This window comes from Oncorhynchus kisutch, linkage group LG8, assembly GCF_002021735.2.
Source record: "Oncorhynchus kisutch isolate 150728-3 linkage group LG8, Okis_V2, whole genome shotgun sequence".
NCBI classification, from domain to species: Eukaryota; Metazoa; Chordata; class Actinopteri; order Salmoniformes; family Salmonidae; genus Oncorhynchus; species Oncorhynchus kisutch.
In genome coordinates, this window is record NC_034181.2 from 73610463 (window position 1) to 73874251 (window position 263789).

General features: G+C 43.6%; 9 protein-coding genes across 25 annotated transcripts; 6 read left to right on the forward strand and 3 right to left on the reverse strand.

The window, feature by feature from the left end:
• The first annotated feature begins 16847 nt into the window (after positions 1-16847).
• On the forward strand, positions 16848-24028 carry LOC116374884 (complexin-3). Its single transcript, XM_031831191.1, has 3 exons — positions 16848-17405; positions 21586-21673; positions 22109-24028. The coding sequence occupies exons 1-3, from the start codon at positions 17248-17250 to the stop codon at positions 22331-22333; spliced, it is 471 nt and encodes a 156-aa protein (XP_031687051.1). The 5' UTR covers positions 16848-17247; the 3' UTR covers positions 22334-24028.
• Positions 24029-24970: 942 nt separating this feature from the next.
• Positions 24971-28730, forward strand: LOC116374883 (growth arrest-specific protein 1-like). Its single transcript, XM_031831190.1, has one exon. The coding sequence runs from the start codon at positions 25937-25939 to the stop codon at positions 26684-26686; it is 750 nt and encodes a 249-aa protein (XP_031687050.1). The 5' UTR covers positions 24971-25936; the 3' UTR covers positions 26687-28730.
• A 4834-nt stretch (positions 28731-33564) lies between these two features.
• Positions 33565-44630, reverse strand: ulk3 (unc-51 like kinase 3). Of its 8 annotated transcripts, none has more exons than XM_031831183.1 (17): positions 44515-44630; positions 43922-44063; positions 43590-43730; positions 43282-43402; positions 42894-42989; positions 42405-42548; positions 42106-42188; positions 41557-41712; positions 41362-41467; positions 41128-41168; positions 40871-40973; positions 40567-40631; positions 40236-40314; positions 39175-39215; positions 36036-36083; positions 35839-35902; positions 33565-34838 (listed from the first exon to the last, which is right to left on the reverse strand). In XM_031831183.1, the coding sequence occupies exons 2-17, from the start codon at positions 44018-44020 to the stop codon at positions 34822-34824; spliced, it is 1404 nt and encodes a 467-aa protein (XP_031687043.1). In that variant the 5' UTR covers positions 44021-44063; positions 44515-44630; the 3' UTR covers positions 33565-34821. The 8 variants fall into 8 exon arrangements, 7 of the variants coding, with proteins under 7 accessions (XP_031687043.1, XP_031687044.1, XP_031687042.1 ...); XM_031831184.1 differs by having other exon boundaries at positions 43674-43730; positions 44441-44562; XM_031831182.1 differs by having other exon boundaries at positions 44441-44562.
• A 190-nt stretch (positions 44631-44820) lies between these two features.
• Positions 44821-61268, forward strand: LOC109895317 (threonine--tRNA ligase 1, cytoplasmic). Of its 2 annotated transcripts, none has more exons than XM_031831178.1 (19): positions 44821-45208; positions 45539-45616; positions 45795-45982; positions 48250-48373; positions 48462-48586; positions 48733-48850; positions 49019-49083; positions 52776-52854; positions 52945-53091; positions 55131-55229; positions 55446-55612; positions 56176-56338; positions 56557-56694; positions 56834-56911; positions 57131-57231; positions 57586-57690; positions 57847-57919; positions 60132-60246; positions 60486-61268. In XM_031831178.1, the coding sequence occupies exons 1-19, from the start codon at positions 44840-44842 to the stop codon at positions 60632-60634; spliced, it is 2481 nt and encodes an 826-aa protein (XP_031687038.1). In that variant the 5' UTR covers positions 44821-44839; the 3' UTR covers positions 60635-61268. The 2 variants fall into 2 exon arrangements, with proteins under 2 accessions (XP_031687038.1, XP_031687037.1); XM_031831177.1 differs by having other exon boundaries at positions 44838-45208; positions 45539-45646.
• A 164-nt stretch (positions 61269-61432) lies between these two features.
• On the forward strand, positions 61433-67143 carry tm2d3 (TM2 domain containing 3). The gene is made up of 6 exons (XM_020488925.2): positions 61433-61584; positions 61909-62004; positions 62134-62294; positions 62437-62611; positions 64389-64464; positions 65651-67143. Exons 1-6 carry the CDS (start codon positions 61479-61481, stop codon positions 65814-65816), a joined length of 780 nt encoding a protein of 259 aa, XP_020344514.1. The 5' UTR covers positions 61433-61478; the 3' UTR covers positions 65817-67143.
• Positions 67144-70226: 3083 nt separating this feature from the next.
• LOC109895314 (la-related protein 6) lies at positions 70227-75903 on the reverse strand. The gene is made up of 3 exons (XM_020488924.2): positions 75129-75903; positions 73049-73247; positions 70227-72470 (listed from the first exon to the last, which is right to left on the reverse strand). The coding sequence occupies exons 1-3, from the start codon at positions 75854-75856 to the stop codon at positions 71355-71357; spliced, it is 2043 nt and encodes a 680-aa protein (XP_020344513.1). The 5' UTR covers positions 75857-75903; the 3' UTR covers positions 70227-71354.
• Positions 75904-88199: 12296 nt separating this feature from the next.
• LOC109895215 (leucine-rich repeat-containing protein 49) lies at positions 88200-150431 on the forward strand. 8 transcript variants are annotated; one of them, XR_004210901.1, is made up of 18 exons: positions 88200-88432; positions 88952-89027; positions 89098-89330; positions 90386-90589; positions 91775-91841; positions 99070-99213; positions 115209-115270; positions 120345-120492; positions 122032-122115; positions 129238-129315; positions 129512-129690; positions 129807-129902; positions 135936-136170; positions 136372-136557; positions 136717-136826; positions 148181-148343; positions 148776-149759; positions 150039-150431. XR_004210901.1 is itself a non-coding variant. In XM_031831193.1 (17 exons), exons 4-17 carry the CDS (start codon positions 90420-90422, stop codon positions 148995-148997), a joined length of 1944 nt encoding a protein of 647 aa, XP_031687053.1. In that variant the 5' UTR covers positions 88200-88432; positions 88952-89027; positions 89098-89330; positions 90386-90419; the 3' UTR covers positions 148998-150431. The 8 variants fall into 8 exon arrangements, 4 of the variants coding, with proteins under 4 accessions (XP_031687053.1, XP_031687054.1, XP_031687052.1 ...); XR_004210903.1 differs by having other exon boundaries at positions 148776-149502; positions 149636-150431; XR_004210904.1 differs by having other exon boundaries at positions 148776-149502.
• A 12419-nt stretch (positions 150432-162850) lies between these two features.
• LOC109895214 (thrombospondin type-1 domain-containing protein 4-like) lies at positions 162851-208182 on the forward strand. The gene is made up of 16 exons (XM_031831196.1): positions 162851-164527; positions 166417-166778; positions 167310-168234; positions 168507-168609; positions 169641-169777; positions 201034-201241; positions 202953-203128; positions 203257-203347; positions 203498-203695; positions 203860-203989; positions 204240-204444; positions 204870-205043; positions 205437-205610; positions 206021-206200; positions 206356-206500; positions 206768-208182. The coding sequence occupies exons 1-16, from the start codon at positions 164438-164440 to the stop codon at positions 206908-206910; spliced, it is 3441 nt and encodes a 1146-aa protein (XP_031687056.1). The 5' UTR covers positions 162851-164437; the 3' UTR covers positions 206911-208182.
• Positions 208183-210946: 2764 nt separating this feature from the next.
• pepd (peptidase D) lies at positions 210947-221601 on the reverse strand. Of its 2 annotated transcripts, none has more exons than XM_031831197.1 (15): positions 221403-221601; positions 219064-219247; positions 217703-217830; positions 217487-217550; positions 217272-217319; positions 217089-217150; positions 216949-216993; positions 216057-216132; positions 214939-214985; positions 213482-213550; positions 213227-213304; positions 212578-212726; positions 212129-212313; positions 211786-211977; positions 210947-211533 (listed from the first exon to the last, which is right to left on the reverse strand). In XM_031831197.1, the coding sequence occupies exons 1-15, from the start codon at positions 221441-221443 to the stop codon at positions 211417-211419; spliced, it is 1485 nt and encodes a 494-aa protein (XP_031687057.1). In that variant the 5' UTR covers positions 221444-221601; the 3' UTR covers positions 210947-211416. The 2 variants fall into 2 exon arrangements, with proteins under 2 accessions (XP_031687057.1, XP_031687058.1); XM_031831198.1 differs by lacking the exon at positions 221403-221601 and adding an exon at positions 221010-221394 and having other exon boundaries at positions 211076-211533.
• Between the last annotated feature and the right edge of the window lie 42188 nt (positions 221602-263789).

A 263789-nucleotide genomic window follows, 5' to 3' on the forward strand; every position in this document is an offset into this window, starting at 1 on the left:
CGATGGTGCAGCTGTAGAACCTTTTGAGGATCTGAGGACCCATGCCAATTTTTTCAGTTTCATGAGGGGGAATAGGTTTTGTTGTGCCCTCTTCACGACTGTCTTGGTGTGCTTGGACCAGTTGTGCCGACAACTGTGTTCCATCTATTTTTCAGGTCTCACTGCAGAAGGCATGACCTTGCCGTCACAGCTAATCATTGACCCACTAGACCTGGCAGGCGGGCAGAGAAATTTCTCAGTATCCCTGACTCCCCAGGCAGTACATGACAGAGAGGACTGAGGACCATGTCTCGGCCCCTGTGACCGTGTGACGTCACTGAGCTGGGCTGGCCCTGGCCAGGTCGATCATCAGTGGACATCATGTACTGAGAGAGAAACCCATGAGCTATGAATCAAATACACATGGCAGAGCAAGGCTCACCGTTCGTTCATATGTGGAACCACAAATCATGGATCACATGGACATCTGAACGTAATAGCTTACTGACTCGTGACATTGCAGATCATGGATAGGAAGGAATCATCTTAACTAGGTTGAACCAAACAGCATGTTATGATGCTCAATATGCTGGATCTGATCTGAGCATACAGTATCGGAGCTGACTAACAGGAGTCAGTGTGTAGTTGTTTTATCATCTCTACCACAACGAGACTCCAGATGGCCGACTTACAGCTAACCCTAACCCATGTGTGTAGAGCTCCTCCTGGGAGACAGGTGTGTAGAGAGGGAGGGAGGTGGAGCTCTGAGCTGGAGATGACGGATAATGGCAACAAAGGGCTGTGATGATGTAACGCTAGCTGGGCAGTTTTTTGGGGACTCTTTTAAAAAGAACCCAATTGGAGCCCGGGGCACTGCATGGCTGATATGTTCGTTCAGCTTTGTGAAATTGCAAGGTTCTCAGAGTCAGAGAGAACATGTTTTCTGCACCAGTTGTCAGGCTGGATTTGCATTCTGTCTGTGACATTTCACCCTTCTGCCCCAAGCCCCGCGCCCACTGCCTGCCGGAGGGGCGTGCGGTGCCAACACACATCTCTCTCAGAGCAGGGTGAGGGGCCCCTGGATCCACCATAGACCCCCTCCTCCTCTACCCGACCCCCTCCTCCTCTACCCAACCCCCTCTCCTGGATCACTTTATCCTCCATCATCGCCTAGTTAGCCACCTGAAATACCAGTACATTAGATTCCATGGCATGACAGGCATAAAGAAGACAAGAGCTAGATTTAATACATGAATACAAGGTGTAGCTGAGGCTGTGCAGATTAACTGATGCTTTAGTGAATCTAGATGGGTCAGTGCTTGACTCAACACTGAGGACTAGATCATGTTGCCCATGCAGCCCGCTATCATCGACTAGTGGGTCCATGCTATCAGCCTGCTGACAGTCTCCCTGAACAAGCAGCTTCTGTAAGGCAAGCTTTTCTCACATTCCATGTTGTGCTGCCACACATCTACAGACCACTTCAACTCCATAGCTGAGTACACATCCATACACAGGGTACACACACACCCACATAGGGTACACACACAGCGGTTGACTTGGGCAGGAGCTCAAAATGTTCTGCTGCTTGAGCTCATGTTCCTCTTAAAGAATATTAGCTCAAAGTATAGTGGAGCTCCTGCACATAAGTATAAACAATACCGGCACCATGAATAATGTCAGTGGTTCATTTTATGCTTGTAAGTCATTTAAAGTAGCCACAGGTGGTAGACAACCATCCAAACACGTGTCAAAAGGGGATGAGACAGGTTAAATAACGATTTTTAAGCCATGAGACAATTGAATCATGGATTGGGTATGTATGCCATTCAGAGGGTGAATGGGCAAGACAATACTTAAGTGCCTTTGAATGGGGTGTGGTAGTAGGTGCCAGGCGCAACAGTTTGAGTGTGTCAAGAACTGCAACGCTGCTGGGTTTTTCACGCTCAACAGTTTCTCATGTGTATCAAGAATGATCCACCACCCAAAGGACCTGAATGTCCCTCTAGTTCCATATACACGGACTCTGCCTGATGATCCCCTCCCTCAACCTGGTTCTTCCGTCCTCCATCCCCTACTGTCCCTTTACTGTCCTGGAGGACCACACAAGGCTGAGCTGTCTGTGTCCTGGGTGGCAGGGCAGGCAGGGGGAGAGAGCAGTCCAGACCCTGGACCCTGCTGACAGAGATGAGGAGTAAAAGCCAGGCAGACTGGGATCAGACCCTCTCCGACACATTGTGGCTGATGGAATGCACCCAGGAGTGCGTGGCTGTGGACTGCATGGTCCAGTCTAGAGAGGAGTCTACACATACACACAGGAGCTGTGTTTGTGTGTATCTCAGGCTGGGCCGTATGTGAGTAACAGCCTCTTTACCGTCCATGGGCAGGAATGACTCGTGGCTCCTCCAGTACATTCACCTTGATGAAGATAATGTGTTGTGGCAACTCGCGGAACCTATGGAGGGTTTGCCAGGGATCCTCCTCACCCTCTTCTCCTTTTTGAGTTAAGCAACTCAATGGCTTGTAATGGTCAGGGTCTTTGTGAAATGGTTTGGTGCCATTATGTTTTTTTCTGTCATGTTAAGTCTGAGTCTATGGAGAGATGGTTTCCCCTTTTAACCATAATTAGATTATTACAGCAAATGGAAGTGAGATCATGTGAATGATCATCACTGTGTTTCTCCACATGTAACGCTGACAATAAAAGTTGTTTGTGATTGGAGATGCTGTGTATGATGAGGGATGTGGTAGTGTTGTGTTTTTACCAGGGCTTGCTCTGCCTGTTTGTCTGACCTCTCTGGGTCAGCTGGCAGTAATGACCTCACTGCAAGACGAGGCAGGGACCCTGGGCCAGATTACTCACCACCTTACTGGACCCAAGGCAGACACGGGCGGCCGCTGACGCGCTTGACTCACGTGGCTCACTCTCTCTCTCGCTCCCCAGATAATGTTTGCTTTAACCCTTAATACTCAAGCCTGTACCCAGACAGGAGAGCATACAAGCAAGCAGCCAAGCGCTGATGTTTATTTACAAAGAAATGTCCCGGTGAAGGACATTGGTTGATAAAGTAAGCCTTGCCCCAGGGTTGTTGATGGAAGAAAGCCAGTGATGGATCCATCCCTTGATGTGATGCATGTTGTGTGTGTGTGTGGGTGGGCTGGGCGTTGTGACTGAATGGAGCATTGGTTTCCTACCCTGGGGAGACTGAAAGCTGAGACCTGTGGCATTCGTAAGAAACTACAGCAGAGAGAGGTGGTGTCATCTTCACCGACCTGTGATGAGATTGGTTCTGAAGGCCATCAATCAATTCCGCCCTGGTAGCTCCACGGCCGTGTGTGGGTGTGTGTGTGTTTATATGTTGGAGCTGGAACAGCAGGAAAGGCGGGGATGCTGACAATTCTGGGGGAATTCTTGGATCTCTTAGAGGAGAGTGTTTCACAATAAGGCGGACGCCGGACGCCTGGTGACGGGGTCTCTCTCGACCCTAGCCGTGTGATGGTGGACTGGGTAGTGTGACGTTGTGTATGTGACTGTGTGCGTGCCTGCGTGTGTGTGTGTGTGTGTGTGTGTGCATGTGACGGTCTTTGGTCCTGTGTAAGAAGACCCATTACTCCGTTTGGGACCGGAGGCCCAGCGATGCTAACGTCTCCAGGCAGCCTGTCACATAAATCTGAGGTCCCTGTCCAGCAGTCCTGGGAGTTTGATGGCTCCTGGCTGCAGTTCACCTCCTCAGCCATCAGCAGCCTAGTTTGGGCCTCACCTCAGCCTGGCCATGACAAACAACACAGCCTCTTTCATTGGGCCAGTAGTAATATGTGGAGAGGGATAGGGGGGAGGGGAGAGGGTGAGAGGAGAGGGTAGACAGGAGAGAGTGGAGAGAATGACGAGTGTGCCCAGGGGATAGGCCTGATTTTTCAAATCCAGTTGGCAACAAGCATCTGAGTTGCCTTCAGTCATCCTCTACTGAATTCATCTCATGTTCACTGGCTTCGACAGACTGACTGAGGCAGGGAGGGAGGGAGGGTTTGTGTAGTCAGGACAGCAGCCAGACAGGAGTCTGTGTGTGTTGTTGTGTGGTCTGAATGTTGTAGGCCTACATGAACATTTAGAAGTGTTTGAAGGCCTATCACTGGGCAGTTAGTTAGTCAGCTTTGCAAATGTGTGTGTTTGTTAGTGTGTGTGTTGCAATGGAGGCTGGTGGGAGGAGCTAAAGGAGGACAGGCTCATTGTAATGTCTGGAAAGGAAAAATGGAACAGAATCAAATGTGGTTTCCATATGTTTAATACCGTTCCATTGATTCCATTCCAGGAATTACAATGAGTCCATCCTCCTATAGCTCTGCCACCAGCCTCCTCTGGTGTGTTGTTGTTGTGGAGTCTGATTGTTGTAGGAGAGCTTACACACATCTAGAAGTGTGTCTAGACTTTGGGCAACGGGCCAGGAACCTGAGGAGGCAGAGAAAGGCTGGATGTGGTGACAGGATAGGAATGTGAGGCTTCGAGGCTAAGATCAACACAGTTGCTCATTCTTCCTCCTGTCACAGGAAGTCAATACAACACAGAGCTCAGGACAGGAACCCCTCAGTTTATCTCTGTACTTTGATCCGTTCATCTTTCCCTTGATCCTGACAAGTCTCCCACCATGCTTCACCTTACTGATGGTGCCAGGTTTCCTCCAGGCGTGATGCTTGGCATTCAGGCCAAAGAGTTCAGTATTGGTTTCATCAGACCAGAGAATCTTGTTTCTCATGGTTTGAGAGTCCTTTAGGTGCCTTTTGGCAAACTCCAAGTGGTCATGTGCCTGTTACTGAGGAGTGGCTTCCTTCTGGCCACTCTACCATAAAGGCCTGATTGGTGGAATGCTGCAGAGATTCTGGAAGGTTCTCCCATCTCCACAGAGAAACTCTGGAGCTCTATCAGAGTGACCATCAGGTTCTTGGTCACCTCCCTGACCAAGGCCCTTCTCCCCCGATTGCTCAGTTTGACCGGGCAGCCAGTTCTAGTAAGAGTCTTGGTGGTTCCAAATGTCTTCCATTTAAGAATGATGGAGCCCACTTTGTTCTTGTGGACCTTCAATGCTGCAGAATGTTTTTGGCACCCTTCTCAACACAATCTTGTCTCGGAGCTGTAGAAATCAAGTTGTAGAAACATCAATGGAAAGATGATCAATGGAAACAGAATGCACCTGAGCTTAATTTCAAGTTTCATAGCAAAGGGTCTGAATACTTAAGTAAATAAGGTATTTTATTTTTATTTTTGAAATTTGCAAAAATATCTAAACCTTTTTCGCTTTGTCATTATGGTGTATTGTGTGTAAATTGATGATTTGTATTTTATTTGATTAATTTTAGAATAAGGCTGTAACGTAACAATGTGGAAAAGGGGAAGGGGTCTGAATACTTTCTAAATGCACTGTATAGTGATAAGGTATCTGAGGACGTGAGGTTTATGAGGACTACTATGATGTGTATATACAGTGTGGGGAAAGAAAGTCAGATCAGGTCATCAAGGATGAAATGCTACTGTACCATGGCTATCCTCATAGCCACAGCTGTACTTTGAGCCAGCTGTACAGAAGTCAAATCACATTTCATTGGTCACATACACATATTTAGCAGATGTTATTGCGGGTGTAGGGAAATGCTTGTGAAATACTGCAAAGTTGCTTAGGAGCCTGGAACAGGGCATCCATGTCTTGGTGCCATCTTGTCATAGTGTGTGTATGTGTATAAGTGCATTAATTTGTGTGTTTAGGAGGAGGTTGACCTGTGTGTGTTTGGTAATGTTCCCTGACAGTGTTTCAAACACTCTCCTGGTGAATGTCTGTGGGCGTGACTACCTCTGCACTGTCCATATTACTGTCTCACTCCTCACTTCGTTATATGGCAGACTCCACAGGGCTCCATATTTACACTTGTTCTATTTCACTGCACTCTGTTTCAATGTGTCCACTAGTATTGGGTAAGCATGAGGGCCCACTCAGAGCTCTCTCTCTCTCTATGAGTGACTTAAACAGTGAATGGGGAGATAATCCTTCAGCGGACCATTGTGCAGACAAACAAACACACACATTAATAAAAACACAACCACACATACCATTTAATATTAGATAGGAGCCAGGGCTTGGGGCAAGTTGCTTGGGTCAGTGTGGCAGAGCAGAGTGGAGCCTCATGATGAGAACAGAATGGGGACTGAGTCGGACCACTCCCCCCAGATGGACAACGCCCAACCTCTTACATAATCCTAGTTCTCCCAAGCCTGGGAACTGAACGTTTTCCAAGGCAAAGACTCTCTCTCACCCTCCTTTGGATTCCTAGCTTTGTTTTCTTATTGAACTCAGTGGGCCAGTCAGTGTAGTGTAGTGGAGGGGCCCTAACACGGGCATGCAAGGACACTTTAGCTGGGAGGAAGTCAGTTCACATCATATAAACAGGCAGGGACACTGTTTATTTGAATGTGGAGAGAAGTGCACACGGCTCTGCCATGACTCAAACATACGTCACTTCATACAGGGATCTTTGTCAAGGTCTTCGTAACAGTCTTAATCTGGCCTGCCTGCGTGTGTATGAGGGGCGGGGGTAGTATGAGGATAGGGCTATATATTGGCTACCGCTTACGTAAGACAGAAGGGGATGTTGGCATGGGGAGGTAAGGAGGAGGGATGAAGGGAATGGGTGATGAGGGAATGGGTGATGAGGGGAGGGAAGGGGTGAGGAGGGAAGGGGGGGGGGTGAGGAGGGAAGGGGAGGGGTGAGGAGGGAAGGGGTGGGAAGGGGTGGGTAGAGGAGGGAAGGGGTGGGTAGGGGAGGGAAGGGGTGGGTGAGGAGTAACTCTGCAACTCCACACAGGAAACAGGAGTGTCTAGCCTGCAGCACTACCTTATTGCTTATTTCATTTTTTACATATCCTAAATGCCCAAAGGATGTCACTATATTTCTAGTTAGAATTGCAGCATAGTGAATGACCTCTCTTGAAGATTGTGTTCCACCACCATGCATAGTCTACATGCAGACCCACCACTTTACCCCATACATACATTACCATCACCATTCATCACTCCCGCTCCTGCCCCCCAGTCACCTCTGACCTTTCCCTTATCCTCTAACCCTATTTCTTACACTTCTCCTCCCCATCCTCATTTCACCACTCCTCCCTATTCCTCTCTCTTTTCACCCTCTCATTGCCGATTGTTTACAGCAATTCAGATGAAAGAGAATCTTCCGGCTATTGCATCCCATTTCACCACAGCCAGCACTACCTTATTGTGCTCTGCTATCCCTCTCAGGCAACTGGACTACATCAGGAAAATACAGGATGGAGGGAGGGAGAGATGTGGAGGGGGAGAGAATTGAAGAGATGGGAAGGGTGGGAATGGGAGGTAATGGGAGAGAAGGAGACAGGGAGAGGTTGATGGTGAAAGGTATAAGGTTTAAGTGAATGGGAAACTGGTATGGACCAGTCTTTGTTGCATGATATAACTTACCTTATGCTCATATTCAGGATATACGGTGTATTCTAAGAAAAAAATGTATGACCTAGTGTTTCTTTCTGCTTGCATTATGTATTTATATTGATGTGTGTATTTTCTTTGACTTTGTCATTCAGGGCTCATCTGTAAATGAGACATTGGTCTCAGTATGACTCCTTGATAAAATAAAGGTTAAATAAATCAAATAAAGATTCATATTGTAACGGGATTCTTCCGTTGAAGGAGAGGAGGACCAAAATGCAGCGCGGTAGTTGTCCATGGTTAAAAAAAAAAAAACTGAACACAACCAAAACAACAAAGTGAAAACCCGAAACCAGTCCCGTGTGGCACTAACACAGGAAACAATCACCCACAAAACCCAACACCAAACAGGCTACCTAAATATGGTTCCCAATCAGAGACAATGACTAACACCCGCCTCTGATTGAGAACCATATAAGGCCAAACACAGAAACAGACAAACTAGACACACAACATAGAATGCCCACTAAGATCACACCCTGACCAAACAAAACATAGAAACATACAAAGCAAACTATGGACAGGGTCTGACACATATCCAATCTACATTATGATTCCCATGGTTTTCTATTCATGTTAAAGCCTCCTGACCTCCACTACCACTTAAAATGTCTTCATACTCATGCCAAGCCCCAACATAATGTGTTGCTTTTATGGTAGACAGTGATGTAAGTGGAAGGCCCAGTTTTAGCATCGTGACCCAGAATGTAGTTTAACACCTTAAAAAACAAACCTAAGGCGTGTCAAACATGCTGTCCATGGGCTGTGTGCAGCCTGCCATGATGTAACACTAACACCAAGCAACACTTACCTCTTGGATTATTTAAGATTTAATGTTGAAGAAACAACACTCCACACAATGGAATTAGGTCATTCCTAGCATCAGATTGTTTTGTTCAAGCACCGCAGGTAAAAAGTGAGTGACCCTCTGGACAACTGCCTTCATATAAATGGTCCCTTAGGCAAATTAAGTGACAGCCCTGCACTAGCTGATGACTGCATATGCTCATTTATGTAGAGCTCCAAGCAAGCAAAGCTCCCTGAACCATTCTATTGTGTGCTGCTGCAGTCAGTAGTTACATGAGGATTTTAAGCCCTCGCCTGAGGAAACAAAGGTGTGACATCTGTTGAGGATCAGAAGGGATGGCTGACATACAGGAGTCTCTATCCCATCGTTTGGTAATCCTAAACACCACCACCACCTGACTAACCCAGAGAGATGGATAGCATGGTGCTCTCTGTCATGTTCACTCACACTAATCACTGGAAATGCTCAAGTCACATTTAGTGAGCAACACGTTTGCAGGTGATTTCCTACCTGGAGGATAAGGATACTCTGTGTGTGTATTTTCACTGAACTAAACCGTACCAGTTAATCAGAATATGGGAAGTCAGAGGGGAGATGGTTCCTTGGGTACGACATCTACCCCCTTCACACTGAACTGTGGTTATGTCTCAGAGGTCACAGCAACCAAGCCCCTCAGCTACAGCTCCATACGCTCACTGTGACACACAAACACAGAAATAGGCTGATCCAGGAAGGCTGAGGCTGAGGCAGGGCCAGCTGTGCCCTCACCCAGACAGGCCCACGCAGTTCTGTTGGGGTTTGTGTATAAAGTGCTTGTCCATGCGTGCTCATTATATAAGGGTTTGTGTGAGACATTTTCATTAACGCACTCATGCGTCACATCTATGCTTTGCATATAGTTCCATTGGTCATTTTCACAGAACATTCAATCTAATGGAAACACTCGAGTAAATGAGGGATACAAAGTATATTGAAAGCAGATGTGGTTCCTGAGTTAATTAAGCAATTAACATCCCATCATGCTTATAGTCATGTATAAAAATGCTGGGCAGGCCATTATTTTGGGTACCATGGCTATGCCCCCATAGGATGACAATCCCTCCATCCACAGGGCACGAGTGGTCACTGAATGGTTTGATGAGCATGAAAATGATGTAAACCATACGCCATGGCCGTCTCAGTCACCAGATCTAAACCAAATTGAACACATATGGGAGATTCTGGAGTGGTGCCTGAGACAACTTTTTTCACCACCATCAACAAAACACCCAACGATGGAATTTCTTGTGGAAGTATGGTGTCACATCCCTCCAATAGAGTTCCAGACATATGTAGAATCTATGTGAGTATATAGAATGTAGAAAAGCTGAAGCACCATGCTGTATCAATATCAGTATCCTCCTCCATGCACGCTCATGTGACATGGCCTGCAGTAGAATGGATGCCCCTGGAGACCCTCAAACACCCTGGTCCCACTGGTATCTGCAGTCTATATACTGTGCGTCTGTATAATTTACATAATGTATATTAATATTGAACCTCCTTATCCAGGGCTGAATGGTGACTCATGATGAGCAGTGTGTGAGACAAGACGAGACCTGAGCTGTGAACAGAGAGCAGGTCCTAGGAGAACACTTGTGCTTAAATAAGAAACATCTCCTCACGGTGTCAATTCTTCTTACATTTGACACAGATTACAATTCGATCATACTTATTTGGAAAGTTATAATTCAATTTACTTTATGTAGAGGAGGCTTTGAAGTTTGGCAGCCAGGGGATTTGAAACTACCCAGGTGGGTCTGTTAAGCCAGTGACAGAGTGCATTGAGACATGATCGGTCTCTCCTAATCCACTGGAAAGTAGGGCATGCTTCTTGGTGTCAGGCGTGCTGCGCACATCATGATGAAAAAGTTGTTGATTGAAGATGCACCTCATACTGTATCTATGGAGAGTATACATTTCACATTTTGGGGATTTAAGACAATGAGAGGGTGGAGAAAGAGAGAAAGGAGGGAGAGAGGGGGGGCAGAGAGGTGTCACGGTTGTCATAAAGAGGAGACCAAGGCGCAGCGTGGTAAGCGAACATAACTTTTAAAGAGAGAGCACTGAACAGAACTAAACAAAACAACAAAACGTGAAGCAATATGGCTAGTGCAGAACAGGCACCTAAACATAGAATAACAACCCACAAAATAATCAAGGAATATGGCTACCTAAATATGGTTCCCAATCAGAGACAACGATAAACAGCTGCCTCTGATTGGTTCTCAATCTAAGCAACCATAGACATATAAACCCCTAGACTAGAAAAACCCCATAAACATATAAAAAACCCTAGACAATACAAAAACGACACAAACCACCCTTGTCACACCCTGACCTAACCAAATAATAAAGAAAACTAAGATAACTGAGGTCAGGGCGTGACAGTACCCCCTCCCAAAGGTGCAGACATCAGGCCGCAAACCTAAACCTATATGGGAGGGTCTGGGTGGGCATCTAACCTTGGTGGCGGCTTTGGTTCTGGACGCCGCCCCCCTTCTTTACTCTGAGTCCGCTTTTGTATCACTGACCCGTGGATCATCGTCTGAGGCTCTGGACTGCGGATCCTCGCCGTAGGCCCCGGGCTGGGGACCATCGCTGCGTGGATCATCGCCGGATGTTCTGGACTGGGGACCGTCGCTGGAGACCCCGGACCGTCGTTGGAGACGCCGGACCAGGGACCATCATTGGAGGTTCCGGACCGGGGCCCGTCATTGGAGGTTCCGGACTGTGGCCCGTTGTTGGAGGTTCAGGTCTGTGGCCCGTCGTTGGAGGTTCCGGTCTGTGAACTGTCACCGGACGCTCTGGACTGGGTACTGTCGCCGGACGCTCTGGACTGGGTAATGTCGCCGGACGCTCTGGACTGGGTACTGTCGCCGGACGCTCTGGACTGGGTACTGTCGCCGGACGCTCTGGACTGGGTAATGTCGCCGGACGCTCTGGACTGGGTAATGTCGCCGGACGCTCTGGACTGGATAATGTCGCCGGACGCTCTGGACTGCCGAGGCGCACTGGAGGCTAAGGGCGAGTGCGGGGAGGAGGAACAGGGCGTACTGGACCCTGGAGGTGCACTGGAAGCAAGGTGCGTGGGGTCGGCACTGGTGGTACTGGGCTGGTGACACACACCTCAGGGCGAGTGCGGGGAGGAGGAACAGGATGTACTGGACTGTGGAGGCGTACTGGAGGTCTGGAGTGTAGAGCTATTACAACCCATCCTGGCTGGATACTTATTTTTGCCCTGCAAATGCAGGGCGCTGGCTCAGGACGTACTGGGCTGTGTAGACTCACCGGAGACACAGTATGCAAAGCCGGCGCAGGATATCCTGGTCCAAGGAGGTACACTGGAGACCAGGAGCCGGCACACTCCTTCCTGGCTGGATGCCCATTCTAGCCCGGCCAGTGCGAGGAGCTGGAATAGAGCGCACCGGACTAGAATAGCGCACTGGAGACACCGTGCGCTCCAACGCATAACACTGTGCCTGACCAGTAACACGCTCCCCACAGTAAGCACGAGGAGTTGGCTCAGGTCTCCGACCTGACTCATGCAATCTCCTCGTGTACCCCCCCCCCAAAAACAATTATTGGGGCTGCCTCTCAGGCTTCAGTGCTAGCCCTGTACCCTCATATCGTCGCCGTTCTTCCCGTGCTATCTCCACCTGCCTCCATGGTAGGCGATCCTCTCCTGCCAGTATTTCCTCCCACGTCCAGGATCCTTTACCGTCCAGTAATTTACCCATGTCCATGCTGTCTGCTCCATCAAATGCTGCTCCTCCTTTTCATGCTGCTTGGTCCGTTTATGGTGGGTTGTTCTGTCACGGTCGTCATAAAGAGGAGACCAAGGCGCAGCGTGGTAAGCGAACATAACTCTTTAATTAAAGAGAGAACACTGAATAGAACTGAACAGAACTGAACAGAACTAAACAAAACAACAAAACGAACTGTGAAGCAATATGGCTAGTGCAGAACAGGCAACTAAACATAGAATAACAACCCACAAAATAACCAAGGAATATGGCTACTGTCACATCCTGGTCTTAGTATTTTGTGTTTTCTTTATTAATTTGGTCAGGCCAGGGTGTGACATGGGTTTTTTATGTGGTGTGTTTTGTCTTGGGGTTTTTCGTAGGTATTGGGATTGTGGCTTAGTGGGGTTTTCTAGCATAGTCTATGGCTGTCTGGAGTGGTTCTCAATCAGAGGCAGGTGTTTATCATTGTCTCTGATTGGGAACCATATTTAGGCAGCCATATTCTTTGAGTGTTTCGTGGGTGATTGTTCCTGTCTCTGTGTTAGTTTGCACCAGATAGGTTGTTTAGTTTTTTTCGTGTTACATTTCTTGTTTTTGTATTGTTCGTTTTCATCTTTATTAAAGATGTATAAAAATTACCACGCTGCATTTTGGTCCGATCCTTGCTACACCTCCTCTTCAGAGGAGGAGATAGAAGAAAACCGTAACAGCTACCAATCAGAGACAACGATAAACAGCTGCCTCTGATTGAGAACCAATCTAGGCAACCATAGACATATAAACCCCTAGACTAGAAAAACCCCATAAACATACAAAACCCCATAGACAATACAAAAACTACACAAACCACCCTTGTCACACCCTGACCTAACCAAATAATAAAGAAAACAAAGATAACCAAGGTCAGGGCGTGACAAGAAGAGAGAGAAAGACAGGATCTGTATCCACATTTTTAAATAATATTGTCTTAATGACGACCCCTACAGTAGAGGCCTACAAACACACTTAGGCCTAGAAAAAGGACCCGTTCTGATCTCTAATTGGTCTCATGAATTTGTAACACCATTCTCTTTTCCGGTACTGTGGTGTATGGAGATAGGTTAATGCAAATAGTCTGTGTAGCCATTTGATTAGATGTTCAGTAGTCTTATGGTTTGGGGGTAGAAGCTGTTTAGAAGCCTCTTGGACCTAGACTTTGCGCTCCAGTACCGCTTGCCGTGCGGTAGCAGAGAGAACATTCTATGACTAGGGTGGCTGAAGTCTTTGACAATTTTTAGGGCCTTCCTCTGACACCTCCTTGTATAGAGGTGCTGGATAGCAGGAAGCTTGGCCCAGTGATGTACTGGGCCGTTCGCACCACCCTCTGTAGTGCCTGTAGTTTCCATACCAGGCATGCTCTATATGGTGCAGCTGTAGAACCTTTTGAGGATCTGAGGACCCATGCCAAATCTTTTCAGTCTCCTGAGCGGGAATAGATTTTGTCGTCCCTCTTCATATGAGACACATGTTTATGTGCGCTCAGTGGAAAACAGATAATATTCCTTCATCCACATAAATATTTTAATAAAAATAGTATTAGACTATACTACACAGGACAAATGATGCAAAATAAATCATAAGTGATGTATAACTCGAAATAGGATTGCCTTATTTCATAAACTCAGCAAAAAAAGAAACGTCCCTTTTTCAGGACCCTGTCTTTCAAAGATAATTCGTAGAAATCTAAATAACTTCACAGATATTCATTGTAAAGGATTTAAACACTGTTTCCCATGCTTGTTCAATGAACCATAAACAGTTAATGAACATGCACCCATGGAATGGTTGTTAAGACACTAACAGCTTACAGACGGTAGGCAATTAAGGTCACGGTTATGAAAACTTAGGACACTAAAGTGGCCTTTCTACTGACTCTGAAAAACACCAAAAGAAAGATGCCCAGGGTCTCTGCTCATCTGTGTGAACGTGCCTTAGGCATGCTGCAAGGAGGCCTGAGGACTGCAGATGTGGCCAGGGCAATAAAATGCGTCTCACAGTACGGACATTGCAAAAGACAGAGCTACAGGGAGACATGACGGACAGCTGATTCGTCCTCGCAGTCGCAGACAACGTGTAATGGTTGTCGTCTGGAGATAGAGAGGAGGACCAAGGTGCAGCATGGTAAGTGTCCATATTTTAAATATTTTAATGAACACTGAAAACAAAACAATAAACAACCAACAAACAGTCCTGTAGGGTGCACCACAACACTAAACAGAAAATAACCACCCACAAAATCAAATCAAAATCAAATCAAATTTATTTATATAGCCCTTCGTACATCAGCTGATATCTCAAAGTGCTGTACAGAAACCCAGCCTAAAACCCCAAACAGCAAGCAATGCAGGTGTAGAAGCACGGTGGCTAGGAAAAACTCCCTAGAAAGGCCAATACCTAGGAAGAAACCTAGAGAGGAACCAGGCTATGTGGGGTGGCCAGTCCTCTTCTGGCTGTGCCGGGTGGAGATTATAACAGAACATGGCCAAGATGTTCAAATGTTCATAAATGACCAGCATGGTCGAATAATAATAAGGCAGAACAGTTGAAACTAGAGCAGCAGCACAGTCAGGTGGAAGTTGAAACTGGAGCAGCAGCATGGCCAGGTGGACTGGGGACAGCAAGGAGTCATCATGTCAGGTAGTCCTGGGGCATGGTCCTAGGGCTCAGGTCCTCCGAGAGAGAGAAAGAAAGAGAGAAGGAGAGAATTAGAGAACGCACACTTAGATTCACACAGGACACCGAATAGGACAGGAGAAGTACTCCAGATATAACAAACTGACCCCAGCCCCCCGACACATAAACTACTGCAGCATAAATACTGGAGGCTGAGACAGGAGGGGTCAGGAGACACTGTGGCCCCATCCGAGGACACCCCCGGACAGGGCCAAACAGGAAGAATATAACCCCACCCACTTTGCCAAAGCACAGCCCCCACACCACTAGAGGGATATCTTCAACCACCAACTTACCATCCTGAGACAAGGCTGAGTATAGCCCACAAAGATCTCCGCCACGGCACAACCCAAGGGGGGGGGCGCCAACCCAGACAGGATGACCACAACAGTGAATCAACCCACTCAGGTGACGCACCCCCTCCAGGGACGGCATGAGAGAGCCCCAGCAAGCCAGTGACTCAGCCCCTGTAATAGGGTTAGAGGCAGAGAATCCCAGTGGAAAGAGGGGAACCGGCCAGGCAGAGACAGCAAGGGCGGTTCGTTGCTCCAGAGCCTTTCCGTTCACCTTCCCACTCCTGGGCCAGACTACACTCAATCATATGACCCACTGAAGAGATGAGTCTTCAGTAAAGACTTAAAGGTTGAGACCGAGTTTGCGTCTCTGACATGGGTAGGCAGACCGTTCCATAAAAATGGAGCTCTATAGGAGAAAGCCCTGCCTCCAGCTCCAACAAAACACAATGGAAAACAGGCTACCTAAATATGGTTCTCAATCAGGGACAATGATTGACAGCTGCCTCTGATTGAGAACCATACCAGGCCAAACACAGAAATAGAAAATCATAGACAAACTAACATAGACAACCCACCCATCTCACTCCCTGACCATACTAAAACAAAATACAAAACAAAGGAACTAAGGTCAGAACGTGACACCACGTGTAACAACACCTGCACAGGATTGGTACATCCGAACATCACACCTGTGGGACAGGTACAGGATGGCAACAACAACTGCCCGAGTTACACCAGGCACAAACCCACCGTCGCTGGACCAGACAGGACTGGAAACAAGTGCTCTTCACTGACAAAGTGCGGTTTTGTCTCACCAGGGGTGATGGTCGGATTCGTGTTTATCGCCGAAGGAATGAGCGTTACACCGAGGCCTGTACTCTGGAGGGGGATAGATTTGGAGGTGGGGGGTCCGTCATGGTCTGGGGCAGTGTGTCACAGCATCATCGGAGTGAGCTTGTTGTCATTGCAGGCAATATCAATGCTGTGCATTACAGCGAAGACATCCTCCTCCCTCATGTGGTCCCTTCCTGCAGGCGCATCCTGACATGACCCTCCAGCATGACAATGCCACCAGCCGTACTGCTTGTTCTGTGATTGATTTCCTCCAAGACAGGAATGTCAGTGTTCTGCTATGTCCAGCGAAGAGCTCAGATCTCAAGTCTGGGACCTGTTGGATCGGAGGGTAAGGGCTAGGGCCATTCCCCCCAAAAATGTCCGGGAACCTGCAGGTGCCTTGGTGGAAGAGTGGGGTAACATCTCACAGCAAGAACTGGCAAACATGGTGCAGTCCATGAGGAGGAGATGCACTGCAATACTTAATGCAGCTGGTGGCCACACCAGATACTGACTGTTACTTTTGATTTTGAATCCCCCCTTTGTTCAGGGACACATTATTCAATTTCTGTTAGTCACATGTCTGTGGAACTTGTTCAGTTTATGTCTCAGTTGTTGAATCTTGTTATGTTCATACAAATATTGACACACGTTAAGTTTGCTGAAAATAAACACAGTTTTGCTGAGTTTATGACATAAGTGCATTCGGAAACCCTTGGATTTTCACAACAACAAAAAAGTGCACAAAATGACCCCAAAGACGCACTGGCATCAAAACCATACAAAACAACTAGTAGACACCGTAGTTGACTCGTCACGTGTGTCTGTCTCTACCGGAGTCCGTTGTGAACGTGAGGAGTGCCTGTCATACTCAATAGTTGAGTTATAATAAGAAGGCGAATCACGGAACCCACGTGTGGTGCTAGGTTGCATCATGAAAGCGCATTCGTAATCCAGCGATCCGTGGGATTGGGCAAAGGGAGTGGAGGTTGGGTTAGGAAAAAAACACGATTGGTAGAGTTGAGAGTAAAACTTGCTGGCTCAGATATTTGTGCAGCCACGTCCTCTCTTGCTAACCTCCCCACTCAACGCGGAGCTGTCCATTGGCACTTGTGCTGAAACGCGTCTATTCTCAATCGCTCACTGCGGTGCACGACGGAGTGTCGAGAGTAAAACATTTGGATGACTGTATTGGCTTTTTCCATATATTTTTGAGACACTTCGGTGGATATCCATTGATTTACTCAGCTTTCATCAAGAGCGCATCAAAGGTCCACGTTCTGACTCGGTCGGTTAACGGACTCTAAAGAGGCAGAAAGATGGCTTTTATGGTGAAACAAATGGTGGGAGGGCATGTGAAGAACCTGACCGGGGGTTTGACTGAGGAAAAGCCCGAAGGAGAGAAATCGGAAGCCGCAGCGGCAGGAATGACCCAGGAGGAATTTGAACAATATCAACAACAGTTAGAGGAGGAAAAGTAAGAACAAAACCAAGTTTATCAATCCATTTGAATAGCCTAGGTATTTTGAAAGGGTTGCGTACTATAAAGCGGCGTTTATTCTGTGTAATGTCCAATGTAAAGACGCTGCTGAGCGCGTGCCTTTACAAGCCCCAGTGCGCCATGCACTATTTTACGCATCAGTGGGATCCACGGCGTGCTCTCGAGCTCACCACACAGCTGCTACACTCGATACATGAGTTTTCCTTCAGGTTTCAAGAATTAGACTATATAGAACGGTTTTCCATTGAAATTCTTGCAATAGCCTAATCCAGAAACAAAAATGTGTCAGTAATCACAGTGAGTTTAATGCCCAATTATACTGTAAAACGGCTCGTTTTCCAATAGGCATATACTAATGCTTCAGGTTGATACGTGTCCTTAGATTAATTCTAGAACATGAATTCAGTTACTTTTATGTCCAATTTATCTCAAAATGTATTGAATATCATCCTCAATGAGCTCTCCAAATAGTTTTCCACATTTCTTGCATGTCCCTGTGATGTCGGCCTCCATCTTCATTTTGTTCACAAAGAGTAGACACCTCAACAGAATAAATGAGTCTGATGTGAGTATCTCTGATCTTGAAATGTATTTTTATCTGGGTATAACAAAGAAGCCCATCGACATAGCCATAGACTGTCCTCTGTCCATATCATAAAACATCTGCTAATTGAATTGACTTTACTCCAAATTCCCCTATGTGAGAGGAGAAGATGTCCTCAAGGTTTGAAACAGATGACTCTACAAAAGCTCATAGATCTGAAAAAAAAGAAAGAAAAAAAAAGTGTCTGATCATGTGCAGTGCCTCCACACACACCTGCATCTATATGAAAGGTATACTTCATTAAAAAGAAATGTGTTTTACTACAGAGCACTACCCTGGCTTAAGGTCACATGGCTCCAGGCTCCAGGACAATCAGCCTGTTTACTGTTGACATGTCAGACATGGTGGAGCATCCACTGACTCCCCTCAATCCACAGCCCACTTTGACCTCAATCCCATAACATCATACATTACACTGGGTTTCAGGGGAGGTGAGCTATTATAATGTGGCTACCGCCATACAATAGATCATAGCACAAAGTCTGGTGTCAGTGCTCTGTATAATCCAAGAAGAATAGGGTTGTTGGAATGAGGTTGTTTGTAGTGGCATGTCATATATAATCATGTTATCAGGCACAGGAGTCACAATGACATCCCCTGGTTATATGATGCCCTTGAGAGGAGAAGACACAAGACTCGTCATCTCAGTGCCATCAGGTGCTCTACCATTGGCTCTCACAAAGCGCTGGTTTATGTGCTGCTGTGTGGTGGTTTACATGCTCATGTTCATTCACAGTGGGCAAGATAACAGTAATGCCACTGTGAATATACACTAAGTTAACAGAACATTAAGAACACCTGTTCTTTCCATGACATAGACTGAAAGCTATGATCCCTTATTGATGTGACTTGTTAAATCTACTTCAATCAGTGTAGATGAAGGGGAGGAGACTGGTTAAAGAAGGATGTTTAAGTCTTGAGACAACTGAGACATGGATTGTGTATGTGTGCCATTCAGAGGGTGAAAGGGAATAACAAAATATTTAAGTGCCTTTGAATGGGGTATGGTAGTAGGTGCCAGGCGCACCAGTTTGTGTCAAGAACTGCAACGCTGCTGGGTTTTTCACGTTCAACAGTTTCCCGTGTGTATCAACAATGGTCCACCACCAAAAGGACATCCAGCCAACTGTGGGAAGCATCCCTGTGGAACGCTTTCGATACCTTGTAGAGTCCATGCCCCGACACATTGAGGCTGTTCTGAGGGCAAAAGGGGGTGCAACTCAATATTAGGAAGATGTTCTTGATGTTTTGTACACTATATATCCCCTCAGGGCCAGCCCTAGCCTTTTGGGGGACCAAGGCGAGATTTGGTTGGGGGGGGGGCCATGAATTTTGCCATGAATTGTCCCCCATTTTTCCATTAATTATTTATATGATATCTGAATGAGAGTGTCTAACAAAATCAATTGGGGCCTCCTGGAGGTCAGGCCCTTCGTGCCAGTTTGGTAATTTGGCCATGATTACTACAAGTTTAGATAGCTAGGTTGACTAATTTACCAATCTAAAACATATTAGCTGACATGGGCTAATTGAGTGACTGTCAGTGACTGACATAACAAGAGGCGACCACCTATGTTGCTTATGCCCAGGGCTGAACCTGTATCCCCTGAATGATAGGGATATGGCCTTGTTATTGGCTATCCACATGTATCATGCCATTGTTTACAGTATTGTATGTATGCATTATGATGTCATGCTGTAATTCAGACCACACTGTTGGCATGATCACATAGGTCACATGACGTCACCTTGGTTCATGGAGTCTACTTTGGAATGTTTGGTGCGAGGTGTAGGTCTAGTCTTGTCTTTTGAAAGAGTTCAATCCTATTCAGGTGTTTATATCACATTTTCAGTGATTGTTTTAATCTGATTATTGGAAAATTAGGGACCAAGATTATTTGAGTAATACTAAGAGGGCTATCACGGATAACACAAACTGTCTCTTGTCTGCCCTCTGCTGGAGTTACCAAATGGGTAGTATTGCAGTATTGCTGTATGTGGTGGTGAAGTATAAATATCTGATTTACCTCAACATAAGACTTGCAGTATGATGATATTTGTATGGTGGTGTAGGGCAGAGGACATGGTGATGGGGTGTTGTGGTGTCTGGGTGTGCTGTAGAGTGAGGTGATCCAAGGTTGTGTATATTCACTGGTTTGGCAGCTGTAAAATGAGGTGTGCTAGTCAGTCAGTGTTCTGGAGTGGAGTAATCCTAGGTTCTGAGTTCAGAGGGTTTAGAGTTCTGTAGAGTGGTGTCGTCCTAGGCTCTGGGTTGGGAGGGTGTATAGTTCTGTAGAGTGGTGTTGTCCTAGGTTCTGGGTTGGGAGGGTGTATAGTTCTATAGAGTGGTGTTGTCCTAGGCTATGGATTGGGAGGGTTTAGAGTTCTGTAGAGTGGTGTTGTCCTAGGCTCTGGGTTGGGAGGGTGTAGAGTTCTGTAGAGTGGTGTCATCCTACACTCTGTGTTGGAAGGGTGTAGAGTTCTGTAGAGTGGTGTTGTCCTAGGCTCTGGGTTGGAAGGGTGTAGAGTTCTGTAGAGTGGTGTTGTCCTAGGCTCTGGGTTGAGAGGCTGTAGAGTTCTGTAGAGTGGTGTCGTCCTAAGTTCTGGGTTGGAAGGGTGTAGAGTTCTGTAGAGGGGTGTGATCCTAGGTTTCTGTGGGTTCACTAAGTTGCAGCTGTAGAAGTAGATGAGTGCTAGTCAGTCAGTGAGTCAATGCTGCTCTATATCCCAGAAGTCTGAATATAATTCCCCAGTAGAGCAGTGGACCGGCAGTAGACTGCATCTGGGTCTCACTGCAAGAGCACAGCCTCTCTCTCTGTCGTTCTCCCTCTCTCTGCCTCCCTCCCTCCTCCTCTACCCCCAGGTGTTACTGCTGCTTGTCCACCTTCTGTTGGCCTGGACTCTTGAGTCAGAGAGCAGCTCAGCAGAGGGCTCCCTGTGTTCTTTTCTTTCAGCCCTCACTATGAGATCCACAGTGGTATACAAATCTAATATTGTCACATACACCAGATAGAAGCAGTGAATGTGTTGTTTACAGGGTCTGCCATAGTAGTATGGCATCCTGAAGCAAATTAGGGTTAAGTGCTTTGCTCAAGGGCACATCGGCAGATTTTTCACCTTATCGGCTCAGGTATTCGAAGCAGCGACCTTTTCATTACTGGCCCAACATTCTAACTGCGATGGCTGAGCTATGTGGTTAATAGTAACCAATGAATTTGTGCATTTGTGATACATCACATTACAAACAAATCTAACAACGTTCCATACTAAATACCATGACATGTTTATATTACAAAAAGCCTTATGGATGAATTAAATGATCATTATAGCATCTGTCCTCACATCGCCACTAATGCCGTTAAATCCTTAATCCTTCAGTCGAATTATGGAGGTGGAATGAAGGAGGCATTTGTTATGAAGCATCAACTTGAGTAAGGACTCGAGATTATACCACCTTTGCAGACGTTATGTGTGTGTATGTGTGTTTGTGTGATTACATGCAGCGACACTATTTCAGCCGTGGTTAACCATTTTCTCTCTGGTTTTCCCCAGGCAGGAACGAGATGCTAGTTTTGCCCAGAAGAAAGCTGAGCGGGCAACAGTTAGAAGTCACTTCCGGGACAAATACAGACTGCCAAAGGTACATCCATTACTGATTCTGCATATTTGATTCAAGCATTTTCTTACTACATGTTAATGCAGTTTTACAGGGTCAGATCTAGGTTGTGTCCTTGAAGCAAAAACACCATCCAAATGTGCCCTGTTTGTACTCTCTTTCTTTTCTCCCTATGTCTCAATCATCTAATTCCTCTCCCTTTCCTTTGCCCTCGCTCCCTACACCCTCTCCCACTGGCCTGTGTGTGTGTGTGTGTGTGTGTGTGTGTGTGTGTGTGTGTGTGTGTGTGTGTGTGTGTGTGTGTGTGTGTGTGTGTGTGTTGTGTGTGTGTGTGTGTGTGTGTGTGTGTGTGTGTGTGTGTGTGTGTGTGTGTGTGTGTGTGTGTGTGTGTGTGTGTGTGTGTGTGTGTGTGTGTGTGTGTGTGTGTGTGTGTGTGTCTCCACTGTGTGTGCAACCCAGAATGAGCTGGATGACACTCAGATCCAGCAGGCGGGGGATGACGTGGAGCTGCCCACAGAGCTAGCCAAGATGATCGCTGACGACAACAAGGAGGAGGAATCCAAAACGTCTGTCCTGGGCCATCTGACCAACATCCAGAATGTGGACATGGACCAGCTGAAGGACAAGGCCCAGGCCACACTGGAAGACCTCAAACAGTCCGCTGAGAAGTGCAATCTCATGTGATCTGGCTGGCTGACTGAATTCCTGCTCTCTCTCTCCCTCCCTTACTCTCTTTATCTGTACAACAAAGGATCTATGTAAGATATCATGTGATCTATGATCATGTACAAACGTTGATGGTCATGTTGCTTTGAATACACACACATACAGTCAACACTGCCTCACATACACAAACATACTGCAGCAGCACCTGGCCAAGGAATCAGAGTAAACACTGTCTAAGCTGTGGTGGAATCAGAGTAAACACTGTCTAAGCTGTGGTGGAATCAGAGTAAACACTGTCTAAGCTGTGGTGGAATCAGAGTAAACACTGTCTAAGCTGTGGTGGAATCAGAGTAAACACTGTCTAAGCTGTGGTGGAATCAGAGTAAACACTGTCTAAGCTGTGGTGGAATCAGAGTAAACACTGTCTAAGCTGTGGTGGAATCAGAGTAAACACTGTCTAAGCTGTGGTGGAATCAGAGTAAACACTGTCTAAGCTGTGGTGGAATCAGAGTAAACACTGTCTAAGCTGTGGTGGAATCAGAGTAAACACTGTCTAAGCTGTGGTGGAATCAGAGTAAACACTGTCTAAGCTGTGGGGGAAACAGAGTAAACACTGTCTAAGCTGTGGGGGAAACAGAGTAAACACTGTCTAAGCTGTGGGGGAATCAGAGTAATAGTCTTATGCCAAAGACCCTTCGCAGAAAACCATTTAGACAATGGCACAAAGTATATCAACTAGTCATATTAAGTGTGAGACTAAATCACACTTTCTTGTCTTGGGACCACATTCAGTACATTACAAACCAAGTGTCTGTTATATATATTGCAGGTGTAAGTGTATTTGCAGTTAGCCTGTTCTGTAGTCCATCTAGTCTATGGTCATTAACTAGTTGGGGCCTTGTTAAGAGACAGCTCGTCCTATGTAATGCCAACCCATCTAACCTTTCAAATCTGGCCTTTAACCTGTCCTCATATTGACCCCTGACCTCTCCATCTCAGTTCTGTTTTGTGCCGGTGGTTTGGTGTCGTTTAGCTGCTATGATATGTCAAGTGCTGTCTTTGAAAATGTCATCCTTTGGCTGAGTGCTGGTCATAGTGTTTAATAAGTACACAATACTATGAACATATATGAACATAGAGTACTTGGTATTTGTCTGAATTGTTGTTGTATCACTAAGTAAAGACGCAGGTGAGAGCGGGAGAGGGGTTTGTCAACCTTATTTAGTAATACACAATATATATTTCTTAAATACAGTGGTTCATGTCTTGTAATAGTTGAACAGTCCTTTTGTGACATTACAGTAATTGCATTTGAAGAAAGGATGGTGAACATGCCTTAGTCGCTTGTTTTATGTGATAGCTACTTTGTGCTTTCTTGTCAGTTCCATGAAGCAAAACAAACAAGTGTGAATATAATGAATTCTTACTCAAGTCTTACAGAGCCTGATCACCTATACATATCTCTCTGTATTGACGTGTGACCTGCAGTGGTACTTTAAAGCCAACAACAAGAGCTTCTTTCATTTCCAGTCACCCTATGGGGTGATTCAGGTTGATCTCATGATGATATTTCAGGAAGAGACGTGTTGTTCATGATGTTTCTGTTTCCTGTCCATTCTTTGCTTCTTTTACATCATCTTTGTTGTTCAGTGCTGTATGAACCGTATTTATTTTTGACTGACTGTTGAAACCATAATAAACAGATTTTTATGATGTATGCTTCATGTTTCTCTATTTGTTATCCAGCCAGTTTGACCATCTGGTCAGAAACTCCAGGACGGAAGATTTCTAACATGTCATTTACAGTAGCCATCGTTTGAGGCTATAAAACCAAAACCTAATGTCCTGAACACTAGGTGGAGACAGAAATACAACCTCATCGGAATGTTTGTTGATTAATGTTGAATTAATGACAAACAGAATTGAATCCAAAATCCATATTAGCCCCATATCAGATCAAGGTTTATTATCATGAAAATATTATCATTACAATACTGATAGGCCAAATGATTATGTCACAGTTGTTATAACCATTGTTATAACCACGTTCTTAAGTTAACCTTTATAATGATGTTATTATTTTTTATTATAACCATTATTAGTGGCAACTTTACATTCCAGTGAAGTCTGATAATAAGCTCAGCCATCTGGCAGAATCAAAGGCTCTTTGCAAAAGTGTACAGTGTTTTTCAGAGAGAAGCCAGCCAGCAACTGCTTTGTGACATTTCTAGACAGCCCGGGTGTCGCTACGGGTTTTTCCAATCGCTTTTTTCAAAACACGTTAGTTAGCATTTGAATAGCAGAGAAGCCTGGTCTATTGGTAGTTTTCAAGTGCGGTGTGAAAGGGGAGAGGTGTAAAATATATTGATGCTGAAACCCACCTCTATTGATAGGCGCAGGGCGTGAACAATCTTCAGCCTAGAAAGACACTGTGCCACTGCATGGCCAATCTGACACAATTGGGGTGAAACGGGCCAGAAAATACTATTCTCTTCCATTCTGTTCTATCAATCAGGGCTTAAAAACTCACTAGAAAGAAGAGCGAGAGGGAGAGTGAACAGGGCGACAATTAGTAGAACTTTAAGTGAAACCCTCACTGTGCGACGGTTTTCATAGAGGTTTCCCTCCTCGAGTTATCGTTAAAAAGCAACAGATTTGTTTTTTCTGCACTTAAAATTGGAGCAGTGGGTGCAGATGTGAGCTTCTAGCAATGGAATGCTTTCTGTCGACTGCTAGGGGGCTTGTGTGCGCCCCACACTCACTACCTCCCCAAACGTTGACGTGTTTTGTAAAGGGGACCACACAGGTCGTGAGTTTCATTAAATTTATAAACATTTTATTTTTCCTGTATGACGAGCAGATTGCCAAAAACTACGTTGCTATAGAAATGAGTCCCACGAACTCCTCAATGACGACCAATCGTTGACCAGGATTGTAAATGGGAGAGGGGGGAAGGAAAACTATCCTTTCTTTTTCTGGAAAAGGAGGGGTGTTGCGGGGAAAAGATTAACGAAGCGTGAAGCGTAACTGCAAGAGGGGGACAAAGACACATAGCGGGAGAAAATGCGACAGTGAGAAGAGGCAGTCCTAATGAATTCAACCAACATAGTATGGAATACAGAACACGGAAAATATGAACGTTTTTTAAAGCCAAGAAAGTTGGACGTATTTTGAAAACAGGAGTAAAAAGAGTTATGCTTTCAAACGAGGGCATGAAATGTGGATAGTAGGTGTCCGAACTTTGGACAGCGCATATGGTCACTTTTTGTTCCTTTTTTACTGACACGACTGTGACAGTTTTGCGGAGGATATTGTTGCTTTGTGGGGTAGCTGAATCAATGCAAAGGATTTCAACATTTTTACTCATCCGTTCCAGACTGGATTCATTCACACTCATAAAACAGACTGTTATTCCACAACTGTCAAGCGTGTATTGGAGAGACAGGGGGACATCTTTAGGTTTGTAGCTAGGCCTACTAAACACATTTGTGTTTGGACCATAAACGCCTCATACTAAATGGGTTTATTAGTTACATGACGTTTTAAATTCATCATAGACTTGGCTGTCCCGCACTAACTGGAGGAAAATGTGCGCATCGTCGAACTAGAGCTCTCTCCAGCATGAACAGTTGGTGCAGCGCTCTGGCGCTCTTCTCATCGGTGCTGTTGGCGCTAGATGCCCAGTTAATATGTTGGCAAGCCCTGCTCCGATGCCATGAGGAGGCAGACTGTGAGCTTGCATACAGCCAGTATCTAGCCGCCTGTGAAGGAAACATCAGAGGCACCAGGAGGCAATGCCCCAGCCACTGTATCAACGCGTTGATAAGACTGAATCACACCCGCAACGGTCCTTACCTCGAGAGGTGTGACTGTGGTCAGGACATGGAGTGTAGGGATGCAAAGCGGGCGATTGAGCCATGCCTCCCCCGGAGGTATCCTGGAGACGCGGGGGGGATAGGATGCACAGAGGCCCGTCAACGCTGTGAGGAGGACACCGGCTGCCACTCCTCCCTGACAGCCTACTTGTCTTACTGTGGGCAACTCTTCAATGGCAGGAAATGCTCCTCCAGGTGCAAGGCCACAATACAACAGATGCTATTCATCCCAAATGGCATGCTACTAAACCAGTGTGTGTGCGACGGGGTGGAAAGGCCGTTCTGTGAGGTAGTCAAGGAGAACATGAGCAAACTTTGCCAGATTGGAGACCACAGTGTTATTTTAGACCAGGCAGATATGGACGATATGTATGAGGATGAAGACTATGAATCGAAAACAGAGGAGATATGTCCTCCTGACTCAAATTCTAGTTCCCCGCAGTTGTCGAGCTATATGGCCTTATTATGCATCACTCTTGCACGGATATTCTATTGAGAAATGAATGTGGTCTGTTGAAAGTGACCTGTTGTTGTGACAGGGATGGGTCCAATCTAATGAGCTCGTGGGTTTGGTGTAGTGGAATACTATGTGCTCCTAGTAATCTCCTATGGGCCTAATGGATTTTTCATATTTTGATGTGATGCCTTAATCTGGGACACAATGATGGACAGGACATTCAGACCACCAATTCAATTAGCAAATTAGGCCTAGGCTACTCATGGAATATCCTAGGTCGAAACTGTTCTGGAGTGTAAAGATCCATAAAGTGATTGTTTAAGGAGAAATGAACCAAACTTGACTTCATTGTAACAATACTCCTCATTGGGCATTGCATCCATTACTTCTGGGCTACCTTTTAAACTCTTATGCCTATTTGTTTAGTTTAGTCTCAATGGTCCTTGGAGTGTGGCTTTATTAAGACTTAAGATAAACATTGGACCAGTCCAGTTTCTGTTTGCTTTCCTCTCTATTTTAGGGGCCTCTGCATTGTTGTAGCCATCACACTTCAAATATTTGTGGGGAACTGCCAGTGAACAGACAAGGGTTTAGAATCAAGTAGGCCTAGTTAAATTAACTGAAGTGCCTCTCCAGCAGCCCCCTACCCCCCATGACACATCCCCCACTCTTGATAGTTTTATTTAAAATATTCCCCCACTCTCCCCCTTTAGGGACCCCCTTTCTTTATTGAAAGCAAGAAGTCACCCTTCTCCTTATAGACTGGCCTCTACAACATGAATGTGGGCTTATGATAGACTTATATGGACAAAAGAAGAGGCACTAGTGTTTTTTCTCAGAAAAAAATAAGAAATACCAGTTTATTACTATGAACAGCAGTACATAAGCTACTTGTTAATAGGCCTAGTTTAATTTATTATTAATTTCATATAAAGTGTAATGGGTTCCTTTCCAGGACAGAAACATGCTTGACAGTTAGCCTAGATATTTAGCAAGAAGGGAAAAAGCTAAGAAGTGATTGTATTATTTTTTAATGAAGCTAATCCTTCCCGTGTCTTGTCATTATCTTTACAAGATGTCACTTGAAGTTTTTCTAAACTAATCTTTGTTTTTGTCATGATCGTCAATGTCATTTATTTTTTATTTCACCTTGTTGGGTAGATGCTGGTCCATAGGGAAATGTAACTGTCATGTTGATGTTAAATTATATATATATATAAAAAATAAGGAATCTATCTTTTACATTTATATGTCATATATTAATGCTGTAAATTAGTGTCCAATTTGTCCATTGTGACTTTGCAGTCAATACACCACCTCATGAATAATATGGCAGTAGTTTACATGTACAAAAACAATGTTTTTTGAAACAATTCTGCAGGTAGATTTGTCATCTCAACCAGTGTGGAAAGAAATAATGGATACTTGTTATATATGGAAAATAATTTATGTCATAAAATGATTAAGTGTGAGTCAAAAAGTCCAACTGTTTATTTGACATCCTGTATGTTATTCAAAAGTAGGAATGTTTCCCAACCCCCAACTAAATAAAACATCACACCAAAACTATCAGACCTTAAAGTTTAGGCAAATGTAACTGCTGGAACTAGAGAAGAAGAATGGAATGTTCAATAAGGGAAAAATGTCATTTTGGATCAGGCTCCAAAGTCACGTGTCGCCTGAAAATGTGCCATTGCCAAAGAAAGCTAAAGGACCAGCAGACATTGAATCGGTTTGAATGTCTACTGCGTTGATCTTTGAAATGATACACTTGCATTTCTGGTAGTCTTGGCAATAGCAACTTTTACATGAAAAGACAAAACAGGACCTCTCACTACTGTCTTCTCATATCATCCATCTTCTCTGGAATTTCTAAAAACATTTTAGAGACACGTATTTAGAACAGGGTGATTGCATCTAATTGAATGCCTCCGGTGGCTTCTGAAAAGTAACTGTGTGACTGCTGTGTACCCTTCATAATACCAGCATTGTGTAATACTTTAGGGATCAGGCCCAGTGTAACTGAAACCCAAGCAGGAATGTTAAGTGTCTGGCTGCACAATACATCTTATTTGGAAGAGAAGGCCAGGACTCTCTGTGCTCTTTGAGACATTTCAAGTTTAAGTTACTGCTTCCTTTGACACTGTCTAGGAAACTACCAGGTAAATTGTACCTAATTACTTGTGTGTAAATGGCACTTTCTGCGTCATTGTTGAAAGGTCAGTCACGACTCTTGAGAATGCAGGATTGTGCATTTGGTCGTTTTGCCTTACAGTGCTTCTCAGATCTCTTGGTCATCAATGACCTTTTCAGAGAAATACAGTGCCTTGCGAAAGTATTCGGCCCCCTTGAACTTTGCGACCTTTTGCCACATTTCAGGCTTCAAACATAAAGATATAAAACTGTATTTTTTTGTGAAGAATCAACAACAAGTGGGACACAATCATGAAGTGGAACGACATTTATTGGATATTTCAAACTTTTTTAACAAATCAAAAACTGAAAAATTGGGCGTGCAAAATTATTCAGCCCCCTTAAGTTAATACTTTGTAGCGCCACCTTTTGCTGCGATTACAGCTGTAAGTCGCTTGGGGTATGTCTCTATCAGTTTTGCACATCGAGAGACTGAATTTTTTTCCCATTCCTCCTTGCAAAACAGCTCAAGCTCAGTGAGGTTGGATGGAGAGCATTTGTGAACAGCAGTTTTCAGTTCTTTCCACAGATTCTCGATTGGATTCAGGTCTGGACTTTGACTTGGCCATTCTAACACCTGGATATGTTTATTTTTGAACCATTCCATTGTAGATTTTGCTTTATGTTTTGGATCATTGTCTTGTTGGAAGACAAATCTCCGTCCCAGTCTCAGGTCTTTTGCAGACTCCATCAGGTTTTCTTCCAGAATGGTCCTGTATTTGGCTCCATCCATCTTCCCATCAATTTTAACCATCTTCCCTGTCCCTGCTGAAGAAAAGCAGGCCCAAACCATGATGCTGCCACCACCATGTTTGACAGTGGGGATGGTGTGTTCAGGGTGATGAGCTGTGTTGCTTTTACGCCAAACATAACGTTTTGCATTGTTGCCAAAAAGTTCAATTTTGGTTTCATCTGACCAGAGCACCTTCTTCCACATGTTTGGTGTGTCTCCCAGGTGGCTTGTGGCAAACTTTAAACAACACTTTTTATGGATATCTTTAAGAAATGGCTTTCTTCTTGCCACTCTTCCATAAAGGCCAGATTTGTGCAATATACGACTGATTGTTGTCCTATGGACAGAGTCTCCCACCTCAGCTGTAGATCTCTGCAGTTCATCCAGAGTGATCATGGGCCTCTTGGCTGCATCTCTGATCAGTCTTCTCCTTGTATGAGCTGAAAGTTTAGAGGGACGGCCAGGTCTTGGTAGATTTGCAGTGGTCTGATACTCCTTCCATTTCAATATTATCGCTTGCACAGTGCTCCTTGGGATGTTTAAAGCTTGGGAAATCTTTTTGTATCCAAATCCGGCTTTAAACTTCTTCACAACAGTATCTCGGACCTGCCTGGTGTGTTCCTTGTTCTTCATGATGCTCTCTGCGCTTTTAACGGACCTCTGAGACTATCACAGTGCAGGTGCATTTATACGGAGACTTGATTACACACAGGTGGATTGTATTTATCATCATTGGTCATTTAGGTCAACATTGGATCATTCAGAGATCCTCACTGAACTTCTGGAGAGAGTTTGCTGCACTGAAAGTAAAGGGGCTGAATAATTTTGCACGTCCAATTTTTCAGTTTTTGATTTGTTAAAAAAGTTTGAAATATCCAATAAATGTCGTTCCACTTCATGATTGTGTCCCACTTGTTGTTGATTCTTCACAAAAAAATACAGTTTTATATCTTTATGTTTGAAGCCTGAAATGTGGCAAAAGGTCGCAAAGTTCAAGGGGGCCGAATACTTTCGCAAGGCACTGTAACTATGGAAATATAGCACATTAATGAATGTATCATTTTTATAACACAGTGAGAATGCAATGGGTGTTTCTGTGTCTAATAATCTCCTAAATCCTGCTAATAACCTTTTAGGTAGGTTAGTAGGTAAATATAAATCTTTGGCACAAATAGCTCATAGTAATAATTATTTATTTACAGGTCCTTAACAAACTATATGGAAGTGTTATGTAATCTAAGTTTGAACGAGTCAAGATGTGGAATTTGAAGTCATGACAGGAAATCTGTGTTCAATTCATAGTTCCTTTGACAATAGACTGACCAAGTCATCCCCTTCCCATCTTCACCTAAATCAAATTTGATTGGTCACATGCACAGAATACAACATGTGTAGACTTCACAGCGAAATGCTTACTTACGAGCAAGTATTTTGTTTAGAAAATAATGTAATTCTCAACAGACTTTAGATTGTTAAAAAGTGCATTTAGAAGCGGAAGGGAGGGAAAGGGATTCTGTATAGTTGAGGTAAGACCCTCCTAACTTGGCTCAGCCAATCTGTCTAACCATCGCCATGCATCTCAAAGTTGTCCAACTCTAACTCACCCTCACCCTCCTTCAAATCCCCCACTCAGCTTCTGGGAACAAAATCAAAACAAACAGAAGCAGGGGAGCCTTGGGGTGAGTGGGGGACGGCAGAGGGAGGATTTACAGAGGCTGCAGTGTGCTGGAGCCCATTTTCTAAATTATCTTTATTCAACGTTTCTTTGAAACAAACCCCTGCCTGCCCCCAGGTCTAGGAGAGGGGGTGACACAGGGATTTAGGGGAGAGTTTTGTCTCTCATCTACAATGTTCTATTCATGATAGCAGTCTACCCACAGTGAATGGTTGATGTGTGTGTGTTTGGGGGTTGGGAAGTTGAGGGGTCCTTAGTTCCTTACGGATTAACCCCCCCCCCTTTATAACTTTAGCTGATGTCAATACAGCTCCACCGTCGTCCCATTAGGAGTACCAACAGAGGCTGATAGAGACCCAGGAGAGGGGGAAAGGGTACAAGTGCTCATGATGGAGCTGAACTGAAATGGAGGCCAATTAAACCCACAATGCCACAGGGCTGTGGTTGGTTGGTAAGGGGGTCAGAGGGGTAAAAGGCATAGTTGTTGACAATTCAACATTCTCTTATAGAGTATACCTCCATCTCTACTGGTGCTCCTGCCAGTCCACTACACGCCCAGCTACTCTGGACTACATTAGGGCTTCCTCGCCTTACGTTATGGAAATGGGCCAGCTGTGTCCTCAGGAGAGGGAACCAAATGGTGACTACATGGCCACGAGACAGCAGTGGGCCTCCAACAGGCAGTGACAGACTCACCAAGACATCCATGAAACCTTACACTCAGACCACATTGTTATTTGACCAAGTTTTACATTTCAAACCGAACTACAAGTACAGTGCCTTCGGAAAAAAGTATTCAGACCACATGACTTTCTCCACATTTTGTTACGTTACAGCCTTATTCTAAAATAGATTAAATTGTTTTTTCCTCATCAATCTACACACAATATCCCATATTGACAAAGCAGTTTTTAAAATTTATTTTTTATTTGTTGCTAATTTATTAAAAATAGAAAACGGAAATATCACATTTTAATAAGTATTAAGATAATTTTTTCAGTACTTTGTTGATGCACTTACGGCAGTGATTACAGCCTTGAGTCTAGGGTTTGACGCTACAAGCTTGGCACATCTGTGTTTGGGGAGTTTCTCCCATTCTTCTCTGCAGATCCTCTCAAGCTCTGTCAGGTTATATGGGGAGTGTTGCTGCACCGCTATTTTCAGGTCTCTCCAGAAATGTTAGATCAGGTTCAAGTCCGGGCTCTGGCTGGACCACACAAGGACATTCAGAGACTTGTCCCGAAGCCACTCCTGCGTTGTTTTGGCTGTGTGCTTAGAGACGTTGTCCTGTTGGAAGGAACCTTCACCCCAGTCTGAGGTCCTAAGCGCTCATTCTGGAGCAGGTTTTCATCAAGGATCTCTCTGTACTTTGCTCTGTTCATATTTGTCTCGATCCTGACTAGACTCCCAGTGGCTGCCTCTGAAAAACATCCCCACAGCACTGCCACCACCATGCTTCACTGTAGGAATGGTGACAGGTTTCCTCCAGACGTGACACTTGGCATTCAGCCCAAAGAGTTCAATCTTGGTTTAATCAGACCAGAGAATCTTGTTTCTCATTGTCTGAGAGTCTTTAGGTGCCTTTTGACAAACTCCAAGCGGGCTGTCATGTGCCTGTTCCTGAAGAGTGGCTTCTGTCTGGCCACTCTACCATTCAGGCCTGATTGGTGGAGTGCTGCAGAGATGGTTGTCCTTCTGAAAGGTTCTCCCATCTCTACAGAGGAACTCTAGAGCTCTGTCAGAGTGACCATCGGGTTCTTGGTCACCTCCCTGACCAAGGCCCTTCTCCTCCGATTGCTCAGTTTGGCAGGGCGGCTAGCTCTAGGAAGGAGTCTTGGTGGTTCGAAACTTCTTCCATTTTAGAATGGAGGCCACTGTGTTCTTGGGGATCATCAAAGCTGCAGATTTTTTCTGTGCCTTGACACAATCTTGTCTCGGAGCTCTATAAATTCCTTCGACCTCATAGCTTGGATTTTGCTCTGACATGCGCTGTCAACTGTGGGACCTTATATAGACAGGTGTGTGCCTTTCCAAATAATGTCCAATCAATTAAATTTAACACAGGTTGAATCCAATCAAGTTGTAGAAACATCTCAAGGATGATCAATGGAAACAGGATGCACCTGAGCTCAATTGAGTCTCATAGCAAAGGGTCTGAATACATATGTAAATAAGCTGTCTATTTTTTTGTGTGTCCAAAATGTCTAAAAACCTGTTTTCACTGTCATTATGGGGTATTGTGTGTAGATTGCTGAGGATTTTTATTTAATCCATTTTAGAATAAGGCTGTAACGTAACAAAATGTGGAAAAAATCATGAATATTTTCCAAAGGCACTTTAATTTACGAATACAGGCCATGACAACACATTACATTTTTATTTCAATTGAATCAGCCTTTTACGGTAATAAATAATTTATAAAATCATACCCATACAAAATGTTTCAACAAAAACAATACACAATTGTCAGTTCTCAATTCGACAGACATTTCTTTCCAATCCAGTCCTTTTCAGTTACACCATTCCATTTCCTGATTAAACAGCAGATCACCTCCTATGGTACAGTATATTCACAAATATTGAAAGTTCCCTTGAAAGTAGATTCATGCACACAACCTGGCTCACTGAAATCAAACAGAAAGGAAAAGACCCACAACAGCAGTAACTGTTAACCTGTCACCAAATGTCCAACCTTTTGGCAGGCTACTAAAGCAGGCTGAGTTGTGAAGCACGCCATGACTTCACAGTTGCTACTGTATGCCTTCATCCTGACCGGTGCCAACCCAAAAGTAAATGAAAGTCTACAGAGTAAATAAGGCAGCAGCCGCACCTCTCCAGTTTTCCTCTCATAGTGGTAGAGGCTGCTCCATCAGCAGAGAGAGCGTGGTGAGACTGTGGTCAGGCCACAGAAAATGGATTTAGTTTGTTTGTGTGTGTGCGCAGGCGCGTGTGTGTGTGTATGTGGGGCGACAGACGCCAGAAGAGCTTTCCCAAATATTAATGATACATTTCGATAACTCCCATCAGTTACAGACTACAAACTTGCTATGCTGGGTAGCCATTCTGAGTTCAAGTCGCCATCTATTGTGCAACTACAAGCATTTGAGGCTCATTATTACTCTTATTCATCCTGCAACATAACACAACAACATGATAAAGCACTAGTTTATCATGACAGTACAGTATTAGCATACAAGCTGTCCAGCCTTTCCATATGAATGCTTAGGCAGGAGGGCTTTGAGGCTGAAGCAGTGACTCGAGACTGTGACAGTCTTCTGTGTTGTGTTGGTGAGGGGGATGCAAGGCTGACAAGCTGCTAGTTGAAGTCCAGGCAGAGTAATAACAGGGTAGATTGTCTCTGACGCCATTGCCTCCATTTCCAGGCTTTCTCATGTTTGTTGGGAAACAACAGCCGTGCGATGATTGAGACTTACGAGTAGGGTGACGCGAGACTACTGAGGCCATGGTCTCAGAGGCCTGAGGGATTCCTTAGCCTGACCCGTAGAGGTGCAGGAGGTCTGGTGCTCCGCAGGCACGATGGCCCCTCTCTCTGGTTCCTACTGCCAGGCTGGCTCACTGCACACAGCATGCTGAGGAGGGCGAGCATCGACAGACAGATTTGTTAGAGACTGCATTATCATCATATAGACATGGCTTACCTCAGTACTGACAGTGAGTAGATTTCTGTTGAGTAATTAAGATTTCGAATGTATTCAATACACATGGCAATAAAAAGGTATAATGGCTGTATTACTGTCCTGACAAGCTCAGAGACTGAGGCTGTGTACCAAATGGCACCCTACATAGGTCACTACTTTTGACCGGGCTGAACTACGTATGGAATAGAGTGGCATTTAGGATACAGTTGAGAGCATTAGGCCTAGACTTTACTGCTTTGTTTGTAGTTAGCGTAGTAGTAGTTTAAGGTCACCAGCCAGACAGTCTTGGGCATTGCTGTGACCCCTCCAGCTGGAGAGCTGCCAACATGACATGGCTGAGTGTGGCCGCCGGTGTGTTAAAATAACAGCAACGTAACAAGCCATGTTTATGAAACCTGAATCTGTTCCAAATTCATTGATCCCCCTTTGCACATAATTCCTCTGGAATTTCTAACTCGAAACAGGATATTGTCTGGCTCTACTATATATTAACTAACTCCCTCCCTCGCAGCTAGTGTGCGTGTTGTCCATGTGTGTGCGTTATGCATGTGTGTGTGTAGTGACTGGGGGTTCTTCTTCTTGGTTCGATCCAAGTCTCACTTTCACAAGGTGGGTTTTATAAGAGGTCAGAGAGCAGAGCAGCCCAGCGCTATGCAAGACTGAGCTGAAATCAAAGATCCAGACGCTCCCACGGGGAGGCCAGAATGGTAAGAGAGCGGCTTGTGTTTAACTAGTGGAAAAACCTCCACTGAAGGGAAATTTCATTACAGGTGGCCATTTTTCACTTAACCCCTGGTATATCCCACTGACCAGTCTACATAGCTGCAAGCCCCTCTGCTGGGACGTTCTGTGACACACACCCCTACACCAGCACATACACAATATCTAAGGGGAAATGTGAATACTATGCTACCCTGACAGGGATACTCACAACTTCTCACAGATTCTGATAGAGGCTCTCTGTCCATTGACACATCTTTTTGGGTCTCCAGCATCTGAAAGACACACAAAAGATGATACGACTCAAAATCATGGACCAAAATGTTTGCTTGGGATTAAACACACTGAGATACAAATACAAACCTACAGGGTTTATATCTACTAAAGTCAAGTCATCGCCATTCCTACCTTGATCTGTTCTTTGAGGTATTCAGCTCTGGTCATTAGGCTCTTGATCTGCAAAGTGAGAGGTGGTGTTAAGCATGTAATCCATCTACAGTCATCCACATTCTCCTTTCTATAACGTCTGGTGATGATGAGGGTAGACCAAGGTGGATGGCCTCCTATAATGACCCTTTAAAAAACAGATCTGTTGTGGTAGAATAATCATCCTGACCGAGACAGAGGCGGCTGCATCCACCCAGACTCCCAACATTTTATATCATATTAACCTCAGCACCAAGGCTGTAATACTATCAAATTACACCCAAAGTAAGATTACAGCTGTAAAATAACATTTATTAACCTTCCAACTATTTCAAGGCTGGTGTTCTTACAGTTGAAGTCGGAAGTTTACATACAGCTTAGCCAAATACATTTAAACTCAGTTTTTCACAATTCCTGACATTCAATCCTAGTAAATATTCCCTGTCTTAGGTCAGTTAGGATCACTACTTTATTTTAAGAATGTGAAATGTCAGAATAATAGCAGAGAGAATGATTTATTTGAGCTTTTATTTCTTTCATCAAGTTTACATTGCCTTTAAATTGTTTATCTTGGGTCAAACGTTTCGGGTAGCCTTCCACAAGCTTCCCACAATAAGTTGGGTGAATTTTGGCCCATTCCTCACGACAGAGCTGGTGTAACTGAGTCAGGTTTGTAGGCCTCCTTGCTCGCACACACTTTCAGTTCTGCCCACAAATTTTCTATAGGATTGAGGTCAGGGCTTTGTGCTGGCCACTCCAACACCTTGACTTTGTGGTCCTTACGCCATTTTTCCACAACTTTGGAAGTATGCTTGGGGGTCACTGTCCATTTGGAAGACCTATTTGCGACCAAGTTTTAACTTCCTGACTGATGTCTTGAGATGTTGCTTCAATATATCCACATCATTTTCCTGCCTCATGATGCCATCTATTTTGTGAAGTGCACCAGTCCCTCCTGCAGCAAAGCACCTCCACAACGTGTTCTTCGGCTCCTCCCCCATTATGGCGATACAGTTCAATTTTTTTCCCATCAGACCAGAGGACATTTCCCCAAAAAGTACAATCTTTGTACCCATGTGCAGTTGCAAACTGTAGTCTGGCTTTTTTATGGCGGTTTTGGAGCAATGGCTTCTTCCTTGCTGAGCGGCCTTTCAGGTTATGTTGATAAAGGACTCATTTTTACTGTGGCTATAGATACTTTGTACCTGTTTCCTCCAGCATCTTCACAAGGTCCTTTGCTGTTGTTCTGGGATTGATTTGCACTTTTCGCACCAAAGTACGTTCATCTCTAGGAGACAGAACGCGTCTCCTTCCTGAGCGGTATGACGGCTGCATGGTGTTTATACTGGCGTACTGTTGCTTGTACAGATGAACGTGGTACCTTCAGGCGTTTGGAAATTGCTCCCAAGGATGAACCTGACTTGGGAAAATCAATTGTAGACCTCCACATGATGTCAAGCAAAGAGGCACTGAGTTTGAAGGTAGGCCTTGAAATACATCCACAGGTACACCTCCAATTGACTCAAATGATGTCAATTAGCCTATCAGAAGCTTCTAAAGCCATTACATAATTTTCTGGAATTTTCCAAGCTGTTTAAAGGCACAGTCAACTTAATGCATGTAAACTTCTGACCCACTGGAATTGTGATACAGTGAATTATAAGTGAAATAATCTATCTGTCAACAATTGTTGGAAAAATGTCCTAACATGTCCTAAAAATGTCCTAACCGACTTGCCAAATCTATAGTTTGTTAACAAGAAATTTGTGGAGTGGTTGAAAAACGAGTTTTAATGACTCCAACCTAAGTGTATGTAAACTTCCGACTTCAACTGTATATGATAAGCCCAGGCATTTTGAACTGGGAATTACAGCCCTGAGTTAAGAAAGGCTGAACTGTGCTCAAGAGATGAACCAACACACATGGAGACCATTCCTAGCTGCAGTCGGGGCTCTTTGTGTTCTCACACACATGCTTTCGATCTGCAGTCCTCCCCAGCATTCGATTATTACAGCCGCATCTGAATTTACTTAAGCCAAGCGCCCATAAAACTTCAAATAGGGAGGTCTATGAGCCCAGCTTTAAATCTCTCTCCCTCTGGGGTTTGTTGTTGAAACATTGTTGTGTGTTGTTGACCTGGTTGCTTGCAAAACAAATGCTCAAAACATGAAAGAATAACTTTCCTTTACCACTGAATATTAATACAGTCAAACTAACTGAAGTAACTGTTGTAAGGGTATACCTCACCAACTAAATGTCAAGGGAAAGGCTTGGCTATTTCACCTGACCATTGCTAGTGCAGTGGATACCATTATAGTGTCATATGACTGATATATATGTACACCAAACTGCAGTGTCACTGATCTATTACGTTCGTAGCTTTTATTCAGAGAAACATTCACGTGACTACCAGAGAATGCTCCTGGGTGTTGTGTCCCATATATAGCTGTGCTTGTTTGGTCTCAGAGACCTGTGTGTGTGTATGTCTTCAGGTGCTCTGTGCTGTTACGGCGAGCACTGAACCAGGTGCCTCCTCACCCCCTCACCTCACATTCTCACCTAAACCCTCTCATCCAACCTCACCCCCAGTAACTAACCTCACATTCTCACCTAAACCCTCTCATCCACCTCACCTCCAGTAACTCACCTCACATTCTCACCTAAACCCTCTCATCCACCTCACCCCCAGTAACTCACCTCACATTCTCACCTAAACCCCCTCATCCACCTCACCTCCAGTAACTCACCTAAACCCTCTCATCCACCTCACCCCCAGTAACTCACCTCACATTCTCACCTAAACCCTCTCATCCACCTCACCTCCAGTAACTCACCTCACATTCTCACCTAAACCCTCTCATCCACCTCACCCCCAGTAACTCACCTCACATTCTCACCTAAACCCTCTCATCCACCTCACCCCCAGTAACTCACCTAACATTCTCACCTAAACCCTCTCATCCACCTCACCCCTAGTAACTCACCTAAACCCTCTCATCCACCTCACCTCCAGTAACTAACCTCACATTCTCACCTAAACCCTCTCATCCACCTCACCTCCAGTAACTCACCTAACATTCTCACCTAAACCCTCTCATCCACCTCACCTCCAGTAACTCACCTCACCATGGAGCAGCTCTCTCCGGCGCCCCTGGGCTTCAGCTGGAAGACAGACATAGAGGGGGAAGAGAGGGAGAAAGAGAAGGAAGGAGGGAGGGTGGGTGGAGGGAATAGAAAGAGATGGATCACTGCTCTCCCAATCACCATGTTTGCACAAGAGTGGGTAATTTACAGAGCCAGTTTGGTTGTGATAGCCCACTGAGGCTCAGGGGGAACCCTTGAAACTGAAGCAGCCTTTCTTCAATTAGCCTGCCTGAGGAGGAGGGGACCAATTCTCCAGCAGCAAGGCATTCTGGGAAGGGAACGTAATCAACCATAGGCTATAGTGACACAAAAGGGACAATGTTTTCTCCCACAATCCCCTTGGTCTCACTGACGTGCCACGGTCCCGATCCCCCTGATCCATCAGGAGATGATTTAATGACTCAAGCCGTTTCTTCTCTATTAAGACAGACAATAGTTTTTATTTGTTTCCAGTGTGTAATAACATTGAGAAATGAACTGTTGGGCTCTCAATGGAAACCAGATGGCAGCGAGCGGCTCTATACCACACACAGGGCGCTGGCACCAGGTCTCATCCAAAGCTCAAAGCTACATCTGGCTCCAGCATCATCCCCATCCCGCCTGCCTGCCTCGCCTCCCTCCACCATTAGAACCATCTCCCAGATGAGGTTATGTAGAGTCAGGGCTAATAGAGACCAGCCTAGGAGTCTAGTCCACATACAGACACTGAGCCAGAGAGCCGAGGAGAGGAGACCATTATGGGCCACCACTGCCACCGTCTCTCTTTAATAACAATAACAGCCAGCCAAAGCTGAGGGCTGGAGACACAGCAGACACTCAGGGCAGGCTCTGCTGCGGTCTCTGATGTAATAGCCTCTTAATTCTGGAGATTGAATTACTATGTTACTCCCGGACTCCCTGCAGGGTTGTAAAATCACACCTGTGTTTGTTAGAGTCCATGCAGCAGACGCTGTATGTGGCATAGATGACTGACTCATTGTTTTCCACATCTAAAGGACTAATATAGTCTATGTGGGATTTTCAGTGAGCTGACCTTACCTGCCAGGGCTAGCAGTAGTTCTCCCAGACTCTGCTGGTACAGAGCCAGTGTATCATGGTCCTCTATCCCATTCTCCTCCTGGAATGGAATACAAGTGTGTTATGAAAAGGGAAGACGTCCCACTATGGCATAGCAGTCCACTCTCAAGAAAGCCCCCAGATCCCATAGCTACAGCCTTCACTATAACAACAGCCTTCAATCCATCCTGCTGTAGACAGCATCTACAAGCCACTACCACCCTCCCAGCTCTCTCACTCCTCTCTGGTAGTCTCCCCAGAGCTACATCATCATGCTCTGCCCTGCTCATGGTACCCAGTCCCCTCAGCTTACCATGGCGATGGCTGTAGATGCCAGCTCCAGAGCAGCCAGCACCCGTGGTTGGTCTCGGGACATCTCTGAGAGGGGGACAGACAGAGAGTAAGGGTTGGACCGGAGGCCTTCTCAGAACATCTCCTCTAGGTACTTCAATACCCAGTTACACTTGATAACGTGCTCCTTCTGGGTCTTATGAATGTGTTATCAAGTCCTTACGAAGGTTCCCTTCAAATAAAGTAGGGTTTAAATTAGGTCCTCTATATAAGGGTCATGAAATATGGTATTCATGATGTACAACGGGTAAAGTTAGCTGTATTACCTCTCAGGATGTCTCTGGTGGACTTGAACTGCTCAAAGCAGAGGTTGTTGTCTGCAGACACCAGAGCTTTCAGCTCCTCTGCCCTGGACACGTACTGACTAACCTGCAGTAGGGGTTTACATTGCTTTCATTCACTTCATTCTATGATGTCATCCGTAGCATGTGTTTTTCATCCATGCCATATGTTATTCAAATAATTTCAGTCTAGCCTTTGGGGTATGAAAATACAATAGACCAAATATACTTGTACTCTGTACCTTTTGCCTAAGGGCATCTTTACGCAGTCTGTCTGTCTCATCTGGAAAGGGGAGAGAAGATACATTCCTTAGACAGTTACCAATAGTGTTCTGATTATGTCATCCCCAGTTCTGTGAGCTTGTATCACTTTTCAGTTGATGTTGGACTGTGGTACGGAATTAGACATTATATAGATGAGAGACCTGAGAGAAGTTGTGATTGTGGCAGGTAGGGGCAGTGCATGTTGCTCTTACAGTGAATGGCGGGGACAAAGTGCTCCAGTGCGCTGCAGTACAGAGACAGAGCAGCTGATCTATCCCCCTCCTGGTCCTTCTGAACAGCTTTCAGGACCAGATCCTTCTGCAAAAGGAGACAGACAGCGAGTCACACCAATACTCCTAACTCTCTCTCACACACCTGCATTCACCCGCACGCACACACACACACACCGCTTTCCCCAGGCTCTCTGCGTTGGGCATGTGCTCGAGGTCCACCCAGGGGTGGGAGAAGAACTGAGTGAAGGTGAGGCGGGTGTCAGGGTCCCTGTCCAGAAGCCGCAGCAGTAAGTCCCTGCAGTTCCTGGACACTCTGGCCCCTGCAGGCAGCTGGGACACACAACACAACCAGAGGACCACAATGATTTTATAAGAAGTTGCAAAACATATATTGTGTTATCCTTGATGATTTTAAATGTAGCGTATCCACTTGTGGCTGGAGTTATATATATATTTTTAATTGTCTAATAAATTATTTCTATCTTCCAACTAATTACACTCTGTCCTGACCACTGGATTGAGGAGGAGACTGTAGAACCCACTCTGGCACAGGAGTGTCCCTTCCAACAAGAAAGCACTGTGAGATAAGGTTTATTGAGCAAGTGTGCCACCCTGCGGTGGCAAATATACTCACAGGGGAAAGAATGATTCTTCTAACAGCAGTCACAGAATGAACAATCATTGCTACCACACATTTCTTTAGATAGATGTAACAGAGCTTACCTCGATGGGCTTGTCACTGCGGATCTTCTCCTCCAGTTCAGCATAGGATCTGGAGGCAAATGGTGCACGGCCAAATAGTGTCTCTACATACAGAAGTAAGAACAACAAATAAATAATAAGAGTAAGTGAGAAAGCAATATAAACTTAAACCATCTTTGGCATTCAAAACAGTAACGTTGAAGTTTGATGTCACTGAAATGTTTGGTTTGTGCTTAAGAGAGCATAGAGTGTTCTTGAGGAGATAGTGTTCTACTTAATTGCATGGAGAGAGGAGTATCCATTTAAATCTGTGCTCTTACCATACAGGATGACTCCCACAGACCAGAGGTCGACCCTGGAGTCATACTGCCTTCGACACACCATCTCAGGGGCCATGTAGAGAGGAGAGCCCCTCAGAGCACTCTGCTCATCCCACGGAGACATGTAACTCGCAAAGCCAAAATCTTACAACAGCATAGGGCAAAAATGTTTCAGTGCAAAGTGCACTAGACTAGCCTCAGTCAAGACTGTGATACACCTGGTAATACTTGTAGCAGCATTACAAAATCCTCTAATGCATGATTCAGTGGTGCAACTGTTGCATTCCATCATTTTAAACGTCACAACTGAAAAGTGCAGAGACGATGCCACCAATAACCTCTGGCATATTGGCACTGCTATGATTTCGCAACTATGATTCATATCACAGTTCCATGGTGAAGAAATGCAATAGATTAATAAGGATTGAAATGTGACCATAAGGAATACTGTATGTAAGTGTGATTGTGGCACTTGGCAGTGTGCTGTACCTGCTAGTTTAAGGACAGAACCACTGAGCAGAATGTTCTGGGGTTTCAGGTCCAGATGGGAGATGTTATGATTATGGAGATACTGAAGAGCGCAGGCTGTTTTCAGACATGTAGCAAGAGAAGAGAGAGTAAGAGAGAGAGAGTGCCTTATTGTTGTTGGTCCCACCATTTTTTGTTATATGTATACTTTGACAATGTAAGTCATTTATCTTGCCAAGTCAATAAAGTCTTCTGAATTGAATTGATTTCAGTGGGAGAGAGAGAAAGAGAGAGAGATAGTGGGAGAGAGAAAGAGAGAGTGGGAGAGAGAGAGAACTGCTCAACATCATTAAATAGTGCTCTAAAGAATGTAGGTTACTTATACCCAACTGACTCTGGTGTGACTCACCTATCTGCTGCAGGAAGAGCCGAGCCACCCTCTCAGGTAGCAAGCGCCTACTGTGGATGAAACGGGACAGGTCCCCACCAGAACACCACTCCAGGATCAGATAGATGTTTTCACTGTCCCACTGACCAATGGCAGAGAACACGGTTAGACTCAATTCACTCAGACAAGGATATGAAATGTAGCCTGCTGAGTCCCAGATCAGTTTGTGCTGTCTTGTCTTACAAGCAATGTGGGAGTCAGATTAGCCTGTATGAAATGTACTTATATGAGTGGGGATGGGCTGATTAAATATTAAACTGATTGTAAACCTGGAAGTCATTCAGCTGAACAATGTGAGGGTGGCGAACAGTTTTCAGGATCTCTATCTCAGTCAGCAGGTTCTCCATAGACACCTTGTTCAGAGTCTTCTTCCCAACCACCTTCACTGCCACCACCTCCCGGTTGTCCCCCTGCACACACAGATCCAGTAGACTGAACAATGCTCTAGTCTGGGACATGACATCAGTTTGGAAGCCAGGCTACAGGGACAGTCTCAAAACTCTTAATTTCTATTAAGGAAGTTGCTACTATTTACTTGTATTGTTTATGCAAGTAGTTGTGCTTATAGGCTAGCTAACTCGGTCTACAACGAATGGCGTACCTTTCTGTAAGCTTTGTAAACTGTCGCATAGGTGCCACTGCCCAGCCTCTCAGTGAGAATGAAATCAGCCAGTTTCGGTGGGGCGAAGCTCGAAGCCATGATGATGATGTTCACAGTTGCATCAAAGTTGCTGCAAAGTGCACTAGAACATATATAGAGAAAGTTAGTCTCTTTCATTCAAATATACCTACAAAATAAATGCTTATAAACGTTATATCTGACCAGACTGAAGTGAAACAGACACGACAACAATAATGGCTGTTGCAGCTAGGTGCTAGCTTGTACAGTACTACATAGCAATTATTTTTGAACTCAGCCCGTCTTCTATACTTCTCAGAAATGTGTATATTTAGACAAATATTTACTATCATTCATAAATACTGCCGAATTTGCAGAATGATTCTTCTTCTTCAAAGTTGTATTGACAGACTACACCTATTGGTGTACAGGGTATTGACACCAAAAATATTTACATTTCGGGAAAGAGGGCGACATAAAACAAAAATTTAACAACCATACCATTCCTTCAGTTACATTCAAATCACATCCATACACACACTCCGGTGCCTGTGAGTTGCAGAATGATAGCTTACATTGCTAGCTAGCTCCACTGTGAACGTGCTGTCGTCGTCAGCTGATCAAAACATGTCAATGCTCCAAACCATGGCACATTGTTCTACTGCCCTCTACCGGTTTGATATTTAATACTCGGCCTTATCTGTAAAGGCAGTCCAGAGAAGACAATCTCACATTTATTGAAATAGTAATCAGTAATTGCTACAGTAAAACTCTTACTATGTATGTGGCTTTTACAATAGCAGCATCAAGCCGATATTAACTGACTGTTCTAAATGTGAAAGTTACAACACAAAACTAAAGCTCAAGAGGGCGCTATGACTCCATTCCCATTCACTGTTGATGACAGGAATACCCTATTCCCAGTTGCTGATGAAAGCGAATCGTAATTTAAAGATGGCGGAGTGCATGGCAGCACGTTTGACCGCGCAAGAGGAGCAGATAGAGCTCCTCACTCGGGAATTTAGCCTCCTACGAGACGGGCTAAATGGTGGTCCAGAGGTCGCCAGCATTCTTGCCAGTTCTCCGGAGTTGGAGAGTTTACGGGGCGAGAATGAGAAGCTCAAATTTCGTCTCGTGCACCTCCGCCGGGGTCTCCATGAAGAGCTCGCCCTGGAGGCACAGGGCAAGAGGGGCACAAACAAAGGCCAGGAGAAGAAGACGGAGAAAGAACAACAACAGCCAAAGAACCGCAATTATGATAATAATAAGGTAGCTAGCTAACCACCTTAGTGCATGTAAATTGTGTGTCTGTTGTATGTGGCCTGTAGCTTCCATGGCCACAGTCATAATTATGCCTAAACCCCGCCCATGTATACAATATATCTTAACATTTGATTTTAAACCTAACCACGTTGCCAACCTTTTGCCGAACCCTCCCAGACAGCTCTGTGTAGTCCCCTGAACATGCTTATGGAATATCATATGGATATAAGACAACAGATACTTATTGTGGTTTACACTAAGTGGAATGTCAATGACAATATTTGCATATTTTTGCTCTCCAATAAACCAAACTTTTGATTTTGCTCCTCTGTGCAGGCAGCAACCCATGAGACCAAACCTGTTGTTAAGAACAACAAGAAGGAGAAGGCACAGGGAGGGTGCAGTGGCAGCGAGGTAATGATTAGGAACATTACCTCCCCAAAGGTTAAATATCCTTTACATCTATTCTAGAAGTCCCATGCATGCAATCAAGCGTTCCTTCAAAGTTGTGCAATATCCTTACCAATACCCAAATAATTCCCCCCAGCTTCTTTCCCTAAGTTCCTATAAATCACCATGTTACTCTTTCCAGCTGAAACCTTGGCCTGGCTACATCTCGGAGCGCATGCAGCTGTATGAGGAACTGAAAAAGGAGAGTGATGCCCTGCTGGCCAGGAGAGCTGCAGACAGCCAGCCCATCACTGTGGAGCTGCCAGATGGACGCAGGGTGGAGGGTCAGGCCTGGGTCACTACCCCCTACCAGCTGGCCTGTGGCATCAGGTGAGGGATCTGGAGCTTACAGTGGGGCAAAAAAGTATTTAGTCAGCCACCAATTGTGCAAGTTCTCCCACTTAAAAAGATGAGAGGCCTGTAATTTTCTTCATAGGTACACTTCAACTATGACAGACAAAATTAGAAAAAAAATCCAGAAAATCACATTGTAGGATGTTTTATGAATTTATTTGCAAATTATGGTGGAAAATAAGCATTTGGTCACCTACAAACAAGCAAGATTTCTGGCTCTCACAGACCTGTAACTTCTTCTTTAAGAGGTTCCTCTGTCCTCCACTCGTTACCTGTATTAATGGCACCTATTTGAACTTGTTATCAGTATAAAAGACACCTGTCCACAACCTCAAACAGTCACACTCCAAACTCCACTATGGCCAAGACCAAAGATCTGTCAAAGGACACCAGAAACAAAATTGTAGACCTGCACCAGGCTGGGAAGACTGAATCTGCAATAGGTAAGCAGCTTGGTTTGAAGAAATCAACTGTGGGAGCAATTATTAGGAAATGGAAGACATACAAGACCTCTGATAATCTCCCTCGATCTGGGGCTCCACGCAAGATCTCATCCCGTGGGGTCAAAATGATCACAAGAACGGTGAGCAAAAATCCCAGAACCACACGGGGGACCTAGGGAATGACATGCAGAGAGCTGGGACCAAAGTAACAAAGCCTACCATCAGTAACACACTACGCCGCCAGGGACTCAAATCCTGCAGCGCCAGACGTGTCCCCCTGCTTAAGCCAGTACATGTCCAGGCCCGTCTGAAGTTTGCTAGAGAGCATTTGGATGATCCAGAAGAAGATTGGGAGAATGTCATATGGTCAAGATGAAACCAAAATATAACTTTTTGGTAAAAACTCAACTCGTCATGTTTGGAGGACAAAGAATCCAAAGAACACCATACCTACTGTGAAGCATGGGGGTGGAAACATCATGGGACCAGGACGACTGATCCGTTTAAAGGAAAGAATGAATGGGGCCATGTATCGTGAGATTTTGAGTGAAAACCTCCTTCCATCAGAAAGGGCATTGAAGATTAAACGTGGCTGGGTCTTTCAGCATGACAATGATCCCAAACACACTGCCCGGGCAACGAAGGAGTGGCTTCGTAAGAAGCATTTCAAAGTCCTGGAGTGGCCTAGCCAGTCTCCAGATCTCAACCCCATAGAAAATCTTTGGAGGGAGTTGAAAGTCCGTGTTGCCCAGCAACAGCCCCCAAACATCACTGCTCTAGATGAGATCTGCATGGAGGAATGGGCCAAAATACCAGCAATAGTGTGTGAAAACCTTGTGAAGACTTACAGAGAACATTTGACCTCTGTCATTGCCAACAAAGGGTATATAACAAAGTATTGAGATACATTTTTGTTATTGACCAAATACTTATTTTCCACCATAATTTGCAAATAAATTCATTAAAAATCCTACAATGTGATTTTCTGGATTTTTTTTTCTCATTTTGTCTGTCATAGTTGAAGTGTACCTATGATGAAAATTACAGGCCTCATCTTTTTAAGTGGGAGAACTTGCACAATTGGTGGCTGACTAAATACTTTTTTGCCCCACTGTATCTTGGACCATGAAATCCCTGTCCCATATATTTTTTTGTGCTGTGCAGTCAACTCATATGGCCATTGTCATGGCAAAAACGTCCGTAGAAGTTGGCAGCATAGGGCATCCCGGGTGGCGCAGTGGTTAAGGGCGCTCTACTGCAGCGCCAGCTGTGCCATCAGAGTCCCTGGGTTCGCGCCCAGGCTCTGTCGTAACCGGCCGCGACCGGGAGGTCCGTGGGGCGACGCACAATTGGCCTAGCGTCACCCGGGTTAGGGAGGGCTTGGTCGGTAGGGGTGTCCTTGTCTCATCGCGCACCAGCGACTCCTGTGGCGGGCTGGGTGCAGTGTGCGCTAACCAAGGTGGCCAGGTTTCCTCCGGCGCATTGGTGCGGCTGGCTTCCGGGTTGGATGCACGCTGTGTTAAGAAGCAGTGCGGCTTGGTTGGGTTGTCTATCGGAGGACGCATGACTTTCAACCTTCGTCTCTCCCGAGCCCGTACGGGAGTTGTAGCGATGAGACAAGATAGTAGCTACTACAACAATTGGATACCACGAAAAAGGAGTAAAATTCAAAAAAAATAAACAAAAAGAAGTTGGCAGCATAGACAAATCTGGGACAAGGAGGATCATGATGTTACTTGGAGACATACATCAGTTGCATGAGAACTATGTGGTGATGGTGGTATATCGTATTTCTCTCAGCCAGGGCCTGGCTGACAATGCAGTGATTTCCCAGGTGAACGGGGACCTGTGGGACCTGGATAGACCTCTGGAGAAGAGCTGCTCACTGGAGATCCTGCGCTTTGACAATGACGATGCCCAGGCTGTGAGTATAATGTGCCCTCTGGGCTATCATACTCTCTATAGTCTTTGTTCTTGGAGGTAGTAACAGATGTTTCTGCTCCTTGTTTCAGGTGTACTGGCACTCCAGTGCTCACATCCTTGGTGAGGCCATGGAGCGTTTCTATGGAGGCTGTCTGTGTTATGGACCACCCATTGAGAATGGCTTCTACTATGACATGTTCCTCGAAGGACCCCAGTAAGCATCTATCATTGTTAAGAAAAAACAGGCTTCCATTCTCCTTTATAAAGTAATGAGCAGAAATGATACAGAGCTGGTATAGTGAGTAGCCTATGACAGGTTTGTTGTTACTGAGGGTTCTGTTTGACCTGTGTCCTGGCCAGGGGTGTGTCGAGTACAGAGTTTGAGTACCTGGAGGCGCTGTGCAAGTCTGTGGTGAAGGAGAAACAGCCCTTCGAGAGGCTGGAGGTCAGCAAGGAGACCCTACTGAAGATGTTCAAGGTGAGATGAGGACCTCTGCACTACATTGGCATCTTTCCTCCCTCTGGTGAAAGATTGTAGCTCGATTATATAATGTGTTATAGAGGTTTCTTTTTCATTGGGGTTGTGAGTAGATCAGCAGCAATTGGTATTTCTTTTTTTCCTATCGGTTTGCGTCCATATTTTCAGTACAACAAATTCAAGTGTCGCATTCTGAATGAGAAAGTCACCACACCCACTACAACAGTCTACAGGTAAGCAGCTCTTGATGTTTAGTTGTAAATCACTGAATATTATTTGGTGTACAGAAACTATTCAGAAGACTGGTTTAACATGTTGGTGAAGAACAAAAATAGGACTGCACTCCGGTAAATTAACTTATATTAACATTTTTATTGCTGCACGAACGTTTCGGGTATGAGCCCTTCAGCGTGCAAGGCAATAGCAATCAAGGTGGGCATAATTATGGGCATAATTATAAATTCAGCCAGTATTGGCCCAATCAAGAGATCCCAGCAGAGGGAGCTGTGGGGGAAACATGACAATCAAATAGAGACCTATAGACACGCAATACAAATACATGATGTCATTACCTACATTTTTAGCATATTTATAACCTACTACAAAAAAACAAGAAAGACCATTCCTCATTAAAGGCCTGCTGGGGCAAGAGTGGCCAAGCTGTCTATCCAATATGTCTCTCATTTTTTTTTAATTTTTTTATTTCACCTTTATTTAACCAGGTAGGCTAGTTGAGAACAAGTTCTCATTTGCAACTGCGACCTGGCCAAGATAAAGCATAGCAGTGTGAGCATACAACAAAGAGTTACACATGGAGTAAACAATTAACAAGTCAATAACACAGTAGAAAACGAAGGGGGGGTCTATATACAATGTGTGCAAAAGGCATGAGGAGGTAGGCAAATAATTACAATTTTGCAGATTAACACTGGAGTGATAAAAGATCAGATGGTCATGTACAGGTAGAGATATTGGTGTGCAGAAGAGCAGAAAAGTAAATAAATAAAAACAGTACGGGGATGAGGTAGGTGAAAAGGGTGGGCTATTTACCAATAGACTATGTACAGCTGCAGCGATCGGTTAGCTGCTCAGATAGCTGATGTTTGAAGTTGGTGAGGGAGATAAAAGTCTCGATTTTTGCAATTCGTTCCAGTCACAGGCAGCAGAGTACTGGAACGAAAGGCGGCCAAATGAGGTGTTGGCTTTAGGGATGATCAGTGAGATACACCTGCTGGAGCGCGTGCTACGGATGGGTGTTGCCATCGTGACCAGTGAGCTGAGATAAGGCGGAGCTTTACCTAGCATAGACTTGTAGATGACCTGGAGCCAGTGGGTCTGGCGACGAATATGTAGCGAGGGCCAGCCGACTAGAGCATACAAGTCGCAGTGGTGGGTAGTATAAGGTGCTTTAGTGACAAAACGGATGGCACTGTGATAGACTGCATCCAGTTTGCTGAGTAGAGTGTTGGAAGCCATTTTGTAGATGACATCGCCGAAGTCGAGGATCGGTAGGATAGTCAGTTTTACTAGGGTAAGCTTGGCGGCTTGAGTGAAGGAGGCTTTGTTGCGGAATAGAAAGCCGACTCTTGATTTGATTTTCGATTGGAGATGTTTGATATGAGTCTGGAAGGAGAGTTTGCAGTCTAGCCAGACACCTAGGTACTTATAGACGTCCACATATTCTAGGTCGGAACCATCCAGGGTGGTGATGCTAGTCGGGCATGCAGGTGCAGGCAGCGACCGGTTGAAAAGCATGCATTTGGTTTTACTAGCGTTTAAGAGCAGTTGGAGGCCACGGAAGGAGTGTTGTGTGGCATTGAAGCTTGTTTGGAGGTTAGATAGCACAGTGTCCAAAGACGGGCCGAAAGTATATAGAATGGTGTCGTCTGCGTAGAGGTGGATCAGGGAATCGCCCTCTCATTGGAGAGGTAATTGATTTCTATCTCCTATCCTATGTGGTGCTTTCACCAATTCAATGCCCATATAAAGTAAGGCACTTAAGTTCATGATTATTGCTATTGAAATTTCTGGCAACAGGTAATTATTTTTCCATCATGTTTTCGAATGGAGCTCTTATGCTCACATATCATTGTCTTAAGTTCCTGTTTGGTCTTACCCACAACATTAAAGTCACAGGAACACACTTAAGTAGATATACAACATATTTTGTGTTACATGTTATTCTACCTCAAACCTTTATCCTCCCACTCGAATGGGGATGGATAAGAGTGTTCCCTCTGATCATGGCATAACAGTAGACAGTTGTGACAAGGAAACTGCCATCAGGAATGATAGAGATGAAATGCAATTCTTTTTTTATTAGGCAAATCTGACCGTACTAAACAATCCTGTAAATTTGAGTGTCTCTTATAGCCAAACCTCGGGAGGGATTCAAACTAGAGGTCGACCGATTAATCGGAATGGCTGATTTCAAGTTTTCATAACAATCGGAAATCTGTATTTTTGGGCACCGATTTGCCAATTAAAAAAAATATTTTTTATACCTTTTACTTAACTGGGCAAGTCAGTTAAGAACACATTCTTATTTTCAATGATAACCCACCGTTCCTAGGCTAACTGCCTTGTTCAGGGGCAGAACGACAGATTTTCACATTGTCAACTCGGGGGATCCAGTCTTGCAACCTTACAGTTAACGAGTCCAACGCAATAACGACCTGCCTCTCTCTCGTTGCACTCCACAAGGAGACTGCCTGGTACGCGAATGCAGTAAACCAAGGTAAGTTGCTAGCTAGCATTAAACTTATCTTTAAAAAAACAAACAATCAATCATAATTACTAGTTAACTACACATGGTTGATGATATTACTAGATATTATCTAGCGTGTCCTGCGTTGCATGTAAGTATCTGACTGAGCTGTGGTAGGCAGAAGCAGGCGCGTAAACATTCATTCAAACAGCACTTTCGTGCATTTTGCCAGCAGCTCTTCGTTGTGCGTCAAGCATTGCGCTGTTTATGACTTCAAGCCTATCAACTCCCGAGATGAGGCTGGTATAACGGAAGTGAAATGGCTAGCTTGTTAGCGCGCGCTAACTAGAGGGACGGAAGCTATACTGTTACACTGGCAATACTAAAGTGCCTGTAAGAACATCCAATAGTAAAAGGTTAATGAAATACAAATGCTATAGAGGGAAATAGTCCTATAATAACTACAACCTAAAACTTCTTACCTGGGAATATTGAAGACTCATGTTAAAAGGAACCACCAGCTTTCATATGTTCTAATGTTCTGAGCAAGGAACTGAAACGTTAGCTTTCTTACATAGCACATATTGCACTTTTACTTCTCCAACACTTTGTTTTTGCATTATTTAAACCAAATTGAACATGTTTCATTATTTATTTGAGGCTAAATTGAATTTATTGATGTATTAAGTTAAAATAAGTGTTCATTCAGTATTGTTGTAATTGTCATTATTACAAATAAAATAAAAAATTGTCAGATTAATCGGTATCGGCTTTTTTGGTCCTCCAATAATCGTTATCGGCGTTGAAAAATCCTAATCGGTCGACCTCTAATTCAAACGGCTTTACCAAAGCTAGGGTCGCTGCGTAATATGTGCAAATGTCTATTAACCACTTCCTTGATCGACCTTGAAATGGGACTGAAGGTCAACACAAAATTTAAGAGGGAGGAGAGGGATTCCTTTGACGTGGTTGCAATAATGCATTCCATTCAGTTTGTCTTACTTAATGGAATTGTCCAATAATTCGTCTTCATACCCTCTTGTTTTGAATCCTTCACATAAATCTTTGTAATGTACATCAAATTCTAAATCGGTCACAAATGTGCCTAATGCGAGGGATTTGTCTATAATATATTATGGTAAACAGTTTTTTTGATTTGATGATTTGAAGACCCTCACTGGTCCATGCCCTGCTAAAATTAGTTTTCTACTGTTTTAGATGTGGGCCTCTGATTGACCTGTGTCGTGGGCCCCATGTAAGACACACAGGAAAGATTAAAGCCTTGAAGATCTACAAGGTATGTGATGCACACACAGACTACAATATCCAATCACTTCTTAAGGTGAAAAACAGTGTCATAGTATCTCCATTCCTGTAATATCGACAGAACTCTTCTACGTACTGGGAGGGCCGTTCAGACATGGAGACCCTTCAGCGTATCTACGGTATCTCCTTCCCAGACTCCAAGATGCTGAAAGAGTGGGAACGCTTTCAGGAGGAGGCTAGGAACAGAGACCATCGGAAGATTGGAAAGGTTAGTCCTCACTGTGGGGCGGTCACTTTGGGGGTTGACTGAGGAAGACAACAAGTTGGTTTAGGTGTTTTGGTTTTCTGAACACAGCCATTGAAATAGACCCTCAATTAATATGATATTATGTTCATATATACTGAACAAAAATATAAATGCAACATGCAACAATTTCAAAGTTATTGTTGAATTACATTTCATATAAGGAAATCGGTCAATTGAAATAAATGAATTATGCCCTAATCTATGGATTTCACATGACTGGGCAGGGGTGCAGCCATGGGTGTGACTGGGAGGGCAGAGGTCCACGAACTGGCCCATCCAATCAAATTATTTTTTTCCCCACAAAAGGGCTTCATTACAGACAAATACTTTTTGGGGATATTTTATTTCAACTCATGAAACATGGGACTTTACATGTTGCGTTTGTATATTTTTGTTCGGTGTATTTTAGCGGTCACTTTTATCCAAATCAAATGTATTTATATAGCCCTTCGTACATCAGATGATATCTCAAAGTGTACAGAAACCCAGCCTAAAACCCCAAACAGCAAGCAATGTAGGTGTAGAAGCACGGTGGCTAGGAAAAACTCCATAGAAAGGCCAAAACCTAGGAAGAAACCTAGAGAGGAACCAGGCTATGTGGGGTGGCCAGTCCTCTTCTGGCTGTGCCGGGCGGAGATTATAACAGAACATGGCCAAGATGTTCAAATGTTCATAAATGACCAGCACGGTCAAATAATAATAAGGCAGAACAGTTGAAACTGGAGCAGCAGCACGGCCAGGTGGACTGTGGACAGCAAGGAGTCATCATGTCAGGTAGTCCTGGGGCATGGTCCTAGGGCTCAGGTCCTCCGAGAGAGAGAAAGAAAGAGAGAAGGAGAGAATTAGAGAACGCACACTTAGATTCACACAGGACACCGAATAGGACAGGAGAAGTACTCCAGATATAACAAACTGACCCTATCCCCCTGACACAAACTACTGCAGCATAAATACTGGAGGCTGAGACAGGAGGGGTCAGGAGACACTGTCCAAAGGGAGTTACAGAACTGTCAACATTGAAAGTGACAAATCACTCTAATTTACTCTGTATTTTACAAACAGACCTAAAGGTGACAGCAAGCTTCAGTTCGGCTGGTGGCTAGACCTTCGCTTGGAAAATGAGAAAATAGTGGAAATAGTACTGTTTGGCCATTTTGAGACTCCGTAGCCAGTATACACCTCCACATTTTCAGAATGAATCTAAGAAAACTAAAGAAATCTGTTATTAATTTTGACGTTTTTGCAGAGGAGATCTTAGTTGCGCAATTTTACATCTAACTAAGATGTTTTGGTGCAGTGTTTCTCAATGAAAAAATGTACATAAAAACGAGTCATCTCTAGTTGAGTGACAACAGACTTTATTGAAGAATCCCTAAAGTTGACCACTCATGGACGAAGGGGCGTATACTTTGGCTTTCGAAGTTCGGCTGCCCTCGAAAAAATGTTGTGTGCCAGAACAGCCAAAAAAAACCTTACCGAACTCCAAAACTAACACAAACATAATATCTGCGTGGACGCTTTAAGCTCTGTGTGCTTACTGTTGTTGCTTGGTTGTTCCTGTGGGGGGTGCTGTGTGTAACTGCATGATGTATCAGTGAGTCATACTATGTGAGCTCCAGCTGGTCCTCAGGCAGGCTGGATTTATCCTCCCTGCGGGAGACACAGATGGCAGCAGCCCCACAGCCCGGCCACAACTGATTACAACACTGATCTCTCTATTAAACCATGGACTCATTGCTGCTTTTATTTTCATTGTTGTTATCCAGAGGGACAAAGTCTAAAGCAAATGTTAAACATGTTACTCCTATGATGGTGTGATCCTTTTCATTTAGAAGTTGAAGGTTTAGAAGTAGAGGGCATGTCTGTGGGTGTCGTTCATGGACAGATTTGCTGTCATTTGATTTAACATGTTCCCAACAGAGAGGAGGAGCTGCCTCACTATCTGTAACTGTCAATATGTGAAGTCTTTAAGCTTACACTATGTCTCTACTGTACAACAGGAACAGGAACTTTTTTTTTTCCATGACCTGAGCCCTGGCAGCTGCTTCTTCCTCCCGCGTGGAGCCTACCTGTACAACACACTCACTGACTTCATCAGGGTAAGACGAGACCAACCAGCCTCAAACACCTACACCTGGTCACAGCCAAAAGGCAGAGAAGCAATCTGTCCATCTTCTGCCAAGATGCAACAATACCCACCTGTAGAATTCCCAATTACAGCATGTTCATGGACTACTTTGATGCTTCGTAACTGAAAGAATGCTGAAGTTAAGTACCACTCAGTCTTGCTGTGATCTGGTGAATGTACTTTGCAGGAGGAATACTGTAGAAGAGGTTTCCAGGAGGTGGCCTCTCCTAACATCTATAACAGTAAGCTGTGGGAGACTTCTGGCCACTGGCAGCACTACAGCGACAACATGTTCTCCTTCCCAGTGGAGCAGGACGTCTTTGCACTGAAGCCCATGAACTGTCCTGGACACTGGTAGGTACATTCGTTGGTTATTGGGACAATTTCCCAGATATGTGTCAAGCCTGGCCCTGGACAAAAAAATAAACTCTGTGGCCTTGTGGTTAGTGTCCTCCCTGAGATTGGAAAGTTCAGTTTAATCCCCGGCCAAGTTATAAAGAGAACTGTAAAAATGGGACCCAATGTGTCTGCTTGGAACTCAGCATTAGGAGATAAATTGGGGGTAAGGCCCTGCAATAGACTAGCGTCCTCTACGGGGGGTGTACTTCTACATCAAGCTGCCTCATGCTGCAGAAACAGGAGATGCAAGGCTACTTGATTACTTACTAGACTAAAAACCATGCTCAATGGAGAATATCCACTGAAATGACTTTACTCCAAGACTAGGCTTAACCTTTGTCTGGGAAAGGTGTTATGTTATTGGTTAATATGAAGGTATGATGGCTTACAAGGAAGGGACTTTCAAAGCATTTATGTAACCTTAACTTCTCCCACTGCTTCAACTGCATATCTTCTCATCCATCACCCTCTTTTTCCGTCCACCTTCTCCTGGATCCTCCCATCCTCTTCTTTCTCAGTCTGATGTTCAGCCACAGACCTCGGTCATGGAGGGAGCTGCCTCTGAGACTGGCTGATTTCGGGGTGCTCCATAGGAACGAGCTATCAGGGACACTGACTGGCCTTACGAGGGTGCGCCGCTTCCAACAGGATGACGCTCACATCTTCTGCACCATGGAACAGGTAGGTGACCAGACCAGCTATAGCTATTGAAGAGGAACATCTTATTAAAGTAGCTTTGTACCAGGGTTGGGGTCAATTTCAAATCGGAAAGTAAATGGACATTTCTGTTCCAATTTTTATAATTTTTTCTTGAAATGGAATTGACCCCATCCCTGCTGGGTACTTAACCTCCTTGCCATTCAGATGACCCCTCTGTATTCCCTTTCTCTCTCCTGCAGATTGAGTCTGAGATGAAGGGCTGTCTGGACTTCCTTCGCTGTGTCTATGACGTCTTTGGCTTCTCTTTCCAGCTGCACCTTTCAACCCGTCCAGAGAAGTACCTAGGAGATATCACTGTCTGGAACCAGGCTGAGAAGGTACAATTAAACATGCGTGTCCATAAAATATTTCTGAAATGTTGCATAAGGAAACACAATTTTAAAGAAAGAATGACTTGCACGAAATGACCCAGGATATATTTGAGTTGTATGTTAATTGATTCCCTCTGTTTGAAAGCAACTGGAGAACAGCCTGAATGAGTTTGGGGAGCCATGGAAACTAAACCCCGGAGACGGTGCTTTCTATGGACCCAAGGTTTGTATTACAGCACCTGATATTTCCTTGCTATACATTTTCTTCACCTCTGCAATTAAATAAGGTCTAGAATTCTCAGGAAATCAATGTAAGTAAAGGTTTGTAGCTATTATAGCCATGGATATTTCCCTGATAGATATTGCATTCCCCCTTCAATGAAATAAGGTCTAAAACTCTCAGGAAGGAAAACCATGTAATACTTTTGTTGTGCCATTTCAGATTGACATTAAGATCAAAGATGCTATTGGCCGGTATCATCAATGTGCAACCATTCAGCTGGACTTCCAGCTTCCCATCCGCTTTAACCTGACCTTTGTGGGGTGAGTGAGTCACCTAATCAAACTAGTCGTGACACAATGCTGAGTCTGTATCCTGTTATAGGAAGCAAGTTTAGTCATTAATCCCTCCTTCAATATGAGTTCTTACCTGAATACTTTGTACTAGACAGTTGATTTAAAAGTCCTTTAAAGTTGGATTTTTAATTAGGTAAAGAACATTATGAAGCTGTACACAACTGTATAAATTATATAAAAAAATATGTTTGACTGGTAAGACATCTCGATGAGACTAACTTCTACAAATAAGGTTGAATAAATAATAGTTAAATACGTAGTTATAAGTGAGCATGAAGTGGTGTTGTGACTGATATTGATGTTGAATCCTGTGACATGCAGAAAGGACGGGGATGACAAAGCGAGACCGGTCATCATCCACCGGGCCATTCTGGGCTCTGTGGAGAGGATGATAGCCATCCTCACTGAGAACTACGCTGGGAAATGGTGAGTAGCAAAGAGAACCAATGAATTTGTTGAGTGTTACATAAGATGCAATCATAGACTGGACAATATATATAGATGTTTTTAAATGTCTTCATTGTGTGTATATATAGTGTTTTGATTTGTTACTTATCCAGCCATATTGTGTTTCTTCTCCAGGCCCCTCTGGCTGTCCCCACGTCAGGTGATGTTTGTACCTGTCAACCCTACCTGTGAAGAATATGCCAAGAGGGTAATCCGAGCCTTCTATTCCTGAAACTTGTCTTCCTTTCATATTTCTACAGTTTATGATCAGGGCCGGATTAAGAAATCATAGGCCCTCCCCCTTCCCGGCACACCATTTTCTGTAAACAAATCTGTGTACCAAGATGCAAATTCAATGCGTTGTAAATTTAGTGTTGGAAGAAAAAGCCTCTTTATAATAAAGTCATAACGTTTGTCATGTGGTATAGGCTACAGTTGAGCAGAGGTGTTTTTAGGATTTCCACATAGTGACAACATTATTTTTATCAGGATCCGAAAAAAAATCTGCCTTTTACATGACAGAAGACAACTGAATCTTTTAATACCACACAAATGACCAAAATGAGTGGCTACTCTGACAAACTGACAAACATGCTGGTCTTGAATTCAAACAATAACCCAGGCCAATGAAGCGACACACAGTTTGTATAATATTAGGAGGAAATAAATAAATAAAGTAGGCTTCTAAATAACATGTCCAGTGACTCAACTAATGAAGATTAAACCATAAGCTACTCACGGTGATTGGCTATTGCCATGACGAGCACATCGGCTATCTTAAGATGAGCTACTTTGAAAAACAGTGCTGCTGTTCGCAAACTATTAGGAGTTGAGAATAATTTATTTGTATTGGTTCTACAGATTAGTCTTCTCTTTTCAGCAGTAGGCAAACTGTATGTTTTTCCAGCAATTGTATTTTGAAATCTGCAGAAGGCAAACCGACAGCTGCAACCAACCATAAAAATATAATCCATAGATGGCAGTTCCCATTTGTCAGAACTGGCATCCATTGCTAGTGTACCCATGAGTTTAACAGTCAAATTGCCAGGGTAAGAGGTTAAAAACCCCTTCTATGGATTATATGTCTATGGCCACAATGCAAAAAGCTGTCCAAATGGCAGCCTTCCTGACTGTAGGCATACCGGTAAATACCAAAATAAAGGAAACACTTCAGTAAACAAGAGATTCATAGAATATGATATGGTTTGGGGTGCAGTTTCTTTCACATGGTTTATGTCCACTTGTAAAATCTATGCCAAGGCGCATTGAAGCTGTTCTGGCAACACACTTAAGACACTTTATGTTGGTGTTTCCTTTATTTTGGCAGATACCTGTATGTGCATGTGATAAAAATGAATCCTGTTATTGTTTTAAACTATTGATCCTCTATGGCTAAATTATGCTCTGTGGTGTATTTTAAAACATTGAGAGCAGCTCCTGTGGTTGGATAAAGTATAATTTAAAGAAAACAAATAGGGGTGTGGACCAGTCAGTATCTGGTATGACCACCATTTGCCTCATCCAGTGCGACATCTCCTTTGCATAGAGTTAATCAGGCAGTTGATTGTGGCCTGTGGAATGTTGTCCCAGTCCTCTTCAATGGCTGTGCGAAGTTGCTGGATATTGGCGGGAACTGGAACACTGTCGTACACGTAGATCCAGAGCATCTCAAACATGCTCAGTGGGTGAGTATGCAGGCCATGGAAGGCCTTTTGTCCCCAGCACAAGGTGGACCTGTGTAATGATCATGCTGTTTAATCAGCTTCTGTCAGGTGGATCAATTATCTTGGCAAAGGATAAATACTAACAGGGACGTACAGAATTTGAGAAAGGTTTTGTGCGTATGGAAAATGTCTTGATCTTTTATTTCAGCTCGTGAACATGGGACCAACACTTTATATGTTGCGTTTTATCTTTTTCTTCAGTGTAATATTATTATTTTTAAATGCCTCTTACAGGCTTGGGCCCATCCCTGACTCACACAATTTGACCAGTCACATTTATTTATGCAGTTACCCAAAAAAGGCAGGGGCCCCCAGTTACCCACATGGACCCCTTACCACCTCTCCTTCCCCATCTGATGATTAGCAGAGCGGCAGCAGCAGGCTGCCAACACTTATTGAGAGCGGGCTGATGAGTCCTATTGTGGTTGGCGGTTGTAGTAAATATATTTTTTAAAATGATGCATGTATAATATACTCAGTATGTTTTTGTTGAAAAAAATATTTGCCTCTTGGGCCCCCCATGGGCCTGGGCCCAGGGGCTTCAGCCCCGGGAAGCCCCTGAATTAAGCTGGCCCTGTTCATGATGCTGCACATTCATCATTGTCTATCATTATATGAACCTGCATGTCTGTTGCCAGTTCCATTTTATCTGTTCATCTTTGTCATTTTTTACTGCGTGATAATTCTGTCCTTCAGATGTGTAAACAGTTTGTGGAGGCTGGATTCATGGCAGACGCTGATCTCGACTCCAGTTGCCTCTTAAACAAGAAGATCCGCAATGCCCAGTTAGCCCAGTACAACTTCATCCTGGGTAAGAAGGATTACTATTGTAGATTTGTTTTAGCCATTCATATATTCATGACTTTTACTATCACAATTTGCTAGTAAATCCCCTCAAATATTTTCAGATTTCTTTCAGCTGCCAAAAACATGATTGTATTCATCACTACTGAAATGTTGTTGAAAATGTGAATGTGTTAGGGCAGCTGTGTGTGTTGTGATTTGGCAGTGTGGGGACTATGAGCTACTTTGTGCTTTGTGTCTTGGCAGTGGTCGGTGAGAAAGAGAAGCTGACTAACAGCGTGAACGTACGTACGAGGGACAACAAGGTTCATGGAGAGCTGTCTGTCTCTGAGGTGCTGGCTCGCCTGACCCTATTGAAAGAGTCACGCTGCCGGAATGCTGAGGAGGAGTTCTGAGGAGATATCATTTTCTTTCACAAAAGAATAACAAAATAGACATTTTATGTGAATGCAAGAGGTCTGTGTTAGAAGTATAAACATGGAAAGGGGTAGATTAAATGTATTGATATGTTTGAAAATATAATATATTTTCTACTCACTCGACAGACCCTTTCTGTATTGTGGGTAGTTTAATATGTATGTTTATTTGATTGTCTAATCAATTTGAAAGAATAGTGCAGGAAGTGAGAAACAATATCGGGGATCATGTATTTGGTACAGTAGTGCAGGGTTTCCTAAATGTGTTTTTTTGCCATAGCACCACACAGCTGATTCAAATAAATTGGTTATTTGAATCAGCTGTGGCAAAAAACAAAACGTGCACCCATAGGGGTGCCCCAGCACCGAGTTTGGGAAACCCTGCAATAGTGTATGAAAGACCATGCAATAATATATAATATATATTTTTGAACCCTAATCTGAAGGATAGAATGTGGATGAAAGAAGATGTCATGAGAATATTATTTATTGGGTTGTTGAAAGAAGGTTGCAATGAAAGCCAAATAACACTTTTGGGAAATATAAAATAAAATCATGAAGTAGCTCTGTCCTCTTGTTGGATTGTATCTTGGAATAAAATACTGTCTCAACGTTTTGCCTCCCCTTCCTTATCTTATTATTCTTTGGAGATTAAAGTAATTTTTATCATTATTCTTCATCTGACAAAAAAAATACATTTGACCCTGTTGAGGTCTCTGCTCTTGAATAATCTTGATGTCAAGAAGTAAATTCATGCGTCCCCTTTAAATTGCCCACATTTGTGGGTGGGTCATTGGTATTGAAGTTGATTTACGTTCGCACAATGGCTACAATCGGTCAGATTTGGCCATTTGAGAGAAGACGCTGCCTAAAAGCCCATGGAATCATAATATTGTTATTTTTGGATCCATGTTTGCAATGTGTAAATGGTAAGGCTATGTATATCCCAGGGCTAGGCTTCATGTGGGATTATTATTTTTTCGATGCTAGTTAGCTAGCAAAGTGGTTAGCTGGCGTAAGGCATTACATTAGCTAGCTAATAAGAACGTATGGCTAACATCCACACAATGGTAGACCGCAGGTCTATACAGACGCCTGACAGACAATTTACTGATCCTACTGTAATTTATCTGGCAAGCTAGCTAACTAATGTACAATTGCTCCAGCAAGCTGTGTTTATTACCTTGTTAGCTATAACTGCTAGCTACATGATGCACCCTTCCCCTTATATGCCAACCCCCTCTGTCTTCCAGGGTACCTGAGCTCCCCACACGTGGGCCAGGAGCCCCCTTACAGCCGAGATGCTCAGCCAGTCATCACCAGCCCGGTGGTTCCTGCTCCATCATCTGGTAAAATCTCCTCCCCGGCCTCGACCCATGGGATGTTTTTATCATGTTGACACTGACAGCGCCTCTTTGGTATGCTGTTACTGAATGAAGTCCATGGGACAACCTATAATCTTGTGAATTATTTTGCAGCATCTCCAACTGATTCAGACAGCTATGCTTCCAAATGCCCCAGTGGGGGTCAATGCAACAGACTGCCTGCTGACTGCATCAACTGCAGCTATCACCACAACTGTAGCTATGGCAAACCAGCGTCTTTCTCTTGCAAGGCCAAGAGAGGAGTCCACTGCACAGTGAGTTCATTTCGCCAGTTGGACACAGATTGTTCTTGACAAAGAACAAGGAGCTCCATTTACAAAGAAAGTACATAACTGTAGCACTTTGTCATTGTGCTGTTGATGCTTCAGTATGCTGTTTATTTTTCTCTGCTTGCAGGTGGAGTCGGGGAAGCAGCAGACCAACTTCTCCCTGTCCATCACGTGCCAGTTCTGCTGGCAGCTGGACCTGTCTCAGTACAGGTGCTCCAACTCAACCAGCTGTATGACCGTTGCCTGCCCTCGCAAACGCTACAACGCCACCTGCCAAGTACTGGACCACGTACACTGCTTAGGTATACACTGACTGTACAGTGTGTCTGGTTCATTATTATTCAGATACATACACATCCCTCCATATGTATTTGGACAGTGATAAAAAAAATGCTCTATACTCCAGCATTTTGGATTTGAGATCAAGTGTTTCATGAGGCAATAGTCCAGAAGTATGTCACCTGTTATTTGAGGGTATTTTCATACGTATGTTTTACCATTTATAAATGAAAGCACATTATGTATGTAGTCCCACCCATGTGAAGTCATAAGTATTTTGAGAAAAATTAAGTATTTGATCCCATATTCTTTGCATGCAATGACTACATCAAGCTTGTGACTCTACAAACCCCTTGGATGCATTTATAGTTTATTTTGTTAGTGTTCTGGGTCATATTTTGTCGAAAAGTAACAATGGTGAACGATCATTTTCTTTCTAGATAAGTCATGTAGATAAGATACTTCTGAACACAGTTAATCCTGATAATGCCATTAAGAAAAATCATGAATGAATCATGAATAATGAGTGAGATGCCATTCAGAGACAACAAAACGTGCTAACCTTTACCAATAACAGGGGAGAATAGTATTTTTCGGGGGGTATGCTCTTTGTGTCTCTAACCTTCTCACTCATCATTATTCATGATTGAGTCCAGATGATCTATAATCATGTTAGCATCCACATGAATGTAGAAGTGTTCAGAATCAACATCTATTCTTACTTACAATAAAAGTGACTCCAAAATGGCACAAGACATTATTCACCATTCAGTTCCTGTTGGGCAAAACAAACGGCAAATGCATCCAACAAGGATGTAGAGTCACAAGCTTGATGTAGTTTTGGCGTGCAAGGAATATGGAGCCAAATTCTAAACTTTTGACTACACTAAGTTAATTTGTCAAAAATCCTTTGACTTCTTCAAATGGGGGGACTAGTTACAGGAAGCACTTTAAGACCGATATGTATGAAAATACCCTCAAATAAAACATTCTATCTAAAATGTGCTAAATGCTTCACTGTCCAAATGTGTATGGAGGGGAGTGTATACTGTCCAAATGTGTATGGAGGGGAGTGTATACTGTCCAAATGTGTATGGAGGGGAGTGTATACTGTCCAAATGTGTATGGAGGGGAGTGTATACTGTCCAAATGTGTATGGAGGGGAGTGTATACTGTCCAAATGTGTATGGAGGGGAGTGTATACTGTCCAAATGTGTATGGAGGGGAGTGTATACTGTCCAAATGTGTATGGAGGGGAGTGTATACTGTCCAAATGCGTATGGAGGGGAGTGTATACTGTCCAAATGCGTATGGAGGGGAGTGTATACTGTCCAAATGCGTATGGAGGGGAGTGTATACTGTCCAAATGTGTATGGAGGGGAGTGTATACTGTCCAAATGCGTATGGAGGGGAGTGTATACTGTCCAAATGCGTATGGAGGGGAGTGTATACTGTCCAAATGTGTATGGAGGGGAGTGTATACTGTCCAAATGTGTATGGAGGGGAGTGTATACTGTCCAAATGTGTATGGAGGGGAGTGTATACTGTGCAAATGTGTATGGAGGGGAGTGTATACTGTGCAAATGTGTATGGAGGGGAGTGTATACTGTCCAAATGTGTATGGAGGGGAGTGTATACTGTCCAAATGTGTATGGAGGGGCGTGTATACTGTCCAAATGCGTATGGAGGGGAGTGTATACTGTCCAAATGCGTATGGAGGGGAGTGTATACTGTCCAAATGCGTATGGAGGGGAGTGTATACTGTGCAGTGCATTCATTAAAACTGTCTTTTGTTCTCAGGTAAAAGAGAATTTCAGAAACGTTTGTACTGCAACTGGACAGGTGGGTACAAGTGGTCGACAGCACTGGCACTCAGGTAAGACTCCTGCACAAGCACACTGTTAAGGGCAGGCTGAAACAAAAAAATGAATTATCTGGTTGAAAATGGCCTGTGTGGCATCAATATTAGTCAGAAGCATTTATTTTGGTGCCAAAACTGACTACAAAGTGTAAATAGGACAGCATTTTAAGTCAGTATTTTACAAAACTGAGATTTACGGAATCGAGAACAACAGTGTTTTCCTTGGGTTGGGTTTAGATTTCAATTCTGCCCACACAGGACCGCTGTCTGGCATGGCTTGCAGTACTCAAATCATCCAGAGTATAGGTGCACGTGTGCTGCAGTGCACGCACACGCTGCAGCCCTGCCCATTTCTTTACAGTCAGCAGAACTACCAATAATTTACAGTGTTGTGTTGAAAGAACAAGGCTTGTTCATTATAAACAGATGTTTATATGTTTGTGAACTAATGTTAGCATCACAAACACAACTGTTATCAAAGATACTCTAGAAAGCAGGAAATGCATAATGCACTGAGCTTGGAATTCTTGACCAATCACGTTATTGTTGTAATGCTGTGTTACGCTGTTGTTAAGCCGTTCGTCACGCAATCCTTTGTTGAAAGTATAGTGGCTGTTTGGGATATTTTAGCTACGGTGACTAGCGGGACAAACAACAATAGCGGCCAGAGTACGATATAGCTAACATAAAACACCCATGTTGAACCACACCCCCAAGACACTTTTTTCATAATGAGTAGCAGAGAAACCCAGGGGAAATCAGTGAGTTCAGCCCCCCTTTAAGACCACCCCACCTGTGTTATAGATTTCTAATAGTTTCTTTGGGTTTCTTATACTTTGAATCTATTATAAAACATCTTCATCCTTGAAAAATATTCATGAAAATCGTCTCATTTGTAAAGTAAATGAGTGACTTGGTAGCACAACTGTCACTCATCTCTTAAGGACAAAAAAAAGCTGTGATGATGAAGGTTAAAAACAGCGAGTATCCGTCCTACCGCCTCTGACAACAGAACATCAGCCGTCATTTTCTTTTAATTTCCAGACGATTGTACACATTGACTTGCCACCCTTTGTCAACACCAAGCAGGCTTACAGCCGACATTCAATATGGTGCGCCTTCCCGCTTAGATGTCTTTGTCTTCTATGCTCTTCACTGTTACCAGTAGAATCCCAGTTGTTATTGTTGTTTCTATCTACAGCATTACACTAGGTGGATTTGGGGCTGACCGGTTCTATCTAGGCCAGTGGAGAGAGGGTCTGGGGAAGCTGTTCAGCTTCGGTGGCCTGGGCATCTGGACCCTGATTGATGTGCTGCTGATTGGAGCGGGCTATGTGGGGCCAGCCGATGGCTCCCTCTACATCTGAGACCTGTGATTGATGCCCACTCCACAGGCATGATGGTTGTAGGGTTGATACCCTTTCCATTTCACTTTAGACTGTCTGACTGTAAAGATCCACTCCATGGAGATGCCATCCCATTATCACACCATCTGCTTGCCCAAACTCCCACTGTCTGCAAAGACTGACTTCTTGTCCCATCTGCCACCAGTGCAGCTTCACGGTCAGCCTTGTCAGGTCCGCCTCTAGATCATCAAGCCCAAGCATCCTTCACTGATATACTGTAATACAAGCTGCACTGAGCATCGTTTTGGAGTTATTTGATTAATGGTGGTTAGTTGGTCAGGCTGATATGGACTGACTGGAGAATGGAAGGTAGGCACAGTTGAGCAGTACTTACTCACTGCATGGTCATGCATAGGAGACCAGTAACCATGGCTATTGAACACAAAATTGAGTTATTATTATAATACCGATAACAGAAACAAAAGGTGCTTGGAAGAAAAGCAAAGTTTTTGTAAAAGCATGTGGCACCTGCTAAGTGTGATGGACGGTTATGTGCATCGGTGGATAGCAGATCAACCTTTCAGTGTTCTCTCTGCAAACCAACTAGAAAAAAATACTTGAACGGTTATTTTCTTTGGAGTGTAAGATTGCAACATGAATGTCAGATTGCTTGGATGAAAATGTGGTTGGGATACAGATTTGGGTAAATGACATGGTGGTTATTATGGCTGGGGCTTATATTGTGTATTTATATTTACTGCATTGTGGATGTGCACCACAGGAGGCTGTTGAGGGGAGGACGGCTCATAGTAATGACTGGAACGGGGTGAATGGAATGGCATTAAACACATGGAAACCACGTGTTTGATGTATTTGATACTATTCTGCCCCACACATTACCATGAGCCCGTCCTCCCCAATTAAGGCGCCACCAACCTTCTGTGATGTGCATATGTCAGATTTCAGCATTACATTACATGGCATTGCACTACAGCTCTGCATGCCCAAAACACACCATCTGTTCTCGTAAAGCTGTGCAGGCTTCAACTAGGTCACAAACTGGTTCAGAATGGTTTTAGTACTAGTTTTCAAAGAACTTGTACAACACTTTTTGTTCTTCATGTAGCTTTCATTATATTATTGTTCATCGCTCAATCGCCCAGCCCAAATGGTTATGATATGCAGCCTCCCATATCCAGAGCTTGAGTATGTGTGCTGCACAAACTGGTAACCTATACTTCTGGTGAAAATGTGTTCATGTTCTGGATTTTTTTTAAACAATTGGAACACTGTAATGACAAAGATGTTTAAGAAAATTGTAAATATTAAACTTGTGAAATGTTATTAAGCTTTGTGTCTTATTGTGTTAGTATTGTCTAGTATTATAAGCATACTTGAATAAACAAAATCATCTGGTCTGTAATTTCCATGATGATTGACTTTCATCTCTGTGCTTTTTCACACAGTAAAATGCCCTGCCTCATTGTAATGATACTGTGGCACATCTTTGATACAGAAAGAGAAGCTCACTCCCGTAATTCAACATCTCACTGACTAATGGTTATGTGAATACATACACCATATTACATACAATACCTTCTGCATTGGTCCTAGCATTGCTAGCATGTGTTAGCGCTTCTCATTGGCTGTTCTGCAGTAATTGTCTGTATACGCTCCTCACTCCCACATCACTTACTGTTAGTACCACCTCCAACAGAATATGTGTTTGAGCCGAATCGACTGACCGCCACCTCTACATTTTGGCTGGCAAGGCTAACCAGTTAGAATAATAAATGCCAGTCATCCTCAGTATGCCACATATCTCACTGAGCATGAATACAACCTGTAAGAAATAGTTTCATATTGGGTTATGTATTGTTAACCAAACACTTGTTCTCAGTTGAGGCTGACGTTTATCTCAACGAGTAGCATCTCAAAATACAACGGAAATAGAACCACCATATCACCTAGTCATTTCCGATAAAAACATAAAAATACTGTCCAATCGATGATAAGAATCATGGATGCTATACTAGACAATCAGTGCTGAACAGATCAGGGTGATTCTTTAATTAAATAAAAGTCTTACTGGGTTAATTGACATTTATGGAAACATATTGTGAATATCATTACTCCTATGAGTACATGTGAGTTCTCTTAAGTAATAGGACAGCCATGTGCATGTTCAAATCCATTGAGAGTTAACAATGCTAGATGAATCAGAACACAACTTGCATTGTAGTGAAATCCCCTATGATTAGTTTAGAATTGCTAATCGTGAGTGATGAAGACAAAAGATTGTTCATTCATTCCCGTCTTATGCAATAAACAATTAGTTTGGCATCATTTCACTGGTTCCTAGGATGTTATACAGCATACTGAACAAAAATATAAATGCAACATGTAAAGTGTTGGTCCCATGTTTCATGAGCTGAAATAAAAGTTCCCAGAAATGTTCCATAGGCACAAAAAGCTTATTTCGCTACAATTTTGTGCACATCCTTGTTAGTGAGCATTTCTTCTTTGCTAAGATAATTAATCCACCTGACAGGTGTGGCATATCAAGAAACTACTTAAACAGTATGATCATTACACAGTGTGCCTTGTGCTGGGGACAAAAGGCCACTCTAAAATGTGAAGTTTTGTCACACAGCACAATGCCACAACTATTGAAGGAGTGTGCAATTGACATGCTCACTACAGGAATGTCCACGAGAGCTGTTGCCAGATAATTGAATGTTCATTTCTCTACCATAAGCCGTCTCCAATGTCATTTTATAGAATTTGGAAGTATGTCCAATAGGCCTCAACCGCAGACCACATGTATAGTGTTGTGTGGGCCAGCGGTTTACTGATGTCAACGTTGTGAACAGAGTGCCTCATGGTGGAGTTATGGAATGGCCAGACAACACTATTGCATTTTACCAATGACAATTTGAATGCACAGAGATCCTATAAAGAGATACTGAGGCCTATTGTCGTACCATTCATCTGCCGCCATCAACTCATGTTTCAGCATAATGCACCTCCCCATGTCGCAAGGGTCTGTAGGTTTTAGGTTTTATTTATTCGCACCAAAGAAAAGCGAAAGACAAAACAGTACCGATAAAAACTGGTAAAAATGGTGTGCAGGTGCAGTTAGAGGCCCAAAAGAGCTTGTGAACCACACCACAAATATAAGTTCAAAAAAAGTTTGTTCAATCAGTTAAGCCAAGTATATGAATTATAATTGTACATAATATACTCAGTAACCAAGAAAAAATGTGATTGTGAGTTAGGCTACATAGAGGTATTATTTGGTAGTTTGGTTCATCAGGCTGACCAGATGAGGTTTTGGCAATGTGAAGAAAATAATTTGAGTATGGTACCTCTGTATATGATAGAGAATTAACTATGTGAGGTGCGGCAGTGGGGAGGGTGAAGGTTATTGCAGTGTCGTGTTATATAGACATAAAGATGGATTTCAGAATGAACCTAGATGAATCCAAGGAGGGTTTAGGTAAACAATTCCTGGAAGCTGAAAATGTCCCAATTCTTCCTTGAATACTGAGACATGTCACCCATTGAGCATGTTTGGGATGCTCTGGATTGACGTGTACGACAGAGTTTTCAAATTCCCGCCAATATACAGCAATTTCACACAGCCATTGAAGAGGATTGGGACAATATTCCACAGGCCACAATCAACAGCCTGATCAACTGTATGTGAAAGAGAAGAGTCTCGCTGCATGAGGAAAATGGTGGTCCCACCAGATACTGACTGGTTTTCTGATGCACGCCCCTAATTTAAAATGTTAAGTTCTGTGACCAGATGCATATCTGTATTCCCAATCACGTGAAATCCATACATTAGGGCCTAATGAATGTATTTCAATTGACTGAGTCTTAAATGAACTGTAACTTAAATCTTTTTATCACTAGTTCTGACTACCAATAGTCATACAGTAATAAGTTGATACATGTAGTATCTGTACCCTGATGAAGCTGGATCACATCTGATTTCATAGCATCTCAGCGAGATACTGGATTTGCTTCAGACCTTTATGGTTGCTAAGGAACATTTGAAAGCAATACCAATTAGATCCAGCTATGTAACAGACCTGAAAAATAGCCTTTGTTATAAAATCTGACTGCAAAATTGGGTAATTTACAGATTGCAGAGAACGCTGGTATTGATACCAACATCCAAGCTTTCTTCCAGCTCATGCACTTCTCATCTGTGCAGTCAATCTCATGTGATAATGGTGGATCATTGTGAAATGTAGCTAATAAGCCACTTTTGTCAGTCTTTTGCATGTGATGGGTATTCATTTAAATCTTACACAATCATGTAAGCTAATAAACACTTGACCTTGCGTTAGGAAGGGGCATCAATCCAATTCGGCCTGTGTCCCTAATCGAAAGGAAATTAAAATGTTGCCACAAGCCAAATGCAATTTTAGTGATTTATTTAGTACAATAAAGAAAATGCACTGCACATTACCCCAGCTCAGATGTCAAGGCAAGCGTTCAAGAGCATCTGCATTTTGCACACACAAACCTGAACATTGCATCACTCATTTATCCCACTACCAGCATGCTACACACTGATTAACCCAACATAGCAGGCATAAAAGCAATGCCTGAAACCAGATCCCCTACATACTGGGTCTTGACAAGAAAAAAATGAAATAAAAAAATTAAACAAAAATAAGTGTCAGGGGAGTTTTATACACTGTTCAACCAATACAGTACATGTGAAGGAGTTAAGATGGAGTGGCAAGAGGTTTTAACATCCAAAAGCGGAAGTCGTGTCACAGGCTCTTTCCATTTCCCCTGGAAACCAGAACATCCAGTTGTTGGGGACTCGGCAGAGGCTATACACTGATAGAAACAGATTCCAGCCAAGGAAAGGTCCCCCCCCATCCAGTATTTTTCATTTTTGCAGAGCTAGGAGTGGAAGCAAGTTAGGCATCCAGGAAACATAACTCAATTAAAAAGGGGAAAATAAAAAAGTAGTCCATGTGAACTGTTCAACCTTCTGGCATGGAAAGTATGGCCACAGTTTAAGGAGCAAATAACATTGATACTCACAATAGACAAATATAGCAAAAGGCATATGGCGATATCCACACCATGTGCCCATAACACTGTTCACACCATCCATACAAAATGTTATGAGACTTTACACACATACTTTAAGACTGAGGACACTGGAAACTTTCCAATAAAAAAAAGTAAAATAGGATTACCGGAGTACATCTCCGCCCACCCCATGCACAACTCCTCAGATGGCAATGGAGGTGTCAAATACAGTACTCAACTTTGAATTTCATAAACTCAAAATATATCTTAAATATTTCATAAATTAGGCATCACCATGTTTTTAAACAAAATATTGTATAAAAGTATAACAAAGACTGACAAAACTCCAAACTATAACAGAACAAATCTACGCTCATTCAAATGTGGGGCGGGGGGTGAAGAATGTCAACGTAGTGGCCAAAGGACTGGGTCAAATCTCATCGCTGTACTCAGTGTACTTCTTTAGAACTGGGGGCATAGGGGGGGGTCTGAGTGTCAGGTTTGGGTAGAAGCGGTCTTCTCTCCAATCTCAGCAACACCAATGGACACACCACAGTGAAAACCACGTGTTCCATCAGGCCCACGTGGTAGACGCATTACACCTGGCGGAAGCCCGTCTGCGCCCTGGATCTTTCGACCCAGCATGGGGCTCCCTACTGGGCTGCTCTCCTGTGAGGCCACCTGCCTGCGCCTCTGGACCCAAGGGCTACCGGACGGTGTTAGGCTGCTGTCTGAGGAGTAGTCCGCCCAACGTCGCCCAGCCTCAGGGCTCAGTCTGCCCTCACTGGCCAAAGGAGACTTATGGGAGTGGGGAGACTTGCGTTGGGAGCATGGGCTGGCCCGGGGGCTCGACCAGGGGCTTGTGCGTGGGGACACAGCTGGGCTCAGGTGATTGTTCTGGAAGGCGGCACCCCCTCCAGTGGGACTTAGCTTATTGACAGAGCAGGATTTGCGGGCCAGTCTGGGGGAGGTGGGGTTGCTCTCAGTATCTGAGGAGCTACAGGCAGAGTCGTCGAGATACTGAAGCTCCCGTACCCGACTGTTGAGCGAGTGGCTCTTCCTCATTCCTCCTCCCTCGTCGCACTGACGCTGATCTTTTGGGACCTTCTTCTTGGGAGGCTTGGTGCCGATCAGGACCACCTTCAACCCCAGAGACCCTGTCCCCTCATCGCTGACCGCAGCCTCGTTGGCTTTGACTGCAGCCTCCACCTCCTCATACTCCACGATGGCGCACTCCTCAGTGCCCAGCTGTGTGTAGCGGCCACTCAGCTTCTTCAGGTCGGCTGGCAGGTCCTTGCCAGGCTTCAGCACCCTCACAGAGGCAATGGCTCCATATGTTCCAAACGCTTTCAGCAGCAGCTTCATCAGTTGTTCCTGTTGGGTAGCGCCACCCTCACGCCCATCGCCATCCACACCCTCTATCGCCACGCCCAGCTCTGGCCAGCTCTGCAGTTCGCTGAGTAGCAGCATACGGCTTGGCAGAGACTCGCTGGAAAAAACGGGCACTGTTGATCTGCGACGCACTTTGCGCCCCTCATCATTTAGCTCAAGTATTGTCGAGTGGCGCAGAGCATATGCAGTTGTTCGCCAGTCTCGTGTCAAGTGCTTCACCTGGGAAGAAAATAACTTTGTTAGAGATGATCGGAAGCGAAAGTCAGTACTTTTACAGGCAGCATCCTGTATGATAGAACTTCCTTGGTTTTATCATACATCCTGAAAACTAGAATGAGATTCTATTTCTATGTAATCAACAGCTATCAAAAGGCAAATCAAGTTACTGGCTACTACAGAAGTGTTTAACAGTTCCTAATTTTTTTTTATTTAAAATGTAAATACAGCAACATAGTACCATTGTTAGCTCCTCTTAGAAACTAAATAAACATTTACAGTATTCATGCAGCTGTGAACATTCAGAAATTAAACCAGTAGAGGAGAAAAACAGATCTTATTCTTGGAAGTGTAAAGTGAAAAAGGAAACTGCGAAAATCAATGAGTATGTTTGAGCCTCATTCACACCAGATGGTCCCGCCTCCAACCCATGTGAGAAAGCACTTCCTAGCCCCAACGGCTTGCCATATTGACACTAGGAACAGCTGTTGCATTCAGTTATACGAGACCCCAGGGTATTCAATTGATATTCCAATTTCAAAATCAAGAAACCAAACTGTCAGCAGGAGATCAAACATTACCTTCTTGAAAGAGGTAAGCAGTTTGACACTGACGAAGCCCAGCTTGTTGCGTCGGACGTGTTTGAGCAGGAAGGCATCGTGCTCCAGGTTCTCATCCGACAGGTAGTACTCGATCTGGGCCACCAGCTTCTGGGTCAGCTCTGGGTCTGGGGGCTGCCAGCTCTCCTCCTCCAGCTCCCCACCACTCGTGCCAGCGCCACTGAGAAAGAAAACGGTTAACATGCCAGTTCACAAAGACAAGGCAGGAGCTTAACCGATTTGGCAGGAGAACTGATCAAAACAGCCTCAGTCATTACCCATAGAAACATCCTTAGAAGCACTGCCATCTTGACTCTTTCCTCATTTCATTTTCAGATTCTTCCTTTGACAGTAGTGACAGGCTGCCTAACCACAGTGTGACCGTCACACTGCTCTCTGCCAGAACCGCAACACCACAGGGTGTTCCACCAACATGAACAGAAATCATTAAGACCTCCATCTGAAGAGTGCAGAGTCACTGATCTCCACACTACATGCCTCCCCCACAGGGACAGGGCTATTTACCATATCAGCCAGACTTTAAAAATCAAACAATGCAGTCATTTACTGCCTACAACACCAAATCAAAGGTTTAATCAAAGCTCTATTGACAGAGGGCTTTAAAATTTGCACAGGTATGCCAAGCTGGCATCTCCGGCTGTGATAAGAGTGAAGGTCTGAATGACACTACTGTGTGGATGAGTCATCCTCCTCATACAGCGATCCCATCCCACAGGCTAGGCAAGCCACTGGTCGAACACCCCAGACAGAACAGACAACGTAATGATCACAGCATCCAACCCACTGTTTTAAAGTCAGGGGAAGCCCTGCGCAACACCTCCCCCGCACACACCACTGTAAAGGAGGGACCAATTATAGTAGACAGAGTTATCCTCTGCGATTCTCCCCTGCCACAATAAATTGGTCAATAGTATCAACGAGTAGTTCACTGGTTACAAAAGTATCACGTGAACTGTTAATGTTCCATGCCCCCAAACAAGTGCAACATTGTTGCAAGTGAGGAACACCGCAAGACTGACTGATGTATTGGCTGACTTGGCTAAGAATATTCATTCATTTCAGACTACCTAAATTAAACATACCAACCACGTAGCCTATACATTAGCACTGGGTCACAGGAATTTACAAGGGCAAAAATAGCCAGCCTGGTCTCAGACTAGACGTCACATAGTAAATGTAAATACGAACACGCAATTTAGTAGACTAGGTTTCGTTTGGTTAAGACAGAAGGCTAGTTAAGGCAAAAATCGAAAGTATGGTGGTTAGTCTGCAAATCTCTAGCAATCCAAAGGTTGTGTGTTAGAATTGAATCACGGATTACTACTTTCCATGATAGCTAACCCTTCCCCTTTAACCCAGTGTTTCCCAACGCCAGTCCTCGAGTACCCCCAACAGTATGAATTTGCATTGTAGCCCCAGGACAAGCAGACCTGATTCTACTTGTCATTAATCAGGCCCTCAGAGGCTACAACAGAAATGTGTCCTGGGGGGGGGGCACTAGAGAACTGGAGTTGGAAACCACTGCTTTACCTACCTAGTTAACATTAACCACAACAAAACAGAAAAATAAATGTGGAATTTTAAACATGTCACATTTAGCAAATTCGTAATATTGTAAGAATTATAATTCCTAACATGTCATACAAAATGGATGATGACATCCACAAATGAATACATACTATACGAAACGTCACACTAATAGGAGTGTCCAGGATTTACATTTACTATGTTACGTCTACCCCCGAGTCCAGGTTGAAATAGCAGGGGATGACGCAGGGGAATTAGAGCAATGAGTGTAAAGGTGCCATCCAAATCGGCCTCTGTCTTTTACGTCAATGGGATTACAATGCCCGTCTACAGGTGGTTAGAAGCTGTCTGGCAATTACCATAGCCCTTCACTGTGGAATTGAAGTTCACTAAAATAACACAACAAAATAAAGTATTGCAGTATTTTAGCCTACGGGGTTAATTGCAATAACAATCAAATAACGTTAAAAATGAGTATATAGTCAGACATGCCATTAGAAGACCAAGCAGTTACCTGGATTTATCATGCCTTCCAAATTCGTCTTCACTACAGCTGCCTCCGAGAAAATCGAGATTGTTTGAGGACACCTCCTCTGGTTCCTCGTCGTCTGCCGCCTGAATAGCCACTGTTATCGTCACTTGAGTCCCCATCTCTTGCAGGTGTTGATCCACAATTATCACCTCGTCGATTTCCCGTCCCACTGACGAACCTGATACAGATTCGATATGTTTCCGAAACTCCATGGTGGCACTCGTCATTTTACCCGAAATAAATGCGTTTTCTCCCGGTTTGTTCACTTTCTCCTCGGCTACACCAGTGGTAGTGCTTTCTGGAATGGCTTTATTCCTTGTACTACAACAATTGAAGTCTGTAGAACACGGGGCACATACACCTCGACGCCTTTGACACCCACACCGGTGGATGGTCAAGGAAGTCCCGAAGATGCGCTCCACAGCTTGCCAGAGCCCCCAAATTCTACCCCACGGAGAACCCTGGGGTGGCGTGGAGTTAGCAGCTAGCGAGACGCAGCTAGGAGCTGGGGAGACGGAGGGGATAGAGCGGTCTTGTGTTGCTACTTCCTGATATGTAAGAAGCGATCTGCTTTTGAAACGAGCTCTGGGATTGGGCCATGTCATCTTTCCGCACTCATCCCCAACCCACCAGCAAAACCCAAGATGAAGCCAAGAGGGAGGGAGGAGAAAATGAAGACAACGGATAAATGCGTTTACCAATGCTTGCATTTTTGTGTATTTTACCCTTTGTCACTATTTCTAGTTAAGAAATGGCTGCTATTTCACACGTGTCCTAAATAGGGGGAAGTAGAAGTGTAAATTACACGTGCTGTTCTGCAATTGGGGAAATTGCAATGCACCAATCATGAAGGCTGACCCATTTCTCTGAACCTGCAAATTGGATAATAGGCTTTAGCGTTAGAGCGCAGGGGTTGTTGAGGGATTTGCTGTGGGGAAGGACACAAATAAATGACACCAGTGTATACAGTGTCATGAGGCATTAGTGTCAGCAGTGGCTTTTACTATGATATGATGTTGTAGGCCTATAAAAAAGTAGCCCTTTGCAACAAAATTATTAACACAGATTTGAAGATGTCAGGATTTGGCATTGGTAATGCTAATGATCCAATTCATGGTCTATTATCTCCAAGCCTACACCCCATTGGTCCAAACCTTTAGTGCGCTTATGACACTCGCTGACTGTTTTTAATTGTAGGTGTGTATCATATCCCACATGGACTCTTAAACCATCACCCACACCACAACTGCTACACCATTGCTAATACTGTTGCCAACCCTGAGATTACTTGATTTTTTTTCCACCCTGTTGGCAAGAGTTGTACAGCTGGTGGACTGACTCATACTCTGAAGCACATGTCCTGCTGCAGCAGCCACAGTGGCAGTGTCATACCTCCCAGTGCCACAAGCCAGGAGCAGACATCAATCAGATAATGGCCCTGCAGGAAGATGTTCCAACCAACCCTTCAACAGCTTATCTATCAGGTGTCTGCAGCAGGAAACAACCCCAATAGAGACATGGGTTGCACCCCAAATGGCACCATATTTCCTTTAAAGTGCACTACAATTGACCAGGGCCCATAGGGAATAGGCTGCTATTTGGGACACCTTTGTCAGGAGTATGCTGATTTGCTGTAAACTGAGCTGAGTTAAAATGAGCACCCCTCTCTTGATCAGAGAGCTGGTATTTCCTCATTGTTCAGACTGAATGCAATTGTGACTACTATTCGCCTGCACTTAACATTCAACAACAAGGGTGTACTTTTGTAATCCTTCTCGCTACTACAAATATCTTACATATGTTGATTTATTTTAAATGTACACATGTTTTTGTCTGTATGATTTTGTCCATTCTGGACATCTGGATAGAGAAAGCTTTACAAGGTTTAATTTACCATCTACACTTTAGTTATATCTGATATGTGTTTTCCTGTGTCCCAGTTGTGAAGAATCTGAAAGGAAGTATATAAATCAGTAATCATGAGATTCTTAGGAACATTGTGAAACGTTTTGCTTTTTGAGCTTGTGAATGTGATGCAATCTTTCACAAAATCATCTGATTCATTATTGGGCAATCCTGCCTTGAATGAAAGACATTTGGAGTAAAGTTGAAGGAAAATATGCATGTATGTCTTTGCAAATATACATGCCCTGGTGATAATAGAGAATCCTTTGTGAGTCTGTCCAAGGTGACTGTCAGAAGGTGTGTGTTTCTCATCCATGCAGACATGTACGTAAGCTATTACTGTATGTGGAACAAACTGACACTGTGGGTCCAGACTCCAGCACCTTTCTTTGACAGAAAATCTCTATTGTTCGCAGTCTGTAAATGCCCTCTGCTGTAACCTACAGTATATAACTTACTACTGATATTGAAGGGTTTGCTTAATGCTATAGTCAACAAAAAATACAATGTTTCTTTCTTTTGTCTTATTCAGGATTCTATTACTCCCTAAAGGATGCTAGATCTTATGTTTTTCGATTTACAGATGAGTGCAGCATTTTACTTCTGCTCCACATCACTCCCTCATTCTGAGTCAGACAAGATATTTATAGACCGCTGTACCCCAGAGAGCTCTGACTGGCCAAGTCCCCATGCATAATACATAACAACAGACAATGTACATTGATCCCTGTGTCTTAGTGGTATGTTTTTTATTGGCAATTGTGAGATATATATCACATTCATATAATCCACTTTATCATGCCCTTATAAAATGGCTGCAGAAGTGGTTGATTGCAGAACCATAATTATGAGCTTTGATGTGGGACAATTATCTCTGAAGTATGCTGACCATTATTTTTTGTGTATGTGGTAAATAAATGATTACAAAAGTGACATTGTGTCACAACAGAAGTAGCTAGGTCAATTGTGAAGAACTGTCATTTATATAGAGCATTCCATTATCTGCTTGTCACATAAGATTACAACATCATCTCCCACAATTGTATCAGTTTTATGAATAGATGATCCTTGTGATGAGCATGTGTGTGGGATGTCTCTTTGATGAGTCTGAGTCCTTTCCTAGCACTTATATTTTCCAGCTGAGACAGTATAACCAAAGCTTTATAACAATGAGAGGGTCACCGGTGGAGAGTGTTTTTCTTTAAAATTATTATTATTATAATTATTTTTCTTTAAAATTATTATTAGTATAATTATTATTATTATATTATTATTTATGAATGGATCAATAGAGCTTGCTCGGGAATGGCAGCAGGCAGGTGAGTGCATCTGCACGCACAGTGAGGCAAAAACTTTTGGAGGATGGCCTGGTGTCAAGAAGGGCAGCATAGAAGCCACTTCTCTCCAGGAAAAACATTCTGCAAAAGGTACAGGGATTGGACTGCTGAGGACCGGGGTACTGCCATTTTCTCTGATGAATCCCCTTTCCGATTGTTTGGGTCATCCGGAAAAAAGCTTGTCCAGAGAAGACAAGGTGAGTGCTACCATCAGTCCTGTGTCATGCCAACAGTAAAGCATCCTGAGACCATTCATGTGTGGAGTTGCTTCTCAGCCAAGGGAGTGGGCTCACTCACAATTTTGCCTAAGAACACAGCCATGAATAAAGAATGTAACTTACACGTCCTCCAAGAGCAACTTCTCCCAACCATCCAGGAACAGTTTGGTGACGAACAATATGTTTTCCAGCATAATGGAGCACCTTGCCATAAGGCAAAAGTGATAACTAAGTGGCTCGGGAAACCAAACTACTATTTTGGGTCCATGACCAGGAAACTCCCCAGACCTTAATCCCATTGAGAATTTGTGGTCAATCCTCAAGACGCTGGTGGACAAACAAAAACCCACAAATTCTGACAAACTCCAAGCATTGATTATGCAAGAATGGGCTGCCATCAGTCAGGACGTGGCCCAGAAGTTAATTGACAGCATGCCAGGGCGGATTGCAGAGGTCTTGAAAAAGAAGGGTCAACACTGCAAATATTGACTCTTTGCATCAACTTCATGTCAGTGTCAATAAAAGCCTTTGACACTTATGAAATGCTTGTAATTATACTTCAGTATTCCATAGTAACATCTGACAAAAATATCTAAAGACACTGAAGCAGCAAACTTTATGGAAATTAATATTTGTGTCAATCTCAAAATGTTTGGCCACAACTTTTTGGCCACAATTCTAGATTTAATTTTGGATTGGAGATGTTTAATATGAGTCTGGAAGGAGAGTTTACAGTCTAATCAGACACCTAGGTATTTGAGGTTGCCCACATATTATATATAAGTCAGAACCGTCCAGAGTAGTGATGCTATGCGGGTGGGCAGATGCGGGCAGCGATCGGTTGAAGAGCATGCATTTAGTTTTACTTGCATTTAAGAGCAGTTGGAGGCCACGGAAGGAGAGTTTTATGGCATTGAAGCTCATTTGGAGGTTAGTTAACACAGTGTCCAAAGAAGCGCCAGAAGTATACAGAATGGTGTCGTTTGCGTATAGGTGGATCAGAGAATCACCAGCCGCAAGAGCTACATCATTGATGTATACAGAGAAGAGAGTCGGCCCGAGAATTGAACCCTGTGGCATCCCCATAGAGACTGCCAGAGGTCCGGACAACAGGTCCTCCCATTTGACACACTAAATTCTATCTGAGAAGTAGTTGGTGAACTAGGCGAGACAGTCATTTGAGAAACCAAGGCTGTTCAGTCTGCCGATAAGAATGCTGTGATTGACAGAGTCGAAAGCCTTGGCCAGATCGATGGATACGGCTGCACAGTATTGTCTTTTGTCGATGGCGATTATGATATCGTTTAAGACCTTGAGGTGGCTGAGGTGCACGCATGACCAGCTTAGAAACCAGATTGCATAGCGGAGAAGGTACTGTGGAATTTGAAATGGTGATCTGTTTGTTAACTTGGCTTTCGAAGACCTTAGAAAGGCAGGGTAGGATAGATATAGGTCTGTAACAGTTTGGGTCTAGAGTGTCTCCCCCTTTGAAGAGGTGGATGACCGCGGCAGCTTTCCAATCTTTGGGGATCTCAGACGATACGAAAGAGAGGTTGAACAGGCTAGTAATAGGGGTTGCAACAATTGCGGCGGGTAATTTTAGAAAGAGAGGGTTCAGATTGCCTAGCCCAGCTGATTTGTAGGGGTCCAGATTTTGTAGCTCTTTCAGAACATCAGCTATCTGGATTTGGGTGAAGGAGAAATGGGGGAGGTTTGGGCAAGTTGCTGTGGGGGGTGTAGAGCTGTTGACCGGGGTAGGGGTAGCCAGGTGGAAACCAAGCCCAGCCTTAGAAAAATGCTTATTGAAATTCTCGATAATCATAGATTTATTGAAGGTGACAGTGTTTTCCTAGCCTCAGTGCAGTGGGCAGCTGGGAGGCGGTGCTCTTATTCTCCATGGACTTTTTAAAATTTAGTTTGTGCTACAGGATGCAAATTTCTGTTTGAAAAAGCTAGCCTTGCTTTCTTAACTGCATGTATATATTGGTTCCCAACTTCCCTGAAAAGTTGCATATCGCGGGGGCTATTCGATGCTAATGCAGTACACCACAGGATGTTTTTGTGCTGGTCAAGGGCAGTCAGGTCTGGAGTGAACCAAGGGCTATATCTGTTCCTGGTTCTAAATTTTTTGAATGGGGCATGCTTATTTAAGATGGTGAGGAAAGCACTTTTAAAGAATAACCAGGCATCCTCTACTGACGGAATTAGGTCAATATCTTTCCAGGATACCTGGGCCAGGTCGATTAGAAAGGCCTGCTTGCTGAAGTGTTTAAGGGAGCGTTTGACTGTGATGAGGGGTGGTCGTTTGACCGCGGACCCATTACTGACGCAGGCAATGAGGCAGTGATCGCTGAGATCCTGGAGGAAGACAGCAGAGGTGTATTTAGAGGACAGGTTGGTCAGGATGAAATCTATGAGGGTGCCCGAGTTTACGGATTTGGGGTTGTACCTGATAGGTTCCATGATAATTTGGGTGAGATTGAGGGCATCTAGCTTAGATTGTAGGACGGCCGAGGTGTTAAGTATGTCCCAGTTTAGGTCACCTAACATTACAAACTCTGAAGATAAATGGGGGGCAATTAATTCACATATGGTGTCCAGGGTGTAGCTGGGGGCTGTGGGGGGTCTGTAACAAGCGGCAACAATGAGAGACTTATTTCTGGAAAGGTGGATTTTTAAAAGTAGAAGCTCAAACTGTTTGGGCACAGACCTGGATAGCATGACAGAACTCTGCAGGCTGTCTCTGCAGTAGATTGGGCACAGACCTGGATAGCATGACAGAACTCTGCAGGCTGTCTCTGCAGTAGATTGGGCACAGACCTGGATAGCATGACAGAACTCTGCAGGCTGTCTCTGTAGTAGATTGGGCACAGACCTGGATCGCATGACAGAACTCTGCAGGCTGTCTCTGCAGTAGATTGGGCACAGACCTGGATCGCATGACATAACTCTGCAGGCTGTCTCTGCAGTAGATTGCAACTCCACCCTCTTTGGCAGTTCTGTCTTGGCGGAAAATGTATACACATACATAAAGGCATTTTCCAGCTATGATTTTACCACTCAGAATCCAGAATGGATATGATAATGGGGCCAGCACAGGATGTAATACATCCTTACAACAATCAACTTTTTGTTCTTCTTGACTTGTTATCTGGTAAACTGCTACTTTGTGTCAAGAAAATAGCCCCAATTAGGGGTTAGTGTACTCCAGTAAAAAAGGTCTGGTTTAGATTAAAAACTATTGCCCTGTGTCCCCATTCATATGGGCATGAGAGACTAGTCAGTGGTAGAATTGAGTTGGCACTTTATTGGCCCAAACACCCATAGACCCACAAGGTGAGTAATTAGTAATACATTTTTTTTTGCATTGATGAATTTTGTCTTCTAACTGTCCAAGAATAAGATCCAAAGTGTTAGGAATTATTTGTTCCCATAAATACAAAGGAGGTTGTCTCTCCTCATACCTCTGGCACTTTAGTCAGACTGCCAGACTGTGCAGCACAGAGCCAATTGAGAGAATACATACAGGTCAAAGGTGCCAATTGAGAGCCAAGGGGTGTGTCTGTGCCTTTTGGATTACTCTCTCTTTACAGAGAACCCCTGTGGTTCAAGTCTGCTCTGCAGCCAAGAGAGTTTTTCACAGTATGGAATAAAAAAGTATTACACATATGAATGTATGTAAAATGCTAATATGTATTAGATCCAGTACAATGGAATAACTAAGACCTGAATGTGAATGGAGCGTGTTCCGATTCCTCCTTCTCTTTCTGTCCAGCAGGGTCAACCAAAAGCACTTGGCCTGATGGTTCATGCAGATACTGGGGAAGCAATATAGAAATGTATTGATCCCTTAAATGATTTTACTATTAAATCACCCATATCACAACCCTCATACCTCTTCACAAATATGTACCTAAATCAATTTTGGAAAAAGGATTTTACTCACAAAAGATGTAGGAATTTATTTTCCCAGTTAGAAACAGTAGGCCATGCATCAAGTAACTTTTCATCAGAAAAACGCAATATTGTATTTTGTAAGTTGTCTGCAGGTGGCTTGCTGTGAATACACTCAAATATCAAGTCATTATCAGGTTATGTAAACTGCATTCTAATACTCAACATAGAAGGATTTGTCTTAATGTACAGTATATGAAAGTGATGCTATAAAAAGGAATCTTTCACGTTTTCACTGACAAATCACTGCCTATTACTGTGATTAGAGCATATGAAACATAGTTTTTCATGAGGCCTGCCTGTGCACCTTCCTTTAAGCACCTCTGTTCGAACACCTCTCCTGTCCTTGATCCATTCCACATACAGCCATTTGCGGATCTTTTCAGTGTCCATGGGAAAGATAGTTATTGCGAGGATGGAACATTTGTTGACTTAAAGTTTTTTTTAAACACTCATGTAAAATGAAGGCCTGCAAAGCTTACAGGTTTAAGTCTAATAGCATGAGATGAAAGTACAAACATCATAGTGTGCAATGTGCAGACCTACTGAGTGGACATTCTGAACCTTGTTTGAAATCACCAGGTCACATGACCAAGGAGCTATTGAAACTTTACATTTGGAAAAATTTATGTAAAATCTTGTGAGATGACAATTGACAAACTAAAGGGTGTGCAATATAGAAGGGTAGTCAGTGGACATTCTGAACCTTGTTTGAAATAAGTGTGTCACATGACCAAGAAGCATTTGAAATTTGAATGTAAAAAAGGTTTGTACTTTGTTCACGCTAATTCAACTAGGAATACAAGAGCTGCTCACATTTCTACATGTTTATTAGCTTTGGAAAGCAAATTAGTGTCTAAATCATGAAAATAAGACCTGTGCAATGTTGTGCGCAATTTTTTCAACATCATGACACTTATTTGGAGTCTGTGGCTCAAGTGGTTTGAAAGCGCGAATATCCATCGAATATCGAACTTGAAACTGTCTTTACCTCGGTCTGAAATCTGTTTTTGGATTGATTCCTTACTTGTATCGCTCATGCAAATGAATAATGGAGGCTGATAGGGGGGGGATAGCCTAACCTTGCCTGAAACCGGAGACCTATGGTTTAGCTCAGCAGGCTAACACATTCTTGTCAAATTGGTGGCGTGACCCAGATTTTTAAATTTTCATTTTATAAACAACAAATCAATACATAAAGCACACGAGGGAACACAAGCATACATAGATAACAATGGACAATCGAGCTAGGGGGTACAATATCACATTACAATTACACAAGGACCTTAAGGGACATACATATACTTACAATTCTAACAGCTTTTTTGTTAGTAGAGCATTTAACCGTCTTAAAATACAGTTCAATTTCTTTTTGTAGGGTACGAAAATGTGGTTTTCTGTTTGTAAATTTACATTTGTGTATATGAAATTTGGCCAAAAGAATAATGAAATTAATTACATAAAAATGTTTCAGCTTATTTCTATTGTATGTAAAGAATCCAAACAGTACATATCTCCACAATAGTGTAAAATCTTCATAAATGTGTTCAATTATAAACCTACTGATGTCTTGCCACAGTTATCTTACATGCATACAATGGCAAAAAAGATGCAACACTGTTTCTGGGTGGTCATTACAAAAGGAGCAATTTGAGTTGATATTTTCCTTAAACTTCTTCATATAGTGGTTGGCAGGATAATATTTATGAATAATTTTAAAGGAAACTTAAATTTATTAACAAGTAGGTATGTGTGTGGCAACATCCAAACTTTTTTCCAAGAGATATTTTCAATAAATCCATTCCAATAAGGCATGACATAAGGTATAGATACAATATCCTGCTGAAACAAGGTTCGTATCGCTCTGTTGTTGAATGGACCAAAAGAGAAACAAATCTTTCCTACTGATGAGTCAACAGGGTCAATAGAAGGTAGGCTCTGAGGGTCAGGTCTTGACATGTTCCTGAATAACATAGCAACACCTGAGGGAATGGCATCTAAAACAATTGCAAAATCTTTAGGTGTTACAGGGACCTTGTAAAGTGATAAGAATTACTTATAACTGAGTAAAAGACCCTCTGCATTTACCAGTTGGCTCACCAATAGGATATTATTTCGGAACCAATATTCTAAAAACAAAGAAGTATTTTTAAACAATATATCCCGATTATTCCATGTGTAATATCTGTGTGGAGAAAAATTGTGTTTATAAATTAAGAACCATGACAAGAAAACCTGCCGATGAAAAGCAGAAAGTTTCACTGGAACTTTGTCAATATTATAATTGCAAAACAACATGAAGTTAAGGCCACCAAAAGTAGAGAAGACATGATGAGGAATAAAATTCCAGATAGAAGTGGGTCTTCTTAGGAATTGTTTTATCCAATTGATCTTAAAAGTATTATTTAAAGTAATAAAGTCCAGAAAATTCAGTCCACCAAGTGTTCATTACAACAGTTTTCCTAATGTAATGGGTACGGTTTCTCCAAAGAAAGTTGAAAAGCATCTGGTCTATCTCCTTGCTTATTTTACTGTCAAGATATAAAGATAGAGCGCCATATGTTAGTCTAGAGATACCTTCAGCCTGGGTTATTAGGACTCTACCTTTTAAAGATAAGTCCCTCTGTAGCCATTGATTTAGCTTCTTCTGGGTTTTTTTTATAAGAGGGTTAAAATTTAGTAAGCCTCTAGACTTCTGATCCTTTGTAATGGTTATGCCTAAAAATGTAAGTTCTTCTTTTACTGGAATACCATAATATGAAGGTGTCACACAATCTTTGACAGCTATGAGTTCACATTTATTAATGTTAAGATATAGACCAGATGCTTTGGAAAAGGATTGTATCACATTGATCGATATGGGAATTTGGTTAGCGTCTTTCAGAAAAAGTGTAGTGTCATCAGCCAGCTGGCTTATAATAATTTATTTACCAGCTATGGAAATACCTTGTACAGCACTATTATTTAAAGAATTTGCAAGAAGTTGGGTGATTAATAAAAACAGGTACGGAGAGATAGGACAACCTTGCCTAATTACTCTCTTTAACTCAAATCTAGGTGAGGTGCCATAGTTCAATTTGATAGAGCTGTTACCATTTGCATAAAGAGTCTTAATAGCCTTACAGAAAAAATCCCCAAAGCCAAGTCTCTCAAGGGAGTGGAAGAGGAACTGATGCTCTACTGTGTCAAATGCTTTATAAAAATCTAAAAATAATATGAAGCTATTCTCAGTTATTAGGTCTGAGTAGTCAAGTATGTCTAATCCATCAACACCTGGTGATTTAAAGTTCTTTAGATGTTTGATAGACTCTATAATCTCTTCAACTTTGATGGGTTCATCACACTGTTTAGATTATATATCACTGATAGAGTGAACATTATTCAGTGAGTTAAAAAACATATCTGTGGATTCCTGACAGTACGTAGAGCTATACAATTTTCTGTAAAAATTGCTACAGTATTTAGCGAATAATTTTTGGTCATCTGTAATAACACCATCAATGTTTAACTTATGGATAGTGTTATTTTTAGAGTGAAATTTCTCAAGTCTAAAGAAATAGGATGAATTCTGTTCTCCCTCCTCAATCCAGCTCCTTCTGCTTTTAATTTATATATATTATCCAGTTTATTTTGTAACTCAATTAGTTCCATCTTCTCCTCCCCCGAGAGGTCGGCTGGGGACCTCTGAGAAAGGGAAGTTAACTTAATGATCACCTTTTCCTTCTCAGCTCTTCTGGTCTTAGCAAGATTACTACCATATTTTATAAGGTATTTGGACACCTCAAATTTAAAGAGCTCCCAGTTGTTGCAATAGGATTTTTCTTCACAAGCCCTTTCCCAAAAGTGTGAGAGCAGATCTTTAACCTCAAATTTAACTATATCATTATTTAATAATGAGCTATTTAGCTTCCAGTAGGATTCTCTACCAAGGTTAGTATCAGGGGTAAATATTTTGATATCAATGTAAATAGCCCTATGGTCTGTGAGGGGAGTAGTACAAATATTTCTAGTAACACACTCACTATCAATACATTTGGATATAAGCCAAAAATATATTCTGGATTGTCTGGAGCCTGTTTTGTTACTCCAAGTGAAAGAGCTGTCGGCCAGAAACCTCTCTCTCCATATATCAGTAAGATCAAACTTTTCCATAAAAAGTATTAAACCCAAATTCTGATTGGTTGGCCTACCTGGGGGCCATCTATCAGATGAATTATCTATAGTAATGTTAAAGTCCCCTCCTATCAATAATAACAAATTGGGAAATTTAGATAGCCAATGAAGTATATGTTTCTCTATAGATTCTCATGTTTGGTATTGTACCCGTAGAGGTTTACAGTAATGAGTGTAATGTCATTGTAACTGATCACAAGACAAATAAAGTGACCAAAGGGGTCACATTCCGAGTGTAGAATATTACCACCAAAGGTATTTTTCATTGTATTGACACCAACCGAGCGTTCAGATCCATGGGAAAGCCAAATGTCGTTGCCCCACTGTGACCTCCAGAAGTTGGCATCAGCTGAAATTGAGTGAGACCCTTGAAAAAAGCAAAAATCTGTTCGAAATTGTTTAGCAAATAAAAATAAGGCCTTGCGCTTCACATTGTTTCGTAACCCCCTAGCATTAAGAGAAACTATAGACAAATACAAAACAACAAAGATTATATAAAAGTATAAACTGTAGTAGGATGAGTCAAAGACGTAGGAGCAGTGAATGTAAACGATAAGGAACCGAGATCTGCACCATTTAAGTCAATTTAAAGTCAAAATAGCTTATTCCATAACATAATTTAATAAAAAATGTTTTACATATAAACGTTCTGTCACATTCGGACCATAGTTATTTTGTTATGTCTTTGTTTTAGTATGGTCAGGGCGTGAGTTGGGTGGGTTGTCTATGTTCCTTTTTCTATGTAGTGTTTTTGTGTTTGGCCTGGTATGGTTCTCAATCAGAAGCAGGTGTCGTTAGTCTACTTAGGTAGACTTTTCCCCATATGTGTGGTGTGGATGATGGTTTCCTGTGTCTGTACCATACGGGACTGTTTCGACATTCGTTTGTTCATTTACGTTGTTATTTTGTAGTGTTCAGTTTTATATATTGAAATGGACACTTACCACGCTGCACATTGGTCCTCCGATCCTTCCTACTACGACAATCGTTACACGTTCCTAAGACCTTTTTTTGTAAATAAGTATTAATAACTAAATAGAACAATAACCGTGTAAAGTCAGAGCAGACCTATATACCCTTTAAAACAGTATTTTAGTTACTGTGACCCAGATTTGGTCAGTGATTCCTATAAACTGGGGTCATTGCGGAAAAGGTGATAACCTTGCCTGAGAATTGATAACAGGTAGTGTTAACCTAAGACCTAGGCTTTAGCTCCGGGGATAACAGTATAGTGGAATGCAGAGTAGAATACATCTAAAAAGTCGATTAGGCAGAAGTTGGATTTTCAGTACTAACCAAATGAACAATAATGATCTATTCCATTCTATTCTATTTCATTTCATATTATACCGGTTATTCTACAAGAGGAACCTTCAATTTATAGGGTTGTTGGCGGAATGTCTTATATTGAGACAGGATGTGGCGTAACCAAGTGGTGTCGTTTCCATAGAAACGATGGCCGTTGCCAGGGAAGTGAGTGCTGTGTCAGTGTCATGATGAGCCATTTTTAATTGTAGCATCAGCACAATACATTTTAAAAGATTAAACATTGACGTTAAACAACCAACAAAACTGTTTAGTTAGCCACATTATAGCAAGCTGACTGGCTAGCAACGTGGTAACACTAGCAAAAATGCGGCCACAAAGACAACAGATCAACAACAATACAGCCATTATAGGAAGGTGTCTTTCTCCCACGGTAAGAACGACGTGTCCACAATAAATAATCTTTACTTCCTCTCTGTCTTTATTAGGCAAGAGTTAGCAAGCTAGCTAGCTTATCCAGAAAGCTAATGCAACTCTGTAACAGTCACATAAATGAGCAAGATTGCTATCTATCTAGCTAACGTTACAGGGGCTGGGTTGCATGTTGTTGCTCCACAAATGAATGAATATTATCAAGTGGTCTTGGCTTTGTTCTTGTCACCCTATTGTTACAATTGCCAGTCTTAAGTTGCCTCATCCTTATCTGTCATTCCCCACAGGTCAACAGCTATAAACTGCACTTTACAGCAGTGAACTCTCAAATAGAGAGAAATGTTCAGAGACCAGTGAGTTTGCGTTTGTAGGGAGATGTATATATACTCATGTCCCCATTCCCCAAATTATATTTTTAATGAGACAATGCATGAACATGGAAAGCATGACATTGTGTCTTGAGTGCCCTTTAATTATCAAAGTAATATATTGCTAATTCATTAAATGTTTTATTTGACAGCTGGACGTCCGATGGTCTAAAGACTTTACAAACGGGATAAACATGGACACCATGAAAATGAATCCACCAAGACAAGGTACTACCACCTGACTAAGTTACAAGACACTGTGACCTGTCTCTGTCTTACCATTTACTTTTCTCTCCAGACAGCAGGCCTAATGCACACAGTGGCCGTGGCAGGCCCTGTTCCCCTGTGCCAGCATTTGTCAGTGAGTTTATGGGCCCTGAGCATCCCCTCCTACCCCCAGCTGCTGCTCTACCCAGTGGGCTGACTGGGGACCTGGGGCCACAGCCACACACAGAGTGAAGCCTAGGAGAGCAACCCACAGTGCAGGGGCCATCTACTCCCACAGTACCTCACCCCTCACCCTGCCAACTGGTGAGTGGCCGCCCTCAGGATCCTCCCGCTCTCTTCAGCAGTGCCAGCCCCCCTGCTTTTTTTCATGGATCAAAGGCAGTCTAATGGAACATTCTGCTCTGCTCATTCTGCTCTCTCAAGTTAAACATTTCTGGACATGAAAATCCTGATTATTATGAAAAATTATTATTATTTTATTTTCTGAACAAATGTGTCTTTGTAACAGGACCAGGTGATGCCATAACATTGAGTGAGAATTCTCCCTCTGGTTTTCCAATTGCCTTTCGTTCCTGTGATGATTGTGCTTTGAGTCCTTAGCGAATAGATTTGGACAGGTAGACTTAAACACTCATGGCTTTGTTTGTTCAGTGGTCTATGTAGAGTTTCTCAGTACACTGTCATGCAATAGAATGCTACATTTGCAATTGCTTGGATTAACCAGTAGGGTGCAGCAAAGTCCCTCATAAAGATTATCCTGCACTATGACAAATGCATGTCAACATTGCAGGCATAAAAGAAACACCTGAAACTAGATCCTCTACATACTGGTCTTGATGAGAAGAAGAAAAACTGTCGGGGGGAAGTTCTCTTCTGTACTATTCAAGCAATCCAGTAAATTTGGAGGAGTGTGGCTGGGCACGTTCAGCAGGATTGAACGTTTTAGAACATTCAGATAGAAATAGGCTATGTACATCAAACTTGCATCTCTGATATGTAGAATAAGGAATCACATCAGCTCTATTCACGGCATTTCTATCTGCAACGTTCGAGAACGTTTGGCAACTGAACAAGTCCTGTCACAGGCTCTCTTTCCAATTCCCCTGAAAACCGGATCATCCGTTTGTTGGGGACTCGGCAGAGACTAGTCAACAATAAACCATATCCATAGCCTCATCCACTTAGAATAATGAGATCTCCTGAACCCTGCGTGCCAGTGTTGGCAGACAGTGTGGTATCAAGTGGCATGTACCTTCTTTACTGTGAGCCCTCTCTCCTCTGCATCATAACAAGATAATACAGGGTCATCCTCTCACAGAGTGGTGTTGTTGACAATGCTTTTGTGTTTTGAGTGTCAGGCGTTGTCTGGAGGAGTGTCACCTGCTGGAGGGCATGGGTAGGCTGCGGCTGCTTAACTTTCAGCACAACCTCATCACGCACATCCACAATCTGTCTCATCTGCGGCACCTGGCCTTCCTAGACCTGTATGACAACCACATCTCCCAGATGTCTGGCATCTCAGCCCTGGCCTCTCTCAGAGTGCTTATGCTGGGCAAGAACAGGTTTGTGTTACGTCTCTCCAGCATACAAACAGAACAATAGGATAGGAGCTCCCACTCATTTCAGTGCTTTTACAGTGCATGGTTTGAAGGACAGATGAGAACTTTAAAAAAATTACTTTTACCCCTTTTTCTCCCCAAATTCTTGATATCCAATTGGTATTTACAGTCTTGTCCCATTGCTGCAACTCCCATACGGACTCGGGAAAGGCGAAGGTCGAGAGCCAGGCGTCCTCCGAAACACAACCCAACCAAGCCGCACTGCTTCTTGACACAATGCCTGCGTAACCCGGAAGCCAGCCACATCAATGTGTCGGAGGAAACACCTTACACCTGGTGACCGTGTCAGTGTGCATGCGCCCGGCCCGCCACAGGAATCGCTAGAGCGAGGTGGGACAAGGACATCCCTGCCAGCCAAACCCTCTCCCTAACCCGGACGATGCTGGGCCAATTGTGCGCCGCCCCATGGGTCTCCCAGTCGCGGCCAGCTCAGATGAAAAACTTTTTATGCTGTCTTTTTTTGGTGGGATTTTTTGTTACATTTATAAAGGTGTTACCGTAGGGATATGCACATCCTGCTTTTTGGATTAAGTGATACTGTATGACCGCCACAGCACAGCTAACCTATATATCAACCTCCATTGAAAAGTACTTTCCTGCAGGTGCCCAATTTCAGTACAAAACCCTACCACTGCTCTCTTTGTGAATCTTACATCTAATATCACCTTACTTTAAAACTAAAGGTCAGGAGGGAGGAAGATCATGGTAAATGCCACCGGGATCCCATCGCTGAGGTCTGGTTTTGTTCCAGAATCTGTAAAACCTGACATTTGTCTTTTTAGAACCCACTTTCAGAACAGTCCGCGGTACCTTTCAAGCAAAGCATACCACAGATTTAGGTTACAGTCCCCTGGAAATTCTATCAGAAACCTAACTTTCCTAAGTTACGGTTTGGTCTGTATAGAAAATTCTGGATGACAGGACAGTGGAAAACAGTCAACTTCCCATCAGTAGAAAATAAATTCCTACCGCTCTTTGACTATCCCATTTCCTGTGCCTGGTAACCATTCATTTAGCAGATGGGATACCAGCTCTTTGTCATAGTAACGTTGTGTTATAGGAGAGCTATCTTGTATAGAATACCAGAGAGGGTGATGTTAATATTATTGTCTGTTTAATGTTTTGCAGAATCCAGAGGATATGCAGTCTGGATAACCTGACTAAAATAGATATTCTGGACTTGCATGGCAATCAGGTACCATGTTTCAAACCTTAGAAAATTATAACTTCACTTACATTCCTTTTTGTTCTCTAAATATACACCCACATGCATTTATTGTCTGTAATGTTGTTTGCAATACTGTGACCAGTGGGGGACTGTGATATCTAGCTGTGAGGTTCAGCAAGAGCAGAGAGGCACTACCACCTCCCCCATGCTGCCGGTTGGTTACTACGTCATTGACTCTGGGCCCCTACAGTTAAGCTCAAGCAGGCTTGGCTGCAGGAAAGCAAACGCATTAGTTCCTGTTGTGAGGCTTTTGAGTACATTCTATATTCAGTTGTGTGAAGGCAGTGAGTTATATTTGTACTTTTAGTTGAAACTCAGTGCTCTCTCAGCCATTGTTACTTGAGTACTTTACCAAATTAAAACATATTTAGGAGCTTACTTCCACACATCCCAGTCTTGCTCTGGGTTACCTTACAGTTCTTCTTCAATTACTGTAATTTCTCTAACAGGCAAGGCTATTTCTGTTCCTTTTACAATGAAGGAAAACCTGATAAAGCTGTTCTACAACTCATGAATGGTAAGTTGAGCGAAGGCCGATTTGATGAGCTTTTCTCCTTAGATAGGCCTACAGTATGATCTGGCTGCTGTCACAACGTATTAAAAGCCTGTGAAGAGAGGGGATCACAGTAATGCTGGTGTCAAATCAGGATTTTGCCAGCACCTGTAAAAAGAGGATAGGATTGAAAAGTAATCTGTCCGCAGTGCTGGTTGTTTGAAAGGTGCTGCCAGTATATCGCCCACATTGCTCCAGTGAAAGTCAACCCAAAGTCCCTGTGAGACTCCTCTCTCTGACTCCGACTGCTCTTTTTCATGTGTCTTATACTCTCATTCCCAATTAAACATTGGTTTCTGTTAATCTACCCAGCAGCCGTTGTTTTCCACTGACTTCTGACCACGAAACATACTGTGTCTTCCTCTTTCCCTTACCACATTTGTACTTCCCAAAGCACAGCAGTGTTTAAGTCACCTATGTATGACCACAAATAAGGGATCATTTCTGCCCTTATTTCAAATGACCCCTGCCTTGCCTCTCGTTTTACCCAGAAGGGAGATGTGCTCTGGGGATAGGATGTTGTCGTATTTCCAGTTTGTTGGAAATGTTCAAGAGGAATATCCTCTTTGGGAAGGAAGGACATTCAAGCCCATTGACCAGGTCCTGGAGTTAGAGGATGACATCGTATTGTTAAATAACCTGCCCTTCCATTGGTTGAGTGATGGATTGTGCTCACAATATGATCCTCTGTATCTAGTTGACACTAGCGATAACGGCTGCTATTCAAGGACAAGGCTACAACATTTTTTATCCCTTGAGAGTTTTTGAATGGCACTACATTTATTGTATCAGGAATGCAAGGAGTACCAGTATATGATGTCTACAATGAGTTACATTAGAAATTCAAAATCATTAATCAAACAGACAATATTTAACTTGATTATGAAACTATTTTAAACTTACAATGCACTTTGCCATTTTTATTTTAAGACATATAAAGGACAGATGTGACCCTGCCTGAAGAGCAAATGTCCCTATAGGACATTAAGACTTCAACAGTGCCCTGACCTCCCATGTTCCTCCTCTGTAAAATGAGCGCGGAACCACTGTAACATATTTTGGATGCGTGATCCACCCCAACAGAAAGCAGTTCTACAGTTATCTGTAACACAACCCAGTTAAATATTTTCAGATCAGATGATCTAATCTGCCCCTACGAGAGATGTAAAATTACTGTTCAGTGAAAGATACAGCCAGTGTGGAGTGGACCCTCTGGCTTTTTTTTTTTAGCTTTGCAGAGGATGATGTCCCAATCCCAGCCAGGGCTGAGATGAGTTTAGCCATGTGCTGACTTGTGTTAAAGTGGACTTGAGACAGAGAGAATGCTTTTCATTGGAGCCATGGTGGAACTGTGAATCAAAGAGAACACCACTGGGAAGCCTCAGTTGGAGTGGAACATTACCTCAGTCTGTTGTATTTGTCAGCAGTCATAACAAAAGTTGTTTCAATCTCAACGTCTCTTGCCTTTCTCTCTGGTCTCTGTCCAATAACAACAGTATTATGAGAGGCATTTGGGGGACTTAATACACCTGGGCCTATTGTCAGAACTCCATAACTGAGATACCACCTCTACTATTCACTACTGGCAGCTGGACAACATACTGTACAAATAGACAGCTATAATAAAATGTATTTATAATCAATCAAATGTATTTATAAATCCCTTCTTACATCAGCTGATGTCACAAAGTGCTGTACAGAAACCCAGCCTAAAACCCCAAACAGCAAGCAATGCAGGTGTAGAAGCACGGTGGCTAGGAAAAACTCCCTAGAAAGGCCGGAACATAGGAAGAAACCTAGAGAGGAAGCAGGCTATGAGGGGTGGCCAGTCCTCTTCTGGCTGTGCCTTCCAAATAATATGAAAAATGGAAAATTAACAAATGTACAGAAAGATCGGTGCGAAGGCCAAATTACAGAGGAATAACTTTTTGAGGCTATTAAATCCTTTCAGTCTGGAAAAACCCCAGGGCTTGATGGCATACTGGTAGAGGTATATCATGTATTTTTTGATATACTAAAAGCTCCATTGTTAGATTGTTTTAACTATTCCTGTAGAAATGGTAGTCTATCAGGTACTCAGCAGGAAGGTCTGATTTCTCTATTATTAAAACAAGACCCAGATGGCAAATATAAAGATCCAGTCTATCTAAAAAAAAACTGGAGGCCCCTTACACTTCAATGTTGTGATCCAAAAATACTAGCAAAATGCATAGCACTCAGAATTAAATGGGTTTTACCAGGTATCGTTCATCCTGATCACACAGGTTTTTTACATGGACGACACATTGGAGACAATATACGACAACTAATAGAAGTAATAGAATATCATGAAACATATAAGAAGCCAGGAATGGTATTTATAGCGGATTTTGAAAAGGCATTTGATAAAGTAAGACTGGATTTTATTTATTAAAATCTATTTCGGTAATTCTCTTATTAAATGGGTAAAAATAATGTATAGCAACCCCAGGTGTAAAATAGCAAATAACGGCTACTTCTCAGAGAGTTTTGAATTGTCAAGAGGAGTTAAACAAGGGTGTCCACTGTCACCATATCTATTCGTTATGGTCATTGAAATGCTAGCTATTAAAATCAGATCCAAAAAACAACATTAGAGGATTAGAAATCCAAGGCTTAAAAACAAAGGTGTCCATGTATGCCGATGACTCAAGTTTTATATTAAGTCCGCAAGCTAGATCCCTGCAATGTCTCATTGAAGATCTAGATAACTTTTGTGTACTCTCTGGACTAAAACCTAATTATGATTAGTGTACAATATTACGTATTGGTTCTTTAAAAAATAAAACTTTTACATTACCCTGCAGTTTACCTTTAAAATGGGCTGATGGTGAAGTAGACATACTCGGTATTCATATCACAACAGCTATAAATAAGCTCTCCACAATGAATTTCAATAGAAAACTTGTAGAAATAGACAAGATCCTGCAACCATGGAGAGGAAAATACCTGTCTATTTATGGAAAAATTGCCTTGATTAACTCCTTAGTCATATCTCAGTTTACTCACTTACTTATGGCGCTGCCTACTCCTGATGATTAGTTTTTCAAATCATATGAGCAAAAAATATTTTGCTTTATCTGGGACGTTAAACCAGACAAAATAAAACGTGCCTATCTATATAATGAATATGAATTGGGTGGGTTGAGATTATTAAATATAAAAACACTAAACCTCTCTCTAAAAGCTTCACTAATTCAAAAGTTTTATTTGAACCCTAAATGGTTCTCAAGTAGATTACTAAGAAAAGCTCATCTTTTTGCCTTTGTGCAGATTGTCATGTCTCATTTTCGATTAATTGAAATGATACTTTTTTCAAAGTATCTCTCCTTTTCAATCAAGCATTGCAGAGCTGGCTACAATTTTAATTTAATCCCCCGGAAAAGACATGACAAATATTACAACAAATATTATGGCTGAACTCTAATGTGCTGGTTGATTAAAATACCTGTATTTATGGGAAAGATGTTTGAAAAGGGTATTTTGTTCTTAAATGATATTGTAAATTGGAATGGTAGAGTTATGTTCTTCATGGAGTTATCAGAATTGTACGTGAAGGGCTGCTCAATCCAAGAGTACAACCAATTGATTACAGCATTGCCCCAAAAAGGGAGGAGGCGGGTGGCAGCAGGAGGAGGTAGGGAACTTGTCTGTCTGCCTAATATAAAGGATCAAAACTAGCGAAGGAATAAAAATAGCATAAATAGGAAAGTATACCAGTTTCATTTGAGGACCAGGATGTTGACAACTGTGCCAAACAGATTGCAAAATAGTTGGGAAGAGATTTGACGTACTGATTCCATGGTATGAGTTGATATATAAAACAATGCAAGATTTTAGACTTTGTGCTTTTCAGCTAAAATGATTATATAGAATTTTTGCCAACCAACAAAATGATTAAATATTTGGGGCATAAAATCATCGAAGCTCTGCAGATTTTGTGGTGAGGATATAGAATCAATAGACCATTTATTTTGGTATTGCTCTCAGGTAGCCTGTTTCTGGTCTCAGGTTCAGGAATGGCTGAAAATGCATAGCATTGATCTAAAATGGACCCTAGAAATAGTACTAATAGTACTAATAGTTAGGAGATCTGGAGAGACCGGGTCAGTCAATTACTAATATACTAATACTCTTAGTAAATGTATGTATCTTCAACTCGCAGGCTGTGGATTCTATTTGATTAGATAGATTGAAATGGTATGTTAAACATCACAGCATAGTTGAAAGATATGTGTTGCTTAGAAACCCGAAGTGGGTGGCCAGCAGAGATAGATGGGATGGGCTGAGGGAAGCTGAGGGTTGGAATGTGGAATTGGAGACAACTGGGAGTGCAGTTACTGGGTGAGAGATATAATGATGGTCAAAGATAAAAGTTAAGTGGCAGTGTTTTTACAACTAATGCCGGTTTGCCTGAGGCTGATGCTGTGCAGGTGTTTGTACACATGCATATACACACACTCTCATTCAAATAAACACATAGAAGAACACACGCATACATGTAATAGTGCCAGACATGCACACAAACATACAGTTGGCATTGCTGTTATGATTTTAGTTGTCCTTGATGTCCTTTGTTTTAAAAACTTTTTTTTTTGCATTGTTTTTTGCTGTTTTCTTCTGTCTTCTCCTTTTTTCTCTTTAGTTCATTCTCTTGGTTGTTGGTTCATTGGGGGGTTCTTGGGGGTGGGGATTGGAATTCATTTTATTTTTTATTTTTCTTCCTGGGGGGGACTGTGGGAGGGGTCTCGAATGGTAGAGGGACAGCTATTGGGGATCTTGGAGGGGTCGGATTCATGTTTTTTGGCCTGGTGGTAGATTGGTCAACATGCCCTTGAGCAGGGCATTGACCCTGGATACTTCTGTGTGTCGCTCTGAATGGGAATTTGTTGGATGACTGGTATGATGTAGTTGTTGAGTGGCTTCACTGCAAGTATATTGTATATTTCGAATATATATATATATTTTTAAATGGAGCACAATAGGAGAAAGCCCTGCCTCCAGCTGTTTGCTTAGAAATTCTAGGGACAGTAAGGAGGCCTGCGTCTTGTGACCGTAGCTTATGTGTAGGTATGTACGGCAGGACCAAATCGGAAAGATAGTTAGGAGCAAACCCATGTAATGCTTTGTTGGTTAGCAGTAAAACCTTGAAATCAGCCCTAGCCTTAACAGGAAGCCAGTATAGAGAGGCTAGCACTGGAGTAATATGATCAAATTTTGGGGTTCTAGTCAAGATTCTAGCAGCCGTGTTTAGCACTAACTGAAGTTTATTTAGTGCTTTATCCAGGCTTTATCCGGGTAGCCAGAAAGAAGAGCATTGCAGTAGTCTAGCCTGGAAGTGACAAAAGCATGGATGAATTCTTCTGCATCATTTTTGGATAGAAAGTTTAAGATTTTTACATAGTTGGAAAAACATAGCATAGCACTGTTACACTGGCCTTAGAGTGCTTCGGCTATGAAAGCACTGTCTGGTCAAGCTATGAATGAGGAGAGTCAGAGAGAAGAGTGTGCCTCAGTATCACTCATGAAAGGGCTTTAGATGTGGAGAGCAGGCTGTCACCCCCCTCCCTCCCCTAAATGGAAGGGAAAAGTAGAGGCCCTTTTAGCCAGAGCTCTATACAGCTTCTGTCCTTTAAATGATGTTCACTGTTCATTTAAAGATTCTGCCCTAAGCTAACAACCATACTCAGTCTGTCTTGATTCATGTCTACTTGCATCAAGCTCACTGCAGGAGCCTTTCAACCTTTGACCCCGGAGTAACATGCAGTGTATCATCATCAAGGGAAAGGGAACCCCCACAGCCGGCCCCTCAGTAGTAGTTAGTTCTGTCTTGTATCCCAAATGGCATCCTATTCCCTATGTAGTGCACTACTTTTGACAAGTGCCATATGAGCCCTTGTCAAAGGTAGTGCATTACATAGGGAATAGGGTGCCATTTGGGAAGCATCCCTGACCTCTTCCTGAAATGGAGAGGACACAGGTCTGAGTGGCACACTCCTCACAGCCCCACACTCAGACTGACAGACAGGCAGCAACCGGGGAATCCCCTGGGCCCTGAAGTAGTTTTTTTCATTTTGACAAGAGGCCCTACAGGTCCCCCTCAACCAGAATGAGGCCAGGGCCACATTTCACTACTACTGACCCTTTTGGATTTTGGATGCCTTTTGGACTCATGGTTCAAAGAGAATACCGACTTTGTTTTCACATCGAAATTGAGGGTTGAGGGTTGAATTGGATCGTAACATTGTATGTTAAAAATTCAAAGATCTCCAACTCATTTGAAGGTATAATTTATTTTGGGCTGTTTTTAGCAGAGAATATGGAATGGCGTTAGGCTAGTAAATCAGGGTACACAGGTGTCTGCTCTACTCCGCTGTACTGAAGTTTTATTTTGCACAACAAACAGAACTGGCATGTCTCATCATTTGATTTAGACAACACAGAGCATATTCTCAACACTAAAAATCACCCTTATGGCCCCTATCACCAATATATTTACAACAGCACAGCCTCAAGACAAGCCCCTGAAGGTGTGAGTCTAGTCTTTCATTCATCATGACTTAAGAGAACATTTCACCAGTTTATCACAGTGATGTTTCTGTCTGTGTTTCCCTGTGCCTTCAGATCTCCCAGATAGGGAACCTCTCCCACCTGTCTGAGCTGCGTGTGTTGAACTTGGCAGGGAACTGCATCTCCAGGGTGGACAACCTGCAGGGCCTGGACTCACTGACCGAGATCAACCTGAGACGCAACTGCATCTCCACTGTGGTGAGGGAGAGGAGATGAGGGGATATTTCTTATAAGGATCCCCATTAGCCGAGGCCAATGGTGACAGCTAGTCTTACTTGGAAAAATAAATTACAGACAAAATACTTTACAATTTACACTACTGTTCAAAAGTTTGGGGTCACTTAGAAATGTCCTTGTTTTCCATGAAAGCATGCATGAAATGAGTTGCAAAATTAATAGGAAATATAGTCAAGACATTGACAAGGTTATAAATAATGATTTTTAACTGAAATAATAATTGTGTTCTTCAAACTTTGCTTTCGTCAAAGAATCCTCCATTTGCAGCAATTACAGCCTTGCAGACCTTTGGCATTCTAGTTATCAATTTGTTGAGGTAATCTGAAGAGATTTCACCCCATGCTTGTGTGTACTATTTAATGAAGCTGCCAGTTGAGGACTTGTAAGGCATCTGTTTCTCAAACTAGACACTCTAAACTACTTGTCCTCTTGCTCAGTTGTGCACCGGGGCCTCCCACTCTTCTTTCTATTCTGGTTAGCGCCAGTTTGCGCTGTTCTGTGAAGGGAGTAGTACACAGCGTTGTACGAGATCTTCAGTTTCTTTGCAGATTCTCGCATGGAATAGCCTTCATTTCTCAGAACAAGACTGACGAGTTTCAGAAGAAAGTGCTTTGTTTCTGGCAATTTTGAGCCTGTAATCGGTCACACAAATGCTGATGCTCCAGTAATCTAAGCTAGTCTTAAAGAAGGACCGTTTTATTGCTTCTTTAACCAGGACAACAGTTTTCAGCTGTACTAACATAATTGCAAAAGGGTTTTCTAATGATCAATTAGCCTTTTAAAATTATAAACTTGAATTAGCTAACACAACTTGCCATTGGAACTGTCACGACTTCCGCCGAAGTCGGTTCCTCTCCTTGTTCAGGCGGCGTTTGGCGGTCGACGTCACCGGTCTTCTAGCCATCGCCGATCCACCTTTCATTTTCCATTTGTTTTGTCTTGTTTTCCTGCATACTTGGTTTACATTCCCTCATTACTTGACATGCATATAACCCTTTGTTCCCCCCATGTCTGTGTGTGGAATTGTTTCTTGTAAAGTGTATGTGCACTTCAGACTGGTTTGCTACGGGATATTTCAACCCGTATTTTGTTGTTCTGAGTGCAGTTTGTTTTGCTCATTAAACTGCTCCGGTTGTTGCCCAGTTCTGCTCTCCGGCGCCTGACTTCCCTGCAGCCAGTTACACACCTCTTACAGAATTCCACACCCAAATATGGAGTCAGCAGGAGCAGATGCCCCTGGTATAGGGGTCGAGGAGCGCGTCCGGGGGAACACGGCAATGCTCCACCGTCTCGGCGCCGCCATGGACCGCGTCGTCCAAACCATGGACCGCTGGGAGAGACAGGGAGTTCCTCCACCCCACCAGCTCAACCGGGGTCTCCACTACTCGCCCCCCCCCCTGCACCCGGTCCAAGTGGGATTCGTCTCACCCTTCCTCGGGAGTACGATGGGACGGCTGCACTATACCTGGGACGGCTGCTGGATCTATACCTGGCAACCGTCCACCCGGCTCCTTCGGGCCGTGAGAGCCGTGAGAGGGTGTCCGCCCTCGTCTCGTGCCTCTCGGGGAAAGCCCTGGAGTGGGCCAACGCCGTGTGGGGAGGAGACGCGGCACTGGATCATTTAGAGGATTTCACCCGCCGCTTCCGGGCAGTCTTCATTCAGTCTTCGGTGATCGTCTCTTCCATCTGAGGCAGGGGACGAGGAGCGCTCAGGAGTTCGCGATGGACTTTCGGACCCTGGCTGCCGGCGCGGGATGGAACGACAGGGCCCTGTTCGACCACTATTGCTGCAGTTTTCGCGAGGACGTCCGTCTGGAGTTGGCCTGCAGGGACACCCCCCTAACCTTTGACCAGCTGGTGGACCTGTCAATTCGGCTGAATAACTTGCTGGCTACCCACGGACGTCCAGAGCAGGGTCTGTCGGTTCCATCCCCCAGCACCACCGCTCCGATGCCCATGGAGCTGGGAGGTGCTGCGCTCAGGGATACCGGAGGAGGTTCCGTCACGTGCACCATCTGTGGCCGCAGAGGTCACACTGCCGGTCGGTGCCGGGTTGGTTCTTCTGGGGGTCGAGGCAGCAGGCAGGGCACTCTGGCGTCACCCCAGGTGAGCCGGCACCATTCTCACCCAGAGCCCTCTGTTGCACACCTGTTTTTGTATGTTACTTTTCCTGAGTTTTCCCCGCATTCCCAGCATAAGGCGCTCGTCGATTCAGGTGCGGCTTGGAATTTCATAGACTGATCATTCGCCCATAGTTTAGGGATCCCCATTGTTCCAGTGGCTATGCCCTTCCCAGTTCACGCCTTTGACAGTCGACCATTAGGGTCAGAGTTGATTAGGGAGGCCACCGCTCCCCTGAGCATGGTGACGCAAGGGGATCACAAGGAGAGAATCAGTCTCTTCCTCATTGACTCTCCTGTGTTTCCCGTGGTGCTAGGTCCACCCTGGTTAGCCTGTCATTACCCCCACTGTTTCATGGCAATGGAGGGCTCTCACGGGGTGGTCGCGAGAGTGCTCGGGGAGGTGTTTAGGGGTTTCCATTGGTTCTACTACGGTGGAAAGTCCAGACCAGGTCTCCACCGTGCGCATTCCCCCCGAATATGCCGATTTGGCTCTCGCCTTCTCCAAAAGGAGACTCAATTACCAATCCAACGTCGGGGGGATTGTGCGATAAATCTCCTGGTAGATGCCGCACTTCCTAGGAGTCACGTGTATCCCCTGTCACAGGCGGAGACTCCGGCTATGGAAACATATGTCTCCGAATCCCTGCGTCAGGGTACATTCGGTCCTCTACTTCACCCGCTTCCTCAAGTTTCTTTTTTGTGAAGAAGAAGGACGGGGGTCTGGACCCATGTATTGACTATCGAGCTCTTAACCAGATCACTGTGAAGTATAGTTACCCGCTGCCTCTCATAGCTACAGCGATTGAGTCAATGCACGGGGCATGCTTCTTCACGAAACTAGATCTCAGGAGCGCTTACAACCTGGTGCGTATCCAGGAGGGAGACGAGTGGAAGACAGAGTTCAGTGCCACTTCAGGGCATTATGAGTACCTCGTCATGCCATACGGGTTGATGAATGCTCCGTCAGTCTTCCAAGCCTTTGTGGACGAGATTTTCAGGGACCTGCACGGGCAGGCTGTAGTGGTGTATATCGATGACATTCTGATATACTCCGCTGCACACGCCGAGCATGTGTCCTTGGTGCGCAGGGTGCTTAGTCGACTGTTGGAGCATGACCTGTATGTCAAGGCTGAGAAATGCCTGTTCTTCCAGCAGTCCGTCTCCTTCCTAGGATTCAGCATTTCCACCTCAGGGGTGGAGATGGAGAGTGACCGCATTTCAGCGGTGCGCAATTGGCCGACTCCCACCACGGTAAGGGAGGTGCAACGTTTTCTAGGGTTTGCCCGGGGTTGACATGCATATAACCCTCTGTTTCCCCCTATGTCTGTGTGTGGAATTGTTTGTTGTAAAGTATATGTGCACTTCAGACTGGTTTGCTACGGCTTATTTCAACCTGTATTTTGTTGTTCTGGGTGCAGTTTGTTTTGCTCATTAAACTGCTCCGGTTGTTACCCAGTTCTGCTCTCCTGCGCCTGACTACCCTGCAGCCAGTTACGCACCTCTTACAGGAACACAGGAGTGATGGTTGCTGATAATGGGCCTCTGTACACCTATGTAGATGTTCCATTAAAAATCAGCCATTTCCAGCTACAATAGTCATTTACAACATTAACCATGTCTACACTGTATTTCTGATCAATTTAATGTTATTTTAATGGACAAAAAATTTGCTTTTCTTTCGAAGTGACTCAACTTTTGAACGGTAGTGTATATATATTTAAAAACATTAACGTGTGTGTGTGTGTGTGTGTGTACATCTATCAGTTACACATATATGTCAGTATATACACACAACATAGCATACATACTGAGAGCTGCTGGGTTTTGAGATCTGAGGGGCCACAGGCTGGGGTTGGTGGATGGACTGCAGGCATGACATACTGAGGGGGCTACTGACTGGCTGATGGTAGAGCAGAGCCCTGGCTGTTCTGAACTGAAGCAGCTGGATCGTGTCTAATCCTTTGGGCTCACACTAATGCACTGTGCAGATGTAATGGCTCAGGCCTATAGTGATTCAGATCAGTGCTAAGATCGCAAACAGCTTGGCCCTTCTATCATCACAGTAATGGTTGAAGATGGTTCCCCCCACTCTGCAATATACTGTGCAAGAACAGTATGCTGCTGTGTTGCTAATGCTGCCAATTATAACAGATGCACACATCCAACTGTCGTGCAGCTGATGGCTTAAGCTAGTCCTCAAGGTGTTGCCAGTGTCTGCCCCCCTACCTACTCACGCATTGAGATTTGTAGACAGATTATAATTTTCTTCTTAGATGATGATGTTAGCTGCAGATTCTTCTTTCATCTTGTTATCATCCCCCGCTGCTGGCACAAGCCTTTGCATGTTTTCCTTATTTTGATGTTTGTCTTGGTATCACATTTAGAATCATTTCTGTTTCATGTCTCACCAAGAAAAAACACGAAGTGAAGTAGCATACTTGTCCTCCTGTCATTCATTTACGGTGGTTACCAAGGGGAAATAGCTAGCTCATTAACCCCTCCTCATGCTGACTCCAGTGGAAGTGAAATAGGATATTTTTTAAACAGAAATTCCCTCCCCCTAAGTTTCTATAGTATAGTATTTCTGATCAACAGAGGAGCACAAACAGGCTTAAACAGGTCCTTCATTTGTATACAAGTCTGACATCTCCAAACCCTTCCCTCACTTGGTATGTTGGAAAATTCAACAAGCTCTCAGTCCCACGTCAGAATTAGACGTTCATTCATGTTTCTCAAACATCAAATTTCAAAGTGTTTAAGGTTAAGTTTAGGCATTAACTCTGAATTTTTAAGGTTAGGGTTAAGTTGAGGCATTAACTCTGAAATCTTATGTTTAGGCATTAACTCTGAATGGTTAAGGTTAGGGTTAAGTTTAGGCATTAACTCTGAAATCTTATGGTTAGGCATTAACTCTGAATGGTTAAGGTTAGGGTTAAGTTTAGGCATTAACTCTGAAATCTTATGGTTAGGCATTAACTCTGAATGGTTAAGGTTAGGGTTAAGTTTAGGCATTAACTCTGAATGGTTGAGGTTAGGGTTAAGTTTAGGCATTAACTCTGAAATCTTATGGTTAGGCATTAACTCTGAATGGTTAAGGTTAGGGTTAAGTTTAGGCATTAACTCTGAATTTTTAAGGTTAGGGTTAAGTTTAGGCATTAACTCTGAAATCTTATGGTTAGGCATTAACTCTGAATTTTTAAGGTTAGGGTTAAGTTTAGGCATTAACTCTGAATGGTTAAGGTTAGGGTTAAGTTTAGGCATTAACTCTGAATGGTTAAGGTTAGGCATTAATTCTGAAATCTTATGGTTAGGCATTAACTCTGAATTTTTAAGGTTAGGGTTAAGTTTAGGCATTAACTCTGAAATCTTATGGTTAGGCATTAACTCTGAATTTTTAAGGTTAGGGTTAAGTTTAGGCATTAACTCTGAAATCTTATGGTTAGGCATTAACTCTGAATTTTTAAGGTTAGGGTTAAGTTTAGGCATTAACTCTGAATGGTTAAGGTTAGGGTTAAGTTTAGGCATTAACTCTGAAATCTTATGGTTAGGCATTAACTCTGAATGGTTAAGGCAGTGGCTCCCAAACTGTGAGGCACGGCCCCCGAGCACGGGGATCAAAAATATACATATGCACTACCGGTCAAACATCTTAGAACACCTACTCATTAAAGAATTTTTATTTATTTGTACTATTTTCTACATTGTAGAATAATAGTGAAGACATCAAAACTAGGAAATAACAGATATGGAATCATGTAGGGGGGGCTGTTCCCCAATACTGGAGGGGGCCCCAAGTGAATTTTGGGGGGGGATTAAGGTTTATATCATTGGATTTAAACATTCAACCTACTTTTGTACCTGGGGCAGATGTTTACTCCCATCCCTGTCCACAACGCCTTAGCAAAACCGAAACCTTCTTGAAGGTAACAGCGCTCATGGTTGCCTCTAGTGGCCAGTTTCTATGTCATCTCCCGACATCATCAGACATGGATGGACATCTAATCCTGACTTGTATCACGTGACCAGGCCGGATATTTTTTTTTTTTTACAGAAATGTCACAACTTATCAACTACAGCTTCTGTTTACTCACTTAGAAGTTTTGCTGAAAGTACTTTTAATAATCGGATATAATGTTTTATTGGCCTCACTGGAAAAAATTCTACCCTCCAGCATTTTTCTCAAGGCTCTTTCATTATCCGGATTGCAGGCGCAAACTAAACACAGATACTTTCAGGTGTCTTAAAAGGTTTTCCTTTTCATTCTAGATAGGAATAGAGTGGATATTTGGAAAGGACTTGAAGGGAAAGACAAATACATTGAAGTGCACTTTTCCAAACAGGTTTAAACCTACACTTAAACATTGGGCTCAGTTACATGGAAGGACAGTATTTTAGACATTCTGTATGTATAACCCTTTGGGTACTGTGCTACATAGAGTACATGTCTGAAAGGTTTGTTTACCATAGAAAACCATCCTAAATGACACCTAAAATGGAACAGTTTGGAGATGATGGTAACAGAGTAACACTCTGTTTGTGATGAATGCGTGAGATACTGTTCTGTATGGTTTTAGTCTGTATATTGTATGCACTCTCTAAAAGACAAGTAACTTAAGCAACCTCAGCCATTTTATTTATTTATTTATTTTACCTTCATTTAACCAGGTAGGCAAGTTGAGAACAAGTTCTCATTTACAATTGCGACCTGGCCAAGATAAAGCAAAGCAGTTCGACAGATAAAACGACACAGAGTTACACATGGAGTAAAAACAAACATACAGTCAATAATGCAGTATAAACAAGTCTATATACAATGTGTGCAAATGAGGTGAGAAGGGAGGTAAAGGCAAAAAAGGCCATGATGGCAAAGTAAATACAATATAGCAAGTAAAATACTGGAATGGTAGTTTTGCAATGGAAGAATGTGCAAAGTAGAAATAAAAAATAATGGGGTGCAATGACCAGGTCACCAGTAGCACTTACTAAGGATCTCTCTCTCTCTCTCTCTCTCTCTCTCTCTCTCTCTCTCTCTCTCTCTCTCTCTCTCTCTCTCTCTCTCTCTCTCACACACACACACGTTTGTTGGCGCTTCTCTTTATAGTGTTGTTGCGTGCAGCAGAGACAGAGGTTATGAGAGGCTGTGTTGGCACAGTAATGGTTGTAGGGGAGCTCCTCAGTGTGTGAGAAAATCAAACACACGTCAGCTGTCAGCATAGCTTGGGTGGAGCTGAGCTGTAGAGGTGAAGCCCAGGACACGCAGGAGAGAGACGGACACCAGGTTCAGACACACCTCCTCGTCTCTGGTCCCCTGCTGTTAGAAGATGAGATAGACAGTGGTGGACAGACAGTGGGCTTTTTTTATGCACCACATCAGCCCAGTGATGACATCACTCTGTCTGAGACTGTCTAAATATAGACTCAGCCACGGTCGGGGCTGGAAGTGCTGTTGCACTGACGGAGAAGCAGAGGTGAATATTCAGTCTGGGAAGCAGGTGTATGTGTGGTAGACTATGTGCTCATACTCTGGTATGAATTGCATTTTCAGCATGCAGAAATGTATGTTATAAGGATTCATTGCAGCGTTCTCCTCAAAGCCTACTATGTGACACTGTGAGTGGGAGCGCACAGTCATCTAATGTCTTTATTTCAGGAGCAGAGCGTTCCTGTCACTATGGGGATGCAGCAGCAGACAGTACTGTTAATGTGTGTTCTCATGTAGCAGTAGAGAAATGTTCCTATAAAAGCAAATGGCAGAGATTACAGCCTCCCTCGCACCTGTCTCTGCAGCCGTCTTCATCGACCTGGCCAAGGCTTTCGACTCTGTCAATCACCGTATTCTTATCGGCAGACTCAACAGCCTTGGTTTCTCAAATGACTGCCTTGCCTGGTTCACCAACTACATCTCAGACAGAGTTCAGTGTGTCAAATCGGAGGGCCTGTTGTCCGGACATCTGGCAGTCTCTATAGGGGTGCCACAGGGTTAAATTTTCAGGCTGACTCTTTTCTCTGTATATATCAATGATGTCGCTCTTGCTGCGGGTGATTCTTTAATCCACCTCTACGCAGACGACACCATTCGGTGTACATCTGGTCCTTCTTTGGACACTATGTTAACAAACCTCCAAACGAGCCTCAATGCCATACAACACTCCTTCTGCTCTTAAACGCTAGTAAAACTAAATGCATGATCTTCAACCGATTGCTGCCCGCACCCTCCTGCCCGCCTAGCATCACTACTCTGGACGGTTCTGACTTAGAGTATGTGGACAACTATAAATACCTAGGTGTTTGGCTAGACTGTAAACTCTCATTCCAGACTCATATTAAGCATCTCCAATCCAAAATTAAATCTAGAATCAGCTTCCTATTTCCTTCACTCATGCTGCCAAACATACCCTCGTAAAACTGACTACCCTGCCGATCATTGACTTCGGCGATGTCATTTACAAAATAGCCTCCAACACTCCACTCAGCAAATTGGATGCAGTCTATCACAGGGCCATCCGTTTCGTCACCAAAGCCCCATATACTACCCACCATTGCGACCTGTATGCTCTCGTTGGCTGGTCCTCGCTACATATTCGTCACCAAACCCACTGGCTCCAGGTCATCTACACGTTTTTGCTAGGTAAAGCTCTGCCTTATCTCAGCTCACTGGTCACCATAGCAACACCCACCCGGAGCACGCGCTCCAGCAGGTATATTTCACTGGTCATCCCCAAAGCCAACACCTCTTTGGCTGCCTTTCCTTCCAGTTCTCTGCTGCCAATGACTGGAACGAATTGCAAAAATCACTGAAGTTGGAGACTTATATCTCCCTCACTAACTTCAAGCATCAGCTGTCAGAGCAGCTTACCAATCGCTGCAGCTGTACACAGCCAACCTATAAATAGCCCATCCAACCAACTACCTACCTCGTCCCCTTATTGAAAAAAATCAATTTCTGCTCTTTTGCACACCAGTATTTCTACTTGCATATCCTCATCTGCACATCTATCACTCCAGTGTTAATTGCTCAATTGTAATTACTTCGCCACTATTGCCTATTTATTGCCTTACCTCCTTACTTCATTTGCACACACTGTATACAGACTTTCTATTGTGTTATTGACTGTATGTTTGTTTATCCCATGTGTAACTCTGTATTGCTGTTTTTGTCGCACTGCTTTGCTTTATCTTGGCCAGGTCGCAGTTGTAAATGAGAACTTGTTCTCAACTGGCCTACCTGGTTAAATAAAGGTGAAATAAAATAAATAAATACCAAATAATTCTACACACAATACCCCATAATGACAATGCCAAAACAGGTTTTTAGAAATGTTTGCAAATTTAGTAAAAATAAAAACAGAAATAGCTTATTTACATAAGTATTCAGACCCTTTGCTATGAGACTCGAAATTCAGCTCAGGTGCATCCTGTTTCCATTGATCATCCTTGAGATGTTTCTACAACTTCATTGGAGTCCACCTGTGGTAAATTCAATTGATTGGACATGATTTGGAAAGGCTCACACCTGTCTATATAAGGTCCCACAGTTGACAGTGCATGTCAGAGCAAAAACCAAGCCACGAGGTCGAGGGAATTGTCCGTAGAGCTCCGAGAAAACATTTTGTCGAGGCACAGATCTGGGGAAGGGTAACAAAAGATGTATGCAGCATTGAAGGTCCCCAAGAACACAGTGGCCTCCATTATTCTTTTTTACCTTTATTTAACTAGGCAAGTCAGTTAAGAACAAACTCTTATTTTCAATGACGGCCTAGGAACAGTGGGTTAACTGCCTGTTCAGGGGCAGAACGACAGATTTGTACCATGTCAGCTCAGGGATTTGAACTTGCAACCTTCAGGTTACAACTTGGAAAAAGTTTGGAACCACCAAGACTTCCTAGAACTGGCCGCCCGGCCAAACTGAGCAATCGGGGGAGAAGGACCTTGGTGAAGGAGGTGACCAAGAACCAGATGGTAACTCTGACAGAGCTCTAGAGTTCCTCTGTGGAGATGCGAGAACCTTCCAGAAGGACAACCATCTCTGCAGCACTCCACCAATCAGGCATTTATGGAATAGTGACCAGATGGAAGCCACTCAGTAAAAGACACATGACAGCTCTCTTGGAGTTTGCCAAAAGGCACCTAAAGGACTCAGACCATGAGAAACAAGATTGAACTCTTTGGCCTGAATGCCAAGCGTCACGTCTGGAAGAAACCTGGCACCATCCCTACGGTGAAGCATGCAGCAGGGACTGGGAGACTAGTCAGGATCGAGGGAAAGATGAACGGAGCAAAGTACAGAGAGATCCAAGACAACGCAGGAGTGGCTTTGGGACAAGTCTCTGAATGTCCTTTGAGTGGCCCAGACTTAAACCTGATCGAACATCTCTGGAGAGACCTGAAAATAGATGTGCAGCGACACTCCCCATCCAACCTGACAGAGCTTGAGGGGATCTGCAGAGAAGAATGGGAGAAACTCCCCAAATACAGGTGTGCCAAGCTTGTAGCGTCATACCCCAAAATACTTGAGGCTTTAATCGCTGCCAAAGGTGATTCAACAAGGTACTGAGTAAAGGGTCTGAATACTTATGTAAATGTGATGTTTAAAATGTTTAATACATTTGCAAAATTGTCTAAAAGACAGTTTTTGCTTTGTCATTATGTGTTATTGTGTGTAGATTGATGAGGGGAAAATAACACTAATACATTTTAGAATAAAGCTGTAACATAACAAAATGTGGAAAAAGTCAGCACCGTAGCTGAGCAGGATGGTGCAGCAACAGGCCATACGGGGGACGAGGAGAGTTTGGTTCTATTCTGTGCCTGGCCATGTTTAGTTTGTTTCATCCTCATTAGCTGCAGCTTTAGAAGCCTTCTCCTGCATTTGCCGTTAATCTTTTTCCAAGGGAAACATGCATTTTGATAATGATTGAGTGTTAGAGCCCAGGGGGTATGAACATAACGTAAACAAAAGGAATATGAGTATCAGACTTTTGAATTATATTAATGTTTAAATCAATCGGACCCCATACAAGCTTTGCCCTTCATGTGGTAGCAGAGTGGAATGAGAGATTAAGGCATGTTGATGTCTGTCCGTTATTATTTTGACGTTAATGTTTCCCTTGGATGTTAACGCAGTGTCTATCTCATGGGCTTCTAATGTACTTTACTATCTGGGTCATATGCTTACAGCATGAGCTATTCATAAGTAATATTGATCTATGAGAACTCAGCTGCCTTAACATACTGGACAAATTATTTAGACTAATTCAGTACTGTATATTATTTACAGTGTATTATACATTTTGTAGTGAATCCATATGTTTTATTGGTGTGGTCAGTACTAGTTTTGTCTGTTTATTGCACCAGGCACACATTTGAATCTAACATGCACTATTAATGTTATTTTTTCTAAGCTGTGCCCTTGGATTTGGTCCAGTGTTCTGGTTGCAGGCAGCTAGCCTGACAGTTAGCTGTTGGGCTGCTACTAGTGATGGTGAAGGAAATCATTGTGTTATGGGATTTCAATACTGATGTCTGCAAAAGGATAGACCAACCCACAATGTATTTATGCACTTCTGTAGATCACTTGCTCTGACCCAAATGATAAAAGATCCCACCAGGGTATGTGAAACAGTGCAAAGTACGATTGACTTAAATATTAGTGTCTGATAAGTTCTAAATGTTGCAGAGTGTAGTAATAGTCTATGGAATCAGTGAATTTTATTACATTTTGCACAAGTACGATTTTTAAAAATATATATTTAAGTGTCACAACTGTTAGAATCAGAGGACTCAAAAAATACTGTGTTGAACTGTTTAGGGAGCAAGTGGGTAAAATTGACTGGTCACCTGTGCTCGATAGTGTAGGGGTAGACAGTGCCTGGGAAGCCTTTAAATGTAGATTCCTTGATGTGGTGAATGTGATGACTCGCATTAGACATCTCAGAGTAAAGCAGAGAATAAGGCCTTTAAGAAATGTAAGAACTCTCAAGAGCAACCTGATTTTGTCCTATATAAACACCACAGAAATGAAGCACAGAGCAGGATGGATGAAGCTAAGAGGGGTTACTTTGCTGAGAAAAATCATTGAGAGCAAATAACCCTAAAAATCTTTGGAAATCATTTAAGGAATTAGGCTGTAGTACTACAAAAACAAGCTAAACAGTATTGGACTGAACATCAGGGGGGAGATGGTATATGCAGAGGTTGCCAATTAATTTGTCACGCGGGTGTAAAGGATTTGGAGACAGGCGCAGGAATACATCATTCGTTTTTTTAATACACCCAAAACAAACACATATACAAAACACTGGGATGTACCCAAACAAAAGAGCAAGGGTAAAGCTCATAGAACGACACAGGACGAGACCGGTAATACACAATGCACAAAACACCAAGCACAGGCTAAGACACCGCATAGGTACTCACACAACCAACGGATATAGGAACAATAATCGACAGCCCAATGGGGAAACAAAGGGCACATTTATACAAACACAATCAGTGAGGAATTGGAACCAGGTGTGCGTAATGACACAGTTCAGTACAGCCTAGAAGGCCATTGACGTCGACCTCCGGAACTGGTGAACAGAATGAGCAGCAGTACCGGGGGGATCCGTGACATAATTCAACTCTTTTTTTAACTTCTGTTGCCAGCAAGCTAGTTGGCAAGCTGCCCACCAGTTTGAATGGAAACGACCAAGTCAAGAAGTATTATTCCGAGTTAGGGGTTCAGCCAAACTCTTTTCTTATTTTTCAAATGTAGCAACATACAAAATAGCCAGTATACTAGCAGAGCTTAAATGCTCCAAAGCCACAGGCCTGGATAATATTCCTGCAAGGTTTCTTAGAGATTCTGCTGAACAAATTGTCCCTTATATTACGCATATTGTTAATCTCTCTCTTGAACAAGGCATCTTTCGCAGGGACATGAAACAAGCTAAAGTTATACCTCTGTATAAGAAGGGGATAAAGTCTGACCCTGAGAATTATAGGCCCGTATCTATCCTTAGTATAACACCAAATATCCAGGAGAGAGTTGTACTGTACATGAGCAAATTTATGAATAATGTATGATTTTCAGTCGGGTTTTATAAGAACATACTCCACTGATTCATGTCTACTTTACTTGACTGACTTCATCAGAAAAGAGATTGATGAGGGAAATCTGTGTGGAATGGTACTGCTGGACCTACAGAAGGCCTTTGATACAGTTAACCACTGTCTCCTAATCTCCAAACTGGAGGCCTATTTGTCAAGTAGGGAGAAGGTAGTAGAGGTTAATGGTTCGCTGTCTCAGGCAAAACGAATGAGTTGTGGCGTTCCGCAGGGGAGCGTGCTTGGGCTCTACTGTTTTTACTGTATATAAACGATATGAAAGATGCTTGTTCTTGCCGTCTTTTCCTTTATGCGAATGACTCTACACCTTGTCTCACAAAAGTAAAACAATGTTGGAGAGCATACTTAGCACAGCGCTTACTAGTATTAGCAAATAGCTTGGAGATAATAAGCTATCTCTGCACTTAGGTAAAACTGAGGCAATTATTTTGGGGTCCTAAAACCTCTGTTAGCTACCTGGGATGGAAGCTTGGGAGGTGTGAACATGGCCACTAAAGTGCTAGGGAAGGTTAATGCCAAGACTAAGTTTTTGGCTAGAATGTCTAAGCTGCTTGATAAGGACTCCATGAGAGTGCTAGACACTGCCCTCATTCAATGCAGTTTTGACTATGCGAGTACTTCCTGGTTTGGGGGCTTATCTAAACTTATGAAGGGGAAGCTCTAGATAGCCCACAATACGCTGATCAGGGTGGCATTGAAGGTGAGTCCACATATTCACATAGGCAGGAGCTGCATTCAGGAACTAAACTGGCTGCCTGTTGAGGCTAAGGTGTCCCAGATTAGACTGGTTTTGGTTTACAGGAGTATTTATGGTTCTGCACCCAGATATCTAACTGATTACTTTTCCCATGTTAGGGATGCACACAATCACAGCACCAGATCAGGTGTTGCTAATGTGTGCTTATACAGGTTCAGGAGTAATGCTGGGAAAGGTATTTTCTTGTATACTGGAGCCTGAGAGTGGACTGAGTTGTCTCTGCCCATAAAACAAGGTCCTCTCTGGGCAGCTCTGAAAAATAAAGTAAAAAACTGTTTGATGTCTTCTGTGCCCAGTTACGTTGTAACTGCAATGATGAGATGGATGTTATTCTTCTTTGTTTTTATGTTTTATTCTCTTGCTGTCATACTTTGTTCAACCGTGTTCGATCTTTCCTAGCCATCTTGTTTCAAGAGGACCACAATGAAAATATGTCACAGACTTTATTGTGTGCTATCCTCCATGATTTTTCTCATGTGCATGTGTGAGATTTTCAAGTTTTGATGTGTACTTGTTTTTTAAATGGTCGAATTAATAAACTAAACTAAATGACCAAGCCCCACAGATCTGATTCATGTAACAGAGAGCATGGATATGGCTTTAGAGGTCAGCATGGCCATTACACAATGCTGTGCTCTAGTCCAGTGGCTGACCAGTTGGCCCTCGGCATAGTGAGAGCTGTAGTAGACGACCAGGTGTAGTAGACTGATCAGAGGGAATCCACCATAACTGGGCATCACGTCTTTCACCCACACAGATGAAAGGGATGGAGGCATTAGGCTAATCTGGCAGGTGGGCGTTTGGGTTGTTAGAATGGGGGGGATGGGGGTGTGCGTGCAAGTGAGCGTGTGTGGATGAGTATTGTGGTAGTGTAGTGGGAGTTTATGTGGATGAGTATTGTAGTAGTGTAGAGGGAGTTGATGTGGATGAGTATTGTGGTAGTGTAGAGGGAGTTGATGTGGATGAGTATTGTGGTAGTGTAGAGGGAGTTTATGTGGATGAGTATTGTGGTAGTGTAGAGGGAGTTTATGTGGATGGCTGCTAGGTTAAGGTCTTGTTGTCTGAGGAATGGCAGAGATACAGGCATTGCTGGTGGAGGCTGTACAGTAGCTGTATGTGAGGTATTGTGTGTCTGCAGTATGGCCTGACAGCGCTTTAAGTCCCTCCTGGCAGTGTCCACACACACGCACACACACACGCATCCCAGCGCAGATCATTCATCCTCAGAGACACACTACAGCAGTGCAGGAGAAGGCTTGGAAAGTTGCAGCTAATGAGGTTGCCCTGCCCTACTGCGAGGCTGAACATGTCATCCCCACTGCCATCCCCCTGTCCTACCCTCTGTAGCTGGCTGTGACATTGCCTGTGCCTCTGTTTCCTCATCAGCCAGCCAGCCTGCTGGTCCTCCTCACATCCTCCCATCCTCCCCCAGACTCCCTCCTCCATTGATCCTGAAACAGCCTGATGGTGAAACAGATTCCATGACAACGGCACCACTGGAGACTTTAATCTATTCCTGTTGAATTCATAATTTGCCCATATCGCTGTCGCCTTCCCTTTGTTCTTCTGCTGCTGCTGGGCTGTGTCTCTGTGTGTCTCTGTGTGTTTCTGTGTGCCAGTAGCCCCCTCTTTCTCTCTCTTTCTCTCTCTCTTCTATAAGCAGAGTGAGTGAGCGAGTTCCTGCAGCAGGGGATCACTGCATTAGCGCACTCTCCTGTTCTCTCCCTCCCCTTCTCCTTGCTCTCCCCCTCCCCTCCCTGTGCAGCCGCGGCAGTGTGCCTGCGCGCGCAGGGCGGATGGGGCTGTATGCCGGAGCTGGGAGCTGCAAGGTGACTGAGGGAATGGAGAGGGATGGGAAGATCTGAGCCACGCTGTGACTGTGCAGTGCCCCACCGCTACCACAACGCAAGCCCCTCTAGAGCACCCTCTCCTCTCTTCATCCCCCTCTTTCTCTCCCTCTCTTTGTCTAGACAGAGGTAGACCAGCTGCCCTGCCTCCAGCGCCTCTTTCTCAGCTGCAACAGCATCACCAGGTAAGATCTGCTGCTACTGCTGCTACTGCTTAACCCCCTCCTCTCCACAGAGCACAGTGCTGGCAGGTTCCCCTCCCAGCCAGCTCCCTATAGCTCAGGGCTAGGTCTGGCCTCTGCTGCAGAGGAGGACCCATACTGCCTGGTCTCTCTCTCTCTGAGCACACACTGAATGACTGCTGAGGTGGGCAGTCTCTCCCTTCCCAAGTGGCTAATAACCTACTGTACTGCTGGGGTGGGCAGTCTCTCCCTACCCCAGTGACTAACAAACTACTATACTGCTTGGTTGCTAAGAGATGGTGTGTCGGTATGTCTCATGAATGGAAAGTCTGTTTTGTTACTGTAGAGAGAGTTTTCAAACCCCTGTTATTTTTTCCTTGTGTGGTTTGTGGCTCTGCCTTTTACCTCCCTTAGCCTTATATAAATAGTGGAGTTGTCATTGAGTTCAGTCAGGAGGACAGGGGCTGAATGCTGAAGTAGCACTGTCTCTGCCTGTGAAAACGGTCCTGTGAAGTCCTGATTTAATAAGACAGTGTTGCCAGTCCAGAGGGCCACAGTTGACTCCTGATGTGATTAATTTCTCATGGCAGCTCTTGCTAGCCCACTCTGTTTTAGGCAGGAAATAAATAATTTAAAGCCTGCCTTGCCCAGCTTATATAAATCAATAATGATGGCAAAATACAACATCTAGTCTAATCTGGCTTGCATTTGATCCTCTGTCAGAGCCTTTTGATTTAAATTGTCTGAGAAATGTAGGCTACTATGCACAGTGAAGTCCTGGTGGATAACACGTGCCTTTATTTGACGTCTGCATAGCTGTAGCTGAGGGAGAAGCCATCCCAGGCTCAGCAAAGCCTTTGGTTGAAGCGATCATTATCACAATTAGGCCAATCAGAAGTTCTCTGTGCAAACAGTGCCGAGAACACTATTTATATTCACATGGTGAACCAACTGTACTGTTTACATTACATTTCCATATTTGTCATTGAGCAGACGTTCTTATTCAAAGTGATTTACAGGAGCAATTAGGATTAGGTGTCTTGCTCAAAGGGACAGCGACCGATTATTTTCACCTAGTCAGCTCAGGGATTTGAATCAGCGACCATTCGTTCAGTGGCCCAACGCTCCTAACCACTAGGTCACCTGCCACCCTAGTTAGCTTGGCTACCTACCACCCTGTTTAGCCTAGTTATTCTTTTCCCATCTCAAACTCTGTTCACCCAGCCCCAGGCCATGTCTGATGCTTTCAATGCCCTCTTCCACTGCCAGCCCCAGGCCCAATTAGCACATTTCCATGTTTTATTTTTGTTGAGTTCTGGGCCCTGGGTATTGAAAAAGGGTCTTAGGGTAGGAGAGCTAATATTGGATCCATTTTGCCATAATAAGATTATATGGACTAGGGGGACCTGATCCTAGATCAGCATTCCTAATCTGAGACGCTTTGTGAATACGGGCCCTGTTCCCTGGTGGTATTGTCGACCTATGGATTATAAGGTTAATTCAACAAAAATAGAGGTTGGGGGGCTTTTCTAAGTGAATTACTCATCATATTAACATATAGTTGCATCAGTGCCTGGTATGGCAACAGCTCGGTATCTGACCGTAAGGCTTACAGCCCAGTACATCACTGGGGCCAAGCTTCCTGCCATCCAGGACACATACATACATACATATATATACAACTATATATATAGTTGAAGTCGGAAGTTTACATACACCTTAGCCATATACATTTTCACAATTCCTGACATTTAATCCTAGTAAAAATTCCCTTTCTTAGGTCAGTTAGGATCACCACTTTATTCACCACTCCAATACCTTGACTGTGTTGTCCTTAAGCCATTTTGCCACAACTTTGGAAGTATGCTTGGGGTCATTGTTCATTTGGAAGACCCATTTGGAAGACCCATTTGCGACCAAGCTTTAACTTCTTGACTGATGTCTTGAGATGTTGCTTCAATATATCCACATAATTTTCCCTCCTCGTGATGCCATCTATTTTGTGAAGTGCACCAGTCCCTCCTGCAGCAACATACCCCCACAACATGATGATGCCACCCCCGTGCTTCACGGTTGGGATGGTGTTCTTCGGCTTGCAAGCATCCCCCTTTTTCCTTCAAGCATAACGATGGTCATTATGGCCAAACAGTTCTATTTTTGTTTAATCTGACCAGAGGACATTTCTCCAAAAAGTACGATCTTTGTCCCCATGTGCAGTTGCAAACCGTAGTCTGGCTTTTTTATGGCGGTTTTGGAGCAATGGCTTCTTCCTTGCTGAGTGGATGTCGATATAGGACTTATTTATTGTGGATATAGATACTTTTGTGACTGTTTCCTCCAGCATCTTCACAAGGTCCTTTGCTGTTGTTCTGGGATTGATTTGCACTTTTCGCACCAATGTACGTTCATCTCTAGGAGACAGAACGCGTCTCCTTCCTGAGTGGTATGACGGCTGCGTGGTCCCATGGTGTTTATACTTGCGTACTATTGTTTGTGCAGATGCACTTGGTACCTTCAGGCGTTTGGAAATTGCTCCCAAGGATGAAACAGACTTGTGGAGGTCTACCATTTTTTTCTGAGGTCTTGGCTGATTTATTTTTATTTCCCATGATGTCAAGCAAAGAGGCACTGAGTTTGAAGGTAGGCCTTGAAATACATCCACATGTACACCTCCAATTGACTCAAATTATGTCAATTAGCCTATCAGAAGCTTCTAAAGCCATGACATAATTTTCTGGAACTGTCCAAGCTGTTTAAAGACACAGTCAACTTTAAACGTCTGACCCACTGGAATTGTGATACAGTGAATTATAAGTGAAATAATCTTTCTGTAAACAATTTTTTGAAAAAATGACTGCACAAAGTAGATGTCCTAACTGACTTGCCAAAACTATAGTTTGTTAAAAATAAATTTGTGGAGTGCTTGAAAAATGAGTTTTAGTGACTCCAAACTAAATGTATGTAAACTTCCGACTTCAACTGTATATAACCTACTGTTCAAAAGTTTGTGGTCACTTAGAAATGTCCTTGTTTTTGAAAGACAAGCACATTTTTGGTCCATTAAGATAACATCAAATTGATCAGAAATACAGTGCAGACATTGTTAATGTTGTAAACGACTATTGTAGTTGGAAACGGTCTGATTTTCTTATGGAATATCTACATAGGCGTACAGAGGCCAATTGTCAGCAAACATCACTCCTGTGTTCCAATGGCACGTTATGTTAGCTAATCCAAGTTTATAATTTTAAAAGGCTAATTGATCATTAGAAAACCCTTTTGCAATTATGTTAGCACAGCTAAAAATTGCTGTGCTAATTAATCAAGCAATTAAACTGGCCTTTAGACTAGTTGAGTATCTGGAGCATCAGCATTTGTGGGTTCGATTACAGGCTCAAAATAGCCAGAAACAAAGAACTTTCTTCTGAAACTCGTCAGTCTATTATTGTTCTAAGAAATTAAGGCTATTCCATCTCCAAGAAACTGAAGATCTCGTACAACACGGTGTACTACTCCCTTCACAATTACAGCGCAAACTGTCTCTAACCAGAATAGAAATAGGAGTGGGAGGCCCCAGTGCACAACTGAGCAAGAGTACAAGTACATTAGAGTGTCTAGTATGAGAAACAGAAACAGACGCCTCACAAGTCCTCAACTGGCAGCTTCATTAAATAGTACCCACAAAACACCAGTCTCAACGTCAACAGTGAAGAGTCACTCCGGGATTCTGGCCTTCTAGGCAGAGTGGCCTTCTAGGCAGAGTCTGTGTTCTTTTGCCCATCTTAATCTTTTATTTTTCTTGGCGAGTCTGAGATATGGCTTTTTCTTTGCAACTCTGCCTAGAAAAGCCAGCATCCCGGAGGTACCTCTTCACTGTTGACGTTGCAGGTACCGTTTAATGAAGCTCCCTGTTGAGGACTTGTGAGGCATCTGTTTCTCAAACTAGACACTCTAATGTACTTGTCCTCTTGCTCAGTTGTGCACCAGGGTTAACTAACACAACGTGCCGTTGGAACACAGGAGTGATGGTCGCTGATAATGGGCCTCTGTACGCCTATGTAGATATTCCATAAAAAATCTGCCGTTTCCAGCAAAAATTGTAATTTACAACATTAACAATGTCTACACTATTTCTGATCAATTTCATGTTTTTTTAATGGACAAAAAATTTGCTTTTCTTTCAAAAACAAGGACATTTCTTAGTGACCGCAAACTTTTGAACTGTAGTGTATATACATTTTTTTACTTAACCTTTATTTAATTAGGCAAGTCAGTTAAGAACAAATTATTATTTATAATGACGGCCTACACCGGCCAAACCCGGGCGATGCTGGGCCAATTGTGCGCCGCCCTATGGGACTCCCAATCACGGCCAGTTGCGATCCAGCCTGAATTCGAACCAGGGTGTCTGTAGTGACGCCTCAAGCACTGAGATGTAGTGCCTTAGACCGCTGTGCCACTCGGGAACCCAAAAAATATACTAGGCGGTGTCAGAGGAATGCCTAAAAAATTGTCAAAGACTCCAGTCCCCCAAGTTATAGACTGTTCTTTCTGCTACCACACGGCAAGAGGTACTGGAGTGCCAAGTCTAGGTCCAAAAGGCTCCTTAACAGCTTCTACCCCCAAGCCACAAGACTGCTGAACAATTCATTAAATGGCCACCCGGACTATTTTCTTGACACACCCCCTTTGTTTTTACACTGCTGCTACTCGCTGTTTATTATCAATGCATAGTCACTTTACCCCTCCCTACATACACGTACAAATTAACTTGACTAACATGTGCCCCCGCACATTGACTCGGTACTGGTACCCTGTGTATATATAGCCTCATTGTTGTTATTTTATTGTTACTTTAAAATATGTTTACTTTAGTTTATTTAGTAAATATTTTCTTAACTCTATTTTCTTAAAACTGCATTGTTTGTTAAGTGCTTGTAAGTAAGCATTTCACGGTAAAGTCTACACCTGTTGTATTCGGCGCATGTGACAAATAAAATTTGATTTGATATTGTATTTATCCCATTGATAGTTGTTAATGTCCTTTGTGGTGTGTGTTTTCTCTCTCTGTGTGTAGTTTTTATGAGCTAGCCTGCCTGGGAGAGTCGTGCTCCCTTTCTGAGCTCACCCTGGATGGGAACCCAGTAGCCCTGGAGACATGGTACAAGCAGGCCGCCCTGCGCTGTGTGCTTCAACTCAGACAGCTGGACATGAAACGTGTCACGGTAAGACATACGCTCGGTGCAACACTTTACAGAATCCTTGAAACTACCACATGCTTGATATCCATAGGGATAAAAGCTGAATTGCCTGTCAAACATGATGTCATTGTATTAACACTACATACGAGGCACTTGAGTTCAGAGGTTCATGCATTTGAAAGCTGTTAAGCAGGCAGGCAACACGCAGGTCTGAGCTTGTAGGCTACATGAACCCTGAGGTACCACACACACACCTTACCCTTAGAATATGGAGGTAATGGCCTGCAGCCAATAGGATGGGCAAGTCCTCCTGAGATCAGAATCTGATTTGCACAACTTTCCACAGATGAGCACTCGCTCTATGTGACTGGTAGTAACATAGTTTGAGATATAACATACTTGCTGTCAGTGCCAAGGCAGGCAGATATAATGTATGAGTAAAATAAGGGTTAAAGCTGGCTGCAGATGTGGAGGAGCTGAACTCCTCTTGCTTTGAGACAGAAAATAATCCAAAGATTCCAGGAAACTGTTACCTTTGCTCCTTGTGGGATATCTGTGTCAACACAACAGACTGGGTTTGTTCAGGGGGAAATTAACAGTGTTAATGACAAATATTCAGCGCTATTTCACCTAATAATCTAGTCTACTAATTAGTGGGAAAGGATGACAATGCATTATTGATACTATTACACATAGCCTAGTTGTGACAGCACTTAAGGTCCTCTGCTCAAACTGATTTGAGCCCTTATTGCATGGAACTTCCATCTCATATTGCTCAAATAAACAGCAAACCTGGTTTAAAAAAACAGATAAAGCAACACCTCGCGGCACAACGCCTCTCCTCTATTTGACCTAGATATTTTGTGTGTATTCATTGATATGTAGGCTACGTGTGCCTTTACATTTTTTTTTATGTAGTTCTGTCCTTAAGCTGTTCTTGTCTATTGATGTTCTGTATTATGTAATTCTGTATTATGTTTCATGTTTTGTGTGGATCCCAGGAAGAGTAGCTGCTGCTTTTGCAACAGCTAATGCGGATTCTAATAAAATACAAAAATACAACATTTCACATACTGATTTAACTTTTTTGTTACAAAGTATTTTTGATAAAAGGCCTTCCCTTATAGAAAAAAACATTATGCAAAGGGTATGAAAGATAGCACTTTGATTCTGGAGCCATGGCAGCATTTTCAGTGAACCAAATCAAGGAATCCTTTCTCAGCCGAATCGTCACAGAGTAGCCAGCGCTAAACATCCCCTAGAGCTCAGCTGGCAGTCTCATATTGTCTCTGCTGGTGCATTGCATGCTGGGAGCTCTGCCTGGCACACCCAAACAGCTGGGCTCAGTTCAGAAGAGGCTGCAGCTGAATATTAGAGAGACAGATAATCCTGTGATGCAGCAGGAGATGCTGCCTCTCCAACTGGTCCTTCCTGCAGAGGGAAAACCTGCAGCCAACATATCAGACATTATTCTGACTGTGCCTCCGTCTCATGTTGAGTAATTCAGTCTTGTCCATGAATGGAGCGACACCCTGATTGTATTATTGACCCTCTTTTCTGCAGGAGGAGGAGAGACGTATGGCCTGCGTCACGGCCCGGAAGGAGGATGAGAAGAAGAGGGAGAGTCACAAGCAGGCCATGCACAAGGTACCTGACTTACCTTATGTTGACTCTGTACATATTTGTGTTTAACATACTGCACTATACTGTTACTATCGCAGATATCTTGCCATGTTGACTGAACAATATGTTCTTCTGTTCTGACATATATACAACTGATGTTAGCTGGCTGATTGTCACATAAGAGGAAAAATTCCACAACGATAAAGTGGAATTCAAATAATGTCACAGGTCATTGATAAGGACTGAGCAGACTAGCTGGTGAGAGTTTAAGTCATTATCCATTCAAATATTTCTAATATTTTGTGGCATTTAAAGTGTTATATAAGATTTTCTGCCGGATGCATGTCAACAACATAATTAAGCCATACAGATGTAATTTGTGGAAAGTGCTTATTTGGACAATAACCAAACTCCTTGGCCCTCAATGCTGTTTGTTAAAACGTTTTTACCTCCAAAACATTTCCTGTTTATTCATATGAATAGCCAAAACTAGTCACAATATGAACATGTTTATCGTCTGCTAGCCATTAGGGTTTATTATGAGTACAATAGGAGGTTAGGTGTGCTTTTGTTTAAACACATTGCACATGTAACATACACTGCATAACCCCTTGTAGACAGTGGATGAGGATGACTAATGTTGTGGGAGTTACACTATAAGTGCATTATTTAAGGAGAGTGCAAGAGGGCCGTTTTTGATGTTGAACAATGTATTAAATAATTTATATCAACTTGTATGATATGCTGTCATATGTCTGTAAGCAATTTCTGTTGATGCTGAGGTATCGGTAAGCAGTTAGCTCAGATGATACCGAAAGCGCTCTGAGGGCTGCTCCTCAATGGCCACTAATTCTTAACTACTTGAAATGCACTGTGGTGTTCGCTTGTCATGTAAAGAGGAGTCATCTGCTTTGCATTAACCGCCCAACCATGAGTTGATCAATGGGAGCATTATAGTAGGGAGATGAAGGCCAGTAACCCTGCATTTATGTAGTTATTTTTCCAAGGGGGCTCAAATAACAGTGACTGTAGCTACAAGTTTTTCAATCCACTTCAATAGTCATTTGTCTTTTTCCTCCATTATCTTTTCCATAAGTGTTCCTCACAATAACTGTTCTAACTACAGGGTTTCTAAGTGCTCAGTTCCTTTTGAAGATTATCAGATCCCACCAACCTTTGTTTGAGACTGGTTATGATTTCAGTTCAAATGACCAAAACATGCTTGTTCAATCATTGTCTATCTGTACTGTACCTCTATGTGTTAGAGAATGCATACTGTACTGTATCTATACCGAACAAAAATATAAACGCAACGTGCAACAATTTCTACAATTTTACTGAGTTACAGTTCATATAAGGAAATCAGTCAATTGAAATAAATTCATTAGACTCTAATCTATGGATTTCACATGACTGGGCAGGGGCGCAGCCATGGGTGGGCCTGGGAGGGCATAGGCCCACCCACAGGGGAGCCAGTCCCAGCCAATCAGAATGATTTTTTCCCTTAATAATAATGACTTTATTACAGACAGAAATACTAATCAGTTTCATTATCTGTCCGGCTAGTCTCAGCCGAATGTGGAGGTCTTGGGCTGGCGTGGTTACACGTGGTCTGCAGTTTTGAGGCCAGTTGGACGTAATGCCACATTCTCTAAAATGATGTTGGAGACAGCTTATGGTAGAGAAATTAACATTTAATTCTCTGGCAACAGCTCTGGTGGACATTCCTGCAGTCAGCATGTCAATTGCATGTTCCCTCAAAACTTAAGACATCTGTGGTATTGTGTTGTGTGACAAAACTGCACATTTTACAGTGACCTTTTATTGTCCGCTAGCATAAGGTGTACCTGATAAGGTGTAATGATCATGTTGTTGTAATGCCCGGGGTGTAGTGGAGGAAGAAGTCAGACGCAGGAAACAGAGAGTTCAGAGTAGCGCTTCTTCTTTATTCACCACACAGGTGAAAACACAGGGGAACTAAACAGTCCAGAATAACACACGTACACGAACAACCGTGACTTACAGGCGTGTATACGAGTACACATAAAACAATCCCGGCACACCCAGCAGGCGGGCCGGCTGGATAATAAAGCCCAACTAATTAACCTAACTACACACAGGTGTAAGTAATAAACAGACAAGGAGGGGGAGAAAAAGATCAGTGGCAGCTAGTAGGCCAGTGATGATGACCGCAGAGCGCCACCCGAACAGGAAGGGGAGCCACCTTCGGTAGCAGTCGTGACAGTACCCCCCCTGATGCGCGGCTCCCGCAGCGCGCCGACACCGGCCTCGAGGGCGACCCGGAGGGCGAGTCGCAGGGCGATCCGGATGGAGGCGATGGAAATCACTCAACATTGACGGATCCAAAATGTCCCCCATCGGTACCCAGCACCTCTCCTCCGGACCGTATCCCTCCCAGTCCACGAGGTACTGCAGGCCCCTCACCCGGCGTCTCGAGTCCAGAATGGCCCGTATCGTGTATGCCGGGGACCCCTCGATGTCCAGAGGGGGAGGAGGGATCTCCGGCACCTCACCGTCCTGCAGGGTACCAGCTACCACCGGCCTGAGGAGAGACACATGAAACGAGGGGTTAATACGATAATAGGAAGGGAGTTGTAATCGATAACACACCTTGTTTATTCTCCTCAGGACTTTGAAGGGCCCTACACACTGCGGCCCCAGTTTCTGGCAGGGCAAGCGGAGAGGCAGGGCAAGCGGAGAGGTAGGTTTCGGGTCGAGAGCCAGACCCTGTCCCCCGGTACAAATACGGGGGCCTCACTGCGGTGGCGGTCAGCACTCCTCTTCTGCCATCCACTGGCTTGTTTGAGGGATTCCTGGACGGCCCTCCAGGTCTCCTTGGAGCGCTGCACCCACTCCTCCACCGCAGGAGCCTCGGTCTGACTCGGATGCCAAGGTGCCAGGACCGGCTGGTAGCCCAACACACACTGGAACGGAGATAGGTTTGTCGAGGAGTGACGGAGTTGGTTTTGGGCCAACTCCGCCCATGGGACGTACCTAGACCACTCGCTGGGCCGGTCCTGGCAATACGACCACAGAATCCTACCCACCTCCTGGTTCACTCTCTCCACCTGCCCATTACTCTCGGGGTGATAACCGGAGGTCAGGCTGACCGAGACCCCCAGACGCTCCATGAACGCCCTCCATACCCGGGACGTGAACTGGGGACCCCGATCAGAGACGATATCCTCCGGCACCCCGTAGTGCCGGAAGACGTGGGTGAATAACGCCTCCGCAGTCTGTAGGGTTATAGGGAGACCGGGCAACGGTAGGAGACAGCAGGACTTAGGGAACCGATCCACAATCACCAAAACCATTGTGTTCCCCTGAGACGGGGGGAGATCGGTCAGAAAATCAACTGATCGGTGAGACCATGGCCGTTGTGGAACGGGGAGGGGGTGTAATTTCCCTCTAGGAAGGTGCCTAGGAGCCTTACTCTGGGCGCACACCGAACAGGAAGAGACATAAACCCTAACGTCCCTAGCCAAGGTGGGCCACCAATACTTCTCCCAGAGGCCCCGCACTGTCCTCGCCACCCCAGGGTGACCCGAGGAGGGTAGGGTGTGAGCCCACCGAATCAGTTGGTCCCGAACACCAAGTGGCACGTACTTACGCCCAGCCGGACACTGAGGAGGCGCAGGCTCCGCCCGTAACGCCCGCTCGATGTCCGAGTCCACCTCCCATACCACTGGTGCCATCAGTCTCGAGGCGGAAAGGATGGGAGTAGGCTCGGTAGACCGATCCTCCGTATCATAAAGGCGGGACAGTGTGTCAGCCTTTACGTTCTGGGAGCCTGGTCTATACGACAGAGTAAACCGGAATCGGGTGAAGAACATGGCCCACCTTGCCTGACGTGGATTCAGTCTCCTAGCTGCCTGAATATACTCCAGATTCTGGTGGTTGGTCCAGATGAGAAAGTGGTGCTTAGCCCCCTCAAGCCAGTGTCTCCACACCCTCAGGGCCTAGACCACCGCTAACAACTCCCGGTCCCCCACATCATAGTTACGCTCCGCGTAAAAGAAAGGGCAGGGGCGGAGTTTTGGTGGCGTACCCGAGCGCTGTGATAGCACAGCACCCACCCCAGCCTCGGACGCGTCCACCTACACTATGAATGCTAGAGAGGGGTCCAGGTGCGCCAACACGGGTGCATCCGAGTCAACCTATTGAAGGCTCTGTCCGCCTCTGCTGACCACCGCAAACGCACCGGGCCCCCCTTCAGCAGTGAGGTAATGGGGGCCGCTACCTGGCCAAAACCCCGGATAAACCTCCGGTAGTAATGGGCAAACCCCAAAAACCGCTGCACCTCCCTTTTCTTCACAAAAAATAAACTCAAGGAGACTGGTGAGATGGAGGGCCGAATGTACCCCTGTCCCAGAGACTCCGTGACATATGTCTCCATAGCCAACGTCTCCTCCTGGGACAATGGGTACACGTGACTCTTGGGAAGCGCAGCGTTTACTTGGAGATCTATTGCACAATCCCCTCCCGGTCGATGAGGTGGTAATTTAGTCGCTCTCTTTTTACTGAAAGGGGGGGGGGGTGCGCACCGTGGAATCCTGGTCTGGGCTCTCCACGGACGTGGCACCGATGGAAACTCCCAGACACCTTCCAGAACACTCCTCTGACCACCCCTGGAGAACCCTCTGTCTCCACGAAATCTTGGGATTGTGACTAGCCAGCCAGGGAATCCCCAGCACCACTGGAAACGCAGGCGAATCGATAATGAAGAGACTTATACGCTCCCTATGATTCCCCTGCGTCACCATGTCCAGTGGAACCGTGGCCTCCCGGACCAACCCTGACCCTAATGGCCGGCTATCAAGGGAGTGCACAGGGAAGGGAGAATCTATCGGCACGAGCGGAACACCCAGCTTGATGGCAAGTCCGCGATCCATAAAGTTCCCAGATGGACCTGAATCGACTAGCGCTTTATGTTGGGAAGAGGGGAAAAATCAAGGAAAGAAATAAAGACAAACAAGTGACCAACAGGGGGTTCTGTGTGAGTTTGGTGCTGACTCACTTGGGGTGACCAAGAAGCGTTCTGCCTGCCATCTCGACTCCCAGACGGGCCCCCCCAGCACCGATCGGCCGTGTGTCCTCTCCGACCACAGCTGGTGCAGGGGGAGCCTCCTCCTCCGGGAACCCCTCGGCATGGCCCATCCCAACTCCGTAGGAATGGGAGCGGGGGCGCTGGTTGGTGGAACGCACAGGACCCTCTCCTGAACGCCCGCGGGCAGCCAGCAGATTGTCCAGCCGGATAGACATGTCAATAAGTTAATCTAGGGAGAGAGCGGTGTCCTGACACGCTAGCTCCCTGCGTCCTCCCGGAGACTACACCGGTAGTGGTCTATAAGGGCCCTGTCGTTCCACCCAGGCCCAGCGGCCAAGGTCCGGAACTCTAAGGCGTAATCCGGGGCGCTCCTCTTCTCCTGCCTAAGGTGGAACAGTCGCCCTCCCGCCGCTCAAACCCCTGACACCCCGCCGCCGCTCCATCATAATCCCTTGGGAGCGCAAGACGGAGAGCGCTGGATCCGGGGGATGGGGAGAGAGGAGAAGGGGAATCCTGGGCTGGGGAAACCGAAGGTGGAGAGAGGAGACCACTCCTCTCCCATCGGTCCATTCTCTCCATCATCTGGTCCATCGCGGATCCGATCCGATGGATGACGGTGGTGTGGTGGAGGACACGTTCCTCCATCGATGGGAGGGGGTTGGCAGCTGCTCCTGCTGACTCCATTCAATCGGTGTGGGATTCTGTAATGCCCGGGGTGTAGTGGAGGAAGAAGTCAGATGCAGGAAACAGAGAGTTCAGAGTAGCACTACTTCTTTATTCACCACACAGGTGAAAACGACACCACTCAAACAAATGCCCCAAAACACAGAGGAACTAAACAGTCCCGAATAACACATGTACACGAACAACCGTGACTTACAGGCGTGTACATGAGTACACATAAAACAATCCCGCACACCCAGCAGGCGGGCCGGCTGGATAATAAAGCCCAACTAATTAACCTAACTAAACACAGGTGTAACTAATAAACAGACAAGGAGGGGGAGAACAAGATCAGTGGCACCCGAACAGGAAGGGGAGCCACGTTCGGCAGGAGTCGTGACAGTTGTTTAATCAGCTTCTTGATATGCCACACCTGTCATGTGGATGGGCGGCAGGGTAGCCTAGTGGTTAGAGCGTTGGACTAGTAACCGGAAGGTTGCAAGTTCAAACCCCCGAGCTGACAAGGTACAAATCTGCCGTTCTGCCCCTGAACAGGCAGTTAACCCACTGTTCCTAGGCCGTCATTGAAAATAAGAATTTGTTCTTAACTGACTTGCCTGGTTAAATAAAGGTCAAATAAAATAAAGGTAAAATAAAAATAAATAAAAATGATCTAGTAAAGGAGAAATGCTCACTAACAGGGTAATGGAACATTTCTGGGATCTTTTATTTCAGATCATGAAACACTTCACATGTGGCGTTTATATTTTTGCTCATTATATACTGTATATTGATGTGTGTGTTCCTGCCTTCCTGCTGCATTGACTGATCCATACTGAGAGATCAGCAAGAGGTCTAGAGGAAGTTTAATTGCCTGTGTGTAATCCAAGCCAGCTAATTGAGCTAGTTGAGGAAATAATGATAAATGGAATGCTCCGTGAGGGTTCATGTAGTCTCAGAATGATCCACTATCAATTCTGTTTGCCAGCCGTCCTCTGTGTGTGGGAGTGGAGCATTCCATTCCATACCTGTGCGTATCAAAACTGAACTGAATAAAGGCAACAACAAAAACATCTAATCTAAGAGAAAGCGAGAGAGAGAGCTGCATTCTTCCTTGTTGCAGGGTGGGGGTGGCACAGAAGTACTGCTGCTGCCTCTGCTACAGTCAACACGGATTCTGCTGCTGCAGTAATGCTGAGACAGTTGTTGAGAGATATGGGGCATATACAGTACAGCACACACAAATTGTACCTTGTTATTACAGACAGAGCCTTTGTAACTGTAACTGAGACTAGGTATTGGTAAGATAGGCATGTTTGTAAGTAATGTAAGCTAAGTGACAGTCTATCAGTTAGAATAACATTTGAAGTTTTATTTTTTGAAGATAAACAGTACATGTGTATTTGTGTTCATAGAGTCCTGCTCATGTTGTGCCTCAGCAGTTCTACACTCAACTTGGACTCAAGTCTCAGGACTCCTCAGTGACAAGCAAGGTAGGTGGAATGTCTTTGTCTGTAGCAGGAGAGAGATCTCAGTTTCATAATATCATCCTGTCCTCTATGTGCCCTGCTGAGGACCAATGCCAACTGAACCCTGCTCTGTTCCTTGTGTGTGCGCGCATGTTTGTGCATGCATGTGTGCTTGTGCATGTGTGTGTGCCTGTCTGCGTGTGTTTATGTGTATGTGCAGGAGAAGCGGCGTCTGGCCATCCGTAATGCAGCACTGCAGTGGGAGGGGGTCAGGGCCTGCCTGGAGCACCCGGCTCAGAACGGAGCCAAGGAGGAAGTCAGCCCTGAAGCAAGCCCTGCCCACAGTCCCGCCCAGACCAATGGCCTTGCACTGGAACCTTCTCCGGATGAGCAGCTCAGGTAACGTTAGGGGGGAGGGGCCGTGCATAGGGGTGGCACTTTGGGCTCTGGAAGACAGTAGTTATAGTTGCAGGACTGTTATAGAGGTATACATAATATGTTTTCTGTTCTGCCAGACGGGTGAGTCCGGTGTCGGCTATGGACAGGCCAACAGGGGGCAGTGAGACCCGGATACGCTCCACCAGTCGCCCCAACAGTCCTCGAGACCCCAAGTTAGTACTACACCACACCCAGGAATACATACACATCACAGGAGGTTGGTGGCAACTTATTTGGGGAGGACGGGCTTGTGGTAATGGCGTGAGCGGCATAGGTGGAATGGTATCAAATACATCAATCACATGGTTTCCATGTGTTTGATGCCATTCCATTTGCTGCGTTCCAGCCATTATTATGAGCCGTCCTCCCCTCAGCAGCCTCTACTGATACGCGTACTCACAGGGGATAGGATATTGGAATGTAAACATTCTTCTAATGCAATAAAACATGGTCCCGTTATAATTGTTCACACATTATAATTATTTCAAGTTTAGCCAATAAAACTGTATGGTTGGAGCACATTTGAGGATTTTGTTTAATTCTCCTGGGTTCCATATGTGTCAGATGACTGGTGTCTACCACAGGTGGCTTGTGGCACCTTAACTGGGGAGGACGGTTCATTGTAATGGCTGGAACAAAATTAATGGATAATATCAAACACATGGTTTCTATATGTTTTAATACCTTTCCATTCCAGCCATTATTATGAGCCGTCCTCCCTTCACCAGCCTCCTGTTGACTGTCTACACTATACACTAGCATACAAAAGGATATCCCTCATCTATAATGGTTCCCTCCATAGAGACATGATTCCCTCTGCTTTACACACTCAACATTTCACCCTCTAACACTCGTTAGTCTTTACACTGATGATTTTCCCAAAACTGCACAGGGCCCCATTACTTAGTTAGCTAACTTTATTGTGAGGTTTAGAGGGTGAGACCTTGTTCTCCATATGGCCATTCCCCCAGCCTGGCCTGACCAGGCTTAGCCCCCATGCTGCAGGTCCTAAGTCCTCCTGGAGGGACTGTATACCAGGCCTGTGAGTTATAAGGGGTCAGGCTGAGATGGACACTGTGGCTGTGTCAACCACTATTATTACATGTTGCTTTCTTCCTCCAGGATATGAAAATGTCCCGGAAGCGCAATCCTTCATGGCCCTAATTCACTTATAGGCTCACTTATAGCAGTTTGTGTCACGAAAGGGGCCAAGGCTAGGGCTCAAGTGATTCACCATACGGTGTGATGTGGTCTGCTTATCTGTAACGTTAACCGTTTTTTTATTGTTGTGCGCAATTGTCCAATAGGATAAAAGAGAATAACCATTTTATGATGTTTTACATCTATAACCTCGTACTGTCCTTTGTCTAAGTGCAGTTTGTCAGCTCTCTGTCTGTTTCATGTAGTTGATGTATGTTTGTGATGCTTGGTATTCACTCCTTTGGGTGTCTTACAGTAAATATGCCCATGGGAATATTCCTATTCCTGAAAGTATAAAAGAGGAGATGATAGATGGACTGAGCAGTGATTTATAGATGTGATGTTCTACAGGTATGACCCTCTGTCATCCCATGGTAAGAATGATTTGCTTTATCTCTGGATTGATAGTCTGTCCTGGTCCGGTATATTCCTCCTTAATCCTCAAAAGACAGACAGGGTTCTTCATTCCCACAAGCTGGGCAGAGCTGCAGAGCTGGGCCTGTCTCTCTCTGTCCTCCACATCTGGTTCTGCTCTGGGACCGGGGAGGGGGGCAGGGGGAGCAGGGGGGCCCCCTGGTGTGGAGGGTTTTCCTCTCTGAGAGATGGAGGGCCTGGAGGCTGCCCTCTGCTCTGTCCCCACATTGCTTCTGAGAAAGAATAACCGCTGGCGTCCGCATGATTAGATCCATTAGCTCTGGATATGCTATTTGTTGTTCCCTGGGTGTGACCGGCAATGTTCACATTCATCACAGAAAAAACAGCGTGTGACAGTTCACACGTTACTGCTGCTGCCATATGAAGACACATGGATCATCGTCTTTATAAGAGCATGTGAGAGAGGGCCAGCTAAAGTCCTGCGGAATAATTAACAACCACATAAACATGAATAGATGTGATGCAGGTTAGTTGAATCGTTTGATTTTACTTCCCTTGAGAAACTAGCTTAAAGGAATGTGCCCAGTGAAAGTCATGCACCTCATAACTTCAGAACACTTGTCACTGCAAAATGGTGATGTTTGGCACACACAGAGGCATGAACCTTGGCTAACCTTGTGCAATTATACCTAGTTGGCTAGAATTGGTGTATTAATGCTGTAAGTGTTTATCAGTATAGTCAATGGCCTTTTCAAGCTCCCCTTTCCACACCAAGCTGGAGTGGTAAATGATATGGGTTGACTGAAATGGGCCCCTGCCCCTCAGCAGGTAAAAGGAAACATATGTTGTCATCTCTGTTTGGCATTAGCAGCCCGACCTGAGCTGGAGAAGAATTAAGACAGGAGCAAATGTTGACAGTGCGTTTAGAATGGAGGAAGGAGGGAACCCCTTTTAGTGTGTTAGGATGAGAGAGGGAGTAGGAGAATGGTTGTCTCTGTGAGTGCTTAGCAAATTTTGTGTGTGTGTGAATGTCTGTTCGTGAGTGTGTGTGTTAGCGTGTGTCCGTGCAGAAACAAGTTTGTGTGTGTGTGTACGCGCGGGTGTGCCCGTCCGACTGCTGGATAGTAGCCTCTGTTTTATATTCCTTTGTGAGCAGACTGGAGGAACATTTATTCGTTCACGGTTCCCTTGAGATATGACAGGAGGGAAGAGTTATTACCCAGAAATCCAATATTGGGGCTGGCCAGAGAGTTAGAGAGGAGACATCAGTGCCCACATGCTATGTATATATTCATTAATACAGCGGCATGCTGGGTCTCCAAGCAGGTGGAGGGGCAAGCACATCAATCTTCAAGTTCTGCTTATGATGGGAAGTCTGAGAATGAGCAAGAGAATCTGATGTCACCACCACTCAGAAACACAACCATAACACTTCATTCAATAAATGTTACATCTACATCATGCCGAAGATATACAGAAATAGCCTAGTTCCAGATCTTACTCTACATCATGCCAGGAGAAATACAGAAATAGAGAAATAGCCTGGTTACAGATCTTAGTCTACATCATGCCAGGAGAGACATACAGAAATAGCCTGGTTCCAGATCTTACTCTACATCATGCCAGGAGAGACATACAGAAATAGCCTGGTTCCAGATCTTACTCTACATCATGCCAGGAGAGACATACAGAAAAAGCCTGGTTCCAGATCTTACTCTACATCATGCCAGGAGAGACATACAGAAATAGCCTGGTTCCAGATCTTACTCTACATCATGCCAGGAGAGACATGCAGAAATAGCCTGGTTCCAGATCTGTGTCAGCTCTAGCCAACTCCTCTGACTATCATTTTCATGCTTTATTGCAGACACTGTACAGATCTGCTACCATGCTAATAGAGAAATTGCTTGAACAATTAAATTTTTCTTTCAGTTTAGAACATTTTGAAAGGTTATTCTCACATCATGATAAGCTAAATAACCATGTTCCTTATGTGGTGCTATCATACACATGTAGGCTCATGACAGACATTGTTTTGAAGCTCCTGCTGGATTAGGTCCAGATAATTGAGCTGCTGAACACATCAGGAAATGTTTTCCACAGTTAGACTTTCCTCAGTTTGATCATCTTTGTGTCTCCTCTTCCTCTAAGTGTTTCAGGAGGGGATTTGGAGGCACCTGGCAGTCTATCAAGAGTGATTACCAGGAACAATACATGACACAGTGCAGAGTGGGCTGATGGCATGCTTCCAGACTTCCCCAGAAAGGGATGAAAAGTTACCATCACTCTTCTTTACTCTATCTACATATTACCCAGAGTCTCCTTTCTCTCGCTCTCTCTGTCTGTCTTTCTTTCTTTCTCTCTCGCTCTCATCTCTGTCTCTCTCTATCTCACTATCCCTCTCTGTCTGTCTCTGTCTGTCTGTCCAACTGCTTTTGATTTAGTACCTTAGGCAAAGCCACCTCTGAGAGGTGTGGCGTGTCCTGAAGATTAGCACCGTCTTTCACTTGTCTTGTCTATCGCTGGCCCAGACTTCCGCTCTGCTCCGTGGGGCCTGGGTCTCCCAGTGTGTGTGTGCGCGTGTGTGTGTGCATGAGGAGACCTCCAGCTAGTAGCTCCCTGGACGAGATGCTTTCCTCCATGTGCCCAGTAGTACCCCCTTGCTCTTACATCACCAGTCATCACCCCTCATGTTCCTCGCCTGCCCCTCGGTGTCAGACGCGGCACTTCCTTGAAACGCGACACTGTTTGATTAAAATTGGGTTTTACACCCACCGTATGGTGGGTCATCTTAGATTAGCAACACGGCCTGCTAGAAAAATTGTTCTCCATGATTGAGTCAGACGCTAGTCTGTCAGTCACTGCTGGATTCTTGGAATCGGCTCGTACTGAATGTTAGGATTATCTGGAGGTTGTGTCTATTAGCTAATGTAATTCCTGGGTTGTTTTGTTAAGGTTGGGTTTTCTCCCAGGTTATTAAAACTCTGAGGTGAAATGGAGTATTACAGCAGGTGTTAATGACTGAACTCTGAGGCAGCCATGGGCAGTTTACTGACTCTCATTCACTCACACACACACACGCACGCTTGCATGCATACACAAGCATACACACGCATGCACACACACACACACACACACACACACACACACACACACACACACACACACACACACACACACACACACACACACACACACACACACACACACACACACACGCATACACACACACACACACACACAGGTGGTCCTATAGAGACACAGTAGTCATGGTGGCCAATACATAGCTTAACACTGTAGCTATGTGACCTTTAACCCTGGTGTCCTGAATCTCTCTGGCTCACATTCACCTTTCTTTCTCCTAGGGCTGGAGTCAACTCTAGACCTGTAACCCTGCAGCTTGTTAACAAACTGCTCTCTTGTGTCCCTCTGCAGCCACAGCCTTGATAGTGGTCTTTAGAATGTCCTGTCATGGTTATTACATGATAATCACAAGTCAATCAACATTTTAATCTCTCCTCTGTTCGAATACACCTTCATTTGTACCAGAATCTTCCCTGTTTCCCACTTCAGCACTCTCTTTCTGGGTCAGCACACCTGTCTGACCATCTTTGTATCATCTCTTCTTCCTGTTCTTGCTCACAGTACAAAGCCTCTCTTACAGGTTCTCAGACCACTCTCCTTGATTCCTCTCTGTTCTTTGTCTCTGCTTACCTGGACAGCATCTTGCCAGGTCTTAGATGCACTAAAAGGTGCAGCAGACAGAGATATGAGAGGAGGGTAGGAGTCAGTCCTCAGTCCTCTAGAGAGAGAGAGAGAGAAGTGACCTCCAGGGGATCAGGTTTGGTGTGTGACAACAACGATGGCTTTTTAAAGAAGCCTTGTTTCACTCCCCTGACTCTGTAACAATCAGCCCAACAAGACTATAGGATTACAGCTCCAATAGTGTCAGGATTAGTCCTCCCTTGTGTTTTCTTTTCCCATGATCAGCGGTGTTACATTCTTAGGGTGTGAAATATGAATAGACTGATTAGGTTGTTGGTGGGTGAACTCTAATATCTGGTGTGGACTGCTGGTCCGTGGAGCTATATGATCCTCTGGTATGCAGCAGGTCCCCTGAGTGTCAGCAGACTGGGAGGCAGGGAAAGAAGGCAGAGAGACCCAGGGCAGCTAGTGAGGCTCCAACAGGGACAGAGAGATCATGTCTCCCTGAGACTCATCCTGATTCTCTACTCTCACGACTCCTTATCAGGGAAGGGCACTTCAACTGTTGTCACAGAGAATGGAGAGCAATTAGTCAGCATTGAAGACAAATGTTACATTCACTTAACTCTGATAACCCCTCTCACTGCTGTTTCTCTCCCCTCCACTGATTGGCCCACTTCTTCAGACACATGTAAACTAAGATATCTTTTTCTTAATGATAGTCCAGAGGATCCTGGAAACTTGTGACTATGCCAGGTGGGTAGAGAGTTGGCCAGGTGGGTATTACTTAATGTACCTAGGGAGCCACCATCATGTTTCAAATTACCGGGGGGGGGGCTGGTGGGGACTGGGTACCCTCCTTAACAAATCAGGTGCCCATCCTCACAGGTGTGTGTGCTGACTGTTTGTTTCTCTGTGTGCTCCAGGCTCCTTGAGGCAGGGGGTGCCAGCCTGCAGAGCCTCTCCCTGTCAGACAGCCACCTGGCGGAGCTGGATGGGGAAACCCTGCGCCTGTTCGGCCTCGGGGCCCTGGAGGCCCTGGAGAGAGGCTGGGGGGTCCAGACTGCAGGGGCCGTCACTGTCATAGCCTTCCGCTACATCCACTTTGATGCGATCGTGCCAACACTGCCACGCATAAGGGTCAAGTTCCCCAACCTATCTGTGAGAACACATTTACTTCAAATTACATACTGTTCAATAAAGAGTCTTCTCATTGGCTACTATGATAGGAGTCATATTCTCACCATGGTAACACATGGTCTCTGTTGGAGTTCTAAACTGAGGGTTCTCATTAGCCAATAGGATACTCATATGGCCACTCATTGACTGGTTTCCTGACTTATTATGGTATCCTCCATACAGCACCTGATTTTCCTGGAGACCAACGTCAGCCGTCTTCCCCAGCTGGCTGCTCTGGCCCAGGTGAGACGTCTGGACCAGCTGACCATCCACCCAAAGGGGAACCCTGTAGTCAGCCTTTCCCTGTGGAGATCCTTCCTCATCTACCGCCTGCACCACTTCAACCTGCACAAGATCAACAACCTGGAGGTCAGGTCCACCTACACACTCTGAAAAAATCTAACATGATTTGTCTTTCAGCGTCTTTGTGCTATAATGTTCTGAACAACGTGTTAGCTGATGCCCTTTTTATTTCCCCTTGTGTGTGTATGTCTGTGTATTTATATTGTGTGTGTGTGTGTGCATCAGGTGACCATGAATGACGTGATCTCTGCAGAGCGTCTGTTTGGGACGCTGGGTCATATTGCTGCCACCGAGACACCACGCTGCCGCCTGCTAGTACTACTGGAGGAGTCCAGGTGAGCTCCCTACCCACAGTACATGGTAACTGGCACTGACTGACACACACAGGCCGTGTCTGAATTTTATATATATATATATTTTCTTTTTCACCTTTATTTAACCAGGTAGGCCAGTTGAGAACAAGTTCTCATTTACAACTGTGACCTGGCCAAGATAAAGCAAAGCAGTGAGACGCAAACAACAACACAGAGTTACACATAGACAAACGTACAGTCAATAACACAATAGAAAATAAAAATAGAAAAATCTATGTACAGTGTGTGCAAATGTAGAAGAATAGGGAGGTAGGCAATATATAGGCCATAGAGGCAAAATAAGGACAATTTAGCATTAATACTGGAGTGATAGATGTGCAGATGATGATGTGCAAGTAGAGATACTGGGGTGCAAAAGGGTAAGTAATAATATGGGGATGAGGTAGTCGGGTGTGCTATTTACAGATTGGCTATGTACAGGTACAGTGATCGGTAAGCTGCTCTGACAGCTGATGCTTAACTTAGATCGGGAGATAAAAGACTCCAGCTTTAGAGATTTTTCCAATTTGTTCCAGTCATTGGCAGCAGAGTACTGGAAGGAAAGGCGGCCAAAGGAAGTGTTGGCTTTGGGGATGACAAGTGCAATATACCTGCTGGAGCGCATGCTACGGGTGGGTGTTGCTATGGTGACCAGTGAGCTGAGATAAGGCAGGGCTTTACCTATCAAAGACTTATAGATGACCTGGAGCCAGTGGGTTTGTCGACGGATATGTAGTGAGGGCCAGCCAACGAGATCGTACAGGTCGCAATGGTGGGTAGTATATGGGGCTTTGGTGACTAAACAGCCCTGTGATAGACTACATCCAGTTTGCTGAGTAGAGTGTTAGGGGCTATTTTGTAAATGACATTGCCGAAGTCAAGGATCGGTAGGATAGTCAGTTTTACGAAGGTATGTTTGGCAGCATGAGTGAAGGAGGCTTTGTTGCGAAATAGGAAGCTGATTCTAGATTTAATTTTGGATTGCAGATGCTAAATGTGAGTCTGGAAGGAGAGTTTACAGTCTAACCAGACACCTAGGTATTTGTAGATGTCAGAACCGTCCAGTGTAGTGATGCTAGTCGGGCGGGAGGGTGCGGGCAGCAATCGGTTGAAGATCATGCACTTAGTTTTACTTGCATTTAAAAGCAGTTGGAGGCCACAGAAGGAGTGTTGTATGGTGTTGAAGCTCGTTTGGAGGTTTGTTAACCTGTTGCGATGAGCAATCCCGTATCCAGGAGCGTAATTATAGCCTCAAGCTCATTACCATAACGCAACGTTAACTATTCATGAAATAAAAATATTTCATGAAATGAAATAAATATATTGGCTCACAAGCTTAGCCTTTTGTTAACAACACTGTCATCTCAGATTTTCAAAAAATGCTTTTCAACCATAGCTACACAAGCATTTGTGTAAGAGTATTGATAGCTAGCATAGCATTAAGCCTAGCATTCAGCAGGCAACATTTTCACAAAAACAAGAAAAGCATTCAAATAAAATCATTTACCTTTGAAGAACTTCGGATGTTTTCAATGAGGAGAGTCTCAGTTAGATAGCAAAGTCTCAGTTAGATTATTTGTGTAGGAGAAATCGCTCCGTTTTGTTCATCACGTTTGGCTAAGAAGAAAAAAACCTGAAGATTCAGTCATTACAACGCAAACTTTTTCCAAATTAACTCCATAATATCGACAGAAACATGGCAAACGTTGTTTAGAATCAATCCTCAAGGTGTTTTTCACATATCTATTTGATGATAAATCACTCCTGGCAGTTTGGTTTCTCCTCTGTTCAAAATGGAAAAATGCACGCACCTGGAGATTACGCAATAGTTTCGACGGAGGACACCGAGCAGACACCTGGTAAATGTAGTCTCTTATGGTCAATTTTCCAATGATTTGCCTACAAATACGTCACAATGCTGCAAACACCTTGGGGAAACGGCAGAAAGTGTAGGCTCATTCCTTGCGCATTCACAGCCATATAAGGAGACATTGGAACACAGCGCATTCAAAATCTGGCTCACTTCCTGTATGAAATTTCATCTTGGTTTCGCCTGTAGCATTAGTTCTGTGGCACTCACAGACAATATCTTTGCAGTTTTGGAAACTTCAGAGTGTTTTCTTTCCAAAGCTGTCAATTATATGCATAGTCGAGCATCTTTTCGTGACAAAACGGGAACGTTTTTCATCCAAAAATGAAATACTGCCCCCAGAGGTTCAAGAGGTTAACACAGTGTCCAAAGAAGGGCCAGATGTATACAGAATGGTGTCGTCAGAGGTGGATCAGAGAATCACCTGCAGCAAGAACGACATCATTGATCAATACAGAGAAAAGAATCAGCCCGAGAATTGAGCCCTGTGGCACACCCATAGAGACTGCCAGATGTCCTGACAACAGGCCCTCCGATTTGACACACTGAGCTCTATTTGAGAAGTAGTTGGTGAACCAGGCGAGGCAGTCATTTGAGAAGCCAAGGCTATTGAGTCTGCTGATAAGAATGTGGTGATTGACAGAGTCGAAAGCCTTGGCCAGGTAGATGAAGATGGCTGCACAGTACTGTCTTTTATCGATGGCGGTTATGATATCGTTTAGGACCTTGAGCGTGGCTAAGGTGCACCCTTGACCAGCTCGGAAACCAGATTGCATAGTGGAGAAGGTACTGTGGGATTCGAAATGGTCGGTGGTCTGTTTATTAACTTGGCTTTTGAAGATTTTAGAAAGGTGGGGCAGGATGGGTCTATAACAGTTTGGGTCTAGAGTGTCTCCCCCTCTGACCAGGGGGATGACCGCGGCAGCTTTCTAATCTTTGGGGATCTCAGACGATACAAAAGAGAGATTGAATAGGCTAGTAATAAGGGTTGCAACAATTTCGGTGGATAATTTTAGAAAGAGAGGGTCCAGATTGTCTAGCCCAGCTGATTTGTAGGGATCCTGATTTTGGGTGAAGGAGAAGTGGAGGGGGGGGGGGGGGGGGGTGTTGTGCAAGTCGCTGCAGGGGGTGCTGAGATGTTGGCCGGAATACCCATACTTGCATCCTAAATAGTAGGCCGTTAGAGTATGCAAAAAATAAAATGTATGCGTCATTTTGAAAATCGAGTATACTTTAAATGCCCAGATGCCATGCTCTTTTCAGCTTTAACAACAGCTAATCAATTAGATATGGGGAAATGCTACCGAAATCAATGAATAACGGGAAATCACGCAATCATCATGTCGCGGTCTCAGTATGCGAAAATAGAGTATGTGAATTTCCAAAAATCGATTATGGTTTAAATGCCAGGATGTTATACTCCTTTTGGTTCTTCATCTAGTAGAATTAGATGAAAATTTTTTCATAATGCATTGGAAGAGGTGGGCTGGGAGTGATAGGCCCTAGTTCTCTTCAAGTAGCCATACAACAAGACTAGGCTACTTAATTGGGAAGATGCCGAATAGCGAAGCTTCTGCAGTGGTGTTCAAATGTAAGTAATTTTTCTTCTCCTTAAAATTAGTATTGCATCGTAGGATACATCTTTGAAAACAGAAGTCGTTTTTATTTTATATATTTTTTAAGTGGCTTTCTGTTTTTTCATTGAAAAGTGTTTATTGTTCTCTTGGCCTTCGTCAGAGCTTTTAAACTAAATACTAAACCATCTTTTGATTTGTTAATGTGTCGGCACAGTGGACTCAGGATGTGGCTGCGGTATTGATGTCATATTAGTCAGGCCTTTTGATTAAACACTTGAATTGTTTTAGTTTTGTAGGCGTGGCTACCTATTTAATTATTTCATTTATGGATCGTTCCCAATGATAAGTGCTTTAGTTTATTATGCTGCTGTCCAACGGTTCTGAATTTGCGACGCACCCGACAGTTTTCTGTGCAATAGTCTTTTGATATGAACATTTGAAAAGTTTCTGTGTGTGTACTAAGCTATTTAATTTAACTTATATATGTTACAGCACTTTAATTTCACTAATAAATATGTTGAAATTTAACCAAATGATCTGTTTCTGTCTTCTTTTTAAATAGGATAGATGGGCTATAAGGACTACAGTATAGGTCCAATTTGATAGTCTGCCTGTAACCAGCCTGAGTAGGCCTATAACTCCATTCATATTCTACAGTACATGCTAAATAGTATCCAACGATGAGTACATAGTATGCAGTTTTAGTATGTAGTATGTAAGTATGAGTATTTGGACATGGCCACAGTCTGGCGCCGACAGAGATGGCCGCCTCGCCTCTCATTCCTAGGAAACTATGCAGTTTTTTTTTTTTTACGTGTTATTTCTTACATTGGTACCCCAGGTCATCTTAGGTTTCATTACATACAGTCGAGAAGAACTACTGAATATAAGAGCAGCGTCAACTCACCATCAGTACGACCAAGAATATGACTTTCGCGAACCGGATCCTGGCTGGGATCCAACGGAATGGATCCCAGCCGGTGACCCAAAAAAACGACTTCGTAAAAGGGGGAAACGAAGCAGTCTTCTGGTCAGACTCCGGAGACGGGCACCACTCCCTAGCATTCTTCTCGCCAATGTCCAGTCTCTTGACAACAAGGTTGATGAAATCCGAGCAAGGGTAGCATTCCAGAGGGACATCAGAGACTGTAACGTTCTTTGCTTCACGGAAACATGGCTCACTGGAGAGACGCTATCGGAGTCGGTGCAGCCAACTGGTTTCTCCACGCATCGCGCCGACAGAAACAAACATCTTTCTGGTAAGAAGAGGAGCGGGGGCGTATGCTTCATGGTTAACGAGACGTGGTGTGGCCACAACAACATACAGGAAGTCCTTCTGTTCACCTGATTTAGAATTCCTCACAATCAAATGTCGACCGCATTATCTACCAAGGGAATTCTCTTCGATTATAATCACAGCCGTATATATTCCCCCCCAAGCAGACACATCGATGGCTCTGAACAACCTTTATTTGACTCTTTGCGAACTGGAATCCATATATCCTGATGATGCATTCATTGTAGCTGGGGATTTTAACAAGGCTAATCTGAAAACAAGACTCCCTAAATTGTATCAGCATATCGATTGCGCAACCAGGGCTGGAAAAATCTTGGATCATTGCTATTCTAACTTCCGCGACGCATATAAGGCCCTGCCCCGCTCTCCTTTCGGAAAAGCTGACCACGACTCCATTTTGTTGATCCCTGCCTACAGACAGAAACTAAAACAAGAAGCTTCCGCGCTGAGGTCTGTTCAACGCTGGTCCGACCAATCTGATTCCACACTCCAAGACTGCTTCCATCACGTGGACTGGGATATGTTTTGTATTGCATCAAACAACAACATTGACGAATACGCTGATTCGGTGAGCGAGTTCATTAGAACGTGCGTTGAAGATGTCGTTCCCATAGCAACGATTAAAACATTCCCAAACCAGAAACCGTGGATTGATGGCAGCATTCGCGTGAAACTGAAAGCGCAAACCACTGCTTTTAATCAGGGCAAGGTGACCGGAAACATGACCGAATACAAACAGTGTAGCTATTCCCTCCGCAAGGCAATCAAACAAGCTAAGTGTCAGTATAGAGACAAAGTAGAATCTCAATTCAACGGCTCAGACACAAGAGGTATGTGGCAGGGTCTACAGTCAATCACGGATTACAAAAAGAAAACCAGCCCCGTCACGGACCAGGATGTCTTGCTCCCAGGCAGACTAAATAACTTTTTTGCCCGCTTTGAGGACAATACAGTGCCACTGACACGGCCCGCAACCAAAACATGCGGACTCTCCTTCACGTGAGGAAAACATTTAAACGTGTCAACCTCTCGCAAGGCTGCAGGCCCAGACGTCATCCCCAGCCGCGCCCTCAGAGCATGCGCAGACCAGCTGGCTGGTGTGTTTTCGGACATATTCAATCAATCCCTATCCCAGTCTGTTGTTCCCACATGCTTCAAGAGGGCCACCATTGTTCCTGTTCCCAAGAAAGCTAAGGTAACTGAGCTAAATGACTACCGCCCTGTAGCACTCACTTCCGTCATCATGAAGTGCTTTGAGAGACTAGTCAAGGACCATATCACCTCCACCCTACCTGACACCCTAGACCCACTCCAATTTGCTTACCGCCCAAATAGGTCCACAGACGATGCAATCTCAATCTCAACCACACTGCACACTGCCCTAACCCATCTGGACAAGAGGAATACCAATGTGAGAATGCTGTTCATCGACTACAGCTCGGCATTTAACACCATAGTGCCCTCCAAGCTCGTCATCAAGCTCGAGACCCTGGGTCTCGACCCCGCCCTGTGCAACTGGGTACTGGACTTCCTGACGGGCCGCCCCCAGGTGGTGAGGGTAGGCATCAACATCTCCACCCCGCTGATCCTCAACACTGGGGCCCCACAAGGGTGCGTTCTGAGCTCTCTCCTGTACTCCCTGTTCACCCACGACTGCGTGGCCACGCACGCCTCCAACTCAATCATCAAGTTTGCGGGTGACACAACAGTGGTAGGCTTGATTACCAACAACGACGAGACGGCCCACAGGGAGGAGGTGAGGGCCCTCGGAGTGTGGTGTCAGGAATATAACCTCACACTCAACGTCAACAAAACTAAGGAGATGATTGTGGACTTCAGGAAACAGCAGAGGGAACACCCCCCTATCCACATTGATGGAACAGTAGTGGAGAGGGTAGTAAGTTTTAAGTTCCTCGGCGTACACATCACAGACAAACTGAATTGGTCCACCCACACAGACAGCATTGTGAAGAAGGCGCAGCAGCGCCTCTTCAACCTCAGGAGGCTGAAGAAATTCGCCTTGTCACCAAAAACACTCACAAACTTCTACAGAAGCACAATCGAGAGCATCCTGTCGGGCTGTTTCACCGCCTGGTACGGCAACTGCTCCGCCCACAACCGTAAGGCTCTCCAGAGGGTAGTGAGGTCTGCACAACGCATCACCGGGGGCAAACTACCTGCCCTCCAGGACACCTACACCACCCGATGTCACAGGAAGGCCATAAAGATCATCAAGGACAACAACCACCCGAGCCACTGCCTGTTCACCCCGCTATCATCCAGAAGGCGAGGTCAGTACAGGTGAATCAAAGCTGGGACCGAGAGACTGAAAAACAGCTTCTATCTCAAGGCCATCAGACTGTTAAACATCCACCACTAACATTGAGTGGCTGCTGCCAACACACTGACTCAACTCCAGCCACTTTAATAATGGGAATTGATGGGAAATTATGTAAAATATATCACTAGCCACTTTAAACAATGCTACCTAATATAATGTTTACATACCCTACATTATTCATCTCATATGTATACGTATATACTGTACTCTATATCATCTACTGCATCTTTATGTAATACATGTATCACTAGCCACTTTAACTATGCCACTTTGTTTACATACTCATCTCATATGTATATACTGTACTCAATACCATCTATTGTATCTTGCCTATGCCGCTCTGTACCATCACTCATTCATATATCTTTATGTACATATTCTTTATCCCCTTACACTTGTGTCTATAAGGTAGTAGTTTTGGAATTGTTAGCTAGATTACTTGTTGGTTATTACTGCATTGTCGGAACTAGAAGCACAAGCATTTCGCTACACTCGCATTAACATCTGCTAACCATGTGTATGTGACAAATACAATTTGATTTGATTCGATTTTTACACCTGGTACCTGGCACTGACTAACACACAGCGGTCACTCAGGTTATCAAACAAAAACATTAGCTACACTTTAATTACGTGTGTTCACTGTACCCTAGAGAACCTGTCTGAGTGTGTTCATGAGTTTGTGTACTGTGTGGGTGTGTGCTTGTGTGTGTCTGTGTATACGTATGTTAATGAGTCTGTGTGTGAAGGATAGACAAAGCCTGACATCAAGGAGCCATAGGGAGTTGGTTGGAAGCAGGGTCCCAGGGGTAGGGTGGGTACCTGGCATCTTCCTCACGTTTCCATTCCTCTCCCCAGCCAACAGCTCTTCAACTATATCACTTGGTCACTGAAACACAGCCAAGCAAAGCAAAACATGCCATTGAACTGTCAGGCGAATACTATTAAAAGTTAATTGGCAAACAAAAGGCCAACTGCCATTCTGCTGGCTTCCAGTTGCTCTTTAATAACTCACACTCACTGTCGCCCAAAATAGAAAACACAATAATATATGCCATTTAGCCAACGCTTTAATCCAAAACAATTTACAGTCATACGTGCATACATTTTTACGTATGGGTGTACCCGAGAATCAAACCCACTACTCAGGTGTTACAAGCACCATGCTCTACCAAGTGAGCTACAAAGGACCTCGCTCTACCAATAGCCGGGAGCTGATCATTATTTTCAGATCAACAGTGAAATGGTATTCGCTGTGACCTGCTGACATTGTGTGATACTGCATAGATTTGTCAAATAAATATTTTATATGTATAGGATGTTTGATAACATGAACTTTGACCTTTCCAAAAATACTAGTTGAAATTAACTTGATCTTATAAAGAGAGTTTTTATAGACTGGTTCTGGGCAGATGAAGAAACAATTGATGTGATGGCCACTCCATGGAGATCAAACATGCAGCCTAAGGTTATTCATATCATAAATCTCCCTACTTCCCTGTTGGCTTGAATTAATTCCACTCTATGAATCACAATACACTTGGTACACTGCAAAATATGTTCTGAGAAGTTGAAAGAGTGCCAGAGCGTTTTGTGTGTAATGTGTATCTGACTAATATATTAGTCTTTGAATGTCTTTGAATGTGTATTTATGTATGCATGTGTGTGTGCCGCAGGTATGTGTAATGTACTGTAAATATACTGTATATCTCTGTCTGTGTGAAGCCTTGAGATGACAGGCCAGTGCTTGTCTGTCCCTAGCAGCTGCCGTTTTTATCGTTCGCTGTGAGAAATGGACGAGCATGGCAGTTAGTTCACTTCCCTAATCTGTCCCTTCAGGTTCACTCTGTATGATTACCCACAACACCCCTGGGCCTTCTAGAGCGGAGCATGGAAGAAATGTCTGAGTATCAAACAAGACTTTACCTTGAGCTGCCTTATGGAATTCATCCTTTTTCCCCCAACTGAGCCCACTGACCTACTCTGCAACAGCCCTAACCTTTTAAGTCCAGTAATATGTCTGTATTTGATTAAGGTTTAACCTTCCATATAAAATCATGTCTAAACTTTCCCCTCTGCACAGTGCACAGTGCTCTCACACTACTTCCTGTAGTTTGGTCCTTCCAGTGTATTCCTGTAATAATTAAGATGGGAGTTCACTACAGTCATCAGTGAATGGTTTCAGATCCAGTACAGACATGTATAACCCCGAGCTATACATTATACAGTCATAGTTAGGTTTGGACAATCCATGAGAGAACACATATGGTCATGGGTAGGGCAGATATTGCTGTGAAGGTAGCCAGAGCAAAGGCTATGACTGCTATAATGCTTTTGGTTTATTGCAGTTGAGGACAAGTCATAATCAAAAGTTGTTGAACATGGGTGAAGGCCAAAAGGCCTGAAGATTAGGCAATTTTTTGGGGAGGACAGCTTGTCCTGTTGTATGAACCATGATGTGATAGTTTTGACATTCATGTCTGTGATACAATACTAATTACTGGAGGCCAGAAAGGAGTCCTGAACCCAATGTAGGAGTGGTTCATCCTTCTTCTCAGTGAATTAAGTTGATGGTGTGGGCTGTTATACTGGGGTGTTTGCGTTCAACCTCCACTCTACTGTACAGTATCATTATACAGTAGAGTACATGCTCAGCTATGCTGAATGGGGGCTGTTTGATAGATACACACCACTCAGTTGATCCTCTGCCCACCTATACATACAGTGTTCAGGCTCTCTGTCTCCGACACAAGCACTCACACTTATCCCAGTAGGTATTTTAGCCTGCAGCCTCCGTCTCAATGACTATTCCAGAGTTCTGGCACCAGCGTTTGGAACATGTTGGTGCAGTGCTGAATTTCATGAGATGAATAATGATGGACAGGGACGTTTGATGTAGCTAACATCCTTTATTAATGTTCTCATCCTGGTTACATCTGTACCAATCCTGCTGCTGAAAACTATACGACTGACAAAGAACTGATTTAAAAATGTATGTAGAAGTACTTTATCATTCCCAATTCATTGTTCGTAGTAATTGTTTGGCTTGGCTTCCATGGAATTCATGTCGGCACGACTGTAATAGTATCTGATACCAGTCTTGACAGATGTGTTAATGCAGAGCACTGAGTGAATGTCATTACTATTTGTCGAAACATGTATTGTGATACTTTGTTATTCCCTCCTTTGACGATGGCACTGCCCCTGGCAGTGGATGCCCCTATTGGATGCCCTGATGCCCCAGACTTGTCTAACTCACCTGTCCCCTTTGCATAGCCGCTGGAAGTAGGGGTGCTGCAGCACCCCCTGAAAAATCATAGGAAAAAAAACATTAATTAAGAAAAACATTATTACTTTTTACAAAAGTAGTGCACAGAGCCTTTTCTAGTATTAGCGGACCAATATAGACATCTGTAGCGTGGGCAAAACCATTTTTTCAGCATTTCCTCTTTGGCAAATAAGGTAGTTGTATAATTAAGAACAGTACCTTGCAGCATTCAATAGTTGGAATTGCAAGACTTGTTGCCCTTTCCCTTTCTCTGCGATTGTCATTCTAATAGAATCCAGAATGAACAAAACACTGTCCTCAACATTTACATCAAATGGTGAAAGGTTATGGGTAAGGACACAAAACATCCACATCAAATTAAAGATTTTGTACTTTACTGTATAGTACATAGGTTGGTCATCTAGGTTTGTACCTGTAGACTTTCCATCACCATGAAGAAGAACAATGCACAATACAGTAATTGAGTACATTGACACATCAAGTGGTTTGTGATGATATGATGTGATGATGTGGCTCAGTTGGTAGAGCATGGTGCTTGCAATGCTAGGATTGTGGGTTTGATTCCCACGGGACTAGTATGAAAAAATATGTACATGTATATATTTGCAAAGTATTTCAAGAAACTGGAAAACATATATCAAGCATGTATTTTTATATTCCACAAGCATTTTCAGATTAACTGTTTTGTACAGATAATCATCAGACTCAAGTTACAAATGCTGGTAAACACTCAAATACATTTAGGGTAAAAAATGTCACAAAAGGAGTGTGCTGGGCCTTTGTTAGCCTTGTATTAGCGGACTGATATGGACGTAAAAGACAACACAGCACCCCCACCCCCACCCCCACCCCCAAAACTACTTCTGCCTTGTCTAAATCTTTCTCTCTCTCTCTTGCTCTCCCTCTCCCCTCCTCTCTCTCTCTCTTTCGCTCCCTCCTTCCCTGCCTCTCTCTCTCTCTAGGAAGCGTCAGCTGCAGTTTCTGTTGGAGGGGCGTGGGCGCCGCGCAGGCTTGAGCCCAGAGGAGCTGCGTGACAACGGCAAGCTGCTGGGAGAGGGCCTGAGCAGAGCCCTGTTCAACTACCCCAGTAGAGACTGCTGCAGTGTGGGAGCGGAGAGCCCAGAGGTCAGCACTATCAGACTATCACTCTGTCTGTAGCCTGGTCCCAGTGGTGATGACTGCAGTAGCAGAGTGGAAGCAGCCAGTCTAGCCTGGTGGTCCCAGATCTCTTCCATCACAAAGAAATCTGGGACCAGGATAGACTGCTACTGTAGACATCACCACTACCTGTCACTGTATACCTGATGCTTCATACTGTAGCAGCTTTATTGAGGGCTTGTTTCATACATTTACAGCTGTGATCCTCAATCCTGCTCCTTGAGCCGTGAAACGCCTGATTTAGCCAATAAAAGTATTGAAGACAGTGGCTCTCCTGGAGAAGGATTGAGGATCACTGATTTACAATGTAACATGATTACTATCCAATAGGATGATCAATGGAGACTTCCTCTCATCAGTGTCAAAGCTAACAGTCCTCTGTTCCCTGGATCTCCTCAGGAGGGTGCTATGGAGTCGTCATCGGAGCGCCGCGCTGTGATGGAGCAGTACATACAGGCTCAGGTCCAGAGGACATCTGACACCAACCTGAAGGGGGAGTCCCTCCACAAACTGTGGCCCTCCATGTTCATGGAGATGGTGAGAGACTATGTGCTGGAGATGAGGGACCGACCAACCTTCCGTCAGGCCTGCCTCAACAGGCTCTCCACACAGGGAAAGTGAGAGGGTGAGGGGTATAGACCTGGTAAAACTCCATAAGACCCACAGTACAGCAAACCGGACACATACTGGAAACAGGTACAGCATACTGGACACATACTAGAAACAGTTACAGCATACTGGACACATACTGGAAACAGCTACAGCATACTGGAAACAGCTACAGCATACTGGACACATACTAGAAACAGGTACAGCATACTGGACACATACTAGAAACAGCTACAGCATACTGGAAACAGCTACATCATACTGGACACATACTAGAAACAGCTACAGCATACTGGAAACAGCTACAGCATACTAGAAACAGCTACAGCATACTGGACACATACTAGAAACAGTTACAGCATACTGGAAACAGCTACAGCATACTGGACACATACTAGAAACAGCTACAGCATACTGGACACATACTAGAAACAGTTACAGCATACTGGAAACAGCTACAGCATACTGGACACATACTAGAAACAGGTACAGCATACTGGACACATACTAGAAACAGGTACAGCATACTGGAAACAGCTACAGCATACTGGACACATACTAGAAACAGGTACAGCATACTGGACACATACTAGAAACAGTTACAGCATACTGGAAACAGCTACAGCATACTGGACACATACTAGAAACAGGTACAGCATACTGGACACATACTAGAAACAGGTACAGCATACTGGACACATACTAGAAACAGCTACAGCATACTGGACACATACTAGAAACAGGTACAGCATACTGGACACATACTAGAAACAGGTACAGCATACTGGACACATACTAGAAACAGGTACAGCATACTGGACACATACTAGAAACAGCTACAGCATACTGGACACATACTGGAAACAGCTACAGCATACTGGACACATACTAGAAACAGCTACAGCATACTGGACACATACTAGAAACAGCTACATCATACTGGACACATACTAGAAACAGCTACAGCATACTGGACACATACTGGAAACAGCTACAGCATACTGGACACATACTAGAAACAGGTACAGCATACTGGACACATACTAGAAACAGGTACAGCATAATGGAAACAGGTACAGCATACTGGAAGATGGATGTGGATTTTTCTTTTAAAGGCAACTTTGGGGGGGGGGGGTTCTCACCAGCTGGGCCTCATAATCTTGAATGCACATTATCATGGAAAAGACTATATTGATGTTTGTTCTATACTCTGCTTGCACTTTAAAGCCTTCATAAAGATCCTGTTCTGGAGCCTTCATCTCCAGCTGAAGATTACAATGAGTGTGTCTCATTGAGCCTAGAATGATTGTGTCATGATAATCCTCTTCTTAATGTTACTCTCTCTCTCTGCCTGGCGTGATGACAAGGGCAGAAAATACACGTTTTCTTTTCGGACCACTCATTTTCTGTATTGTACTTAGAAATAAAATATTCCCTAACACTTAACTGTTCCATGTTTATTGCTCCTGTAGTGTCTCTGTTGATCAAGAAACCATGCTGCAGGAAATGTATTCTCCTCTCCATCCATCAATCATCAAATTACTCAGAGCTAATATTTTGACTGAATCAGACAGACGATTTTGCACAAAAACATATAATTAAAAGTTGTTTTTTAATTTTGTTATATTTATCTCTTTTGAGCATTAAACCCTAAGTATGTTATACTATATTATACCATCTCTGGCTCCTCTGATCTCTGACTATTAACTGAATTGTTTTGAAGAACAGCACTATATCCAGCCACCTCCTAATACATTAGACAGAGCCGTGTGCTAATGCTGTTCCACAGTACCTCAGTGTCCCTCCCTGTGCATGCTCTACCCTGCACTGGGACATCCAGGGGCAATGGAGAGGGTCCTCTCTCTCCTGTTGAACTCAGAAAGGAATGTTCTTGCAAGCTTCGATAGTGCAGACTGGTTTACTACCAGCTGTTCCTGGTCCCCTCACTCACTACAACTACTCTCCACGCTGCCTGTGCTGTCAATGGTTTACAGTCAAGGCTTTCCAAAGTCAACTCCAGACACCTGTGGCACTACACAGGATTGGTGAAAAGGGAAACTGGAGCTTTTCCGGAGTGGGAGAGTTCAGAATTGAAGCTATCAGAAATGGTTTTCTGAATTGAATGTTCGATGTGCAACTGAATAAACAGAAGCATCTTGGGGAGAGGCAACTGTGGTTCAAGTGTAAGTACTACTGCTCTCAGACAGTGTAATGTCCTACTGCTCTCAGACAGTGTAATGTCCTACTGCTCTCAGACAGTGAAATGTCCTACTGCTCTCAGACAGAGTAATGGTTTTATGTGCTATGTGCTTTATGTATTATAGTCAAACATTGTTCTGCAAAAATAAGACCATTTCTCATATTTAGGGGAAAACGATATCATACACTACCGTTCAAAAGATTGGTGTTTTGCGGGTACTATTTAATGAACCTGCCAGTTGAAGACTTGTGAGGTGTCTGTCTCTCAAACTAGACACAGCTCAGTTGTGCACCGGGGCCTCCCAATCCTCTTTCTATTCTGGTTAGGGACAGTTTGCGCTGTCCTGTGAAGGGAGTAGTACACAGCATTGTACGAGATCTTCAGTTTCTTGGAAATTCCTGCACCCTCTGTAGTGCCTTGCGGTCGAAGGCCATGCAGTTGCCATACCAGGCAGTAATACAACCAGTCAGGATGCTCTCGATGGTGCAGCTGTAGAACCTTTTGAGGATCTAAGGACCCATGCCAAATCTTTTCAGTCTCCTGAGGGGGAATAGGTTTTGTCTTGCCCTCTTCACGACTGTCTTGGTGTGCTTGGACCATGTTAGTTTGTTGGTGATGTGGACGCCAAGGAACTTGGAACTCTCAACTGCTCCACTACAGCTCTGTCATTGAGAATGGGGGCGTGCTCGGCCCTCCTTTTCCTGTAGTCCACAATCACGTTGAGGGAGAGGTTGTTGTCCTTGCACCACATGGTCAGGTCTCTGAGGATCAGCACGGCGGATTTGTTGTTACCTACCCTTACCACCTGGGGGACGGCCCATCAGGAAGTCCAGGATCCAGTTGCAGAGGGAGGTGTTTAGTCTCAGGGTCCTTAGCTTAGTGATGAGCTTTGAGGGCACTATAGTGTTAAACACTGAGCTGTAGTCAGTGAATAGCATTCTCACATAGGTGTTCCTTTTGTCCAGGTGTGTAAGGGATGTGTGGAGGGCAATAGAGATTGCATCATCTGTGGATCTGTTGGGGCGGTATGCAAATTGAAATGGGTCTAGGGTTTCTGGGATAATGGTGTTGATGTGAGCCATCACCAGCCTTTCAAAATCAAATCAAATGTATTTATATAGCCCTTCGTACATCAGCTGACATCTCAAAGTGCTGTACAGAAACCCAGTCTAAAACCCCAAACAGCAAGCAATGCAGGTGTAGAAGCACAGTGGCTAGGAAAAACTCCCTAGAAAGGCCAAAACCTAGGAAGAAACCTAGAGAGGAACCAGGCTATGAGGGGTGGCCAGTCCTCATCTGGCTGTGCCGGGTGGAGATTATAACAGAACATGGCGAAGATGTTCAAATGTTCATAAATGACCAGCATGGTCAATTAATAATAATCACAGGCAGAACAGTTGAAACTGGAGCAGCAGTTGCTCCAGAGCCGTTCCTTTCACCTTCACACTCCTGGGCCAAACTACACTCAATCATATGACCCACTGAAGAGATGAGTCTTCAGTAAAGACTTAAAGGTTGAGACCGAGTTTGCGTCTCTCACATGGGTAGGCAGACCATTCCATAAAAATGGAGCTCTGTTTGCTTAGAAATTCTAGGGACAATTAGGAGGCCTGCGTCTTGTGAACGTAGCTTACATGTAGATATGTACGGCAGGACCAAATCAGAGAGATAGGTAGGAGTAAGCCCATGTAATGCTTTGTAGGTTAGCAGTAAAACCTTGAAATCAGCCCTTGCCTTGACAGGAAGCCAGTGTCGGGAGGCTAGCACTGAAGTAATATTATCAAATTTGTTGGTTCTAGTCAGGATTCTAGCAGCCGTATTTAGCACTAACTGACATCTATTTAGTGCTTTATCCTGGTAGCCGGAAAGTAGAGCATTGCAGTAGTCTAACCTAGAAGTAACAAAAGCATGGATGAATTTTTCTGCATCATTTTTTGACAGAAAAGCACTTCATGGCTACAGACGTGAGGGCTACGGGTCGGTAGTCATTTGGGCAGGTTACCTTAGTGTTCTTGGGCACTGGGACTATGGTGGTCTGCTTGACACATGTTGGTATTACAGACTCAGACAGTTGAAAATGTCAGTCAAGACACTTGCCAGTTGGTCAGCGCATGCTCGGAGTACATGTCCTGGTAATCTGTCTACCCTGTGGCATTGTGAATATTGACCTGTTTAAAGGTCTTATTCGCATTGGCTGCGGAGAACAGCTGATGCTCTCATGCATGTTTCAGTGTTACTTGCCTCGAAGCGAGCATAGAAGTAATTTAGCTTGTCTGGTAGGCTTGTGTCACTGGGCAGCTCTCGGCTGTTCTCCCTTTGTAGTCTGTAATAGTTTGCAAGCTTTGCCACATCCGATGAGCGTCGGAGCCGGTGTAGTACGATTCAATCTTAGTCCTGTATTGACGCTTTGCCTGATTGATGATTTATTGGAGGGCATAAGGGGATTTCTTATAAGCTTCCGGGTTAGAGTCCTGCTCCTTGAAAGCGGCAGCTCTACCCTTTAGCTCAGTGAGGATGTTGCCTGTAATCAATGGCTTCTGGTTGGGGTATGTACGTACGTCACTGTGGAGATGACATCATCGATGCACTTATTTATATCCTGCAGGAATCATTCCTTCATGACAGTGGCCTGTTGGGGAATAGAGGCTGTTACAATCTTTGAAATACAATTATTTTAATAACTAGAGCTGCCAGACACCATCTAGTCTTCTCTCATTAGTGTTTTTCTGACACTTTACAACATTGACCTGTGGAATGAGTGCCAATATCTGCCTCACTTAGAGCAAACATCAGTGCTGTGTTTCTTTTGTTGACAGATAAACAGTGCATTCATTTCTTCATAATACTTCATGTGATTTGGGGTGATAATGACAGTAATCAAAATACAACAAGTTTATACACATTTCAGGAAGTTTTACTTTGACACAACATGCAACTACATCGTATTGAAAAAGTTGTCAGTTTATAGAGACGAAACTGAGTCAGATTCACACAAACATACTTTAGGGAGAACCTCAGAGAACCTGATGACAAGTGACAGCACACTGTGCTTGGTGGGGAGGTACAGTAGATAAGAGGAGAGGGAGAGTAATAAGTCATCCTTTGTTGGAAAGTAAATGAGAACTGCTGGCATGGCAGCACTTCCCAAACCCAGGGCTCAACTCAACATCAACTCCAACATGCCGGACATTTACATACCACTCGGTGAGTAATAACCAGCCTTATTGGTCTATACTCTTTATTTAGAAGCTTATTTTTACACTGACTGAAAGAAGTGGTACTGGAATCCATCATTGGAAAGCGTCCTTCTGATATCTGTTGGACTGGTGCATGAGAACCAACCATCCTCGATGTGAGCAAAACAAGGTCATAAAAGGGAACTTCTGCAGACTCCGTTCTTGAGAACATTTTTGAGAGATGCTGGTATCAAATCAAACCATATGTAGAGCTTCCTTCCAAAGCAATGTATTCCCAGCTGAATTTTCCCCCACACTCTTATATCATGCCCAGCCTAATGTTCCTCCTTCGACACTGTAATGGAGGCAGGCCAAGGAGAGCTCTGCTGTTGACAAGCAAAACACAGCCAGGGTGTTTGTAGTATCAAAGAGCTGCATAAGATCCGTCATATTAATGAATACTGTATATTGCCATGTAGGTGTTGCTGTCAATGAGGAATCTTCACCTTAATCCACCCAAATCCTTTCATATGAGCAAAGGGAAAAGCCCTCAGGTAAGAGAGAAAAATGTTTGAATAAATATTGGACTCCTCGAGAATGATTGTCACATGCATATAGAACCCAGGTTGTCTGTGGGAATCTAGACTGCATAAGCCCACTGAGCATGAGCTCTGAGTGATATGATGAGTCTCAAGGTCTTCGTCAAGGTTACTCTTCATGCGTAATTTGTGAACTTATTCAGACATTAGGGAAATGTATTAACAGAATGCATTATGGTGGCATGCACAACCAATGAAAGTGACATTCATACAGTGTGTGGGGTGTTATCAAAACAATAGACTATCATGACAGACGATTAACTTTTTATTCATTAAATTCATCCTCAAATCAGAGTGTATTACCTGTCTCCACTGTAATAGCTTGTTTATAAGCCTAGATACTTCTCCATATAGAGTATGTGATGACAGAAACTGGCAGTAACCTTGTGTTGTATTATTTACTTGTCATGCAGGATGTATTTCACAGGACTAAATACTGGTTATACTGTAAACAAACCAGCTCTGTTGGCTCTGATAGTAGCCTCTGCTATCAGTTCACTCATGTATATCAAAATATGTATCTGTACTGTGGTGTACAGGTATCATACAGCAAATAGAGACATTTGATACCAGTTAAGATAGCAATGTGTTTGTGTATGGGTGAATGGACCAGAAGTATCCCATAGAAAACTGTTTTACTTCTCAAGCAAAGGATGGATTGAGAGTCTGAGGTGCTGCTGATGAGGAGTTAGCTTTTAAGTGTGTTCTATTGTTTCTGCTCGTAAAGCCATCCCACTGAGACACCACCTCCTCATAATGTATGATCTGGACACATTAGTTAGTACTCTTAGTTCCACTTCATAGGACAGAGTATTACTTTTCCCTGGTCCTGGAATGAGCTTAGCACATTGTTTATTGTTAGTTACAGTGCTGACTGTGCTGTACGTCTGATGGCAGGGGATTCACATTTTTGTCGATGACAGGGTAGAACAGCTCTCCTTTCGAAAGTGTTTCCTTGTATAGTTTGAATGGGTCAACCGGAACAGTAGTTCATTAAGTTGCTATAATTGGGTGCGGTCACCCGTGACCATGGTTTGGAAACATAGAGGTTAAAGGCAAATTCACAGCCAGCATCAACATGGTCCCACCATTGAATAAAGCCATTATGATAGCTGGCACCTTTGGACACAAAGGCCATGATGAGACAAATATATAACACAGTATATACAGTGGGGCAAAAAGTATTTAGTCAGCCACCAATTGTGCAAGTTCTCCCACTTAAAAAGACGAGAGAGGCCTGTAATTTTCATCATAGGTACACTTCAACTATGACAGACAAAATGAGAAGAAAAAAAATCCAGAAAATCACATTGTAGGAATTTTAATGAATTTATTTGCAAATTATGGTGGAAAATAAGTATTTGGTCACCGACAAACAAGCAAGATTTCTGGCTCTCACAGACCTGTAACTTCTTCTTTAAGCGGCTCCTCTGTCCTCCACTCGTTACCTGTATTAATGGCACCTGTTTGAACTTGTTATCGGTATAAAAGACACCTGTCCACAACCTCAAACAGTCACACTCCAAACTCCACTATGGCCAAGACCAAAGAGCTGTCAAAGGACACCAGAAACCAAATTGTAGACCTGCACCAGGCTGGGAAGACTGAATCTGCAATAGGTAAGCAGCTTGGTTTGAAGAAATCAACTGTGGGAGCGATTATTAGGAAATGGAAGACATACAAGACCACTGATAATCTCCCCCGATCTGGGGCTCCACGCAAGATCTCACCCCGTGGGGTCAAAAAGATCACAAGAACAGTGAGCAAAAATCCCAGAACCATACGGGGGGACCTAGTGAATTACCTGCAGAGAGCTGGGACCAAAGTAACAAAGCCTACCATCAGTAACACACTACGCCGCCAGGGACTCAAATCCTGCAGCGCCAGACGTGTCCCCCTGCTTAAGCTAGTACATGTCCAGGCCCGTCTGAAGTTTGCTAGAGAGCATTTGGATGATCCAGAAGAAGATTGGGAGAATGTCATATGGTCAGATGAAACCAAAATAGAACCTTTTGGTAAAAACTCAACTCGTCGTGTTTGGAGGACAAAGAATGCTGAGTTGCATCCAAAGAACACCATACCTACTGTGAAGCATGGGGGTGGAAACATCATGCTTTGGGGCTGTTTTTCTGCAAAGGGACCAGGATGACTGATCCGTGTATAGGAAAGAATGAATGGGGCCATGTATCGTGAGATTTTGAGTGAAAACCTCCTTCCATCAGCAAGGGCATTGAAGATGAAACGTGGCTGGGTCTTTCAGCATGACAATGATCCCAAACACCGAACGAAGGAGTGGCTCCGTAAGAAGCATTTCAAGGTCCTGGAGTGAACTAGCCAGTCTCCAGATCTCAACCCCATAGAAAATCTTTGGAGGGAGTTGAAAGTCCATGTTGCCCAGCAACAGCTCCAAAACACCACCGCTCTAGAGGAGATCCGCATGGAGGAATGGGCCAAAATACCAGCAACAGTGTGTGAAAACCTTGTGAAGACTTACAGAAAACGTTTGACCTCTGTCATTGCCAACAATGGGTATATAACAAAGTATTGAGATAAACTTTTGTTATTAACCAAATACTTATTTTCCACCATATTTTGCAAATAAATTCATAAAAAATTCTACAATGTGATTTTCTGGATTTTTTTCTTCTCATTTTGTCTGTCATAGTTGAAGTGTACCTATGATGAAAATTACAGGCCTCTCTCATCTTTTTAAGTGGGAGAACTTGCACAATTGGTGGCTGACTAAATACTTTTTTGCCCCACTGTATATATATACTGAGATCATGTGACACTTAGAATGCACACAGGTGGACTTTATTTTACTAATTATGTGACTTTGAAGGTAATTGGTTGCACCAGATCTTATTTAGGGGCTTCATAGCAAAGGGGGTGAATACATATGCATGCACCACCTTTCTGTTTTGAATATTTTGAAACAAGTTCTTTTTTTCATTTCACTTCACCAATTTGGACTATTTTGTGTATGTCCATTACATGAAATCCAAATTAAATTAAATTTAGATTACAGGTTGTAATGTTACAAAATAGGAAAAACGCCAAGGGGATGTCACACCCTGACCGTAGATTGCTTTGTATGTTTCTATTTTTAGTTTGGTCAGGGTGTGATGTGGGCGGGTATTCTATGTTGTAGGTCTAGGTTTTCTTTTTCTATGTGTTTGGCCTGGTATGGTTTTCAATCAGAGGCAGCTGTCTATCGTTGTCTCTGATTGAGAGCCATACTTAGGTAGCCTGTTTTCCCATTTTGAGTTGTGGGTGATTATTTTCCGTTCCAGTGTTTTCACCATATAGGACTGTTTCGGTTTTCATTTATTTCTCTTGTTCTTTTGTCATTCAGTGTTCAGTTGTTCTTCATTAAAATGGACACTTACCACGCTCCACCTTCTTCCACCAACGACAACCGTTACAGGGGATGAATACTTTTGCAAGGCACTGTATTATTACTCTGAATTTTTTACTCTGAATTTTTTAACATACTTTCCCTGGTCTTTTCACCTGACCCTTTACATTGTATTTGATCTTTCAGCAAATGACTGAGTGGGACAGTGTAAAGGGTGCGTGCTGGTGGCAGGGAAGTCAGGCGCAGGAGAACGAACTTGGTATAAACGGATTTGTTTAATAAGTGCTCACAAACTCTGAAAACCAACATATACAAAAATAATGAAAGTGGGTACAAAACCCGTCGCACACTATAATAATAGCATCAAGACATACAACAAACAATCACCGACAAGGACATGAGGGGAAACAGAGGGTTAAATACACAACATGTAATTGATGGGATTGGAATTGGAACCAGGTGTGATGGAAGACAAGACAAAATCAATGGAAAATGAAAAATGGATCAGTGATGGCTAGAAGGTCGGTGACTTCGACCGCCGAACACCACCCAAACAAGGAGAGGGACCGACTTCGGCGGAAGTCATGACAGTACCACCCCCCTGACGTCGACACCGACCTCGGGGACAACCCGGAAGGCGAGGCGCAGGGCGATCTGGATTGAAAAGGTGGAACTCTCGCAGCATTGAAGGATCAAACACGTCCTCCACCGGAACCCAGCATCTCTCCTCCGGACCATACCCCTCCCAGTCCATGAGGTACTGAAGGCCCCTCGCCCAACATCTCGAATCCAGTATGGAACGAACGGAGTACGCCGGGGCTCCCTCAATTTCCAGAGGGGGTGGAGGAATCTCCCACACATCAGACTCCTGGAGTGGGCCAGCCACCATCGGCCTGAGGAGAGACACATGGAATGAGGGGTTAATGTGGTAATTGGGGGGAAGCTGTAATCTGTAACATACCTCGTTCATTCTCCTCAGGACTTTAAATGGCCCCACAAACCGCAGACCCAGCTTCCGACAGGGCAGGCGGAGGGGCAGGTTTCTGGTCGAGAGCCAGGTGCGAACACGGGGCCTCACTGCAGTGATGGTCTGCGCCAACTTTCTGGGCGGCGTCCCATGTTTTCTACGCGCGCCGGAACCAGTCGTCCACCGCAGGAGCCTCGGTCTGACTCTGATGCCAAGGAGCCAGAACCGGCTGATACTCTAATACACACTGGAAGGGAGAAAGGTTAGTGGAGGAGTGGCGGAGCGAGTTCTGGGCCATCTCTGCCCAGGGCACGAACGCTGCCCACTCCCCGGGCCGGGCCTGGCAGTAAGACCTCAGAAACCTACTCTCGGGGTGAAAACCTGAGGTAAGGCTGACCGAGACCCCCAGACGTTTCATGAATGCCCTCCAGACCCTCGACATGAACTGGGAACTCCGATCAGACACTATATCCTCAGGCACCCCGTAGTGCCGGAAGACGTGTGTAAACAGAGCCTCCGCAGTCTGTAGGGCCGTAGGGAGACCGGGCAAAGGGAGGAGACAACAGGACTTAGAAAAACGATCCACAACGACCAGGATCGTGGTGTTACCCTGTGAAGGAGGAAGATCAGTCAGGAAATCCACCGACAGGTGCAATGACGGCCGTTGTGGAACGGTTAAGGGTTGTAAACTTATCTCTGCGCAGGTGTCTAGGAGCCTTGCACTGGGCGCACACCGAACAGGAGGAAACATAAACCCTCATGTCCTTAGCTAAAGTGGGCCACCAGTACTTTCCACTAAGACAGTGCACCGTCCGACCAATACCAGGATGACCAGAGGAGGGTGACGCATGGGTCCAATAGATCAGCCGGTCGCGGACAGCAGACGGAACGTACAGACACCTAGCCAGACACTGAATGGGAGCGGGTTCTGTACGCAATGCCTGCTCAATGTCCTCGTCCAGCTCCCACACTACCGGTGCCACCAGGCAAGAGGCCGGGAGTCTGAGAGTGGGATCCATGGGTCGCTCCTCTGTGTCATACATCCGGGACAGTTAATCTGCCTTCGCATTCTGGGAACCTGGTCTGTAGGACAGGGTGAAAACAAAACGGGTAAAAAACATGGCCCACCTTGCCTGGCGAGGATTCAGTCTCCTCACCGCCCGGATGTACTCCAGATTGCGGTGGTCAGTCCAGAAGAGAAAAGGGTGTTTAGCCCCCTCAATCCAATGTCTCCACGCCTTCAAAGCCTTGACGACAGCCAACAACACCCGGTCCCCCACGTCATAGTTTCGCTCCCCCGGGCTGAGCTTCTTCGAAAAGAAGGCACAGGGGCGGAGCTTTGGTGGCGTACCCATGGCTCCTATCCCAGCCTTGGACACGTCCACCTCCACTATGAACGACAAAGAGGGATCCGGATGAGCCAACACGGGAGCCGAGGTAAACAGAGCCCTCAGCTGACCAAAAGCCCTGTCCGCCTCAGCCGACCACTGCAAACGTACCAGTCCCCCCTTCAGCAGTGAGGTAATGGGAGCTGCTACCTGACCAAAGCCCGGGATAAACCTCCGGTAGTAGTTGGAAAACCCTAGAAACCGCTGCACTTCCTTTACCGTGGTGGGAGTTGGACAATTGCGCACGGCAGAAATGCGGTCACTCTCCATCTCCACCCCTGACTTGGAAATGCGGTACCCTAGGAAGGAGACGGACTGTTGGAAAAACAGACATTTCTCAGGCTTGATGTACAGGTCATTCTCCAACAGTCGACCAAGCACCTGCGCAACAGGGACACATGCTCGGCTCCTGCAGTGGAGTATATCAGAATACACCCTGCCCGTGCAGGTCCCGGAAAATCTTATCTACATAGGCCTGGAAGACTGATGGAGCATTCATCAACCCGTACGGCACGACGAGGTACTCATAGTGCCCTGAGATGGTACTAAATGCCGGCTTCCACTGGTCCCCTTCTGTGATACGCACCAGGTTGTAAGCGCTCCTGAGATCCAATTTTGTGAAGAAGCGCGCCCCGTGAATTGACTCTATCCACTGGCTATGAGATGCAGCGGATAGCTGTACCTCACAGTGATTTGGTTGATACCTCGATAGTCAATGCACGGGTGCAGACCTCCATCCTTCTTCTTCACAAAAAAGAAACTCGAGGAGGCAGGTGAAGTGGAGGGCCGAATGTACCCCTGCTCCAGAGATTCTGAGACGTATGTAGTTGTAGTTTATTCATGTATAGTTTTCTTATTAAAAACAAACATGAATTTCAACCACGCTGCATTTTGGTCCTCCTCTCCTTCCCAGGAAGAACCGCTTAACAGTGGTAATTGAGTCTCCTTCTTTTTGGAGAAGGCGAGAGCCAAATCGGCATATTCAGGGGGAATGCGCACGGTGGAGACCTGGTCTGGATTTTCCAACGGAAACCCCTAAACACCTACCTGAGCACTCTCGCGAACACCCTGTGAGAGCCCTCTGTGGCCAAGAAACAGTGGGGTTATGACAAGCTAACCAGGGTAGGCCCAGCACCAAGGGAAATGCAGGAGAGTCAATTAGGAAGAGACTAATTATCTCCGTATTACCCCCCTGAACACCGCCCGAACAAGGAGAGGGACCGACTTCGGTGGAAGTCGTGACAGACAGTTGGATAACTTTGACCTTTGTGTTGCCTTAAAGGGTGACAAGTTATTATCCTGTGGCCCAATTAATTGATTGCGGTTGTCAAGCCTATGGCACTTGCAGTAATGACAGTGATAGCCCTTACGTCGTCTGGTCTCTACACTCTGGGCTCTGTAGTCATGAAGAATTGTCATAGTCCATATTTCAGCAGTGAGAGGATGGTAGTGGCCATCCAGGAGAGAAAGACTCTCAGAGACTCTACCGGAGGAGGAGAACATATCTTATAGATGATTATGAAAGTCTGACAAACCTTAGGAACTAGGACATATTTCTGAGTTAATAAAACATTTAGAAAAATATATACACTTAGTGTACAAAACATTAAGGACACCTGCTATTTCCATGACATAGACTGACCAGGTGAATCCAGGTGGTCACTTTAATCCACTTTAATCAGTGTAGATGAAGGGGAGGAGACAGGTTAAAGAAGGATTTTTAAGCCTTGAGACAATTGAGACATGGGTTATATATGTGTGCCATTCAGAGGGTGAATGGGCAAGACAAAATATTTAAGTGCCTTTGTATGGAGTATGCTAGTAGGTGTCAGGCGCAATGCTTTGTGTCAAGAACTGCAATGCTGCTGGGTTTTTCATGCTCAACAGTTTCCTGTGTGCATCAAGAATGGTCCACCACCCAAAGAACATCTAGCCAACTTGACACAACTGTGGGAAGCATTGGAGTCAACATGGGCCAGCATCCCTGTGGAAAGCCTTCAACACCTTGTAGAGTCCATGCCCACACCATGCGGGGTGTTTTATACAGTAGAGAGAGTAAGAGAGGCAGCAGGGGGCGCAACAAGTTGTTTTCTTCTCTGTCGTTCCCATGACTTTCATTCTCTCTGAGTAGAATTGTGTTTCAGGACGCCAGGGATACAGAGAGCGTGCGTGAGAGAGAGAGAGAGAGAGAGAGAGAGAGAGAGAGAGAGTGAAAATGAACGGAATAGTGTCATGTTGACCAGTGACCAGCACGTTTACAGAACGTTTGGATATTTGGAGCGGTTTTAAAATGGATTAATTGATTCGGTTGTAGTAACTTTTTTACACCTGGATTGAACTCTGTCGATAACTTGGATTATGAGGATAACTGGCGCCACAATTTACCATTGAGAAGCAGCAATACTGCACTGGAGAAAGCAACAAGGTAGCAAACACAAACACAGTCATCCAAGGTAGGAACAGACCATTTACGTTTTAAGAAAGTGTAATACTATAGGCCTAATAATAATCATAATAGCCTAATCGTAATCATATAATACATAAGGAAACATTATAATGCAATTGATTAAATTATTTACATTTTAGTAATTTATCCATAATTATGCTTGTAGTGTTTTTGTTTGTCGACTCATTTCTTTCAAAGAAAATTCAAATGGTAGCCTACATGCTATGTTTCTATTAAATCGCTTAGGATTTCAGATTTTGAAAGTGTAATTTAATGACTCGCTTCTGCGCGCTCACACTTGAAATCAAAACCCCTCAGCCTGGACGAGAGCCTCCTGTCCCGTCCCTGTCGGGTTTGACAGAATGTCGATCTTTTTGCGCAGGGTGCAGCCAGCTTTCTATTTGTTGATAACACAGATATATACATGCCTGCAATTGTGATGGTGTTTACCACAACTAAATCATATTTGTAATAGCCCAGCCTCATAATACGTTTTAAAGACGTTTTAAGTAATAGGCATAGCCTACATGTTTTTGGATAAATTAAATTTGAGGCTTTTGTGAAAATAAAGTAAATAGATATTGTGAATATTATTTATTTAATGACAATGGAACTTTCCAAACCTCACATGGAGTGGAATTGCCCCAGTGTGAGACAAACAAAACAGATAGGTCTATGTTTAAGTTGGGATCTTTAAACCCTCACATTCATCATACCAAGTGTGGTTTATTTTGAGAGATACATCACAGATGAGTTTTTACTACAAGCACAGTGATAAAAGTGTCACTGCAGTCCAGCCATCTGAAAATGGAGTCCTGTTTCAGTGGGTGGCCACTCATTAGGACCAGGGTAAGGGTCAAGGGTCAACACACATGGTAAAGTGGGCAGAAGCCATGTTCCCCTGAGTCTATGATCAGGACCTTCAAACAAACTGAGACACTAAAGAGCAGACCAGACACTGCATGTGGTCTTGAGGAGAAAGTGTTGTATTAAATATGATATTACTGCTTTATTGCTGTGTTATTAATGTCATTATGTCTGCAAATACAACATATCAATTTTTTAGGTACTGTAGCCCTCAAAATCTAGGAGATATGAGGGAACTTTGTATCTGGATTCTGAGGTGAGATATCACTTGTCACTTACAATCACTTTGGTGTACACTGAACAGACTCATCATAAACATGTTGTATCACACTGCAGCTGCTGATCACGCACTATGCATGACTCAATTTAATCGTTTTGTTTTAATTGTCTCCATTTTAGATTATAATACCTTTTCTCTGTAAAAAAGCTGTTAAATGTATTATAGCTCAGTATGCTATCTGTCACACACAGAGTTTCCATGCTTCTGCTGCTGCTCAGGCCATATCCCCTGGATTGCCAACTCACTATAGACCACAGGAAGGTCAGTAGAGTGGCTGGGGGTCAGCAGACGGGAGAAGGGGAGCAGGGAGGGGGTTGTGCTGGGTGGAGTTTTAACATGTGTGTGGTCTGTTTGACATCGCCAAGCGCAGGACGATAGACCTCCCTCATGTGTTTGCAGCCTGAGAATCCATTTTTCACTCACCTTTATCATCATCTCACGCCAGTTGGCACAAACTCACGGAATCTGAACTGCCAAAGAAGGCATGATCTTGTCTTCCGATCGTAACCGTAGCCAATTAACACCCTCCAGTTCACAGAGGATGCATATTCTTTCAACTGTACAGGGGAAGTTTATAGTGTCTGCTGCCGTGATGATATTGTTCAACCACAAAGCCATTAAATACAACACTAGTCTATCTCGGGCCATTTAAACATGCAATCAGTCATTGAGGAAGGATGCCCCCTCAGGGGAATCCGATCCGGGTGTAAATCTGTTCACTCACAGGAGAGCAGCGGTGAAAATACGTTGTCCAACACTGGGGAACATGTAGAGGATCATGCCAGCAGTCAGCAATACATCCCCTTCAACCTCAGTGCTATGAGAAATGGAGAGAGAGAGAGAGAGGGGGAGAGAGAGAGAGAGAGAGAGGGGGGGGGAGAGAGAGAGAGAGAGAGATAGAGGGAGAGAGAGAGGGAGAGAGAGGAGAGAGAGAGAGAGGGGGAGAGAGAGAGAGGGGGGGGGAGAGAGAGAGAGGGGGGGGGGGAGAGAGAGAGAGCAATACATCCCCTTCACCCTCAGTGCTATGAGAAATGGAGAGAGAGAGAGAGAGAGGGGGGGAGAGAGAGAGAGAGATAGAGAGAGAGAGAGGGGGGGGGGGGAGAGAGAGAGAGAGGGGGGGGAGAGAGAGAGAGAGGGGGGAGAGAGAGAGGGAGAGAGAGAGAGAGAGAGAGAGGGAGAGAGAGAGAGAGGGAGAGAGAGAGAGAGAGAGAGAGAGAGAGAGAGAGAGAGAGATAGCAATACATCCCCTTCAACCTCAGTGCTATGAGAAATGAAGAGAGAGAGAGAGAGAGAGAGAGAGAGAGAGAGAGCAAATGAATGATGGACCAATATTTATAACTGTACTTTGTGGAGAGTGTTGATGGACAGGCTAACGGTCGGATGGAGCATTCCTCACTGGGAGAGAGCTTGTCTCTGTTGGCCCTCTGCGTTTCCAGGAGTCCAGCTGTTTGACCCATGGCTGACCCTGGAGATGACAGTGGAGTAGAGTTACAAAGGCTGCAGCGAGGAGGAGGCCATGGTCTGAGTGATCTCTGAATAGCCCCATGTCGGTGACTGACAGAAGGATAGCTATCTGCCAACTCTCCCTACTATTCCTACCGTTTGGGTATTCTCTTACAGTCTTCTCAACGCCAAAGAGAGGCTGAGCCTTTACCATGTGTATGTGTAAGCTCACAGAGGACAGGATGAATGTAGACAAAGTGGCTCTTAAAGAGCTGGATTTCCTTCTTTGCGGCTCCTCAGGCAAAGCTGGTTGGCGTAGGGCAGGGTTGGCTGGCTGGCGCAGGGTCCTGAGACAGAGAGTGCAGTGATCGCCACTAAGGTGCTAATACGTCTCTGGCAGCTTTACACAGAGGGCTAGAGTCAACAGAGGGATATGCAGGTAGTCAGTAGGGGATGGGAGAGTAACAGACAACCTCTAATCAGACAAATCTGGGTTTTATCCGACATGAACAGAAGCTCATCGCATACACAGCGAGGGAGAGAGAAAACCGTTGTTGATGACATGAGGTCATTGTCTCATTAGCTTCAAGTCTTTCATGAATAATGATGTTATTCTTTTTCTTCTCTACTCTGCTCTTAAGTGGTGTCTGTTTCATGTTATCCATGCTGTTTGTGGTGTAGGGCTTTAACTCAGGATGTTCCTGCAGGTTCCTCAAAGGGCAGAGCAGCAGGAGGCTGGAGGAGTGCAGGGTGGGGCCCCAGGCTCCTGGGGCTCCTGGGGGCCTTGGTCCTCCTGCTCCCGCTCCTGTGGGGGAGGGGTTCAGGAACAGAACCGACCCTGCCTACCCTCCCACACCCCCTCCATGGGTGCTGTTGCTTACCCCTCCAGGCCGGATGGCCACCACCCCAACCAGAACCCACGCCATGTAGTGTCTGCCCTAAGACCCACTGTCCCACTGCACCGCACCAACCCTGGGAGACCCCCACCGTCCAACAGCAACACCAGCTTGGCCAGCCGAGGAGAGCTGAGGGACCAGCAGAGAGACAGAGAGGCCAATGCTGGACGCAGGTACAGTATCTATCACACCATACAGACAGGGGCCTGTCTCTGTCTTTCAGTCTGATCTGTGTTTAATGCCCTGCATGTTGAGCAGCCCAGTCTAAAAGTATCCCTGTGGAGCTCCAGCTCACCCCATGGTCCATTGGACTCCCCTCCAGTGTAAAGCTATTCTTTTATGGATGGAGTCAATGGCTCGGCTTGTACTTGGCGGGTTTGTGGCCTCCTTCCTGTGAGCTCGAGTTAAAAAGCTTTTAAATAAATAGAGCTGACAGTTGAGTAATGGGGTTTGTTGACGTAGGAATCCAAGCCTCCAGACAAAAGCGCTCTCTGCTCGGCGCTTGTTTGCTGATAGTAATATCCATCCGCTTCTCAGAAGTAATTTGCACCTGTGATGTGTATCTTTGACATTTTGTTTGACAGTCTTTGATAGTCCAGTCAACACATTTTGAATGTAAACAAGTGCCGTAAGTGGAGGTTATTTAGCACAGACAATTGTCTTCACCCGTGTGTGTGTGTGCATGTGTGTGTGTGTGTTTTCAGGAGGGGCAGTGACAGTCCCATCATTCCAGGGAAGTATGGCTATGGGAGGATGCCTTACGTTGTGTCTCTCCAGACAGACACAGGCCAGAGGTCTGGGATAGAGACAGGGACTGGTCTCTCCCACAGACAGAGACGCTCCCCACTCTCTGACCCCAGCCCGTCAGCCACCAGGCACGGAGGCCACAGGCCTAACCCCTACCGTCCGCTCTACAACAACCCCCATCTCCACAGCTACAGCCCAGTCCATCACCAGCCCCCAGCCCCCCTTCCCAGGTCTAACCCTAACCCAGCCCCCCTTCCCAGGTCTAACCCTAACCCAGCCTCCCTTCCCAGGTCTAACCCTAACCCAGCCTCCCTTCCCAAGTCTAACCCTAACCCAGCCTCCCCTTCCAGGGCTAACCTTAATCCAGCCTCCCAGCCCAGGGCTAACCCTAACCCTAACCCAGCCCCCCAGCATAGGTCTAACCCTAATCCAGCCTCCCAGCCCAGGGCTAACCCTAACCCTAACCCTAACCCTATCCCAGCCCCCCAGCATAGGTCTAACCCTAATCCAGCCTCCCAGCCCAGGGCTAACCCTAACCCTAACCCAGCCCCCCAGCATAGGTCTAACCTTAATCCAGCCTCCCAGCCCAGGGCTAACCCTAACCCTAACCCAGCCCCCCAGCATAGGTCTAACCCTAATCCAGCCTCCCAGCCCAGGGCTAACCCTAACTCTAACCCCAACCCAGCCCCCCAGCCCAATTCTAACCCACCCTGGTCCTCCTCACTCTACCAGCCCAGCCAGAGGCACCAACCTAGGCAGGAGCAGCAGCACTCATCCAGACAGGCCTCAGCAGCTCAGCAACCCTTTGGACGGCCCTACAACCCACTGCCCACCTCCTCCTGTGTGGGAGAGCACAACCAGTACAAGATTTGCAAGAACAATGTAAGAACGGTTCAGCCATCACTTATGATCATTTATGAATGAATCCCTCACTGTAACCCACAGCTAAATCAATCATGAAGGGTAAAACATGGAGGTTATTAAGGAAGATGAGGTCTGATAAGACAGATATAGTGGAGATGTTGCGATGGTTGACAATGCTAGGCTGCGATTGTAAAGACTGGAATTTACCTTGGGGGAGAATGTGGCCATTTCTGGACTTAGTAGGCCGGGGGACACATATTCACTCTCTATCTGTCTATATGTCTGTCCAGGCCTGTCCTCCAGCCAGCAGACACATCAGAGCGGTGCAGTGTTCTTCCTACAACAGCTATCCCTTCATGGGTCGACTGTACGAGTGGGAGCCTTTCAATGAAGGTATGGGAGGGTCTTGTCATGTTTTTCATATTGCCTTGGTGTTGGACAATATTATCCAAGGTGTGAGGTGATGTAAGCGCCACAGTATGTCACCTGTCTTGGCCATTTTGATGAATGTCCTGAGCTGCCAGATGTTGTTTAGCTGTTTAGAGATCTAGGTGTCTTAAGTATCCAAGCAACAGTCAAAACACCTCAAGGATAGACAATTACTTTTAGGATACTGATTAACATTTGATGTTTTTCTTCTCTCTGTTGGAGTGAATGGTATTTACTGCAGACGTATGACTAGAATAAAGCTCAAATAACTTGACTTTAGTTGATGAGGACAGGTCAAGTTTGCTTGATACCTATCTCAAACACATGAAAATGCAATTACAACACTTTTAGCAGTAGCTGTCCTTGTAACCTCATGAGATAATGGACAAAACATCTGAGTGAAGTCCAAGTGCAGGTGGATTACAAACCTGACATTACATACACCCCACTGCCTGCCAACTCCCAATGGTTTCCAGGCCTGGAGGGCATCTGCCTCCCTCCCACACAAGAGACACCACCCAGAGGTCTGTGGTTCTAATTACCACTAATGGATCACCAGAGAGGAGCAAATAACCCGTTAACTTCCCTTGATCCCTTGGATTTATTAAGAATTTGGTTAGCTTTCCTTGAATCCCTCGTTGTTGCTTGGCATTACCTTTCACAACACAGCATTACTGTAGAAGGCACACTGCAGACATTGATTTACTCATCACTTGTAATCACAGGATAATTGTGAGGATGTGCCAGTATTTAGTCCACTCCTCGCATCAGTTGCTAGATGGCAGCATGGCTCAATGGAAGAAAACAACAACTCTGCAACTCTTCACCAATTACTGCACTAGATCACAATTCTAATGCAGCAGTCTACCCAGCTTGTCCACCTACATTGAACAATGTACATTTACAGCCCTGCCAGGCACCCTACCAGAGAGAGATAATGTTTTGTACTCATAAATCATATCAAATCATTAATTTCTGTGTCTCCTCTGTCACAGTTTCAGGGGACCAGCGTTGTGAGCTCAACTGTCGTGCGATCGGTTTCCGCTTCTACGTGCGTCAGTCGGATAGGGTCATCGATGGGACGCCGTGCGGCCAGAACGAGACTTCCATCTGTGTGGCGGGGAGGTGTCAGGTAGGACACTTAACTCATTTACCAGTGGCCTGGCCAGACCTGTGGACTCCTGCGAAACCACTCAGAATAGAACAGAACAGTGACAGGATGGATGGAATCAGAGGAAAGAAAAGCTTAATTCATTGAGATGAAATGTTGACATCATTCCACACAAACCTTCATACATGAGAAAACACGGCCCCAAAAGAGTTCTCAAGATCAACTGCATCCAAATGAAAGATGACAGCACATTTTATTGAAGACATTTCATCAATTATATATAACCAGCAGAGGGCAGCAGAGTATAACACTGTTATCTGTCCATAAGGAGTGAAACAGAGGTCAGCTTGGGGTGACTGGGTTGACTGGGTTCTGAGTCCAGGATCTGGGATCTCAATGAAGGATTATGATGGACATATTTGTTCCTTTGACTTGATTTTTTATATGCATCTCTAAAACACACCTGTGGCCAGAACTTGGAAAGACAACAGTCCCTGTGTAAACCTGTGCTATTGACTGGCTGTGTCCAGTGTGCAGCTGGATACGTTTTACTTCTTATTTCATCAGGATTGAACTCTTAGAGATGTTTTTCCAATATGATTTTAAGCCACAATTCTGAGTGAACCCTTTCCAAGTTGCGCTCTAGGAACTCGTGCTTGCATCTGAGTCTCCCTTCAACCCAAATTGCTGCACTCTCAACCACATTTTTTCCCCCATGGAGATCTTTACTATATTAAGATTTAATCAAGATAAAGAGTCCCTCTGATCTCATATTAGCTTTAAGTAATTTCCACTTTTAATACCAGTGAAATTGTGATTTATCACAGGGGCCAGTGTTCTCACCAGACCTTCAGCCCTCCAGCCGATAGATCTCTGGGCAGTGTGGTGACTAGCTGACCCCATGGAGGGAGTGGTCTGCTTTTATGTGGCCGGGGTGGGATCTCACTCAGTATTCATGCAGCTGGTCTGTGGGTGTGGTATGGACTGCAGTGTGCATTGTACTGTACTCTACTGTACTGCACTGGACTGAACTGGACTGTACTGAAACTTACACTGTTGTGGTATGGACAGTAGTCTGGATTAGACTTTCTGGACTGGACTGGACTGCTCTACTGTACTCTACTGTATTGGACTGTACTCTACTGTAGCTTATACTGCTGTGGTCTGTGGGTGTGGTATGAACTGCAGTGTGTACTGTACTCTACTGTATTGGACTGTACTCTAGCTTATACTGCTGTGGTCTGTGGGTGTGGTATGAACTGCAGTGTGTACTGTACTCTACTGTATTGGACTGTACTCTAGCTTATACTGCTGTGGTCTGTGGGTGTGGTATGAACTGCAGTGTGTACTGTACTCTATGTGTCTGGGTCCTTTTTGGCACTCTGTCTCTGATACCCTGCAGTGAGTTTCCCAGTAGGTTTACTTGTGTAAAACACGGTCCATCTCTGTCCAAGGCGGACCCTGGATTTGAACCGACGCCAACATCAACACCACTTACCCAGAAAGCCTAGGCATTTCCGACAGTGCTTTAGTATTTCCGACAGTAACTTCACCATCTGCTACACATTGTGAGCTAAACCAACCAGGGACCATTCTGTACTCTCTCTCTCTCCCTACTAGGGAACGTATTGAGGCCTGATTTCGGTGTGTACTCACCTAGGGAATATATTCAGCAGGTCAGAGCACATCCCATAGTAGCAGTGAGATGCTGTCATAAATTATATTGAGGAGACCAAAGTAGACTGATGACATAGACACTGAAACATCTGCTTTTCCTGCCTTGGCCCTTTTTGCTTGCGTACAATAAAATCACATCTCCTACTGTAGCTGTAACCAAAGGCTCTGTTTATTCTGCCCTCTGTGTGGAGCTGGAGTCAGTTTGCAGCAGGCATCTCTTTACTTTGTATGGTTAAACTTTGACTCTGTTATTTCGCAAGGTGTCTGCAGAGGCTTATGGCTGCATTCTCTTTGAGCTCAATCAGATTTATCCTATGGACATGTTGCATAGAGTAGAGCCCAGGTCTGTTTCTGCCTTGTCTGTTTCCTGTGGTCCTGCTCTACAGAAAGCAGACCCTTCCTGCACTGTGTGCTGAACTCTGTGTTGCTGTGTTTTATAAGCTCAGGGTGTGTGTGAGTGTGTATGTGTGTGTGTGCGGATGGGGGTGATTTCCTAGTGTGATGAGAGGTGGTGCTGGGGCGTATAATGCAGGAGTATGTGTGTTTATTTATGTGTACCACACACCAATAGATAAGTAGAGTTTCCCACTGCAGATCCTGGAGAGCTTGGCATCCTGCCCACTCATACCCCTATAGCTCTACAGTCCTAAATACACACTGCAGACACAGACAGGTTTGACCTAAATTAGGCTCAGTGACAATCCCTGTATTATTGCAGTAGATAATTAGTTCTCAATGATTTACCTGGCTAAATACAGGTTGAATAAATAAATATTGATCCTCTACTCTTTCTATTAGTCGGGCTAAACACATGCCTTTTGTGTGGTCCATCCCGGATCAATATGATAAACAACCTATCTCTCAATCTGACCTCTGACCTAAGGTGTCCCTGCATGCTTCTGGTTCATGTTCCTGACCCACTTTGATGATATATCAGTCTGACTTTATAGCTCAGTAAACACGGTGACATTTCCTTTAGGTCCATGTCTCAGAGCTCATACTGTTAGTCAGGCAGTGAGTTGAGTATCAGAATATTAGAGAATGTCAGAAAAACTGAACATCTTCTTTCTTCAAAATGGCCCTAGATAGTATAAAAAAGGATTTGGCAGATATCCAGTAGTCATCGGTTAAAAATGTCAGTAAAGCCTGCTTGTATTGGTTCCTATTAAGTCCCTGTGTTTACTGTGAGACAGGCAGGCTGCATGCTGAATGTAAGAGAGCTTAGCTGGCTAAACACTTGGTCTGTTCTGTAGTCTCTTTGTGCTCAGAGTTGCTTTGTATTAAGATTGGTCTTCCTACAGCTGTGATGCCTTGGCTCCAATGAGCCGCCTCAGGGCTGTGGAACTGGGTTATATGCAATGCACTCTTAGTTAAAAAGCTCAACATAACTGTGGAATTGCACTACACACTTGATTAGATAGCTCAACATAAACGGTGAAATGAATGACATTGAATGACTCTTGGCGTGTGGCCCACTGTGATCTCCTAAGGCTCGTAAGAAATTTAACAGAATGGTGCCAGATTTCATAGCAGCACTAGAACCATCCGGCATGGAGGTATTCTCAGAGCTAGAGAGGTGTCTATCTCTGTCAGTGAGAGAGTAGTAAACCATATTCTACTACCACAGTCCTGTTACAGTCCTGTTAGCTCAGTTGGTAGAGCATGGCGCCAGGATGGTGGGTTTGATTCCCGGGGCCACCCATACATAACATTGTATGTCGCTTTGGATAAAAGGCTTTGCTAAATGCAATAGATGTATTACATACAGTGGGCTCCAAAATTACCGACACCCCTGACTGGCAATGCACAAACAATACTTAAAAAAATATATAAACAATATCATTATAGCGATAAACTCAAAATACAAATGAGATATACTGTACTTTATTAATGTTTCAATGGAACCCACCAAAATCATTTATTGATTTAATAAAAAAATCTATGTCCTCCAAATCAAGGTTTCACAAAATAAATCACATCTACCAAAATTTAACCAGGAATTAAATTCCTCTTATTTAAGTCTTAAGGAACTATATTGAGCCATTACTTCACTTCCTGTTTCACTAGGGTAGATGAGTAGAGATGAGTAATGTAGGGTATGTAAACATTATATTAAACAATGCTACTTAATATAATGTTTACATACCCTACATTACTCATCTCATATGTATATACTGTACTCGATACCATCTTCTGCATCTTGCCTATGCCGTTCTGTAGCATCACTCTTTCATATATCTTTATGTACATATTCTTTATCCCTTTACACTTGTGTGTATAAGGTAGTAGTTTTGGAATTGTTAGTTTAGATTACTCGTTGGTTATTACTGCATTGTCGGAACTAGAAGCACAAGCATTTCGCTACACTCGCATTAACATCTGCTAACCATATGTATGTGATAAATAAATTTGATTTGATTTGTTGATTAGGTAACACGCATGCAATATCCCTTTGTCATCCAACACCATGAAGGAAACAAAATAACTGGCAGTTCAAAAGAGACAGATGGTTGTTATCCCGAACGTCGTCAGGGAAATGACCGGACCAAGGTGCAGCATGGTGAGCGTACATTTCTTTTTAATGTTATAAATGTCGCCAACAAAAACAAGTAATACCAAAACTGACACTTACTAGGGCAATACAGGCCACTATAACAAAGTCAACTACTCACAACTAAGGTGGAAAAACAGGCTGCCTAAATATGATTCCCAATCAGAGACAACGATAGACAGCTGTCCCTGATTGAGAACCACACCCGGCCATAACATAGAAACAGAAAACATAGAAATAAAGAAACTAGAATGCCCACCCTAGTCACACCCTGGCCTAACCAAAATAGAGAATAAAAGCCTCTCTATGACCAGGGCGTGACAGTTGTAGACCTTCATAAATCTGGTAATGGCTACAAGAACATCCACAAACGATTGAATATACAATTGAGCACTGTCAGGGCAATTATTAGAACATTCAAAAGATATGGAACAGTTGAAAACCTCACGGGTAGAGGACGCAAATGCATTTTGCCCCCCAGGATAGGGAGGAGGATGGTGAGAGAAGCAACAAAATCCCCAAGAATCACTGTGAAAGAATTGCAGGCCTTGGTGGCGTCTTGGGGTCACCAGGTTTCAAAAAGCACCATCAGACGTCACCTCCACAACCACAGGCTCTTTGGAAGGGTTGACAGAAGAAAGCCCTTTCTAACCCCAAGACACAGACGCAAGCGCTTGGAGTTTGCCAAACATCATTTAAATTATGATTGGAAGAAGGTGCTCCGGTCAGATGAGACCAAAATTTAACATTTTGGTCAGATACAGCATCGGCATGTTTGGCGCCGAAACAGAGATGCATACAAGGAGAGGCACCTCATGCCCACGGTGAAACAGAGATGCATACAAGGAGAGGCACCTCTTACCCACGGTGAAACAGAGATGCATACAAGGAGAGGCACCTCTTACCCACGGTGAAATATGGAGGAGGGTCAGTGATGTTCTGGGGCTGTTTTAATTCCAGAGGTCCAGGAGCACTGGTTAAGACTGATGGCATAATGAATTCCACCAAGTATCAGGCAATTTTGGCTGACAATCTGGTTGCCTCTGCCAAAAGGCTGGGACTTGGCCGTAGGTGGACTTTCCAACAAGACAATGACCCAAAACATACCTCAAGATCCACACAGAAATGGTTCTGTGACAACAACATCAATGTTCTGCCATGGCCATCTCAGTGGCCGGACCTCCATCCAATGGAAAACCTGTGGGCTGAGTGGAAGAGGGCAGTTGATAAGTGCAAAGCCGAGAATGTGAAGGATCTTGAAAGGATCTGCATAGAGGAATGGTCCAAAATCCCTCCAAATGTGTTCCTTAACCTTGTCAAACATTACAGGAAAAGACTCCATGCTGTTATCCTTGCCAGAGTACTAAATGAGGAGCGCCAATCATTTTGAAAGTTTGATTTTGGTTAAATGTATTTTGTATTAAACAGTTGTATGATTTTGTTTGGTTCCATTGAAACATTAATAAAGTACAGTATTTCTCACATGTTGGTATTTTGAGTTTATCTCTATAATTATAATGTTTATATTTTTTGAAGTATTGTTTGTGTATTGCCAGTCAGGGGTGCCAGTAATTTTGGAGCCCACAGTACATTCATTTAGACTGAGAACACTGCTAAGTTCTTCTCTCTACACGGGTGCTTTAGTTGATGCTTTCCATGGGATGCCTTAAATTCCACAGGGCTCACACACATCTCACTCAGATCCATGGGACACATCCTCAAATCCACCATTCTTGTCTAATGGCTTTTTGTTACTGGACATGGTACCCATACGCTACTATCTACTCTGGTTGAGTTGATGTGATATTTCTACAGTACACTAGAGGAAAATCTTACATAGGGTGTAGGGATATCTCTATAGGTATTGTAAAGTGACAAATGTGTTATTTGGGGTCTTTGATATGAGGAAGCAAAGAGTAAGCAAAGAACAGAGAGAATGAGTTGGAAGCAGCTCTTTTGATCAGCATTACTACTAAAGATGGCAGCTGGAAAACTTTGTGGCTTCTTCTATGGCTTCTTCTACGGCTTCCTGTATTTTCCTTGAAACAGAACAATTTGGTCAGAACTGTTTGAACTTGTCCTGATCCTCAGTGCATGTGCTACTGACTCTACCTACCAAGAAATGTGTTGTTTCAGGTGCTGTTTCTCCCCTCTGTATAACACAAAGAGGAAAACCCTGTCCTCTGTAGAGGACTGTTACATTTTCCTACTTATATTATAGTCAGGATATCTCTACTTGTTAACAGATGTATGTCTTCATAAAGAGCCTTCATCATGAGAGTGAGTACAACAGTATTAGTGTAGTGTGCACTGTAAACTGTCTCTGACCGATGCATAGAGGCTAAACGAGGTCTCTTTAGGATACCCCTTTGTCTCTTAACAGTGGAAAGACTGAGCCCTACCTATGAATCATGAGTTTAATGTGAAAGACTTGGACCTTGTCACTGAATACGGTGCCTCATACACGATCCAGGTTTTACGCTGAAAGAAGGAAAACCCAGATTTGAGCCATAGAAAAGGTTGAATGTGGTTACACATTTCAGATGGATGCTAAAATAAAGCTGCTTTTATGGCTGGAATTCCGTTGAGCTGCTCTTTCTCTTTACATGACAAGGATAGGCACTTGAGAAGGGTGTGTGTATTTTTGACCACACACTTTTCTGCTGGCGGGTGATGGTGGGGCTGAAGATCCACCTCAATAGATGGAGGGTGTGTTCTGAGTGCTCTGTGGATAATTAGGAGATAAAGCTTTTACCACATCTACCGTATTTTACCACATCTACCGTAACAGTAACTTAATGAACCCCCCCCCCCCCCCCCCAAAAAGAAACATCTTCAACATCCACTGTTAGTCATTCTGGTCAAGACTTTCACATGCATTATACCTCTCTTTTTATTTCACATTTGCTGTGTTTTTATTGAACACTGAGGATAGAGTGCTAGCCTAATACCCTTTACATAACACATGGCCCTCCTGTTCCTTCCTTTACACTTTCTTCACACCAGTTAAATAAACATTTCCCTGTGAATGTATTCAATAGTACCATATGGTTTCGTATGGTTTCAAACAACAGGAGTATAAGGGTAAAATGACCTCTTAAAGGCTGAAAATAGTGTGGTTTCAACATGTAGGCTAACACAGCTCCCAGTTCTGACAGGGTAAAACCATAGACTCCTACTACTGTAATTCAGCGGTCTCTTCCCCAGAGCCTTGTCATAGCGGTCGAAATCAGCTTCACCACTGGTGTCTTTGCCAGTGCTCTGTCTCTGTTCCATATCTCACTTTCATTATGTGTTTGAGGTCAGATTGTGTGTCTGTGTGAGTCTATGGGTCCGCCCTGCCCTGAGTCCTGGGTAAAGAGCTTGGCTGCCTGGCCGTTGCAGTGGCTCCCTCTCCTCTCCACCCCAGTGCTGCTGTGGCTGGCCTGCATACCTCTGCATCCCTCTCTGCCAGGCTCACCCTAACACAGCCAAGTCTCCCGTCGCTCCCTGCAAAACTCCTCCACCGACCAAGAGACAGCTGCATCTGTTTTAGGCATTCCCCGCGCGGGGAGCGACTGACTTGTTAAAATGGGGATGAGAGGTTCTGAAATACGGCTGGCACAGACTGGTGAAGAGATCACAACCCTGTCTCTCTCACGACAGGCCCCAGCTACAGGCCCCAGCATGTTATCCACCATTTTCTGGGTATGAAGAGGCACTTTAGTCAAAAGAGCCTGGTCTTACATTTACATTTTAGTCATTTAGCAGATGCTTTAATCCACTTTGTGCATTCATCTTAAGATAGCTAGGTGGGACAACCACATTTCAGTCATAGTAACTACATATTTCCTCAATAAAGTAGCTATCAGCAAAGTCAGAGCTAGCAAGGGGGGGGGGGGGGAAGTCAAATGCGAGTGTTAGTTCACAAAAGGCTTTTTAAATGTATAAATATATATATATATATATATATTATTTACAAAAATTGAGGAGGGGTGCGAGTGGGGGTACTGTGGAATTCTTTAAGATACTCTTTGAAAAGGTAGGGTTTCAGATGTTTTCGGAAGATGGGTAGGGACTCTGCTGTCCTAGCTTCAGTGGGAAGCTGGTTCCACCATTGGGGTGCCAGGACAGAGAAGAACTTGGGCTGGGCTGAGGGGGAGCTGCACTGCACTCTCGTAGGGGACCAGAGGTGGCAGAACAGATTGCTTGTGTCGTAGAGTTTGAGCATAGCCTGAAGGTAGGAAGAGGCAGTTCCTCTTGCTGCTCCGTAGGCAAGTACCATTGTCTTGTAGTAGATGCGAGCTTTGACTGGAAGCCATAAGTGGGCTAATATGGGAGTATTTAGGAAGGCGGCCTGCAGCGTTTTGGATGAGTTGCAGGCGTTTGATGGCACAAGTGGGGAGACCAACCAACAGCGAGTTGCAGTAGTCCAGATGGCCTGGATTAGGACCTGCGCTGCTTCCTGTGTGAGGTAGGGTCGTACTCTACGGATGTTTTAGAGCATGAACCTGCAGGTACTAGTCACTGCTTTGATGTTTGCAGAGAACGACACAGTGTCATCCAGGGTCACGCCAAGGTTCTTTGCGCTCTGGGAGGGGGACACCGTGGCGTTGTCAACTGTATTGGAGAGGACTTTGAGTGGGCAGGCCTTCCCCGGGAGGAAGAGCAGCTCTGTCTCGTTGAGCTTGAGGTGGTGTGCTGACATCCAAGCTAAGATATCTGCCAGGCACGCAGAGATGCGTATCTCCACCTGGGTGTCAGAAGTGGGGAAGGAGAAAAGTCATTGAGTGTCATCCACATAGCAATGATAGGAGAGACCATGTCAGGATATGACAGAGTCAAGTGACTTGATGTACAGAGAGAAGAGAAAGTGGTCTAGAACCGAGCCCTGGGGGACACCAGTAGTGAGAATACATGGTGCAGACTCAGATTCTCTCCATGTCACCTGATAGGAACGACCTGTTTAGGTAGGATGCAATCCAAGAGTGTGCAGAGCCTGAGACGCCCAGCCCTGAGAGGGTGGAGAGGAGGATCTGATTGTTCACGGTGTCAAAGGCAGCAGATAGATCTAGGAGGATGAGAACAGAGGAGAGAGAGCCTGCTTTGGCTGTGTGGAGAGCCTCCGTGGCACAGAGAAGAGCAGTCTCAGTTGAGTGACCCGTCTTGAAGCCTGACAGATTAGTGTCAAGAAGATCGTTCTGAGAGAGCGAGAGAGATGGTCAGAGACCGCATACCCAAGTGTTTTGGAAAGAAAATAAAGGGATACCGGTCTGTAGTTTTTGATGTCAGAGGAGTCGAGTGTTGGTTTCTTTAGGACGGGAGCGACTCGGGCCATTTTGAAGTCAGAGAGGATGCAGCCAGTTGTTAGGGATGAGTTGATGATGGAAGTGAGGAATGGGAGAAGGCCTCCAGAGATGGTCTGGAGAAAGGAGGAGGAGATCGTTTCGAGCGGGAAAGTTGTTGGGCGGACGGACCTTACTAGTTGCAGGATTGAATCTGGAGAGAGAGATTAGAAAGATGTCAAGGCGTAGGTTAGTTCTATGTGGGACCAGTGGACTAAGTAGGCTAAGAGAATGAGGAGCTGATTTTGTCAACCTGGAGGTGGTGGAGGATTAAGGAGGTTAAGGAGGGAGGAGAAGGTGGAAAAGAGTTTCCTAGGGTTAGAGGCAGAAGCTTGAAATTTAGAATGATAGAAAGTGTCTTTAGCAACTGATACAAAGGAAGAGAAAGTAGAAAGGAGGAAGTGAAAGGATGATAGGTCCTCCATTTTCGCTCAGCTACCCGCAGCCCTGTTCTATAATCTGGCGATGAGTCACGGAGCAGGAGGGTAGGACCGAGCCGGCCGGGAGGAAAGGGGACAGTGCGAGTCATAGGATGTGGAAAGGGAGGAGAGTACGGTCAAATATGCAGAATCAGGAGCCAGGAGGGAGAAGGAATTAGCTGAAGGGAGAGATGATAGAATAGAAGAGGAGAGAATAGTGGGAGAGAGAGTGTGAAGATTGCGAGGGCACATTACCATTTGGATAGGGGCTGAGTGGCTAGGGTTGGAGGAGAGGGAGACAGAAAAGGAAACAAAGTAGTGATCAGAGACCTGGAGGGGCCTTGTGAGTGGGAGGCGACTGGAAAAAGGTAAGTTCAAAAGAGGCAAGGAGAGGAAAAGAGAGTTGGAAAGAAATTAATTGAAAGGCAGACATCAGGAGGTTGAAGTCACCAGATATGAAGAGCAGTGAACCATCCTCGGGAAATTAGCTTATCAAGGTGTCAAGCTCATTGAGGAACTCTCCAAGGGTATCTGGTGAGTGACAGCCGGTGCCAAAGACCAGGAATTCCACATGGGTTGTGCGTGCAGGATACACTAAATTAGAAGGGTTGCTGTCAAGGGGTGTGGAGCATCTGTAAAGCCTACAGGGAGAGGAGCAAACAGGTATAGAAAACACACACATAGTTGCCAAAGAAAGAGCAAAAGGAGATCATCTGATAACTAGGTAAGATACTCAAGTGAGCCTAGTGGTGTGGATCCCTCTCTTTCCTTTCTCAGAACAACTCTGCAGAACCGTTTTTTGTTACGGTGACAGCCTTAGTGTGGCAACGAGTTCGCCTCTGACACGCCGCTTACAGTTGCTGCTGAGAAAACAGGGGAGATGGAAGTACTAATTGCTAATTTCCTTGCAAAGGTGAAGAGCACATCTCTCTGTACTAAGACGCTGGTTATATACTCAGAAAAGAGGTGAAGTCACTCCCCCTTCCAATACAGTCACTGATTACCAAAACAACAAAAGTCAGTGATTGGGTGAGTTAGTGTATGTGCTGTAAATCATTTCCAGTAGGACAGGCAACATGTGTGCATCAGTGAAATACAGCAGGTAGCTTGTTCTTTCACTGTATGCATGTCAAAGTAGAGGTGTTACTGTACAGTATATGGTTTAGGCCAGCCGGATGAGAAGGAGATGATAGACACTTAAATCACATTTTAGTCATGCATTAATGTCAATGGGAGACTAAGTGAACATTTGATTTAACCTGACAAAGATGTTGGTTCCCAATTGGGGACCAGCCCCCCCACCGTCAGCTGGAACGGTGGCGCACGGAATGCAAAAATATTCTTAGAAATATTTAACCTCCACACATTAACAAGTCCAATAGCTCAAATGAAAGATAAACAACTTGTTTATCTAGCCAGCAAGTCAGATTTCTAAAATGTTTTACGGCGAAAACATAGCACATATTTATGTCAAACCACCACCGAATACACACCGAAGACACAGCTAATTTCCATAGCCAAATTGAACAAAATATGCAATCACCAAACGCAGGATTAAAAGAAAAATAATTTCACTAACCTTTTGAAATCTTCATCAGATGACAGTAAAATAACATGTTACACAGTACATTTATGTTTTTTTCAATAATATGCTATAAATATCCATAAATCTGTTTACAATGACGCATTGTTAAAAAAATGCTACTCAAATGTCCGGAGAAATGACGATGGCTTCTGCACACGCCGTCAGCTAACATGGAATACACAACATAAACTTTGACTAAATATGCATGTTCTACATATATATAGAAAGATACACTTCTTCTAAATGCAATCGCTGTGTTACATTTATTTTTAACTTTACAGATTTTGTTCACTAGGCTATAATGTGAGTCGGCGCTCAGGAATTAGCATTTTGGCTCCTCTATCTCGGAGTCCACAGAAACCCAAATTTAACACATAAATGTTCCCTTACCTTTGCTGTTCTTCCATCAGAAGACCTGGAAGGGTTTATACTTACCAAAAACAGCTTTAGTTTTGAAGTCTGTGTCTTTCGGTTATCAAACACGACATATTTCGGTTGAAATGCAGCCAAAAAGTAAAGTTAGTGCGCACCAAAACGTCGAAATTACATATTATATGTCGACTAAACTTGTCAAACTTGGTTCAGAACACAGCGTTAGCATGTTATATAGCTTCTCGGCAATTCTCAGCACGAAGAGAAACACAGGCATCGTTTAATCAATCTTGGAAGAAAGACACCACAGGAGCAGAATGCGCATGAGAGTAACCTGTTTTCTCGCGCGACCGAAAGGTTTCAGCCATCATTACTCTGGTGAGCCCTGACACCGCCTGAAGGCATAGGAACTGTTCCCAGGACTGTAGGTGCTTGGGAAGGGTGGGGGCGATGACGTCAAAGTTGGGCCAACTTTTTGGATGACAAGAGAGAGTTTGGGAGAATGAGTGCCCTGAGAGTTCTGCTTTACTTACAGACATAATTTAAACTGTTTTAGAAGCTTTAGAGTGTTTTCTATTCAATAATAATTTTTAATTGCATATATTAGCAATTTTTGACAGATTTTTTTTCTGTTTACCATGGGCACGCAATCACCCCAAAGGGGGCAGCAATCAGCCCTATCCCCAACAGGTTTTAAGCAGAAGTTAGGATTCTCCCCTAAGTGTGTCATCTCAGCCTCCCTGGTCCCGTTCAGCCCTGGTCCACCTGTTTCGTACTGGGTGACTGGCCTGTAATGTGCCGGCTGGATCTGTGTGTCAGACTTCTGCTGACCAATTCTCAGGGGTTGAGCACAGAGCTCATAAAGGATGTGTCTGGAGACAGGGGAGTCTTTGACCCTCTGAGTAGGGGCACGTTAAATCCTTCACGCTGTGAACAGAAAGTGTCTGCTTTCAATATGACTCAAACTTGATTCATTTCCAACACTCTGTTAGTTCCGGTCTCCACCTCCTGGCTTTTACATTTAGGAAGACTCATTTCCTCTGAATACAATAAATACATTTTTAGCTCTGTGTCTCTGAAGTCTGAGATGTTTTCACTGTTTGATTCTTTGTCCGGTAGATAAAGTGAGATAGACTATTTACTCTAAATACATTAAGTACACTGTACAAAACGATGCATTTAATATTTCCATCATGATTCAATTTTGAAATAAATGATACGGTAATTTACATGTACAGCCAAAGGGCTGAACCATTTGGACTCATCCATTTGCTGACTGCTTACTGTCTGTGACAGCTTCTGATGTTCTGGCTTGACGTTCTAAAAGAGACGCAGGCTGCCTTCCCAGGCTTCTCCACTGTGTGAAACATCCCCTGGTCTCTACGGCCTTCACTGCCCCCGGACCTCCATGTTCATTTCCTGCCCCTGGTATTCAGCTGAAATATACGGCTCCTTTGTACTATGGGAGCTGTCAGCTCCACTGAGCTTGAACAAGCCATACATGAGCGCAAGATAGACCTGAACTATAGTACACACCTCTGGGGACAGGTAGTGGAGCAGAACAGAATACTGCCAGAGTTTTGGAGTGTTAAAGACTCTCTGACTGCTGTTGCCTCTGCCAGGTTGAAACGAGTGCTAAAATGTCTCTTTCTGGAACAGTATCTTTACAGTACAGTCTTTGTTATGAGTCAATAGAAAAAATCTAACACTCTTTTTTAGTTTTCTGGGAGACTGACCAAGGTTGGTGAACTCCTCTAGTGATTGGTTTTTGGTATCCTGTGGTGATTGTTGTTCACTATACCATAGCCTAAGTAATATTATAGTTTTGGTAGTATGTGGTTATGGGCCATAGTGCAGTTGTACCTGAGAGATTAACAGATTTATGAGGGGACCCTGTAGGGTCATACAGTGTTATTCTTTACATTCAGTCAGCAGCCACACACACTGACTGACTGCTGTTGACAGTGATTGGATTGGCTGTTGTCTGGGTGGTTGTCAATGTCAATTGAGGAGCTAGTTGAATGGATTTGAAGCTTCAATAGTTTGTTTGTTTCATCTGAAGGCCATTCAATGAGTGGTCAAGGTTCGCTGAATGGCAGGAATTTATGGTCAATTGAGAGGGAGACATTGTGTGTTTGTGTGTGTGTGTGTGAGCGCACACGAGTGTGAAAGTGCATGTTTGAGCATGCATGTGTTTGTGTGTGCTGCATGTGTGTGTGAAAAAGGGGATAAGTGCATTGGTACATACTTGTCGTGTCTAAGTGAATGTGTCATCAGTGCTGCAAGTGGGCTGCCCCCAGAGGTCAACCTGGTCATGAATAATCACCTTATCTGTGTCTCCTAACGACTTCATTACCATTTTCATTACCATTTTCATTACCATTTTCCTGTCACGCAGGAAAAAAACACCAGCATACAAACAGGATCAGTTTTCCCACAGAGCTTATATCCTGTCTATCTCTCAGCTACATCCCACATGGCACCTTATCCCTATACAATACCTTCAGAAAGTATTCAGACCCCTTCCCCTTTTCCACATGTTGTTACGTTACAGCCGTATTCTAAAATTGATTAAATAGTTTTATATTTTCATCAATCTACACACAATAATAATCTACACCCCATAATAAAAAGCAAAACCTGCTTTTTAGATAGTTTTGCAAATGTATACACGTTTTAAAACTTAAATATCACATTTACACAAGTATTCAGGCCCTTTACTCAGTACTTTGTTGAAGCACCTTTGGCAGTGATTACAGCCTCGACTCTTCTTGGGTATGATGCTACATGCTTGACACCCATGTATTTGGGAAGTTTCTCCCATTCTTCTCTGCAGATCCTCTCAAGCTCTGTCAGCTTGGATGGGGAGCGTCGCTGCACAGCTATTTTTAGCTCTCTCCGGAGATGTTCGATTGGGTTCTGGCTGGGCCACTCAAGGACATTCAGAGACTTGTCCTGAGTGCTCTGGAGCAGGTTTTCATCAAGGATCTCTCTGTACATTGCTCCGTTCATCTTTCCCTAGATCCCTAGACTAGTCTCCCAGTCCCTGCCGCTGAACAACATCCCCACAGCATGATGCTGTCACCACCATTCTTCACCATAGGGATGGTGCCAGGTTTCCTCCAGACTTGACGCTTGGCATTCAGGCCATTCTTCCATTTAAGAATGATGGAGGCCACTGTGTTCTTGGGGACCTTCAATGCTGCATACCTTTTTTGGTAACTTTCCCCAGATTTGTGCCTCGACACAATCCTGTCTTGGAGTTCTATGTACAATTCCTTCGACCTCATGGGTTAGTATTTGCTCTGACATGCACTGTCAACTGTGGGACCTTATATAGACAGGTGTGTGCCTTTCCAAATCATGTCCAATCAATTGAATTTACCACAGGTGGACTCCAATCAAGTTGCAGAAACATCTCAAGGATGATCAATGGAAACAGGATGCACCTGAGCTCAATTTCGAGTCTCATAGCAAAGGGCCTGAATAAATATGTAAATAAGCTATTTCTGTTTTTAATTTTTAATACATTTTCTATAATGTCAAAAAAACTGTTTTCGCTTTGTCATTATGCAGTATTGTATGTAGATGGATGAGGAAATGTTTTAATAAGGCTGTAACATAACAAAATGTGGAAAAAGGCAAGGGGTCTGAAAACTTTCAGAATGCACTGTACAGTCGTGGCAAAAAGTTTTGAAAATGACACAAATATTAATTTCCACAAAGTTTGCTGCTTCAGTGTCTTTAGATATTTTTGTCAGATGTTACTCTGCAATAAGTATAATTTCAAGCATTTCACAAGTGTCAAAGGCTTTTATTGACAATTACATGAAGTTGATGCAAAGAGTCAATATTTGCAGTGTTGACAATCCTTTTTCAAGATCTCTGCAATCCGCCCTGGCATGCTGTCAATTAACTTCTGGGCCACCTCCTAACTGATGGCAGCCCATTCTTGCATAATCAATGCTTGGAGTTTGTCAGAATTTGTGGGTTTTTGTTTGTCCACCCTTCTCTTGAGGATTGACCACAAGTTCTCAATGCGATTAAGGTCTGGGGAGTTTCCTGGCCATGGACCCAAAATAACTATGTTTTGTTCCCCAAGCCACTTAGTTATCACTATTGCCTTATGGCAAGGTGCTCCATCATGCTGGAAAAGGCATTGTTCGTCACCAAACTGGATGGTTGGGAGAAGTTGCTCTCGGAGGATGTGTTGGCACCATTCTTTATTCATGGCTGTGTTCTTAGGTACATGAATGGTCTCAGGATGCTTTACGTCTCAGGATGCTTTACTGTTGGCATGATACAGGACTGATGGTAGCGCTCACCTTGTCTCCTCCGGACAAGCTTTTTTTCCGAATGCCCCAAACAATTGGAAAGGGGATTCATCAGAGAAAATGACTTTACCCCAGTCCTCATCAGTCCAAATTCTGTACCTTTTGCAGAATATCAGTCTGTCCCTGATGCTTTCCTGGAGAGAAGAGGCTTCTTTGCTGCCCTTCTTGACTCCAGGCCATCCTCCAAAAGTCTGCACAGCCTCACTGTGCATGCAGATGCACTCACACCTGCCTGCTGCCATTCCTGAGCAAGCTCTGTACTGGTGGTGCCCCGATCCCGCAGCCGAATCAACTTTAGGAGACAGTCCTGGCGCTTGCTGGACTTTCTTGGGCGCCCTGAAGACTTCTTCACAACAATTGAACCGCTCTCCTTGAAGTTCTTGATGATCTGATAAATGGTTGATTTAGGTTCAATGTTACTGGCAGCAATATCCTTGCCTGTGAAGCCCTTTTTGTGCAAAGCAATGATGACTGCACGTGTTTCCTTGAAGGTAACCATGGTTGACAGAGGAAGAACAATGATTCCAAGTACCACCCTCCTTTTGAAGCTTCCAGTCTGTTATTCGAACTCAATCAGCATGACAGAGTGATCTCCAGCCTTGTCCTCGTAAACACTCATACCTGTGTTAATGAGAGAATCACTGACATGATGTCAGCTGGTCCTTTTGTGGCAGGGCTGAAATGCAGTGGAAATGTTTTTGGGGGATTCAGTTAATTTGCATGGCAAAGAGGGACTTTGCAATTAATTGCAATTCATCTGATTAATTGCAATTCATCAATTCATCATCACTCTTCATAACATTCTGGAGTATATGCAAATTGGCATCATACAAACTGAGGATGCAGACTTTGTGAAAATTCATATTTGTGTCATTCTCAAAACTTTTGGCCACAACTGTATATCCCTATGGTCTCTGGTGAAAGGTAGTGCACTATAAAGGGAATAGGGTGCCATGTGGGGCACATCGCTCTATCAGTCAGTCAGTCAGTCAATCAGGCACAGTCCCATGCCCCACAATGAACCTCCAGTGATAATGTAGCATACCGTGGATCTCCATACCACTGTCCTCCCCACAGGATGACCCTGTTATGCACAGACAGCTGGCTTTATGAGCCAAACAGGCCAAAGAATAAATAGTGATTGCAGCTATGTTCCCCGATCCCTAACCTCACCTCCACCACACCCCTCATTATCCTAACACTCTCACCTGTTTTATTCATTAACAACCCACTCTCTCTGCCTTCCTTAGTCAAAGACATTGCTTGAAGGAAACAATCAAGGGACCTACATGCCTGGCCTTGCTGCAGCTAATATGTATTCCAGATGCACAAAAATCTGTTTTTTTCTCTCTTTCTGCTCTACTATTCGATCTTCAAACTGTGCTCTTTCTGACACAGTCCACTCCAATAGGTCTTTCTAACGTACAAGCAGTTCATGTTTGGGTTTCGGGTTTGAAATGTATAGTAATATGGAGATATACGACAGATTGAATTTAAATCCAGAGTAGTGTTGGGTTAGAAAATTATTTTTGAATATGTCTGCTCAAATTGACAGGATGTGAAAAAAGCAAACATGAATACACCCATTGTATGAATCCTTTTGTAATGCATCATAATACCATACAGTAATGGTAAGACCACCTGATGCTGTAGGCTAGTGCATGTCTCTGGTGTGTGTGGATGTGTGTTGGGTAGGAGACTTCAGGAATCAGACATTGTGAACCAAGGCTGCTGACCTGACCCATATGTTGAAGGAAACAGGACTCCATCCAGAACCAGGCCATGCTTTACTTTTCAGCCTGTCTGATCCAGCAGCCGTTCTCTGGGCGTTAAGCGGTACTGTTCAATATCAGTCCAGATTAGTATACTGTATATCAGGAGAGCATTAGTAGCTGATGTGTCTGAGATAATAGAGATATATACGCTGTTGAAAGCTCTCTTCCCCATACACTACGTTCCCTGTAAACATGTGTGCAGCTGTGTTGCTGCAGAGGCTGCTCACTGCTCACTCACTGGCTGTCAGTCAGTCTGCCTCTGGGAGAGAGAGGGAGAGTGCCAGCGTGTGGGGAAAGACAAGAGAGTGCCAGCAGAAGCCAAGCCAAGTCCAGGTGTTGAGACGCCACTATCTAAACTTTCTGGCGTTTTGTCTGTCCATGATGCCTTCGCTTGCCGCTGTGAAAGATTTAAACACAATTGGAGATGTAATGGAATTAGATGCATTCAATAGGTGCTGATATGACTTGTTATCCTGTTCAGTGTTCTCAGTACTCTCATTCATATTATGCAGTGACTCACTGCTGGCTTTGCTTAACAGGGGCAGGCCATTTTTTTGTGCTAAAAAAGCTTATTTTCTCTTAATGGTGTGTAAGCACCTGTGGCCCAAAGAAGAGGGTGTGTTCACTAACAGCCTGCTGGAACTCTCTCTCTCTCTCTCTCTCTCTCTCTCTCTCTCTCTCTCTCTCTCTCTCTCTCTCTCTCTCTCTCTCTCTCACTCACTCACTCACTCACTCACTCACTCACTCACTCACTCACTCACTCACTCACTCACTCACTCACTCACTCACTCACTCACTCACTCACTCACTCACTCCTCATAGCCCAGCTGAAATACAGAATTGTAGTGGATACAGTAGTTTGCTGCATGTGCCTGTTTAGGTCTCCCTGTACTGCTTTAAAATCGGAAAATATTGCGTTAAGTGAGGATGGCTGCAAAAATGCTCTTTGTCTACAAATCAAATACAGCCTCAATGCCCTGATGCACCCACTATGGTCATATAATTTTATGTGAAAACCAACTGTCATAGTCTGATGAAGAGCGCACTCATAACTACAGTGTGTCCTGATGAATTAGGGTTTAATGTTGTGGAAACAATGGTGCAGAAATAGGAAAACCATATGATGAGTTCAGTCTTTTTGGCTTCGGTTTCTTTACTTCCAGCCTTCCTTGCGACGTGGCTCGCAATTAAGTGCGTGAGTATGCTTGTATAAGAGAGAGTGCAAAGGGATCGTATTGTTGCAGAGTTTGTGGTTTCTCCATGTTTAAGAACATGAAATGCAGTCCGTAGTCTGTCTATTTCAGTGTTAGAATGTCCACTTGACCACAAAGTGTTTTGGGCTGTTATGTTACTTTACTTTGGCTGTCTGCTGTGTTCCATTGTCAGTGGTCTAGATTACATTGCAATGGTATTCCATCAATTCCTACTAAATAATGATTAGCAAAGGTATCCAGTTGAGTTGTCTCACCAACACCTGTCCAAGGTTGACTACACAGTAGGAGGCTTCATGTTCCACCATTCATAAACAATAAATACTCTTCCTCTTCCCTTCCCAAATATTTCCTTTTTCTTTTAAACATCTCTCCACTAATCTTCTTTCTTCCCAGATATACCTTTCTCTCTCTCTCTGTCTCTCTCCCTCCCCCCTCCCGGCCCTAACTTTTCCTCTTAAATGCCCCAGCCTCCCCAGCTGCGCCTCCTCCAGCTCAGTTTACAAGGCTGTGCATAAAGATCAGCAGAGTAGTGGTTTTGGCGTTCACTGCACTACAGGGGAAAGGCGAAACAGCCAGGAGCAGCTACCGTTTTCTACTGGACCTGTCTGAATGCATGACTGAGAGCTGCTGGTCAATAGTTCTTGGCCACATGAGAGAATGCTATCAGGTCTGGCTCTTCTGCTGCTTGTCTGCCTCCTCCACATGTTTGTGACTGCGCAGGGGAACCCGTGGTCACAGGTAAGACTTACTATGGACCCTCTCTCTACTTTTCCACAGGTTGGGCTGAGACTGACCGCCTGGGACTGGCTACTCATCGCTCCCAGTCCCAGCACCTTTACACGTCCCAAACAGACATAAGAGGGACTCCCTCTAAAACTATGACCTGTATAAATCTGTATTATGAATGTAATTATCCTGTTTAGTCCGGTGCTCTTCTTAAGTAATTCTCGAGCTGCTGGACTGTAAGTTGATAGAATTAAACCTATCTATTAGAATCAGACTAAGTTAGTTCATGCCTTGGCTATGACTGCAGACTATAGATCATGAGGAGGAAGTAGGGATCAGATTAGGTATTTACTGTGTGACTGTTTTCACTGTTAAGCAGCTTTGGCAGTCTGTGTTGTTGACTCTGTAGCACATATAAGGCAGGCTGTTATATAGTTATAAAGGACAGTGTCCTTCAAAGTTGTACTTAGTATAACTGTGGAAACTCTAAAGGGGGATGTCTGGCTTGTAATAGGGCATAGATTGGCACAGCTCCATGTGTGTGTGTAGATGATTGACTACATGGCTGTGACATCATTGTGATACTGCTGCAGACAGGTGATGTACAGTCATAGAAATGGAATATCTCATTCTAGTATCCTGCTTTGATCTGTTCATCAAGGTAATATGCCTTAATGAAGATAATTGTGACCAAAATATGAATGGAGTCCATGAGTCCATGAATGGAGTCCATGAAACCGGTTTGCTTTGTCTTCTGCTAAACATCTAAAATGTGTGACGTCAGGCGAAGCTGCAGTTGGTCATTTGGCAGGAGTTGAGATTGGTGTCTTAGAGAAGGATTGTATAGGATTACGTGTTCCCTCTATAATACTCTCACTATAGGGCACCTTTCATTTCCACATGCAAACATGTAGGTGTGTCCTTAAGTTGTCCCTCACCCTGTATTTAGGCACTTTTTAAATATCCATTCATTATGTTCCCAACACAGAACCTCTACAAACAGATACTGATGACAGAGGAAACCCTCAGTGTTTTAAAGACTGTAGAATCAACACGGTTTGTGCTATTTCAGAGACGTTTACAAGCAGTGGGCATTTATGAGGCTTCTGTGCCCTTGACCTGAGGCCTGAGGCTGGGAGAGAGGTTTGAGAAGTTTGTGGGGTATGTGAGAAAACATCCCCCAGTCATGACCAGTATATATCACTCTACTCTTCACTGTTGAGGACCCCTCTCTTATCCAGGAGGGGTCCTCAAAAAGTATTTGAGTTACTATAGCTTGTTGCCATACTATTACCATGTTATTACCACTTTATCCTGTATTGTATCCTGTGCTGATGTGACGTGCTACAGTAGAGGGTGTCTTTAAAATGGATGGAGGAGCCCAATAGCCCTACTCCTCTCAGTGGGAAGAGTTATCCCCACAGTTCAGTCATTATTCCTGGTTGTTTTGAATACCCACTTGGGGTTTGACACATGTAATGATTGATGTTGGGAAACGTAACCACTTCTTTTAGTGGTTACAAGCTCAGATTATTGCCTTGGTTTGGTTGACTTCCCAACACATCCATGATATTCCCAACACATCCCTCAGAGCCTGGTTCCTCTCTAGGTTTCTTCCTAGGTTCCAGTCTATCTAGGGAGTTTTTCCTAGCCACCGTGCTTCTATGTCTGGGGCGGCAGGTAGCCTAGTGGTTAGAGCGTTGGGCCAGTAACCGAAAGGTTGTTGGATCGAATCCCTGAGCTGATAAGATAAAAATCTGTTGTTCTGCTCCTGAACAAGGCAGTTATCCCACTGTTCCCCGGTAAGCCGTCATTGTAAATAAACATTTGTTCTTAACTGACTTGCCTAGTTAAATAAAGGTTCAAAAAATAATCTGCATTGCTGTTTGGGGTTTTAGGCTGCGTTTCTGTAGGGCACTTTGGGACATCGGCTGATGTATAAATACATTTGATTGATACAAGTTCCAGGGATGAAATCGGAGGAAAAGTCTGTGATTCTTGAAAGTATGTCTTCCATTTACAGACAGATTGTGACAGATTGTGATGGTCCATTTGTCTATTTAATTTTGTGAAGCAACATTTGTTTTTAAAGTGCACACGCATGGAAAGGTTATAGGACATAAATAGATTTTCTAGTTCTTTGTTAAAGGCTGCTAATTTTCCCTCTCTTCTGTCATAGCAGCCAGAACGGCCATATTTCCTAATCTCCTTTTAATGCTGCAATCTGATATGGAAATGGCAATTGGTATTGGAAGTTGTACAGTACCACAGCAGGTCTAGCACTACTATGGGAGCTGCCCTTCAATGTCTGATGGATGTAGTTTACAAAGTGACTTCATTATACTGTACGCAAGTGAAAATCACCTTTCACCTTGTGATCACTGAGCAGTCCCCAGCACTACAGTAGCCTACCTCCACCACAGCTGCAGATGTGTTTCCAGTGCTGACTGTGTTGAAGGCAGTGTGTGTTGTTAGGGACCTCACCCTCATTAAACACTGTTCTGATAAAGGAGCCTCTAAAGGGAAGGTAGAAAGGAACACAGCATCTCACCATGTGGGAGACAGATGCTTGTGGCCTACGCCCCTGCCAACGGTCGGCCACATGCACTTCACATGGACCGACCAACCGAACGGAGGGGGTGGGTTGTCATGCCATACTATGACGTTATACTGGATTCTGTGTGAGAAATGAAATAGGAATCAGTGGTAAAACACAAACAGACACTATTATATGGGACATGTGGCTCTGTATTTTCTAATGATATACATGATGCCAGTATGGTCCTATTCTAAAAGCTGCCCAGTGTTTCAAATCAGCAGGTCCAATATTCAGTGTTCACAGGGTTTGCATTTGTCCTAGCCTTGGTAACAATTTAAAAGCTGATGGAATTTAGCATTTTGTTATTTTCTAAATACCTTTACTTTATACCTGTATTGTGAATACTATTCAACAACAGCAACAGCATAGAGGGGTTTGGTTAAATGCGGAAGACACATTTAAGTTGAATGCATTGTACAACAGACTAGGTATCCCCCTTTCCCATTAGAGCACCTTTAGCCTTCAGTCAGAAGTTGAGCTCATCAGTAATGAACACAGTAGAGTGAGCCTCTGTCTTGAATTCCTGCCTGCCTGCCTGCCTGCCTACCTGCCTGCCTGTCTGCCTGCTTGCTTGCTTGCTGTGGCAGAAAGCACCTCCACCTCGTTGTGCTGTAGTGTTAAAACAGACAGGAAGGAATCACAGAAAGCGTACATGGATGGAGATTAAATTAATGGAATGACTGACGCATAGCTGAGCCTGACGCTCCAAAGCCAAGCCACACCGCTTCCTGACATCCTGACACCAACTCCCAGGGCTGCCTGCCTGGGAGACTCAGCGGTAGCTGGCTGGCGTACCATACATACACCAACCCCAGATGATACCACTATGGCATGTCTAACTTCAAGTCTACACCAAACCCTTATGATACTGTACCACTATCACATGTCTAGCTTGGGAGACTGACAGGATGTCAGGGTGAGAGCACTTCTAGCCGTTCACATCACAGTCAAGGAAGGTTAAAGGAAGGTGATTTCAAACCAGGCAGATAGTGAAGGCATCCTCAGTGAGTGGGTAGGTAGATAGAAAACCATCATCAGTCTCAGAGGGGATGTTATTTTGGCATTTCTATAGATCTATACCTTCGTCTTTCCAACCCAGTCAGCAGTAGTTAACTATGTTTATTGAATGTAAGTATTATTTTGTGCATTGGGGAGTCAAACTGAAAGAGTTTTAGTTGGCCCAACTGATGTAGGATTATGTAGACATAATTTCTTGCATTCGGTTTGATTTTAAACGCTTAGAACCCACATATTTCTCATTGCCTGCACTTCTAATACGTATACAGTATGACCCAGTTTACTATTTACTACTACAATTTCTTCCAGAGCAATGAGTCACATTTTTGATAAAACAGACAATGATCCCCAATCTTTTTTTAATGTTGAGATTGTGGTCAGTCATTGAGTTTTCTATAGATTTCAGCATAATGTAATTTCCATTCGGTGGCCATCTTGCTATAAGGTCACCTCCGCTATGAATTATTATCTGGTATGACATTGCCTCAGAATTCTCAGCTTGGAAGCCCAGTAATGTAAATATTACATTTCCAGATGAGCTGGCATATCATTGCAAGCCGAGTCTTGATAACAGCAATGGCAACACTCCAGCAGAACTCTCTGCTGGCTGTACAGCAAGTGAAGAGTTAAAAATGTTCTCATAATGTTCACAAAACAACGTTTGTTACTCTTTGGTCGTAAATTTGGTCGACAGGGTGTGTGTTTTTTTTAAATGTCAAAGTGGAGTGTTATCATTTGAAAATAAAGGGAGAATTCCTTTAATCTGAAGATATTCTCATTAGAATTTAAGTTGAATCAAATGTCATTGGTGAAGCGAGGCCAAACCATTGAGCTGACACTTAATTCTAGTGCCTGTTATTGTTATTAATATGTATTCCATTAATGCAGCATTCATTTAGTTTGTTGTCATTTGATAAACATGTTGAGACAACATGTTAGGTGTTAAAATATTAGATGTCATGTTAAATAATATGCAACATTTCAACCTTGGAACATTAAAACTTTTAGTATCGGTGACCAGATACAGCTTGATGCAAATCAAAGTTTATGTCCCTGTAATCGTGTTAAGTGTATTAATATATTCAAATTCAAACTTTATAAACTCAGCAAAAAAATAAACGTCCTCTCACTGTTAACTGCATTTATTTTCAGCAAACTTAACATGTGCAAATATTTGTATGAACAATACAAAAGGACCTGCAACAACTGAAACATAAACTGAACAAGTTCCACAGACATGTGACGAACAGAAATTGAATAATGTGTCCCTGAACAAAGGAGGGGGGGGGGGGTCAAAATCAAAAGCAACAGTCAATATCTGGTGTGGCCACCAGTTTCATTAAGTACTGCACTGCATCTCCTCCTCATGGACTGCACCAGATTTGCCAGTTCTTGCTGTGAGATGTTACCCCACTCGTCCACCAAGGCACCTGCAACTTCCCAGACATTTCTGGGGGGAATGGCCCTAGCCCTCAATCTCCAATTCAACAGGTTCCAGACGTGCTCAATGGGATTGAGATCCGGGCTCTTCGCTGGCCATGGCAGAACACTGACATCAGTGTCTTGCAGGAAATCACGTACAGAACGAGCAGTATGGCTGGTGGCATTGTCATGCTGGAGGGTCGTGTCAGGATGAGCCTGCAGGAAGGGTACCACATGAGGGAGGAGGATGTCTTCCCTGTAACGCACAGCGTTGAGATTGCCTGCAATGACAACAAGCTCAGACCGATGATGCTGTGACACACCGCCCCAGACCATGACGTACCCTCCACATCCAAATCGATCCTGCTCCAGAGTACAGGCCTCGGTGTAACGCTCATTTCTTCGACGATAAACACAAATCCGACCATCACCGCTGGTGAGAGAGAACCGTGACTCCTCAGTGAAGAACACTTTTTGCCAGTCCTGTCTGGTCCAGTGATGGTGGGTTTGTGCCCATAGGAGACGTTGTTGCCGGTGATGTCTGTTGTGGACCTGCCTTACAACAGGCCTACAAGCCCCCAGTCCAGCCTCTCTCAGCCTATTGCGGACTGTCTGAGCACTGATGGAAGGTTTGTGCGTTCCTGGTGTAACTCGGGCAGTTGTTGTTGCCATCCTGTACCTGTCCCCCAGGTGTGACGTTCGGATGTACCTATTCTGTGCAGGTGTTGTTACACGTGGTCTGCAACTGCGAGGACGATCAGCTGTCCAACTTGTCTCCCTGTAGCTCTGTCTTAGGCATCTCACAGAACGGACATAGCAATTCATTGCCCTGGCCACATCTGCTGTCCTCATGCCTCCTTGCAGCCTAAGGCACGTTCACTCAGATGAGCAGGGACCCTGGGCATCTTTCTGTTGGTGTTTTTCAGAGTCAGTAGAAAGGCCTATTTAGTGTCCTAAGCTTTCATAACTGTGACCTTATTTGCCTACCATCTGTAAGCTGTTAGTGTCTTAATGACCATTCCACGGGTGCAGGTTCATTAATTATTTATGGTTCATTGAACAAGCATGAGGAACAGTGTTTAAACCCTTTACAATGAAGATCTGTGAAGTTATTTCGATTTTTACGAATTATCTTTGAAAGACAGGGTCCTGAAAAAGGGACATTTCTTTTGTTGCTGAGTTTAGGATCATGTATACAGTGAGCAGTCTTGGTGCTCTCTCAGGGACTCATTGAGCGATCTACCTTCCTGACTCCCTGGTGGTTTCTCGGCTGGTGGGTCTGGCATGGCACCCAGAGTATAATATCATGGGAACCCCTAGTCTAAGCTCTGACAAGACCCAAGTACATTCTGACCTCAAACCATGGACATGGCAGAGATCAGAGATCAGAAGAGTTATGGTCTAGGATCAGTTACATCATTGACTGAATAAAAGTGTCTGGAGTCCCTGATATGCAGAGTGTTTATAATGGATCATTTGTGTAGATGGGGCTCCTGAAACAGCTGCATGAATCTGGATGTATTTGTGCACCATAGTGCTCCCTGATAGGCTTATACAGTACAGCCGTCTGCACATGTTAATGTCAATCACTCGTTAGCTTAAATCTCCTTGTCATTAGTGTATTTCTCTGTCTAAACATCCACTCACAGACAGTCTCCATTTAAACCCAGGGTCCCAGTCCCACACCTGTGAGAAACCCTAGCAGTCAGTCCACTGATTACTTTTTCCACCACATCTATAACTTCCTTTACAGAAGATGGGGTGGATGAAGGCCTCGATTAAGTCAGAACTAGTGTTAACCGGCGTTGGCAGACATACGCATAGCAGATGTTTTGGTGTTTGTTGGAGGTGTAACTGTGGTGTGAGCTGACAAAAAGGTGAGTGGCTGCTCGTGTCACAAACCAAATCAAAATCAAATGTATTTATATAGCCCTTCGTACATCAGCTGATATCTCAAAGTGCTGTACAGAAACCCAGCCTAAAACCCCAAACAGCAAGCAATGCAGGTGTAGAAGCACGGTGGCTAGGAAAAACTCCCTAGAAAGGCCAAAACCTAGGAAGAAACCTAGAGAGGAACCAGGCTATGTGGGGTGGCCAGTCCTCTTCTGGCTGTGCCGGGTGGAGATTATAACAGAACATGGCCAAGATGTTCAAATGTTCATAAATGACCAGCATGGTCGTATAATAATAAGGCAGAACAGTTGAAACTGGAGCAGCAGCACGGTCAGATGGACTGGGGACAGCAAGGAGTCATCATGTCAGGTAGTCCTGGGGCATGGTCCTAGGGCTCAGGTCCTCCGAGAGAGAGAAAAAAAGAGAGAATTAGAGAGAGCATATGTGGGGTGGTCAGTCCTCTTCTGGCTGTGCCGGGTGGAGATTATAACAGAACATGGCCAAGATGTTCAAATGTTCATAAATGGGTTCAGGTCCTCCGAGAGAGAGAAGGAGAGAATTAGAGAACGCACACTTAGATTCACACAGGACACCGAATAGGACAGGAGAAGTACTCCAGATATAACAAACTGACCCTAGCCCCCCGACACATACTGCAGCATAAATACTGGAGGCTGAACCACTCCCTTCCTTATTATCCCCACTGCATTAGAAGTTCAAAACGGCGATAGAAACTGTAGGCTTCTAATGCATGTTTTCATTTTAATTTGAATGGGGGGGGGGGGGGGGGGTTTATAGTCTAATCGAGGTGTAGACAAAACAACATCACACATTTGAGTGTTAGAACTTGTAATGTGGCTGCATGTGATTTGTCGGATTATAAAATTGGGTGATTTTGTTGCCACGATAAGCTAACGCAAGGAGCCGCTTGTGGATCTGACAGCTCTAACATGTTTCTATCAACAACACCGCCAAAACAATCGCTATGCGGGTGATGACTAGCGCAGATCTAATAGATTCCAGCCCGAAGTCTTTACAGTCAAAGAAGATGGGGGCTGCTCGACTTAAGGACTGTAAGATGTTTCCAACATTCCTGTTGACTCCAGCATAAAGTCACTGTGACCACTCATTTTTATATTCATATTCATTCCTTGTGGGAAACCACAAACCAAGGCCCCCCACACCGTTAAAATAAACATTATTTCAAGGCAAGTGTAACCTGCGCCAAGCCTGTGGGAAAAGGATCAAGTGACATGGAGTGTCTTTGCAACTGTTTATTGACAGTTTGTGCATGTTTGTAATGAAATAAATGTTGGTTTTCATTCCTTCTTTACCCACTCAATTAAAGTGCATTAGGCACTTATTTTAAAGCTCCCAAACCTTGATTTCTGAGAAGAGGCGCCTCTGTGCACAGCTGAGGACATGCTTGAAATTGGGATAGCTTTACCATCATAGTGAGACAGTAGTTTAAGGGTATCTAATAACCTTATAAATGCAAACTCAAACATTTGTTATAAAGTGGTTACTGGTATGATGGAAAGAGACCGATAGTCTGCTGGTTCAGTTGTGTAGAATTTCATAAATTCAATTCAATTAAACTCAACAAGGGATTATTATCCCTATCATGACAAGCCAATTCCTAAAAGCACAAGACCTTACATCTATTGTATCTGGAAAAGTACTGCTGAGGTTTATTGGAAGGCTAAAGTTGTTTTCATCCGACGTTCCTCACTTTGACTGGAAGTTGACTACCGTCCTGACACGTCTAACCATTTCCAGATGAGGTGGATTTTAGTGACATTTAAAGGCCCATTATAGTCCTACTGAAAGGGGATGTCGTCCAGCGCCAAGCATAATTATAAACCACCCACAGAGAGCAGATTAGAAAAAAGCAATGATGTGGTCTCTTAATAAATTGAGCACTTAAACACTGTGGATCCCCTTGAAAGGGAAAAACTAGGATCCCTCCAAACTTGGTTCAGTGAGACACCTCGTTTGGATTGATTCGTGATGCAGGACCTTTTATATTTGATATATCAAGAACAGCCTGGATGACTGTTTTCAGGTTTGGGAAACAAATGACTGCTGGCTTCACTGTTTTGCATGGGGTATCATCTGTTCTCCAAAGTCTGTTTTGACAGTTTATGATTTGAAAGATATACTGTACATTAACAGTGAAACTATTTGATATCAAATAATACCCACACACTTCAATGCTTCCTGTATAGGCCCCATGCCCTAAGCCATTTTACCATATTAAAAGGCTTGGAAAACCTTATTGCACAATTTTTCTAAAAACACTACTGACGCCTCTTAGTCACATGATATTTCATACATTGACGGATGACTCAGATTACGGGTAATAAATGATGTGACTCTCCATTCACACGTTAACACACAGTGATTCAGAGCTTTTCTCTGGAAAATGGCCACAGATAGCCATTACTCGCCGAGCTTGTCAAGCTGTAGTTTATGAGGGGAAGGAAGGAACAGTTTTCTTTCTCCTGGGATTAAGGCTAAACATTGAAATGATATCTGTGATAATGTTGTTGCTTAAAGTCAGGGTGTTTTATGGTGAAAATTGAGAAGACCGATACCACTCACTTAGTATCCCAATTTTTTTGTGATAGCCTTGCATACTGTATATGTGATGTATGAAAATAAAATGTGTAAACTCATATGGAACAATCTGGTTTTCATCATATACCATTCTTACATTTGAGTGCCTATAGGCTACAGTATGTATCCATAATTCCACATAGGCTAATATAACATTTACCCTGTTTAGTCATTTCTCAGGGCTCTTAGTTTGCTATTCCCTCTCTCATCGCTTATTTCCTGTGTAGAAGGAGGTGGTGTGTATTTGTTTTGGCCTGGGTGGAGTGTTGGCCCAATGCAGACCTCGCTGCAATGGGTGGGCGAGTGCCAGGCTTCTGTCTCCTGAGCCTACCCCAATCTCCTCAGTCCACCCCTAGCCCTGGCCTGGCTACCATCTCCCCTGTTATAGCCCCATGTCCCAGCCTGCATCCAGCCTGCAGCTGACTGTCTTACTGCAGCTCCAGGAAGAACTAAGTCCGCTGAGAGAGCATGAATCTACAGCAAAACCCTTTTTAATTACCACTGTAGACTGCTCTTCATTTGTTTGTGTGATTATTCTATGTAAGCCTAGTTATGTCCCGTGCTTAAGGACCACACACAAAATGTTGTGTAATATTTTTATGAATGTTGGGACATAATATATACAGTTGGTCTGAGAATATACACCGGTTTAGCAAGGCAAGATCCCCATTAGTCCTGGTTTGGGATTGGGAGAAAATACGCCGGTTTAGCAAGGCAAGATCCCCATTAGTCCTGGTTTGGGATTGGGAGAAAATACGCCGGTTTAGCAAGGCAAGATCCCCATTAGTCCTGGTTTGGGATTGGGAGAAAATATGCCGGTTTAGCAAGGCAAGATCCCCATTAGTCCTGGTTTGGGATTGGAAGGAAATTGTTTGTGACAGGGTTTTGTCTAGGAATGGGGGGGATTATTGACTGGACCTCTGAACGTAACATTCCCTGAGAGATACTGACTGACTAGAGACTAACGTTGGCAACCGTCCAATCACAGAGGAGCTTTGTGTCATTAAAACAAAACCGTTTTTTTGTCCCCTGCTGACCCCTCCCTTGGTCGTTCGGTTCGAGGTTCGAGTGGTGACTCTCTACTGCCCAGGGGTCTGCAATTATAGAAATACGGTGGCCTGCTGGGATCAGTCCCAACCAGGCCCCTGCCTGCAGCACATGTTCACACAGCGAGCCACTTTTATGTCTGGATTGGCTGGATTTATCGACTGCTGATTTGAGTGTTCTATACTAAACTTATCCAGGCTTCCTGTAATTTATGAGTGCCAATGTGACAGAGAAAGCTAACACCCCTGAGGATTTGCTTTGGGAGCCATTACTACTCTACCATCATGCCAAGAATATGCCTGTTGTTGGAATGAAGCCGGCTCAGGCTAATTGGTTGTTGTGTTATGGTAGTTAATTATGTGCAGCAGGTCATGGAATTAGAGAGGTGAAATAACATGGGTTTGTTTATGAATATGCTGGATAGGCTTTGGTTTATTATCTCTCATTCTCCCCTCTTTACTTGATTAATGAGGTTGCTCATGTTATTTACTTTTCCATGCACTTCAGTGGTAAAACAGTTGCCTGTTAAAACAGATGTCTCAGTAGCTCAACAGTTGAACATTGCTTCACCTCAAAAATCCTACAGTCCCTCTGCTTACAACAAAAAGCGTACTGTACTGTTTGTAATGTACTGGTATTGATTAGTGAGGTGCAATACATGTCTTCTGTCCCCTCCTTTGACCTCCTTCTCCCTCTCTGACAGAGTCTGGGCTGCGATGAGTACCTGGGCTCAGGCAAGGTGATGGACAAGTGTGGGGTGTGTGGCGGGGACAACATGGCCTGTAAGCTGGTGTCAGGGCTCTTCCAGCAGCACAGCCTGAACAAGGTGGGCTACCACAAGATAGTGGAGATCCCAGAGGGAGCCACCAAGATCAACGTCACCGAGACGGTGAAGAGCAGGAATTACCTGGGTGAGTAGTACTGTGACTGACCAGTGTTTTAAACCGAGTCAGAATGTGTTAGCCTGCTGAGCTAAAGCCTAGACATTACCCACTGGGTACAGATGTCAATTCAACGTCTATTCCACGTTGGTTCAATGTAATTTCATTGAAATGATGAGGAAACAACGTTGATATCAGTGGGTAGCTTGGGAGTCTTCATGTCTGAGGCAAGGTTACTCAACACACAAGCATGGTTCCAAACCACCTCTGTTTAACTACAGAGTTACCAGCTCTTTATCCACGGCCCTTTAAGGCTCCATACATCTCTGTCTGAATCAGACCCATGAGCGATGACACATGCAATAGCAATTTTAGGTTTTCCCTTCGACCACGTTAGATTATGTTTCATATTACATTAACAGTACTAATAAAAAGTCACAATTTAAAGATAAGCTTCAGGTTATAAAACATCTGACAGCAGTAGCTATTTCTGAAATATAATTTAGGCCATGTCTTGCTACATCCGTGCTGTGAGCCTGGTATCAGGCAGCAGGGAACAGCTGCTTCTTAAATTGATTTGATTCATTTAATTAAAAGGCAGCTCAAATACAGAGCAGGAGGGATTTTTCTGGAATAGTAGTAAGTAACCACACAGTGCACTTCTGGTTACAATCTTTTATTTAATTAATTGAATAAATAAGATCTTGTCTTTATATGAGCATAACAGTGTGACACAGAAGTGGGTCTATTGTGTTTTATTGTTGGAGACATAGAGAGAGAGAGAGAGAGAGCGAGAGAGAGAGAGAGAGAGAGAGAGAGAGAGAGAGATATATATATATATATATATATATATATATATATATATATACTCATACTCACTTCCCCTGGCCTGGCTGCTCCCCTCAGGGGAAAGTATATAAACAAGCTTTCATTAGAGGACCTTTTCCTCTAGCCTTCCCATCCTTTTTAATTAAGGTGAGGAATTTCACTGCTGCGTAGAAAACCACCACTACTGACTGAACACAGCGATGAAACCTACTTTGAAACTACCTTTCTAAGTCAAAACTACTAACTGGGGATGCCAAGTTATGCCTTGCTTTTTTTATGAGTCCTCAGTCCGCACCTAAGCAGGAAATGTAGAGTATGCGTGAACAATGGCTCCTTTCTGTGACTGCTGTTCCTGCGTCGTTTGGCGTTGTTGGAAGAGTTCATATATCAGTGGGTAAAAGCGGGCTGTGATGCAACATCCTGGGGATAAACAGGACTGAGGCTTCTTCCATGGAACTACTTATCGTTACCATTATCCCCTGATGTTTGCCCCACTCTCCTCAACAGACTTCTGTTCTAGTTTATTTCTGCATGCCTAATATGTGCTTTAAGTTGTCCAAACACTCTTATATTCAGTAGTCTTAATGTTACTTGTCTAATGTTCAGCATTTAAAGAAAAATAGCTCACTCCTTTCAAAATACAGAAATCCTCAGAAAAAAAGCAGTCTTTTGTAAATGAGCAAACCTGTTAGTAAAGAGCTGGCAAAGCTTTGTGTTAATTGTGTAGCTGAATCTCTCAACTCTACAGCCAGTTTGGAGAATTCCATTACAGAAAAGTTACATACCTGAAAACTTGAGTGCTGACAAGCAAAACATTTTGGGACTATGTCAACAATGGACTAATGAAGCAAATACCAAAATATTGTTTTTGGTATTGTTAACGGCCAACCATCAACTCATGGTCTGTCTGCAGCTCTGAAAAGTCGCTCAGGTCGCTCCATCATCAATGGGAACTGGGCCATTGACCGGCCAGGGGAGTATGAAGGGGTGGGCACCATGTTCACCTACCGACGACCCAATGAGGTCACCAGCACCGCCGGGGAGTCCTTCCTGGCTGAGGGGCCAACCAATGAGATCCTGGATGTTTATGTATGTAATCAGTCAACTTGTATGTACAGTAAAATGTAGCTCATATTGGCACATATTTCTCTGTCAGTTTTACACTGGCACATTAAGTTGTAATTAACTTGTTCACTGAAGATTTTTTTTGTCCTCAGGTGATCTACCAGCAGCCCAACCCAGGAGTGAGCTATGAATTCATCCTTCCCTCTGACAACCCTCCACAGCACCCCAACCACAGACCTGGAGGTGAGGCTCCCCATAGTTACTGATGCATCTGACTGGGACTGTATGGCCTAAATGAACTATTAGTCCACAAAGGGAGGGGGTCGACAAGCATCTCAATGACTGAGTTTTATCCTGTTTATTTTGGCTGAAATACCATGTTCGATCTCCCAGGGAACACTCTGTATGGGCAAAGTGGGAATGATCACCGGGGCAACCCCAACCAGGATGGGTACGATCCAGCAGGAGGGGGAAAGTACACTCCCCAGGTACCCAACAACCAGGTGCCAGCAGTCCTGCCACCCAGACGTCAGAGAGAATACAACTGGAAACTGTCTGGGGCAACAGAATGTAGCGCCTCCTGTGGCAGAGGTAAGACATGGCATGTATCTTTGTCTGAACTGAAGCCCCAAAAGGTCTCAACCTCTGATGCTATGATTGATACTAGTTGATCAACTAGGTTTAACAGATTCCCACAGTGAGTATGCAGTATTGAGGCATGAACATCTAATGCTCTCCTGTGTATTGGTTTTCAGGTAGCAGGTACACCATCTTCCGCTGTGTCCACAGACTGAGCCATGAGCAGGTACCAGAGAACCAGTGTGACAGCAGCACCAGGCCCAGTTCACAGGAGGAGCCCTGCAACCTTCAGTCCTGCCCTGCCTTGTGAGAGACCCCTCTGTCTCAACCACACTTACATTACATACAGGGCTCTTAGACATTACACACACTGGTTCAATACATACATGTCTATATTCTTCATGAAAAGTTCCTGACCCGTCCTCTTTATAGTCTAATAATTAGATCATAATTAGAATCTAATTGGACAATTGACCACATGTTTTATTAGCTATGTTGGTACCACATAGCTATTGTGTCCCTCTGAACATGGGGCCTTGTGTGTCCTACTGTGCAGCTGGGACATTGGTGAGTGGTCGGAGTGCAGTAAGACATGTGGCCTGGGTATGCAGCACCGCCAGGTCTTGTGCAGGCAGGTGTATGCCAACCGGACCCTCAACGTCCACACCAGCCGCTGCCGCCACCTGGAGCAGCCCGAGACCACCAGCACCTGCCAGCTGAAAATCTGCAGCGAGTGGCAGATACAAACCGAGTGGAGCGCAGTGAGTGACAGCTGTCAATCAATATGCTTTAAATAGTATTTGTTTCAAATACTTTAGCTGCACTTGTTTGAGCTTGCTCGGCGCATGGAACTATTAGAATAGTCTTAAAAGTGTAAACCTACCCCACCCATCTGAGGCAGGCTCAATCAAAAGTTCTAAGTACTACAAGATTTAACATACTGTATTAGAAGAATGTATCAGAAAGTACATGAACCCCAATTAGATAAATGTTAACATTCCTCTAAAGTTGCTAGCATTCCTTATCATAAATTAAACCCAAGCAAGTATTCTATGGAGCATTTTCCCAGTTGTTTTCACAGACAACAGGTTACATTCATCAGAGAGAACTGACCATTATTTACACTGTGAGATGACCTGAAAACTACCCCTATAGTATTTTTACTGTCCCTCCTGTGTTTCCCCAGTGCTCTGTTCCCTGTGGCGTGGGCCAGAGGACCAGGGAGGTGCACTGTGTCAGCAACGTGGGAGACTTTGTGTCGGACGAGGAGTGCAACATGAAGCTGCGACCCAGTGACAATGAGAACTGTGACATGGGGCCCTGTGCTAAAAGTTGGTTCTTCACTGATTGGGGGAATAAGGTATGTATGTGTAGGACTGAGGACATGGACTCTCAAGATCACCGTCTAACACTTTTCTAACCTAATACTGTAGTAATTGTTGAACTTGATTGGATTGCATCTACTACAGTATTATAGATGCAAGATTATAATTGAATACAAATTGACTTGATGCTAGTGTTAAAAATGGGGGTGATACTAGGGCCGGGATTCAATCAGTTTGTTTGTTTTGTCAGCTTTGCACCTTTTAAAGGCAATGTTCCACATTCACAGTAAACGCTGCATATGCCGGCTCAATTGGAAATGACCTTTGAATGTCAAGTACACTATACACGGATCTGCCGCTGATCGGATTGAATCACGGCATAGGTCAACTGTTTGTATTGTCACTTACCATGTCTTTGCTCTCTGTAGTGTTCTGCTGAGTGTGGGATGGGTGTGCGGACCCGAGGCGTACTGTGCCTGACCAATCACATCAGCAGCTTGCCTCTGGAGGGGTGTGGCCATGAGCGTCCCACTGACTCTCAGGTCTGTAATCACGGCCCCTGTGAGAGTCGCATCGAGTGGTTTACAGCCCCCTGGAGTCAGGTAAGACAGGACAACGCCGGGTCAAACTGGGCTTGTAGGGACACATCATCTGGGAAAAGATTAGGATGAGGATTTGCTGCTGATTTTACAGATGTCTCCTATCCATTTCTTACATTTTTGCTGATGTCTCATGTCAGTGTTGTAAAGAGGAACACTCAGATGTTACAAATCCATTGTCCATTATTTCCATTTGAAATAGCTTTTTAGTTCAAGACTAGGCTTAATCTCTGTCCGGGAAACCAGCCTTGTAAGTAAGGTGTACCTTCTATAACTCAGGTCGGCCAATCAACTGAGCTAATGATGCCTTTTTCTTTTTTTTTTATAAAAAAACAAAACATGTTGAAACAGTTCAGATGCCTCATGTCATGCCCATGTTTAGTATTACCTATGGTATTTTCTCCTTCCCCCAGTGCTCAACGGAGTGTGGCTCGGGCAGCCAGCAGAGGGCAGTGGTGTGTCTGATGAAGTCAGACGAGGGGTTCAATGTAATGCCGCCCTACGAATGTTCTTCTCTAGACAAGCCTCTTAATCAGCAGAGCTGCCACCTAAAGTCCTGCGGGGCCAAGTGGTACCACACAGACTGGAGCGCTGTGAGTAACTGTACACGCACATGCCCACACATGCGTGCACTCACACATGAAAAAACAGACACACGCTTTTATGTGGAGTTGTGAAATACACTCTCTTGAAAGTGTAATTGAAGAAAGGGAGAGTGAGGTTTGCACTGTATTCTCTGTCCCTGCAGTGTTCTAAGACGTGTGAGGGGGGCTTCCGTGTGAGGGAGGTGCGCTGTCTGTCTGATGACATGCTTTCCAGTGAGGGCTGTGAGGAGGAGCTGAAACCAGTGGAGAGAGAGGAGTGCAACCCAGAGCCCTGCGTCCCACACATAGGTCAGTTACTACTGTGTAGTAAACATGGATCTGGGGCCAAGGCTCCTCCGCTGGAATGTCATACAGTTGGATTGGTTAATGATGGCTGGTCTGGTCCTAACTACTGCCAGACAGTTTTAATGAGGGTTAGAGGGGAATTTAGTCTGAAATGGTTCAACATTTATGAAGATCTTATTCCATACAGAAAACTTGTGAAAATACTTAAAGTTTTCTAAAACTTAAAATCACTGATCATCACTGACTTTCGATGTTATGATTGTTTTTCAGACGAGAACTGTCGAGACAAGTATTTCAACTGCAATGTGGTGGTCCAGGCACGTCTCTGTGTGTACGACTACTACAAGACAACCTGCTGTGCCTCCTGCACACGAGTGGCCCACAGACAGTCACAACACAGGGCACTCAGCTAGCCCCATCTCCCCAGGCCTCAGACCTCTAGGGGGCCTGACACAGCGCCCAGAGCAGGCCCTCAGTCCCTGGGCCAAACACACTGACCCACAGTGGAGAGGACAGCCTAGAACCTGTGGGTGGACACTGACTGGACACTATAATATGAGTGCTGAAAATACAGACTGAAAAACTGAAAGACTGCAAAGAAAGGAAGTGAAAGCCCAACTTGTTTTTGGCATGTGAGGAGATTGCCAATGGGCAATACGTGAAACTGAATGGTTCGTGGAGGATGGTTTTGAAGGACACGTTTAACAGGGCTATGAGTGGAGGAGCTCTGGTGAGGCGAGATGATAGACAGGACACCAAACCGAAGAATCTGGAACCACTTTATGGACTGTAACCAGAATCCCCTCCAATAAAAGTTCCCGTCTGGGTTTATATTGTGTTTCATGGGAAGCAGTTTGCCGCTGCCATTCACCTGAATGGGTTAAGGTCTTGAAAAAGGTCTTTGGCCGAAACGTTGACAGAATAAACTGCTACCGCATCTGTGATGAGACTCGACTACCATGGCTCTCTTGGATTACATTAAAAGAGAGGAAGCTACAGTATGAAAGGAAAGCAAAATTGTTTGTTTTGCATAATGTATAGACTGTACACATTTTAATAAGCTTCTTTACGCTCTAAAATCCACAATATTTATGATCTAATTAACTACATGTAGTATTAAGTTGCCCAAGCTTGTGCTTAAATCATCCCCAATTACGTATCATGAGGGCTCTATTCAATACTCTCCTACACAGTAGTTTAGTTGACCAAAGATTTCACAGGAGGACGTGTCAAACAGTAATTGCTCAGTCCAGATCTATGGCTCTATTTAATCTGTACCGGTGAAGTGTTACAGATGGTGCAATATAAATGTTAAGGTCCTTTCTGATTGAGTCAACATATGCAGTGTTTACTGTTATACAGTCTCCGCTAATATGGAACATTGCCTTTAAATTTCAAACACGCTGTAACGCTTAACTTCTGCGATACGGATTGAATAAAGCCCCAAGTTATGGTGCTAAGACAACTTAAGTTGTAAAGTGTTTAAGTGACAGCTCACCAGTTTTACACAGCAACCCTCTTAACAAATTAAGCTCTAAAATGTTCATGTGTTGTTGTAGTGTTTCATATATTTTGCATCACTGCTGCGTGTATGTACTGTGTATATACAGAACCAGTCAAAAGTTGACACACTCATTCAAGGGTTTTTTATTTTTACTATTTTCGACACTGTAGAATAATAGGGAAGACATCAAAACTATGAAATAACACAAGGAATAATGTAGTAACCAAAAAAAGGTTAAACAAATCAAAATACATTTTAGATTCTTCAAACAGCCACACTTTGCCTTGATGACAGCTTTGCATTCTTGGTATTCTCTCAACCAGCTTCACCTGGAATGCTTTTCCAACACTCTTGAAGGAGTTCCCACATATGCTGAGCACTTGTTGGTTGCTTTTCCTTCACTCTGCGGTCCAACTCATCCCAAACTATCTTAATTGGGTTGCTTGTGGAGGCCAGGTCATCTGATGTAGCACTCCATCACTCTCCTTCTTGGTAAAATAGCACTTACACAACCTGGAGGTGTGTTGGGTCATTGTCCTATTGTAAAAAAGATAGTTCCACTAAGCGCAAACCAGATGGGATAGTGTATCGCTGCAGAATGCTGTGGTAACCATGCTGGTTAAGTGTGCCTTGAATTCTAAATAAATCACAGTGTCACCAGCAAAGCACCCCAACACCTCCTCCTCCATGCTTCACGGTGGGAACCACACATGCGGTAATCATTCATTCACCTACTCCGCATTTCAAAATTACTCATCAGATCAAAGCACAGATTTCCACCAGTCTAATGTCCATTGCTCGTGTCTCTTGGCCCAAGCAAATTTCTTCTATTGGTGTCTTTTAGTGCTTTCTTTGCAGCAATTACACCATGAAGGCCTGATTCACACAGTCTCCTCTGATGTTGAGATGTATCTGTTACTTGAACTCTGTGAAGCATTTATTTGGGCTGCAATTTCTGAGGCTGGTAACTCTAATGAACTTATCCTCTGCAGCAGAGGTAACACTGGGTCTTCCTTTCCTGTGGCGGTCCTCATGAGAGTCAAGTCTCATCAAAGCGCTTTCTGTTTTTTGCGAATGCACTTGAAGAATCTTTCAAAGTTCTTGACAGACCTTCGTGTTTTAAAGTAATAATGGACTGTCATTTCTCTTTCCTTATTTGAGCTATTCTTGCCATAATATGGACTTGGTCTTTTACCAAATAGGGCCGTCTTCTGTATACCAACCCTACTGTACATATACCTTGTCACAACACAACTGATTGGCTCAAACGCATTAAGAAGGAAAGACATTCCACAAGTTAACAAGGCAAACCTGTTAATTGAAATGCATGCCAGGTGACTACCTCATGAAGCTGGTTGAGAGAATGCCAAATGTGTGCAAATCTGTCAAGGCAAAGGATGGCTACTTTGTATATATGTATATAATATAATATATTTTGATTTGTTTAACACTTTTTTGGTTACTGCATGATTTGATGTGTTGTTTTGATGTCTTCACTATTATTCAACAATGTAGAAAATAGTACAAATAAAGAAAAACCCTGGAATGAGTAGGTGTGTACAAACATTTGACTGGTACTAATATATATATATATATATATATATATATATATATATATATATATATATATATACCAGTCTAAGCAACTTCTTCACTCACTCACTCATATATATATATATATGATTGAGTGAGTGAGTGAAGAAGTTGCTGAACTGAAGGAAATTCAGCAGGTCCTCCCAGTGACTGAACAGAGCAGAAAGCCCTCTATTTATTTATTGGGGTCCCCAGGGAGGGCGCTGGTTTATCGGCACCAGTGGCCCCTTTTGGCTGCAGGGTTAAAACGTCTGTTACCTCTCCACCAATCGCTGCCTAGGAAAGGGATGTAGGCATTCCAGAGCCCACTGGATGGTTAAAGCAGATGGTTAGAAATTCTAGAACACTATACTTCTTAAAGAGAAGGTAAAAGAACTACTACATTTGCGTGAGATAAAAAGATTACACCATTGTACATTTCTATGCTCATGGGAAAATTGAAACATTAATTCACTAAAAGGATACTGGATTATTCATGACACTTTATAACTGCAGTAATGTACCACAATTTTCACAAATAATAAAAATGTAAAAAAGTACATTTGATTAAATTGAAACTGTTACTCATGTAGGCCTGGTAAACATCTAAACAAAGGTGATAAATTGACCATGCCAGTAAAGTATTATGCCCCACTAGTTTGTCCTTTATCCTGTATTGTACCTTAAAGAGCAAGGAGTTCCCTTTTGATTGCATCCATCCTAGTAACATTCACTGTAAGAAAAGGTTTTGAGGATTCTCATCCTGTATGTATTGTATGTGTAATCAGATGCTACATCTGGGATGGACTCAATAGCTAAAAACATGATAATACAGTGTATTCAATGCAACTTTGACTTAAAGGGAATTAACTGAATTTGCCAACTGCCAAGTATTTAAGTTTAATGATTTAACACCATCTTTCGCTCTTCAAAAAAAAAAAGTATATTTTTAAATCAGAGACATGGTGTATGACTGAAATGCTATACAGTAGTATTTGGAATTCTAATGCAAACATATGCAATGTACACTACTTCATAATTGAAATGGGAAAGGTTTGATTGACACTGTTTTAGAGAGAATAGGTAAATAAATGTGTTTATACTTATTTAGTGCATATTTGTAGTCATTCCATTTATTTTAACACCAGTTCACTGGTGGTGTGAATCAAATCTGTAACAAATAAGGGCATCGATACAAGGCAACTCTTCTTACCAGAGCTACATGAACTTCACAATGACTTAAGGACCCCATCTAGTGAAGACTGGCAGTATTACTACACAGTTGTAGTAAACCAACCCACTGTTCCATGACACTATGATCACTGGCATTTACAACTGGAAGCACACTCTACAAATGTCACAGAACGCAAAACTGCAAGTTGAGGGGTTTATTTACTTCAATTGCACAGTATTTTATGAGAATTGTATAAACGTCCAAGAAAATAAAGTCTATTACGCACAGTCATAAAGCAATTAACCAGGCACTGAAATATTGTCAACCGTCAACACTGTTTTTACGTGGCAAGATGGCCACAGCAATTTAATTCACTGCATTTTCACAATAATCATCTTTATCACTAAGAGCTTCAAATAGTATAGGTAGTTTAACCTGCATTTGTTTATGAGTGTGTTATGCTACTGATACTGCATTCACTGAGATTAAACAGACACCTTTCTAGATTGAAAGGTTCTGCATCCATTATTGATTATATATGGCATTATGTAGACTGGCAAGATATCATTAGAGAAACTGCATCTCTTACATCAGAAAACAGATATTCTCTCCACAATTAGGAGTGAAAATACCATTTGGTTAGATCAGCTTGGATATGAGCGACGTTATTTAGAAGGATTTTCCACGGTCGGCCATGAAAGCCTCAATCTCCTCCACTGTACGAGGGACACAGGTGAGCAGCTCCATTCCGCTGGCAGTCACTGCAATGTCGTCCTCAATACGCACCTGGAGAGAGGAGGAAATATCCAGGAAGACACATGAGGGTCAGAGCCAAGGTTAATAATAAACAGTAGATAATTGTCAGGGGGGAGCAGTTATAGCAGAAGACTTAACAGAACAGCATAATGTGTATATTATTTGCTGCCATGGAGTAGATTGAGACAAAGGGGTTTCTATGTGCAAGCTTTGGGTGGTTGACATTGACAGTAAAACCAGCACACTAATGAGTACAAACTGTCTGTGGATAGGTAAACGTACCCCTCCAAAGCTACGGAAGCGGGTCAGCACTTCATTGTTGATGAAGCAGCTCTGGGCTGGGTTGGCCAAGGACTGGTCCAGCAGGTGGTTGATGAAGTAGATACCAGGCTCCACAGTCAGGACCATGCGTTCCTGCACCAGACGGCCCATCCTCAAGCTCTTCAGACCGGGCTCGTTGACCCGCTCAATACCCTGTGTAACCAAGAACAAGCGGCATGACACGGACGTTAGCTTTGTCTAGAGAGAGACATGAGAGACATGTCTTTTTGGAAGTGTATTTAGAACTTTCTGTAGCACTGATCATTGATGAATAGAATACTGTATCCATCTCTCTGGTACTGACCTCTGGGTATCCGCCCACGTCGTGCACGTCGATGCCCAGCAGGTGTCCCAGGCCGTGGGGCATGAAGACAGAGCCCATGTGGACCTTCAGCATGTCCTCCACACTCCCATGCAGGATCCCAATCTTCACCAGCTCCTCTAGGTGAACCCGGTCAGCCAGACGGTGCATCTCTGTCCACTTGACCTCTGAAACACAAGACCACCTTCAGTCAGGTTTTTAAATCGGAGGTTAAAAGTTTCAAAGCAGTCTAATATGCAGGTGATAATGACCGGTGGTGAGGATATGGCATGTTCTGTGGTAGTCTTCAGTCTTCAACAACTCACTATTAGTCAAACCATGGAACAAATGAATATATTAAAGGTATAATCATTCCTTGTGCCCAAGCTAAGTATGTACTGTATGTTTAGTGAATGCTTCCTCTGTCCTGCCTGTGTACAGTAGGATCATACCTGGTTTAATGGCAGCCATGACAGCCCGTGATGACTTGAGCACAGCCTCATAGATGGCCTTCTGGTCTGGAGTGAACTTTCCATTGGCTGGGAAGGAGCAGGTGATGTCAGAGGAGTAGCAGTAGTATTCTCCACCCATGTCAAACAGACTGCAAGAAAAAAAACACACGTCACAGTTAGATCAGTGTTACTGCTCAACCAAAGGGCTCTACAGCCATTCCGGCATCATTATTTCCAAACATAAATCAGAGAAATTATTCACAGCATGTACATCATAATGAATACAACTTTTGCCTTTCAAAGGTGCTCATGTTATGTCACCATGGGCGCTCCACACAACCACTTTAAATCTCCATCAGTACCCCTATGCACACAGCAGCCTGACTTATGTTCAAAGCCGGTCCAAGCTATGCTCCGTCTATGAGTAAACCCATGGGAGAGCCACTCAGTGGATCTAGCTGCTATACTACTATACTAATGACAGCAGGGGAGGTGTAGCTCTCTGAGATGTACAGTATTCCATTCCAGTTTTTGATATACAAATCCAAGACAAAATTAACACAGAATATAATAAAACCAAGCAAACAACCCAAAAGGACAATTGAGGAGTGGAATAACTTCACATCAGGTGAAATGATCGCCGACTTACCACATGTCTCCGTCATCGATGGTCTTGTCATTGGGAGCTCCTGCATGGCCGTAGTGCAGGACTGAGCCGTTGTTTCCACTGATGAAGATTTAAGCATACGAGTAGGTCATTATAGAGGCACTGAACACACGTCAGATAGAACAATAGCATCTCATTTCTGTACCTCAAAATGTAACACAGATGATGTCACGCATCAGATATGTTCTCCATTAAATGAACCCATTTGTGTGTAGCAAAGGGAAGGAAGTGCCTTACGTTCCACAGATACAGGTGTAGGAGGTGTGACGCATTCCCCCATGAGAGTAGCAGTAGTGCTGGAACAGGCTGCAACAGAAAAGCACTGACATGAGTGACCGTACACAAGAAGCTCCACAGTTCTAACAATGAAGTGTAATCAAGGGTTAACCTCCTTTTTGATATTGATTAGCCTAGAATACAAGGAGGGAGTCATCTAATCCTCCCACCTTGAAGATTTCCATCGCCTGATACTTAACTGGAGGATAGTAAAATAAAAGCATTTGGACTCATCTTCACTTGGTTATTGGTCTATTCACTGGAGACTTGAGTCAGTGATTACATATTCTCTGCTGCACGTTCTTGCTGCAGTCAATTAGTCAGATAGTTGGCTGGTGAGGGGCACTGCTATAGTAGCTCAGATTATTTACATTCTTCAGCCACCCAGATGAAGGTTTAATAAAAAACACAAAAAGCTGCCAACTAGAAACAGGAAATTGATTCAGCTCAGTGGGTGGCTGTTACTTCATCGTAAAATACACTCCCCTCCATATGTATTTGGACAGTGAAGCCATTTTTTACATTTGGTTCTATACTCCAACATTTTAGGTTTGAGATCAAATGTTTCACACGAGGTGACAGTACAGAATGTCACCTTTTATTTGAGGGTATTTTCATGCATACTGTATCTGTTTAACCATTTAGAAATGAAAGCAGTTCATGTATTGTCCCCCCCATGTGAAGAAGTCATAAGTATTTGGACAAATGTGCTTATAGTGTATCAAAGTAGTCAAAAGTTTAGTATTTGGTCCCATATTCCTTGCACGCAATGACTACATCAAACTTGTGACTCTGCAAATTCATTGGATGCATTTGTAGTGTGTTTTGGATTATGTTTTGCCCAATAGTAACAGAAAGAAAATGATTAGATATTTCTTATAAATAACACTTCTAAAAAAATCCTCATAACGCCATGATTAAGAAAAATCATGAATGAATCATGAATAACGATCAGTGAGATGCTGTTCAGAGGCTACAAAACAACATGCTAACCCCTCACCATTACCAGTAACGAGGTAAAAAATGTGTGTGGGGGGGGGGGGGGGGGGGGGGGGGGGGTAGCATTCACATGAATATAGAAGTGTTCAGAAGCATTTTCTATTCTTACTTATAATAAATGCATCCAACACGTTTTTAGTCACAAGCTTGATGGACCAAATACTACACTTTTGACTACTTGAAAACACTATGTGAATTTGTCCAAATACTTATGACTTCAGTAGTGATCAGATCAGACGTGCTGTGAATGTAGTTTATCCAGAGGAACACACCTTGATAGATAAGGAACATACTGTTTTACCATCACCTTTATGGTTAGACGGGACATAGTACACCACCTCGTCATACACTATGGCTTTATACGGTACAAACAGTTCAATATAGCTGGCATACCCTTCATGATAACAAGCTCCACTCACCTCTCCATTTCATATTCTTTCTGTCCAGGTCTCACATGCTTCATGATCTGAGGAGAAAGACAGCACTTCAGGTTGGCTGTGCCTGTGATATACAAGGCTGCAAGTGGGAAATGATGCCTCCGAGATGTATTCTTTTAGCTTTGATTATATTCATATATTAATTATGATATAACAACATGGTGAGCTCCAAAAGTATTGGGACATTGACACATTGTTGGTTGTTTTGGCTGTGTACTCCAGCACTTTGATTCAAGTGCTGACTCCCAGCTTTAATTTGAGGGTAATTCCATCCATACCAGGTGAACTGTTTAGAAATTACAGTACTTTATGTACATAAGTCCCCCCCCCCCCATTTTATTGGGACAAATTAACTCATATATACTGTACATGTGTTCTAAAGGAGTCAACAATGCAGTATTTGGTCTCATATTCCTAGTACTCAATGATTACATGAAGCTTGTGACTCTAGAAACTCGTTGGATGCATTTGCTGTCACTTTTATTGGAAATAAGAAGAGAATATGTTATTAAACACTTCTACATTCATGTGGATTCTACCACGACTACGGATAGTCCTGAATAATGATGTGTAAGAAAGTTACACACAAATATCATACCCCCAAGACATGCTAACCTCCCAATATTAAAATAACAGGGGAAGTTAGCCTTTTTTGGGAGGTATGATAGTTGTGCGTCCAACTTTCTCACTCATCTTATTCACAATTGATTCAGGACTACTCATAATCATGGTCGCATCCACATGAATGTAGAAGTGTGTAGAAACATTTTCTTATTTACAATAAAAGTGATTCCAAAATAACACAATACATTATTTACCATTACTTTATATTGGGCACAAAATCATCTGAAACTCAACCAAAACAAACCGCAAATGCATCCAACAAGTTTGAAGAGTCACACACTTGATATAGTTATTGTGTGCTAGGAATATGGGACCAAATACTAAACTTTGGACTACTTTAATACACATAAGTGAATTTGTCCCAATACTTTCGGTCCCCTAAAATCCAAAATGCACAGATCAAATGAGATGAGTCAGATTCTGGAGCTCCTTCTCCCCCTATGACAGGTATGTCTGTCTGTCCTGCAGGATTTGACCTCTTTATGGGCTTCACTGGAAATCCGGTTAGTGTATCGCAGAACCTCCAGCTCCATGTCAGTCTTAGTCAGCCGGCTGCAGGAAGAGAAGGAACAAGGAGTCAAGGGCCTCTTAGATCAATAGGCCAGGTGTATATCTCTATATTATAAATTGGGTGGTTTGAGCCCTGAATGCTGATTGGCTGAAAGCCGTGGTATGTAAGACCATATACTATGGATATGACAAAACATTACTTTTTACTGTTCAATAACATTGGTAACCAGCTTATAATAGTAATAAGGCACCTCAGGGTTTGTGGTAATATAATATACACTATCTGTGTTCTGTCCACGCCAATATACCATAGCTGAGGGGTGTATTCAGGCACTCCACATTGTGGCGTGCATAAGAACAGCCCTTAGCCGTGGTATATTGATCATATACCGCACCCCCTCAGGCATTTTTGCTTAATTCCATCATGCACAAACACGTACTAGGCTTGGCTTATAGCACCCAGCCAGAAACAAAAGATTGATGATCAAAGCTAAAGCTCTGTGTTTATGTGTGTGCTTTATATTTGGTAGCTCATAATGAATGCAGAAATAATACCTGTATTACTCATCTATTCCTCACTGCTGGAGGAGCCTTACACTCCCCTCTTTATCTTTCAGGAAAATCAGCTTCTTACCATATTGTTAGTGAGGTGTTTTTCTGATTCTATTCTTGGTTATGGTTTCTACCACCATTTATGTCTTAATGATTCTCTTCACATTAGAGATGCAGTCACCACCTCAGATGACTCAGTGTGAAACAGGCACAGACTAATAAGGTTTCACAAAAATAGTTCCACATAACAGAAAAGCAGCAGCAACCAATGGTTACAAGCTGGATATAGTATCATACAGTACTTACCATTCCACAATGACTGGATGCAGAAGAGTGTTGTTCACTTGGAATCTGAAATATCATATTTATCAAGGTAAAACATTCAACCAAATAAATTAGAAATACAAAGTTTCAAATGGACATCAATTGATGCCAATTAAACATACTGGCTGATTCCTTCAAAGGAGGCTTCGCGGCAGGTACTCCCACTGTCTGTGTTCTGTCCACGCTGGAAGAAACATAATACAATTACCAGGCCCACTTTCAAGTCTCTTAAAATAATACTTTATCTAATGAATTGCTACTGTAAACTACTATCATAGCATCAACAGAATATATTAAGGACATACCAAAGTGAGAAGAGCTCCAAGCTTCATCTTGGAGAAGACATCAGCAATCTGTAAGAGTTGAGACAGAAAGGCAGAATTGTTGAGGGATCAGAGAGAACTGACACTATCAAATAGAGGGAAACGAGTGAAGCTACAAGATCACAAGCTAAGCTACAACACTACAAAGATGGGTAAGGTGTACAGTATGTGCATGCAAACGTGACACACTAACTTACATCACAGGTGTATTGCACCTCATCGACTGCGTATTTCTCCTTGAAGTATTCCCGTGGATGGATCCTGTCAACAGACAATGACACAATCGGTTTTAATGAGAAGGCCTAAGGAGTATTCTTAGAGTGTCTTTGTGAGTCCATGATGCTGAAAGTGGTAGGCTGTCTCCTGAGGCTGATCACATTCACATATAGTTTGAGTTACAGTCACTGACTCACTCTCCCATCCAGGTTGCATAGCTCTCAGGCAGCTTGGGGACAAAGAGGATGGATTTTCCTGTGTCCACACCGATGGCTCCGTAGCAGTCGGCTTCAGTCACTCCAAAAGCCCAATGGAAGAAGGACTCCTACAGAACAGAACCACATGAGTCAAGAGTCAGCCAGGGTCTGCTCAGTCACACCTCCATCCATCTCATCTATGTGTGATCCTATGTGGCTCAGCTGGTAGAGAAACGCTAGGATTGTGGATTCAATTCTCGCTGGGGTCATCAATATGAAAATGTATGCACTTATTACTGTATGTCACTTTAGGATAAAACAATGGCATATCTGTGACTGACTGTTAGGGCTAGGCCCCTTTCTTTCTCCACTTCCTGCCTGAATGACGTGCCCAAAGCGAACTGCCTGTAGCTGAGAGCCTGAAGCCAGGATATGCATATAATTGGTACCATTGGAATTAAAACACTTTGACGTTTGTGTAAAAATGTTAAAATAATGTAGGAGAATATAACAGATATGGTAGGAGAAAATCCAAAGAAAAACAAACCAGAATTTTGTTTTTTGGGAGAGACCATCCTCTTAGAAATACAAGAGAAAGGTCATATTGAAAATGAGCTCCCTGGATGCAATTCCCATGGCTTCCACAGAGTGACAGCAGTCTATGTTCAAGGTTTCAGGCGTGTAACTTTAAAAACGAATAAGAAATAACAGTTTTAGGAGAGGGACACAGTCTTGGAAATTCATGTTTGCCTGCGTCATGAAGCCATTACGCACCCGCTAAAATCGCTTTCCTATTGAACATACTTCTTTCCAAAATAAATATTATAGTTTGATTACATTTTAGGGTATCTGAGGAGTAAGTATAAACGTATTTTGACTTGTTGAAACAAAGTTTAGGGGTAGATTTTCGGATGAATTTCTCTGCAAATTGAACGAGTGGATTACTCAAATCGCTGGCGCCAACTCAACAGACTTTTTGGCATATAAAGAAGGACTTTATCTAACAAAACGACACTACATGTTATAGCTGGGACCCTTTGGATTGCAAATCAGAGGAAGATTTTCAAAACGTATGTGAATATTTAATCATTATATGTGAATTTATGAAACCTGTGCCGGTGGAAAAACATTTTGTGGGGCGCCGTCCACAAACAATTGCACGGCATGTTTTCGCTGTAATAGCTACTGTAAATCGGACAATGCAGTTAGATTAACAAGAATTTAAGCTTTCAGCCAATATAAGACACTTATATGTACATAAATGTTTAAAATGCATAATATTTATGATTATTTGAATTTTGCGCGCCCTCCATTTTCACCGGAAGTTGTCCCGCTAGCGGGACACCGATCCTTACATGTACCTGTCTGAAGAGCATGTCTGTATCGGTGCAGTATCTCTGCTTCTGCTCCCCTCCCTGCAGCACGACTACAGACTTGGGGGCCACCCCATCCGTGGCCTTCATGCCTTGGCACAGCCGCCGCCGGTTCTCAGCAAACAGGGCTGCTGACACTCTCAGGGTGTCTTTACCCAGCCAATACACAGGTCTATAGAAAGTCAGCATTGGGAAATGGGTTAATATGTTGTACATTACTGTCTAGTACTTTTCTATTTTCAGTTAGCTAACCCAATTGCCTGCCTTTGTTTCAGTTCGGCTGATTGTATCTAAAACAATAAATCAATAAAAATACTTATAAACCCTTTAGTAAATATACAATGTAAAAAACAAATCATTGTTTATCATTATACTGCACAGTTATGAAAGTTACATTTTTAGTGAAACTTTAGCAGAAGTGGTGAGGACAGACGTTGACAATTTTTAGGACTCAAAGAGTTTCACACTCAACAAAAAATATGATTTTGCACAAACTGTAGAACAGTATTGCCCTAAATGGATATGGTTTCAATGATCCCCAGTGTGTGGTAAAGATAACACTTGAGCTCTGGAGAGTGCTCCCTACCTTGTGTGATTTAGTAACAACAAAGACCGATGTACATGATCAAAGGTCACTAAACTTAGGAGTTGTTGATCACCAACCTGCCTCATATTTTGTCAACTCGACAATAAGATGCCTAAACACTTCTGTGATCATGTGAGTGGGTTTCAATGTGCACTTCCTGTTTTAGAGATGTAGTACATTTAAACAAGAAACACGAGCTATGATAGGAGGACAGAGTATAATGCATCATATCACCTCTATATTAATTGATAACAATTGGAGCATTGACATATTGTAAGGATGGGGGAAATCGATACAGTAGAGCAGTGGTCACCAACCAGTCGATATTCTAGGCATTCCTAGTTGATCACCAAACATAACATATCTGTAGAAAAGCCAACGATAAAGGCTTGCGGTCCTTTATTTATTTGAATTTGCGGTTTTGGCGGAAGGTGCACTTAATTCAGAAGCCCTGCATGCCAGGTAGGCAAACTGTTCTGAACCATTTCAAACTCCACCTACCCAGCGGACCAGAAGAGCTGTCGTTAAATCAAGTGCGCTGGCCAATTAGATAGCTCAAAATGTTATCACCATGCCGCGTAACGCTTCCACAACCCCACAGCAAAGTTTGATACTAGCCTACCGTGAGATTTCATAACTTTTAAAACCATGACCAGGGATAAACTGTCAGAATACAGAAAAGCCCTGCTGTTTTTATGAGTGAGTTAGTTAAAAAAAAAATTGCAGCACTGTCAACACTTTTACAAAACGCGCTTCTCCCTACTTCCTCTCGTGCCACAGCTGCAATGAATTAGTAGCTAAGTGTATCGATAGGCCTGCGTTTTTATTATTAGCAGCTCGTCATGTCTATTTTAATGTTGAGAAATATTTCACTTTCTCTAGTCATACAGTAGGAACATGAATTTGTGCATGAGGCAAAAACAATGCGGTGCGACTCAAGTTGCCATCAGTGGTAGGATGGTGTCCTCTCTCTGGCCAGTCTCACCCGAGGAAAGGAGAGAACAGGGAGAGGTGGACCCTCAGCTGGTATACCATCAGTCCAGTAAAATAAAAAAGCAAAGTTCTTCAATTTATGCTCAGCTATGCCTCGCAAGTGGTACAACTGATCTATTTTGTTATCAAAGCTCGAGTTTTTAAATATAATATGGTCTCATAAGAACAATATTGCCAGGCCAAGCACATATACTGTAGCCAATATGATGCGATAACGTTTCTGGCCTACTGCACAAACTTCATTCCTACAGAACTGTTTTATTAATGTTGAATAGGCTTACATGTTTTAAAAATAATCTGAGTGGTAGATCTCAGCTTGTTTTTTGACTGCAAAAGTGATCAAAGGTGCTATTACCAATCGTGATGACATCGTATCGTGAGGTCCCTGCCAGGTATTCCGGAAACAACCCGTCTGTAGAGATACTAGCTAATATTATCCACAAACTGGAGCTGTAACCACCTGTTTTTCCCTATTATACGAATAAATGTAAAGTCAGACAGGCATAGTTAGTTAATGGCAACGTTGCTCATTGATGTCTGACTGCCAGCCTGCAAAAACTACGCCGCTATTTTCTTGTGCTTGACAGCTAGCTCCGTTAACGAGAGTTACCTTAATTGATCAGGTTTATGCAGATGGCTAGCAAGCTAACAATTCGTGCATGATAATTTGTTTAATTCAGAATCAGTGGCCAAGTACGCTTAACAGAAAGAGAAATCACAGAAATAATACAAAACAGAATATACTCACTCCTGTCGTGCAGCCATGTTGCTCAAGACTGGAGGTGTCATGTGACAGTGGCTTTCGCTTGTGAAGCCGATCAGCTGATTATGGCTGAAGTGAGTGCTGAACAAAATGTATGTCGGCAGTATGAAATATCAAGCGGCGAACCGAATGATGCTTGAAATAGTATGGCCATTTATTTGATCCACTAACTTGAAATATATGTTAGGGTTGTATTGCATGGCAAGGTCTTTATAACTGTCTTTCAGAAAACCCCCAGGGAGTTGTTTCAGTTACAAATCAGTAAACGTCACACAATATTTAAATGTTTGTGTTGGATATATACCTAGTGTTCAGACTTTAGTTTTTATTATGAACCAACTTTTGAGGTGTTATTTCATTCTCAATTTCATTGTCACTCTTCAGTGAATATTCTTGACATATTTTCTCACTGATGACTTCTACAGAAGTCTGTTATCCCACACAAGTTATGCAACTTATTATGGCCTTTCTTTTTATCAGAAGCAGCAATTATTTCAACACTTAGTTCAAGGTTCAAGAAAGCATTTGCAGATACTGTGTGACTCAGGCTGCATTTACACAGGCAGCCCAATTCTGATCTTTGCCAAAAGATCTGATCTGATTGGACAAAATACCCATTAGTGGCAAAAAGATCCGAATTGGGCTGCCTGACTGTCATAAATTGAAAATGCATCCTAGCCCTAACAGTATTGACCATGAGGGACATGCCCCACTTGGATTAGGAGGGCAGTGGGGTGAATTTGTTTCAACTGCACAGATTCATGTAACCCATTTCAGAGACCTTATTACAGTGTAATTATAATGCAATAACCCATGTTAATGTGTACTATGTAGATAAGTACATGCAGTAAAGTTGTACTTTCCACCGCTAAATTCAGTACTGTACTCCGTACAGCATGTACTTCCTAGCCAGTGTAAATGCATAGATTATTCTCCTGACAAGGACCCTGCTCCACATCCTGACCAACACCAGACATACACCATTAGAATTAATGCTATAACTTAGAAATATAATTAACATATCAATGAGTTGCTGGTGCTTGTACTCTGCCTGGATGCTACAGAGTGCAGAGAAATGACAGACTGCGCCTTTAATTGATACTCTAATTAACCTGTACCTGCAGTCCAAACACTTAAAAGACACACCCTATCCCCTCAGCCCTCAAATTAAGTGGACACTTCTGATGACGTGTCATGACATCTGACGAGTATACACTTGCAGGGCAAGGGGCGAGGGAGGAAGGAATGATTTTTAAATGAACCACCCTTGGCTGGAAATTTGTCACTCATTCATCCCCTGATGATTGTGTTTTCAGCCACCGGTAGCTTTATATGCGCTACAGTCAGTTATGAGTGCATGTCTACTTATATTAAATATATGATTATTAATAAACGCCTACTGTATGATAGCTAACAAATTAATTTGCTTACTAACGTTAGCCTGCCTAGCTGGAACTTCTGAAGAAGGAAAATGTTTTATTTCTACAATTTCCAAAAGATAACCAAACAAAAACATATTTACTTTTTACGAGATGTGGTTGTGCCATCAAGGGCATTAGCAGCACAATTTCTAACTTTTCTTAGCAGATGTACAATAGTTACGAATTGAATTACAGTGCCTTGCAAAAGTATTCATCCCCCGTGGCGTTTTTCCTAATTTGTTGCATTACAACCTGTAATTTAAATGGATTTTTATTTGAATGTCATGTAATGGACATACACAAAATAGTCCAACTTGGTGAAGTAATATTTTAAAAATGACTTGTTTCAAAAAATTATAAAAAATAAACAGAAAAGTGGTGCGTACATATGTATTCACTCTCTTTGCTATAAAGCCCCTAAATAAGATCTGGTGCAACCAATTACCCACCAAAATTCAGGGACCAGGCAAGGAGGGCATTAATCAGAGAGGCAACAAAGAGACCAAAGATAACCCTGAAGGAGCTGCAAAGCTCCCCAGCGGAGATTGGAGTATCTGTCCATAGGACCACTAAGCCATACACTCCACAGAGCTGGGCTTTACGGACGAGTGGCTAGAAAAAAAGCCATTGTTTAAAGAAAAAAATAAGCAAACACGTTTGGTGTTCGCCAAAAGTCATGTGGGAGATTCCCCAAACATAGGAAAGAATGTACTCTGGTCAGATGAGACTCAAATTGAGCTTTTTGGCCCTCAAGGAAAACGCTATGTCTGGCGCAAACCCAACACCTCTCATCACCCCGAGAATACCATCCACTCAGGGAAGCATGCTGGTGGCAGCATCATGCTCTGGGATGTTTTTCATCAGCAGGGACTGAGAGACTGGTCAGAATTGAAGCAATGATGGATACCGCTAAATACAGGGAAATCCTTGAGGAAAACCTGTTTCAGTCTTCCAGAGATTTGAGACTGGGACGGAGGTTCACCTTCCAGCAGGACAATGACACTAAGCATACTGCCAAAGCAACACTCGAGTGGTTTAAGGGGAAACATTTAAATGTCTTGGAATGGCCTAGTCAAAGCCCAGACCTCAATCAAATTGAGAATCTGTGGTAAGACTTAAATATTGCTGTACACCAGCAGAACCTATCCAACTTGAAGGAGCTGGAGCAGTTTTGCCTTGAAGAATGGGCAAAAGTCCCAGTGGCTAGATGTGCCAAGCTTATAGAGACATACACCAAGAGACTTGCAGCTGTAATTGCTGCAAAAGGTGTCTCTACAAAGTATTGACTTTGGGGGGGTGAATAGTTATGAACACTCAAGTTTTCTGTTTTTTTGTCTTATTTCTTGTTTGTTTCATAATAAAAAATATTTCGCACCTTCAAAGTGATATGTTGTGTAAATTAAACGATACAAAACCCCCCAAAATTCATTTTAATTCCAGGTTGTAAGGCAACAAAATAAGAAAAATGCCAAGGGGGATGAATACTTTCATAAGCCACTGTATGCGGAGTTTCAGGCCCCAGAGTGAACATAATTGTACACTTGCAAAGCCAACTAAAAACAAGGGCAGAGGGGTTTACATTGCAAACTTCCCTTGCTTGGCTAATCATTTGGACCGCCCTCCAAGATGGCAACGGGGATTCCCCCAAGGGCATAAGGCGAGGGTAAGTGGACGAGGGTGTGTCTTTTAAGTGTTTGGACCATAGTCAGTGTCTCACCCTGGATGGTTCAGGAATTACTGACATCTGGGTAGCTGCCCACTTCATGCACGTCGATGCCCAGCAGGTGTCCCAGGCCATGGGACGTGGACTGGATATAGTATTCACTATTATTAAAGGCATAGCCCATTTGATTTGCTCACTAGCATAAATGAATGAAGAGAGTTGACACTTGATTTAGACATATTTGTAAGTATGCATGTGTTTTGAGTGGGTTGAGTCACTGATGTGATCTTCCTGTCTGGGCTGGCGCCCCGCCTTGGGTTGTGCCGTGGTGGAGATCTTTGTGGGCTATACTCGGCCTTGTCTCAGGATGGTAAGTTGGTGGTTGAAGGTATCCCTCTAGTGGTGTGGGGGCTGTGCTTTGGCAAAGTGGGTGGGGTTATATCCTTCCTGTTTGGCCCTGTCCGGGGGTATCATCGGATGGGGACACAGTGTCTCCTGACCCCTCCTGTCTCAGCCTCCAGTATTTATGCTGCAGTAGTTTAGGTGTCGGGGGCTAGGGTCAGTTTGTTATATCTGGAGTACTTCTCCTGTCTTATCCGGTGTCCTTTGTGAATTTAAGTATGCTCTCTCTAATTCTCTCTTTCTCTCTATCTCAGAGGACCTAAGCCCTAGGACCATGCCTCAGGACTACCTGGCATGATGACTCCTTGCTGTCCCCAGTCCACCTGGCCGTGCTGCTGCTCCAGTTTCAACTGTTCTGCCTGCGGCTATGGAATCCTGACCTGTTCACCGGATGTGCTACCTGTCTCAGACCTATTATTTGACCATGCTGGTCATTTATGAACATTTGAACATCTTGGCCATGTTCTGTTATAATCTCCACCCGGCACAGCCAGAAGAGAACTGGCCACCCCTCATAGCCTGGTTCCTCTCTAGGTTTTTTCTAGGTTTTGGCCTTTTCTAGGGAGTTTTTCCTAGCCAACGTACTTCAACACCTGCATTGCTTGCTGTTTGGGGTTTTAGGCTGGGTTTCTGTACAGCACTTTGAGATATCAGCTGATGTATGAAGGGCTATATAAATACATTTGATTTGATTTAATGACCTGGTTTAATGAGAGCCATGATGGTCCATGATGACTTCAGCAAAGCCTCATAGAGTGCTTTTTCCACCCATGTCAAACAGACAATAAATTGTTCCCAGCATGCACATCAGAATGAATAAAAGTTTTGAGTGGAGGCGGTTTGCCTTTCAAAGGTGCTCATGTTGTGTCACCATGGGCGCTCCAAACAGCCACTTTAAATCTCCATCAGTATCCCTATGCACACAGCAGCCTGCCTCAGGTTCAAAAACAGTCAAGCTGTGCTATGTTTATGAATAAACTCATGGGAGAGCCACTCAGTGATATAAGACTCTAAAGGATCCATCTTCTGTGTATCAAAATTTAAAACCTGCTCAACTTTCAACCTCTAAGACAAACGTTCAAGAAGAATCCAGTGGGTATGTTAAAGAGGCTTTCCAAGAGTTCCCCTTTCAAGCACCATCGTCTTTTTAATACCCTCTTAGATGTTTAGTCTTTCAGTGGTTCTGGACCAGTTCCGACTGACAAATAATGCCAAAAAGCCTGGACTGGATCTAGTATTCACCCAATAAATATTTTGATTGGTACCATATGTAGAAAGAATTTCAGTAATTTCAAGTCCTATTGCCCCACTTTTGTTAAATAGGAAAAAAATAAAACTATATACACTGAACAAAAATATAAACACAACATCCAACAATTTCAAAGATTTTACAGAGCTACTGTTCATATAAGGAAATCAGTCAATTTAAATTAATTAATCAGGCTCTAATATATGGATTTCACATGACTGGGAATACAGATATGTATCTGTTGGTCACAGATACCCTAAAAAAGGTAGGAGCGTGGATCAGAAACCAGTCAGTATCTGGTGGGACCAACATTTCCCTCATGCTGCGAGACACATCTCCTTCGCATAGAGTTGGTCAGGCTGTTGATTGTGGCCTGTGGAATGTTGTCCCACTCTTCAGTTGCTGTGCGAAGTTGCTGGATATGGGCAGGAACTGGAACCCGCTGTCGTACACATTGATCCAGAGCATCCCAAACATACTCAATGGGTGACATATCTGGTGAGAATGCAGGCCATGGAAGAACTGGGACATTTTCAGCTTCCAGGAATTGTGTACAGATCCTTGCGACATGGGGCTATACATTATCATGCTGAAACATGAGGTGACGGTGCGACAATTGGCCTCTGGATCTCGTCACGGTATTTCTGTGCACTCAAATTGCCATTGATGAAATGCAATTGTGTTCGATGTCCGTAGCTTACGCCTGCCCATGCCATAACCCCACCGCCACGATGGGATACTGTTCACAATGTTGACATCGGCAAACCGCTCACCCTCACAATGCCATACATGCTGTCTGTCATCTGCCCGGTACAGTTGAAACTGAGATTCATCCATGAAGAGCACACTTCTCCATCGTGCCAGTGGCCATCGAAGGTGAGCATTTAACCACTGCAGTAGGTTATGATGCCGAACTGCAGTCAGGTCAAGACCCTGGTGAGGACGGCGAGCACGCAGATGAGCTTCCCTGAGACGGTTTCTGACAATTTGTGCAGAAATCCTTCGGATGTGCAAACCCACAGTTTCATCAGCTGTCCGGGTGACTGGTCACAGATGATCCCGCAGGTGAAGAAGCCGGATGTGGAGGTCCTGGGCTGGTGTGGTTATACGTGGTCTGTGGTTTTGAGGCCGGTTGGACATATTACCAAATTCTCTAAAACTATGTTGGAGGTAGCTTATGATAAAGAAATTAACATTACATTATCTGGCAATAGCTCTGGTGGGCATTCCTGCGTGTTGTGTGACAGAACTATAAATTGTAGAGTGGCCTTTTATTCTCCCAATGCATCTGTGTAATGATCATGCTGTTTAATCAGCTTCTTCATATTCCACACCTGCCATTTCTGGGATCTTTTATTTCAGCTCATTAAATATTGGTTTGTCCTCTGACAAATCAACTGTAAATTTCGGTGTTCCTCAAGGTTCCATTTTAGGACCACTATTGTTTTCACTATATATTTTACCTCTTGGGGACGTTATTCGAAAACATAATGTTAACTTTCACTGCTATGCGGATGACACACAGCTGTACATTTCAATGAAACATGGTGAAGCCCCAAAATTGCCCTTGCTAGAAGCATGTGTTTCAGACATAAGGAAGTGGATGGCTGCAAACTTTCTACTTTTAAACTCGGACAAAACAGAGATGCTTGTTCTAGGTCCCAAGAAACAAAGAGATCTTCTGTTGAATCTGACAATTAATCTTAATGGTTGTACAGTCGTCTCAAATAAAACTGTGAAGGACCTCGGCATTACTCTGGACCCTGATCTCTCTTTTGAAGAACATATCAAGACCATTTCAAGGACAGCTTTTTTCCATCTACGTAACATTGCAAAAATCAGAAACTTTCTGTCCAAAAATGATGCAGAAAAATTTATCCATGCTTTTGTCACTTCTAGGTTAGACTACTGCAATGCTCTACTTTCCGGCTACCCGGATAAAGCACTAAATAAACTTCAGTTGGTGCTAAATACGGCTGCTAGAATCCTGACTAGAACCAAAAAATTTGATCATATTACTCCAGTGCTAGCCTCTCTACACTGGCTTCCTGTCAAAGCAAGGGCTGATTTCAAGGTTTTACTGCTAACCTACAAAGCATTACACGGGCTTGCTCCAACCTATCTCTCTGATTTGGTCCTGCCGTACATACCTACACGTACGCTACGGTCACAAGACGCAGGCCTCCTAATTGTCCCTAGAATTTCTAAGCAAACAGCTGGAGGCAGGGCTTTCTCCTATAGAGCTCCATTTTTATGGAACGGTCTGCCTACCCATGTCAGAGACGCAAACTCGGTCTCAACCTTTAAGTCTTTACTGAAGACTCATCTCTTCAGTGGGTCATATGATTGAGTGTAGTCTGGCCCAGGAGTGGGAAGGTGAACGGAAAGGCTCTGGAGCAACGAACCGCCCTTGCTGTCTCTGTCTGGCCGGTTCCCCTCTTTCCACTGGGATTCTCTGCCTCTAACCCTATTACAGGGGCTGAGTCACTGGCTTACTGGGGCTCTCTCATGCCGTCCCTGGAAGGGGTGCGTCACCTGAGTGGGTTGATTCACTGATGTGGTCATCCTGTCTGGGTTGGCGCCCCCCCTTGGGTTGTGCCATGGCGGAGATCTTTGTGGGCTATACTCGGCCCTGTCTCAGGATGGTAAGTTGGTGGTTGAAGATATCCCTCTAGTGGTGTGGGGGCTGTGCTTTGGCAAAGTGGGTGGGGTTATATCCTTCCTGTTTGGCCCTGTCCGGGGGTGTCCTCGGATGGGTCCACAGTGTCTCCTGACCCCTCCTGTCTCAGCCTCCAGTATTTATGCTGCAGTAGTTTATGTGTCGGGGGGCTAGGGTCAGTTTGTTATATCTGGAGTACTTCTCCTGTCCTATTCGGTGTCCTGTGTGGATCTAAGTGTGCGTTCTCTAATTCTCTCCTTCTCTCTCCCGGAGGACCTGAGCCCTAGGACCATGCCCCAGGACTACCTGACATGATGACTCCTTGCTGTCCCCAGTCCATCTGACCGTGCTGCTGCTCCAGTTTCAACTGTTCTGCCTTATTATTATACGACCATGCTGGTCATTTATGAACATTTGAACATCTTGGCCATGTTCTGTTATAATCTCCACCCGGCAGAGCCAGAAGAGGACTGGCCACCCCACATAGCCTGGTTCCTCTCTAGGTTTCTTCCTAGGTTTTGGCCTTTCTAGGGAGTTTTTCCTAGCCACCGTGCTTCTACACCTGCATTGCTTGCTGTTTGGGGTTTTAGGCTGGGTTTCTGTACAGCACTTTGAGATATCAGCTGATGTACGAAGGGCTATATAAATAAATTTCATTTGATTTGATTTGATTTGGACCAACACTTACATGTTGCGTTTATATTTTTGTTCAATATAAAATCACATTTTCATATTTTCATAATATTTGTACTTGAGCTCATGTTCTCAAAAGTGAGTACACCTCAGCCAACTATTTTACCATAAAGGTGAGACATTTCTAAAACTATGCAACATTACCAGTTATTGTTTATGGCCATGTCGTGTAAAATAATTATGTTTGGGTATGTCTATTTTGGCAAAAATCTAAATGTTGCCCCATCATTCAACTGGTATTAAAGCTGCCACTTTGTCACATACAACTAATAGTGTTTATGTAATAATAGCTCATAATAAATATATAATGAAACATCTTACAGCTTCAATCACACTCTAGGGTTGGGCTATATGATGACTGAATCCAGGGTCAGATCACATCAGGGACAGCACTGCATCCATCATGTTTCCTAAAATAACAGGGGAAAACTACAGTAAGACACCACTACAGTATGGACAGCAGGGGGAGGTGTGCCTCTCTTTGACTGTACAGTACTGTATCCAATCTAAAACTGGGAAACAATGGATCTCTGAGAGTATTTCTTGATACCAAAGGTAGCTAAACTACATGAAAACCCCAGAATATTTTGATTGTGGGTAGAGCAGTGGATCCCAACCTTTACTGTACCACCAACTGAATTTTACTCTTTATTTATTTTATTTCACCTTCATTTAACCAGGTAGGCCAGTTGAGAACAAGTTCTCATTTACAACTACGACCTGGCCAAGGTAAAGCAAAGCAGTGCAACAAAAACAACACAGAGTTACACATAAACAAGCGTACAGTCAATAACACAATAGAACAATCTATACACATTGTGGGCAAATGTAGTAACATTTGGGAGGTTGTAAGGCAATAAATAGGTCATAGTGGCAAAATAATTACAATTAAACATTGGAGTGATAGATGTGCAGATGATGATGTGCAAGTAGAGATACTGGGGTGCAAAAGAGCAAAAAATAAATAACAATAAGGGGATGAGGTAGTTGGGTGGGCTATTTACAGATGGGCTGTGTACAGGTGCAGTGATCGGTAAGCTGCTCTGACAGCTGATGCTTAAAGTTAGTGAGGGAGATAAGTCTCTAGCTTCCGTGATTTTTGCAATTCGTTCCAGTCATTGACAGCAGAGAACTGGAAGGAAAGGCAACTAAAGGAGGAGTTGGCTTTGGGGATGACCAGTGAAATATACCTGATGGAGCGCGTGCTACTTGTGGGTGTTGCTATGGTGACCAGTGAGCTGAGATAAGGCAGGGCTTTACCTAGCAAGCACTTATAGATGACCTGGAGTCAGTGGGTTTGGCGCCGAATATGAAGCGATGGCAGTGGTGGGTAGTATATGGGGCTTTGGTGACAAAATGGATGGCACTGTGATAGACTACATCCAATTTTCTGAGTAGAGTGTTGGAGGCTATTTTGTAAATGACACCGCCAAAGTCAAGGATCGTTAAAATTGTCCGTTTTACGAGGGTATGTTTAGCAGCATAAGTGAAGGAGGCTGTGTTGCGAAATCGGAAGCCGATTCTAGATTTAATTTTGGATTGGAGATGCTTAATGTGAGTCTGGAAGGAGAGTTTACAGTCTATCCATACACCTAGGTATTTATAGTTGTCCACATATTCTATGTCAGAACCATCCAGAGTGGTGATGCTAGACTGGCGGTCTCGAGCGCGGGCGGGTGCGGGCAGCAATCGGTTGAAGAGCATGCATTTAGTTTTACTAGCATTTAAAAGCAGTGTTGTATCGAATTGAAGCTCGTCTGGAGGTTTGTTAACACAGAGTCCAAAGAAGGGCCAGAAGTACCACTGAAGTACCCCCTCGTGCATTTGACCAGTAGGCCTATGGTCTCATGAGTCTTTCAAGTACCCCCTGTGGTCCTAGTACCCCTGGTTGGAAACAACTGAGGTACAGCATATACAGTGATTGCTGATTCACCATGTATCATCCACTATAGACTTGTCATTGGGAGCTCCTAGATGACCATAGTACAGAGATGAGTTGTGTCCTCTGTTGAATATATAAAACATTTATCATCATTATCAAGACAGTGGGCATGCGGGTCAAATAATAAAATAGAACCACATTTGTGCAAGATTGCAAAATTACCCTCATACCTTTTTCTTAAATGAAGATAAAGAGAAGCTCATTATAACAACAGTTTACAGGCCAAACTGTAATCATCATATTTACTTAAAAACATTTCATCCAAAATATACTGATGTTGTTCACCACCAGCAGTAGCAGTCCTGGACCAGCAGAGAGGAACTGGATCTGCCAGTAGCACAAACAGTACAGTAAAGCTTGGGCTCCAAAATGTCAAGACACCCCGATCCCTGCATACAGTGCCAGTTCCCCTGAATCCTAAATGTTATCTCTACTGCCAGCTGCATGTTCTGATGATACAGTTGAACTGTAGAGCTTTGAACTGAAAACCTGAGGGCTTGGGACCATTACAGTGGCTTGAAGGATGTCCTAGAAGAAAGCAATGCTGTAACTTGTAGTAAACAAAATGGAGAAAGACATAAAACACACTAGCTGGGATGTCGCTTTGTAAAGAAAGCCGAGGCGACTAAAAAAAAGGAATAGTGGTAATAGCTATCACCATTTCCAATGGCCCATTGAAGTGGTAAAAGATGAATTATAGATTATGTTCACCATAAATTCAATTCTGTAGTGAGGGGGAAGTGCCTTACGTTCCACAGATACAGGTGTAGGAGGTGTGACGCATTCCCCCATGAGAGTAGCAGTAGTGTTACAGGCTGCAACAGAAAAGCACTGATGTGAGGATCACACACAACTACAGATTTAGCAATGAACCCATTGGTAGGACATTATCCTCTACCCCTTTACATACAGAACAGAAGAAGAAGATCTTCTCAGAAATTAGATGAAAACATAAACCTCCCACCTTGAAAATCTCAATCTATATTTATGTTTTTATCTTGAGACTGAAAGTGTGATTTTTCACAAATCAGCTGGCTGAAATTCAAGTTACGTTTTCACAGCAGGTCATCTATTGTCTCGGCAGTAACTAAACCTGAGCCAACAACTACAGATAATGTAACTGCCAAAATAAAGGAAACACTTCAGTAAATTAGTGATATAAAGTATATTGAAAGCAGATTCTTGAGGTGTGGTTAATTAAGCATGAACAAACATCCCATCATACTTAGGGTCATGTATAAGTATGCCCAGTAGTTTGGCTAACATGGCTAGAAGAAGACATCTCAGTGACTTTGAAAAGAGGGGTCTCAAAGTAGCATAGGGGGTGTCTCAGTCACCGCTCCCTGTGTTCCCAGGTCTCCAACCTGACTCCGCCACACTCCCAGCTGCCTCTCGTGCTTGCGCTGCTGTGCCAACTCCTCGTAGTGTTGCCACTCAGCCTTAGCTGCCTCCAGTTCCTCCTGTGGATGGCGATACTCCCCAGCCTGCCTCCAGGGTCCCTTCCCGTCCTGGATCTCCTCCCATGTCCAGGAGTCCATTAACCCACGCTGCTTGGTCCTTTGGTGGTGGGTAGTTCTGTAACGGCCGTTGGTGGATGAAGGTGAGGACCAAGGTGCAGCATGGTACGTATTCATCTTTTAAAAATTTAAACTGAACACTATACAACAAGCAGCAACAACAACAACAACAACAACAACAACAACACCCGAAACAGCTCCGTCAGGTGCAAAACACACTAAACAGAAATGAACTACCCACACCACACAGGTGGGAAAAAGCTACCTAAGTATGGTTCACAATCAGAGACACCGATAGACAGCTGCCTCTGATTGAGAACCACACCCGGCCAAACAACACAAAAATCCAAAACATATCAAATGAACATAGAATGCCCACCCTAATCACACCCTGGCCTAACCAAAATAGAGAATAAAAGCCTCTCTATGGCCAGGGCATGACACAGAAAGCCAGCAGCCTACAGCTACAGTAGGAGAGAGGGAGAGGAGAAAGTGAGAGAAAGGAAAAAAGAGAGATAATAATGGCAGAAAGCTCAGTTTCTCCTCCCAAAGCAAACCAGGGGAGGCGTCGCTCTGGAGATGTGGTGCAGTCAATTATGCAGAGAGTTGGGTGGCGAGCGGCGCTGCTATCATAACTCAGATTATTTACACAATTCAGCCACACAGATGAGTTTAATTAAAACAGAAAAAGCTGCCAGCAAGAGAGAAACAGGATATAGATGCTGCTGAGTGGGTGGCGGCTGCTGCAACACCTTCAGGTGAATACATCTCCAGATGATCACAGCATCAGAAGCTTTCAAGGAGATGCAGTGGAAGAAAGGATAGAAATAAGTGGGGGTTTTGAGAAGAATGATTTGTACCCCAAAATGGAACACAATTGTTATCCGTTTTATATTTACTATACTTTAATAAATTCTGACTGTACTACTATAATATATATAAATATTTTGCACACACTGTATATAGACTTTTCTATTGTGTTATTGACTGTATGTTTGTTAATTCCATGTGTAACTCTGTGTTGTTTGTGTCTCACTGCTTTGCTTTATCTTTGCCAGGTCGCAGTCGTAAAGGAGAACCTGTTCTCAACTGGCCTACCTGGTTAAATAAAGGTCAAATAAAATAAATATCAGGCCTACACCTGCCTCCTTCAATGACATAGCCTGGTCCTTATTTGGCCTCAAACTTCACTAGCATCAACCAACAGTGTTTTTATCAGAATAAAATGGGTCTAGAATACTTTTACCACAAACTAAAGTTGGCCGGCGTCCAGACATTTCAAACAAAACCTCATCAGAGATCAGACAAATGCTGGTCAGCTCAAAATGGTTTTCCAAACAGCAGTTCAAACACTTCTGTCCTCTTCCAGACCTGCTGTTTTAAGAAGTCCTCATGCGTTCCTCTAATCATCATACCAGGAGACAGATCAAACAGCTCTGCAGCTCTATCTGCTCTATATTAACATCAGAATGAACAGTATCCAAGGCGATGGGGAAAAACTCCATAGCTGTCTCCCCTCACAGTGGCAACAGAGAATGACATAGATGAGACTCACCAAGTATGTTTGTGAAAGAAACAAACACAATCATAGCTAATAGGGTGGGTTCAACAGTCATTAGTGTTATTGGAGTGATTGCCCATGCTCATGTTTTATCATAAGACTAAAGTTCTCTACAAACCCTACAGCTACATCAAAGGGCTGATCCAAAACACTGATTCGAGCCATTACGCTTGGTTTGATCAACATAATGCAGTCCCGACCTGCTTGCAAACTTGTCAAAACATTTACTAGCAAACTCCGAGTTTATTACACTGAAAGGAAAGCTCTGACTAAAGCAACTCAGCAGGAGATCTATTTGAGGCGATGTTTGCCTGATTAGTTATGCCTAATGCAGACGAGGAGGCTAATAATTATTACATTTAACCTCCCAGCTATTGCTGTTCTGGCGAAGACTAATATCGCTCTGAATCCTATTACTGCTGTTTGAATAGTTCCACTGAGACATACATGTGTCAGCCATCCTGTGGTCATGTTCACCATAATGCACACCTGTCACATTGTACATGTCACAAAATGTACATATACAGTACATGCATGTTCACAGAGACACACACGCTCACACACACACATGCACACAATGGAAAAGACTGAGGTGGAAAATAAAGTCTTGAACTTCACAAAACGAAACTTAACTCACAGATTTGGTTCAAATAAAGGGAACTTCTTTATTTTGGATGTAAATGGCATGTGATAGAAGACACTTTTTTTATTACTTACCCCAACCAGCAATACACTTCCCCATACTCGTTTTGCAGTGCCAGGGCTTAGATAAAACAGTGTTATATTCCATTTTGTGCGACTCGAGCGGTTTCCCCTATCCAGCTGTGATATTTCTATGTGTACATAGACATGGAAAAGTATGGCCCGAGTCGCACAAAATGGAATATAACATTGCAGATAAAGTTCAGAATGACACAATTTCATGTTTACAACATCTAAAGACCTGCATCACTATACTGAGAGCGTTGCAATTTCTAACAGGATGTATTTTGGTGTTTCATCTAGCTTTAGTTCATGTTTTATCTGAGCCCTGGCACTGAGACACACATGGGTCAGGCACTGGAGAATGATCATGAGGAGGTGTATCGGTTGTGGTACGTTTCTCAAAACCAAGTAAAAAAGTGTCTGGACTCTTCTATAACATGCCGTTTACATCCAAAATACAGATATGGTCCAAATCTTTATTTGAACTTCTTCTTTAATGCTGTCCTTGCTTTAAACAACACTTTCATCGTTGAGTTAAACCATGTCGTTCCATCCGTCCTCTGGGGTGCCCCCAGGGCACTCTACTGTTGGCACAAACACCATGTGCCAATTCCTCCCTCTTCCACAGATGGTAGGCTAGGAGATGGATTTTCCACCCAGAACCGGTTCTGCTTGTTTCCGTCTTGTTAATATCCCTGTGAGAGGCCGAGGCGAGCCAGGATGCCCACTCTGGGGGCTAGCTCTGGAGACATAGACAAGATAAACATGGTTTGTCGAAGGCAGGGGGACCTTCGGAGCTAGCGTAAATAACCTTGCATCTTCCTTAGGAGAGTCTGGGGCTGGGCACAGTGGCTGTCTTGGTAGCTATCTGGCATCAGACAGACTGCTGCTGATTAATGCCCAAACCAGCACTGTCCTGCTCTGCGGTCTCTACAGCTGCAACGCTACTGTAGGCTACAGTACATAATGTAGCACACTGAGGGCCAGTTTCCTGGATAAATATTTAGCCTTTGACTAAAAGGCATGTTCATTGCAGATTCTCAGTCCAGGACTAGACTTAATCTGTGTCCGTGAAACCAGCCCTAGGATCGTCGACTGACTTTGTTTATCCTGGGTCATCATTTGCCTGTGTTGCCTATGCTCATTCTGGATCAATTAACATTCAGTGCAGTTCCTTTTGTAAAACATCAACATCTCCCTACTCAACATTTGATGGATGAGGTGTATAAATGTGAGAATGTTATAAACACTTTATAACAACCGCTGCTTGAACATGATCAATAGTTTTGGCAGCAGTGATGTCCTTTTGTAAAGAGACTACTCACAGTGCCGTAAATTAATCATTTGATTCAATGCAATTCCCACTTTATTTGAACTAATTGTATGATATCTGGCAGTTAATTTGTGCCAATTAGAAAAATTCCTTGTAAATTACCTGGAAAGTTTCTGGGAAATATGTCTTGAAAATTACCTGGAATCTTACCTGGTTCAGTCACTGATCATAGTACTTGAACACCCCTGTTTTTACGGATCCACCCAGAAAGCCAGGCCACTAAAGTGTGTAGCAGCCAGCTAACTCCATATTTCCTGTGGGATCATTGCACTTGCATCCTCTTGGAAATTCAATTGTTGAGATCCAATTTCATCCTCTCCAGTCTGGGTTGACTAATCTACCAGCTCACATTTGTTGCCTATGTTTTAGACCTAGTGCTTATTTGAGTCATTATGAACCTTGCTTTATTTGAAAGGATTTGAGGGTTAGTTTAAAAGTAGGGGAAAACAGGCCAGCAGGCCATGAGATATGTAGTTGTTCATATGTGAGGGGAGACCTTTCCCCTCCAGATCCATATGTGACAGGTTAAAGGAAATAGTCATAGCCTGTTATACATTAAAAAGTATTAGTATGTTCATAGTATGTGAGGATCTTAAAACATCTAAGGTTAAAAAGATGCATTCAGTATCAGTTGATAAAGATTGATAACATTCATATAATTGTGTTAAAGTGCAAATCTGTCAAAGGGTACGAATTGTGAGAGTAATGTGTAAATGTTATATTGATTACTTGATTTTGTAGTGCCTAAAAGTGTTAATCTGTGATCTACGAAATGCTCTTAATCTATGAGCCGGAGATCGATTGCTCTGGTCTCCACCCATATTCCTGGGGAAAATCGCGGTCTTTTTCTCATTCAACTAAACGTTAAATTGAGAATACAACACGGTATCACTCTCGTGATTATTTCTCCCCTGTTTTCAGGTACTTTATTGATGATAAAAATAGTAATTTAAATGTTATAACTCACTAACATGTCAAGAGTGTTTAAGGTGTGTCTTAGTAACGTTTTGAGGAAGTTAGAGTTAAGTTTGAAGAGAGTAATATTAGCCCTGCTCGGTTGAAGTGAAGAATAGCATCGTACTGAGAGTAGCTGCCATTTTATGTCGATTGTGAATGAACATGTACGTTGTTAATAAGATATTTTGCTGTGTTATTTGTATAATGGTTTTTCTGTTGTTTTGTAATGTGTTACTTTTGTGAAATTGATTCAACTAAACGTTAAATTGAGAATACAACACCTTATCACTCTCGTGATTATTTCTCCCCTGTTTTCAGGGGCGTAACATTTTTGGAGGCTCCGCTGAGATAGCTGCTCAGATGTCCAGTTTCCACACCCTGGTCGCTGAATTCCGAGCCAGCTAAATCTCCACATAACAACTCAGGCAGGCTGCAGTGAGGAAAGTGTTGCTGTTCGAGGGAAGTTGGAAGTTAGTGGTTAAGTACGTGTCAACTGAGGCCATTGATCGACCATCAGAGACAGTAAGGACCATCTAATTCAGAGTCAACTCCTGCACAGTAAAAGTTCCTCCTGTTCTGTCAACATGACAAGCGCCTTGGAAGAACTACAGGAAGAGGTAGTAGGAGAATTGCACACCCTGACTAAAGACAAATTACTAGAGATATGTGATTTCCTTGAAATATCAGGCGAACAGAGAAGAGATGTTAAAGACAAATCCCGCATAGCATTAATGACTCGCATTATGATGTTCCTTGAAAGAGAGGAAGTTGCAGAGTTAGAAGATGGCGGCATGTCGGAATTGTTGCTACTTAGAGACGAAATGACAGAGATGATCGTGGCATAGATAACAAAACAGGGCAAATTGACCATGATATTGAACCAGCCGGAACACATCACAGAATAGAGGAATTGAGAACTGTAACTCCACAACAAGGGGTGGGAACTGAGCAGATTATTGCAGCCAAAGCCAGTGATTCTCTGCGTCAGCCCCAACAACATGCCAATCTTCAGGGGAGCGTGCCGCTCTCACCCAATGCACAGCCCAGCTCATACTGGCGCAAAGAGTTTAAAATTTCTGGTCAGATAGGTGAACCGGGCCAGAAAGAAAAACTGATTTTTTCCAGCCTTGTCCATCAGATTGAAAATGGACTTAACAGAGGATATCCTGAGGTAGAAATAGTAGACGCAGTAGTCAGGGCTATTTCTCCAGGCTCACAGCTACGCAGCTACTTGGAAGGTAAACCCCAGCTAACTCTTCCCACACTTAGATGTATCCTGCGTTCCCACTTCCAAGAGAAGAGTGCAACAGAGCTTTACAAACAGCTAGCTTCAGAAGCACAGCATAGCAAGGAGACCCCTCAAAGTTTCCTGATGCGTGTTTTAGATTTGAGGCAAAAAGTACTGTTTGCATCCCAGGAGTCAGAATCAGGGCTTAAGTATGACCCTGCTCTAGTCCAGAGCATGTGTTTTCACACAGTCCTTACGGGTCTCCAGAGTGACAGTATCAGGATTGACATGCAGCCTCTCCTGTTAGAGAGCAAAACATCAGATGAGGTTTTGCTAGAGAAGCTTAACATTGCTTGTGCTAATGAGATAGAAAGACGAAACAAAAAGCGGTTTAATGCCCCACAGCCTGCTACAACTGTAAGTGTAGTCCAGTTAGAAGATACGCCATCTGCAAAGTGTCCTGTGAAGGAAGCCAAAACTACGATACCCGCAGGACTGTTAACAGAGTTAGCTGAACTTAAGACAGGTGTAGCTTCTCTAAAAGGTCTCAGTGCAGAGATTGCTCAGATTAAAGAGACATTACAGCAGCCTATGTTTCAGTCACCGCCTTGTGCCTATGCCCCACCCCCAGTTAGGAGGCCAAATAGGGACCCCCAGCCACCTGTTTCCCAGCAGCAGTATTACAGCAACTACAGTCGGTCCCAAGCACCTGACCCTGCGCAGCATCAATATGCACCTAACCGGTATACCAACCACTCTGCTCAAGCTCCAAGGAGGTGTTTTGTCTGCCAGCAGGCCAGAACAGATGCACGCTGCACACACTGCTTCCGATGTGGGAGTGGAGAACATTTTCAAGCTGGATGTAAAATCCGGGGAGCCAGACAATCAAGGGAGGCCCCTTTAAACGGAAACGGGTTACCGCTGAGGGACGAGTGTTAACCGTAGCTACCAAAAAGTCCCAGGAATGTGCAAATTGTGCCAGAGAAGATTCATTTGAGAACCTGAAACAATGTTCATCATGTAAAGAGACACTGTACTGTTCCAAAGTATGTCAAAACCAACATTGGACTAAACATAAGGAAAAATGCACTCACCTGAAAATTGACTCTAATAGTGAAAGGTTTTCCTGTACAGAGGAAAATGCCCACTCCTTACCATCCCTAGCTCAAGGTTGCCACCCCCGTAAGGTCACCTCGCTAGTAGGCAGACAGTGCCTTATTGAGTGTCACCTGAATCGCCACCACCTCCAAGCTCTATGGGACACAGGCTCTCAGGTATCGGTCATTGATGAACGATGGAAAGAGGAATCTCTCCCAAACGCAAGGCTGAGAGATGTTTCAGAAATTCTGGACTCACCTGATGATCTAAGGTTGACTGCAGCAAATGGGACTGAAATGCCGTACCTGGGATGGATTGAAACAACTTTTCGGCTAGCCTCTGAAACTGACCAGACAAAGGAACTGATCATCCCGGTGCTGGTAATGAAAGGCTGTCACCTATCACATCCCATCATAGGTTTCAATGTTATCGAGCACATCCTGACAATGACCGAAAAGACTAAACGATACAGTACAGTAAAAACAGCTTTTCCAAGCCTCAATAGAAACAAGGTGAGAGCTTTTATACAGGCTGTTAGCGCAGAACAGACAGATGAATACGCAGTGAAAACCAAGAAAGAGAAGGTTGCTGTACCAAAACACAGTAGCATTCAGATTGAGTGCCGTGTAGCTTCCCAGCCTTTCAAAGATGACATGACAATGCTTTTCCAGCCAGACCTGAACCCGCAGTGGCCAGACGACCTTGAGTTCTTTGACACACTAGTCAGAGTCAGGAAAGGTGTTTTTTTCCAGTTATCCTGCTTGATGTCTCTAACCCCACTGACCACGACATTGCCTTGCTAGGACGCACAATAATCGGTACAGTACAAACCATTATGACTGTGTTACCTGCCCAAGTCTTTGAAAAAGCTGTCACCCCAGCCACAGTGAATCACACCAGCGTTCGAACCCCATGTACTGCTACTGAACAGTGGGATCCACCAGTAGATTTAACTCGCCTAACCGAAGAACAGAGAGAGGTTGTTAGGCAAATGCTTAGAGAAGAGTGTCACTCCTTCTCCAGATCAGACAATGACATTGGCTGCATTGAACGATTGAAAATGACTATTTCTCTAAAGGACTCTGAACCAGTAAAGCGCACATACATGTCAGTGCCCAGGCCACTGTATCAGGAGATGAAGGGTTACATTTAGGACCTCATAGTCCAGGGCTGGGTTAGGAAGTCAAACTCTTCATATTCTTCACCTGTCATGTGCGTTCGTAAGAAGGACGGGACCCTCCGGTTGTGTATAGATTACAGAGACCTGAACAGAAAGACACATCCCGACCGCCAGCCCATCCCTCGGGTCCAAGACATCATGGACAGTTTAGGTGGTAATTCCTGGTCCTCCCTCTTAGATCAGGGGAAAGCGTATCACCAGGGGGTCATCTCTGAAGAGAGCAGACCACTGACAGCATTTGTGACCCCATGGGGACTCTATGAGTGGATACGTATGCCATTCGGCCTCATGAACGCTCCTGCAGCTTTTCAGCGGTGTATGGAGGAGTGTTTGGAAGGGCTCCGGGATAACATCTGCATTCCTTATCTGGACGACACGCTAGTTTTCAGTAAAACATTCGACAGCCATGTGAATGATGTGCGAAAAGTTTTGCAGCGTCTCAGAGAGTATGGCATTAAACTCAAGCCAAGTAAGTGTGATCTCTTTAAACCCCAGGTCCGTTATTTGGGCAGAATAGTGTCTGCAGAGGGCAGCCGAGTTGACCCAGCCGATTTTGAAGCAGTAAGAGCATTGAAAGAAATCAGACCAGAGACTGTGGGCCAGCTCAGAAAAATGCTTGGTTTACTCACTTACTACAGACAGTACATCAAAGACTTTTCTAGGAGTGCCTGCTGCCTGTATGACCTCCTGAAAGCAGATTCAGAGGAATTACCTGACCACCCACGGAAAACAAAAACAAAGAAAGTAAGTCATGTGGTGCCCTCAAACAAGCCAATCCTGTGGACTGACCAGCATCAACAGGCACTTGAACAGCTGATTGAGTGTTTGCTTCACCCACCAGTTTTAGGTTTCCCTGATTTCACTCAGACATTTGTTGTACACACTGATGCGTCACACCAAGGCTTGGGAGCAGTTCTTTATCAAAAGCAAGAGGGGAAGCTTAGGGTCATTGCTTATGGCTCTCGAACCTTAACAGCAGCTGAGAAGAACTATCACTACCACTCGAGCAAGCTAGAATTTCTAGCTCTAAAATGGGCAATCACTGATAAGTTCCATGACTATTTGTACTATGCTCCGACCTTCACTGTATACAGCGATAACAACCCGCTCTGCTACATTCTGTCTACTGCAAAACTGAACGCAACCACTTCCAGGTGGGTTGCAGACTTGGCTGATTTCCACTTTCCAATAAAGTACAGGCCAGGCAGAGAGAACGGTGATGCAGATGCTTTGTCAAGGATGCCACTGGATGTAGAGTCACTGATGAGAGAATGTTCTGAGGAGCTTCCACCAGACACCATCGCCGCCACGATACAAGCAGTTGAGGTACAGAAAGAGGCTGTTGTACCTTGGTCATTTTCAGCTGCATCTATGGCAGTATCAGCTGAAGGTGAGACAACCACTGCAACAACCAGCTCGATCCCAATAGATGGGATAAGAGAAGCACAAGAATCTGATCCGGTCATCCGTCCTGTGCTCAATTTCAAACTGTCTGGTTCCAAACCGCCAGTTAAAGAGCAAAAGAAATTCAGTCCAAAGACAAAATGCCTATTCAGAGAATGGGACAAATTGACAATAGACAGTGATGGCATTCTGTACAGAATCACCACAGCCCGCAAGCAGTTAGTTCTACCAGAGCAGTACAAAGGTAAAGTGATGGAAGAGTTGCACAATAACATGGGACACCAAGGTACTGACCGCACTGTATCACTAGTACGTGACCGCTTCTTCTGGCCATATATGCAATCTGACATCGAGCACTATGTGACTAAAACTTGTAGCTGTGTCAAGCAGAAAAAGCCAGCCCATGCAACAAGAGCTCCTCTGACAAACATTGTGACAACACAGCCATTTGAACTGGTATGTATTGACTTCCTTCATCTCGACAGATGCAAAGGGGGATATGAGTACATCCTCGTGATTGTTGATCATTTTACACGGTTCACTCAAGCCTACGCCACCACATCAAAGTCAGGTAAAACTGCTGCAAATCTCATCTTCAATGACTTTGCCCTGAAGTTTGGGTTCCCGTCCCGCATCCACCATGACCAAGGGGGAGAATTTGAAAATCAGTTGTTCCATCAGTTAAAGAAACTCAGTGGCATGGCGGGGTCCAGGACAACACCCTATCACCCGATGGGAAACGGTCAAGCGGAACGCATGAACAGAACATTGTTGCAAATGTTAAAGACACTAACTGAGACACAAAAGTCAAATTGGAAGGAGTCTCTGAACAAACTGGTTTATGCCTATAACTGCACCCGTTGCGAAGTGACTGGCTATTCACCATTTTATCTTCTGTTTGGGAGATCACCCAGGCTTCCAGTTGATATGCTCTTTGGATTGTGCACAGAGGCAGGTTCCAGTAACCAGCGAGAATACGTGGAGAACTGGAAACGAGGGATGGAAGAAGCATACGCCATTGCAAATGAAAATGCTCAGAAAGCCGCTGAAAGAAGTAAGAAGTACTATGACACTAAAGTTAGGAGTTCAGTGCTACAGCCTGGCGAGCGAGTTCTGATTAAAAACCTGACACCAAGAGGAGGACCAGGAAAACTCCGTAACTATTGGGAAGATACAATTCACACAGTGGTGAGACAAATGGGTTCAGACCTGCCGATTTATGAATTGAGACCAGAAAAGGGTAGGGGACGCTCCAGGGTCCTGCACAGAAATCTGCTCATGTCCTGTGACCACTTACCTTTTGAGACACAACCAGAAATGACCAAAGTGGACAGAAGTCAGAAAACGAGGAGACACCAGCCTGCATCACAGACTCTAGATTCTGATGAAGATAGTGGGGATGAATATGACCTTCATCATGAGCCGCTACAGGTTCCCACATCTCCTATAGTACCTGAGGAGAGGAATGCTGAACCAGCGAGAGAGTGGGAACACAGGCCCCCAACAGTGAAACAGACAGTTGCAGTGCCAGTCCCTGATACGCTACCAGCACAGCTTCTTGTTGAAAAGCGGCTGGAGGAGACAACAACAGTTAAAGACCTGCCTGCTGAGGAGAGTAACTTGTCTGCTGAAAATTTGCCTGATGATCGTCCACCAAGTGCCTTTCCTTCATATACTGATGCTGCTGAACCTGAGGAACCAGCCTACCCACTGCCACAAAGAGAGAGACACCCTCCAAGACGTATCACCTATGATCAGCTTGGTATCCCTTCCTGCTACAGTATACAGCCACAGCCACAGTTGTTCCCTGTCTACTCTGCACCAGGACTGGTTCCATGGCTGCCATCACTACAGCAATGTTACTTTCAGCCACCTTACATGTATGGGCTTCAGCAAACATGAGACTACAGAGTTGACATGTTTGACCATGGACTACTGTCTGATTTCACAGACTGTCAAAAGAGACAATTTGCAGACTATGCATATAGATCATTAAAATGGATGGACTGTTGATCAATAGTATGAGAAAATACTGCTTATGTTATATAGCTGGTCAACAGATATGGACTGTGAATATAACTTGTTAGTTATCTTTGAACTGTGACCCTTGACCTCTGCTCAAGTACTACCTTACAGAAGAGGATTTTCTAGGTCCAGTGCATACGGACTGTTGAAGACAATGTTGGTAATGTTGGGACAACATTTATTGTGTCGGGGAGAGTGTGACAGGTTAAAGGAAATAGTCATAGCCTGTTATACATTAAAAAGTATTAGTAAGTTCATAGTATGTGAGGATCTTAAAACATCTAAGGTTAAAAAGATGCATTCAGTATCAGTTGATAAAGATTGATAACATTCATATAATTGTGTTAAAGTTCAAATCTGTCAAAGGGTACGAATTGTGAGAGTAATGTGTAAATGTTATATTGATTACTTGATTTTGTAGTGCCTAAAAGTGTTAATCTGTGATCTACGAAATGCTCTTAATCTATGAGCCGGAGATCGATTGCTCTGGTCTCCACCCATATTCCTGGGGAAAAGTATCACTCTCGTGATTATTTCTCCCCTGTTTTCAGGTACTTTATTGATGATAAAAATAGTAATTTAAATGTTATAACTCACTAACATGTCAAGAGTGTTTAAGGTGTGTCTTAGTAACGTTTTGAGGAAGTTAGAGTTAAGTTTGAAGAGAGTAATATTAGCCCTGCTCGGTTGAAGTGAAGAATAGCATCGTACTGAGAGTAGCTGCCATTTTATGTCGATTGTGAATGAACATGTACGTTGTTAATAAGATATTTTGCTGTGTTATTTGTATAATGGTTTTTCTGTTGTTTTGTAATGTGTTACTTTTGTGAAATTGATTCAACTAAACGTTAAATTGAGAATACAACACCGTATCACTCTCGTGATTATTTCTCCCCTGTTTTCAGGGGCGTAACACATACACGTTAGTCATCAATGTTTTTAGCATAGACTTAAGATTTTGTCATTTAATAGGATCTCTATGGTTTTTACCAAAATAATTATGATGCATGGATTATGAGGCATTTACATGACATCACATAATGAAATGGAAGCAGACAGAATGATGGGTAATGTAGTGATTCTACAGGTTCCAAATTGGCCTACAAATGCATAGAATTAGGAATTGGAATACTAATTTAATAGTATCTCTATGCACAAATGAATACATTATATGCATTGTGACAGCACAATATTACCAGGGATACCGACACTCCAAAACACAAAAGCCGGGAAAAGAAACATAGCGGAATATAAAGGGGCCATTGGCATGTAAAAGGACAGCTCGCTTCTTTTGAGCCTAAAATTAAGAACATCTGCACAAAATTATAGGAGGAGATCCTGATGCAGTTTTGTGGCTAAGAGTATTATAACACCTTTTCATTGATGGGTATGGTCAACACAGACAACAGGGATTTATAGGGATATATCAACATAGGCCTATTCAGATTTCTCTCTCAACATTTCAGTCAGAGGCTTTCAGTATTATTCATGATGTGTTATTCTTTCCTGCTGAATGTAACAAACTATACCGTTGGCGCAAATATAATGAAACATTTGACCTTGCTAGAGCAGGTTCAGTAACCTAACGGGACGCAATTTAAATTAAGTAGCTAATATCCTCAATTCAATGAATGGACCACAGGGACGGAATACAATATGACATTTTATGAAATAGTTTGGGGAATGGCCTCGTCTCCGAGGGAAGATCCTTTGAGCCAGATGGTGTGATGACAGGTAGCCCTATGCGGGGCGGCTGGCATCAAAACCCTCCTGCTGGGAGAAAAGAGTTCCAGTTACGGGCCTTATAAGGTTATTATAGCTGGTGGGGAGGTTGAGTTGTCTGAAACTTTTTAGAACACGGGTAAGATTGATTCAGTGGTACTCAGGGATGTTTTGTCTTGGATTTGCCCCAAACGTAACGCTTTGTATTCAGGACATAAAGTTGATTTATTTTCCACATTTTTTGCAGTTTCACTAGTGCCTTATTGCAAACAGGATTCATGTTTTGGAATATTTTATATTCTGTACAGGCTTCCTTCTTTTCACTCTTGCAATTAGCTTATTGCTGTGGAGTAACTACAGTGTTGTTGATCCATTCTCAGTTTTCTCCTATCACAGCCTTTAAACTCTGTAACTGTTTTAAAGTCACCATTGGACTCATGGTGAAATCCCTAAGCGGTTTCCTCCCTCTCCAGCAACTGAGTTAGGAAGGACACCTTTATCTTTGTAGTGACTGGGTGTATTGATACACCATCCAAAGTGTAATTAACTTCACCACGTTCTTTTTTTATTATACCCATCTACCAATAGGTGCCCTTCTTTGCAGTGCATTGGAAAACCTCCCTGATCTTTGTGGTTGAATCTGTGTTTGAAATTTACTGCTCGACTGGGGGACCTAACAGATAATTACATGTGTAGGGTACACAGATGAGGTAGTCATTCAGAAATCATGTTAAGCACTATTATTGCACACAGAGTGCGCCCATGCAACTTATTATGTGACTTGTTAAGCACATTTTTACTCCTGAACGCATTTAGGCTTCCCATAACAAAGGGGTTAAATATTGATTGACTCAAGACATTTCAGCTTTTCATTTTTTATTCATTTGTAAAAATGTTTAAACCCTTTGACAAGATGGGATATTGTGTGTAGTCCACTGACACACAACTTGAACATTGAATTCCTTTATTTAGTTAAAGTGAGCATTCAGACCAGCCTTACTAATTGAGCTTTTGTAAACTACATTACATGTGTTAAAGAGATCAATGGAACACAGACCATGGGGCATAGAAAAAGACGATGATATGAACATGTATTGGGGTTGACATCCATACCAGCATTATACTCAGATTTTGACCCCAATGAGGAGATTCTTTATCCATCCCCTAAAGGGGACGCATGTGCGGCGTTTCCATTGTTTTGATCAAGTTTGATTAATCTCTACTGCATGTATAAGAATGCTTCCAATTCTAGAATGTAAACACTATCCATTCCAAAGCTGTTCTGAAGTCTTTAGTGACCGCGTGACTCATTGGAATGCTACAAAAAGACCTTGACCTTCATCCATTACACTCTGAATCACATACAGTCATTAGTATGCATCACAAGTACCAGGAATATAATACAGGCTAAGCCAATTAATCTACTCATCTGGTGACCAGAATGGACATAATTTATGCCCTGAAAAGTGACTAAAGGCAATATGAGGGGACCAAATGTTTGTCCACTTTACAATAATCTGTTTGGACTCACACATGTAATTTAAAAAAAGAAAAACCGTCCAAAGTGATGCAAATATGGCAGATGGTTTGGAAAAAGATCAGGATAGTCAGTGCAATCTGGACAGAGCAGAAATCCTGATCAAAGCCCTCTTTGCAACGTCAGGTTAAGCAACAGCCACATCCATAACCCAGGACAGCTGTTTATTACAGAGGGGATTTGGTTTATGGGACAAGCACTCATATTTCATCTGGATTTATTCCTTGTCAGTTAAAAAAAATGGATTGTGCTAAATCCATTCAGTTTAGCTGCTAAATCATTTCAATTATTATGCAACTACTTCTCAGCAGAGGTCGCTTGTGATGGAGGGATTCTGAGTGTTAAGACAGATCTATCATTACAAACAACCACACCTTCAACCGACCTTCAGATTTAATACTTCAGACAGATCTATCATTACAAACACCCACACCTTCAACCGACCTTCAGATTTAATACTTCAGACAGATCTATCATTACAAACAACCACACCTTCAACCGACCTTCAGATTTAATACTTCAGACAGATCTATCATTACAAACAACCACACCTTCAACCGACCTTCAGATTTAATACTTCAGACAGATCTATCATTACAAACAACCACACCTTCAACCGACCTTCAGATTTAATACTTCAGACAGATCTATCATTACAAACAACCACACCTTCAACCGACCTTCAGATTTAATACTTCAGACAGATCTATCATTACAAACAACCACACCTTCACCCAACCTTCAGATTTAATACTTCAGACAGATCTATCATTACATACAACCACACCTTCAACCGACCTTCAGATTTAATACTTCAAACAGATCTATCATTACAAACAACCACACCTTCAACCGACCTTCAGATTTAATACTTCAGACAGATCTATCATTACAAACAACCACACCTTCAACCGACCTTCAGATTTAATACTTCAGACAGATCTATCATTACAAACAACCACACCTTCAACCGACCTTCAGATTTAATACTTCAGACAGATCTATCATTACAAACAACCACACCTTCAACCGACCTTCAGATTTAATACTTCAGACAGATAAAGACAGTACAGTATTGCCTTTCATTGCCACTGTGTCAGCCACAATTCTATTGGCATGGAGTCATTTTATCTAAATCGATTACAGAGGATTGCTGCTATTTCCTATGTTTTGTGACAGTTATAGAAATCACACATTTCGTCGTTAGTCTAAGTAGCTACAGCACTACCAACTCAGGATCCTCTCATCTTCTATCACTTGGTATTTGGCTGCAGGGGGAACATTGTCTTTGTCTGGGAGCAGAAACATCCAACAGATTACTCTAGTTGAATAGTTTGGCTTTCTCTTTGCATCTCCAGCAGACTGGTCTGGTCTACTATCTACCCCATGGACCAACCCACAGGGGGCCAGACAGACAGACTGGACTCCAGGTCCCAGATTCACAAAACCTTCTTGAGAAGAAATTCATTTTAAGTGCCCTTTTTTCCTTAACTGTATACTTAAGAAGAAACTTACGAAAAGTTGCTATTCCTCAATACATTCCGCCATGTCCTGGTTGCTAAAATTCTAATAGTTTGGCTAATTTCTGTACAGCTGGTGTACAGAACCGAAAGTAAAAGACACAAAAACTAAACTTAAACACTGGAAGCATAGAATTTACGCACATAGAACAGATATACCGCTTCTTAGTCTTGCATTCAATAAGAATGTCAGACATATAACTACATTTCTATGTGAAGTATGTCGGGTCGCCCAAAAAGTAACATATTGCAGCTTTAAGTTTCTTCCTATGTTTCTGTCTAAGAAAATAGTTAAAGAAGAAATGAAATTCTTGAAAATAAAGTTATTGGATTTCTTTTTGGATTCCAAGACCCTTGTCTTAAACTCATAGAAGTGAGAAAATAAGCTCATGAAAGCTATTGAACATGTTTAATTAACTCACAAACATCTGAAAGTTTCAGTACTGATTGCTTTAAATCCCCCCCAAAAATGTAGACCAGCAATCTCAGAAAGAAATATGCTCTTGTAAGCGAAAAAGTTCATTTAGTGTGCACTGCACTATCACGCACTGATTTTTATCTGCAACACATGCACAACAAGTCCGTTTGGTGGAGACACTGGTGGGAAATTGTGCATATTTATTCTAGAATAGTTGTTTCTTTCTCTCTCTCTCTTTCTCTCTTTCTCTCTCTCTCTCTCTCTCTCTCTCTCTCTCTCTCATTTTCTTGTTCCTTCTCTCCCCCTCCCCTCTATCTCCCTCCCACAATTGTTTTATGAACATTGCAAATACACAGGGAGATCATTCCAATTAGTGAACCGGAGGACATCCAGCACCTTCATCTGTATTTCACAGGCCTGCTCCTCTAATTACACACAAATATTCACTCTAAAGGGCCCCTTTACCAGACATCCTCATGTTCACACAAACAGCAATTAAACCCAGTAAAGGATAGAAGATTAAAAGAAAGGAAGATGGTCACCCACTCCTTTTACTCTAATGACTGAGAGCAATTGGTTGAAAAGTTGAGCTGAGAGTATCAGAGGTATTGTTTACAGCAAAGAAATTGGAACGATTACTCAAGAAGGCTGCAGAGTGGTGCTGGATCATAAATAACCATAAGGTGAACATGTAGAGAACGAGGTTAGACAGGCAGATTCATGTGAATAAAGAACCCTACGTATCAGCCATAAAAACAAGTTTGGTTTTAATAGGGCCTTCAATGCAGAGAAAGGCCTATCACAGATGTAAATCCCAGCTGTAAATGCTGTGTGTGACCAGGTTGTGGAGTTACTGCTGTGCTATGTGGAAGTAAATACCTACAATGTGTCTACAACGTGTCTACAATGTGCTCCAATAACACTATGATATTAAAATAATGATCCGTTTATCCTTAGGTCTGTGTATTTCTTAGAATGTACTATATTAAAGCCTCAGATCTAACTGTGCAGTTTATTTCATCTGAAGGGCATCATTACCAGGTGAGCCTTATTCCCTGATCGATAGCTAGCTGCTCCTATGATGCTAACAACCCGTTCATAACCCATTCACAGGCTCTGATGTTTGAGACTGTCGCTTTTCTATGGGCCTCTTATTTCTACAGTCAGAATTGTAATTACATCAACGTGACATCACTAGGAAAAGCCACATGAATACATGTAGCTACCCAGTGGACAAGACTGGTGGAAATGATGTAATTATAATCTGATTACAACGGTATTAAACAGATTTTTTTACATGACATCAGCTTTGCCCACTTGGTAGTACCATGTCATCTACTTTTTCTATACAGGATCAGTGGCGTGCTTCTGAATGTCAGGATGAGAATGGATGAAGGTTTTGTCATTTGACAGGTGACTCGCTTAGAAAAGGTCAGAATTGTAACAGTACAATAATTACACTTCTCGTAGATATAATAAAACCCAAGGAAAATATATGATGTGACAACAGGGCAGAACACAGAGAGAGAGAGAGAGAGAGAATCCCTCACATCCCTCAACTAATCCTATTAGGAGATATTGCGAGGCCGATTAGGATTTTCAGAATGTATAATCTATTTCACACAACTAAATACTTCAAAGTTTGTGGAAAACACAAAATGGTCATTTTAGTCCCCAGTTATAAGGGTCTGAGAAAAAGAATCACTTGAAACTTGAAAGTGCATCTCCAGGACTCCTTGAGCTATACTTCAGAGGAGAATAAGAAACTCTGTCATTTCTCACTGCTTTCAATTACAGATTAAGAAACAAGGTTTATAATCAGTTTCATAGATCATTTCCACAGAGCTAAAAAAAAAGTATTGTCTTCCAAGTATTGTTTTAAAAAATGCAGTTAAAAAAAAGTATTGTCTTCCAAATCTTGTTATAAAAAAATTCTGTTTTATGAGCTCAATATTTCTACATAACTATTTCCATTCTGCAGTACTACATAAAGTAAAGCCCAAGCACGGATAGGAGATCTTATTATACAACTTATGTAATACAACTAATTATATCAGCTAAATACAATTTGAGGGCAACTCAAAGTGAACAGAAGAGAGGGAGAATCTTATCTCAGGGGTAAAGCCAGAGGAATATAGATGTAGTTAATGTGGAATGAGTGTGGGGGTGGAACCCCTTCAGTACTACAGCCTAGCACAGAACAGAACAGAAAACCTCAGACTTTCCCATTAATCATCAAAGCCCAACACACTCCATTCAGCTCGCTATCCAATACAGTATATGGCCCCATACGACAAGTTCACAAAGGATAACTTCTTAGTAAAGCCCAGCACATTGCTATCTCTGTGACTCTGCATGACAGGCATTCAGTGTATAGGTGTAACGTGATCAGTGGGCTGCTAACAGCTAAGCTTCCTCCACTGTCCGACTGACCCATACGAGGCTGGAACCCGTGATCCTCTGCTTTGCAACACATTTGACCGCCCTCCTTGACAACGTTCCAACGTGCTGAGCCACCCAAAAGGTACCAATTGGATGGCTTCATCCGCGACATTTCAAGCTAGCTGTGGCGTGAGCTTACGGTACATTTCCACTACCATCACATAGGCACACACTATAGCTTGCTATCTCAAAGGAGCATATAACCTCTGGGCAAAGCCTGGCACACTGATCGCTATGGGTTAGGGTTAGGGTTAGGGTTAGTGACCCCTCTATGTGACCCCACAAGACAAGTACTTCTAAGAACCAACAACTCTAGTGATGGTCCATACCTGCATGTAAGGAAGAACATTGTAACCTACAAAAAAGTAAAATGTGACTTCTATGCATGGGTGCATATGGAGTGCATAACTTATCCTGTAAAAACACGTTTTCAGGTTTACAGCAATTAAATACATTACTTAAAACACTTCTAAAACACTTTGAAACACACTGATCACAAACAAGCCTGTTTCTGGAAGGCTGCAGTGCAGACTCAAAGCAAGAGAACGGAGGAGGAAGGGGTGAGGGGAGTAGTATGGCTTCTGACTGGGAAATCATGTGGCCCGTCTTATCTCACCACCCACCCTCACCATCATTACAGAGGCTCCATTTCTGATGACACCCACCACCCAAGGGCGCAACGCAATGCCACACTGATCAGCCTTTTGAATGCCCTTGCTGGCTGGCATGATTTTACTTTCCTGTGGACCTCCAGATGCAGGATCTTAATTTGATCACTGTAGTTGCTTCGTGATTTACATACATTCACTGAAAACTTACACTAACACACAGTTAAAAATAACAGAATTGCACTTTTTATGTAGCCAACTTTTGGCCAGCTAATAATAGCCTAACCACCGATCAAACTATATTATGGACTAAACCTTAAAATCATGTTGCTGCAGGATTATGTTATGTATTTTATATATATATATATATATATATATATATATATATATATATATATATATATATATATATACCTAGGTCAAATAAAGGTCCTACATCTGTATCAGTAAGTGCCGTGGCAGGCCACAAATCAAAAGAAAAGCCACGACTTGTTATCTTCTTGCAGCTTTTCCCGGCCTTTGCTGTTGGAGCCATATCTCCCTGCGCTTTGAAGTCAGAGCCACTGGCAATGTCTCAAGCGCTGCTGCCATCAAGCGAGCGCCTCTTCATTAAATCCTCGAGCTGCTTCTAATTACTCAGTGTGATGGAAGCGCCTGGCTGGGTAGAGAACAATGTGCATGACACAAATGCCAAACACCATGAAGATGGGCACACCGACCAGTGACCACAGATGATATAGAAAGTGCTACATTTCAATCAAATTCACAAGATAATCTTTAGTGCTTATGATCAACCTTCATTAAAAAAATGGGCATCTCATAGCTATAGAGCTCATGGAGATTCTTGAAGGTTGGATTACGCAAATTGCTTTTCAGACCATTCAAGTTAATATTCAGGACTGCTGCTAGGTGGGCCACTATACACACAGTATTCTATCTAATTAATGCAAGAGAGTGATTTTACTTGCCTGATGTCAGAACCACGGCTGACTGAATGCTTCCCATCAAGTTTGGTGAGTTTCAGCAATGAATTCTGGTACGGAACTGAGCAGAGCCTTTCATCCCGAAATTCTCTCAGTCCCCCCTGCACCATCTCCCAGCCACTCTATTTATAACTTGTAACCATAACAACTGCTGTATTCCTTAGTTCATCTGAGAGAATTCCTGTCACTATGTGTCTTTTGTTCCTGGGGGAACAAGCTCACCTTGTTACATGTTTACAGAGCGTTCTTCAGCGTTGTCAAAGAGACAACGAGAAGGAAACATTTTAAATATAATTAAACTTTATACAAGAGAAACTCTTAGCAGGATTCCAAGATTGTAATATTTGTTATCAAGAGGCTGAAATCACGTGTACAAACCTTCGGTAGAACGGTTTTTATTCTGCACAATGAATAAAACGACTGGGCTATAGGGTGGGTGGGAAAATAATAGTAGATTGCACAATTTGACATTTTTACATTTGTAGTACATGTGCAGTTTTCTTCTTCTTATGTCAGTCACTGAAACACCTTAGTTTGAGCTATTAATTACCTGTCATTCAATTTCCTGTAGATAAACTATCCTAGTATGTCAGCCAAAGTTTTTTTAGCTAGGTAAGTACAGATGTAGGATCTTAATTTGAACACCTTGGTGCAGGATGCAGGAAATGTCAATCTTGTAGTGTATTTGATGTTTAAAAATGCTTCTGAAGTTTGTAATTTCCACTTTGAAATTTCAGACTTGAATGTATCAATGGCTATAAAAATGTCGAGTTATTATCCACATAATAATTCACATTTCCTGTTGCACCAGGATTATTTTCCTGCTGCAGCAAACTGGATCAAATTAAGATCCTACATGTGTAAGTTAACTAGCTATTTAAACCTTGTAGTTCGCATGGACAGATTACGTACCAAGGTGATTTTTATTTTGTTGTAATGTTCAAGAGCATGTTGTGTCTGAACCGATGGCGGGTAAAGCACAAAAACGTCAGAAGAACAGGGTCTAAGCTATAACATATGAGAATATGAAAAAGGTTCAAGTTAAAATATTTCAATTTTTACCCAAAAAACATTTATTTCAAGAAATTCTAAAATAGTTTGACAACCCTGTTTGTAGGTTTTAAATGATATAAATGTCAACCATTAATGTTTTCCAGTATTGAAGACATGGATGTCTCAGGTATGGTGAAGAATGCAGAATAGGTCAACACTGAGCACCTTTCTCTTTTCAATGTTTTGGCATTCAGGTCTAAAAAGTCCCTTTTTAGACCTGCGGCATGGGGGTGAAGCGGCATGGGGGTGAAGCGGCATGGGGGTGAAGCGGCATGGGGGTGAAGCGGCACGGGGGTGAAGCGGCACGGGGGTGAAGCGGCACGGGGGTGAAGCGGCACGGGGGTGAAGCGGCACGGGGGTGAAGCGGCACGGGGGTGAAGCGGCATGGGGGTGAAGTATTGCAAGCCATTGTTCTCTCCCTTATGTCTGGTCTTCACAAGAGATGGTCACACAGCCTCATTCCAACTTGGTTCTGATCTGATATTTGCACAACGCAGGAGTGATAATCCTTCTGTGGGGAGTTTAGGGACCAAAACAATTTTTTCTCCAGCCAATGAGATTGATCAAAACTAAATTAACAAATACAGTATATATTTGTTTTGTGTTACAACAGAGCGGGATGAAAAATGATGATCAGAATCCTATTATTTATTAATTTTCTCTTGACCTTGATAAAATGCAATTTGGAGCGCCTTAAAAGATTATGACGAGTTGAGTCACATACGAGTGCTTAGCAGAAAGACATGGTAGAGCATAATGGTCCATTGAGAGTGAAGGACATGAGGATGATGTCCTGAAAATAACTTTCCAATCCCTTTCAATGGCTTTCCAAGGTTTTGTGACTATTTCAAAAGTACTCTTACAGAGTCTTGTGTCCAAACATCCTGTTTTCCTCCTTAATAATGAATTAGCATGCAATGCCAAATAGATAATGATTTGTTTTGTGCATTTCCAAAAGCTATTGCCTGGGAAGGAGAGACCAATGTGAGTTATTCATTAGCGTACACACGCTTTGTCCTTCCATCTCCCTGGTGATCTAAACAGCAGTGGACAACTTTCACTAAATTCACAAGGCCTTTATTTAATAAGAGCAAAAATCCCTTCAAGGCCACCTGGGCTGTCCAGCCGAGGGGAAGAGGAGAGAGGATAGCTCTATGGTGGGTTAGCCTCTCTACCCTTAGGCATGGAGAAAGGAGAGAGGATAGCTCTATGGTGGGTTAGCCTCTCTACCCTTAGGCATGGAGAAAGGAGAGAGGATAGCTCTATGGTGGGTTAGCCTCTCTACCCTTAGGCATGGAGAAAGGAGAGAGGATAGCTCTATGGTGGGTCAGCCTCTCTACCCGTAGGCATGGAAAAAGGAGAGAGGATAGCTCTATGGTGGGTTAGCCTCTCTACCCTTAGGCATGGAGAAAGGAGAGAGGATAGCTCTATGGTGAGTTAGCCTCTCTACCCTTAGGCATGGAGAAAGGAGAGAGGATAGCTCTATGGTGAGTTAGCCTCTCTACCCTTAGGCATGGAGAAAGGAGAGAGGATAGCTCTATGGTGAGTTAGCCTCTCTACCCTTAGGCATGGAGAAAGGAGAGAGGATAGCTCTATGGTGAGTTAGCCTCTCTACCCTTAGGCATGGAGAAAGGAGAGAGGATAGCTCTATGGTGAGTTAGCCTCTGTCTCTCTCTACCTCCAGGCTCATGGCTGCCTCCCTAACTGGAGATCTGACAATGTTCTTTCTTTGAGACAGAAGTGGTCTAACAGCTGTAGTATGAGAGAGAGACCTATTCTACTTTTTACTTTCTCCCCTTTTTCTTTCATTCTAGAAGTATTTATCACTGGTATGAATAAGCACAGTGTCACGTTCTGACCATAGTTCTTGTGTGTTTTCCTTGTTTTAGTGTTGGTCAGGACGTGAGCTGGGTGGGCATTCTATGTTGTGTGTCTAGTTTGTCTGTTTCTGTGGTTGGCCTGATATGGTTCTCAATCAGAGGCAGGTGTTAGTCATTGTCTCTGATTGGGAACCATATTTAGGTAGCTTGTTTTGTGTTGGGGTTTGTGGGTGATGATTTCTGTGTCTGTGTTTGTTTCACCACACAGGACTGGTTTCACATTTATTGTTTTGTATATTTGTTGTGTTTTCTCGGTATTCGTCTTTATTAAAGATGTTTAACCCTAACCACGCTGCGTATTGGTCCGCCTCTCCTTCCCAGGAAGAAAGCCGTTACACACAGGGGTACTTATGCCGCAGTTTAGCTTCTCAGTGAAAGCAAGACCAAAATCTATTAAGTGTAGATTTTAGTCATAAAAGCCAAAAATAACAGGGTTGTTTTCCCCTGAAAGAATCAATACTCTGAAATATTATTTTTTTCAACTCTAAGCTTAAAACCCAGATATTTGTCTGCATACCAGTATTTAGATTAGTATAGTTATATGATACAAAACATATAACTGAAACTTTTCTTAGTTTGAAAATATTCTGATGGACACTAAGTCCCAACATTGAGTAAATCAAGTCGTCTTATTGGCTTTGCATACCATCTGCTAGCACTGTGAGTACCTGACAAAAAGTGAATGACACAATTAATTAAATGAAAAAAGTAGATAAAGTAATCTTAAAAGTTAATCAACCTCACAATTAAAAAGTTTCAGACAACATCACTAACTAATCCTTTGTAATAAATAAATCAAATGCTTAGCTAGCTGACAAAAAGCACCAGAATTTTCCCCTGTATTTTGTACTGCAATGAGAGTGCTCAACTCTTATCTTCATTGTCTTTCAGCTCCAGCTCTTCTGCCCTTCACCACCCATCATGCATCTCTTCCTAAGCCCCCGGGCTGCGTCCTGACCGTGATCACCAACCTCATGACATCCCTCCCTGAGCCAGACCCTGACACGCATCATCACCCTACTGCCACCACACACACCACAGAGGAGCTGTGCTCTATTACTGTGTCCCCTACACGCCATTCACCTCTTCCTAAATCACTGTTCTGTGGAGAGATAAATACACCAGAGGAGGCTGGTGGGAGGAGCTATAGGAGTACAAACTCATTGTAATGGATAGAATAAATGGACATGTGATAAACATGTGGTTCCCATATGTTTGATGTGTTTTATACCCTTCCATTTATTCCATTCCAGCCATTACAATGCCACTGCATAGATACTGGAAGACGGGTTTGATTTGAAGATGGATAACATGTCACTAATAAAACTCAAACTTCAGGAAAAGACACCAGCACTGTCTGCACAGGGGGAATCCAATTTAGGGGTAATAGTTATTCAAAACCATCCTTCACAACAGTACTGAAATAAATAATTACTTTCAAAATAATTACATTTGCAGCGTTGTTGGTTGTTAAGAGCCTCTGGCTGTGATCACTCACTGCAACAGAACTCAATTAATAAAATTGCTCACTAATCCTGACAGATTGAATCCCAATGGATAATACACCTCCCACCACTCCCCACCATGCAAAAACTATATTAAAACATATTCATTCATTACTTACAATGAATACTTTATTATCTTGTTAATTAATTCATTTCAGTATCTAGGCCTCTATAAAAAGGTTTTCAAAATTGCAGAGAGTGCTGTTTGTTTGTCGATGATGCAGAAATATTGCCATCATTATCCCTGTGAAGGATTCTAGAGGCTACTTCTCTCACAGTAGCCTGTGAATGCAGCAATGGACTCTGCAATAACTCCAGAGGTTTTTGTGTAGAAGGTGGAGGCCAGATGGAGTGGGGGAGGAGGTATGTGAGAGTGGGTGATGGTGTGTGGACACTGTGTGTGTTGGGTCACTGGCTCTTTCCCTCTGTCACTGAGCATTCCTCAGTGATAGAGCCTTGCGTGACCTCTCTGCCAGCCCTGCAGCCAAAGCAGCCTTGCCTTGATGTGTTTAGACACAATACCTCCTCCTTCTCCACTACCTGCACCTGTTCTGTCAGATCCTCTCACTGTACTGATTAGTGCACAGACATTAGAGAAGCATCCCCCATCTAAAGCTAATATGATGATGTCATGGAGGCTGAGAGTGAGACTGATTAGAGGACTAGGATGCTAGGAGTACGGTCAGCGGAGCCAGTGTCTCATATAAACATCACAGACCCTCAAGCCAAAGTACTCAGCCAGACCAAACAGTGGACAGGTAGATGGGCATAGTGGTAGGGAAAGGGATCTGGTCACAGGAACAATCATATTTTTACATACTCCAACACACCCACCCACACACACACAGCCCAAGCTTTCCTTTCCCCAGACTGACTGGAATCTTCAAGAATAATGTCCGAAAGAAAAGCAGGTCAGTCTCACAGCAGTGAGATGAGACTGAGTGGTCTGGTCAGCAGTGCAGTCAGACAGGACACCTATACAACTATGTACTATAAACTCCCATTTGTGTTCTGCAGCAGCTCAAACTCAGCCCAGGGTTGCGTCCAAAATGGTACATTGTTCCTTATGTAGTGTACTACTTTTGACATAGCACTATATGCGGAATAGGGTGCCATTTCGGACACAGACCTGGCATTTCTATCTCTTTTCCTTTGACAGTTCAAAAGTCTGAAGAATTCTATCAAGATGAAACACAAAGCACCACGGCTTATCTCAGTTTGTTTTTAGGGGCCAAATAGATTTCAGTGAACTGGTGAAGGGATGGGCAGAAGGGAGGGAAGTAGGACGTCTAATCAGCAGTGCTGTGAATGTAATTCAGCCAGAGGAACACACCTTGATAGATCAGGAACATACTGGTTTACCATCACCTTTAAGGGCAGACAGTACAGTACAGTGCAAAGGTCAAACAATATAATTTTCTTAACAGTGTATTGTCACACTAAGATGTGTTTAAAGAATTGTATTTCACAGTACATGGTACTGTACACACAGTGACATATACAGACAACATATTCTCACCTCTCCATTTCATATTCTTTCTGTCCATGTCTCACATGCTTCATTATCTGAAGAGAAATGACAACAGCACTTTATTGTGTCTGTTTGTGAAAAATTGTAGAGAACTACTTGTTGTTCTCTTTAAAGTAATTGCTGCTGTGGTTTAAGGCTAATCGTGCACATTTTGTATTCACTGTTGTAATTTATCCATCCTACACTGTGAGAGGTGAGGGCGGTTGTGGGAGTGTTTCATTCTGGATTGGAAAATGAGGTGCAATAGCCTGCAAATGACATGCTATTGAGTCCATGTGATAAGATAAGTGTCATCTACTCAAGTCCAAACAAACTCACAGTCTGACAGAAAGCAAAATTATGCTTCAGGGACAAGGGGGATTATTCACAATTGAAGGCGATTTGAACAGTTATGGAGTAACTCATGGAGTAAGCATCTTAGCCAAGATAATAGCAAGTTATAATAGGAACTGTGGGTCAAGATAACACTTGGTATGATGTGGCAGTGCAATGTGTACTGCTGTACAACTGGTATAGTCAGTTCTCAGGCATTTTACCTTCCAAATGGGAGAAATACTCTATTTGCCAGGGACTAGACAAAATGCTACAGGCCTATACCGTAGAGACTGTCAAGACCAATACTATGTGTGCCACTCTAACTCAAGCCCTCAAGACATCATGAGGAATGAAGACAAACACAAATTACCGATGTGTACTTGTAGTCTCAGTAGACACGAAATTCAATATCAGCTCAATTGTTTTGTTTCATTTGAAAGTTGGAAATGTTGTGTTGTCCCCTCTGACATAGTCTGCAGTGTAACACAGCTAAAAGGTTACAGTGTTTCAGTTCAATAGGAACACGTTTCACTAAATGCCTCAGCCGGGTAGCAGAAAGAAACACTTGCCATGCACATGCATAGAACAAGAGAACAAATCTGCAGTCCACGTACTCAGGGCCATGCTTAAGAAAACTATAACACATTGTAGCGACCCGCACAGACAGCTGTGTGTTATGTGTTATGCTGTTCGTTGGCTTTGTTGTACTTACCAGTACCCAGTGTTCACGGGGTCCGACATGCCAGTCAACCTGCTATCTGCCAACCACAGAATTCCATGTTTAGCCATTGTTCTCTCTCTTACGTCTGGCCTTCACAAGAGAAGGTCACAGTTGTTTTATAGGGGTATCCTTCATTTATTTGGCAAGGCTACGGCCAAACAGTAGCCTGTGTGGAGTTGGGTTAATAAACCGTGAATTCGTAAACTCAATCCTCTGTTTGGACAATTGTTCCTTTACGATCTACAATATGTTTCTTACTGGACATTTTCAGATAGTACCTCCCTGCTTCACTACGTTTTCTTCCATTTCGTGCCTACTGAACACAACCTATCTGTGATATGGTACTATAACAATCTAGGGCAAGCGCTGCAATGATCTGGAAAGGGCCAGTTTTATTTGGCCGTCTGACACAGCCAACCAGATCTCTCCATAGACTCCACAACACTGACGGACCAGCCTCTGGAGAAACTTTGATTTCAATTTGAGTCAGGGCCAAGGAACGAGGACATCACATCATAGAGCAGGGAGTCAGGGAGGGACGTGACCAGAGGCGTCAAAGAGGCTCAGGTGCTGGGAACAGAAATGTAATGACGTCCCAGGAGGAAGACAGTGCTCAGGAAGGCTGACCCTGTCAAGTCCAACTGAAGCCAGTCACCTTGGCAGAGCAGGCAGAGCAGGCAGAGCAGAGAAGCATACTAGTACATGTAAATGTGTTTTCTTCCACCCTACTCACACTTTGACATTTTCATCCCAAGAAATAATTTGCCTCATTAAACAGTTATGCCAGTGAAGAAAGGAAGTTTATTGCTTAATTATGCACAAATAGTTTGTCTGCCTTCAGGTGTCCAAAAGGATAAAAGACAGGAAAGATTATACAAAGAAAACTATAACTTAAAAAACAAAAATGATGTTGACATGTGGCAGCGCTCTTATCATTGAGCTGGAGTAGCTTCTTCTATGATGACAAATTACATCATCAGAGCGAGCAGTGGAATGGGAAAACTGCAGCCAAACGTGTCACCAAATCCTCCTAGCTATCATCCATATTGACTTAGTGCAAGAGCTCCAAGTGGAAGTGGGACAACAATCATGTTATAATACACTACATCAAGTTAATACAGTGTCAGTATTCCCCAGCCCAGAGCCTTTAACATCTTTCTGCACACCGCCTTCTCATCAAGCAGGACCAAGGATCAAACGGCTGCACAGCCCTCCTCTAGTCAGATTGATAAGACTGAGGAGGCCTTGGGACAGAGCACACATCATCCCTCAGCTGGAGACAGAATATAGGGCTCCAGAGTAAAACATCCTCCCTGTTGGCCAATAGATGGGACATCAGTGCATTTTGTTACATTGTTCAATTTCAACAGTGGTATCTTGGTTTCACCTGAATAACCTGCATGGTAGACATACTGAATGTCCAAATGCTGTATGTCATGTGAATAGTAAAAGAAGACCTGTGCCTTTCCTTCTTTAAAAAAAATCATATTGCTCTGTTACACATCGTTTTAACATTTATGACTAGAAGAGTAGTATACAATAATTCACATCGCATTCCAAGACTATAACAGTATAATTAATATTACAGTATAGGGGCAAGGAAGCTGATTAACTCCTTCCAGTTAGTTATATTTAGTTGTTTACCCAGAATGCTCAATTGCTTTTGTTCTCTGTGAAACTTAATGTTCAATTAAACATACAGGCAGATTTAGGCTAACTAAGTAATTAAGTGGAAATATTACACATTTCTAATATGGTTATTTAATTAAGTATGATGCAACGAGAGAGACCAATTCGTGGAGGGGGCATATTACCAATGTAAAACATACAGGGTCTGTAAAATGTATATAGGTTCAGAACATTTGTGAAATAGCACAGTTACAAATAGAAATCAAACTGGGTGGACATCAGAAATAGAGGAAGGACTAAAAACAAACTAAATATAACTATTGTAAGATAGATTGTCTCTGTAAAATGTGTATAATATGTATAAACTGAAGATAGAAGCCTAAGTGTTATTGTTTATTCGTTTACTCCAATTGGGGGAGGGGAGGTAGGGTTTGCGGGGAATAATAAAGGTATATTCTAAAAAAAGTGTGTATATGTACAGTTGAAGTCGGAAGTTTACATACACTTAGGTTGGAGTTATTAAAACTAATTTTTCAACCACTCCACAAATGGCTTGTTAACAAACTATTGTTTTGGCAAGACGGTTAGGACATCTACTTTGTTCATGACAAAAGTAATTTTTCCAACAATTGTTTACAGACAGATTATTTCACTTATAATTCACTGTATCACAATTCCAGTTTGTCAAAAGTTTACATACACTAAGTTGACTGTGCCTTTAAACAGCTTGGAAAATTCCAGAAAATTATGTCATGGCTTTAGAAGCTTCTGATTGGCTAATTTACATCACTTGAGTCAATTGGAGGTGTACCTGTGGATGTATTTCAAGGCCTACCTTCAAACTCAGGGCCTCTTTGCTAGACATCATGGGAAAATCTAAAGAAATTAGCCAAGACCTCAGAATAAAATTGTAGACCTCCACAAGCCTGGTTCATCCTAGGGAGCAATTTCCAAACGCCCGAAGGTACCATGTTTATCTGTACAAACAATAGTACGCAAGTATAAACACCATGGGACCACACAGCCGTCATACCTCTCAGGAAGGAGATGCTTTCTGTCTCCTAGAGATGAATGTACTTTGGTGCGAAAAGTGCAAATCAATCCCCGAACAACAGAAAAGGACCTTGTGAAGATGCTGGAGGAAACAGGTACAAAAGTATCTATATCCACAGTACAACGAGTCCTATATCGACATAACCTGAAAGGCCGCTCAGTAAGGAAGAAGCCACTGCTCCAAAACCGCCATAAAAAAAGCCAGACTATGGTTTGCAACTGCATATGGGGACAAAGATCGTACTCTGGTACAATGGAAATGTCCTCTGGTCTGATGAAACAAAAATAGAACTGTTTGGTCACAATGACCATTATTGGAGGAAAAAGGGGGAGTCTTGCAAGAAGAACACATCCCAACCGTGAAGCATGGGGGTGGCAGCATCATGTTGTGGGGGTGCTTTGCTGGGACTGGTGCACT

What these genes read in the sequence shown, in the direction of transcription:
- LOC116374884 (XM_031831191.1), top strand. Translation starts at nt 17,248, where the DNA reads ATGGCTTTTATGGTGAAACAAATGGTGGGAGGGCATGTGAAGAACCTG. An exon ending in CAACAGTTAGAGGAGGAAAA is followed by an intron (nt 17,406 to 21,585) that starts GTAAGAACAAAA and finishes GGTTTTCCCCAG; the next exon opens with GCAGGAACGAGATGCTAGTT. An exon ending in ACAAATACAGACTGCCAAAG is followed by an intron (nt 21,674 to 22,108) that starts GTACATCCATTA and finishes TGTGCAACCCAG; the next exon opens with AATGAGCTGGATGACACTCA.
- ulk3 (XM_031831183.1), bottom strand. Translation starts at nt 44,020, where the DNA reads ATGGCTTCGAGCTTCGCCCCACCGAAACTGGCTGATTTCATTCTCACT. An exon ending in TTTACAAAGCTTACAGAAAG is followed by an intron (nt 43,731 to 43,921) that starts GTACGCCATTCG and finishes CTGTGTGTGCAG; the next exon opens with GGGGACAACCGGGAGGTGGT. An exon ending in CAGAGAGCCTGGGGAAAGCG is followed by an intron (nt 41,468 to 41,556) that starts GTGTGTGTGTGT and finishes CTCCTTTTGCAG; the next exon opens with AAGGATCTGGTCCTGAAAGC.
- LOC109895317 (XM_031831177.1), top strand. Translation starts at nt 44,840, where the DNA reads ATGACAGGAATACCCTATTCCCAGTTGCTGATGAAAGCGAATCGTAAT. An exon ending in TCTGGAACCAGGCTGAGAAG is followed by an intron (nt 56,695 to 56,833) that starts GTACAATTAAAC and finishes TCTGTTTGAAAG; the next exon opens with CAACTGGAGAACAGCCTGAA. An exon ending in GTGCTTTCTATGGACCCAAG is followed by an intron (nt 56,912 to 57,130) that starts GTTTGTATTACA and finishes GTGCCATTTCAG; the next exon opens with ATTGACATTAAGATCAAAGA.
- LOC109895214 (XM_031831196.1), top strand. Translation starts at nt 164,438, where the DNA reads ATGCTATCTGTCACACACAGAGTTTCCATGCTTCTGCTGCTGCTCAGG. An exon ending in TCACTATAGACCACAGGAAG is followed by an intron (nt 164,528 to 166,416) that starts GTCAGTAGAGTG and finishes ATGTTCCTGCAG; the next exon opens with GTTCCTCAAAGGGCAGAGCA. An exon ending in GCCCTGCGTCCCACACATAG is followed by an intron (nt 206,501 to 206,767) that starts GTCAGTTACTAC and finishes ATTGTTTTTCAG; the next exon opens with ACGAGAACTGTCGAGACAAG.
- LOC116374883 (XM_031831190.1), top strand. Translation starts at nt 25,937, where the DNA reads ATGAACAGTTGGTGCAGCGCTCTGGCGCTCTTCTCATCGGTGCTGTTG.
- pepd (XM_031831197.1), bottom strand. Translation starts at nt 221,443, where the DNA reads ATGACACCTCCAGTCTTGAGCAACATGGCTGCACGACAGGA. An exon ending in CAGACATGCTCTTCAGACAG is followed by an intron (nt 217,831 to 219,063) that starts GTACATGTAAGG and finishes TCTGTTCTGTAG; the next exon opens with GAGTCCTTCTTCCATTGGGC. An exon ending in CCAGTGAAGCCCATAAAGAG is followed by an intron (nt 214,986 to 216,056) that starts GTCAAATCCTGC and finishes CTTTCTCCTCAG; the next exon opens with ATCATGAAGCATGTGAGACC.
- LOC109895314 (XM_020488924.2), bottom strand. Translation starts at nt 75,856, where the DNA reads ATGCAAGCATTGGTAAACGCATTTATCCGTTGTCTTCATTTTCTCCTC. An exon ending in GGAAGGCATGATAAATCCAG is followed by an intron (nt 73,248 to 75,128) that starts GTAACTGCTTGG and finishes TTTCTTTCTCAG; the next exon opens with TGGCGCTGGCACGAGTGGTG. An exon ending in TGCTTACCTCTTTCAAGAAG is followed by an intron (nt 72,471 to 73,048) that starts GTAATGTTTGAT and finishes TTTTCTTCCCAG; the next exon opens with GTGAAGCACTTGACACGAGA.
- tm2d3 (XM_020488925.2), top strand. Translation starts at nt 61,479, where the DNA reads ATGGCTACAATCGGTCAGATTTGGCCATTTGAGAGAAGACGCTGCCTA. An exon ending in AGAGAGGAGTCCACTGCACA is followed by an intron (nt 62,295 to 62,436) that starts GTGAGTTCATTT and finishes CTCTGCTTGCAG; the next exon opens with GTGGAGTCGGGGAAGCAGCA. An exon ending in TCGACAGCACTGGCACTCAG is followed by an intron (nt 64,465 to 65,650) that starts GTAAGACTCCTG and finishes TTCTATCTACAG; the next exon opens with CATTACACTAGGTGGATTTG.
- LOC109895215 (XM_031831194.1), top strand. Translation starts at nt 90,420, where the DNA reads ATGGGTAGGCTGCGGCTGCTTAACTTTCAGCACAACCTCATCACGCAC. An exon ending in GCAACTGCATCTCCACTGTG is followed by an intron (nt 99,214 to 115,208) that starts GTGAGGGAGAGG and finishes CTCTTTGTCTAG; the next exon opens with ACAGAGGTAGACCAGCTGCC. An exon ending in TGGGAGCGGAGAGCCCAGAG is followed by an intron (nt 148,344 to 148,775) that starts GTCAGCACTATC and finishes GGATCTCCTCAG; the next exon opens with GAGGGTGCTATGGAGTCGTC.